General features: G+C 41.8%; 9 protein-coding genes and 3 long non-coding RNA genes across 28 annotated transcripts; 7 read left to right on the forward strand and 5 right to left on the reverse strand.

Moving 5' to 3' along the window:
* Positions 1-7,994: 7,994 nt before the first annotated feature.
* Positions 7,995-88,883, reverse strand: LOC105940158 (endonuclease V). 9 transcript variants are annotated; one of them, XM_036137102.1, is made up of 10 exons: positions 88,737-88,883; positions 87,420-87,591; positions 83,126-83,260; positions 78,236-78,275; positions 77,278-77,390; positions 67,715-67,783; positions 67,411-67,539; positions 49,369-49,410; positions 42,233-42,325; positions 8,195-8,312 (listed from the first exon to the last, which is right to left on the reverse strand). In XM_036137102.1, the coding sequence occupies exons 1-9, from the start codon at positions 88,790-88,792 to the stop codon at positions 42,245-42,247; spliced, it is 837 nt and encodes a 278-aa protein (XP_035992995.1). In that variant the 5' UTR covers positions 88,793-88,883; the 3' UTR covers positions 8,195-8,312; positions 42,233-42,244. The 9 variants fall into 9 exon arrangements, 8 of the variants coding, with proteins under 8 accessions (XP_035992998.1, XP_035992995.1, XP_035992999.1 ...); XR_004931057.1 differs by lacking the exons at positions 8,195-8,312; positions 49,369-49,410 and adding exons at positions 17,761-18,534; positions 41,173-41,349 and having other exon boundaries at positions 42,233-42,301; XM_036137103.1 differs by lacking the exon at positions 8,195-8,312 and adding an exon at positions 17,761-18,534.
* Positions 11,288-16,282, forward strand: LOC118563160. Its single transcript, XR_004931058.1, has 2 exons — positions 11,288-11,399; positions 16,252-16,282. It is a non-coding gene; the product is annotated as an uncharacterized LOC118563160 (long non-coding RNA).
* An 8,990-nt stretch (positions 88,884-97,873) lies between the features above and the next one.
* si:dkey-237i9.1 (SEC14-like protein 1) lies at positions 97,874-130,761 on the forward strand. Of its 4 annotated transcripts, XM_036137112.1 has the most exons (18): positions 98,177-98,247; positions 100,190-100,215; positions 101,246-101,335; positions 117,088-117,237; positions 117,333-117,464; positions 118,643-118,771; positions 120,226-120,496; positions 121,047-121,156; positions 121,246-121,435; positions 121,866-121,954; positions 122,137-122,207; positions 122,688-122,859; positions 123,075-123,209; positions 123,810-123,944; positions 124,390-124,641; positions 124,733-124,911; positions 126,484-126,510; positions 128,731-130,761. In XM_036137112.1, exons 2-18 carry the CDS (start codon positions 100,210-100,212, stop codon positions 128,834-128,836), a joined length of 2,244 nt encoding a protein of 747 aa, XP_035993005.1. In that variant the 5' UTR covers positions 98,177-98,247; positions 100,190-100,209; the 3' UTR covers positions 128,837-130,761. The 4 variants fall into 4 exon arrangements, with proteins under 4 accessions (XP_035993007.1, XP_035993008.1, XP_035993005.1 ...); XM_036137114.1 differs by lacking the exon at positions 100,190-100,215 and having other exon boundaries at positions 97,874-98,247; XM_036137115.1 differs by lacking the exon at positions 100,190-100,215 and having other exon boundaries at positions 98,036-98,247; positions 101,224-101,335.
* Positions 130,762-137,642: 6,881 nt separating this feature from the next.
* Positions 137,643-154,946, forward strand: rasal3 (RAS protein activator like 3). 2 transcript variants are annotated; one of them, XM_036137110.1, is made up of 19 exons: positions 137,643-138,509; positions 143,019-143,155; positions 144,029-144,107; positions 145,212-145,279; positions 145,382-145,458; positions 145,924-146,044; positions 146,140-146,238; positions 146,310-146,984; positions 147,084-147,228; positions 147,831-147,975; positions 148,061-148,297; positions 148,394-148,595; positions 148,699-148,790; positions 148,876-148,974; positions 151,059-151,248; positions 151,382-151,492; positions 151,588-151,778; positions 151,902-151,986; positions 153,948-154,946. In XM_036137110.1, the coding sequence occupies exons 1-19, from the start codon at positions 137,891-137,893 to the stop codon at positions 154,056-154,058; spliced, it is 3,483 nt and encodes a 1,160-aa protein (XP_035993003.1). In that variant the 5' UTR covers positions 137,643-137,890; the 3' UTR covers positions 154,059-154,946. The 2 variants fall into 2 exon arrangements, with proteins under 2 accessions (XP_035993003.1, XP_035993004.1); XM_036137111.1 differs by lacking the exons at positions 137,643-138,509; positions 143,019-143,155; positions 144,029-144,107 and adding an exon at positions 144,412-144,596.
* A 1,758-nt stretch (positions 154,947-156,704) lies between these two features.
* trim25 (tripartite motif containing 25) lies at positions 156,705-169,795 on the forward strand. 5 transcript variants are annotated; one of them, XM_012882632.3, is made up of 11 exons: positions 156,706-156,880; positions 157,161-157,797; positions 160,833-160,928; positions 161,040-161,273; positions 163,384-163,552; positions 163,643-163,669; positions 163,826-163,888; positions 164,003-164,092; positions 165,851-165,994; positions 166,643-166,702; positions 166,785-169,795. In XM_012882632.3, exons 2-11 carry the CDS (start codon positions 157,180-157,182, stop codon positions 167,312-167,314), a joined length of 2,031 nt encoding a protein of 676 aa, XP_012738086.2. In that variant the 5' UTR covers positions 156,706-156,880; positions 157,161-157,179; the 3' UTR covers positions 167,315-169,795. The 5 variants fall into 5 exon arrangements, with proteins under 5 accessions (XP_035993011.1, XP_012738086.2, XP_035993009.1 ...); XM_036137118.1 differs by having other exon boundaries at positions 156,705-157,797; positions 165,881-165,994; XM_036137116.1 differs by lacking the exon at positions 163,643-163,669 and having other exon boundaries at positions 156,706-157,797.
* Positions 169,796-171,876: 2,081 nt separating this feature from the next.
* LOC110366382 (E3 ubiquitin/ISG15 ligase TRIM25) lies at positions 171,877-188,026 on the forward strand. Its single transcript, XM_036137121.1, has 10 exons — positions 171,877-171,991; positions 172,129-172,738; positions 179,595-179,690; positions 179,770-180,003; positions 180,113-180,281; positions 180,375-180,401; positions 180,605-180,664; positions 180,828-181,019; positions 185,503-185,538; positions 186,829-188,026. Exons 1-10 carry the CDS (start codon positions 171,924-171,926, stop codon positions 186,972-186,974), a joined length of 1,638 nt encoding a protein of 545 aa, XP_035993014.1. The 5' UTR covers positions 171,877-171,923; the 3' UTR covers positions 186,975-188,026.
* LOC118563161 lies at positions 177,420-178,214 on the forward strand. The gene is made up of 2 exons (XR_004931059.1): positions 177,420-177,913; positions 178,120-178,214. It is a non-coding gene; the product is annotated as an uncharacterized LOC118563161 (long non-coding RNA).
* On the reverse strand, positions 187,879-200,187 carry dgke (diacylglycerol kinase, epsilon). The gene is made up of 11 exons (XM_012882637.3): positions 199,539-200,187; positions 196,485-196,644; positions 196,259-196,378; positions 196,021-196,164; positions 195,182-195,339; positions 194,989-195,037; positions 194,769-194,882; positions 194,587-194,658; positions 192,893-193,020; positions 192,657-192,768; positions 187,879-190,486 (listed from the first exon to the last, which is right to left on the reverse strand). Exons 1-11 carry the CDS (start codon positions 199,988-199,990, stop codon positions 190,256-190,258), a joined length of 1,740 nt encoding a protein of 579 aa, XP_012738091.2. The 5' UTR covers positions 199,991-200,187; the 3' UTR covers positions 187,879-190,255.
* Positions 200,188-207,739: 7,552 nt separating this feature from the next.
* On the forward strand, positions 207,740-213,135 carry c5h17orf67 (chromosome 5 C17orf67 homolog). The gene is made up of 4 exons (XM_012882639.3): positions 207,740-207,891; positions 209,221-209,321; positions 212,233-212,362; positions 212,916-213,135. Exons 1-3 carry the CDS (start codon positions 207,837-207,839, stop codon positions 212,347-212,349), a joined length of 273 nt encoding a protein of 90 aa, XP_012738093.1. The 5' UTR covers positions 207,740-207,836; the 3' UTR covers positions 212,350-212,362; positions 212,916-213,135.
* Positions 213,136-213,823: 688 nt separating this feature from the next.
* On the reverse strand, positions 213,824-217,543 carry cbx8b (chromobox homolog 8b). The gene is made up of 5 exons (XM_012882656.3): positions 217,390-217,543; positions 217,214-217,257; positions 216,943-217,008; positions 216,728-216,794; positions 213,824-215,313 (listed from the first exon to the last, which is right to left on the reverse strand). Exons 1-5 carry the CDS (start codon positions 217,456-217,458, stop codon positions 214,462-214,464), a joined length of 1,098 nt encoding a protein of 365 aa, XP_012738110.2. The 5' UTR covers positions 217,459-217,543; the 3' UTR covers positions 213,824-214,461.
* Positions 217,544-223,529: 5,986 nt separating this feature from the next.
* LOC105940177 (E3 SUMO-protein ligase CBX4) lies at positions 223,530-231,102 on the reverse strand. The gene is made up of 5 exons (XM_012882653.3): positions 230,799-231,102; positions 230,575-230,618; positions 230,001-230,066; positions 227,415-227,481; positions 223,530-225,928 (listed from the first exon to the last, which is right to left on the reverse strand). The coding sequence occupies exons 1-5, from the start codon at positions 230,865-230,867 to the stop codon at positions 224,477-224,479; spliced, it is 1,698 nt and encodes a 565-aa protein (XP_012738107.2). The 5' UTR covers positions 230,868-231,102; the 3' UTR covers positions 223,530-224,476.
* Positions 231,103-251,956: 20,854 nt separating this feature from the next.
* LOC118563162 lies at positions 251,957-268,751 on the reverse strand. Its single transcript, XR_004931060.1, has 3 exons — positions 268,196-268,751; positions 267,681-267,799; positions 251,957-252,509 (listed from the first exon to the last, which is right to left on the reverse strand). It is a non-coding gene; the product is annotated as an uncharacterized LOC118563162 (long non-coding RNA).
* Positions 268,752-280,017: the final 11,266 nt, after the last annotated feature.

A 280,017-nucleotide genomic window follows, 5' to 3' on the forward strand; every position in this document is an offset into this window, starting at 1 on the left:
GCTTAACATCCAAGGCATCCACCAGGTTAAGAAAAGTTTTCCCAACTAGAAACTTACCCAGGGAAACAGCTGTGGTAGGGATGTAGTATGTAGTATTGCCCTTAACCTTTGGGATACTCTGTGAACCATCAGGATTAGAACACAGCGGCTGAGGCTCCTTGAGTTATTTTGTGAAACACCTGAGGTTTCTGACACTCCATGCTCAGTTCAGATGTGGCTTGATTTATTTTTTTTGAGCCCTTACATGTTTCTTCTACCATATTTTCTTAAAACTATAGTTGGCAATCCTGTTCAGAAACACTTTTTCTTATACTCAGTAAAATGGTCGTTCCTTCCCAAAAGTAGTCAATACATTATATATTCAGACAAAGGAGGTTAAAAAACGATCTCAGTGGGAGCTACAGGGCTGTAAAATCTCTAACCAATCACTGCGGTTCGGCCCGAATGGCAGTGATTGGTCAGAGTTTTGCTCCTGCTCTCACCTCCCTCTGTCCTTCAAGTTCCAGGGTATCACCTTATCTATTGGTTGTCCCACATGCTATCATTCTGACGCGCTCACATAACGCCAGAGTGCGTGTTCGTTCCTTGTTAGTTTCTGCTTGCTGGCTGAGCGTGCGCACTTCTAGTGTTTATGTACCGTATTTTTCAGACTATAAGTAGCATTTTGTCTGGAAAATGCAAAAAATGTTGTATACTTTATTCTGTCCGTGCTTCTCCACAATTGAGAAAATAAAAAAGCAAGTTCTGACTTTTCAAGACTATGAGGAAACGCTATGTAGAAGTCCAGTTGTTAAAAAGTAAATGGAAATGGTGTGATTCAGGCTTCAACTAAAATTAATTTAGCTGTTAATTAATGAGAGATGCTTAATTTTTGACAATCAGCCAGAGTGGTGGAGTTACAGACATTAAACTAATATTGAAAAGGCTGGTAATTGTTATATATTTTAATATCTTCCATTATTTGAAGTTACTTCACTGTTATTGTAGCATGATACATGAATTAGGAAAAATGTATGATTGTAACTGATTGTAATTGTTTCATGTTTTGTCTTTGACAGTGTCTGATAGTGTTCAATGGTACCTTACTTTACCTTACTTTAATGTATTTTCTGAATTCCTTTGGTTCATCTTAATACTCTTAAATTTGGAGTCAGGTCAGAGTAACCAGTGATTAACACACAACTCTGATGTCTTTCGCCTTTTCATTTCCTCTGTACACATACCTCCACATTTCCTTTGTTCTCATCCAGCTTTTCACAGTTTGTTCCTGCTTTTTGCTTCACGCTGCGGTAAGTTTGTTTTGTGCCTTCATGACTTCTTGTTACTGGACCCGCAGCAGCACCTTTAGCTGTTACTTCTGATCAAGCCGCCTTGTGTTGCTGGTCAATTCACAGAAATGCCACAATACCACTTTGTTCATGACTTTATAGAGCCATGACAATAAGCCATGGCTCTATAACAGGAATCGGGATTGGTTCAGAAACGGCATCTTCTTTTTGTAACAAAACAGTTTAATTTACTGAAGAAGATGGATTTTAAAGCTGAGGGAAAACCTTTGAGATCCAAACAAGAAGACAGGCAAAAAAAAAAAAAAAGGGTTGGAGCTGTCATGGAGCACCAGGATTACTGGCCTCCGTCAGGGACCTTGGGCTCTAACAAAAAGGAAAAAGCTATCCACCGATGTTTCAACAGCTCTGAGCCTCTGAACCTCAGAGGGTGCGAGGAGAGATGGAGGAGAAGATGGAGTGATTGCAGATGGGAAAACAGCAGAGCAAACAGAGAGCGCCTTCATAGTAAAAAGCTGTCAGACTGTTAGAGTCAGTTCCTCACAGACCAGTAAGTCTGAACCACATCGACTCCAGAGGAGGTGAACGAGCAGCGCCAACGCGGCCTTATTCTTAGCTTACATGAAGTTTGTGAATAAGCAGCTGAAAACTACAAAATTTCTAATTTCTGAAAGACTACTTCAGTGTCATTGTGTGGGCTAATTGTGAGTAGTCAGAAAAATCTGCTTTAATGACTAACATTTGTGCACACAAACAAGGAACTTGAATTTGGTTCCACTTTGCTCTGAATGTACAGATCTTTTGTGCATTAAAAAATAGAATTTCGTTGGAAATAAAAAAAACTACTATTTTTTGTTTTCTTGTAAATATGTAAATGTGCAGTGTTTTTACAACAACAACAAAAAAACAAATAGAAAAGAAAACTAGAATTAGGGCCTTGGGATCAGGTGTTTATCAGAGACAGCCTGAAGCATTAAACCATCTCTCTGGCGGCACATTTTTGCAAACAGCTTTCTGTAGCTCTGGAAATCTAAAAGAGTTTGTGTCCAGGATGTGTGTGGTCTGCAGATATGTTAGCAGCTGTTTTCCTGACCCTCATCCTGTGTTGTGGTCAAGCCAAGCAAAGTGATGGACAAACACAGGACAGACAATAATAGCAATGGTGAAGTTGACCAGTAGCTTCCGTGGCAGGTTGTGCTTCCTGAGTTTCTGGAGGAAGTACGGTCTCTGCTGGACCTTTTTCTGAACAATGTTTATAAGTCTGAGGAGCATCTTAGGTCCTATTGATTGTGTCAGCAGTAGACACAATAAACGGTCAACATCTGACTTAAAGCAGACAGCATTTATGTTACTGCAAAAACAGAACTAAAAATAAGTACAATTTTCTGAAAATTAGTGTATCTGTCCTTGATTTGAGCAGGTAAATAATAGAATAAGATTTTTGCACTTAAAATAGGAACAATTCATCTCCATCATCATGTTTCAAGTGTAGGATGTCTAATTACCTTAATTTAGGGGTCAAAATACTCATTCCATTGGCAGATGATCTTATTTACCTGCTCAAATCAAGGACATAAACACTATGTTTAAGAACATTTTGCTTATTTTTAGTTCTGTCTTTGCAGTGGGAGAATCAGGTATAACCATCCAGAAAGAACCAACTATGACATTTAGTAAAATTTTGCGAAAATATTAGAAGACTATGACAAATAAAACTGCACATTCCTCGCAAACTGAAAAATAAAACATAAACACAAGACAGAAAGTGGTCATGGATGCTGCCAAGAGCCTGACTAGAACAACACTTAAGGTGCAGCAGGAGCATCTCCCAAATACTGCCTGTGCAAATTCTCAGGTATCCGGGCTATCGCATCAGCAAATAGGCTTAAATCGAAGGCAACTGGACTTTCGCCTAGTTCTGTCAGATTCTAATGCGCCTAGGAGGATGGGCCTCCATGTCCTTAAAAACAGCAGTGAACCAACTGCAGGTTGCTCAAGTGCGAGCCACCAGAACTTATAAAGACTCCTGGATAGGGGTCAAAGCGTTTTCAAAAGAACTGAGTGAAAGTCCGGTTGCCTCCGATTTAAGCCTGTTTGCTGTCCCAAATACTGATACGGTGTTCAACATGTCCCAATAATATGCCTTATTCCACACATCTTGACAAAGACTAGGACTGCACGACAAAAGTCTTTTCTTCCAATGGAAACAGCCAGGTCAGGCAAGTTTTCCCTAAACCTTATTGGTTGATGAAACAAAATTATTACTTTTGGCCGCAACCCCAAAAGGTAAAGTTTTTCACAAATGCAACACTGAGCATCAGCAGCTAACGAGCCCCAAACGAGGTGAGTTGTGTTTCTATATCCACTAAGACTGTCAATATTTCATGGTAAACATGAACATCACAAGCATAAAGCTGAAAGGTAAACTGACTGAACTTTTACACTTTTCACACCCATCCAGACTTCCAAATCTGCACACTGACCTTCACATCGGAAGGCATCTACCGAAGGGCTCTGATCATTTCAGCCCCAGCGCTTTGAATTTATCTCCATGCTAAAAGGATCAGGGGGGCAGATTAGGCAAATTTAAGTCATTCCAAGACTAAAAAAGTGCCTCTCCTGATTGCTCTGTTGACTTACACGGACACAAACCGGTAAAATGAGCCTTGGGACATAACCTCTGGGAATTAATCAGAGATAAACAGTTTATTACTTTGATTCTTTGCTTTGTTGCCTTAGATTGCTGCTCTCGCTCCTCTTCACTGCAGCTCTCTCTCTCTCCTGTTGATTAAGTTACAAAAAACCTTTTACAAGCTATGGTGGAGATTAAACTCAGGAGGGTTGAAAGAGAAAGGCTGAAATCAAACTCTGGGAATACCCAACCAATCGACAACGTTTGAGTGCTGCAAGCCTGACCCAAGGCTCCCCCAGAATCTTAAGAAGTATCTTTCTGACACTTTTAGGAGATAAACGATCAAGCTGTAAACTTTATTTAGCATCTGGCACCCTTGTTAGATTTGAAAAAGATTGATGAAGGCACCCTTAAAATGATTGCTACTTGCTGCGTAAATGTGTTTTAGGTCAAAATGCAGCTTATGTTTACATGTTTAGAGGAAGGGGAAACTGTTTAGGCTTAATGGTCACTGAAAACTCAAGATGGGTCAACATTGCTCAACATGGGTTCTTCTGCAAGATCTCATCGGGAACGACAGACGATCAGGTAACCAGATAAGAACCACTAAAAGGTTTTTAGCGTATGAATCACATGTATCATCTAACTCCAGTCTGCTGGTTAGCATTATAGATGGTATTCTCTGTAACCAGGTATTTCTTCGGATACATGAAAAGGATTGTTATCCCTTCAACACTACATAATGTGACAATCATAGGCTGATGACTATGATGAAATACTCCTTCTACCTTCACCCTGATCTGATGAAGTCTCTGGAGCTGTTTAAGGTTCCCTCGTGCTTCAAATGCTCATACAGACAGGAAGGTGGATCAGCTCGTCCACCTGTGCGGTCAGAGCTCAACCAGCTCAAGACAGTGGAAATGATGGTGGACTCCCAGAGGACATCCCAACACAGCATCGCCTCACCATCCTTAACAACACTGACGTCTTCCAGCTGCCCGGAACTATTCCTTTCTCGGGACCTGAGCTGATCCTCACACACTGTTTGGAGAAAAGTCCGGCAGAGACTGCTTCCTGCTTCAACATGTAACCCAGGGTATAAACGGCCTTTAATCCCGCCTTGCTTCTAAGTTGGTTAGAATGAATGGTTAGAAACTATGGACTTTTTAAATGTGTGGCAGGCAGACATTGCGCTGACTGGTGGGGAAATGCAGGATTTTTGTGCACATTAATGAGGAAGATCTACTGCAGTACTGTATATATTTATTGTATTGTTTGGGTCTATGTATGTTTTGTATTTTGTGGTGTTTATTTTACTTTTTTTTTTCCTGCTTTAAAAATACATAATATTGAAAGCAGTTATTCCTTTGTGTTGGTTTTTCATTAATCACTGGCAACAGCTCCTGCAGACAAAGTTAGACTTCTGATATCATATGCCTTCTAGTCTTTAATATTTTTAATATCAGGAAGTACAAGTTACCACAGGAACTGCTGGTGGCTTTCTACACCACCATCATTCAGTTTGTCCTACGTCCATTGATCACTGTGTGGTCCACCGTGTTTGTGTCACAAACTTGCCGATTAAAGCTAATTCTAAAGCTAATAGAGTGCCTTTCAAAAGCGTTCTTCACCTTTAAACCTCCCACATTTTGTCATCACAACCTTTAAGACATTTCATTGAGATTTTATGTGACACACCAACACAAAGCAGTGCACAATAGTGAAGTGGAAAGAAAACAATACATGATTTTTATAATGGTTTAAAAAAAAAAATAAAGATCTGAAAAGTGTGGCATGCATTTGAGTCCCCTGGGTAAATAGTATATAGAGCTACCTATTAACAGCTCTGAGAACAAATGCAAGGGTTTTAGGGTATGTCTTTACCATTGTTGTTCTTTGCAAAATAGCTCGAGCTCACTCGAGCTGGGATCATGTGGGGGCTGATACAGTTTCATGCTCCTTCATGGTGTAGCGAGGTAAGTCTGCATCTTTGATGAGGGGGGACCTGGGTTTGAATCTCAGTTGCATCAGGACATATGTCCAACAGCTTCTGAAAGCTATTAAACTGACAAGAAAATTGCCTGAAATGCAAAATAGAACAAATGTTTCACTTTACACTATATAGCCTGTACAAAAGTAAAAAATATACATATAAATAAAAATATAAAAAAACAGAGGTAATTGTAATCTTCCTTGAAGGGGAAATTCAGATGTATCAGCAGCAATCAGAAAGGCAAATTGAAGCATTCAGAGACACATTAAGACAACCAATAAAAACAAAAAATAAGAAAACAAGAAACTGGCAAGTAAGGTCAAATTTAAAGTACAAGTAAAAAAAACATGACAGGTACAGAAAACAGCATGATCAGGTTCTAAGAAACGTGCAACTAAGTAAGATAATTTAAAAATGCACAAACTATGATCTCTATTAGCGCAAAGAGAACAACAGACCTTTGACAAGAAAATTTAAAACTTTTCAAATCATAGCAAGACTGGAAGCAACTTAATTCAGTGATGGTTAAAGTCTTACAGCTGCAGGGAGGAAGGATCTACGATGTGCTCCTCTGTGCACCTAGGATGCAGCGGGTAAAGAACAAGGTTGACCAAACTGTCAGACACAAAGCCCTGTGTCCTCACTTACTGTGTGGGTGGTGTTTACTTCAGTATCCACTCCTGACAGCTCAAGCTTGTTCTTCATGAGTCCCGGCTGACACAGGAAGTACAAGTTACCACAGTTACCACTTTTAGAGCATGAGCCTCACCTTGCATCCAGGCTTCTCCTGGTGGATCAGAGCATGGTGCAAAATGACCGATGCCAGGAGGGCAGGACAACTGCAGCAGATCCAAAGATCTCACCACAGGGTGATCGTTACTTATTTATTGTGGTCCATTCTTTTTCCTAACTAGTTTTTTTATCTTGGTGGTGATTGGCTGCATTGGATTTCACAAATCAAAGATCATTTATCAGAATAAATAAGACCGAATATGGATGCATGTAACACTTTCGATATTTTTATTGGTAAAAAATGTAAACCTTTTTCTTTCCATGTCAAAATTTAGCTTAGATTTGTGTTTTTTCGTCATATTAAATCTTAGTAAAATATGTTAACATTTAAAATTTCAAATGTGACAGATTTAAGGGCGAATAATACTTTTGCATTTTAGAGTAGAGCCAATCAGAAGCGAGGTTTAAGAAAACACCAATTTGGTCAGAAACAAAGAGAATGTGTTTCAGTTCTGGAGAGGGATTATTGTTTCATTTCCGTTCACAGGCTTTTGTTACCTTGTTATAGACTTTAAGACAGAAGATGCAGCATTTATTGTTGAATCTTTTGCTCAAGTTCTTCCAAGAATTTTGAGGTGTGTGAGTGAAGGTTTGAAGACCTTATTAAAAATGTTTTAAAGTGTCATTTAAATCAATTTTAAAGTCAAACCAGACGTCGTAGTAAATGTTTTCTTTGCTCTGGTTAGATTATACACAGCATTCATTTAAAAATGTATGCATCAGAACAATACTTTGACGTTTATTATGCAGTTTGAGTAATCTCTGTTTGCTTTCCCACTAATCTGTGATCACTTGAGCAAACTGTGAAATTCCACCAGCGCTGTTTTATTGAGTGAAGCACAAAGCTGGATATCTTCAATCAGATGTAGCACAAATCTTCTCCCTTTGTGCCAGCGGCACAGAGTCCATCCAGTGTTTTTAGATGTGTGGATGGCTCGGAGCCACCTGCGGTCCCTATCCGCTGACCCAAAGACCCTCTCCTGCTGATCAATGCTTCCCCATCTGACCGCTTCTATTCCTGGACACCACCCCTGCAGATTCTGACCCCTCTCCCCCCTCCCCCCGCCTCTCTTTTCCGTTTCCCTCTCTGGGACCAGCCTGGCACAGCAGCGTTCGCGGCCAAGTCTGACGCATTTAAGGAGAGCTATCCTGTCGGAGCACGTACCGAGTGCGGTGCTGGATGTTTGTGTAGCAGTGTGGTCCCATGTGAAGCCGCTATACCCTTCCGTACCGTCCCACATAAAACCCGCTCCTCCTCCCTTTTCCAGATATTAACAAATGACCAGTTCTCTGTGGCAGATCAGGGCCTTTTCTGATTTATTTCAAGAGCTCCTGGTACAAAAAAAAAACAAAAAAAAGCTGAGTGACCCAAAATTATAATGAGAACAGAATATAAAAAGAAACAGTCTGACCCATTTCCAGCTCAAATATGGGGTGAATGCATTAAAAAGACACAGTTATTCTCAGTTTCTTCTCGGCCCGGGCTAAAACAGCTGTGCTCTTAAAAGTTACCATTCACACAAGCACGCACACACAGATGGACCTTTAAAGGGGTCTTCAGAGACTGCTGCTCTTTATCTTCAGATCCTGCGCCGCAGCATCCACAAACCTGGCCCAGGAGGAGAGGAGACAAAAGTTGAAATCATTCAGGAGTAGAATGGATAAAAATTTAAATCCAGCCTAACGGGACAGCATTGTTTAAGGACAAAAGGAGCTAAACGGTATATCTTAATGGCCTTTAGGCCCCGAAATACTGATGATACTGTGAGGAAAGCAGTAATCTGCTATTCAGAGGATCCACTCTGCTCAGACTTATATGTGCAAAGTCTTGCCAGAGCGACTGTTTATCAAATATCTCTGAGGCACTCCAGAGAGGTGAGCTACGAGTTATCCTGAAAATACTGTGCACGTGTCAGAGTCGGACAGGAAGTACTGCAGCTATGAAACTAATTACACTCAGAGCCGAAAGCATTTAGAAGACATCAAGTCTGAAACCTTACAAAGCTTCACAGTGGCAGTGCAAAAGTCTCTGAGACTGTCCTCACGTTTGTTCATATTCAGCATATTCAGTTTTAACTCAGGACTTCAAATCAAGAATCCTGGCAGCTACACGGCTGGAAATAACTAATCTAGTGTAAAGCAACACGTCTGGTATACGGTTTTGTTTTTAATAGACCCATAGTTACTGACATAAAATGCACTAGAAGACCAACTGATTACGCCTCGATTACAAATCGGATTAAATAATACTGAGTGGACAAACCTGAATGGCCAGCGTTTGCACTAAAGCATTCATGCAACCATCATGAAATGTAAAGCCGTTCATTCCTGTGTTCTTCGTATATTTGGGGTTTTCTTGTATTTTCACCTGTGTCATGCCACTCACTATTATTTAAGCTCCTGCTGGTCTCTGTTTCTCTGTTGGATGGATTGTTATTCTCTTCCTGTTCATGCCTCGCCTGCCTAAGTCTTTTGTTTGGCCCTTGTCCGATGCCTCACTTTGGCTTCTCTGTAAGTCTGGCTTTTGTTTCATTAAACATCTCTACTCACCGTGCTGCATGCCTGCCTGCCTGCACTTTGGTCCAGCAACAACCTCACAGATCATGACATTTACAGTCACTACCAACTCCACAGAAAGGACCAGGGTTTATCGCTGCAAGCAATTGGAGGGAAGAGAAGAGGAGAGACCGCTGCGACAGGGATTAAAACCCAGCGTGATGGCCATAAATTTGTGATCATTTCGCAGCATTCGAAGGGGGAACTGACTCATATTTACAGTAAAGTCAGATGAGGTTTGTAGCGTTTAGAGGCTTCTAATAAAGCCTGAAAGTCGTGTCCCAAAAGACCATTAACTACACACACGCGCAGCAGCAACATGGATCACAAACCCTGCTGGTGATCCATGGGGATTGCTTTTTTTTTTTCTTCTTTGAGATGGTTTTTATCCCTAAAACCAAATAGTTTAACTGAAAAATGTAATCCCTGTGTCTAACGCAACTGTTTACAAACCTTGGCAGCTATGGATCTAATACAGTAAAAATGAACAGAAAGTTTAAGATGAAGAATAGTTCATGACCGAATTATAATGCTGGAAATAGATCAGCCCACCTGAGATGCTTAGCCCTCTGTCCGTCCAACACCTTCCTAACAGGGTCGTTTTCTTATGTAGATTCTTACTTAAGTTTCTCTAAATGTTAGTTTTTTTACCCTATGACGCACGGAAAGAGAGACTGTATTGTCTGCTGCAGTTCCCTGTGTGTCATGTGACCTGTTCTGCGAGAAGAGATGGACGCACCATCTAACTGCGTGCCCCGGTTTCATTTTGCTTCTCAAATGTCTTCATGCTAACGCAAACAACCGCGGCTTGTTTCCCAGCGTTGGCTGCAGTTTCTCCATCGGAAGCATCGGAGGAACTTGTGGAAAACCTTGAGACTCAAAAACATAGATTTCATTGACATCTAGCCCGATTCACACACTGCAAAAACGGAACTAAAAATAAGACACATTCTCTTGAACTTGGTGCATTTGTCCTTGATTTGAGCACGCAAATAAGATAATCTGCCAATGGAACGAGTATTTTGATCCCTAAAATAAGATAATTAGATAAACTGCACTTGAAATAAGATGACAGAGATGAGTTATTCCTATATTAAGTGCAAAAAATCTTATTCCATTGGCAAATCATCTTTTTTGCCTGCTCAAATCAAGGACAAATGCACTCAGTTTAAGAAAAGTCTACTTATTTTTAGTGTCGTTTTTGCAGTGCAACGTGCGAGTGATTTATTGGAATTTTTTTATCGGGTGAATAATTAGAAAAATGTTGTCATTTCAGCCAAGAAAAGCAGCAAATGTCAGTTTCTGATGGCAGGTGATACCCCTACGGGGTTTCAGGAACTTCTCAGGTGGCAAAAATAACTGACCTTTGCTAATGTTGCTGGGTTGATATAAATGAGACATGTTGCTCCTGTGACAGAAAACGCAGGGAGCAGTGGTGCAGGACGGAGATTCAACAGCAGGACCTTGAGCTGTCAGAAATGAGCACATTATGCTCTCAGGATTCCTCCGCTGTTTAAGTAGCATTGCAGACATACTCGGGAGTCTGCAAGTGATGGCCAGGGAGCAGAATTAGCCCTTATTTTTTGTTCCTAACCGCGTGTACACCTCTGCCTGCTTCCCCAGTCCAGTCAGTTTAGGCCCTACAATAACACAACATGAAGCAATTTGCTCCGGAAAAAGCCACCCAGGAAGGTTTTCTGTGCATTACGGAGGCAATCAGCGGTGGCAAGTAAAGCATAGGAGAGGCAGGGCGACAGCAGCGAAATGCAATCAGAGCATGTGTTAAAAAAGACAGATAAAGAAAGAGAGGAAAGGAATGGGAAGATGGAGAGCTGTTATCATGTTACAGTCTGCCACAGCTCTGGACAACATGCTGAACGGTCAATAAAAGGACAACCTAATAGAGCTGTAATGGGAGGAAAGCCGACATAACGAGGAGCTGACCCAGGGTCAGTGTTAGAGAGAGAGACGACTGGAGAGGCAGAGATTGTGTCCAGAGGAGCCGGAGGGCCCTTTATGTTAACACAACAAGGCGTATCCGTCATCGATAGGGACACTTTAGGTCATATGCGATGATTATAGAGAGATTTTATTCGTTTTGCTGGTGGCTATCTTGTTTTCTGCAAAGTCATTTCAGCAGGTAGTGTAATGTTCTGTTGTGGTTTTGGTTATTTTCAGTTAGTCGACTTTTCTGTTTTAGGATTTATTTCTGTGTTGTGTCGTTTTGTATTGGATTTATCCTTAACCGGTATTAGTCTTTATTTCAGCTAGTGTTGGTCCAGTCTTTGTCTTGCTTTTTACCTTAGGTTTAGTCAGTGTGCTCCGTTTATTATTTCCACCTGTGTTGGTCAATTAGTCCCGCCCTGCTCTTTTGTTCCGGTCATCTATTTAAGCCCGCTTTAGTTTTTGGTTTGTTGTCAGGACGTCTTGTGTTATCCCCCATGTCCAAGTTCCCCGGTAAGAGTTCTTTCCCTTCTGTTTTTTGTTTAGCCTGCCTGTCCGCTTGCCCGTTTTACTTTCGGCTCGTCTGCTTTTTGAGTTTGCCTTGTTGTGTTGCCTGGAGCCAAGTCTTTTGTCCCCTGGACCTTTTGCTAATAAACCCCTTTTTTAAAGCTTCAGCTCTGTGTCTGGCTAACATTTGGGTTCTCCTTATTCAAATCATTACATTACGTCCTGACCACCATGAACCCCAAGCCGACACGTTATCTCCTTTCTGGAGGAGCTAAGCTCACTCAGCCCGGCGCACCACTATCCTCCCACTCTCAAGGCTGTTGTTCATTGGACTTACCCTGTCAGTCCGCCTCATCGCCGTTCATCCCGGATCCGGACCTTTTTCTGGAGGTCGACGCCGAGATGATCTGGGAGCTCCGTCCCGACTTATTCCCTGAGTCGGTCCCGTTTCCCCCTCCTGACGCGGAGGCGAATGAGTCTTCGCTGGCAGTTCCGTCCCGTCGGGAGGAACCGGCATCCCCGCTAGCCCCGCCGTCTCGCCGCCGAAGGAGGAAGCGCTCGTCTGCCGGCCCCCCATCCAGCAATGGCGGGCAGCCGCCCGATGAGCCAGTCCGGCCTCACCCGACTGCCGAGTCTCTGGCTCGACCCACTTCCGGTCCAGCAGACAGGAGTTCCTCGCTTCCCAGAGTTGAGAGGCCTACAGCTCCCCCTGCTGGCGTCCGTGACTCGGAGTACTTGACATTGGAGAGCAAAATAAGAACTTTTGCCCCCATCATCAAACGTCTCAGGGAGGCTCTACTGATCCAATATTCTGAGGAGCTGGAGAAGAAGTTAAAGGAAGTTGAGGGTCATTATAGGACTGCACTACAGGCTTTCTACAGCCGACCCGAGTCTGTCCTCGAGGGTCTGGCCGACGCCCCGGCTCCTGAGTCTCTCTCCGAGGGTCTGGCCAACCCCTCGACTCCCATCAAGCCCAAGTTCCGAGAATTGGTCCAGGAGGACTTGGCGTCACCCAAGTCACAGGAGGGGGTCCAGCAGAAACTGCTGCCACAGACGTCCGACGTAGGAACCCAGAAGGGTCCGTCGCAGATGTCCGACGTGGGAACCCAGAGGGGTCCGTCGCAGATGTCCGACGTGGGAACCCAGAGGGGTCCGTCGCAGATGTCCGACGTGGGAACCCAGAGGGGTCCGTCGCAGATGTCCGACGTGGGAACCCAGAGGGGTCCGTCGTTGACGTCCGACATGGGAACCCAGAGGGGTCCGTCGCAGACATCCGACGCGGGAACCCAGAGGGGTCCGTCGCTGGCGTCCGACGTGGGAACCCAGATTGGTCCGGCGCTGACGTGCGACGTTGGAACCCAGGGTGGTCCGTCGCGGACCTGTGACGTTGGAACCCAGGGGGATCCTTCGCTCTTCGGTCATCCAGGACCTCAGAAGGGGGTGCAACAACCGGGAACCCCTGGAGACCTAGAGCCTCATGGTGTTCTTTACAAGTCCAGACCCCAGATAGCCCTCATGGACAGCCAGCTCTGGGAGAGACTTTATTGGACGTCTCTTTCTGATACCCTCCAGGAGTTGATTCTGAGACTCCTGGTGGCTAAGGGTCTGACTTTGGTGCCTGAAACCTGCAGCCCGGGGTCTCCTGAAACCTGCAGCCCGGGGTCTCCTGAAACCTGCAGCCCGGGGTCTCCAGCAGCCTGTAGCCAGGCCCCCACCTCAGCAGCCTGTAGCCAGGCCCCCACCTCAGCAGCCTGTAGCCAGGCTCCCACCTCAGCAGCCTGTAGCCAGGCTCCCACCTCAGCAGCCTGTAGCCAGGCTCCCACCTCAGCAGCCTGTAGCCAGGCTCCCACCTCAGCAGCCTGTAGCCAGGCTCCCACCTCAGCAGCCTGTAGCCAGGCTCCCCTTTCAGTCGCCTGTAGTCAGGCTCCCCCTTCAGTCGCCTGTAGCCAGGCTTCCCCTTCAGTCGCCTGGAGCCAGGCTTCCCCTTCAGTCGCCTGGAGCCAGGCTTCCCCTTCAGTCGCCTGTCGCCAGGCTCTTTCGTCCGTCGCCTGTAGTCAGGCTCTTTCCTCCGCCGCCTGTAGTCAGGCTCTTTCGTCTGCCGCCTGTAGTCAGGCTCCTTCGTCTGTCGCCTGTAGTCAGGCCCCTTCGGTCGCCTGTAGTCAGGCTCCTTCGTCTGTCGCCTGTAGTCAGGCTCCCCCTTCGGTCGCCTGTAGTAAGGCTCCCCCTTCGGTCGCCTGTAGCCAGGCTTCCCCTTCGGTCGCCTGTAGTCAGGCTCCCCCTTCGGTCGCCTGTAGTCAGGCTCCTTCGTCTGTCGCCTGTAGTCAGGCTCCCCCTTCGGTCGCCTGTAGTCAGGCTCCTTCGTCTGTCGCCTGTAGTCAGGCTCCTTCGTCTGTCGCCTGTAGTCAGGCTCCTTCGTCTGTCGCCTGTAGTCAGGCTCCTTCGTCTGTCGCCTGTAGTCAGGCTCCTTCGTCTGTCGCCTGTAGTCAGGCTCCTTCGTCTGTCGCCTGTAGTCAGGCTCCTTCGTCTGTCGCCTGTAGTCAGGCTCCTTCGTCGGTCGCCTGTAGTCAGGCTCCCCCTTCGGTCGCCTGTAGTCAGGCTCCCCCTTCGGTCGCCTGTAGTCAGGCTCCCCCTTCGGTCGCCTGTAGTCAGGCTCCCCCTTCGGTCGCCTGTAGTCAGGCTCCCCCTTCGGTCGCCTGTAGTCAGGCTCCCCCTTCGGTCGCCTGTAGTCAGGCTCCCCCTTCGGTCGCCTGTAGTCAGGCTCCCCCTTCGGTCGCCTGTAGCCAGGCTCCTTCGTCCGTCGCCTGTAGCCAGGCTCCTTCGTCCGTCGCCTGTAACCAGGCTCCTTTTTCAGTCGCCTGTAGCCAGGCTCCCGCACCGGGAACCAGTGACCAGGCGCCGCCGTCTTTAGCCACTAACCAGGCGCCGCCGCCTGTAGCCACTAACCAGGCGCCGCCGCCTGTAGCCACTAACCAGGCGCCGCCGCCTGTAGCCACTAACCAGGCGCCGCCGCCTGTAGCCACTAACCAGACGCCGCCGCCTGTAGTCTTTAGTTTGACGCCTTCCCTACCCTGTAGTCCGGCGCCGGATTCTGTCTTCTCTCTCTCCAGACCTCGCCGCCGGCCTCCTAGATTCCTGCTCCGCCGCCGGCCTCCTAGATTCTTGCTCCGCCGCCGGTCTCCGAGGTTCCTGCTCCGTAGACGGCCTCCTGGACGTCCGCCGGAGAGCCTAGCATGCCGGGGCCGTCCGCCAGAGAACCTGTCACGCCGGGGCTATCTGCCGGAGAACCTGTCACGTCTGGTCCGTCCGCCAGGACGACCGCCGGAGAACCTGTCACGCCGGGGCAGTCCGCCGGAGAACCTGTCACGTCTGGGCCGTCTGCCGGGACGACCGCCGGAGAACCTGTCACGTCTGGGCCGTCTGCCGGGACGACCGCCGGAGAACCTGTCACGTCTGGGCCGTCCGCCGGGACGACCGCCGGAGAACCTGTCACGTCTGGGCCGTCCGCCGGGACGACCGCCGGAGAACCTGTCACGTCTGGGCCGTCCGCCGGGACGACCGCCGGAGAACCTGTCACGTCTGGGCCGTCCGCCGGGACGACCGCCGGAGAACCTGTCACGTCTGGGCCGTCCGCCGGGACGACCGCCGGAGAACCTGTCACGTCTGGGCCGTCCGCCGGGACGACCGCCGGAGAACCTGTCACGTCTGGGCCGTCCGCCGGAGAGCCTCTCACGCAGGGGCCCCCCGCCGGGAAGACCGCCAGACTTCCTGATTCGCTGGGGTCGTCCGCCGGGAAGACCGCCGGACTCTCTGTTGGGGGAACTGTTTTGGGAGATTTTCTGTTAGTTTGGATTCGCCCGATGTGGGTTGTTTTCTGTTTTGGACTCTTGTTTTGGTTGTTTTGTCTTTTTTTTTCTGACCCTCCTGCCTGTAGCCCCCTCCACCCGCCCGGTCAGACTTTTATTTAGTTTCTTTGTAGAGACGTAAGGGCGTCTAGAATCCGCCCTTGAGGGGGGGGCTCTGTAATGTTCTGTTGTGGTTTTGGTTATTTTCAGTTAGTCGACTTTTCTGTTTTAGGATTTATTTCTGTGTTGTGTCGTTTTGTATTGGATTTATCCTTAACCGGTATTAGTCTTTATTTCAGCTAGTGTTGGTCCAGTCTTTGTCTTGCTTTTTACCTTAGGTTTAGTCAGTGTGCTCCGTTTATTATTTCCACCTGTGTTGGTCAATTAGTCCCGCCCTGCTCTTTTGTTCCGGTCATCTATTTAAGCCCGCTTTAGTTTTTGGTTTGTTGTCAGGACGTCTTGTGTTATCCCCCATGTCCAAGTTCCCCGGTAAGAGTTCTTTCCCTTCTGTTTTTTGTTTAGCCTGCCTGTCCGCTTGCCCGTTTTACTTTCGGCTCGTCTGCTTTTTGAGTTTGCCTTGTTGTGTTGCCTGGAGCCAAGTCTTTTGTCCCCTGGACCTTTTGCTAATAAACCCCTTTTTTAAAGCTTCAGCTCTGTGTCTGGCTAACATTTGGGTTCTCCTTATTCAAATCATTACAGGTAGGGATGAATCAAGCACTGATAAAAAAAACACATAAAAAACACAGCATGAAGTAGAAAGGACCCAATGCCCTTTTTTTTTTAAACAAACAAAGCTTTATTTTATCGGCACATTTGGAAGGCAGAATTAAAAGCTACAGTCATCTTTCAGGATCTGGGCCTCGTTTCTGCCTATCCTTCCACAATTGTCATTGTCAAGCAAAATCAAGGCACAATAAACAAATGAAGTCAGGAATAACAAAAATACATGCAGGGACAAAATAGGTCCAAGATGACAAAACTCTTCATCCTCCTCCAATCTCTCATTGAATATTGGCACAGAATGGTTATTGATGGTGTTCCTACTAAACGTGTGGGAAGGCAAAGCTTTTATGGAGAAGCTGGTAGAAAGACATGTTTTCACTTTAGCCATCATGGCTCTGGGATTCAAAGAAATCTTTCCCTGAGGAAGTCCGTGGTGTAGAAAGTTCGCAAACACCTGATCTAAACCCTGCAATCTTAAAATTTAAGTCCCATGATTAAGCTTCCATCAATAGTGAAAACCAAACGCATGAACCAAGTATGGGAAGAGCATTTTTTCCTCTCCCTTCTTTGCTTCAGTCTCCGTACGGGCCGACAGGTTTGTTGGAGAGAAATGAACATGAAAAAAGACTCTTTAATTCTCTTTAACGGCCTGCAAGAGGGACTTTTCATACGCAAAAACATGAGCTGCACATTCACAGTTCCATTCAACAGAGGAGAGGCTGGGGTGAGTATTCCAGTTTGCATTTACTTCTAAACTCCATGTCATTTCCACTGCATTTTAAAACTACTGGGTTTGCAAGCATAGACATGGCATTGATTTTACCTTCGATGTTGGGTCGGGACTCAGTATTGGCAAATGCCTAATCTGAATTGACTTGAATTGGTGTCTGGGACAAAGAAAAAGCAAAAGAAATCCCTAGTTGATATGCCCTGTCCTAAATCAAAGCATACAAGAGCAAAGGGATGTATTTCTCAAATTAAAGTGCAACTCTGCCGAAGCTGGCGTATGTCTGACTGAGATGCTTTTCTACTGGAACGCTGGGCTATGGTGACGGAAGCCTGCACCACTTGAACCGATAGGAAAATTCAACTGCAATAGCCACCATTCAACCCTAAGAAGAAAGCACTAAGATGGTTTTAAGACAAATATTGCAGAACTAAACAAGTTCACATCAAAATGTAAAAACAAAATTGCACAGTAACATTAAAGTAGCACCCTTAGGCACAGTTTATATAGTTTATGTGCAAGAAAAGTCACTTTTGGGGGTGAGTTGAACGTTTGAGGAATCTAACAACAAATTCTTTAGCAGTGAGACGTTTGATAATTCACAAACACTAATTTTCTCCGGGAGATTTCTTGTGAACAATTTTCGACATTTTCTTCTGAAGCTCTTTGATGTAGCAGGAATTAAAATGTGCTAGTGGTATTTAAAAGAAAATCTGTGCTGTGTAGATGCAAAACAGACAAACCATAAAATGTCATTCAAACTTCAAAACTTGACTTAAGATCATTTAATCGCGAGCATTTACCAACTTGACTTTCAAACACAGTTTATCAGGCCTGGAGAAGTGTAGGAAGCCTTGTGGGTTTGCATCGTATCTGACAGAATGCATGGTGTGTTGGAGCAAAAAAGAATGATGATAAAAGTTTATTGCTTTTAATCTAGGAATACCGTGACATAAAAAAAGGTTGTTCTGTTACATCCTCCTTAAACATGTGCTGCTTTGCTGTTAATCTCTTTCAACAGACAGTAATAAAACATCCTCCCAGTGTTTTAACGCCTGCTTGCAGTGATGCATTTTGACATTGACTCTGCTGTCTATCAAAAGGTTATGGTTGATGAAAGAGAGCTGAACACTTCCCTTCAAGAATAGCTTTGATAGCTTATGACTAACACAATTAGAGTTGAGCGCTCTTGCCCTAATAGGCTATTATAGATCATTTCTAATTAGATGGCTGCAGAATTATGAACATGCACCAATTTGTCCTATCGACATGTTCAAGGTGGATGCCATGACAAAGACTAAAAAAACAAAACAAAAAAAACATGTATGTCCAAATAGCAATAAAAAGTAAAAAAATGAAACGTCTGTGGTGTCGTCTGTGTCTCTTTGTTTCAGCCTTCCTTGCTGGGCTTCCAGACACACCGGCAGCCGAGTGTCAAGCGATATTGTACCATTCTTCTGAAAGGAAAGGCTCCGGGTTCTTTGAAGAATGAGGGAAGCGGAAATTATTGATGCTGTTGCTATGGGCTGCCTCTGAAATGAAATAAAGACTGAGGGTAAACAAGTGGCAGAAAAGTACAAAGCTGCCGGTCCACAGTGTCCTAGCGGAGACTGTTTTGAAGACATCGCTCTGAAATTAAGGGTCTTCAGGCTGGAGCTTTGCTTTTGTCGCCGTTGAACACTTTCAAGGTTTTACCGGTAGAGACCACTCTCAGCTGAAGAGGTGCCAGGTTCGACTAACAAAACATGCCAGTATAGAGATGCTATAAGTAAGAATATATGCTTTCTTTATTTTTCACTTAACTTAATGACCAAACATGGTGATTTTTATTCATGTGAATCAGGGCTGCACAACATCAGAATGACCTTGGTGAATGTTGCAATGAGGATATGATGATCTAAGATGAATAAAAGAACACTTAAGTCTACAGTGTTAATGTCGGGTGGCATTTATTCAAAATAATCCAAGCAGGTATTTGTGCACACTCATATTTCCATAATGTTGGTTCCTAATTAATGAAGCCATAACCTTGACGCTCTTCTTTTCCCCTCTGTAATCCATTTGATGGCAAAAAAAAAAAAAAAAAAAAAAATGGATCCTCTTGGTTGGGTCCAACCATTTACTTCAAAATTAAAACAATACAGATATGAAATATCCATCAAGAATAAAACGGAGCAATGTGAACGAGGTCAAACAAACTGTGTGGCTCCACTCCGGCTGCCTGTAACCACTCCCAAAAGATCGAAACTCTCTAACGAGCAATTAAATATGCAAATTTGCTGCAGAGCTTTAGTATAGTCTCAAATATCACACATCCTTATGCATATTTTCCTTTTTACCTTTTAACATCATGTAAATATATTTTGACTTATAAAAAGTCCCATTTATCTTAACTTAAATCACCATAAAAAAAAATAAAACTTGAACTTAAATCACCCTCCACATCTGAATTAACTATGCGGGAGGCCACACGGGTCTGTTCACCAAACACTTAACCTAAAGTGATGCCAACCTTTAATTCTTGCACATTCTTGTCTTGCATCATGCTGCCTTTGAGCCAGAACTGTCACAGAATTGAACCATTTCCCCCCAGGAGTCAGACACATGGAGTAAGATGCATTATTCCACGTATAAGCAAGATACCTGTGTAACATACGGCTCAGGATAGGTATGGCACTGCAGTACACATGCACAGACTGAGAATGTGCGATTCGCTGGTGAAGCAGGAAATGTTCGGGGTCATGCTGAGTGATATCGCTCCTTTGCCAGACAATTGCAATAAACGGGTGCATTGAAGTTGTTTAATAAGTATCAGAAGGGACGGAGCAACTAAATCCTAATCCAGCATTTAAGAACTCAATGTGTGATTTTATGCAAAATATTACATATAAGAAAAAGAGTGAAGCCTAAGGTTATTCATACCCTTGGTACATGTAAATGTTAAATTATTTTCCTCCAATCAAGTCACTTGTTTACAATAGGAAATGACACATGTCTCAAAAGATCATAAAACAGTGTAAAAGGATCTGCCTTTAATGACATTGTTGTTTAAAAAGTGCATGTTAAAATGATTAATACCCTCAATTATCTATAGTCAAGTCTTTATCGGCATTCCAGCAATTAAACTGCTGATCAGCTTTTTGTATGCGTCCACTGGTATTTTGACGATTGATCTTTGGTTTCTCTTTCTCAATCAGATTCTCTGGCCGGGCTACTGCCAACATAAATACCAGCCTCAGTCAGAAGAAACACCCCTCCATCCATGCATGTGTCCGTCTGTCCATCTCTCTACACCTCCAACTTCTGTAGAGTTTGATTCAATTCTGTTTATTCATATGGCACCAATTCACAACATAAGTCATCTCAAGGCACTTTACAAAAAAAAAAAAAGGTCAGTTCAACTGAATCATGCAGACAGATTCCAAGTCAAGTACATCAAGTCCAATTGATCCTAGTCATCAAACAAAGCAGTCAAGTTCGGTTTCTTATTAGAAGTTTACCATCTGAGGAAACTCTGCAGATTGCATTGACTCATTGACTTGCAGCGTTCACAGCTCCAGGAGGAGCCTCTAGCAACGCCGGACGCTCGCTTGCATTGTTTCGTGGAATATCCAGCAAGCCCTCAAGGCGAGCACGCATGTGTTTACCCCTCCCCTCCTTAGTATTACCTTTAAACGGAGCTTTGCTGGGCAGTGGCTGAATGCGCTTCTGCTAAAACGCCTCATCCCGCCAACTACACACAAGCTGCAGCTGTGCGCTGCGTTGTGCAGGTGTGAGGTGCTCTTTGGGGAAGCAAATCAGAGACATTCAACAAACCCAAACAAGCTCCTAACATCTGGGGATCCTGATGGATCAGTCTTTGCGAGACAGACTGCTAACAAATATCGTCTCGCTGAGCCACGCGGTAGTTAGCATGCAGAGCATTATCGCCTTCTGTTCATGCTAGAATGGATCTTACTGACTCCGTTCTGTCAACACACTCACTCTGCATGAAAATTTAAAAAAGAAGAGATGGTTTGCTTTGTGGTTTTCTGTACAGCACTTAGTGCAATGCTCTCAGGACTTTTGCAACTTAATATATTTTAAAGTTGCAGAATCTTTAAATATGTTACATGCTCAGTGTGATCCACAGGTTGACACCCAAGGAAACTGAATTTATTTGCATTTTCCCATCCAAGGGTTTGATCAGTAACAGTAAATATATTCAATTTACAAATGTTTTAGAGATATTAGTTTCAGCATGTTGTTTTTACTAAAGCCCCTCACTGCAGCGGGAACACATGCTTAGCACTCCTCTCTGGTTGCACAGAAGATTTTCTTTCTAATCTCCAAAGCTCTTTATTGGACAGGCTCTTCATACTGTTAGGCAGGTGTCTAAAAGATCCAAAGCCTTTTGTCTTTTCAGAGCTTTCTTCCTATTTGTGTTTTGTACCACAAATAAAATATGCAGAGGTTCTGTAAACCTGCACAATACAGCTTGCCTTTTCCTTGGTGAAACTTTTCCGCACAAAAATCCAACTATAGCTGTTGTTTGTATTTGATAGTTGGTGATAATCGTCTAAAAAGGATATTTCATTTTGCTCTGGACTTTTTGCACAACTATTCGGTTTATTTTATCACTTCACCGAGTTCATTGATCTAAATAGTATGGGGCTCCCTTCCTTTCTTTTAATGGCACGCTGTTCGTGGGTGAAATAAAGATTTACGCTCTGTTTTCAGGGGCAACCTTTGGCAAACTGGCCGACTGATGAGTGTCTGCAGCAGAGACACGGTTCAGCTATTAGGCTCCCACAGTAAGGTTATTAAAAGTAAAGCATATTAATTGAAGGCATAAGCCCTAACCAGCTGAATTAACAGATTAAACTACTACTAATTTTGTTATTTATTTATACAGCCAAGACTGCATCTGGCATCAAAGTAGACAGGTGGAGGAGTTGCAGACGAAACGAGCTAAGTTGTACTTTTTCCTCTTAGACTCTTGTACCGACAAGCGTAGCCGAAAACAACACAGATGTCTTCCATTTCCATGATTAAAGATTTTTTATCTGCTAATCTGCCTAAACAGACAGATTTTTTTAAAGTGGAATATTTTTGAGTTTTTTTATGCCGCTTATGACCAAAAGCCATCTGGAATAATTGTGATTTTCTGGCTGTGGGATATACCAAAAAATGTGCTGAGAGCGAATGCTTCAGCCTCTTTTTCCAACACAAGCTCCGCTTTGAGTGTAACTGTGTTTATGACAGCTGTTACAGGGCATGTTGAACCCCATTTGCACTGATGGTAATATGAGAGTTATACGATGGCTGAATGTGACCACAATTACAAACACGGACTCAATGGACCACTGTTTATTCAGAGTTTCCGGTTGATGAACCACGTGAATTAATTCATTTTTACCTGGGTGAACGGATCTTAGAACTAGTCGTTGCTAATGATGAACTGATGCAACACAGGAGGAAAAATCAGCTGACTTTAAAAATAAAAAACAACATCATTAAATGCGAAAGTTCATTTTTGAAGGATGAAATATTTCACTTATGCAGGTGCCAACCTTTGCCAACCTGCCATACTAGTGTGTCTTTGCTGGAAATTCTATGAAAGATCTTCTCTAGGTTCCCACAGCCTTAAATCAAAATCAAAATTATGTTTTTATAGACGCACATTTCCAGTGTTCTGAGGTCCTTTTAAAGGTAAAATGTAAGGTATGAAATACAAAACTTCACAATGAATTAATGTATGGGTGGAAGTCTCAATATACATGGATGAAACAAACGATGGATGGAATAATCCATTAATGGATGGATGAATAACATCAAGAAATACAAATGTTTTACTTATATTTACTTAGAAAATACTACAAATACTACAATAATACATGTAGGAACTCAAAATTAATCAAAAGAGAGAAAACATACTGCAATGTCCATACTGGTTTGGTAAGACAGTAATTGTATTCTGTTCACTTTATGGACTCCCACAAACGCTTAAGAGTTAGAATATATCCTCCGCCCATTTCTTCCATCACACCATGAACACAAAAATGCCACAAGAGATCTCCGACTCAGAGATCTTATTTATCTCGCGTAACCTGGGGAGATTTGCGACTTCAGAGTCAGTATGTACCTACAACTCATTTGAAAATAATGAAAGCGATAAATAATTTAAAAAGGCACGAGAAACTGGGAATTCAGTCACACAAGCGCTTCACCCTTTTGAGCCCACTCATAAAATAATGTGAATGACACACAAACACGAAGCAGACAAACATCCTGTATCAGGGTTCAACAGCAGCTGGCTTCTGGATTTATTGATAAGCATAAATACATTTTCCATAAGACGACAAACCTGTGACCCCCCCCTTCCCCCCCACGGCCTCAAACATGTTCCTGAGAAAGATAGGCACATAAAAATGCCCGGAAGTCAGCACATTTCTTGCTGCTGAACTAGCGTACGAGCTGATTTGCCATGCCGGTCAGGCTTCAAGCATCGTCGAGTGCACATAACATTAACCCGCGCACGCACACTCACAGGGATGTAAACATTAGCAATATTTCCCCATTTCCTCTGCAGGGCAGGGGGAGAGGGGGGGGGGGGGCAGTAGATTTCCGGCCCTTCACTGGTAATAATCTCTTTTACACTTTACGCTGCCAAGAAGATGAATCATGGTGGACCGGGTCAATGTGTGTGTGAGGAGAGGACAGATCTCTGAAGTGCCCTGCGAAGGCTGGCCTTTATGATCCTCGAGTGTGTGTGTTTATTCGAGGTGAAGACATAGGCCAAGGTTCTTTCTTCCAATATAATCACCAACGCTGCAGAGCTTCTTTTTTTTTTTTTTTTTATGCTGATGAACTTAGACGGTCATTAGGAAGACACAAGAAATGTGTTGTTTTCCAGACTCACATGACGCACAGATACAGGATATTAGCATAGATTTATAGTCTATATAAAGTATTTATATTGGCACCATGGTAAAGTTGTTTAAAAAGCTTTAGGACCTATTATTTTTTGTTGCAGTACCATATCCTGGTATTTCAAAATAACAGGATATTTTCAATAAAATGTCTATATTTTTGTTTTGTAAAACTTTTTACACATTGTTACTAGGGATGTTAATCGTAGGATGACGTATCTATACACACAACAACAGGGACTACCTTTGCCGTCACTTCAGTCAAATTCAGTTGTGTAATAAGGTTTTCAATCAAGGTAACATGTTTATGTGCAAAACAGATATAGAAACTCCTCTGAAATGACTTGATAAGCCTGACTAATATTGAGCTTCAACGTTTCAACTTTTTAATCTCGAAGGTGATGAAGCATCAGTATTCTCGAGTTGGCTTAGTCATGAGATGATGATGGAGGCCCGTCTGATCCGTCCTTTGAAATAGCAGATTAAAGCAAAGGGACAGCAGAGGAGTCGGCTGGGATGAAACAGAACTTGCAGTGGGTGCATGGGAGGTTTCAGCGTCGGGTGTCAGGCCGGCTCTGTGTGACGCAGGCAGAGTCCTGAGTGATGAAGATATGCCAGTGTGACGGGGTGGGGGGGTTTGTTGCTCTGGCGCCAAGGCGGCCCCCGAGGTGATGCATCCTCTCCACGCCGACCATGTGACCAACCTCTGGGTGAGACAGACAATGATGGCCCGACATCTACGATCCGGTGACAGGTTGCAAGTCAAACTCGGAGGCCGAGCATGTTCAAACTTCATGATTCAAAATGACAGCAACAGCAAATTTTTATGGAAGTTGACATTTTGGGCAAATATTTATGACAGACACTCGCAGGAGCAGCATCAGTGGGAATGGAATATAAGTACAGCCTGCATTCAATATGAATGAGATGGAGGCCTTTTGCCTTTGGGATTTACATCCTCAGCATTCATGTATTCTCATCCAATTTCAGCCTTTTGGCACATTATAATTTACTGAATCCTTTCGTAGTAATTTGTGTTACGGCTACACTAAATGTAACTGGATTTCAATTAAAAATCGGACCGTATTGGACGGGACTGAACACAGGTTAAATAAAAATAAAAGAATGACTGCATAAAGTTGGATTTAAATTAAAACCACACAGTTAATTTGGTCATCACCATAATGTGGCGGTGTACCTCACTAACACTGCTCAAAAGCCGTAACAGAAATAAATATTCTCGAAAAAGACCTACATCCACTTTGAGGGATTTCCTCCTAATATATCAAACTCAAAGAGAGCAGCACAGAGCACAGGCTGTTGCTGGCAGTGATAACATCAACATCTTGCCTGCTAAAGCCCACAGGCTCCTTACCCAAGAGGAATTATTTGCAATAAATCTAATAGTGCCTCTTATCCAGCAAGAGGAAGTGGAAATCGGGACAGACTAATACTGAGATGCCTGTCAGACTCTAACAATTTGTACAGCAGACTTTTATGTAATATTTTGGGGGCTGCGTTTGGTGTGTGTGGACAGACACACCAAGACACATCGTCCGTTGTTTTATCGTGTTGAGGCCATGGATGATTCTACTTCCATGTACTCAGTATTTCTAAATGAGAAGGAAAGTAGAGGTCGGCCCTGATCACATTACGTTTGTGTCTTCCTGTCTGTATTTTTAGGATTACTGAGAAATAGATATTGTTGTGCCATCAAGCCATGAGGAAAAATCGGGACTGAGTTGTAAGCAAAGACTTTACAGACAATACCTAACAGACCGAGAGTTATTTATTAAACATTAAATAACTTTAAACAGTGTGTAATAGCATAACAATATAGAAAAGCCAGCCTGAGATGGTTTGGACAGGTATAGAGGGGGGATAGCGAGTACATCCATAGAAGGATGTTGAACCTGGAACTACCAGGCAGGAGCCCTGGAGGACGACCAAAGAAGAGATTTATGGATGGAGTGAAATAAAACATGAAGGCAGTTGGTGTGAGAGAAGAAGATGCAGAAGACAGGGTTAGATGGAGATGGATGACTTGTGGGGCGACCCTTGAAAGGGAAACACCGAAATAAGGAGGTGATGAAGCATAAATTACAGAAGACACAGGAAAAAATGGGAGAAGATCAAAGAAAAAGTATATTTAAAAAAATGAATAAAAGAGAGATTATCTTAATTCTGCAATTTTGACAAGAAACCTTGACACGTTTGTAGTCTATAGCCATTCTTGCATAAAGAGGTGTTCAGCAGTCTTCTACCCCCTTGTAGCCATCTAAATCACAGGATTCAGGGGGTTCAACCAATTCCAAAAATTGGGGTATAACATCCAGCTCCCAGGCATGGAGAGTAATTTTACAAATGTTTGTGAAAGAATAGGTTGATCTCATTAAACAGTGAATTCGATCTTTGTACAATGATAGGATGACAGCTGATAAATAAGTCCATTCGGGACATTTACTATCTTCTAAGTACTCCAAAGACAACTGTTGGTGTTAAATAAAAAAAGTTGACATGACTGAGAACAACTGCAACTCCATCACAACATGGTGAGTATAGGATGTGTGAGGTGAGTGCCAGATTATACTCTAGATTACACTCCCATTTCAAAAGGGAGAGGAAGAGGACCAGGCAGAGCCAGGGGGAGCAGACAACAGGTTCAATCATCTGATTATGAAAGGCTGCAGGAATTTCAACAGAGGAGAAGAGCTGACATGCAGTTTTGTAAACTACATTTACTGAATTTGGTAATAATAACGATGGCCATGACAAACCTTGACCCAAGGATGAGAAAAGTAGAAGCATGTAAGGTTAGCTATGATGTTTAAGGGGAGCCCAGACTGCCATAAAGCATCATTCTAAGTCACATGACCCATTCAGAGAACAATCCGACGCTCATAAGTTACAAAAAAAAATAAAAAAAACACATCGACTATGATTTTAAAATCATTTTATTAACAAATCCCACTCTTTCCCTGCCTAGAGGAAAAGAGCGCATTACTGCAATGCAAATGCGCTGCGGTGGCAGTGAGGCAACGTTTAGCCCGCTGCAGCGTCCTTACTCACAGGCAACACGAGTTGCCACGACTCGTGATCTCCTCACAGTTCACTAAGGCTTACGGATGACAAGGCATTACAGGTGGGCTGCGGGGAAGAAGCCCAGGAGCTGTGAGTTCCTTTAAGTGAGACATGATATGTGTGCAAGGAGAGGTGGGTGTGAGCGTGCATACAAAACAGCTTTTTTTTTTTCCCCCACAGTCACAGCCAAAAAAAACGAGAGAAAGGTAAGTAAATCCTGTCTCTAGAGAAATATTTAACATATGAGAAATAACAATGAGAAGGATGATGAATGAAGTCTCTAAAGTCAAGGCAGAATAACAAGCTTTGCGCTGCATTTCAGCATGTGGTTATTTGTGGGCCTTGAATCAGTGAGTTGTAATGATTATTTTGGGAAAGCTTCCTTGTCTAATTGCACGACCTACAGTAAAACAGAGTAATCCCTATTAAAGCCTCACAAAGCAGGACCGAGTAAAATATCATCCAGTCATTCCAAGCTCTCCAGATAATGCAAATACAACCTGAGGCGAACAGTGATACATGCCTTAGTTATTGAACAAAAAGTGAGGCTTAATTCTGAGGCAGAGGCATATGTTCACTGGGAATTGTTACATCCAAACTAGGACAATGTTTCCCTTTGCTATTTATTCACAGAGAAACCAAGCAAGTTTCCCACCCTTGATTTCCTCATAAACTGCAGGTTGGGCTGCAGAACCCAACCCGCAGACGGACGGCTGGACACTTCAGGGGCGCTTACATTCGTAATCGTTTAAAAATATGAGTGAAACTTGTGGGGTCCTCAGCTCTCGACCTGGTATATTTGCATAGAGCTCCTGATTTTTCTATGATGTTATGCAAAAAGCCGTTCGTTTGAGGAGTCGCCTTGAAACGGATCCACAGGTGTGGCTCAGTTAAACTTAAATGTTGGGCATTAGGCTTTGACAAACTGCTTAAAGGCATGCATAAAGGTAATAAGTCAATTTGTGACATTTACTCATTTCTAAATATTCCACAGCTAGCTGTTGTTGGTATTATAAAACAATGGATGCGATTGAGGATGGCAGCAACTCAGTCACAAAGTGGTAGTCCACACGGATAAGTCTGGGTTTGGGGGTTCTCAGGAGAACCGCACTTGCCTGACTGCCTTGTGTCAATTATAAACTGCTAGAAAAAGGGGGGATTGTGATGTTGGGCTATATTTGATCCGTTGGTCTCAACCCTTTAGTTCAAAGGACAATTTTGTGCTTCCAACTTTGTGAGAACCGTTTGGGGATAGTCCCTTCCTGCTCCAACGTGACGGCGCACCAGTGCACAAAGAACCATACAGACATGGATGAGTCAGTTTGGTGTGGAAGAACTTGACGGCTCTGGGCAGAGCCCTGACCTAAATCTTACAAAACCTGTTTGAGCTCAATTAGAGTTGAGACTGGAAGCTTCCCGTCCAACATCAGTGCCTGACCTTACAAATGCACTTCTGAAAGAATGGTGAATCATTCCCATAAACATACTTCTAAACCTTGCAAGGAGTGGGCTAAAGCTGTAATAGCTGCAGAGTTGGCCAGCATCATATTAAACCCCATTATTGACAGAGCTTTTCTCTTTAAAGAGATGAAAGACAGCGAACAGTGTTTGAAGATGTGTGAATCATCAAAGTGTAATATTATATATATATATATATATATATATATATATATATATATATATATATATATATATATATATATATATATAGTGAAATGTCATGAAAAACAAAGCACTCAGCGGGGGAGTCTATGAAAGATTTTTCCATTCATGCAACACCAGAATAAACACCATTCAACAGAGACTTCAGTTCATTATGAAACAAGCACTAAAATGCATCTCAATCAATTCATGAATACAGCATCTTTATTCAGGAGAACTAATTCAAATAAATCAATAAACACAACATTGAGAAACAAGCGGGTCTGGTGATAACTGGACTTCATTTATACATTTTAATAGTCTTTGCAGTCCAGATCACACGCATTCATAATTTCCACTTTTTTTTAAAGGTACCCAAACATCAAAGCAGTTATCCTTCCACACATACAAACAAAAAAACAAGAACAGGATCACATGTTATTTATACACAGTGCCTAAACTACTCATACTCCTAGAACTTGTTCGCATTTTGTCACATTATAGCCATAAACTTGACGGTCTTTTTCAATTTTAAGTGATGGACTAATAAGAAGCAGTGCATAAAAGTGAAAGGAAAATAAGATACTATTTCCAGAATGTGTTACCAATTAAAAATCTGAAATAAGTATTCAGCCCCCTTTACTGTGATACACATAAATAAAAATCAATCAACTACCATCAGAAATCTGTGATTTATTCTCAGTATACATACAGCTGATCTGTGAAGGCCTCAGAGGAACTTTGTTTAATCCATCATCGGAAGGTGGGAAGATGATGGCACAGCGCTATCACAACATGACCATCCACATACACTGTCAGGCTTTGCTAACAGAGCATTCATCAAAAATCCCTCAAAGAGGACCTCTGTAACTGTGGAGGAGCTGGAGAGACCTAAAGTTGTGGAACATGTGGAAAAAGGTGAACTGGTCAGCTGAACACATTGTGTAACCTTCTGGCCTACATGCAAAACGCAATATTTGGCAGAAAACTAACTGTATTGTCCTGAGAAAACAGTGAGAATGGTGAGATGTGGTGGTGGTAAAATCCTGAGGATGACAATGCTTTTATTCATCAGCATTTTGCCAGAAGCACGACACACAAAAAATGTATAATACTGAACTTCACCTGCAACACATTATGCATACGTGACGTTGGCAGCAACATACTGTGGGGTTACTGTTTTCTTCAGCTAGTCAGAGTCAGTAGGAAGCTAGATGAAACTAAAATATAGGACATTCCTGGAAGAAAAACCAAAAGACTTGAGACTGGGTCTGGAGGTCCACCTTCCAAAACATTAGCTACGTTTACATGGATAAAAGTAATCGGAATAAAGGGCCGATCCGAATAAAAATGCGTCCCGTACACAAGCCAACCGGAATATGATGATCGGATTAAGCTCAATGGGAATGAAACTGTAATCGGAATGAGAGGGATGTTTTATGCCGATTGATAATCTGATCAACGTGAATATAAATGCTTGTCAGGATTAAGTTATTCTGAATGTGGCAAACTGAGCCGAATGCTCATGTGCGCCCGACATGAACGTGGCGCATTTCCGCGTTGTCGAGTGTCGGAAATACATCAGGAGACAAAACTATCGGGACTCTCGATACAACCTATTTGAAAAAATGGAAAAGCTGAAAATTGTTGCTTACTCAGAAACGTTTCAACCGTAATTAGAACATCATGCAAGTCCAGCCTGGGCGCTTGGAAGACAAACAAATTTGTATAATACCGCTTTGTTTACTATTTATTGTTGTTTAGCAAAGACAGAAATACTTCTGCTCCTGTGGGTTTTTTTTTTTAGGGGAATTTGATAATTGCGCATGTCGAAGTGGTTTTATTCTGAATAAAGCCAGGTGCATATAAACACATATTATGATCGGATTCATTGATTGTGTGTTCATATAAATTGTTCAATCCGATTATTTAATCCGAATACATTTTAATCCGATCGTGTGATTTTGTGCATGTAAACAAAGCTAATGATGCTAAACATCCAGCATGAGTTGCGATGGAGTGGTTTAGAACAAAGCATATTTGTGTGTTTGAGTGGCCTAGTCAAAGTCCATACTTATTTCCAACACTTAAAAAATGCTGTTAACATCTAATCAAGCTGAGACTGAGATACTGTATTTAATAAGGAAAAGTAGGCAAATATTTCCGTCTCTTGATTCACAAAGCCGACATATAGTGCAGCAACATGTGGTTCTATAAAGTGCTGACTCAGGGGGGCTTAATACATGCTGCCATTTTCAGACTTTTGTAAAGAAAAAAAAGAAAAAGAAAATAAGAAATTATGTAACATTGTCTTCCATTTGACAAATATGTATTACTTTATGTTGGTCTACCACATAATAATACATTGATGTTTGCAGCCGTGACATGAAAATGTGTTAATAAACGTAAGGGATATAAATACTAATGCAAGACACTGTTTTATATAGTTCCTATTGAATACGCATCTCCTGAGGAAAGACAAAAACTCAAGTCTTGTCAGGTAATGTCCTCTTGTCCTCATTGGTAAAACTTAATGCTCTTCTTTTTTTTTTTTTTTTTTTTTGCTTTGCATCATTGGCTTTGTTAAAGCTAAGTCACCATTACTACAATTGATTAGCCTCAATTGAGTCATCATTACACGTAGGAAGAAGTTTACTTATTTTCTGCATAGAGCAAGTGCGGCATGTAGTGAAGACGCTACGATACCTGGAGTAAAGAGATACAGGCGGATGTGTGGGATTGAGTTTTTACCAAGGTTGTATGGTGATGCTAGCCTCGTGAGACCATCCTGATCTCGCAAGCTTTCAAGGTTTCACTCGCAGATCAGTCTGGCTACTCTCCGTTAAAGAAAATTTGGAGCCGTTCACCAAACGAACGTCCAATCAGCGTTGGCTTTGAGGCGGGTTGAGGTGTGACGCAACGAGGAGCGACAGTTCATTCTAAAGAACATGGCAGCTTCAGCCGATGAAACTAGCGTTAGCGTGGCTATCGAGCAAGTTTTATCGGAATTACAGAGTATTTCTTTGCTGAGCTAACGAGCCTTTACCTGCAGCAGCAAGAGTAGCTTGGCTTGTGGTTGTGTTTTCGTCGTCGCTCAGAGCGACGACGAATCTGATTGGTTCATTTGGCCCGTCTATCACCAACATAGGCCAATCAGCTAACCAGTATTTTCGCCCCTTCCCAAAATTACTTCAACGGAAGGTTCCCAGATGGATATGCGGAGCAAATCTATCTGGCGGAGTCAGGTAATGGTGATGCACCAGGTAATGTTTGAGTGTTACACACTGCGGTGTAACACTCAAACAGCAGTGGGATTGCAATGCAATGCCAAAGGGAACTAATTTTGTAGGCTTTAGAGTAAAACGACTAAAACAGTAAAATAAGTCCGTGAAAACACCGCACATGTCAATGTTAAAAGGAACAAACAATGGGAAATCACATGTTCCACATTTTCATTTGTGTGTAAACAAACAGACAAGTAACATCAAGCAGAACAGCAAACTACAACCTATAACAGACAAAACCTTATCATAGGCTAAGAACTGTGTAATGATTCAAAAGGTTGAGGACCCAGTATTAAGCCAGACAAACGTAATGCCGTAACAATATATTTATTTTGTTACTGCCGATGGGACAGGGAACAGGAGAGGCGATGCAGTCCAATTTCAAAAGGGGAAAACAAGAAACTTAATCAAAAAAACCAGTCCAGAGTCAAAAAAAGTGAAAAAACAGATAATCAGGAGTGTCCAAAGCAGAATTCAAAAACAGTGTCCTACAAAAAGATCCGAGGATGGCAACAAAAACTCAGAGGCACTAGGAGCAAACCAAGCTCTACTAGTTATGAACAGAATCAGCTGTACAGGAAACAGGATGGCTCAGAAACACTAAACATAAGTCAGGAGAGAATCGAACAGGTAAACAAGACACTGGATCAGACTCACCGGTAACTGTAGCAGACGAACTGGCACTGATGACTGACTGAACAGGGATGATATAGAACTGAGACCAGGTGAAGCCAGTAAAAGATAATTGCAGGCGGGGTGGAGCAGAGCAGGCGTGTAAAGAGAATAATCAAACCAGCCATCAGTGCCGAGTTCCCAACAGAAAACAGAAGCAAGCCAGAAACCAAAAACAATAACAGAAAAACATGGCAGATAGAAAAAAAACTGATAACATACACAGAATCAAAATACCAAATAACCCCAGAGCCCACAACATGGCACAAAACAAACCAAGACAGGTAAGTGACCTGGCAGGTAAACCAAAACTGAACAAAAAGCTTACAGAACCCTGGCTGATAACATAAAAACGACACACTTAAACCAAAACAAAAACTCAAATCATGACATAGGCTAAGAACTGGGCTGTTTGTACAGGAAAGCATTTATTTGTCCATACATACAGATCTTTAAGTATATGTATATAGGTTTTTTGTTTTTTTTGTAAGGAGTTCGTCGTCAACAGCCTGGGGATAGAAACTGGCTCTGTGTCGGCTCGTTTTAGCCATCAGGGCTCTGTAGCGCCAACATGAGGGCAAAAGTCTGAATAACCTGTGATCTAAACCACACGGAGACGGATGAGCACAAGACAGACCTGAAGATGATCAGCAGCTCCTGGGGAAGGTTGTCCTCCTTGAGCCTGTGACAAGAAACTGGGCAGGCAGGACTCAAATGATGACACGTGGTTCTGTGGTTTAATGACAGCTCAAAGAGGGCAGAGACAACCAAAAAAAAACACCGAGCTGAGGCGGAGTCGAAGCACAAGATAGGCCCAAAAGTCACTAGAGGCTAGAAAACTTGGGGGGAAAAAAGCGCTGGAACGCTTGCTGGGAGAAACAAAGACGAACTGGCATGGAAGGAAGGGAACAGACTGATTAAATACGCCCAGGAGGAGACGAGTGAGAGCAGGTGTGTTCAGTCAGGCTGTTCAGGCAGCAGAGGCGGTGGCCAATCAGAGCTGCCACGTCACAGAGGTGCCACAGGGAGCACAGTCTCTGCTGGGCCTTCTCACAGATGGGGGTCAATGTGTGAGGACCCTCTCAGGTCCAGAGAGAGGGGACATGACTCGCTCTGTGGCTTCCTCCACCAGCATGGAAGACAAATAAAGAAAAACAAAGGTCAACGCACGGCGGAGAGTAATGAAGGAACAGATGAAGCGAAGACGTGCGGTCCCCAGTCTTCCTCCTGGCGTACTGCAGTCTGCTGAACATCGTGCGTCTTCCTCCCTGACAGGACCCCCACGGTGAGCTCCCTCTCAGTCACATGGCTGCTGCAGATTATGATATTGTTGCGGCAGGGAGTTGAGTGAGGAAGCAGCCAACTTAGCCGCCGTTTGTGGGTATTCTCCTACGGCGACACCCATCACATCTGCAGCTGTCGGGCATCGGCAGAAAACAGTGACGCGGCAGGAATCCAAAACTTTGCTCATACCCAGCCGAAGCTGCTGCAGATGTTACACTGATCAGCGCTTTTATTTTAGGCTTTTAAACAGAACCAGAAAACAAAAACCTCAAGATTAAGCTGTTGTTCCTCAGTTGTTTCTCTCCTTTTTTTAAAAAGAACCAAATGCATAAATGAAACCCAGTTTTTCTGCTGCCCTCCTTCATCTGCCACACATCCTCCTGATCTGCCAACCCATTTGTCCTTTCTCTCATCCCCGTCTCCCGTTCCTGGGGCTCAGCGATTGTTCTTGTTATCGTTGAGGAGTGCGCAGGGGCTCCTTGTCAGTGTGTTTGATGATGAGATGGTGAAAAATGAGGCAGGGGGTGGCAATTTATCAGCACCGGAGAGGCGCGCGGCGGCATTCTGGGCAGAGGGAGGCGAGGCAGCGCTGAGGGTTTTTTGCTGTTGGAGGCCGGGCATGATGAAATGTATGCGATTTCCCCTCCACTGCGTCAGACAGACAGGCAGGAGGGAGAATAAATAAAGAGCGAGACAAAGGGGAGGGTCTTTGCCTATATCTGCAGAAGCTTTGCTTTCGCTCTCGTCGCCCCATTCCTCTCTCTCCCACCATCTAAGCAGACACGCAAAAATGCGCTTTTTGCTTCCAGTTTTCTTCTCGTTGACATCCAATTTGTTTGTTTTTTTCCTGGAAATGGATGGCGGACTTCCAACAGAAAGTGAGGATAAGAAAAGATTAAAAACTCTCCATCATCCGAAGACTCCATGTCAACTTTACCTCTTGCTCCCGCCTGTTTGTTGTTGTTGTTGTTGATTTAACACACTTTATACTGTCAGTAAATCGGCGTACTTCCTGACCTTTCTACAACAAGTCCCCCCCATGAATCGTCTCTTCTCCTAAAGGAGATACACAAACACACACGCAGCAGTGTCTTCCAAAAGTGTTCACGGCTTTAACAACTTTCATGCTTCTCACACGACAACAACAAACTTCGACATATTCAACACAACGGTGAGGTGGATAAAAAATGATGGATAGCTACCAAAACCTGGAAGGCACGATGGGCATTTGTATTCAGCCCCCTTTTACTCTAACACCCCTAAGTTAAACCAGAACAACCAATTGCGTTCAGAAGTAACCAAAGTAGTAATTTGAGCTCACCAGCATAAATGCAGCTGTTCAGCGAGAAGCCTCCGAGGTTTGTTAGAAGACATGGCAAGACAAGGCAAAGGCAAGGTAAATTTATTTATATAGCACAATTCAGTACAAAGACAATGCAAAGTGCTTTACATGATTAAAATATAGCAAAATCAGTGACCAAAAAAAACAACGTGAAGGCTGAGGAACACAGCCGACTGGTCGGGGTTAGCTTCTAAAGCAACACTCCAAGCTTTCTCTCCTAGAGCAATGTTCAGACCATCATCTGAAAATGAAAGGAGCTTGGCACATCTGCAAACCTACCAAGAAAATTAATGAGGGGAAGAGCAAGGAGCCACAGGTCAGGTGGAAAAGGACATCTGTTGGTCATTCCAAAAAAAGTAAAAAACAAAGAAACTGGACTTGTTTTCCGAAGTTGAAGACGTTTCGCTTCCTCTCCAGGAAGCTTTCTCAATTCAAAAAGTCTGGAGTAATGTGGAGTAACAAGCTTTATAATTGTAGTATAATGCTTGGTACTCCACATTACTCCAGACTTTTTGAATTGAGAAAGATTCCTGGGGAGGAAGCAAAACGTCTTCAAACTACGGAAAACAAGTCCAGTTGCTTTGTTTTTTACTTTTTTTAAAATGACCATGACCTGGATGACTGAGTATCTTTACCAGCACGACATCTATTGGTAATTTCCTCCATGAATCGGGGATAGAGTGGCTAGAAGAAAATCATCAGAGACGTGGAAGAAGGCGCTGCGGTCAGATGAGACCCAAAACGGTACGTGTGTACATCACCCTGAACACATAATCCACAAGATGGCACAGAGTGGGTGGCAGCATCATGGATTCATTGGTTTAGCTGAAACAAGAGAAGCTGCTCATTGTGGAGCAGTGGCGGCTTGTCAAAAAAAAAAGGGGGGGGGGGTCGCTGCAGAAAAAACAGTGCAGACACGGTAAAAACAAATTACCAAATAAAATGTAATCGTCTCTGTGTGCTGTGATTTTCCAGTCTGGGTCTATTGAAGGTTATTTAAAGTCATATTTCTTTAACGGCGTGAGAAGACGGACAAATGAGTGAGTAGCTTTAAAAAATGTGGCCTCCATCTGACTTCATGTTGGTTGCAGCTCTCTGTGCCCGGGAACGCTTTTTGTGTCATTTTTCATCCAGTGAGATTAATTCAAGACACATGTGGGACATATCATGACTTTATATTTGTGCCGTAATCCCTGACCTCTGGTGAGCCCAGCCTCAAGTTTTTTTTTGTTTTTTTATCACCAGCTAATGTGAAGCTAAAGCTTTATAACATGGAATCACAACACTGGAATGAGTGTAATGTTGCAATCACAAAGCACTGATTGAGGCTGTAGGATTTTACATTACAAGGATCAGATATTCATGTTTTGTGCATCAACATTATATTTGGCCTGTTGGATTTACTCTGACTGCCCTGAGGGCCCACTCCTCATGTACATGAATATCTTTAGTGAGTAAAATGTAGAAGCTCGCGGACAGGGGGTAAAGAATATGATGGTAAAGAAAAAAAAAGGGTCAAGGTGAACCAGGTTTTTTAGTCAGGGACCTTCAGTTTTCACAATGTTCAAGAATTGCATCAAAAGGAAACATTTCCTGATATTATGCAGCCATTGCTAGAGCTAAATTCAGGGCAATGCTAAAAGAAAACCTGCTAGAGGTTGGAAAAGAATTGAGCCTGGAGCAGAAGTTCACCTTCCAGCGGGACGATGACCCTAAACATGCAGCTGGAACTACAATAAGGGTTCAGGTCACTGTCCATGTCCATTTATGATGATGGCACAGTCAAAGTCAGCCTTGAATCTAGTTAGAAATCTGTGGCAAGTTGCAAAAAAATGATGATCACGAACATGATGCATCTAACAGGCCTTCACCATGAGCCATTTTTGTAACCAAGAATGAGCATAAATGTCTCTAAATCCTCCAGGGTCTTATTGTGGTAAAAGGTAATTCAAGAAATTAGTAACTGACACGAACTGAATACAAATGCAAATCACACTTTTTAGAGTTTTGTTTGTAAAACCTGGCTCCTTGTATCCGCCTCCATTAAAGAAGAATATACAAGGGAATGCCACTTGACGGCAGCTCCAAGTACAAACAACGTTGAAGTCATGTAACTAAAAACTAAAATCAAACAAGTTCAAAATAAATCACCAGCGACTCCATCTGTCAATATCTCTGAAACAGAGATAATATCTGATTGCCAGACGAATGGGGAGTTCAGCAGAACTGAGAGATAAATACATATAAAAAACAGCAAATAAATCCCAATAAAAGGCACGGTGACGACGAGCAAAAGACGGAGAAATAAGTGGTTACGGTGAAATGAGGCACTAATAAGAAGAAGAAAAGAGAAGGATGGAGGAAATGCCTGCGGGGATTCTCAAACCGAGAAAAATGGTACCGTTCCGACTCCGGCTTTGATTTTATAATAAAACCGAACAGGGAGCATTTCTCTGTTTTATGAACAGCCGAAGACGGGCGGAAAAATATAAAACTCCTAAACAGCTGAACTTAAATAATGAACAAAGATTTCTACATTTCGACTGTAAAACACATCCGATAAAAAAAAAATATTATCTTTGTGCTGCCCCGCGGGATTGGCTAAAAGTTTCACTAACAAACAAAGTAAAGAAAACAGACTGACGCCGCACAAAAAAAAAACGGGGTTTCACTTCAGGCTTTTTAAACATCCGGATTCCCTATTCATCCATAAAACTGTTTGGTTAATTAGTTACAATTTGCAAAGATTTTTTAGGCAAAAGAAATATATCTTTTTTTTTCCCATACAACTTGTGAGGCATGGTGTAAGAATTGCCTCATCAGTGACCTTGATGGCCCTATAGGTCTGGTTGCTCTGATAACACCGTATACACCTGCTACTTTTAGCCCCATTCACACACGGAGAAGCCTTTGGAAGGGAAGGTGAGGCGTCTTCAAGAAAGAGAAGACGTCCAGCTGTTGAAACTTGTTGCAATGGTGTGTAAACATCTGGTTTGAAGTGAATTCAGGCTGAATTGAAGCTGGCCACGTGGACCATGGGAGGCGGACCAGGTGTCTCTGTGACGCATCGACTTTTTTTTTTTGCCGCTTTTGTTCTCTGGTTAACACCCGGGCTGCCTTGTAGCTTTCAGCAGCGAGCCCTTTCCTCGCACCACCATAAGTTTTTAATAAGGCCCGGCTCCCGGCAGAGCTCGTCGTTTTGCCGAAGCGCCTCCCCAACATTTTCCGTGACATTTCAGAAATGTTTCGTAAAGGGCAGCGGAGTTTGTATAACAGCGTGAAGCTGATTGAAGCGGTCTGCATAATTGAAAGCGAGTGGTCGGTGGATGTGCTGGGCCATCAGCATTTTTTTTTTTTTTTTGCCCATGTTTCCCCCTCCTCTCTAGTCCCCGTACGTGTGGACTCCCGCTCCCTGGCAGTCGTCTCCGCCTGCTGTCCATCACATCAGCGGTTTAGCTTATCGGCCCATCTTTTAGTTCGCCGGCACGTTCGGTTTCCGGTAACCGAATTTTTTTACTGCCTTGTCCGTCGCTCGGCCTGCCGCTTCGTTTCATTGCAAACGGTTAATAAACTGCCTTTCATCTTTTTTCTACAACTGTAAACCCAGAATTCAAGAGGCCCATCGCTGCCCGTCCGATCCTTCATCTTTTCCTTTCCGCTCTTTTCCTCTCATTCTCTCGTGTCTGCCTCGCTCCATCTTGAGCCGTGTTGTTCTCCTCTTCTGCTGGGATCCCCCGTGCCGCTGCTCCATCCTTCATGTTTCTGTCCTTTCTCTGACAAAGACAGAAAACTGTTTCTCCTCCTCCTCCTCCGCCGTTGCCCAGGGACGTGGCGGGGTCCGCAGCCGAGCCGCACACTGCCTCAGAGCTTCTACTGCAATAGGTTCAGCCACAGAGCACTGACTCTGTGACGGTCTTAAATCTTACTGAAGAGGCTGTTTATGTGTCTGAAATGTGCTAACGAAGCTTCTTTTGATCTGGGCTGGTGAGACAACGGGTCTGCTCCTTTTGCCTTTGTCTGCAAGGGAATTAGCAGGAGGCAGTGGCAGAAACGGCAGCGAGGGAGGCTCGTCTCCAAAGAATCGTAGGGTACTGAGTCATCATTCGTTGTTCATGCAAATGCTAAATAGATCAAATAGAAGACAGTAAAAATACGTATTACGCAGGTTCACTGATCTAATTTAATAGTTATTTACAATCTAAACAACCAGTTATCTTTGTCATGAGGGTCGTGTGGCCATGTCTGACAGCTGGATGTTAGGATAGCAGCCAGTGTATGCAAAGTTTTGTGTTAAATGCTCTGCACAACCTTTCTTATTCAACATCTAGCTTTATACATTTTATATAAATGTTGTGGACCCGTGATAAACCTAATCTTTGTCATAGAGCAACTCAGACTGGGAATTATTTTCTGTTGTGCACGTCACCTTCCGAATGGGACACAACTGCAACTACAGAGGATTATCGCCCATATGTCACAATCCTTCAGTCTTGTGCTCTTTTTTTTCTGACAAATTAGAACTTATGTATATTTAATATGAATTTTAACAACATTGACAATATTGATGAACTATTAAATATTAAAATATTGAGTAGAACCTGAAGAGAACGCCTGTTAAATTGTAAAATATTAAGTTAAAGATATAATCTGATAAATGCAACTTTTATGGGAGCTGTGCGAGGTGGAAACCTTAGCTCTCAAAGAAAACCACGAAGGCCAGAAAGAGCAAGATTTAGGAAAATGTGAGAGCATTTTTTAAACAAGGTGAAGAAAAACTGAGTCCTCTAACTTATTAATGAATCAATGCATACCAGTAAATCCACCATGGACTGGTCTGAGGATTAAAAGGATGAAAATAGCGACCGTCAAAGCCCAGATTTTGACCATTTTAGAGGGTGACTTGAAATGGGCCTGAAACATACTTGCCTGAAACCCCTCAAACATCTCACAGTGTAAAGTGAGCAGAAGCAAACTTTGCTCACACTGATGACAGAGACTATTGGATGGATACATGCAGCGTCTCGCTAAAGTTATTTCAACTAAAGGGGGTAAGGCTGTAGGATGTCCCTAAATTTTTCCCAAGCCAGAAAACACAATCATGTGTTTTGCTTTTTTTTTGTTTGGTATTTAAGCACAACTAAACAACCTTCCCTTTCAAAGATAAAAAAAACAAGATCAATCATAAATATATAAACAGATTTAAATAAGTACATATTTAATGGGGTGTCCTAATTTTTCCACATGATTACAGTCGAGGCGTTGGCAAAACAGTGAACAGAGCCCATTTGTTCTTAGCTTAGCTTTTTCTTAAGTACCAACAGGATGCAATTCTCCAAAACCAGTTCAGATTTGTTTGTCTTCGATCCATCTTTCCACTACTCGTGAACACCACCAACACCCTTGAACTGTTCCTTGTGAAGCAGAGACTGAGCCCCCAACCTTGGGCGGAGCAGTCAACCTTTTGCCACTTTGGCCCCACGCTGCACCAGGCTGTGTGCAAGTTTGTTATTTCGTTATTGAGGAAGAATACAGGGGCCGACTCTCAGAGGTCCTAAAATCATTCTTAGGGGATCTACCTATGGCTGCGTCATCATACTTTTTTTTTTTAAATATGAAAAAAAAACCTGGTAAATCCATTGATGCTGTGTGGTTTTGAACCGTTTTATTTGCAGGTTTCCCAATAAACAAACTTGCACACTGCCCGGTGCAGTTGTGTTGGCATTTTAACAACATTAGTTCAATTTGGGATTAACAAAGTGTACAATCTGAAGGCTTGATATGGTTTTAGCAGCGATATTCATCTTACAAGCCCAGCAAATGTTTAGCCAAATAAGTTACGATGGCACCATGGAGTAAAGTAAAACCTATACTACACGAGAAGCTCACGTGCGGTACGCCTGATCAGCTATGTCTCCAGCATAGTTAAGTGGGTGCGAGGGTAAATATGGGCTATACCTGCCAACTCAGCACAAAGCCTCGCTCCCTGTCTCCAACTCTTTGTAGAAAGGATGATCAAAGCTCCGCCAGAGGATTCGCCACAGCGGTGAGCTTGCAAGAGGATGCACATGGATATCCCATTATGCTGCCAAGCATCACAGCGAAACACCTGAGAGCACGTACAGCCTCCCATACCTATTGCGAGTTCATTTCGGCGGGGGTTTGATTCTGAGCATGTTTGAAAAAATGCTTGGCTTCATACGGTGCATGATGATGAGACTTTTAGAAGGATCTGCGCGTGCTAATGGTCTGCAGCTTTCATCGGTAATGAGGGAGGTGGGGTCAGGTTTGGGGCCGCGGCGTGTTATTTCACATGAGACTCTCAGGATCAAAAGGTTTCTTCTGAGCTTAACACAATCTCGCTCTCACAGCCTGTGTATTTCTGGATAACCTGAGGTGTCCTTGGATCACCTTTGCCCCACCCACACTCTGATAAAAATGCAGGGAAATGCAGAGGACCTGTCAGAGGCTCTTAAACTCTGAAATCCACCCGCTATGCAGCGGCGGGATTGGAGTCAGTTTCGGTTACAGAGGCCGAACAGGTTGAAGCTCACGAACCTGAGCTGAAGAAGTGATGCTTAAAGCTCATTTTAGCCATCCCCGGTGAAAACGTACAGGGCAAACAGAAAAGGACGCTTTCTGACTACTTTCTCCATGTGCTTACTCCTTATTTTACAGCTTATAACCCCACATTTTTCCAACAGAGATATAAAAAGCACAGCATTCTGATACAGTATCTGGAAACACGTCTTTGTCATGTTTGTCCTCTTCCTATGTAAATGTACTTGCTATAATCAGCCAATTAGATCAGAATAATTGGTATCTCGGCGAACGCTTTACTCTGGGATTAAGGAAAAGCCCTTGATGAGTCACTTGCTGTGGCTGTTAAGCCTATTTTATGATAGAAAATCAATGCAGTGACAGAGAAACCTCACGCTGAGGGTATCTTTCAACAGATGTGTGACGTTTCAGGGTGAGAATCCACATCTTCGAAAAAAAAAATGTGTTTGTCACTTACCTCAGTGTCAGTTCATGTAGCGGCAGCTGGGAAGTGTATGCGTAGGTACTCTCTGGAGCGAACATCCGCCTGTGGAAGAGGAGGTGGAGGTGGGTGGTGAGAGAGGTGGAGGGGTAACAGGAAGAGGTAAAACATCTCAGGAGTTCATTTTACACCCTCGTTACAAATAAATCTGCGAGGTTGTTATGGGAGTTTTGGGTGGAATATTAAACAATAGTAACTGAGTTCCCATCTTTACTAAATGACGAGACGGTGGTATAACGTTCCAGCACCTTTATTGAGAAACAGAGCAGAGATTCACATAGTTGGAAAGTAATCGCACCCTTCGGTTCCGCTGCAGTCTCTGTCTGCCCTGTCTCTGTCTGCCTCGCTTTTCGGGCTTCCCCTAATACTGCACCGTGGCCTTCCCATGAGACAAAACAAAGACAGTCTATCGTAAACAATCAGTATCCCTCAGCAGCTGCAGCATTTGGCCTTGCAATCAGAAAACAGTGGATCTCATACACAGACATCAGGTCTCCAGGCCTCCTCTGTCCGAGTGGTGTGAGGCCATAGTGACTTCAGAATAATAATTCTTACAACATTCCTCTCTTTTTTTTTTTTTTTTTTTTGATGATGGCGTCGTCAGCATCAAGACAAAACAAGATGACCCATCATATGAAAATGTGAACAAAGCACAGAGGAACCATTTCTGTAAACTCGTAAAGTGGGACCCAAGGGGTTCCCATGTTGGAACCGGGTAGTGCTGGAACTTTTAATACAGATCAACATGAATGCTTCATAGAGCTTTAACACACAAGATCAAAGATTTAGCTTTTGTCCACAATTTAGGATTCATCTAATTAGGTAAGGCCTGTTTTAGGTACCTATGCGCACATTATTTTAAAATTACATTAGACTATGGTAAGCTAAACCCTGTTCAGTAACCAAGGTCGAATCCGTCTACTCTGACCCACCCTGAATACCCTCCTACTCCTTTCTCCACTCACCCCTACGATGGACAATAATCCACCACTCCAAACTTACAACACCAGGAGCAAAGGCAGGAGAGGTTCAGTGCGGGCTGGGGAAACGCCAGAAAAAGCTACCCCTAGGGGGCAGTAAAAACTGGCAAGCCCCCCTCCCAGGGAAATCTGCTCTCGGCCAATCTGAGCCTGAAAACCCTGTATTGAATCTAAGTGTTATCATTACCAGCTAATATTAAAGGATCTTTAGAGCCAATCCGATCCTGGTTCTTCCTATATCAAATCAAAAGGTGCATAAACCATAGATCCTTGTGTGTCTGAAGCAAACAGTTTCCATTTTTTACCATAAAACCATATTGATCAACATGATGTAATATTAAAATGTAGATCTCATAACACAAAAAAATCAAACATGTGAGTCAGTGGAACAGAGCAGTTAAACAAACAGCAACACAATATGAGAAGAGTTCTAAACGTCAAGAACGCAAAGTTAAGGAAGCCTTCAGGCCATTCAGGCACAAGGCAGAAAATAATCTAATCGCGCTTAGGGTCTCTTCAGGCAACTCCTCCCGTTGAAGAATAAGGAATCAGAGTTCTGTGGCTTCTTCATCCCCAGTCCTCTTCTTGGTTCCTCCTCGCAGGCTGGATGATTGAGCTGGATGGTAATAAGCGTTCAGTTCTGGATGGGCACTGAGCATTTTATTTTGCATTTCTCTCTAATAAAACACTTTGTGAAGATGGTCTGCAGACACGAGTCCTTGTTCCCACTAGAGAACAGAAACAAGGTGTAATTAGTGTTCTTATCAAAACCCCTTTCATGTGTCATTTATTAAAACATCCTCCAAGCACTTTCACATTCAAGATATTTCTGTGCACAATTATTTAGCTCTCAGAATTCTGCAATTTAATTATTAATTAAAATAGTAATCTTTAAGTTCAAATGTATATGCAGTAAATTCATAATAATTCTTAACAGAATGCTTTTAATGTGTGTCTTAACTGTTGTTGTCTGACAGTTGAAGTTCTCTGCAACATAATTTCATCAACATATTCGTTTCATGTCATTTCCCATTTATTTTGAAAACCCAACTGAGAAAAAGAAAGCCTTTCCATGTGAAAGCCTTTTCCCTCTTTCTCTCTCTTTTTTTTTTTTTTAAAAGAAAGCGAGGTGCTGTTCTGCACCGAAAAGACAAAATATTTATACCATGCTGTTACTGTTCAAGGACGCCATGGTTCTACAAACAAAGCAAAGCAGAGAGCAGGAGAGAACAGGAGTTTTTTGAAAATGTTCTAACATTGTTGAACAACCAAAGCTACTTAAGCAAATCAGAATTAGTTCCCAAATTAATCCTAAAATAAAGTAAACCATACATGTGATTATTTATTTTCTTAAACTGAGGATTAAGGACTTTTATTAAGAAGTTCTTGGGTGAACGCGTCTCTGCGTTCCTATTTGTCTAGGCCTCTGCAATCTGATCTATGATCTACGTATTCTGAGTGCCTGGTCAGGAAGGGTTAAGGTTCTCTGAAGCTTTCTGTTTTCAGCAACCCTGAAAACCCAGAACCCTTTACAGTCAGTGTTAGGTGTCAGGTAACCTGTGGGACCACCTCGTCGTCTCTCTGGTTCCACCAGCTGTGTCAAGTCCACAGCAGCTCGTCCTGGGTGCCATGCCCCAGGGGTCTCCACACCCCCCTGTGTGGAACGTCTCTCATTGTAAGGATCTCACCTTACGTGCCGTTCAAGATGTTCTTTACACAACAGGATGTTGTGGGATGTCTTTGCTGCTTTGATGTTCCTCAGAGAAAACCTTCATTCATTGATATCACCTTCAAGCTGTTACCCTTTTATCATCACAGCCCCCCAACCATCCTGACCAGATCCAAAATGTCCCCATAATCTAATCTAATTAAATTAATCTTACTTATTTTTTGTATGTAAGACGATAACCATTAAATTATCCTGATCTAAAAGCTGTCAGGTTAAAGGTTTGCTAAACTCAGTGTTGTGTTTTTTCCCTTAGGATGTTTAACTGGTTAAAAAGACTATTGAGTTATTTGTGTTCTAGTTGAAAATATTAAATCCCCATAAATATTGTAACCATTGTACCCTGATGCTTTAATCCTAAATTTACCCATGTTAGTTAGTAGGATGTGTCATTAAAATTTCCCATTTTAGCCAGTAACCTTTTCTTTGCGTTTTATTGAAGCCTGCCAGAGTAGCAGAAATCAGCTTACTCTTAAGATGTTTATTAAATGAAATGCTATTTAAAAGTTCAGATTATTCTACATATATAGTGAAAACAAATTAATTCATTTATTTATTTAACTGTTGATATAATACCCACTTAATTTATTAAGTTGCTCCATGATTCCATCAAGGTGCTTCTTTAAAAGTTTTCACCTTTACATAATCTTAATGTGTTTTGTAATGTGTGTTTTGTTTTAATTGTGTACAACAAAATCTGAAGTGAAATGCATGAAGTCGTGTCTGCAGAACTCATCTGTGTTTGTTGTCGAAGGTTGTCCGATGCCTCAGTCATAGTCCTTCAATGTCCTTTTCCAGTCCAATGTCTAAATTCAGCAGCCCAACATTCTCCTTCTCATCAAGAGTCCATCCTCCAGTCCTCACGCCTTTAGTCCTTGTCCCAAGGATCAGCCCCCATGGCACTGCGGCACTGTTTCTGCATTCTCTCGCATCTGAGAATGCCTAAAATGAGACTAAATCTCTATGTTAGCACAATCCCATCATATTGACCAGGTTTCTTTGCAAAGAAAAGAAGCAGAAAGATAGAGCTGTTAATAGCAGAAAGCAACAAACATTTTTAAGACACCACCTTTCCTGCTGGAAGATCTGGCATAACTTGGTTAAAACTAAGTATAATTTAGTGTCCAAATCTGATTATAACTCCTTTAATCTGAAAGCAATAACTCAGAGAAAAACAAGAGTGTTAATAGCATGCAGTTAAAACCCTGGTCCCCTTAGTGTCCCTTTAACGTGATGTTTTTCCCTTTTTTTCTCTGATCCTGGGAAGGTTTCTATTCTTTACCTTTCCTTTGAAACTTTGTTCAAAACCCCTCCAAAAGAAAGAAAAAAAAAACCGAAAGAAATGAACCAAAAAAACTAAAACTAAAAACCTATGTCCAATATGACATAGGTTTTTGACTTATTACAAACTTTTTGATATCCTTCTGGTCCTTTGACCATGTGTATTTGCTGTTAGTAATACTTTTATTCATATATACCTTATCAAACCTAATTGGTCAAGGGTGAAACTTTAAAGCAATGATTGTTCCCTTTTAGTTTTTGAGCTTCTAGCGTTTCTCTATAAATGATGAGAGTTTCCCCCATAATTCAGCACATTGAGAAGGCTACCCAAAACAAACCAAGATTAGAATTAGAATTTAACCCTTTAGAAGCTGGCTTTATTTTATTTTTCCCCCTCTGACATAGTTTTCGTGCCCCAGGCCACAACACACAGACCCAGCCTCGCCATAAACATTCGGATGTTTACATCATGGTCAGATTTGTTTATCATATCTATTGTCCTTCTCAGGTTATACTGTCCCTCTGAGGATCGCCTCAGCTCAGCATAACTAATAACATCAGATGATTTCGTAACTGATGACGCCTGTAACGTGGCCTTCTGATATTTTGACGCTTTTCAAAATTTCTCATTAGTTGCATTCAAATTCCAAGCAAAAAATAAATAAAATAAATGAATAGAAAACCCTCAGAAAAGCAATTCATATTTAGTTCCATACAGTTTGTTCAAAGCACAGTTTTCCCTCATCTATTTAAATCAAAAATCTTGTATATCTAAACTTCTTTCAACTGGACTGGTTTGTGATTAATCATCATTATTACAAGCAATGAGATCTCAGTAATTTTAAATTACTTTAGGGCTAAAAATCAAGTGATAGGATCTCAGCCTAAATTTGTAAAACAGTAAACTTAACAAGCTTATGTAACGCTTATTTCCAATTTCTAACAAAGCTGAAATATTTCCGTTCAAGCCATGTTAATCTCTCCGTGTATCAATTTAATTTGGTCCTGATATTTAATGTTAAAAAACAAACTTTGTTATTTAAATCTCTCTTTTACTGTCCCTCTATTGTTAACATAGTCCATGCTTAAAATGTCATTTGAATTACGGAGCTGCAGTTCTCCCAAAACAAATGAACATTCTGAAACCATGAACATTACTTTTACCCCGAATTAATTCACACGGACGAACGTTTAGTTACATAGATACATACATACGTACGGTTACATACAAACGATGACATTCAGACAGACAAACACATGCAGGCCTGCTTTTTCACCATCTTAAATAGTTCTATGTTTTTCATAATTTTTTAAACGTCAACGCCGAAAGATGTTTTCAACGCGTTAAGTTCCCGCTTAGTTTAAAAGGTGGAGAGCGTGCGCTGGTTACGACCCCCCGATGCTTCGTCCACACGCGGTTTTACGCTTCAGTCCCGCAAGGATACAACTCTGTGTCTCGCAGACACTTGGACGCTTACCCATTTTTGAAAGTTATACGTTGCTATTAGCAGTTCAGAACAGTTTTATCCACAACGGAAGTGCCTAATCGGTCCCCAGGTAAACGCTTCCCCGGTGCAACGCCTTTTTAGTTTCGTTTCCGTTTCCTTGTTTTTATCGCTTTTCTTTTTTCTCTTAATTTTATTTTTATTATTTAGTAGCAGTACTGCAATAAAATAAAAATAATAGTAATAATAATAACCCCTATGTGAGAAATCTGCATGTTTAATCAAATCATTTCAAATCATTTATGCATGTCATGCGTCTGGGCCCCTACGTTTTTCAGCATGAAATCGAACGTCTCACCCTGGGGCTAGGCTTGACCCTGAAAAACCTCTGCCTTTCCCCCATTACACTGACTCTTCTGCATCCAGACTTTTTTTTTTTGTTTGTTTTTATTTATTTTATCCTTTTTTTGTTTTTTTATTATTATTTTTTACGTCCTTAGCACGATCGACCAACTAAATGAAAGGCCTCACATCCGATGGTCGCCTTTTTGGTATAATGGTCGGGGTCCCCACTTATCAAAGCTGCAAACGTCTTCGCAACAGTCAAGGACTTAAGCATCCCTGCCGCTTTCATCCACAACAGAAGTGGACAGCCTCTTGCACAAACCCAAGACAAGAGGACTTTAATGGACCAGCTGGAAACTGCTCAGCCGGTCACCTGTTCTCCAGGTGAAAATCACTCTGCCACTCCTCCCCCCTTGTGGGAAAGTCCGTATTTCAGCTGAAAACGTATTCTAATTAAATTTTGAATTTTATTTTAATGTTTAAACCTTAGTCACCGTTCGGTATTGCGAACCCTGTTTTATTTGCCTTAAGGATTAAATATAATTCATTATTTCTACCGGCTTTTACTTTTACTACCTTTTAGGTTTACAGTTTTAAATTTTAAAATTTCTTGAGGTATACTTTAAAATGGGGTTTAAAATTTAAAAGCTTGCAAGCATTTTTGACCAATTGCGTTTGTTTTTAAAAGAGCTGGAAAATAATCCCCTTACCGTCTCATGAAAGAAAGGTTCGGATCTTCGCGCCGACGCCCAGAGACGCTCCGAGACCAGGAGCTCCTCCTCATCCCTTGAAAATCCATTCGGGGTACCAGAGGCCGGATAACCTCTCCGGGCCGGCCAAAGCAGCTCCTGTCCCCGGACTCCCCGGCTCGTCGGTCGGAGATCTTGTTCGTTTACGCCAAATTGTTGTGGGAGTTTTGGGTGGAATATTAAACAATAGTAACTGAGTTCCCATCTTTACTAAATGACGAGACGGTGGTATAACGTTCCAGCACCTTTATTGAGAAACAGAGCAGAGATTCACATAGTTGGAAAGTAATCGCACCCTTCGGTTCCGCTGCAGTCTCTGTCTGCCCTGTCTCTGTCTGCCTCGCTTTTCGGGCTTCCCCTAATACTGCACCGTGGCCTTCCCATGAGACAAAACAAAGACAGTCTATCGTAAACAATCAGTATCCCTCAGCAGCTGCAGCATTTGGCCTTGCAATCAGAAAACAGTGGATCTCATACACAGACATCAGGTCTCCAGGCCTCCTCTGTCCGAGTGGTGTGAGGCCATAGTGACTTCAGAATAATAATTCTTACAACAGAGGTGTATATAAAAAAATAAAGTTTAGACTTGAGGGCTCATATTCTGATTCTTGAAGCCAACGTTTGCATCCTGTAAAAAAAAAAAGCTTAAAAGATGAGTCATTCAGTGAGGCTGCTCTGACTAAAAGCAGTTATCCCTTTTGTCAAACTTTGAGGTCGCAGTTTAATTATGTCTCAAGCTTCTAAAAGTTTAACTTTGATGTTTATTATGCTGAGATGGGAGATCCAACCTACTTTTTTTCCCATTTTGTTATTTTGCTTTGCAATGCGTTAAAAATTGCCATGAGAATTTAGAAGTATCACTTAAACTAAGGGGGGGGGGGGAACGTCATATATTTCAGCAGCACACTGTTATTTTTCATTTAACTCCAAATACTTGTCATTTTGACTATTTTCTATCTGGTGTCTGGCCCAGTCATGAATGGGAAACAAGGAAAGGACTGCTCCAGAAAAGCAAAGGAGACTGGTAAGGAACGCTGAATCCCAGAAAGTACAGTATTAACCCATTTTCATGAAAGCTCCAATGAAGGAGGAGTCACAGCTGGAAGCCCCATGACGGCATAGAGCTACTCTGGACGCGCAAAGTTCTTCTTTGAACGCAGCTCTCCACAAGCTGCATTGGGGAGGACACGTGTATGTATTACAGGGAATAGCCTAGCTAAAAAGTTTCTTGACTAAAGTATATCAACTAAAAGTTGAAGCGATTTGTAAACAATTTATTGTATTTTGGAAAGGAGTTGCTTGTGTTTATTTTGTACACATATGTGTAGGGCTTTCTGTTTGAGGAACGCCAGTGTGAAAATTCCCTTCTTCAGCTATTGCTCTATAATACCACACCATGTTACGGGCTGTCCCGAGCACGTAACATCATCAGTGACACCTCACACCCCCACCATGAACTGTTCTCCCTGCTGCCCTCTGGGAAAAAGGTTCTGCAGAATCCACTGCAGGTCCACCAGGTTCTGCAACAGCTTTTTCCCTGCTACCATCAGACTGCTGAACTGTTGAACTCTAAGCTGGACTCTGCATCACATTTGCATCCTTATTTAGCATTACCAACGTTGCCGAACTTTTATTATCCATTTAAATAGTATACAACCCAACTACATTTTTGCACATATTATTTGCACTGCACCATACTTTTCCATACAAATGCCTTTTTGCACCGTTATCTTTGCCTATAAACGCACATTGTTCTTGCACACTGTTTTTTTCTCCTGCATTGTTACATTCTGATCACTGCTGCACTTTATATTGTAATGTTGTCTTATTCCACCTGCAATCCCATTACACTGTCGAAAGCTGTATGTAACGAAATTTCGGTCTGTATGCACTCTGTACATACAAAATGACAATAAAGTTGTCTAAGTCTAAGTCACTAAGCATTGAACAATAACCTACAGAGGCTGAGATCTGATTGGCTACTAAATCCTGATAATCAGGTGATACTACATCTAGGTAATCTTTACTAAAATTACTAACGTTTGGAATAACTGTCTTTAGTTATTCATAGCTAAACCAAACATATTGCTGCACAACACTGGTCCTTAAGTAAGGGATAATTCCCAATGAGGTGTCTATTAACACAAATTAACGGAAAGTGCGGAGGCGTGAACTATCCTCTGCTTTACGTCGGATGCTTCGGCAAAGTCTATTAATTTCTGATAATGGACACCTCATTGGGCATCATCCCACTTATACCATGGTCACTTATGGAAAAAAAAAATCAAATAATACTTTATTTTAACTGTTAAAATTGTAAGTTTTTCACAAGAAGCAGCTGAGAGAAATTATTGTGGCACGATGCCAAGGTAACTTGTCTTGCCGTTACCAGCTAACGTTTAAGTCAGCGCAATAATTTAGAACAATCAGGCTATTTGAACAGAATGTGATACAAAGTCTTTCAAATAGCTTTGAACAATTTTTCTTGTTTTGTCAGATCTTATCCACACCTGAAAAATATTTCAATGAAATTCAAGACTTTTCCAGACAGTAGAAACACCCCGATAAAATGTCTTGACGTGAGTGCAATACAAAACAACAGGCAACCAAGACAACACTGCAAAGAAAACCACTTCAAGGAGCCTTGACACGGCTTTGGCACAGGAATCCTCATATACACTGTCTAAAACACATCACAGACATTTCAGTAACCAAAAAACAGTGTGACCTTGTGACAAAGGTCATCCTCAAAATGTAGTAACTTTTGTTTCTTTAAAAAAAAAAAAAAAAAAAAGTGAGAATGACAGTTTCTGCCATTTTCTTCCAAACAACCTCCCGGACAAAATAAACACCGACAACTTTTAATTAATTTTTCTGACGAAACACAAGTTCAGTTTAATGACACGATGCAAGTCTCTCCCAAGTGTGTGTGGTATGACTGCACACATTTGTGTGTGAGAGAAAAAAAATGTGGATACAGTAGAAATACAGCTGCTACACCCTACAACCTTCAATGAATTATTCAGCATGGACTTGCAATAGGAGTTGAAGCAGTCAGGGTTACCATTGTTTGCTCAACCTAACATGCTACAACGTGTGACAGGTTTTTTTTATCCATAAATAATTAAATCCTCTTGTTACTGCTTGAAAACGTGCAAGTATGTTTTTTCCACCCCAACAGCCTGTTGTTATAAAGTGCTTGTGAGAATTTAAATCAGCATTGCAAACCTCCATGCAAGGTTTGTAACACCACCTTCAGCTGTGTCCCGTGTTTTTACACTACTCTGTGCCTGGTGGCTAAAAATACTCGATATATTTACATGCAAAAAGCTTAAGTGTTAGTGGTCAGGGTGAAAACCACATGGGTACGTTTTTTCCTAAACAGTGTCAGATTATTTTTTGACAAATCCCTGCATTCTGCACAAACTAATCCATTAAAAAGGATTAGCATGCGTAAATATCACTTATTTATATTGTGTAACAGAAAATGTTCTGCTAGTTTTCAAAGCTGTGTGAGATCAGGTTATTGGATGCAGACTCATGCACGTCTGCAGAGATGCTTTGCTTAATACAAAGAGAGAAAAATGTTTTACTTTAAACCTTCTTTGCTGCATATTCAGTTCTTAGGCTTTCTAGGCAATACCAATCTGAAGTCTGCAGAGAAAGAATATGGAAATTCCTTTTTTTAAGAAATAGACACACATTAATCAGTGCAAAACAGACACATTGAATCATGCTGTATGCGCCAATACAATATTACTCTTATCTGCTCAAATCTTGGGCAATTTCCAATCATCACAGGGCACTATCAAAAGGTAGATTAAATCCTTCAGAATCACACAGAAGGTTTCTGTCAGAGATTGTGGCAAAATGTAGTGAGTCAGCTGTAAGAAAAAAAATATATAGGACTTGCAGTCTTCCAGAGATGAAATATCAACCCTTTAAAATCATTGAGCATGAACATCCAGACTAAGATCATATTTCACTCAGTTGTGACCACCATCAGGTTTGATTTACAGATAATGTCAACCAAAGCTGTTGATGTCTGAGTTCTTCTTGAAATTGTTATAAGGTCATAGCCTCGTGAGACCATCCTGATCTCGCGAGTTTTCAAGGTTTCACTCGCAGATCAGTCTGGCTACCCTCCGTTAAAGAAAATTTGGAGCCGTTCACCAAACGAACGTCCAATCAGCGTTGGCTTTGAGGCGGCTTGAGGTGTGACGCAACGGGAAGCGCGTCAGTTCAGTCTTAACAACATGGCGGCTTCAGCCGATGAAACTAGCGTTAGCGCGGCTATCGAGCAAGTTTTATCGGAATTACAGAGTATTTCTTTGCTGAGCTAATGAGCCTTTACCTGCAGCAGCAAGAGTAGCTTGGCTTGTGGTTGTGTTTTCGTTGTCGCTCGTAACAGAGCGACGACGAATCTGATTGGTTTATTTGGCCCGTCTATCACCAACATAGGCCAATCAGCTAACCAGTATTTTCGCCCCTTCCCAAAATTACTTCAACGGAAGGTTTCCAGATGGATATGCGGAGCAAATCTATCTGGCGGAGTCAGGTAAATAAGGTCAGGCCTTCTCTTTTAAAAAAAAATCATTTAAGTCGAAGAATGAATTGCACATCACAACACAAGCAAGAACTTTAATAGCTTACATTTGGTTCAGTTCACACGCAATGTTTTCTTGATGCTAAAGTAGCTGGATAACATTAGGAAGACTATCAGTGCAAGTATTCAATCTCATGCATTTACAAATAACTCATTAAAGCAAGTTATAGTTGCTTCTGCTTAAAGGAAAACCAGACAAAATGGGATTTATTTTCCTTTTGACCCAGTCATGGGTGGAATCTAACCTACATGACCAAAATAAAAAAATAAAAAAAAACAGATAAGTAAAAAAAACTCTGAATTTAGTATTGAACCATTCCCATATCCTACTAGGAGCAAAGAGGCCCAAAGCTGGTTTAGCCATGACGTCATAGAGGTAATAAGAAAACGAAACTCAGAGCGACATTCTTCCTTTTTGCCTGCAGTTCTTCACAGGCTGCATTGGGGAAGACACGCAGGTGAAAATCTTGATCTTACCCCCCAAGTAAATGTCTGCATCTTTCAAGAAAGCCTTGGATCCAAAGTCAAGGCCTGCTGTCTGGGTATTCAGTGGCCGTACCTCGGCCTAAAATAAGACTAGACACCTCAAACCGCCCGTCACCAGCAGAAAATAATCTGATCTTTGATTCTCGGGGCAGATTAGTTGAACGTTACCAGCTAAGTTAGAGTTTCTTGACTGAAAGATTTTAACAGGAAGTTTAAATGTTTTGCTAATAAATTCTTGTATTTTGGACAGACATTTTTTTTTTCCATAGCTGTGCTGTGCTTGCTGTCTGGGATTGCAAGACCGTGAATTCAGTCCTATTTTCTTTCTATATCTGACAGAAAGACAACTGAATGCAGTTCAGAATCCCATTTTTCTAGCCAGAGTTTTATGGCAATGTGGAAAAACAGAGGTGCACAGACCTTTGGCACAGAAGCAAAACTTCATGTAAATTCAAATGACACACACACACACTTATGCAGAGTAAAGGTTTTAGATCCAGTGGCCTGGGGCAGGTCATTATCCTCCATCACCGCCAGAGCCCTGCAGTTACAGCCGCGTGCTCCACTCCTTCAACTACTTCTATATCCATTCATCCTGATTCAAACCTTTTCATTGTTTTTCCTCTCTGCAATTCACCTTAAACTTTTTTTTTTTATTAAACCAGATCCTTTCAACATTCACTATTCAAACATCCCCCTCCTTCACTTGGCTCTCTGTCATGTCCCCCCTTCGGCTACTCTTAGGTCTCTTTCCAGCTCTCCTCTCAGCCCTCAGTGGAGGCCCACAGTCCAGTGGCAACAGCAGAAGAATGTTAGACAGCCATATATTAACATTCACCGCGCCTCGGGGCCCGGAGGTGAGCTCCACTCTAAAAATCGGTCAGGTTCTCTGGGCACATTCAGAAAAACTGCACCGGTTCGCCGGCCGGCTGGCACAGGAGGAGCAGCGGTGTCAGTCTTCATGGTCGTTTTCCCTCGTTGGTTTAGTGAAATAAGTCTTCTGTGTCGCTGATTTTCTTTTCAAGCCCATCTGTTCCTTTTAAATCCTGCCGCCCATTCTACAGTGTCTTGCAAAAATATTCACCCCCCCTTGTTTCTCATGTCGTTTTTTCTGCCTCACAGAACAACTTTAAATTTTTTTAAATTTTTTTCCCTGTTACGGATAACGCTGGAGAACCCGATATTCAGCCGGACACAGAGCGCCGTTCTTAAAACGTTTATTGCAGAATGTGAATAGCGGCAGATGAGGCAGGCAGGCAGTAACGGGCAGAAGACCAGAGGATGCAGCTGGGGTGAATGGCAGAACCCGACTGACCAGGGGCTGCGGACAGCGGCAGACCAGAATCAATGATGAAGGCAGGAGCCGACCAGAACGGATGGCGCAGAGCGAGGAAACACCAGAACGGGCAGCGCAAGCAGCTGGAACTCACGGGGAAACAGGCAAACTTTCATCAGTGAGGGGGAGCAGGAGAGTCCAGCTGTCTGAGCATACAGGAACTGGTAGAGGCAGAGCACATAAGACAAGACGAGACATCCTGGCAGCGATGAGTCGGCTGAGGCAGGTGTATATAGATAGGGGAACAGGTGAGCAGAGTAGGCAGTAACTAGTGGCAGCAGCCAGCAGGTGGAGCTGATCTGGGCTTACTGACTGGTGTCTGATTGGCTGAGGGGAGCGGAAACTAATTAGTCCAGAAAAGTCCAAAAACAAAGCAAACAAAAACCTAAATCATGACATTTTTCATCATGAAGTCAAATTATCAGTGTGCAAAACTGTTAACCCCCACCCATCCAAAGTTTAGTTTTTACTTTGTAGAGCCAACCTTTGCAGCAATTCCAGCTGCAGGTTGCTTTGGATCAGTCTCTATGAGCTCATCACATCCTGCCATTGTCATTTTGCCCATTCCTCAAGAAAAAAAAAAAAAACTGCTCCAGCTCCTCCATGTTGGATGGTTTTTACAGCGATCTTCAAGTCTAACCACAGATTCACAATTGGACTGAGGTCTGGACTTTGACTAGGCCGTTCCTTTTTCCCCCTTGTCCTGTTCATCTTCATGGAAAGCAAAATGGTGCTCTGGCTGCCTTAGTCATGCCAAATATATTTGCTTTACCAAGGGAGACTTTATGCCTACAAATCATCCCTTGTTTATTTATCGTTCAGGTTAGGCACAAACTGTTGTCAGTGATGACAGGGGGGGGGAAGAAGAGGGATAACAAGGGAGGATTTAAGAGTGATTTATGACATAAATCCTTATAAAGTTTTTGATTCGAACGGAACACAATGTGGAAAGGTTTAAGGGTACGAATTTCCTTGTAAGACAACATGTTGCAGTCTTAAGCAGATTTGACAGTTCGCCCTAAACAAAAAAATTTGATCCGAGTAGGAATGAAATATTTGATTACTGTTTGTTAAGAAAAGCACAAGAACTAATCAAAGTTGTGCCTTTCTTCAAATTTTAATCAACAGCATAACAACAAAGTGAGGCAAATTACTTGACAGCCTGGTAGCGGAGAAACAGAGAGGGAGAGCATAATGTGGTGAAAACCTTGTAAAGGGGATGGATGGGTGGATGGATGGAGACAGAATCAGCTTGATGAAGAAGAACAAGGTCAGGAGGAAACCAGCTGGTGACAGGGAGTTAAAGGAGTGGATTCTTGCTAAAAACAATCCGCTCGACAAACAAGCAGAAAAACTGCTTGTTTTTCATCCAAAAGTGGATAAAAAAAAGGTGGGAAAGTAAATTCCTGCATCTTCACATTAGAGCACAAAAAAACAAAAAAACTCAAAATAATAAAACCAGAAATCTTCCAACCCTCAGATATATTTTAGGTTTTAATAACTGCACCCCGAAAAAAAACATGTCAGCAATATCTCCTCTTCAAACACCCAAATGCATTGTGTGCTCCCTTCCTCTCCTCACTCTCTTTTATTCTTTGCATGCGGGCTCCCCGTTGCCCATCACTCACATTGAAATTCCATCTGTTTTTGCAATCTGGGAGCACAGCTGCAGAGCTTTTACGTTTGCTTCCCCCCCCCCATCAGCTCAATGCAGAAGGGGGATGGATTGAAACCCAAAGTGGAGACTGTGAAAGTTGTACACCTCCTTAAAACGGCCCTGTGGCGCTGCACTGCTGGGTCCTCAGCAGCTACCTGAGGACGGTTTAGATCCAGTGTAAACATCTGTATCACAGAAATCAAGTCAAAAACTTCCAGGAAATAGTCTGTCGGGAAACGACAAACTTTTTTTTTTCCTCCCTCCATCCCACATCCTGCATAACTGATTTAACAGAAATGGAAAACAAATGGAGAAGAAAGAGCATAACTAGTTACTTCCACCTTGTACAAAGCACTCAGACAGAGAGGGGAGTCTCTACGGAGTCCCATTATAAATGGATATATTCCCATCAGAGTGTGGAGGAGGAGGAGTGGATCGGACAGTAATGGATTCAAACCTGGAAACAAGCAGATAAAGACAGACTCCTGACACAGTCTAAACAAATACATCTCCCTGCAAAAGTATTCACACCACCTGAACATTTTCCCCATTTTGCCATGTTTCAACTGCAAACGTATTTTTCAAGGGATCCTTCGTCTGACTGACCCGACGCAAAGTAGTGTGTGACACAAATCGCTTGTCTTTTCCACAAATGAAAGTCTGGAAAATGTGCAGCCATTTTTAGCCCTGCTGAGTTTGCAGATTTCTGTCCATTCTTCTTAATATTATATTAATTATGTCAATGCGAGCTTCTGTGCGAGTGGATCTGTAGACATATTTTTTTAAACTCTTCCCAAAGTTTCTAAATTGTATGTAGGTCTGGACTTTGACTAGGCCACAATAATGCATGAATATGCCATGACTGAAACCGTTCCATTTTAGCCCTGGCTGTATGTTTAGGGACATTTTACATATGGAGGGTGAGCCTCAGAGCCTCATATCTTTTGTAAACTACAACAGGTCTCCTTCTAGGATTGTGTCGTATTTAGCTCCATCCAAGCACCCCCCCCCCCCTCTCACCACCACCATCAACTATGACCTGGTGAAGAAAAAGCATCTCCACAGCACCACGCTGCCGCAGCAAAGTTTCGTTATGTGAAAGTGCCGTTTAGGGTGAAGTGTAGCGTTAGGCATAAACATTTTATTTTGCTCCCATCTGTCGACAGCGCATTAGTCTTCAAGTTTTCTGTCTTCTGTGTTTAACTCTCTCTTTGTCGGGAGACTCTTGCAAAAAGAGATCTTTGATCTCAAGGAGTCTTATCCTGGTTAAATAAAGGTTGATGATGAAGTTTTCTGTGTCCCGTCAATGGACTGTGTTTTTGTAGCTTTCTTTCAACAACGACATTATTCCTGCTGCTCTTCCCTAAAGGCCCCGTTTGGACTTCAGGAGGAATGCCGACCCACACCCACCCATCTACATCAGAGGGACGGCGGCGGAGCAAGTGAACGGCTTCTAGTTCCTGGGAGTCCACATCTCTGAGGATCTGACCTGGACGACCGGTTGTTCCAAGCAGGTCAAGAAGGCTCACCAGCAGGGTTTTTTTTTTGAGGACTCTGAGAAAAAAAATGCCTGTCCTCAGACATCCTGGTGAACTTCTACCACTGCACCATTGACAGCATCCTAACCAACGGCACACAGTCTGGTACGGGAGCTGCTCCGCTTCAGACCAGAATGCATTGCAGAGGATGGTGAAAGCCGTCCAGTGCATCACTGGAGCAGCACTTCCTGCTATAGGAAGCGGTGTCTTAGGAGGGCTGGGAAAATCATCAAAGACTCCAGTCACCCAGCACACCAACTATTCACTCTCCTGGCCTCTGGGAGGCGCTACAGGAGCCTCCGGACCAAGACAGCCAGTTACGGAAACGGCTTCTTCCCCACAGCTATCACACTCCTGAACTCTGCCCCTGTTCATAAATATTATTTATATACTGTTTATTCTCTATTCTTTTTGCTTTCATACACATAACCTGGTCATAGTTTGTACATTTATAGCCTGTATATATTTATACTTGTAGTTATAGTACATTTATAGCCTGTATATATTTATACTTGTAGTTATAGTACATTTATAGCCTGTATATATTTATACTTACAGTTATAGTACATTTATAGCCTGTATATATTTATACTTACAGTTATAGTACATTTATAGCCTGTATATATTTATACTTACAGTTATAGTACATTTATAGCCTGTATATATTTGTATTAATTCATATTTACAACTGTAGCACAATCATAACAGTGTTATTGTGCAATAGTGAAGCACTTCTGGTTGGATGCAAACTGCATTTCGTTGCTTGTATTTGAGACATGTGCAGTGAAAACGTTGAACTCTATTCTATTCTATATACAGAGCTTGGTCTGATGGAAAGCTTTTAGAAATACTGGCCTGCAGCAGAACCAAACAAACATAAGTAAGTTCTCCTCATTAGAAAGAGAAGATGCACCTAGAAAGCAACCCGCTCCACTGAAAAACAACTGATTGTAATTGTAGTGTTGTTCCTTGAACATCTCATCCTTCGGCTCAGAAGAAAAAATCTGACAGCTCTCAAACAGCTGCTTTCTTTTCGATTACCATTTGGATGGCGTAGCTATAACCTGCGTCCAACACGACCGCCTTTCAGTTTATTTTGCGTAGCCATTTTCTGCTGAAGCAAGCGGCTGCCAGTGAAGCGGTCTGAAGTAAGTTTGTCAGGGAACATTAGCTTGAAGAAAATTAGCTTTCTGATGGACTGCTGTATATTAGAGCCCTTAAGTGACTTCAGTGGGAAAGGGAGGAAGGAGGAAGGCGTGCTTCTGTGGTCTGTGTGAACACGTGTGTGTCTGCCAAACAGCCTGGACAACGAGCGATAATCTAACCAGAGGGGCTGCACACCTTAATAAATATGTTCCTGTGGCAGTAGGAAGAAGGTTTGCATTTCTAAGAATTTCATAACAGATTTCCAAAATATAGAAGTGTGAAATTTTAAAATAATGAATGCATTCAATGTCGACAACTTTGAAAAAGTAACTGCCTCCTAAAACCTAACAGCAGGTTGTGCCAACCTTGTAGAGCAACAGCCACGTTTGCTGCTGAGCGTTTGAGATAACCTGTCAGGAATCTGAATTATTAGCCCACTCCTCTTTGCACAATTGTTTGGATTCACCCACACACATGAACGGCCTGTTTAAGGTCATGCCACAGCATCTCAATCTGATTTACCTGTAGACTTTAACTAGGCCACTTCAAAACCTCTGCTTTATTTTGCTGTTAGGCCATTTACAAGTGAAACCGATGGTATGCTTCTGGTCGTTGTCCTGCTGCATAAGTCAGTAAGGACTTTCGACTCAAAAAGTTAATCCGGATTTTTTGAAGTGAGGTTCAGGGAAGTCGTTATGTTTAATAGGCATTATGACTATAATAGCTTCTGATGGTCGCGGCTCCTTCTCCTGCCGGAGCTCAGAGAGAAAGAAGCAATTTGTCGGCGCTAGAGCCAACTGCAGAAAAACAAATAACTGGGGTGAAGCGAGAACCAGTGCCAGTTTAGAGCTGGAAACTTTTGGATACACAACTGGCTTAAAAGCACAGACCGTACTGGGAGTTATGTCAAACCAGGATTTCAATACAAAGCAAAGATATATTATACGGATTTTATTATTGGTTGCAAAAAAAATAATTACAGTGAATTTGAAAGATTTGAAACCCCCAACAATAATAGAAAAGAGAATTCTATCATCATGTCTATATAATGGAAAAATTGACCTCTATTCCACAAATGAATGCTGAACTCTTTGATTAAAGATTGTATTTAGCAATTTGATAAGACGGGTTGTTGTTATTCTCAAAAAAAAAAAAAACTGTTTTAAAGCTTTTCTGGTTTGCATATTAAGGCAATTATTTTGTTTGTTTAAAAGCTTCGAACAGAAAACAGATAAATTAGCTGTTTTGGTGTTAATTTTTTTTTCTTGTTTTCACAATTTTTGCTCCATTTATTTATATATCTAATAAATTTAGAACATTTTCAATCTCCAACAATATAAAAATGTAAAAGTAAAAAAAAAAAAAAAACACAGACCATGGACCAGCTTCATGAAACCAGATTCACCGCATGGAGCAACGGTCCCACCAGGTGAACAAAATCCAGCATGTATAAACTAATTATCGCTCCTCCCTTCTGCGTTTTACGTACCTCCACCTGCGAGGTAAATTCTGTGGAAATGTTGTCATATATAAAGTTAAAGCCCTGTTTTAATCAGCACACCTCACAGCTATAGTGACTATTTATTTTACACTGAGATGAGCCGAGACGCAGGTGTGGGCCATGAGCTCTCGGCAGATGTCACTGAGTAATCTGCGTGAACGGATTGCAGAAACTCAAAGCACAGTTTAGTAAAGCATGAGCACGGATTTCCACCTGCTTTATTTATTTTACTACCCACAGACACTTCATAGAATTTGGTCCTTTTAGTGTTGTTTGGAGGATCTTGGCAAATGTTGAATTAAAATGCAGTTTTATATAATTCACCTATTTAATTTGTTTTGTCTCTTTCTTCAGTTTCTTTCTTTTTGCGTTTTTGAAGCCCTGCTCTGTTCCAGATCAGGATCTAGCAGCTGAAATGCTGGATCATAACCAACTTCTAGCTTTCACTTTTTTTTTTTGTTTGTTTAATCAGCAGTGTCGAAACAATTAGAGCATTTAAATGCTCCATTACCTCCTCAATTCGTGATAACACTTAAATCCAATACAAAATAAACTCTCTTACTCAATTGTTTTAAGTACATGGGTACAAAATAGTTTGTTCTTAGGTACAAAATGCAAAGAGGAAGGGAGTGTGAATCAGCGAAGGGGTGGATTGGTCTGAAACAGATGCATTTTCTCCACCTGTTTATTCAAATATGTAAATCTGATGGATATTAAACCCACATTTCTCAGTTGTTTTTATTCCAAAAGGTCCAAACTAAATCCCAGAAAACTACTACAGCTGTGCAGCTATGTAGAAAACACACTCATGTAGCACACCGAAGGCTCCTTAATGATTAAAAAAAACATTGATTGCCTTGTGCTTTTCCTGAAGCAGTAGTAAATCTGCCACTATAAGGTTATCTATAGTAACAATGCCCCAGGCTTGACGTCAGCTTGGTAATTACGTTCACAAATCACCCGGTAAGTGAGTCGTGCCTCACATGATGGCAACATAACATCACTTGATGATGCTGAGGCGCTGCCGGCTTTCTGAACCGTTCGGCGACCCAAACTCACACGGATTAGATTCATCACTTTAGATCTGACATGTGAGCTTCCCCCCCCCCCCCCCCCCCCGCCTGCCCTCTACTTGTTACTCTCGCTGCCGCGATGATTGCGGAGGACGGGCCGAGGCAGATGTCTGCCCGTCTTTAACGTTCCCTCGCATGTTGGAGCGTGAGACGGCGAGGCAGTGTGAGAATTTAATGGAGTGGGGGAGCACAGCCGAGACGGGGTGTGAATTGGCTCCCCGCGAGTGTGTGAGCGAGTGTTTTTAGTGGTTCCTCCGTACGATTCTGCTGCAGTGCATTCACACATCAGCCCTCACTGCAGACTCAAACCATGATGTCATCTTTGCCTTTCAACTTTCTGAATCCCTCAAGCCGGGGAGGGCCGGGTTTCTCTCGTTCTGGGGTGAGACGAGTTTATTAGACAGAAAATATAACGCTGCTGAAGAGACTTTGTTCTTGTTTTTTTTCCTTTCTTTCTGCTTCTGCTGTCCACCTGTAGTCATTCTGAATGTGAAATATATTTGCTGTTAACGTTACCCGCTCACAACTTCGATAAAAATGTGAATGTACTATTCAAATAAAACCATTTGCATAATTTTAGAGTTTAACTAATTAAGCAAATAAAGTGCCGCATAAGTAATTGGATGATAACGGAGCGTTAAAGATAAACAACTTGGCTTTCTTTGTGAAATGAATGCAGTCGTTTCTCCAAAGACAAAGTCTAAAAACATAGAAGCATGGCAAAAATCCTGCTTTACAGACAAATGGAAGGACAGACAAAATAGATGGATGGACTAATCATACCCTAAATATAGACGTTGCTGTTTATGTTATGCCAGGTGGAGGCTGCAGCCAGCATGCAGTGTGTTAGCTGGGCTAACGGTAGAGATGCAGCCGAGGCTTCCCCTGCAGATTACAACGATGCCTTGCAGGCTGGATGCGATCCTAACGCTGGATTGCTCAAATCAAATGGTGCTGCTGGAGCTAACAGCTCCCTGGGACCCGAGAAGGTGCTAATCACTAATTAAAGTTGTTAGAAACTGTTTGAAATGATCGCCATCGTAAGTTCTTGAGTGCGCCGACTTCTTCTTTACGGAGATGTTTGATCTCGGTATAATGCCACCTCAGCTTGTGAATAATTAATAAATCGTCGGCAGCAGAAAGGTCTGTTAAATCACACAAATCCAGCGTAATTATTTTTTTTAGCGCTGAATGCAGCAACTCTTCAGGCCACTTCGTTTTACAGCCCCTTACAATCACCAGTGGACAGCAGCAGCTTCTCTGAAGTTGCCGTTCTGTTTTGGTCAATGATTCCCTTCTTCTCTCTCCCTCTAGATCTGTTCAGTTCACATTTAGCAGCCCTGCAGTTGACGTGAACATGATTACAGCCATGAAACAGTCATCATCATCAGCGGCATACAAGTATGGATCTTGTAAATATAAATAAAAGCAAAGATATGGACACAAACATCAGTATATCTGACAGTCTGAGTAGATAAGCTTATGCAAGAATGTAACCTAAAACAACAACAACACACGTTTGAGTTACAGCATAGATAGGAAACTATTGTCAACGGCTGACGTCTAAATTCAGAAATCAGGATCGCTTAAAGAAATGGATTACACCATCTCTGAAAAGAATGTTTTAATAGCTGCTAAAATAACTTTTATAAGTGTTTCTAGCCAATAAGAAGATAACGATGGATGGCAATAATAACAGAGTAGTTTTAAGAAAAACATTCTTAAAACATGGCGCAGGAACGAATGGCTCTCCAGCCAGTTGGACAAGAATTAAATGATGCAAGGTTTGGTCGTCTTAGTCGCCAGACTGCAAACGAACAGCTGGGAGACTGTAACCTAAAAAAAAAAAGAAAAAAAAGAATAAAAATAAAAAATGCTGTCAGTCCTCCAAGTATAGGTTTCAAAGCCCCATGAATATCTAAAGACCCCTCAAGAAAAACATCTTGCTCTACTAACTTTTCAGGCACAGATACCTTTCACCGTAAAAAGCCTTTCATTTATCTTATACATCCCTGCAACAGCTCAAGCAGAATCTGCTCCCGCTTTACCGACTTCATGCGCTTCCTGTCTGACAACCTACGGGGCTCCTCTGTGCATAACCTTGTGATGAACCACAACACGATATCAGACAACATAAAGATATATAAGAGCAAGCGTCGGAACACAAAGGGAGCACACTCAGCCTGTTTTTTGTTTTTCTTTTTTTTCTTTCCACTCCAACGTTTCAGTGTTTTTATTGAAGTGTTGTGACTGAGCTTTGAAAATGCAGAGGAACAGAAATGGGACTTGAGACTCCAGCGTGACCTCGGCGCTCGCCTTAGCTGGGTCTGTTGCGGCATTCTGTTTTCTCTTGGCATCGGTGAGAGTGGAAGCGTTGGAGACAGGAGAAAGGTGCGCGTCTACGGCAAAGACAGACGGACATGGAAAAGCTGAAAAGGGGGGGCCACTAGTGGTGGGCTGGAGAAAGGTGAAAGTGCTCCTGACTCCCACCGATGTCCACATATTTGATGAGATAAACACTCAATCTGGTGGGGTGTGTGTGTGTGTGTGGTGCTGAAGCTCCCCTTGAAAGAGAAAAAGCCCAGCACGAGTCTGAGATGTGCTGTATGTGCGCTCCAGTTCATGTTTCCTGTGTGAAAACAGCAGAAGCACAGCGCAGCCTAGTGGCACATATAAAAACAGGCTGGGGGGGGGGGGGGGGGGGGATCTTGTCAAATTGTTTATTTTCCCAACAGCAGCTTGAGGAATATATTTATTACAACTTTTAACAGTTTGTGTTTTTGTCTAAATCTGGCTAATGCCATTAATGCTCAATAAGTGCCTGCACACACAGCGTTTTAGGGGCCGCAGCATGCAGGAGGTCAACTCATTTAGGAGCCTGGTGGTGCGAAGAAAAGACATTTAAAAAATTCCCAAGCATCCAAGTTGCCACCAGTGGAAAGCAGTTTGATTCAGGTTCAGTCTTTGTAATCTTCTTGTTGACAATTTAAAAGAAAAAAAAAAATCCCACAGCTAATGTGTAAGCTTAGATTTGGGACATTTCAGAATTACAATGTTAAAACTATGTGAAACATTGTATATAGAAAAAAAATAAAATAACAAATATAGATTTAGATTTACACTTAAAACCTGAAAGCCAAACTGTATATATTTCTTAACCTTTAGTAGCTTGTAAGATAATACTGACAGAGATAGATCTGCTGTCAGCTCTGGAAATATAAAATAAATAAATCTTTTACTGCTGGAGCAGAATCTCAGGCTGAGCACTTTAGAAAAAATATCCATCTCAAGAAATAACTTTTCAACAAAAATTTGCTGGTATTAAAGCAGACAGTTCATAAAATCTTAATTCAATCTAAAATAAAGGCAATTATTTTTTGTGCTTTTTACCTTCCTTTTTCAAGTTGATAAGAGTTTTTATGAATTCTAATTCTTCTAATTAATAACCACAACTTCCTATTTCCTTGGTCAATGGATATGGGATACCACAGAGGCCCATTTTATTTCTTTTATCCACTAGGAGCCACATTTATGTTACCACCAACCTCAGACAGCAGGATGGGAAGGAAGCTCCTGCAGCAAAGCGTGGCTTCCCCCAGACGCAGCTTTAACCAGAACCATGGACGATACAAAGCTTGGGCTTTTTGGCATTGACCATATGTTTATGTGAAGAAATAGGTTTTTTGTCTGCAGTGACAGTGAGGTATTTTGCCTTAACTACCGACATTATGGCAAAGAAGTCAGTGAAATTATTTCACGAAAACCACAAACAAATCAACAATAAAAGGCAAGTTTAAATACCCAGCTTGGAAGTAACTTAAAGTTACTGTGGTAGATGCAGCCATCGACTTATCCGTGACAAGGATTTACAGTGAAATTCTGTATTAGGGGTGCAAAGTTTACATTACACTACCTATTAGATGCTTTGTGCAAAATCAGAGTCCTCTTAACTGATCCTAGCAAAAGACTCAACTCCTGCAAACAAGAAGTTGCAACATCCATTTAGGCAAAATACATAAAACCCAGCAGAACTACCATCAAGCATTATCCTTTAATATAACCACTAAGCATACAATGTAATTATGAACAAAAATATAACATCTGCTTGCCGTTACCTTCATACAGACAAACATGCGGTAGTTCCCCATCAATCGCTGTTGTGTTCGGTTGCATGCCTTTATCCATGTTTGATATTTTTCTAGACTCCTATTAGGATTTGGGAAAGGAATAAACGGTGCTCAACAATGCTGCCGGAGGTAAAGGGCCTGCAGCTGCTGCAGGTAGGGGGGCGTTTCCCTTTGGGACAAATAGCAACAGCTGATTGGTCAGCTGCTGACGAGCCTCCAGGACTGATTGACAGGTGGCGTCTTGTTAACTGGCACCAATCACTGTTTGGAGTGAACAAAGGATGAATATGTGGGAAAGCGCCTCAAGTCCACTGTTAAGTTTAATTACGATGCAATGAACCTTTTTCATTGCATTGTGAACAAATAGGATATTTGCAATAAAAATCTGTCATAATCTACTGATGGCGTTGTCAATAATCAATATCTTTGATGTAACAGAAACACAACAAATGAATTATTTACTACTTTTGGTCAAAATCAATAGAGAGTCGTTTTCATCTCCCCAAGCTGGCACAGGACCTCCCACAGCAGCGCTGCAGAAACCAACACGCTTAGCTCCGCCCCTTCCTGTACAGGCCCTCCTGAATATTAATGGCTGAAGATCAAAACAGTGAGCTGCAGCTGGAAGCCCAAAACACCCCAAAACATGGAAACCATGTCCAGACAAGAGCGCCTCTTTAGTCAAAAAGGCAAAAATATAGCTCAGAAGTACAGACCTATTCAATAAAATAGATCACTCCTGAGAAGTTAATTTGCTTCAGAAAGTAAAGTACAATTTCAGGGTGAATTGGGAAAATAATTCTCGGCATTCCTTCCCACTGATCCCTGTAACGTGAAAGCTCATCGTCTCAAAGTGTGACGGAGTGCAAAAGACCCACACGGCATCGGCAATGTTTTTTTTTTTCACACACGATCCCTCCTCTTCTACACGCCTCCCAGGCCCTGTTACTAAAAAGCTCTGCACAGCGAGACGCTCACACCGCCTCCCTTTCACAGCAGTACGCCGTTAAACAAGAAATGAGCAAGACTTGCCCTCCGAAGCGGCGTTCTGCCTCACAGCTGAGCAGCGCAGCTTTGCTTACAGCAAGGACTGCTGCTCTGACGTGTAAAGCTGACCCCGTGAACCCCCTGCGGCGGGTGCGTTTGCGTGTAGGGTACCTGTCTTATGGGCTCAGGCACCCGGTAGCGGCAGCACGCGTGTGTGAGGCGGACGGCTGTGTCCAGGCTGATCTTGTGACCCACGGAGACGTACACCGGCTTGGAGCTCTTATCGCAGCTTCGCAGGGCCTGAAAAAGCAGACAAATGTCTCCTGTAACCTTTTTCAGCATTCATCTCCATGCGACTGTGATCACCCCTCAGATGGATTCGACTTTCGGGCCGGGTGGCTGTGCTTTGAAGTAAGGCCGCAGCCAAGCACCCACTTAGTTGAAAGTTTCTGGAGGGGGAGGGGGGCTGACGCACCTTTCCGAGCACTTTGCCCGAGGCGACGGTGAGTGGGAAACTGTCTCCTCCTTTTTGCAGAGCCGCGATCTGCAAAAAGAAATCACAGTCAAACGACGAGTACAACAAATAGACTGATAACTCAGAAAGGATAAAGAATGACACTCCCGGGGCGTTTTATTTTATTTTTTTTCCTGTAACCTCCATGCGGCTTGACGTTCCTCCCTTAGCTGAAACCAGGCTTCAGCGTCTGATAACAGTCCTGCTTGACAGACTCAGAACCCCATTTACTCCCACTGAAATCAATAAAATAACCAAACAGGATCGCCTATACAGAGCTTTGCAAAAGAATACACGGCCCTTTAACTTTTCTAATTAAAATCTGAAACGTGCGGCGTGTATCTGTATTCACCCGCTCGACCTCCTACACACCGTGAGACCAGTTGTCTCCAAAAGTCGCCTAATTAGTAACGATGCTGTGAAGGCCTTAAGCCGGGCGTACACTGTACGAGTTTTTGCCCTTTTCGGGTCGATTCTTCAGTTGTGCGAGAATTTTTTGGATCGGGGTGGGTTTCAGCTTGATCGTGCGTCCTGCGTCGTGTGGTGTACAGGCGGTAACGAGGAGCGATCAGCCTCTCACGACCACATCCCGATCAGGACTCGGCAGGTCGGTTGAAAATCAAACATGTTTTAAATTCAGTCGGCCCTCATGAGCGATCGTGAGCGCGTCCTGCTGTTGAAGCGGAGTTGCGACCGTCTACAAGCCGATTTCCGCTGACCTCGCACACTGCACACGTGCAAATAAGTGGATTCCTCTTCGTCTTCTAAAATGCAAACATAGGGTTGGAGTGAAACATGACGACCGTACATGTGACATGGAGTCAAACTACGGAGGAGCACCTCGTAGAATTACAAAGGCAGCGGGTTTTGTCCTAGTGAGCCTCATATTTAACAGTGAGCATTGACATTTCCGCTTTTTTCTTCTTCTACTGTTGACGTTTGGCTTCCGGGTAGACGAGTCCGAGTAGCGCCATCTCTCTACGGGGCTGAGTCCGACGTGTGGTTTTTGAACGCACTGTGTGAGCAGTCAGGCCGCACGGTGTAAGAACAGATATCGTGAGCGGTGAACTTTTAAACTCTGCGGTTTCGTCGTACAGTTTGAGCTGTATATGAGTACCACGACTGAAAATATCGTGCAGTGTATGCCCGGCATTAGAGGTTTGTTAGAGAACATTAGGGAACATTAAAACCCATGAACACAGCAGACAGATCTGAGATCAGGTTGTGGAGAAATTGAAAGCAGTTATAGGTGAACCCAACAACATACTCTGAAGATTAAGGTTAAAATGCGACAAACTGTGAAAACACTCAACGAGCATGAATGCTTTTGTAAAATGCATTGTCACTGGCACACAATGGTGGGGCGCAGAAACAGAAAAGTACCCCTGAGCCAGGTCTCTACTCTTTCTTCTCAAACCCCATTCAGCTCGGCCAGATGGCTGTTTCTGTTTCTACATGTGAAGGGAGAGTCATTTCTTCCCACTGCTGCCACGTGCATGGTCAGGATAAAAGGACTGCGGCAATGTCAGCTACTCCATTCAATGAGCCGGGCTTCCTTTAAACTAAAACGTTTTACAGATTTATTTTGTAAACTAACCCTAAATCCAGAGTTTTAAAATTGAGATTGAATTAAGATGTTGCGACTCAATCTGAAACCATCTTTTTTATGGGATTGATCTGATTACATATTTCTGTATGTATGTATCTGTTTGTATAAAGAGCCTTGGCCCAATGTTTGCTGTGAATTACAGCTCTATAGTTAAACTGTATTGAATAGATCAAAGCTATAAAAGAACAAAAGAAAAAAAAATGGGTGAAATGACCAGCACCTCAAATAAATAAATACACAAATGGAAAAAAAAATAAAACTGGAACTAAACAGTCACATCAAGTCTTTGAATCTAAAAATATTTTCAGGAGATATTCTGGATGAATCTCTAAACGTTTGGGAATTTACAGTAAACATTGTGACATTGTTAATACCAACAAAGTATTCTCCATTAAACGTCAAATTGTAAAATAAATATGTGTTATAAGGGGACCAAGGCAACAATGTTCCTTTAAAAACATCAAGAGTGAAAATAAATCTCCTGTAGAAAAAAAAAAATACACAAAAACGAAAAAACAAGAGTGAAATCAAAAAGCTGTCTTGGTTATAATTGGAAAGAAAATGTAAATACACTATCAATGATAGCCAAACTTTAAATGAAACTAGGTGTTTACCCTCATCTTCTGTCAACTACAGCAGTTTTTATTTTTAGGATCTACATTTTAGTTTTACTATATTTCGGATTTGAAGGTCTTTCAGATTTTTATCTGAGAAAGATGCTAAAGGCATAATCTAAAGTTGCTTTACTATATAGGGTATTGATAATCTTTCGGGAGCAATTTAACAACTAAATACAACTATATGTCCCAACAAATAAAACTGCTTAGAGAAATAAAAATAAGCCATTTTTATGTATTCATTCATATGTTTATAGCTTCTTTTGTCCTCAAACAAAACCCAGCACTGCAGAGAAAACAATATTTAAGGCAAAAAAAACTTCCTTTTTATTTAGCCAGTAAAGAAATGTGCTCGCTGCTTTCTTTTGGTTTCTAATATCGGCCAAAACAAATTCATTTAGGAGGCGAATTCAATGTCATTGACTAATCTTTGTTGAACGTGACATAAATGACCTCTGGAAAAAAGAAATATCTCCTGTATCAAAAATGAAAGAAAACCCCACATAAAGAACCCAGAATACTTGACATATTTTCTTCAGTGTTTTCATCAAGAGACGAAGCCAAAGAACAATGAGACCTAAACACGACCTCTGCTCAGGCTAAAGTTTTGCTCCAACAGTCAAAGAGACAGAGCAAAGTCAGCCGTAGTGATGCGGGCTGCTGTTGACAGGGGCACTGTGTGCTATGGGCCAGGGCGATGAAGGGAGTTTAGCCTCTGTGATGGATGGAGTGTCTGCTCCACTATGACTGATTACAGCAAGCAGCCAGCAGGAGGAGGCAGGAGGGGGGAGGGGGAGGGGGGAGCACGGAGCATCCAATCCAAGCTGGGATGAGTCCAACGGTGTGCGAGATAGATGCGGTCCTGGTTCCTCTGACTCAAGAGCAGGACAAACGCCAAAAGAGAACAGAAGTCAGAAACACGGAGCAGGTCATCAATAACACACTAGTTTGAATTACAGCTAGGCTATCGGTGAGGGGGGGAAAGGAGAAGAGAGACAAAGGAGATAAAAAAATGTAAAGAGGGGAAATGGTGAAAGAGAGAAAAAGGTAAACTAGAGGTCAGGGAACTCAGGAGACAAAGATGTCTAGATTTCACACTTTTTTTAAACGTTAAAGCCTTTTATCAGGTTTGTACCTCAGTCAGCTCAGAGAAAGGCGTGCGCTCTAGCACAGACACTTCAGATGCGCCTGCAAATAAATGGAGGGCAATACAAGACCCCCCCCCGTAGGCACTTTGACTGTTAATGGGGTTTTCAGTGGAAACACTGCAATGAGGGAACTAAAAGTATGTAAAATTTTATTGAAATTAGTGCATTTTTCCTTGATTTGAGCAGGTAAATAAAACTATTCCCCAGCAGAATATGATTTTTGCACTTAAAATAAGAGCATTTCATCTCTATAACCTTTTTTCAAGAGCAGGATATCTAATTATCTTATTTTAGGGGTAGAAATAATTATCCCATTGGCAAATAGTCCTATTTAGCTGTGCAAATAAAGTAAAATATACTATTTTCAAGAAACTTTTGCTTACTTTTAGTTCCCTTTTCAGTGTAAAGGACAGCTGACGTGCACCTATGTTTGTCCCTGAAAAAATGACAAACATAGTACTAGAGTCAAATAATAAAGTAACACTCAAGTAAGTCAGAGCTCCCCCAAATCTCAAAAACAGTCTGATCACCTTATCTGAAGCACTTAAAAATAGAGGACAATTTTAAGAAGATAGCAAAGACTCTTTGGGTAACCATATCTAATGCACAGCTATTAAATGGGAGACTTCAGAAAGGAAGGAGATCCAGAGGCTTGGAAGGTAGAAAGTAAATAACACTTGACAGCACAAAGACAAAGGAGATGAAACTGGACTAAGTAGATAATGCAATAACAGCCCCCTCTTTGTATCAATGGTAGGTGTGTGGATACGTCGCGCTTTACCATTCCCCAGAGTACAAGTACCTGAGGACTTCTCGGACAACCATCAATTATAAAAAGAGCCTAACGGAGACTTCATCAAAGTGTACAACAGGGGACAGCGTGGAGACGAAGGTGCTGCTGGCTTTCTACAGAGCAACCATAGAAAGCGTCTTCACTCACCGCATCAGTAGCTTTGGCTTAGCCATGTCATGCAGTGGTGATAATATTATGGTAAATACCGTGATAACGATATCAGTTGCAATAAATCACCTTTTTTTAATCACTCCTACCTTTTCCATGTGTGCTCTGTGTGACCTTCAGCCATTTCAGTACTGTAATCTGAGTTAGCTGTGGTCATCTACTGCAGTGACACTCCCTCCGACAGGCGGATGACTGCACTGGCTTATACACTGTAAACTCTTGATAGTTGGAATACAGTTGGCCATTATTAATAGTTATATTAATTATTTATATTATTAAATGCAATAATATAACTAAATGATTAAAATTGAAGAAAGATAATTAACAGTGACGAACCTCACACCACGGCAGCTCCTGCAGCAGGAGCTGGTCAGCTCATGATCCACAGTGGATGTACCCAGTAGACATGGCGTAGAATCAGAATGGCCTAGTCAAAGCCCAGGTTTGCCCTCACTAACATGATGTGAGGCTACTTGAAACGGGCTGAACATGCAAGAAACCCCCCAGACGTCTGACAGCTGAAACTGAAGGGTGGAGCAAACTTTCATAAGACTGATGTCAGAGATTAGTAGATGGCTACCAAAAGTGCCTCCCACAAGTTTAGAGTTTTTTATTTTATTTTTTTTATTTTGTTTTGGCCTTTCAGGCCTCAATACACTACAAAAAGTGGTTTAAAAGTAACAAAGGTTTCTTCAGATAAGTATATTGGAAATATTTTGACCCCTAGCATAAGATAATTAGATATACTGCACTCCAAATAAGATGATGGAGATGAGTTCTTCCATTTTAAATGCAATAATCTTATTCCATAGGCAGATCATTTAAACTTGCCTGCTCAAATCAAGGACAAGTCCACTCATTTCAATAAAATTTTACTTACTTTTTATTCCCTTTTGCAGTGAAGAAAACATTTATTTTTAAAGAATTGAAAAGTTAATGGAGTGTCTTGATTTTTCATGACAATTCCCCCAAACATCCTGGTGATCCCAAAGACTTTAGGAAAAAATGTTCAGAGGCATAAAATCTTTCACAGCATTGAAGATCGTTTAAAAAAATAAAATTTGTTGAACATTTCAGCGGTGCCTTGCTATATTTTCACTTAAACTCGTAAAGTGTAGCTGCATAGGTTTGATTAACCATTTCCGTGTATTGGGGATGTTATCTGACACGTCCATCTTAATGACTGTGCTGCATATCTTTTTATATGTGTATCTGTGTACCAGAGATCCTATAATGGCTCATTTAGTTTCCGAAGAGCTCATTTAACATGATCTGGACTGGAGCCTGTTAAGGCTTGTGTTTCACACATTATTCCACCCCTAATTTTCCGTAAACTCCTCAATCGGCAAAAGCTGCATTTTATGTGAAGCAGCGCAATTCGGTACGCGTCTGCAGATAAATTGCTTAGACCCTCTGGGAGTGACAATTAGAAAGATACGGACGGGAAGCGGGTTCTAAAATTTCACGCAGAAACTGAATCAAACGTAAGAGCTGGAGCCCAAAGACGAAGCACGGATATGTGACAGCAGCGCCACCTGATACTGACAATAACAGAGACGCTAGTATTTAGACACGCGTCGTACGGGTGGATGTGCGTGACTTTATCCTCTGGGGAGACCGTGATCTGCACAGATAAAGATCAGATTCCTCCCGGTGGCAGAGACGAGCTGTTGGTTCTGATGCCAGAGCCGCCGACACTGATTAAGGGAGATAGAGACACTCGTTCAGAGGATTCAATTAGAACGGAACGATGCTACATGGAGAGAGTTTTGGACATAAGCAGAGGGTGTCGCACCCTGATGGAATCAGCAGTGGCTCAAATGTCACAGATGGATTTTCAATCGATGTTCTTAAACCTAAAGAACACAGTGCATTATACATTTCCTTGCAAACGGTATTCAAAGCCCTTGAACGTTTTCACACTTTAATCTTACTGTGACTAGAGCTTTTCTAAAAAAAACAAACAAAAAAAAACAAGAGGTTTGTCTGAGCACATTAATTACCAAACAGCATCATAAAGACTAAGACACCCAGCAGGTAAGTTGGGGATAAAACGGTAGAAGTTTAAGACAGAGCTGTGTCAGACAACAATTTCCCCAGCTTTGAACATCTCACAGAGCACTGCTCAATCCATCCTCCGAAGAGAATATGGAACAACTGCAAACACCCAAGGACAGGGGGGCAATGGTAACACTGGAGGAGCTGCAGAGGTACACACCCGAGATGGGAGAAGCTGCTGATGGGACAACTATTATTGGAGCAGCCCTCAAATGTGTCCTTAAGGGAAAATAGGCAAGAACAAATCTCTTGTTAAAAGAAAGCCTTAAGAAGTCCTGTTTGCAGTTTGCCACAAGCTATGTGTGTACGTAGCCAAAATATAACACTGCACATCACCTCAAAACACCGAAACATGGTGGTGGTAACATCATGCTGTGGGGATACTTCTCTTAGCAGGGACAAGGAAGCTTGTCAGTATTAATGGGAAGATGGACAAAGCTAAATAGAGGGAAATATTAGAAGAGAACAGGTAAGGGGTTGCAAAAGACTCAGTATTTGACCCGTGGTACCCCTTCCAGCTGGCCTTAAAATGACCTTAAACATTCAGAGCTAAATCAAATCATGTGTTAGAATGGCCCAGTTACATTCAAATCCAGTTGAGAATCTGTGGAAAGACATGTAAATTGAATTTCACATCCAGTCTGACTTATTTTGCAAAGAAAATATCATACAGAAATCTCAATCTCCAGCTGGGAAAAGCTGGTAGGGACATACCCCAAAGGACCTCTAGCTGTTATTCAGGAAAGGGTGATTGGCTCAGTGGGGCTCAATACAAACGCACTCCACACTTCACAGACTTTGATTTGTAAAACAATAAACATGGAAATCAGGGAATCCTTCCGTTTTCACTCCAAAATAAAGAAAAATTATGAAGTTTGTGATTGTAATTTGATAAAAGGTACTTTTATATCCAATAATACTTGCTCAAAATACATACAGTTTGGAGGTTTCAGAAGAACATGAGCAAAACGGTCTGAGGAGAGTAAGGAGAGGGGGGTGGTTGGTATATATATATATATATATATATATATATATATATATATATATATATATATATATATATATATATATATATATATATATATATGAATATATGAGTAGTTAGGCTCAGAAATATTTGGATACTGACACAAGTTAATGTAAACATATTCAGGATATAATTATATAATCAGTATGGGCTTAAAGTGCAGACCCTCAGCTGTAAATTGAGAGTATTCACATCCAGATTGGAGCTGGGGTTTAGGAATTACAGCTCTACATAGCCGCCTCTTTTTCAAGGGACCACAAGTGATTGGACAATTGACTCAGAAGACTGCAAAAATAAATAACGAGACTGCACGGGCTCTTCCCTCGTTAACCTGTCATCAATTAAGCAGTTTGCATTTGGAAGCTGCTGCTGTGAATATACAACATGCAGCCAAAGGAGCTCTCAATGTAGATGAAACAGACCATACTGAGGCAGAAAAAAGAAGAAGAAATCCATCAGAGAGATAGCAGAAATGTTAGGAGTGGCCAAATCAACAGTTTGGTACATTGTGAGAAACAAAAGAGTGCACTGGACCTCCACGTAGGACAACAGTGGTGGATGATCGCAGAATCCTTTCCATGGTGAAGAAAAAGCCTTCACAACATCCACTCAGGTGAAGAACACTCTCCAGGAAGTATGTGTATCAGTATCCAAGTCTACCATAAGAAGACTTCATGAGAGTAAATAGAAAGGATTCGCCACAAGGTCCAAACCATTAATCAGCCTCAAAAACAGAAAGGCCAGAATTGTCAAAAAGGCACGTGGGCTTACTTCCCAGAGGTGCATGGAGGAAGGGGCTCTGGTCAGATGAGATCAAAACTGAACCAAGGAAAATGCTGAATGATGCAAACACAACACATCTCATCATCCTCACACTGAATCATGGTGGCGGCAGCATCATGCTGTGGGGAGTGGCATGTGGGACAACCATTAGATAAGATGATCCTCCGGAGCTCGAAGCTCAAAACGACTGTCAAATGTACCTTTAATGCTCCCAAACAGCAGAATTTAGTTCAAGCTAAAAGTTGCACAACAGAACGTTGCATTTCACTCTCAGTTCTGCATCTAAACATGTGCTCAGGTTTAAAACAATGTTTTTGTTTGGCACATGCGTACCATATGCATGTTTTTGGTTCATATCTGTGCCATTCCACCCCTACCATTTATGTATATGCAGTATATTGTCCTTTCTTAAACTACGACAGCATGTTTGTTCATCAGCCAGATTTTTTGACTTTAAATTGTCCTTGTTGCTCCTTCTCCAGGTCACCGAGGCTCCAGACTGGAACAAAATGAACATTTGCATATTAATCAAATCCAGGTTTCGCAGTCCCAGTAGCACACTTGGACCAAAAGGTATTTGTTCCAGCTTGATTTGTATTCAGAGCATCTCATTAGCATTAGCTACACAACAAGGGCTTGTCACACTGTCAAAGCAGAACACAAACACCCCCCCCCCCCTTCCAACTAAAAGAGAGACGGGGATGCGGGTTTATGTGCGAGCTGAGGGGAAAAAAACACGAAAAAGCAACCCTGTTCTTTGCTTCTCCCCTGTTTGACATTTGAAGTGAGGTACAAATGAAAATAATAAGAAAAAAAGAATTACTCTTTGAAAACCTAACTTGATAATTAATCTCCAGAGTTCAGTCAAGGTTGGGGAGCTCTTTTCAATGAGAAGCAAATGAACTTAGATTACATAAAGCAGCACTGATGTCTTCATTTGAACCTTTTTCTTTTTATGAAAGCATGTGTTTGGAACCGAACCATGCCGCATTTATTAATTTGCTAATCTCAGTTATTGGCCTGCTCTCGAGATATTGTTTCCTCATTTCAAACAACATAAAACCCATGAAAATATGATGTCTTTCAAGCAAGTTCCACACATGTGACTTTTTTTCTTTTTTTTACACCAATTTACTTTGACTTCTGTTGGTTCCTTCTATATGAGACTTATTTTTAGTTTGAAAAAAGAAGAAATGGTCTCAATTTTACACAAGTCTGCGACAATCAGAACATAGATTTGTTCAAAACGTGCAGTGGTAAAATTTTGGATCATTCATGATTAAGACATTTTATATGAGTTAACGTCTTTAGGTGGTCTCACTTGTGATTGGTGCTCCTCGTCCTTAAACACACCCTGCACCTGCAGCAGGTTCTTAGCCACGCCCACACAGGGAAGACCCGACAGCACTCCAAGGTGACACGCCAGGCCGAACTCTGCAACAGAGCCAACACATCAGTTTTGGGTCTTTTTTGAGTTATTTTTGTTTATTTCTTTGTTTGTTTCAAATGTTCGAGAGGGGCTGATATAATACAATTAAAACTACTTTTTTTTTTGCATTTTTAATCTGAAAATTGCATTTAAAAAAACAGACATTTGGAAAAGTTTTGAAAAGGACAAATAAAGCCTAAAACTATTTGAACATTTAATCTACTCATAATCTAAAATAAAATGAGAAATGTGCCTGTTTAAAAATTGCTTTACAAATTTGACATAATGTTCAAATTTTCATTTAATTTGTATCAAAGTGAGCAACTAAATCAAGTATGTCTGCAATCCTACAAGGACTTCTGGCACCAGAAACTTTAAGGTCATTTTCTTTTTACATAATGTGCTCGTTTTGTGTAAATTGAACATTTTCTTGTCATTATTATGGCTATTATGTGTTTCTATTTTACATTATATGCAACATAGACATCTAGTTATTAATAGATACTACTAATAGTTTGAAGGTCTTCTCTATAAATGCTCATTCTACGTTTTCCGTGGGTGTGTTTGTGTCTGTGTGTTATGTGTGCATTCTGAGCCGGTGTCCCACCATCAAATGTCATTATGGTTACATAACGACAATAAAGACTCTTGATTCATGATCTTTACCAGGGACACCAATAACTGTATCTATGTTCTCCTCTGGCAGAATGAGATGCTCATAATAGAGCAAAAAGGACCGAACATCATACGCAGAACCACAACTGAAGAGTTTTACCAGGAAATGTATTAGCGAGGCAATTGCGTCAAATATCGTATAAACACAAATATCGGTAAAGATGTACTCACGAACCTCTGTAGTGGAAGAGACCATTCCCATCCACAAACACCACCTGTTGAGAGGATATATACATTTACTGTACATTGCCTATACTGTATCAGTTTAACTGGAATAATAATGAAGCTACAACTAAAAGATAACGTAGCTTTCATCACACGTGGCCCTGAAAGACAATTAGAATCAACAATCTTTATTCTCATTATGTGTTGGCATAAAGTTTTTTGGATGAGACACATTACACATAACAGACAAAACAAGATGAAATCTATCCAAATCTTTTTTTTTTGTTATTGTTGTTTTTTTCTTCCTGAAATCAGTGATTGCACTCACCAACAACACTTCATGAGAAGCTTAAAGTGTGCATTTAGTTCTTAGCATCTAGAAAGACAGATAGCAGTCCCTTTACAGATGATACAGATTACTGCGCGGTTGCATCAGTGTATCACACGAAGACTCTGTCATTTGATACACTCATGTACTCAGTAAAATAGACAAATAGTATTTGTGAGACGGTGTAAATAATTATCATCGGATCCAGAACCTGTGGAACCAGTACTGTGTTTATAACTTGTAAAAGACGATGAATAGGGCTGGTGGTTTAATTTGATTCTCAGCAGGGGGGCGATGATCCACTTTGTTGATGTAATGTACTTTTTATGTCAAGTGTCTTTGAGTATTTAGAAAAGTACTTTTAAATAAAATGTATTATTATTGTTGTTTTATTTAATGTTCCTGAATCATTTACCTGATGGAAGCGGGTCAAACAGTGCATTGTAGGTAGGTGGGATCTGTGGCAGTAAGTCTGGCCCTTATCTGGACTCGTGGAGCAAAAACCGTGTCTAGATCTTGTGAACGCCATCCCACAACCCCCTCCTGAGCTGTAAAGCTTCCATACCCGCAGTCATACTGAGACACAATATGCTTTCATTTGTGGCTCTATAAATGTTTATGAGCAGCCGAGTAGAAAGTAGGGCTGAACGATTTTGGAAAATAATCTAATTGCGATATTCTTTTCTTAATATTAGGATTTAATGCGATTTTTTTTCCAGTTTAATTTATCATGTGTTTTTAAAATATATACAAACAACAAATCAATTTGTTTCCTCGCCATGTGGATTAGTTGCTAAAAGACCCACAGCATCTAAACTCAGAGCAGAAATGATTGCGATCTGCCTACAATATATTTCAACCAAAATTGCAATTTTGACTTTTCTCTGCATTAACCACAAGCAACAAAAATGACCTCTAAATAAATATGTTTGTAAACAAGGACTATTTTAAATATGAACTTTTAATGTTTCTATTGATCAGAATATTATTCAAGAGAACAGCTTTTAATTTAATTGGACATCAAATCCTTGTTGAACATAAAGTCCAACCAACAAGCAAGTCTATGTATTAAACCGATTGACCAGTACTTAATGCTATGTATGATTATAAAAACTCTAAAACAAGTAATAAAGTTAGATTATCTCACTGCTGCAACTGTCTTCCCTTCCATATGGAGGCAAACCCACTTCAAACATTTTACCAACACCTTATGGACGTGTCTAATTCCCTAATTGTTACGTAGCCAAAAATTGCAGACCTCTACGATTTGGAAATTGCGTTTTTTTAAATCACGATTATATTGAAAATGCGATTAATTGTTCAGCCCTAGTAGAAAGTCAAGTCCGTTTCTGTTTCCTGGGGAAGAAGAGCCGTTGTTGAGCCTTCTTCACCAGGTGGGAGGTGTTCACAGCCCAGGAGAGATCAGAGGAGATGTGAACGCCTAAGAACTTTATGCTGTCCACACGCTCCACCATCCTACCCATGTTTGCAATTAAGGGATTTACTTTTGTTCTATTAGTTTAGTTAAAATCTCATTCCGTTTAGTTTTGACTGCCGGTGCTCAGTTCACAGGAAAAATCTGACTTTAAGAGAACACCTGAGGCCAGAGATGACTGCAGACATTTTTCTGCGGGGAATCGCAACTGATCTGGAAAAGTCCCATTAAAGGCTGCAGATAAACGGGTCAGGGACCGCTTGTGTGCCCAAAAATAAATATCAGTCAAAGTAAATCAGTGTGTTTGTGTGATGTGTGAAACTGTGACTGTTTCTGCACATTTGCCTGTGTGTGGGTACGATGAGACAGCGGGGGAGGAAGAGGGGGAGGCGTGTGGGCCGTGACAAACAGAAGCGAGTGGGTGGGGATGACTTAGAGACGACACATGGAGGAACAGTGAGATGGAGAACAGGGGAGCTTTGTCATAGCTCTGCTTTATCTAATGTGTCTGAAGTGAACCCAGCTGAACCTTGGTTGTGCGCGCTCTAATCAGTGGCTGCATAAAATGAGCAGAAATGGGTCTAATTGTTTTGTGTAAACTTGACTGGCAGCATCAGATCTAAGTTGAAGATGATCCCCGTTGAATCCATTTTCAACTTCTTCCTCTTTCTTATAAGACACTGAATGACCAAGCTTGGCCTTTTATTAAAAACACTAATGGTTTTTTAGGTTACCAACATGTAGAAGTTTGTTTCCAGACTGCTGCTGTACTTGTGGTTCGGGAGAGTGGGATAAAAAGCTTGTGGTCTGCGGAATAAACTCCCAGCTCTTGTTGGCGAAGCAGGCACCTGTCTACTTGTAAGAAATGACTTGAAACATTTATTCTTTTTTTGTGCCACTTTTTATTGAAAGTAGGCTGGCAGGAAGAAGGGGCTGAGAGAGGGGGAAGACATGCGGCATAGGACCACAGATTGCAGTCGATCCTGGGTCAGCCGCGTCGAGGACTCCCTACAAGGGCTGCTTGGGCTAACCCTGCACCGCCGCTGTATTATTTATTATTATTTTATGACATTAATTTAAAAAAAAATGTTTCTTATTTCTTCATTGTTGGTTTCAATTTAAAAACTCTAAACCCCAGATTCCCCCTACTTTTTTTAACATCCGATCCATCCACTGTATAAAACGTCTTTGTGCTGAATGATCGTCTCTCTTTCAGACGATTAATTAAAATAAGCTCAATAAATTGTGTGTGCACGCTTGCTTTTTTTCCCCCCTTGTGTTTCCCTTTCCTCTCTGTGTGAATGGATAATAAAAGGTTTCAATACAGATAGGGCTGGACGACATGGCCAAATCTTAGATCACGGGACATTTCTTACTTTTGATCAATACAATGTAATGATACATCATTCTGTATGCCTGTACAAAATAATGACAATTATTCTGACATGTTTATAAAACTCCTCCAATATTACATTTTAGAAGTATAAAATAAAACACATAAAAAGTACATAAAACCCGGAACGTCAGTCAGTGACAAAATGCTGTAATCATAGACTGTAATGTATATTGAAATATGGGAAATGCCATATCATCTTTATTGAAATAAGTTAAAATGCGATATATGTTTATATAGAATTACTGTCCTCCCTAAGTACGGTGCATCGGTGTCTATTCACCCCTCCCTTCTCGTTCCCTCGGTGTAGGAGGACTTAAATCTTGTGTCAGGTAGGCACATGCTCAAAGTTTAGCATGAGAGCGTCGTGAGGGAGAGCCAGAGAAACGCTAGTTTGAAAAGAAAATGGAATTGGTGTCAAAGCTGAACACGACGGCTGCAGCGTGGGAGTTTTTTGGATTTGAGCCAAATGACGGCGGCGAACCGCTTGATCTATCTGAGCCGTTATGTCGAGATGGATATACTAATACACTATTATCATATTAGTTGAAAAAGGTCTCCAAATGACAATATTGTGGTTTGTTGCGATGATTTTTTAGGAAGATTTATCGTCCAGCAAAATTTGTCACCCTGACAGGCCTAGCAGTGAGTTAAAGAGAGGAGTCCTTGTATAAGAAAATTTGAATCTTCACTAAGTTGTCAGTGGAGAGAAGCTGTTTTCTGATCTATTCTCCTATAAATGAACACGCAGAGTTTTTTATATCCTGTATGTTTTCTGTGGTTCTTCTCAAATCCTCATGCTGGCACATCCCAGGTTCCTGTCTGTACTTGAGTCCAGCTCGTGCTGGTGAAGATTCTCAGTCATCCAGGTCATGGTCATTCCAAAAAAAGTAAAAAAAAAAAAAAAAAAAGGCAACTGGACTTGTTTTCCGTAGTTGAAGACGTTTCGCTTCGTTAATGACTTTAACGACCGCCCATTACTAAGGGGGTGGACCTGTTTCGGTTGAATTTGCATGTTATCTAAGCCATTAAAAGGCCTTTGTTTGGGCCGTAGTATAAAGCTTGGTACTCATCATTACTCTAGACCAGGGGTCACCAACACGGTGCCCGCGGGCACCAGGTAGCCCTCGAGGACCTTATGTGGTGCCCTCAAGCCTGTTAAAAAATAGCACAACCCTTCAGTGAGCTGCATCTAATATGTTACTTTATTTAGTTGCACCTCGTTTTTAATCATACTTGTACTTACATAGATTTAAAATGATAAATCCATTAAAAAACATGTTTATATTACATAAAGTTAGGGTGAGCTCTGACTCTTGTAGTTCCAAGGTCAGTACCGGTAGCACTTCGTAGGACACAGTACCAATGAAGTAGCTCTCAACTTCTAAAAGGTTGATGATGCCTGCTCTAGACCTTTTGAATTGAGAAAGCTTCCGGGATAGGAAGCAAAACGTCTTCAACTACGGAAAACAAGTCCAGTTGCTTTGTTTTTTACTTTTTTTTGGAATTGAGTCGAGCTCCAAATCCACACTACGCACCACTTTGTTATGATACCACTGACAGCCAACTGTGGAATATTCAGCAGTGAGGAAACTTCTCGGTTTATCCCACCGGAGGCAACCCGTCACAGACCCGCGCTGGAATTAACCGAGCTCCTGAGAGCGACCCGTTCTTTCACGTCTCAGGGCTGGGTTTTATACAGCCGTGGACGTGGAAGTGGTCGGATGTGTCTCTGAGAGCAGACCTGAGGCATAAGTGTAGGCTGGCCGGTCCTGAGTCGCTGCAGCGCCTCCAGGAGGAAAGGGGTTTCCCTGAAGGCCAGGAAGCCGGAAACATAGGGGGCCGTCAGGGTCACCATTCGGCTGTCTTCGTACAAAACCTAACAGGACAGAGCAGAACCCAGTCAGTTCACAGAACCGGGTCTAAAAACAGTAAAGGGGAGACGGAGGGTTTCAAAGGCACCTCTGCTGTTTAAAGTACATTCACATTTATGCAAACATCTAATCACCAAGAGCTGCGCAAAATGAAATATAATTAAGAGTGAACGTAAAGGACATGTCATAAATCTTGTTCTATTAGTTACTCAGCTGGTTGCTGTTTCTGCTCAGACCTTCGATTGTTCACTGAAAACAATCGGCGCACACTAAAACACAACTCCATATAATCAATTTAGATGTTTGGATAAAAAGATTCTGCTCTAGTTTTAATGCTTTCACCATTTACTGTTGCTTATTTATGATTTTGAATTATGCCACAAATTATTCAGCGATGAACACAGAATAAAGACTTGGGTCTTTGTCAGCTCAGTTTTCTAAAGTTACTAGAAAAATAAATCAATTAAAGCTTCCAAAACACATTAGACGTCTCCTAAAGCCTTTAACGACTTAAACAAATATGTACTCTTAAGTAAAATGTAAATACTTCCACCTTGTTTGTGTGTCGTTACAAGCCTCTTTGTTTCCTTTATATTTCTTTCAGCATTTACACAACGCCATACAAGGTTGCTGTTTATATTTTTTTGTCGTTTTTCTTTAAAGATTTCAATCTGATTTTAACCGTGATCTGCCTTGGTAAAATGGTTAAACCTCTGTAACTTTAAACCGTTTTTCTAATGACTTTTCTCATTTGAAACCAGACACCAGACAAAGATAAGAGCAGTTCAAACACGCTCTAACAACAATTAACTATTCCTGCGTGTTTCTCATCCCTCCTAGATCTCTCTGAGCTCAGAGAAGCTGAGGCCACCTCTGAACCCCTTGGACCAGCTTTTATGAGGCTTCATTCATTTGTCCATTTATTACAGAAAAGCTTCAAATGATAATGAAAGTTCATAAATCATGTACAAGTTTTCCCCAGAGCGGAGGAAGAAACAACAAGCTGGTGATCATCTGATCCTGCTTTAGTTGTCTCAAAGACTCCACTGTTGCGTCAAGACGTTCATGCGATTAAATGTTTTAAAAAAAAATAGTAATGTCATTCATCCACTCTCACGTTAATTTTATTAGACATGCATCATCCTGATTTACGGGGTTGGAACAGAGCTGACAGGTGAAAATAATCCAACTAAAAAAAAAAGATGGAACATCTTGGGTTACTGCACTGTTTGCTTACACTGTCTATGATAAAAGGTGATAAAGAACATTTGGAACAACACTGAAATGAACACACTGCACCCACACGTATGTTGTAAACACACTGTTTGCATCTTTCGTCTATTTTAAGCAGCAGCCTTGCAGGTGAGCGTGTTCTCCCATCATGCCCGGCCTGGGATGGTGCAGATAACAAGAAGGGTTCAGGACACCAGAACCTGCGTCTCTGCCGAGGTCGAGCTGTAACAGCTCTGCGGCTCACGCTGGGAATGCTTTACTGCTGTGCCTCAGATGCTGTGCGGTCAGACCTAAACCACCTTTCAATCAAGGCTGACAGCGGATGCTACAAATTAGACCTGGAAAAGCTGCTGATTGTGTGCGGGAGCTGGCCAACGGGGGCCTCAACGCACGAATCGCTTCCTGACAAACTGTCATGGGAAATCTTTGTGTTGTAAAAGTGAATCCAGTGATCTAAAACCTTTCCTGTACACGGCGGTGCCACTGCTTGTTATGATTCTCTAAGACGAACCACGCAGAAAGTCTGGTTTCAGTACAGCCTGCTCAAAAAAGGTGGCAGTGCCTGATTTGAGTTGCTGTGGCAGAAACTCCGTGAAGCACTAGGTTTGATGACCTGACATCATGATCAGCCACTTCCTTCCTTGCATTGGTTCCGCTGTTAACCTTTAGGATAACTAAATAGGTGCATATAAAGTGTACACCAGCTCCTAAAAGTGCGTACTGTTGAAACCTTAGGTACTTTGGATCCAAAAACATTAGACCCTGATCAGCAAGTCCAGATTTTCTTTCAAAAAGATAATGTGATATTTCAGCTGAAAAATAGACAAATTGTTTAAATGCAATAATAATAATAATAATAATATTATTAATAATAATAATAATAATAATAATAATAATAATAATAATTAAAAGACATCTGCTAAAAAAACCTTTCCTGAAAGATTTGGTGTTTTGATTATGACAGGATTATTTTCCTTCTACAAGTATGGCCTAAACTAAAGGATGCAAATCTGAGGAAGACGTTACTATGGCAGCTAAATGTTATTCCTGGTGAGGCCGACCGACCATAATTCGTGGCAACAATGGGTGACCAAGAGGTGACCAGCTTCGACAAGACCAAGCTGAAGTAGACGGAGACGCAGGAGGAGAACCCCCGGCTCACAAAAGAGACCACTGGACAGGAGAAGGCAGCGTCATGAAGACCCCCTTCTCCTCCTGCACTGCCTTGTTTTCAGCCAGTTCTGTTAGCTGTATAACTCTGTAACCTAGATTAAGAATGGACGACTATAACCAAGCCGCACAGCCATGTGGACGGATGACGCCTTCGTCAGCCTCATCCCTCTCCAGTTGCCACCTACATGCCCCTGTCTGTCGGCCTGTAACAGGGGAGGAGGGAGGCTCTGATTTGCTCCATGTCGCCTAAACCACCTAGACCGCCAACGCTGAGCTGCAGGTTGAGGGAGGAGGGCGTGGCCTGGGTTCCAGGAAGCTCGTCATCGTCGCACCTTCACCACCGAGCATCCTGTGAAGCTGCTTTCGCGCTAAAGCTGAGGCGTCGGGTTTTTTTTTTTTTCTTTTCTTCATCTTCTAATTTTCGGAAATGCATTCGAAATTGATACTGTCACATTTCGTTTCTTTATGTATACGCGGATTAAAATGACGGCTTCCATCTTGATCTGGGGGACGCTCCAGAGGACCTAGCTTATGGTCCAGATGTGACACCAGGCCCTCTTTGTCTTTGTGAGCGAGCGATTCGGGACAGCTCTTGCTTTTTGCAATCTCTCTGAATTGTCTCGCTTGAGGAAAATTGTTTGGGTAACTGGTTCTGTGTGTTTGCTTTGAACTGTTAACCAAACTCCTTTATTTTTTTGTAAATTTTCCCAGCAGTCTAGTTACTCTGAAACAAACCATTACCAGAAAAAAATGAAGAAAACACATGAAATGTTGTAATAAAAATAATTAGTTACTAAAAAAAGAAAAAGGAAAACAATGGATCTTAAAGAAATGAATTTATAAAGTGCTTCAACAAAGGATTCGACGGGGTGCGGCTGCTGTTTCATCTTTTAAACTTTTCCTCCTAACAGATTTGTGAGTTTTTCAACTTGTTCAGGAGAAACAAGTTGAAAGAAACATTGAAAAGATTTAGCATGGCCTCGTGTTTTTATTTGACAAGAGCCTGACAATTTAACAGCGGTGTGTGTTGAGTATCATTGTAATCGCATCAAAAGTGAACTTAATCACAGTTATAAAATAATAGAGTCAAGTCCAGTTAATTATTCTAAATGGTCAAAAGTTTTCAATCTAAGGAAACCCAGCCGACAGCATCAAGTCACCTACTCAGCTGTTGCTTTTACGCATTTCACATCACCGCACTTTAATTTTTGTCTTATCTGTTTTTCGCACTTTTATAGACAGCAAAGAAACTATCTTGTGCTGTTATATCCTATTTATAATGCAATAAAATGACAATAAATCAGGGTGAATTGAATTGAAGACAGCGCAGGTTGTAGCAACGGATGCTGAAGATAAATGGCCTTGTTGACATCATAAAACATTTTAAACTGTGCGTCACTCCAGACTCCAGGCAGACGTCCCGGCGGAAAGCCCGAGTAACGCGTCCCTCATGCCTCCAGCTCTCTGATGTCAGAAAACAGCGGCTGATTTAAAGTGATGATGACTCAAAGAGAGGCCTGCTCCAAACGCTTTAATTACGACTGCTTACATCTGACAGATAATATTTCAGGGGCAATCAATATAAAGCCTTGAAGGCCAAATAAATATCGACAAATTAACTTTTTTCATTATTCTTTGCTCCATTTCTTTCAAAGGCTCCTCTGCTGACTGCTGCAGTTCTCTCACGCCACCACTAGAGGGAGTGCAAAGCTGTTTCCCTGAGACTCTCTGAGGTGTGATGGGGGGTCAGCTGCTCACCTCCAAACTGGGGTAACTGAGCACCACAAGCTGGGCACAGGCGTTGACTTCATCCCCTTTGATGAAGGAGAGGTCCACGCCGCCGACCCGCTGCAGGCCGCAGAAGCCCGGGCTCCTCTGCCAGTCCTCAGTGTCGTCCTCCACCACCTGCTGCCTGAGGCGCTCCTGCTCCCTGCATCAGCAGACACACAGCGACAGCACAAGTGTTTTCACAAGCTCCCACACTACTGAACCTCTCAGAGGATCCGTACCACTTAGAACAGAAACTCTGTCATGATGCATTCAGTAAAATACCTCTGGTACAGAACGCCACCGATTTAAATGCACTGGGTCGCTTTTCCTTGCAGCTACACTGTACGGTTTCTTACTGACTGTTTTTGACCCAGTGTACAAAAGAAATTGATAAAATGTAAGATTTAATTATCATTTTTCTGCTAAGAAATACTCCCAAAATGTACATTTTAGGCTTAGAAGTGGCTGCTGTTGGATTCATCATTCATCATCATAAAAACAAAACGACAAATAAAGCAAAAATCTTCACATGAATGGGTTTTTTTGTCTTTAATTATAGATACGATGTTGTAAAAGTGTATTTTTTTCAAAGCATGGAAGTTTATTTTGTGTTGCAGTCTGTCAAGGATGTACTTATACATTTATATCGACTATGTACTGTATTTGTCGCAATAGTTTGTTTCAATTATTGAACAATAACTGGGATCTAAAGGAAAGGCATGTTAACCACCAAAGATATGGTTTAAACTCACCAGGGTCTGGAATCCCAAATAATTATTAATATTACTCTTTTTCAGTATATTTGAATAAGCCTGCGTTTACACATGTTAAATCAAGGTCAGTACAAAACCAAAATGCTACTGGAGTATGATTGGCAAATACCAAATAAAATGTGTCAATTTTATTTGAAGTAAAATAAAAATAAAGAACTGGTAGAAATCCTTGTATTTATGGAAATGGAGAAAGGAAATGTTTGGAGACCCTAATATATTCATACTCAGTTCTCCTTTTTTCATACTCGTAATACTTTGAAGGAAACAAAATTATTAAAAATAAAATAAGAACAGAACCCAAACCTCATAGGAACCATTAAACGCTGTCTAATTTTAAAAAGCTCCACACCTGATCCAACCTGAATTAGTTCACACTCTAATTTCAAGCATTTTATTCAAACTCTGGCTTTCACAGCCGTAACCTGCGGTGGCCGATCGTTCAGTCACACGCAGCACCATTGACAGGTGGCCGGAGGTGTTCATGTGGAACCTGCCGGCTCTGAAGCAGCTACAGGGAGGAGATCGCTCTAACCTTTCCCACTGTTTGACCAACTCCTCTGGCGGAGGACTGGACGTCTGGGTCATCATCTGCTGCGGTTTGCATTTGTTTTCATAGAAGAGGAGGCGAGACACACAAGGAAGGACATTCACTTCCGCAAACAAGCTGACGACAGCGTAAAGGCGGGGTCTCTGCGTCATCCGGTCGCATAGCACCCCCTAGCGGAGATGGGGGCGAATTAAATTACGTTTTCTGAACGTGGCGCTTCTAAATACAAAAATTATAAGCTGTTAAAGGGATGAGTATTGAGAACATTCACAAAGCAAATCCAGACAATGTTCAATAGAAAGTGAATACTGAAAGCACAACGATATCCTTAGGTATTGAGTGCAGTTTGTAAAGTTACACAGTCTAAAATTTACAGCAATACAACACACTAAACAACCAAAAATATTTTTGGACTGTGTAACTTTATGAACAGCGCCCTATACTTAGGGAACTCTGCACACGTGTTTCAGGTTTTTTTTTCTTTTTAAATGTAACCAATTAATAAACTGAATCCAGTGTTACGTGTTTTACTTCATTTCTGGCACTATTATTTTGGACATTTGGGCTTATTGTTGTGTGTTCTGAATAAGTGAAGAAAAAAACACTTTCTTTAGGCCTAGTATTATTCAAAATGCTTCAGTGTGGTATACGTGGGTAATAACAAGCAAAACGACAAAAACACCTACATATGTAAAATGCCTAGACATTTTAAGCTAAACCGTTGTCGAATCTTCTGCTGGTGGAATTCTGTAAAAAGAAAATTTCTTTTTATAGCACGGTAAAGAGTCCTAATGTGACAAAGACAACACCAAATTGCTTCGTAATACAAATATACCAAATGTCTGCAAGCTGTGAGCGCTGTAACTGAAGAAAAAAACAACTTAAAAAAAATAGTACTACTTATGAATTTTGTGTGGGCATTGACTTACACAACCTGAAATTAAGATAAAATTCATAGATGGGAGATGACTTGAGTCAGAATGAGTTAAAGGAGGAAAATGTAGAGCAGTATTTGTTAAAAACAGAAGAGGAGGTCATTATTGGCAAAAACCTCAAATTTTGCATTGTTATAAGTAACCAACATGAGTGCAGAAGTAAGAGTTTATAGAAGAACACCTCCAGAACATGGAAATCCCAAAATAATCAGGACAGATAAAACAATCTTCAAGCTAGCTAAAATTTCAAAATAAATGTCAAGGTCAAGTGATGGGGAAAAAAAACCCAGCCCCACAAAAGCAAAGACGATAAATAAAAGTCATAAAAGGCTTATTTGACAGACACTTCTAATTTTAGTCAAGTAAACTAACACATTTGCTGTTATGAACAACTTTCCCATCATTTGTCAACAGTAGCAGTAACAGAGCATACATAAGGTTTCTTTTAGTCACTGTCACACATTCATGGTGAAACCCTCTGATTGTCAGTAGGCTGAGTTGGGGGACGCTCGCTCATTACAGGAGGTCACATGGAGATGAATGCAGTAACTGCGCTATGATTTGGAAAGCCATTCTGTGACTCCAAAGAAAGGTTAAAGTTATCTATAAAACCTACACCATGAGACCTGGTCAGGGCAAAAGGTCCTAGTTACTGCATCGTTTGTCTACCCTTATTTAATGTTTGTTTTTTGTTTTGTTGTTGACCTGATTTAACAAGGATTTGTTTTTCCTCAGATATTTTAAAGTAATAGTCTTCAGAGATTGAGATATCGAATCAGTAGACTGTATTGGGTATGTGAGGTGAAGCCATTTTTTTTTTTATTTTTTTTTTTCACCAAACATTACACTGACCAACACTGTAACAGCTTAGACAACAGTACATTGTTGTCTAAATCCTTTGTGATGAACTGTGTTGTTCCCCCTAACACTGTTTTTCCCCTGCGGTGAATGTGGCCAAGCTTATGTGAAAGAACAGTCGCTGGTTGTTGTTTAAAAGGGCAGCCTCTCCTTCTGTGGTCCCTTTCCCAACCAAATGCACTCTGAAAGTCATTCTGCACAGAACAAAGTTTTCATCATTCACACGTTCTGTCGTCATTTCTTTATATACTGCACATTACAGGACATTGTCTCAGTTTTATAAGGGGATTTCTCAGAGGGAAAACCCATTTAGATGTGAAACTTACAGAGATGATCGAGATCAAAAGGTGGTTTTATCATACACTACCAGTCAAAAGTTTGGACTCACCTTCTCATTCAATGGTTTGTCTTTATTTTTATTATTACGTCAGGGAACTCCTTCAAGGCAGTTAGAATACCATCTCAGGTGAGTAACCTCGCAAAACTCATCAGGCTAATCGGGTTTTATTCCTGCTTTGGTTACTGGCCAAAACAGGAATCAAACCAAAGTGGGAGAGGATTTAGAAAAAAGCTAAAATATATACAAAATTTTGAGTTATTTCACAATTTTGTGTTTTAAATTCTATTTAATTTTGAGTCATAGTTTTTATGTACTCACTATGTTTCTGCAATGTAGAAAGTGATAAAAAAAATAATAAGGAAAAGCCGTTGAATGACAACTGTGAGTCCAACCTTTTCACTAAACATGGTGTACATGAATGGACGCATAGAAAAATTAAAGAATCCATATTATGTCATCTTGTCCAACTCTACTTAAGGCATCAAACCTGTTTTTTGTGGAAGTGCAGTAAAATAGATTGTTTTTAACCCTAATGTGGAGAAATCCTCCATATGTCTATAAATCCACTGTATAGATTTTTATGGAGATGAGATAAACCTCTTCATGGACATTGGAACATGAGTAAAACTCTGAATCTGCTGCTCCAGCAGATGGCGATGTAGCCTCAAACAAACCAAAATGTTAACATTCTCCAGACCAAGTCAGGATGGTCATTTCGACTTCAAAAAGCCTGCTTTTAAACTCCAGGAGAGTACCGGAGTACCAAGAAAAACAGCACATTAAAAATCATAAAACTATAGACATTGACAATTCTAACAACAGAAACAAAATAAAGCCATATTTTCTTTTACAACAGGCCAATCGTGGAAAGTCATTTGACATATCCCTGGTCTGGATTCCACTTCTGCAGGTGTTAACACAGATTATCTGTGCTTTATGACCAACAGCAGAACTTCTTCCAGCTTAAACATTACTTTCTGTAACCTTCTGGGATATCTTGATCCTGTCCCTTGGACACAAAATAAAATGTCCTTTTTAAATATTGCCATCAATATGCACCCCACCCCCCCCAACCCCACCCCCTCCCCAAATATGTGTGGTGATGAATTTGATTATTACCATCAGTCCTCATAATACACAATGAACAATTAATGGTATGAATTTTGTCCCTTTAAATGCCAGTTTTAGCACCAAAAGGCTCTGTGTTTACAGTAATAGAGACAATAAAAGGTTGTTTCCCCATATCATTCATGCAAAATGGATTCTGCAAGAGAGAATCAAGAGAACTGGGAGCAAATTTTATGCACAGGGCTGTTAAGAAGTAATCAAAATCTTGATTTCTTTATCTCGTTCCTTTAATGGAAACGTGTAGTGTGACGACAGCCTAAAAAAAACAAAAGGTCCTGAAATTTTATAAAGGGATGGAGACGAGGGAAACACTGATGGATGAACTTCCAGCCCTCAGGCGGCACTTTTGTTGAGCCCAACAGAGCCATCACATCATCAATAGTTCAGCTCTATCCTTCCATTTATCACTCTGGGGTGTTTTCCAGTATAATTTGATTTAGTCAGTCCAACAGCTTTCATGGTCTTGTTCTAAAATGTATGAAGGATGAAATCAAACATGTTGCAGCTTTACTAAGTTCTAAGAGAGTGTCTTTATTATTCAAGCATTCCCACTGAAACGTATCAATAGCTTATGAGCCATCCATTGTGCCGTATTCTTGTTCGGAGGAAGTCTTCCTTCAGGTGTAGAAGAGCAAAAAGCACTTGTCAAAATATTTAGCGGGCAGCGCCTGTCACTTGTTTTGACCCCCGAGCAGCAGATTCTGGGAAGGCCTTCCCAGAAGTGAAGCACACCGCATTCCGTGCATTTTGCTCGGGCAGCCCGGTCACTTGAGCTGCTTTCGCCGCAGGCGGCCACGCACAAAACGTCCACCACCCTCAATCCATCATTGAAGGTTATTCTCATCAACATCCAAAACTAAACAAACTGCATTCAACACGTTGTAGATTAGATGAAATAGGACAGAGTAATAGACTAATTCTTAAGGAATAATCTTTAAAAAGGTCTTAAAACTAATTTGTTTTGCTTAACATCAAATATAACTTTTGCAGCAAATTTTGCAGCGTGATTCATTTCAAACAGCTTTGTTTTGACAAAAGAAACTCGTCGGCCTTTGCAAGCTTTCTGCCAGTCAAACTATCCTCAAACTATCCTGCAAAGTTACTTTATTTTGAAATCCACTGCAATTCACTGAAATTCTCAAGCTGTATGCAAACAAAATTTCGTTCTGTACGCACTCTGTGCATACAAAATGACAATAAAGTTTGTCTAAGTCTAAGTCAAAAGCTGGCAGCAATGTGACGTCAAAGAGTGATGTCATCAAACTGTGAAAGAAAATTGGAAATGATGCGAAATGTTATCCTTAAATATTGCAAACTTTGTGATGACGGCATCTCTCATTTAGGTCTTAATCTCAATCGATAAAGCTGGATCACCAAAAATGTATCGCAGTTCTGTTGGTCAAACTATCATAAAAAACAAACAAACAAGACAGGAGGGGAATATGGAAATAGTGAACTAGTGCTCATTAACTAACAGACACTTATGTCTTAAATAAAGACATCTGGTCATGTCCTACGGATTTAAAAGACTCACACCTGTTGGCAAAGCTCTTCACGTGCTCATTCATACAGAAACTTTCAGATCTCTGAACCAAAATGGCCACCTCCACTCACATTGAAGTGGTTTGCGCAGGTCACACAGGTAGGATTGTGTCTGAAACCTATAGAATGGCTCACGAATCAACACTATGATGTAAGTACATAAACAGTAAGCTCAATTTGAAATTACCATTAGGCGTCAGATCTCTTTTCTAATTTAATTTAAAAAGCTAGGGAAAGAACATGTTCTTTTTTTTGTTTTTATGTATTTTAAATTGATTCCCAGGTCATTTAAGGGTAGAATTTGTTGTGGAGGCAGTAAGGGACTTCACTTCTTGTTTCATGTTTTTTTTTTTTTTTTTTATGTAACCAAATAATAAACTGAATCCAGTGTTACGTGTTTTACTTCATTTCTGGCACAATTATTTTGGACATTTGGGCTTATTGTTGTGTGTTCTGAGTAAGCGAAGAAAAAAAATAACTTTCTTTAGCCCTGGTATTCAAAATGCTTCAGTGTACATACATAAATAATAAAAATAAGAACATCAGCCCATCATGCAGATGCTCCAGAGTAGCCATACACAATTGGTACAGTGGTAACCCTGCACACGGGTATTAACAAGCAAAACCACAAAAACGCCTACATATGTAAAATGCCTAGACATTTTAAGCAAAATCATTGTTGAATCTTCTGCTGGTGGAATTCTGTAAAAAGAAAATGTGTTTTTATAGCAAGGTAAAGAGTCCTATGTGACAAAGACAACACTCGAATTGCTTGATAAGACAAATATACCAAATGTCTGTAAGCTGTGAGGGCTGTAACTGAAGAAAAGTTCAGAAAAAAACTACTTTTAAAAAAAAAAAAAAGTACTACTTGTGAATTTTGTGTGGGCATTGACTTACACAACCTGAAATTAAGATAAACTTCATAGATGGGAGATGACTTGAGTCAAAATGAGTTAAGGGAGGAAAACATAGTGCAGTATTTGTTAAAAACAGAAGTAACTTGAAATAACTTAGAAATAACTTGAGTTTTGGTGCTTTTGATGCGTTTGTCCGTCAGACAGCTGGCTTCACTGGGTGTGCATCCAGTGAACCCGGCTGCCTGCAGCAGGAGTGAAATGTCAATAAATGCCATAGAGCGTGTGGCAAGCGGACTTACGCAAATAATAACATAAGCACCCCTATGTTTGGGAGATGCCGCGGATGCTTTTGCGTCATGACCTGTCTCTCCTGTGGCCTTTTTGACTCACTCCATGAAGGGTAAACGTTTTCTGTGTACACCAGTTTATTGAGAAGTTTTCATCTTTTACTGCTTTTTTATTTTTTACCAATGGTCTGCCCTTAACGTCCTTAATGTTGGTGGAGTGAAAAACATGAACATTCAACAAATTAGCATATTATTGAAAAGTTCATTTATTTCAGTAATTAATTTTACAAACTGAATAATACATATAGATTATATAGATAAACACTGACTGGTGATGTTTTCATGTTTAAAGCCTTAATTTCTGTTAATTATATTTTTTTTAATTATAAGGTACTTTTAATCTGACACACTAGGAAGAATGTCTCAAATATTGGATCTCTGCTTACTTCAGACCAATTTTTTGGTCTGGAATGTGCAGGTTTTTTTTCTTCCTCTTTGAGTCGTGTGCATCAACGCACTCTGAATGCACTCAGCTGCTTAAGGCATTTAGTCGCCAAGTGTCCCATTACTCATGCTGATGCACCCAAAGTACAGCTGAGACTTTCGTCCCATTACGAGTACATCACGGTTCACTAGAATCTCTTTAAAAGGTTATGCAATATAATTGAAAAACTCAAATATTATACAGATTCATTAGACAGACTATGTATTCATATATTTTAGTTTAATATTACGCTAAAGAAGCTGCCGTTCAACACAGTGCTTTACCCAAGCGTATCAATAGAAAGTTGAGTGGAAGGAAAACGTGTGGTAGAAAAGGGGGGCAAAGTGAAATACGTTCAAGAATTTGGGCTAGATTCATAAGGGATTGTATCTCCTGCTACTTAAAGCTTCAAGGACATCATGATTTCATTTTTCAGCTTTAATAATCATGATATTGCCGTACTTTATGGACTCCATTGAGACCCACCAGTCCAGAAGAGCTGAAGGCTGTGATTAAAGCAACTTCTGCTGTTTTTACAGCGTAATCAATGTATTCACAGCAGTTTTTCACTGCCAAACAACCAAGAGTATGACACTGTAGATAGAAGAGGTGGTCTCTCAGAATCGCTGTCCAGTTTAATCTGTTCTTATCGTGAGACCGTAGCATTCTGGAAAAATTCGGAGCTATTTTAAAATTAAACAGTAATATTGATCAACTTGGAAAAAAACCGGGCAGCATGTCGAACTGAAATAGGCTGCTGACCATGAGTGGATTTGCGGGGCAGCTTTTCATTTTAACTAGATTGTAATTTTTGTTCTATCATCTTAGGTTCATGATTCATAGCAGAAACTTCACCTGTCCTACCACAAAGTTTAAAGATCTGTTTAATGCCCGTAATTAATTTGTCTTCCTTATGCACCAAAATGGATTTGCTAACTGATGGATCTCTATATTCGTTTTGCAATTGAATGTTGATTCAACATAAAGTTAATGTTCTGCAAGGACATAAGGAAACTAGGTAGAGAGCGATGTAAAAGGAGCCCTTATTGAGTATTAAAATGCATACACAGTACAGTACATGGACATATTTTTTGGTAGACTGTCATTCAAATTCCTTTTTTTTTTATTTAGTCTTCTACAAATTTCCTGAAAAACTGAATATTGTGTGCCCCATAGCGTCACACCTTATGTTATGGATCTAAAAAATTGTTAAAATCGAAGCAGATGACCGTTCATACTAAGCCTGGTTCTGGTTCTGCTGGAGGTTTTTCCTTCCCGTTAATGGGGAGTTTTTCTCTCCACCATCGCTTCATGCTTGCTCAGTACGAGGGATTGCTGCAAAGCCATGGACAATGCAGACGACTCTCCCTGTGGCCCTATGCTTCTTCAGGAGTGAATGCTGCTTGTCAAGACTTGATACAATCAACTGGGTTCCCTTATATAGGATATTTTTTGACCAATCTGTATAATCTGATTGAATTTGACTTTGTAAAGTGCCTTGAGATGAATTTCATGAATTGGTGCTATATAAATAAAACTGAATTGAATAAAAATCTTTGAAAGAGTTGTTTAAATAAATGAAAAATATGATGGCTCCAAGGTGTTTCACATGTTATTCTTCAAGTGTAAGTGTGTGTATATGTATATACATATATGCAACACAGTTTGATTTCATGTGTGTACATATATATATATATATATTTATATATATATATATATATATATATATATATATATATATATATATATATATATATATATATATATATATATATAAACATATATATTAGTGTTGCACCGATACCGATACCAGTATGGGACGAGGCCCCGATCCAGCACTAAAATGATGGCATCAGTATCGGCGAGTACCAACAAATAGGCACCGATACCATTTTGATGTTTGTATGTCACTTGAACGCAGCCTTCTCTCTCCCGACTAGTATTATACATGTTATATAAGTTCATGGAAGTTGCACTATTTTTGCATTTGAGAGCCAAAACTCAGGGTTTAAAAGAGATTATTCAATTATTAATGTAATTTTTACTGTTTTACTGTTGCACTACTATTATACATGTTATAATTTCACGAATGTTGCACTATTTTGGCCTTTGAGAGCCAAAAGTTTATTCAACAATTGTCACCCATTCCAGGTAGGTAATAAAAAGTTCTACTAACCTAAGTAGTATGCAGTTTTTCATATATACACACACACATCAATTTCAAACAGATGGTATCGGTATCGGCCAATACTGCACAGCCAGGTATCGGGTATCGGTATCAGGGCCAAAAAATGGCTACTCTAATACATATATATATATATATATATATATATATATATATATATATATATATATATATATATATATATATATATATATATCACTGCACAGGGAACATATGGTAGTTATTAATCCTAGGCTGAGTCGGTTGCATAATGAAACTGTAAATAATCTGCTCTTGAAACCAGCTGTGATATCCGCGGTATGTTCTCTGACGGCCAGAGCTTAGGACCTAATTTCATTTTGGTGTGGCGGTGACTTGCCCTCTGCTGTCTGTCCTTCAGCATGAGCAGCAGATGCATTCAGGCGCAGACCCTTTTTTTTTTATTTTTTATTTTTTTTTTTTTTATGGTGAACACAGAAGTGGGAGGTGGAAAAACACCGAGCTCAGAGAAACAGGGAGGAGCCATCCAGAGAGAAATACTGTCCAGCCTGCTCAGTCCACACACACACGCACACACACTCCTCCATCCGCCAGGGCTCCACTCAGCTGCCGAGGGTTTGTTTTCTCTCGCGGTGTCTGCTTTTCCGGCCAGTTTTGTCTGTAAAATTAAACTAATTTACGGTTAGCTCTCTTGGCTACTCGTTCCGGCTACATGGCTAGCTAGCATTGCCAAGCTAACCATCGTTAGCTGCGGAGCCGCCGGGTGTGTGTGTGGGGGGTGTTCAAGTGGAGAAGAGCCGAGGGGGAGCGCGGAATGGCAGGAATTCAGTCGGGTTGCCCTTCCAGAAGAGACCGCGACTGAGCAAAGTGAAGCTGTGCTCTCCTCCCACAATCACCGGTGAGTGGCGAGCTAATGTCGGTCAACTTCGCGTTAGCTTAGGCTTAAACTGTTATGATGTTGGCTAATGACCCAATTACTGCTCTACGTGTAGGTGTGGAGACATTTACTCGATGCTTTTCAGGAAGCGTGCCCATCAAATGCTTATGAAACGTCACAATAATGTCTAGAAATTAACATGTGTGACGATGTTGGTGTAAAAGGGAAGAAAAAGATAAAAACGAAAATATGAGGGGATGCATGTAACGCTGCGTTTCCCATTTAAATGCCCCAACCGGCGGCGTTTCTGTTGCGTTGTTTGGAAATAAGAAATGTTTATGCGAGGATCTGTGCTTTGTATTGTTTCCAGTTTAGGTATGAATCCACTCTCTGAGTGCGATTTTGATTTCAGTTTTTACTTGTAGCCCGGGTAAAAATTAAAAATTCAATGGACCGGTTTCAGTCCCCCAGGCGGGCTCGGTTGAACCCGTTTCAGCAAAACTGGTTTCTGTGTGAACGCAGATCAAAACTCGATCCGAAAACGCATCGGGATAAAACCCAGCTATCAAATTGTTGTCTTCATTTATTTATTTATATATATATATATATATATATATATATATATATATATATAAACAGACAGAAAGGAACAATATTTGCTTGCAGAATGCTAGAGTATTGTTTTAATACATGTCTAAATCTTTTCAGATTTAGACATGTATTAGCAGTGCACTAATTAAAATTTTTCAAATATTGTTACTTCCATTGTAAATAATCTGCCTAGTGTTGTTACAATCGACATTGTTACTTCCAGATCAACACCAGTTTACTTCCAGATCAACACCAGTTAATGGAAAATCCACATAATTTAATCACTTTTAATCTGGGATCTTGCACTTTTGCCTCCCCGCCCCCTTCAGGACCCACTCTTTAACGTTTTTGTCCCTAAACGAACCGTTTTTGTTCTCCTGCACGCAAAGCGCTGCGTATCAGCTTTCTTGTTTTTGCAGTAATTTGAGATAAATGTCATTTAAAAAAAAATAAATGCCTGTGTCTTACATTTAGTTTAATTGGATATTGGTTACCAAAGACCTTTTGTTTGACCCGTTTCCATTTATTAGGATTCTGGTCGTTCTCTAGTCTCGTTTGGGGCGAGTCGAAATGCGACAGACTGGGAGGCCCGGTCGAACCAAAGCGGCTCTGAGGGACATATTTGATATTTGGGCTGTAGGACCAAATGTCTTTTGAGTAAGAATTATGCCTTAAATATTGAAAATTACTTTTGGATTTTGGCTGTTGACACTTTTGAAACCTGGTGGGTATAGATGGTACGAAAAACATCAAGGACGTAAAATGATCAGCACTTATTTATTTTATTTTTTTATAGGCGATATTTATGTTGGTAGTTTTTTCTCTTGAAGTACTCTAGTTCGGCTCCGTCATCCGTCAACCTCTCGTTGGCCTCTACGTCCTCTTCTCACTAACCCGGTTGCGTTTAACTTGGCAAATAAGGAAAAAGTTTTCATAAGAATATTTGCACTGCAAACTTTCTCGCCATTGCCTCCTGTCCCTAAATCAGCAGAAGTCATGTGACTGTTTACTCTTTGGTCGAGCTCAGCGTTGTGGCGCGGCGAGCATCTAGCTACAGCTACAAGGCGGCTTCAGCGGCAGTCTATGGATATCTTCACGTCGGTAGAAGGCTTTGAAAATGTTTGCAGTGGCCAAAAAAAAAAAAAACCCAAGAAAACACTGGGTTGGATGGTTGCTGCATCCTCCGCAGGTCCACGGTCCCATTACTTGGATCACTAACGTGTCTATGGACCTGCAGAGGTGGCAAAATACCATTCAACGTAAAAAATGAGACATAAACACACTGCTGAATATTAAAATGTGCCGAGGTGTTAACTCATACTGACGTGGTGTTGGTGTGTGTTTTTTTTTTTTGTTTTTTTTGTTGTTGAAGTTGCTGACTGACCCTGAATCATGACGGTAATTATAAGTGGTTGTAGTAATACGCTGTTTAAAAGGTTTACCCGAGGAGATCCGTTAGTATTTAGTCTGTCTTGGCTTGTAGTCTGGCCCGGAGGAGCAAAGCATGACAAAACTGCGGCAAAAAGCGAAAGCAGAAAGGAGAGTCAGTTTTTTTTTTTTTCCTCCCCTGAATGAGAAACGACGAGAAAAAACACGCAGAAAAGTAAAAAAAAAAAAAAAAAAAACAAATTCCAAGATGGCATTGTTGTTGTTGTGTTTTGCACCTCGGAGCTGCTGTGCTGAATCCCTCGTTGCCTCACACGCCTTCTGGCAGGCGGCCACTTGCTACGCTCGCAGTTAAAAGCCTGTGCTGGCCTGTGGAGCAAAAATCCCGGTACACGGCGATCCAGACGTACACGGGTCTGGCACAAAATAATAACGATGATATTAAAAAAGAAAAAAAGAGTTAAAGAAGTAAATCCTTTTCAAATAACACTCTCTCTCTCTCTCCTGCCATTAAGCTCCTTATCCTCCGGCATCCAGAACATTCTGTTATAGCCATTTTCATTTCTTTTTTTTTTTTTTTTCTCCCCCCTCCTTTTGTCTGGAGTGTTTGAACAGAGCCCAGCTCCAGCATGTGGTGTGTGTGCGTGTTGCTTATGTTTCAAAGAATAAGCCGCGCCTGCTTTTTAAATGATTTCATGGAATCTGGTCATGCCTCGCCAAGAAAGGCGCTCTGGCAGAGAGAGCGAAGCTGAAGGTAGCCTATAGTTTGCAGTGAGAAGCCGCTGCGGAGTCGTGCTTCCCCCGATGAATGACGGGGATGCGCCGCGTCCGCCGATCATCCGGATCCTCGGGCCCGGCCTCGCTGATACTCGCTGATACCCCCCCCCCCCCTCTTTTAGCCAGGCTGCATGTAGATCTATGAGCCCATCTGACCGTCAGAGATGAAACCCCATTCCCCTAACCGATACCTTTTGATAAATGTTTTTGCTCTTTTTTTTTGTCTTGTTGTTTTTCTGACAGGTGTGTTCTGCTTTCTGCCCAGGTTGTTGGTGTTACTGTAACTCCCATCATGGTGCAGAAGTATCAGTCACCCGTGCGGGTGTATAAACATCCCTTTGAGCTGGTGATGGCGGTAAGTCTTTTGTTTTGTTGTTTTTTTTTTTTTTTTTTTACCTGTGGGTGCCAGGAAGTTTCCTCTCCATGGGATTATTTTTTTTTTTTCTTCTTTTTTGAATGCATCGGTTATGCAACACCGATGGGTGGGCGCAACTCAGGTGGTCCTCAGAAGGCGGCCATTGGGTCATCTGTTTAAATTGTCCTGTTAAAAGGCACGGCGGTCGTGTCTCTGATCTATAACCCACTGACTTGTCTACACGGCATAAAAACGTTCGAATTCAGCCGTTCGCTGGTCAATTTTTCCCCAAAAAATAAAATGCTCACCGCTTGCCAAGGTTTAGGGAACCGCCGAGGTGAGCACATTTTCACGCTGCACGTTGGAGTATGCGACCGGGATGTGCTTTCATGCCAAACAGAAAAGCTGCCACAGATTCAGCGTTTTTTAGAGCGTTTTGAGGCATTAAATATTCAGCGGCCGGCAGCACGGCTTCTTCACAGCCGGCTGATTCGCTGGGTGCGTTATTTGGTGACGCTCAGGCAGGAATGCTGCGGTGTAACGTGTGTGTCTGCACACTCCTCTGGACGGCCTGCTGATATTCAGCATTAAATCATAAAAGACAAGAGAAAGTAAACGGAATAGGAAATAAACAGATGTAGCAATCAAGTGACCAGAGACTGTAATCAGTAAACTTTCCTTTTGAACAAATCTCATTGATCAGCAGGTGAAATTGTTTTTTTTTTTTTTTTTTTTGGGGGGGGGGGGGTGTTTTTATTCCCACCTTGTCATTAAATGTATCAAAACTTTTAGCTTTTAAACAGATCGAAAGTACTTTGGAGCACTTTTTCTGCTCTAAAACCAACCAATGAAGTTTAGGCTGTGGATGTAAAAACAACATCCTTTATAATTCTTTTGCGTTCAGGTTGAATTTAAAACTAGCACCTTTTTATCAGAGAGCCTGCGCCGCCTTTGTCGTGATTTTTTTTATCCGGTGTAATCCTAGGAAACCTGGAACTACTCAAAATCTGAATTTGCAGGCGTGTCCTCCAAGAAAACCAGAGATCACTGTCTACCAGGAATTTTTTTTTTATTACATCAAGAAAAACGACAAAAAAAAAAAAGAAATGTCTTTATCAATGTTATCAAACCAGCAAATGCGAATCCATTCACTTTAGTCATTTCTCTGTCATATCTTCATTATGATTACTTAAACAACGATTCTAGCCAAGCCATCTAACAAGGCAGCAGCTACACGTAACGGTGCTTTGGATATTAAAAACTGATGCTGAACATTTGGTTTCAGAGCAGCTGTTTTCTCCAAACGCAAAGCAGATTCGGTGCCTGTGAGAGGGAGGATGCAGGGAGACCAAATCCCCTTAGCACACGCAGGATTGAGCAGCGGGCAAACAGATGGCTAAAAATAAAACGCAGGTAGAGGGCCGCGCCAGCTTCCACAGAGGGCGAAAGCTAACCATGGAGACTCTGGGTTGCATGTATGTCCTCTTTAGAGCTTTTTAGAGATGGGTCACATCTGGAGAGCGGTGCTTTTATTTTATTTATTTTTAAAGTAGGGCATGAACACATGGTGGGTAATTTGTCTTTGGCGGAAAAAAACGCCTCGTTCACGTTATTTGTAGCTGGTTTTGGTCTATTAAGCACGTGAGCGTTTGTTCCATTTAATCTGGGGCTCACGTTGGATGAAGTTTGGTTCTTTCCTCTGCAGGGACAAGTTTTGCAGACGCTGCAGAGCAGACTTGCTGGTCCTTCACTACCGCAGTATAAAAACATCACATGATGCCGTAGCTTTAAATTTTCTCAGTCTGTTATAAGGGAGCTGCTCAATGAGACCACGGTTTGGTATAACCCTGGCATAAAGTCCTCCGCTTCTTCTGCCGGGTGCCTTTTGAGTTGTTGCGTCCCACTTTTCACATCTTCACCTGTTATTTTTACCGTTCTTTGTGGAGTTTGATTGCAACGCTCCTTTGGGGCTAAAGCTAAAGCCCCACATGTCCGCGTCTAACCACTGAAGGCTTTCCTTCAGTGGAAATGTCGCCGTCTCTCACTTTGCTCGCTGACAGGTGCTGTTAAAGGTTTTAAAGCTCTGGCCTAACATGTAAGCCCCGGCGTCCTCTTGCGTAAGCGACACTTGGATCTCTGATGCCCTTCACGTTTCTGCTCTGCTGCCGTTCCCTCGCAGAGCTTTGCCTTCCCGCCGCCGCCGCCGGCATTCTTGGCTAGTGAACCTCAGCTCTGTGGGTTTTATGAGCCTGGTTTCTTTGCTGGAACAAGTTAGACATACCAGCTCAAGAAAAGAATAGCCAATAATGCAACATGGGTAGATTATCACTGTTTTATTTAAATTGTAGATCTGTCGCGCACCAGGAAAGGCCTGGTCAATGCATCCCTACTCATATCTACACTAGCTGGTGCAGGAACTGTTAGGCGTCTCAAAGTTAATCACTTTAAATCTGCCTACAAGCTTTCTTTTTTTTTCTTTTTCGGGGTTTGTCATGTCGACTTGTTCTGTGATCTCCAGCCAGTTCAAAAGGTTTCCTGTTATTTGTGAAGCCCCCTCTCTGCGAGCGCCGCTGGACTAATCAAACCAAAAAGCTGCACTTTCCTCTGCTACAGCTGACCGGCTTTCTCCCCCGAGCCACCCGAATTAGCAGCCGGCAGCAATCTGCGGCACCGTCAGGCCGTCTTGCTTCGAGTTTTCTGCTCAGAAACCAGCATCGGTTGTTTCGTAACCTCGGCTACGGCAGGGCTTCTTGTTTTTTACTTGTCGCTGCGTCTCAATAACAGGAAATGTAGTCACTGCCGTTGCAGGCGTTAGCGCTGCAGTCCAGTGTCGGAGCCCTCCCGTCAGTCCCCAGGGAGTCACGGTGGAATGTCAGAAGCTCCACACAACGCCCCTGTTGTTGTTTGTCGGGCTGCAGGGACGTCAGCTTTCAGAGCACAAGACACACCGAGGGCTGCAGGAGCCACAAGAGAGGGGAAGCTGACTGAGGACGTGCACGTCCACCTTCAGTCTGTTGAAGTGCACACTGCAAAAACGTATCTAAAAATAAGTAAAATGTTCTTAAAGTTAGTGTATTTGTCCTTGATTTGAGCAGGTAAATAAGATTATTTGCCAATGGAATGAGCATTTTGACCCATGAAATAAGATAATTAAACATCCTGCACTTGATATAAGATGTTGGAGATGAGTTGTTCCTATTTTAAGTGCAGAAATCTTATTCCATTGGAAAATAATCTTATTTACCTGCTCAAATCAAGGACAAATACACTAACTTTAAGAACATTTTACTTATTTTTAGTTCCGTTTTTGCAGTGTAACTAACTCTGGCTTCACTCTTTCAGCTAGTTAATCTGCATGCTGCAGCCTAGTGTGGGTCTGACCTGCTTCGGGGAAACCGTTCCTGTCCCCGAGTCTATACGGGCCAAACACTGCAAAAACGGACCTAAAAATAAGTAAAATGTTCTTAAAATTTGTGTTTTTGTCCTAGATTTGAACAGGTAAATATTATCCGCCAATGGAATGAGTATTTTGACCCCTAAAATAAGATAATTAGACATCCTGCACTTGAAATAAGATAATGGAGACGAGTTGTTCCTATTTTAAGTGCAAAAATATTATTCCATTGGCAAATATTCTTATTTACCTGTTAAAATCAAGGACAGATACACTCATTTTAAGAAAATATTACTTATTTTTAGTTCCGTTTTTGCAGTGAAGGGTCCAGGTCCTGCTTGTCTGTCTGCACACTTTCTGCTGGATAGAAGGAAACGGGACGTGCAGCCGTGCTGTACTGTCTGCTGGCCTTTTCTGCACAATCAGCAAGAGAAAACCTTTCCTTCCCGGTGACTAAGCTGTCCTAATATGTTAAAGCTAAACAGATGCAGTGTGCTTCTTGTCACAAGGAGACGAAGAAAAATCCACCTGGGTTCTCTTCCTTATGTAATTCTGCAGTATTTGGTTTGAAGGCGGAACATTATTTTAACATTACAGACGTGGCTAAGCGGTAGTCAGCATTTTTTTATTTATTTATTTTTTTTTTGTGCAAGGTTGCATAAAAATTTATTCTCACTTCTTTTTTTCTTTTTTTTTTTTTTAAATGATCAGGCTCTAGAATTGCTATCGTGGCGACTGTCACAGCAAAGGGAGACTTGAACCTGTCTCCTGCTGTTTAAGATGACTGTTACCTAAGACGTGTCTTAATGAGGCCCAGAGGGACTGACTGTGTCTGTGTAACTCTGTTGGGTATCATCGTTGCCCGATTGTTCCTTTACTGAAACGTGCCTCCACAATGCGACGCACCGACCGAATCCTCAACCTCTTCCGAGCCGGGAGGAAATAAGAACATTTCAGTCGGGAAACCCACATGTGCTGCAGATGTAGGATAGTTGTCTGCTTCGCTTTGTTAAACGACGAAACTAAAACCGATTGCCGTTGATAAGAGTCGTCACATTCTGTTCCACTCCGCACGAAACAAATCAGAGGACTTGTTTTGGTTACGTTTTAATCTGTCGGCTCATCTACAGCGACGGCATCCTCTTCCTTCTCCATCAGCCTAGTTTAGGGTTCATCCGTAGCTCGGACTCAGTAGTCCGTCATGGTGTCTTTACTAGCATGCCTGTGCTTTTAATTCTGGGCTCATCCCAATGGCTCCTTTTGTGTGTGTGTGTCCTGCCAGGGTGACCCAAATACGACCAGGTCTGGTTAAAGCATTTGCAGCCCATTTCTCCACTGCAGTGGCTTTTTTTTTTCTCCCCCCTCTCTTCCTATTGTTTTAATCCTTGTCTAAGCTGCTGGCAGGTCTGTCGCTCAACGCTTTATGGTCTCGCATCCAAAAATTTCTGCTTGCACAGCCGAAAGCTCTACTTAACATTTTTTTTAATGTTGGAGCGACACGTTTCTGTTAAAAAGACAAAACACAACCCGACAGTGGAGCATCCCGGTAGGAGATGTGAGGTCAGGAAGGGAATGATCCGAGTCTGCTTTAGCGAGCGATTTCCTTATTTAAACTCTAGTTTATCGCATGGCTTCCCCTTTCGCTTTGTATGCCTGTTTATTTTCAGAGTTCATCCACTCTGCTGAATTAGTCTGCCAGAGCCTTTCCTGCTGCGTCTAATTCACTTAGCCCGTCAGATGATGCTTGCCAAAAACAGTCAGGAGTTATGGCCTACTGCAGGGAAGGGGGGGGGGGGGGGCTTATCATTCAGCAAGCTCCTTCAACAACCATGTGACTGCAGGAGCCAATAGGAAATTGCAGCCGATTTCATTCACCGATCACCAAGACAGCTCATTCATCCTCTTTGCTGCTGCAAGGTCGAGATGCTGCCTCAGTGATCCCTCCCCCCCCCCCCCCTCACAGCCTGCATCTCTCTTCTAGACTCCTGCGAATGTGTGCGCGCATTATTCTTACACAACTGACCTATAGTCTGCTTTCACGCCGCAGTCCCTCTGTGCTGAGTCGGCGGGTGGTGACTCAGTGCTCTGCAGCAGCTAAATGTCACTTGGGGAGAACGGAGACGGGTCTCTCTGACCCGGGATTGAGTTCGGTTAGAAGACAAAACAACCCATCCTGCAGTTTCCAGATCACATTCAGAATGTTAACATTTACTGAGGCAATTGTGGAGAAGCGTTGAGGGCCTTGATAGCTGTGCGGCTCTTCCTCTCCCTGCCTGAAATAGTGCAGCAGTAGTGGTATCCTTTTACAGTCAGTCCCTTAGGAGACACTTTAACCTGCAGAGGCGTATCAGGGAAAACGGGATGGGGAATGTCAACGATGATTGCTTTTATAGCACTGGAGATGAACTGAAAAACGGACCAGTGAGCAGGCTTCTCGCCAGCGCGTTTCATCGTGATGGACCGTTACACTGAAAGTTGTCAAAGTTACGCTGAAATTAGACCTTTACGTTCATTTTTATGAGCGTAAAGGTCAGCGCCACACAGATGTATGAGGGCAACGTAGAAAGGTCAGTAAAGCTCTTGAATGTGCATCAACGCAGCTATAAACCTCCTGAACCACATTAGCTAACGCTAGCTTTTATTAGCTTGATGAACAGCCCCCTTCGAGCTGCATTACGCAACGCTCCGCTTTGGGAGCGCATCCGGGGATCAAGACGACACACCAGCACTCACGAAACACCAACACACACGTCAACAGCCGTCCACCGTTACGCTGAATAAGCAAACTCCTGGCGAGGACCCTGCGTGAGTGGATTTGTGTTCTTACTGTTCCTTTTTGATATCTGACACAGCCTGCTTGCATTCTCTGGGTATAGATCTATATCTTCTCACACACATCTGGGCGGGCACTTGAAACACCTTTGCTTGCGAGATGCTGAAGACTTTGAGTTGATTGCAGGTTCTACGTACAAGCTGGTGGTTCTAGGCAGAGGCACCGTTGCAATGCACACCGAGCTTACTGGAAAGAGGAGCAGTGGGTCGCTACGGCATGCGGGCACCAAAGGCTCTATTGTTTTGTGGGCGATGTGGCACAGAGGTTAGGGAGTTCGACTTGCAATTGGCAGGTTGCCGGTTCAATCCCCCGCACTGACCGTCTCTGTCGTTGTGTTCTTGGGCAAAACTTTACTCACATTGCCTGCTGGCGGTGGTCAGAGGGCCCGGTGGCGCCGGCAGCCTCGCCTCTGTCAGTCTGCCCCAGGGCAGCTGTAGCTACTAGCATAGCTCACCACCGTCAGGGTGTGAATATGTGTGTGAATGGGTGAATGACTGATTGTAGTGTGAAGCGCTTTCGAGGTCGTCAAGACTAGTTAAAGCGCTACACAAGTACAAGCCATTTACCATTTATCTTTAAGGTCGTGAGTTGGCGCTCTCTCCTATTTCTGGGCACGTCTACACCTAAGCCTAAGAGGGGTTTTGACATTGACTGGAAAAAGATATTCTTACCACGATTTAATAATTTGCTTTGTTAACCTTAGATTCAAAGTCTTGATGTATGGCAGCAGTTAAATAATCTGTTGCAAAACACACAACTACCAAAGGCGTGTTAGGTTTTTGTCAACATAAACTTTAGACGAAGCCTCAGCATGGTGTTGCTGGTCTAAAGGCTGTTTAACTGGTTGGTCTAGGATTGAGGCGTGGAACATGAGATCCTTTCTATTAGTTCCCCTGTGAGGTTTTTTTTTTATTTACTTTGTATCACATGACTGGCTTGTTATACTTTTTGCTTTGTCTGTTTATTTCAGTGCAAACGGTAACATGATGCTGGTGAAACTAGCATGATTGAACAGGGTAATTCACCAGCGGTCTTTGGCTTCTGACCATTGTGTTGTAGATCATGTTTGTTGAGTAAATGAACATTATTCATTGGATATTTTGTTGTAGATCATGTTTGTTGAGTAAATGAACATTATTCATTGGATATTTTGGTGAAAGACTTGGTTTTAAACTGGATTTTTAATGTATTGCCATCTTTTGGATGTTATACGAATACCTAATCTTCCCTGGGCTGTGCTATAGTGATGACACGCGGTGGTGTTTTAAAGGTGTATAGCCACATAATATGCTTATAAAAAAACAGACCAAAAAAACTTTGATCTTGATTAAAATAAGGTTATATACACCAAGCCTCCATCTTGATAGCGTTTTGAGAGTCCTTTTGGGGCGTAAAAATAATTTGTTGATTAGCAGATATAAGCAGATGTGGCGCCATCTAGCGACAGTATCGCAGAACTATCATAATGCCAGTTTGCTTAATTTATAAATCAACTGTAAATAATGGCAGACTGAGCCTGACCCTCTGCAATGCCTCACAATGAAACAGCAGCTCAGCTTGGTGGAGGATCAACCGTTATTAATTAAATAAATCGATCTATAGCAACTTTAAGAGCCTTATATCAGAACATTTACTCACGTCAGTCAACTCTGCGGTCACATCCGAGCCTCGGCAGGTTTAGCGTCCGCTTCAGTGAACACAAACGTTCAGACTGTATTCCCAGTGACATTCCAGTCTTTTCCCTCTTGGAATGATTTTTTTGTGTAATCTATCATTAAAAACTCTATGCAACCAGAGTGAGCTACTGACATATAAATAAAGTTAAATAACGTGGCTATGCACCTTTTAAGGCTGCGACGTCACATTTTTGTTCATTTACTGTGTCTTTAAATGTTAAAATTGACAGACGATCACGTTTAGGGTTTCACATTCCAAGCTGCTTTGTCAGACTGACTTATTTATTTTGTTCTACATTCATTTTTACTGAATGACACTTTAAAGGTGAGAGAAAACTGCTCATATTAGCATCAACGTGGCGCTGAGGAAGCTAAATGAAAGTAATGCAATATTAAGAGTTTCCTAGAGCTGCCGTCTTTGGGTTTTCCTCCACTCCCTTGTAATATTAAACCAAGGAAGTGTTTCTTGCTGATTTCCAGAAGGAAGGATTTATTCCAAGTAAACAGGTTTTGCTGGTTTCAATTCTAAGCAACCATATTGCGTCTTTAGATATCAGCTGGTATTCCACGCTGGTGCTTTCTGTTACAAGTCTTAGAAACGAACAAGTCTTAAAAAACAGGGATTTTAATCAACCTTCTCTGTAACTTTAGTCCCTTTTTTAATTGTTTATTTTCAGGATCTTGTTTTTATTGTTTGCTCACTCGAATACCACTGAGCAATTATCTGTTGAACTGTTTCTAATCCACTTTAAATTATCAAAAAAAAAGAGGTATAGTTTGGGAAACATTGCTTTGTGTCCTTAAGCAGGACCACGGTTAAAAAGGTTGGCTGGTATTTTCCAGATGTCGATCTATTATCGTCAAACTTGGCCCATCCAGACACATCAATTAGAACTTATATTTCATATAACAAATCATTTCAAAACCAAATCAGATGTATGACTTGCCTAACGCGCTAGCATCCTGCATAATAATGGCCCTGATGGGTCCGGGTCCAGAGCAGCCGGAGGCGGTGCTGGTCGGGGACTCGTAATGATTTTATTTATTTTTTTGTCACCAAAAGCAGGCTTATTGACGTCACCCTCCCGTCCATGGCCCCCGCTGAAAGTGACTTTTTGTTTAGATCTTGCGTCAGCGACGGCAACATTTGTTATATAATATCTATCGAGCCTTTTTAAGCATCAACATCAGCGAGCTGTGTCACCGAAGCCAAAGGCTTGGCTTTGTTTTAGTCATTGATGAGCAAATGCAGGGTTCCTGCGAAGGTTTGGGAAGTCTGAAAATGTTTATTTCATGCGATCATTTTTCCAAATCTGGACAAGTATAGAAACATGAAAATGTTGTTTGGGAGTTCAGACCTGTTCTGTACTCTTGCATTATTAAACGCATAAATGTTTAAATTTCTGAGCTTTTTATGTGGTCTTGTTGGCGAGGTTTGTATCTGGTTGCCAAATCAAACCTTTACTTTTTGTCTAACATTTTGGTTTTTGAAATGCAGATCATTCAATAATGAACAAGCTTTCATTATTGAATGATCTGCCTTCACTGCTGTTTCAGGGCTTTTAGATGCTTTAACCTGGACCCTAAGTTCTGAGCTGGGTTCTTGTACGAGCCCAAAAAACTGAAATTAATGTTTATGGCATTTTGTGAAAGGATCAAAAACAGATTTAAAAGCAGAATTCGGCTGAACTAAACTTGTCCAGATTTAGAAAAACAAACAAACAAAAAAAGACTTAAAATGGGCTTTTACCAAACTACTAAATTAGATGCCAGCTTCAGCACGGTGTTGATTTGTGATAGAAAAATACCCAAAACAAAACACAAAACCCAATTAGGTGAATGGTTTGTATCTAATTGGGTATAATGTAATACAGCCTGACTAAAACTCTAAAAAATCCAGTTGTAAAAGTATCAATATTCGAGTTATATTTCTAAGAACACTGTAATTGTTCAAGCTATTTATATTATTCCAAGAGTATTTGCGGTGTTTAACAGTAACGAATGAGAGGACGGTGGTCTCTAGAGAGCAGGCGGCTGTATTTCTCTGCATTCGCTGCACTCAGATGACCCTTTTGTTTGTTACAGGAGGGGAATTCGCCGTTTCCTCTTCTTGTGAATTTTCTCTTAAGGAAACCCAGCGGCACGCTACGATTGCCCTTTCAGTGTTTATGCTCTGCCTTGTGGGTTTGTTTATCACATAGTCTCTTCCTGTATTTTCATCATAAAAGCGCCCCTAAACTAAATGTTCCCATTTTTTTTTCCCCTCCCTGAGCCGACCGGACTTTAGAAATAGCTAAAACTGACCTCCGCGTTTGGCTGTTTCTGTTACACAACCACTTTCATAAGCGTCCGACACATGGTGTTTATTCTTAGGAGAGCTGGACGTGTTGGGAAAGAGCTTTGTCGCGTCCCTTTTTCAGATCTGACATCAAGAAAACGTGTGTGCTAGCGTTGTTGAATATCGCTATAATGGCTACTTCTGCTGTTCTGGTAATCAAGGAAACCTGTTTGCACGGAAATCCAGTTTCTTAAAGCCTCTTTGAGCTGCACCACACAGCAGAAAAAAAACTATAAACACATTATTGGAATTCAGAGCACAAAAGCATGGCATCCTCGACTTCGTCTATTCTTCTGCCCTAGCAGTTCTGTGCAACGTTGACCCTGTGCACACTGACACTGCGTTGACAATGCATCTTAAATGGATAGTGCATCCTCCTTTCTGACAGAACCTGGTGATGCACCTCCAGAGGTTTAAGCTCTTTAACGTGACGCTCCTGTTCTCTGCTTGGACCGGAGGATTAAGAGCGTCTCAGCAGCTGTTCTCTCAGTAAACGACTGGCTGTGTTTCTTCATCAAGATGAGGGATATATGATTCCTTATATTTGAGTCACGGCCAAAGTATTGTTGCAAACAGGGTTCCTGCGGATCCTTAAAAAGTCTTAAAAGGCATTGAATTCTATAATATAAAACTAAGGCCTTAATTGGCATTAAAATGTCTTAAATCAGTCTTTCTTAGGTCTTAAAATTAACAGGTCATAAATAGGATTTTATTTTTGTAATTCTTACCAAACAGTAAAATAATTGACACAATTATATATTTTTTTTAATTTACTGAACGGCTCAATGTAAACATTATTGGTTCCGTCCCGATAGCAGAACCAATAAAAACTGTTGCAGCCGGACTATAGCTGTTAAAAAGAGTGGTTGTGGTTTTTAAAACTGATTTATAGTTTATTTTAGTAGGGAACAAAACAAAGTTTGTGAATTCAGTTCAGTAGTTGTTAAAAATGTATCTGTAATTTGTGTGTTTTTTTTAGCTTTCTTCCTATATGGAATGTTTTTCAAAATTTTAAACATGTCTACTGGGCCACAAAGTAATAGTTTATGTTAAAATAAACATTTGGGTGAAGTTGTCGCAACCAGGTTTATCTTGTTTATTGTGAAGTTGGTCTTAACTTTTTATTTCAAGTGGCATTAAAAAGTCTTAAAAAGTCTTGAATTTAACTTGCCTTATGCTGTAGGAACCCTGTGCAAAAGTCAGCTTGTAGAACAGTGGGCCATGTTCATTATTTTTAATTGAATATAAAAGATATATAAAATGTCTAATGAAATAGATTTGTCCAAATATCCATGTAGCTTTGCTGCCAGCGGTGTTTTGTGTTCCCTATAAACCCTGTAAGCTGAAACTTTATTCAGGCGTGGCTTTGAAACCGTCAACACTCAGATAATGTAACTCTGTGAATCACAGGTGAATCATTTTATTTTTGAAGAGTCGTACCAACACAGGTTTGTTTTCTGTTTGGTCTCTCTGTGGATGCGGCGGGTTTGCGTTAAGACGCCGCTTAAGGCGCACCTGGATGGAAGCGTGATGGTGACCTAGAATCAAACCAGAAAACCGGTGACCCAGATTTAGAAGGCAGGGCAGTCCTGGATCCTCTTGTTGCTCCATCAGCTGCACGACCCAGAGCTCTGTGTCATCTGGATGATGTTGTTTCCCTGGAACGTTTCAAACTGTACTCGGTGCATTCTTGCTGCAGCTTGCACTCTGGTATGTTTCTGCAGAGGCGTTGGATGAGAAAAACACCGGGTCCCAGCTGTAAGCTTTGCTTTGCCTTCAGGCGTGGGCGTTCTCTTATTATGCACTACATCCATTTAATAAGTGTTTGTTTTTTGTTGTGGGTAATGCTAAAGGCCGAGATGCAAAAGTAGCTAAGTCCCGCGTCACAGAAACCAAAATTGGCTCTTTCTCCCAGAAAAATGTCCGTTAAAAACATTGTTTCCTTTAAACATGAGTCCTTTTTTTTATGTGTTTATAAGTGTGCTTTGATTTATATTTAGCTTATTCTTTTCCTCTGCCATAGTTTGAAGATGGATGATTTCCTGGGCTCTTTGCCAGGTAGAACACTAAAAACATTTGCATGCGCCTCGCAGCGCGGCGTGGCCTCCATTTGCATTGTCCCTTTTTGTTTTTGGAGCTTGTGAATTTCCTGAATCTCCCTTCCTGAGCTGAACAAATGATGTTTTCCAGACTCGTAACCTTTACCACATTACTTTGTGTCCAAAGGGGGGGCAAAAAGTTTTGTGTGTGCAGGAAGAAATCATGAAACGCTGCATTGTTTTATATTTTTATGTTTTTTATTGTGTTCCCTCATCCGCCTCTGGAAAGCACACAAGCTCTTTCCAACCAAATTCCAGGCAATGTTACTCATAGCTTGGCCAACAAACCCCATCACTGTGGAGACTGGGGAGCCATGTTCTCACTTCTGTTAGTAGACTCTCAGCGCTCCTTATTCTTTTAACTTGCTTTAAAAGATTTTGGACTACTAGATTTTTCCTTCTTGTTACTGAATATGTTACTCTATCAAAAACTGTGACTTTTTTTTCTTATATCTGGGTAGCAGCCTGTGGTTTCACTTTTTAACAGCATTTTCCTGGAAATTAGGTGCTGATGTAATTACTTGCCACACTTGTCCACACTGTTTGTGAATTTTATTATTTATATCAACAGAAATTGGAGAAAAAATGCAGGTTGACCTCTGCTGACTGTAATAGTTGGGTTAAGTCTGTTTCACTTTATTTTAAGCTCTAAAATCTCCAAGTGTAAAGGCTGATTCCTAACAAATTACTAAATTATGAATTATTTGGTTTAAGGTTTGATTAAAAAAAATGTGGTGGGACAGGTGAATAGAAAAGGTGTTGTTAGATAGAAGGCTTTACTTTCTGCAAATCCCTGATTGTATTTTTATTTGCTACATTTAATTGAAAGCCGTCTTGTCGAAAAGAGGGAAAAGAAAATCCTTTTTTGTTAATTATTCATAAACGTCTACCAGGATTAAAATGATTTCATTTTACATAAACACTCCATTGTCAGATAAAACCTGTTTTTACTATTTATTTATTTTTACACGTCTTGTCATTAGGAATTGCTGTCATAATGTCAAAGAAACTCAACAGATTTTACTTTTACAAGTGGCAGATTACTGCTTTCGCCATAGTGCTCCGTTTTGATTTATATATGCAAAAAAACGTTCTTAGATTTTATTCTGGGACTGATTCATGTTCAATGGACACAAATGGAAAGATAGAAGAAAAAAAGACGAGACAAGGCAGAGAGCAATATAATATCCTTGGAGTCTGCTTCTACACCTGCAAAGAGGGAAATAAAAAGAACAGCAAAACCAGCCGATAAAGTATTACAGGTACAACCAACCAACGCCTTGATACATCACTGAATAATATTAATATCAAATGTATAAAGTGACAGCTGTAGATGATAATAGTGTTTTTCTGTATAGAAGTGGATCTGTTGACACCTGAATCCATTCACCTGTAAGGGTTAGCAAGAGTGCACTTGTGTATGTAAAGTTTATCCATTAAAAAAAGTTAAAATTTGTTGTTTGATGGTGTGTTTTAGCCATTTTTAATACAGCCACCCTGTTTGGTCATATAAAAATGGCAGTTCAGGTATTTCTATGGAGGTGCACTAGTAATGTTTCACTGCCTCCCAACATGAGAACAGCATCAGCAGTATTATTATTATAGCCTTCCTGCGGTGAGTGGTCATCAGTGATTTTGACAGACGTGACTCAGCAATTGCTGAGAAATTGTTGTTGTTGTTGTTATTATAATAAAACAAATGCAAAACAGTCAGACGTTTTAAGCTGTCTTTAACTTCCTCTGTTTATTACCGCAGCTGTCATAGTTAAAACAAAACAACTCTTTATGTGCATTCACTGGAGAATCCTCATTTTAAATGAGATTTGCAAAAGGCCGGCAACATTTCCACCTTTAGCTTGTCCCGTCAGAAGCAGGACAGTCAAGAGAATGGATTAGACCTCAGAATGGATTGCTTTTGCTGCACTTTTTAAGAGTTTCATCGTAAGCGGAGCGGAGCAGCGGTGGATTTTTATTGCTGATGGTTGGTAGTTCCCCCCCCCCGTCTGCTGTTAAGCGGGCTTATTGTTCTTGTTGTTGCAGGGCGGAGGGGGGAAAATAAACCCATCGGTTTTGTTTTGCAAATGCGTGTCATTTGCGGTGAGTTTGTTATCGGTGGACGCCGGTCTAAAACGGGCGAACCAGATGTTTAGAGTGTCGATGGCAGCACAAAGCCCAACGCCCCGGTGTTCCAGAGCACGGCAGCTGAACAACAGAGCTCAGCATTCATTTATTCAGGGGACAGTGGGCAGCCGGGAGGCGTGGCAGCAGCACGGAACAACGGCAGAAGAATGCGGCCCTCCGCTCGCTCGCCGGTTTGCTCCTACATCCAAATGATCTGCTAGATTCTGGCTCTCACGTGTCTTTGAAGAACACTCTTCTTTGTTTAGCTCAAATTAAAGAGATAAAGCGTCAACATATTTGGCTTGATCTTTTTTTTCGTCTTCTTCTTCGTCCTAAGATCGCTGTCTCACTGCTCGTGTTGTCTTTTAGGAAAATCTCATTCTGTACAGTTCTAGTCTTGGACCCAGTAAAAAAATCAACAACAACATGGCCGTCAGCGCTGCCTCCTCCACACTTAGGTGAAGTGTACCGTGTAAATGTTGCTTAATTAATGTATTTATTTTCTCTAAAACATTCGCCCTTTGAGTTCTGCAGCACGGCCCGCGTTAATGGAGAGTCCGCTTTTAAAGACATGACGTTATGAGCAAGATGTGGTTTATTATAAAACGGCCTGCTCCTCCAGACACGCCCGCTATGAATCCTGGGCAATCAGAGCCGAGGTGGTTGTCGATGAGCCGTCCAGATTTTGGCTGTTTAATTCTGCATCATGTTGTTTTTGTTGTTGCTGGAAAAGCAGCCGAGCGCACCTGAGCTTAGTTTGCCTGAGGTTTACCAACAAACATTTCAGAGGCTCAATTGTTCCTAGCCGCTCATTATAAAGGCCTGGAAGAGGGCTTCACCTCACTCGCATTAAATTATTGTTTTGGACTTTTTTTTTTTTTTCCAATACAATTTTCGTCTGCTTTTCTATTGTTCTCGTTTTTTGTTCTTTTAAAGATTATTTGCATTATTTTTATTAGATATGACAAACCAGGTGTAGCTTGAGTCACATTTAAACATGGGATGTCTGTTTGTCTTCTCTTAGAAATAAATACTTAAATGTGTTTTCCCTATTAAGCTACTAGTAGATCAACGTTAAATATACCCTTTCTTTATTAAATGAAAGTCCTGCCGTAACATTGCCGGCTACCTGTCGCTCGGTCCACGTACGCAGAAGCTGGTGAACTTGCTGAATCCTTTTCTCTCTGTTGCTGGAAGGAAACCTGAAACCTGGAATTATCTCCGCTTTTTATCTCCTGCGTCAAACTATTGTTCCTCTTTTTTTTTATTCTCTCTCTCTCTCCCCCCACAGGCATACGAACGCCGCTTCCCCAAATGTCACCTCATCCCCATGTTCGTGAACAGCGACGTGGTGAACGAGGAGACGAGCGAGGACGGCTCCACCCAGAGGATCGAGCGCCGCTGTGCCCTGGACGTGGACGCGCCGCGCCTTCTTAAGAGGGTAAGCCGGCCCTCCGGCCCTCCGCCCCGCTGTTCTCGCGTCCCCGCCTTTCACTCAGAGAGTAACAGGAGCTGTTTTTTTTTTGTGCTCCGCAGATTGCCGGTGTAGACTATGTGTACTTCATCCAGAAGAACACGCTGAACCGAAAAGAGAGGACCCTGCACATCGAATCCCACAACGAGACGTTCTCCAACAGGGTGGTCGTCCACGAGACCTGCTGCTATTCAGTCAGTATCTTCTAAGGACGCGCTCTTTTTTTAAAAGTGCAAGCAAACACAGGCGTGTAATTTAAAGCTGCAGTCAGGCGGCCGAACACAACGCATCCCACTGTCAGGGCCCTGATTTTAATCCCTGTAGAGAAGAACCCACAAATGCTGATCTGAAACCAGCATCTCGTCCCCGTCTCCCCGTCCTGCTGCAGCAGACTCCAGATCTGTCCGTGTGTGAATGTGTCATGAGTTAATGAGGTCAAGCTTATCGTATTAGCTTGCCACCAACCAGAAGGCTAATTTTAGGTCCAAAGCCACACAAGAGGTCCTTGGTAGAGTGCCGCGTCCCTCTGTGGGAGCAGTAACCAGGATGGACAGCTCACTTAGGCAGCTAATGGACCTGAAATATTTTAGTACTCATGGGTAATGAAGCTGCCACCAGGAGCCTGTAGAGGGATCCTACAGTGTGGAATTTGATGTCAGTATTGTCCAGTTATTGATGGCTATGGAGAAGAAAGTAAGGAGAGGGGGAAATAATTTCTGAATCCAGACTGGATTTGAATGTTCTTTCCTCCTTTATATTCTCCCTTCTTTCTCTGTTTTTCTTGCCTTCCTCCTTGCTTCCTTTATATGCTTCCTGCAAGTATTTAAAATGTGTTTTCATCATGATCACAATAGGTTTAAATTGCTGCAGTAAGTCTGGGATGTAATCGAACCCCCATATTAACTGTTCACTCTTAACATGGTTATAATTGAGATTTTAAAAAGTGGTTTTGTTGTTTGAAATCTAAATCTAATATTCATGCTTGGCTTGGTTTTTTTCCCCCCAATTCTAATGAATCTACTAAAAGTGGACGTAGGATTTTTAGACGATCCAGCAGGGAACTGGGTATTGCCTGACAGTGAGTCACGGGTTTTACCCTCGCCTGCTGCAACCGTTTACATCATTGTCTATAAATGTGCCTTTTTTCTAAATTTCCATTTTGTCCTACTTGAATTCGAACAGCTCATGTGCAAAATACTGGCTAAATATACCCAAACCCGACTGACACACATACGCCCACTCGGAGCGCGCGGCGTGAAAATTGCTCTTTGTACGTCATCGTCTTGTGCGGTCACTATGGTAACAGTGGCCATCCTTACTGCGTGGCTGCACAGTTTGGATTACAGTAACGTTTGGCTGTGTGTTGTTGCAGGTCCACCCAGAGAATGAGGACTGGACGTGTTTCGAACAAACGGCCAGTTTGGACATCAAGTCCTTCTTTGGCTTTGAGAGCACCGTGGAAAAGATTGCCATGAAGCAGTATGCCAGCAGTATCAACAAGGTGTGTGGGTTTGTACGTCCCATCGTACCGTACTTTTTTTACATTTCCTTTGTCGATCTGATGTCTGGCTGTAATCAGTCGCATCATAACAGCCATTGAGTGGAAGATAAATGACTATTTCACTAAGTTTGATAGTACAGTGTTTGCATTTTAAGGCCCTCTTTACACGAGAACGACTTTTTTTGGTGAAAACGGAAAAGTTTAGTTCCGTTTTCACCAGAATGGCCCACTTTTCTCAGAAAACGGCCCCATTTTAAAAGTGGTTCCACACTGTAAGTTTTTTAAAGACATGCCGCTCTCCGTTGTCGGGTACTCAGGAAAAACAGGATCTGCTTATGTGGGGAAGCCCCTGCACAAGAAAACATACATGTAATTTAGTATCCTTTAGTGCAGGGGTGTCAAACATATGGCCCGTGGGCCGGTTCCAGCCCGCCGAACAATTTAGTCCGGCCCCGTGGCTAAATGCATTATCATTATTCCATAGTGCTCCGCTTGATTTATGAATGCGAATAGTTTTATTATGATTCATGCGGAGAATATCTCAAATGATATGGACACTACAATGGGAAAGTAGGAGAGGAAAGGAAGAACAAGAAGAAAAAAAGAAAAGGTGAAAGAAAGAGGAGATAAAAGGAAGAGAATGATAAAACCATTATTGAAAAAAAAAACACGTACTTCGTTTTATTGAAAATCTGCAGTTCCTATATTGTCCACGAGGGACGCTGTGTTTTAATCAGCAGATGGTAGCACTGAGCTTCAGATGTGGAATATTGATTTTAAATCATTTCTTAATTTTTATCTGTTTGATGTATTTTGTCATGCAGGACAGTGGTTTTAAATTCCAAAAAATGTGAATAAATGTTTTTTTCAACATTGTACAATCACTGTGATCAGTTCTTATGCATAATGCACAAGTAAATGTTTAACTGAGTAAAAGTATTGTTGAAATTGCACATACTTTTCTTAAAAACGCTGAGGTTATTCATAATATATTGTGTAAAAGTGAAATTCATTTAATATAAAAATCAACAACAAGTCCACTTTTATTAGTTCTATTTAATCTTGCAATGAGTTTACTTGTGTGGCCCTCTTGAGATCAGATTAAGCTGTATGCGGCCCCTAAACCAAAATTAGTTTGACATCCCTGCTTTAGTGGTGGTGCTTCTGTTTTTTAGCGAGGAAGTGTTGGGTTTCAAGGAACATGCTGCCTACTAGTGGTAAAGCAAGGAAATTACACCGTTTTAACGTTTCTGTGTCGTCTGCACAGACCTTGTAATTAAAACATTGTCATTTAGAAAAACAATCCCGTTTTTAATGGGTCGTTTGCTCGGGGCCAAAGCTGTAATTATACTATTACACTGTAGTGAATAACAAGGTGATTACATTTTATAAATGTAATCAGTGGTTTCCACGGTGTAATGTTATCTGTTGTGCTTCACTTGTGTTCCTGACAGGGAAAGGAAATCATTGAGTTCTACCTAAAGGAGCTCGAGAATGAGGGCGTGACTCACGTCCCCCGCTGGACCTGTTCCTACATTTGTCCCGCTCTCCCTGCGCCAAACAGCGTGTCCGCCAGCCAGCCCGAACTACAGCACACCAGCACGCCAACGGTCTCTGCCTCGCAGACCACCGACACCAAAGATGGCGCCGCACAGGATGCGAAGCAGGATAGCGGAGCCGCTCAGGCCGACAACCCACCAGAGAACGTGGCTGGAACGCCTGAAGGTCTGTTTCCTCAGATAAACGAAACTCTGGGCCCTCCGTTACCCGCCCGAGAAGCAGGAAACTCTCTTTAAAAGTAGAAGTCTCTTAAGATGGAACATTTTGGAGTCGTTATAACCACAAATAACACATCTATGCTTTCACTGTATGACGAGTTATAGTAACACAGTTACTTACACTGCAAGAAGTAAGTCAAATTTTCTTGAAATTAATGTATTTTCCCTTGATTTAAGCAACTAAATAAGACTATTTGCCAATGGAATAAGATTCTTCCACTTAAAATAGGAAAATTTCATCTCTATCATCTTATTTCTAGTGCAGGATTTCTAATTATCTTATTTTAGGGGTAAAAATACGCACTCCATTGGCAAATAGTCTGATTTACCTGCTTAAATCAAGGAAAAATACATTAATTGCAAGAAGACTTGACTTTTTGTTCCCTTTTTGCATGGTAATATCTGCAAAAAGTCATGTAGAGATTTTTTTTTTTCTCAATTCAACGTCAACTTGGTGCCTAAAGCTTTGAACTGTAACCAGTGTTAATTTTGAACAGATAAACTGGATGCCGACTACATCAAACGTTACCTGGGCGACCTGACGCCTCTGCAGGAGAGCTGCCTCATCAGACTTCGCAAATGGCTGCAGGAGACGCACAAGGGAAAGGTATCGGTGTTAACCGAGTGGAAGAGTTTGGTTGTCGGCCAACTTTTAGTGACTTGCCGTAAAAAAACCTTCTTTTTTTTTTCTCTTAGATCCCTAAAGACGAGCACATCCTGCGCTTCCTGCGCGCCAGAGATTTCAATATGGATAAGGCACGGGAGATACTGTGCCAGTCTCTGACCTGGCGAAAGCAGCACCAAGTGGACTACCTGCTGGAGACCTGGAACCCTCCGCAGGTTCTGCAGGACTACTACACCGGCGGCTGGCACCACCACGACAGAGGTACCTACCCGCCACACCCAGAGCCACCTGCTGGAAAAACCCCTCCACGTGCAGCCGGCTTCATTTTGCAGCTGCTTGCACTTTTTAGACAAAAGAACCTTCCCAACAACAGGTTCCCGTCATTTGATGGCGCACGTTTGTTGTTCAGTCGACCTTAACGACCTTCTGCTTTAAGCCTGACCTGTAAGATGGAAAAATGACTCCATTTGTTGGCTTTGAATCGTCTTCTCTCACGCACACGATCGCATGCCGCGTTTAGCAGGGTGCTTTGGGCTCCTCAAAAGCAAATATTAAACATAAACATCAATCAAATGTGCTTTTAACGTGAACGGGAACAATAAACCGTTTCCCAGCGCACGTGTTCACTTATTGTGCCGCACAAAACGCACCTTCTCACTTAACCAGGTCAATATTTGTGTCACTTCATTAGACGGTCGTCCTCTGTACATCCTGAGGCTGGGTCACATGGACACCAAAGGTCTGGTGCGCGCCCTTGGAGAGGAGTCTCTGCTCAGACACGTACGTAACCCGAGCTGCACTTCCAGTTCTCTCCCTTACCGAAAGTCAATAGGTTTGTAGGGCAGACCGTGTTCAGATTACAGGTTAGGGACTTAATGGGCTAATGAGGGTGGATATGTGCTATTTATGTGCTCGTCTATGGTGGAGCATTTAGTAACGTTGTTCTTGATATGACATTGCAGGTGCTGTCTATCAATGAGGAGGGCCTGAGGCGTTGTGAGGAGAACACCAAGGTGTTTGGTCGACCTATCAGGTAAAGACCTAGATTTAGTAGATATCATCCTCTTTAAATGGTTATTTACCGGTTTTTGCATCAGAACTGCAGGAAAGTGATCTTTGTTGAGCTGAAGCAGGATTTAGTGGAAAAATAGAGCACCCAGTGGCATTAAAGCACTCCTGGTGTTGGGATTCAGCTCAGCAGCTGTGGTATGGATAGAGATAAGTCCAGCATTATCTTCTCCATAATTGGAAATGGTGTTAAAGACTCGTTTCTGGGTGCTTAGGGTCAGAGGGACTGTCCGCCAGAGGGTGAGGTCATGAGGAGGCATGTGAACTATGCGTTTCTGACGCGTCGCCTCACAAACTGGCATCAGCTATCTACTCAAGTCATGCTTCAGGGTGACGGGTGTTACGTGATCAGAGAGGAGGCTGCAGCCCACGTCGGAGTGTATGTGTGTTTGTGTGTGGGGCGAGAAGTTTTCCACACTAATCCTCTTGCTTCCCCGCTCTCTAGCTGTTGGACGTGTCTCGTCGATCTGGAGGGCTTGAACATGCGTCACTTGTGGCGACCGGGGGTCAAGGCGCTGCTGAGGATCATCGAAGTTGTGGAGGCAAACTATCCAGAGACTCTGGGACGGCTGCTTATCTTGAGAGCGCCGAGAGTCTTCCCAGTCCTGTGGACGCTGGTGAGAACATTAGGGGGAACCTGGGAACTGGAGCTATGCGAGATCATTGTTTTAAAATGCCTGGAAAAGTCAGAAACCTCAATATGACACACAAGTGTCTCTGTGGTTGCACTAAAAGTCATTTCTTTGCTAAACAAAACACACCAAACACCTACTGCTCTGTAGAAATGATTGACTTTTTCCTGATCTATGTTCACTTTCACCTCTGCTTGTAGGTGAGCCCGTTTATCGATGAGAACACCCGGAAGAAGTTCCTGATCTATGCAGGCAACGACTACCAGGGTCCTGGAGGGCTTGTCGATTATATAGACAAGGAAATCATCCCTGACTTTCTAGGAGGAGAGTGCATGGTAAGTGTTGAGTTGGGAGAAAAACTTGCAGAACATATTTTAAAGGTATCTAGCCACATGTGGTTATGTAAAGAAGACCAAAAACCGTTTGATCATGATAAAATAAAGTTATATACACCAAGCCTCCATCCTGGTGATGTTTTGATGGTCATTTTTGTGGATAAAAATAGTCCCAGCACCGGGCGCCATGTCCAGAAATAAGCAGATGTGGCGCCATCTAGTGGCAGTATCACAGAATTATCATAAGGAACGGTTTGCTTAATTAATAAAACGGTATTAAATGATGCTGGACTGTGTCTGACCCTCTGCAATGCTTCGCAGTAAAGCGGCAGCTCGGCATTATCGATTTATTATTTAAATAAACCGATCTATAGCTACTTTAAGAGCCTCATATCAGAACATTTACTCACGTTTTCTGTCACCTCGAGTTATGCATCACTTCGTTTTGCACAAAATCCCACTAAAACCCGTTTGTTTGAGGTTGTGACGTGATGGTGTCAAAAGTTTTGAAGGGATAGGGAGTGCATGAAACGTCTGTAACACCATCAAGACGGAGAACTCTTCCAGTGACCCAGGCCTCCGTCTTGCTTGTCTTCACAGTGTGAGGTGCCAGAGGGCGGCCTGGTTCCTAAGTCCATGTACCGCACACCCGAGGAGCTCGAGAACGAGGACGTGCGTCTCTGGACCGAGACGATCTATCAGAGCGCCAGCATCTTTAAGGGAGCTCCTCATGAGGTGAGGCGCGACACGCAGCGGAGTGGGAAGCTAAAGCTAAAAGGCCAGTGGTGCTGCCGTGTTACTCAGGAGAGGACGGCAGAGACCTCCAGGAAGTTCTGCTGCCACTTCTGCCACCTAGTGGAGATGGCTTGTATGTTCTTTGACTTTTGGCCATGAAACAGAGCAGGTCTTAGAAAACGGATCCGTCTGCCATGACATACCGTTCCTGTCCTGTTGCATTAAGTAAACCAGCGGGGCAGATGTAGTCTATAATTATTCCTCTGCAAGTAGTTTTAACTTTCCTCTCTGGATTTCTTTTTTCTGCCCAGCTACATTTAAAGAGAGCCATAGATATGATTATATGCGTATTTGTCTTTTTGTAGCAATAAAATAAATAAAAAATAAAAAACTTGTTTGTTAATCATCTACTTGTTTCGTTTTCCTTCAACCTTCCTCCGAGCAGCTCGTGATCGAGATCATCGACGCCGCCTCCGTTATCACCTGGGACTTTGACGTGTGCAAAGGCGACATCGTCTTCAACCTCTACCACTCCAAGCGAGCCCCCCAGCCGCCGCGCAAAGACCCCCTGGGAGCCCACGGCATCACCTCGCCGGGCGTCAACAACGTCCAGCTCATCGACAAGTCCTGGACGCTGGGCCAAGACTACAGCATGGTGGCGTCGCCGCTCACCTGCAAGGAGGGCGAGAGCGTGCAGGTCCGCGTTTTATCGTCACGAAGAGCTTCTTGTTCTTAGGTCTTTTTTTTTTAAAACCACGACCGTTCACTCGCTCGTTCCTTTTCCTCAGGGCTCCCATGTGACCCGTTGGCCGGGTTTCTACATCCTGCAGTGGAAGTTTCACAGCATGCCGGCCTGCTCGGCCACCAATTTGCCCCGGGTGGACGACGTCCTGGCCACCTTGCAGGTGTCCTCACACAAGTGTAAAGTCATGTACTACACCGAGGTGCTGGGCTCCGAGGACTTCAGGTTGGTAGCTGAGCTGACGGCGCGTTTATGTTAAAAGGAAAAGGCAGATTATCACACGTGAAATCTGGCTGTAGGGCCTTGTAGTATTCACACCCCTTGAACCTTTTCCGCTTTTAATTCGTCTGCAACCACAGGCTTCAATGGGTTTGGATAGAAATGAACGTCCTCTTAATAAAGCGCAGACCAGCCGATTGCAATCAGAAGCTGCAAGAAGCACGTCGGTCAGATGGGGCTGGACGATTATAAAATAAAAGCATATGGATAAAATAGAAATCATATTTATCGATAAATATCAAAAGAATTCAAAATATACATTTTAAGTGCAGCCCAGGCCATTTTACGATGTTGCTTGATGACCTATTTTTAAATAAATGGATTCAGAAACAACCCTTTATTCAAACAACTTTTTACGAAAACTCCAAGTGTTTAAAAAAATAAAAAAAGAACACGTCTCCGAACTCTTTCAAGGCTGATGGAGCTTTCCTGGGTCTGTGATTGGTTGGGAGGATGCAATGACTGTAGTATTAGGAATGCACTGTTTTATTCACCCCTGTTTTTTATATTGAACCATACGTCTGTCGATCGAATTGAATTTTTTTCGATCGTTATTGAATTATCGTCCAGCCCTACGGTCAGATGAAAACGATAATATTGATGGGGATATTTTTGGCCTACATGTAAAACACTTTATAAGGAGACAGGGGAGGACTTAACATTTAACACGCTCCCCTATAATTGGCGTTAGTCACGGTTGTCTTCAGCAGGGAGGCTGGTTGGAGTCCATGGCCATGTTCCTGTGTTAGAATGGCCTAGTCAAAGTCCAGATGTAAATCCAGTTAATCTGTGTCAAGACTTTATTCTTCAGATGTTCTCCACCCACTCTGACTGAGCTTGGGCTGTTTCGCTCAGAGCAACATGGTCACATTCACCAAAAGACTCGGAGAAAACGGTGATTCCTAAAACGTTTACGATCCACTTCCCTTTCGTAATTTTACTCGTCTACGTTTTGAAAACCATCCGTCCGTTTCCTTCCACGTCACAGTAATGCTCTGCTTTGTCTAAGTCTGTCTCATAACATCCCAATAAAATATATATTTAATGTTTTCTTTCCTGTAACGTGACAAAATGCGGGAAGGTTCAAGGGTTATAAATATGTTGGAAAGGCCAGGCGGGTGGGAAAACTTTTAAAGCAAGCAGTTCATGTGACTCCAGCTGAAAACATGCTTTTATCCCAAGTCTAAATCATTTTTGCCATTTATTGTATTATTTCATGCTGACAATTTTATTTATTTATTTTTTTATTTATTTAAGGAGCATCATATTTTATTTATCTCCTTAGCATATCTCCGTGACACCCGGCACTCTGTAATATGTTGGGCGCTTGCTGTAAAGAGCACCGTGGTTTTTATTTATTTAGAAGCCCAGAATTTAGAAATGAAAAAGCTTCTCTCCTCTTTAAATGACCCTTTTAATTGATCTTTTTCTGTCCAATCCACTCCTGTTCTATTGCTCACTACCCCTTCCTCCTCCTCTCCTCTCCTCCTCCTTCTGCTGTGTCTTCCTCCTATGAAGAACGGCTTGCTGTGATGTGCAGAGTTTGTAAGTGGCTCAGCGTTTGCCCCTCTTTTTTTTTTCTTTTCTTTAGCTTAGTTCATCATTTCTGCTGCTTCTGGCTGCTAAAGCGAGTTCCCCTCCACAGAAGCCGCGCGTCTAACGCAGCAGAAATGATCCCTGATTTTGCTTCTCCCTGCTTCTTGTTAGCAATGCTAACCAAGCATTGAATAACAGGATCTTGCTGTTCTCACCACTTAGAGAATAAAATAAATCCTCACACCACAGTTTGGGGGTCTAATCCACTCACCGGCTTGACGTGTTCTGCTTGCATGATTAACTTTTCAGACGCGGTTCTGTAAACGCCTCCTCAGGTGCTTCACATCCAAGCGCACACTCATAAGCATTTGCTGGCTTTCATGTTTGCTTTATCGTTAGTCACTTATTTGTAGAGAATTGTTTTTTTTTATCTCACCAAATGTCATTTTTGTATTTGACTTTTATTTTCTGACTCTCAACATAGATCCTAACAGTCTAACACCTTCTGGTTTGATGCAAAAAAAAAAAACAAGATGTTTTACTAATCTTGCTGAAAGTTAAGAATGTGGTAACCACAAACTTAAGCTTAAGTTTAAACATGTCTGTTTGAATTGCAAACATCTGAAGCGGATGAAGTCTATGAGTGTCTACACTGGATTCACGGTGGTGTGTTTATGGCTGTGTGGTTTCTGGGAGTGAGCTGGGACTCTGCTGCTGGTATAGTCACTTATATCACGACTAGACTTTCATTGACCCTATACTACACACACACAGCGACGTGAGCCCTGTTCAGACCAAGCTAGCCGATCCTGCTAGTAGCAGATCCTCTACCATGGATGTTTAATATTATGTTAGTCGTTTCACATTTAGGATTATCTGGTTTCTCAGAGCACCTACCGAGGGTTTCATTCGTTCACTGTGTTCATCAACGATATCCACCAATCAAGAGTTTTGGGGCCATTTTCTGATCTTTAAATCCCAAAACCGCTTTTTAGTTGATTTGAGTTTACAGTTATTGATGTAAAACTTTACTATAATTTTAAAGCCGAGACAAAGGTGATTACTGACTTGACTCCTTAAACAGTTTTTTTGCCTCTAAAATAAGTAGTTAGCTCAGCTGGCGTTACTAGAAGACCCGCCTCCATGTTTACTCCAAAGAGAGAGGAGATCCTTACCTCAGAGGGTCAGTTCAGGTTGTTTTAAAGTGACGTTGTCAGGAATAATTCTACCCGTTGTAGAAAGACGGTGTATCACGTGGAGCGACCTCGGTCCAGTGCGCAGGCTGCCTCCTTCCTCCAGATCAGGGGCAACGAACCTCATTTCCAAAAATCTGAACTCACCCTTTACCGTTTAATGTCCAACATGTTCCCCGACAGATGGAGATAAATGGCTCCGACGGGAAAAAGTGGACAGCAGCTTTGCTCAGCCTTCCTGTTATCTGCTGGAAGGCTCTCTCTCTCTCGCTCTCTCGCTCTCTCTCTCTGAGTGAACCACATATGTGTCGTTAAAAATCTAAATCTCTATAAATTAGCATCTCTGTGCTTCCTCTGACTTACCTAAAAAAAAAAAAAAAAAAATGGCTAACTTTGAGTCTTCTTCCCTCAGTAGCCTGTTACATGACCTGGTTTTGTTTTTGTTTTTCACCACCAGGATAAAAAAAAACTAGGTTTTTAGTTTCCGACTGGCTGGTCACTGATCAGAGTCGATCCCAAGCCAAATTCCCTTTGCATCTTTAATCTTTAACGGGGTACAGATCCTGCTAAAATCCATGTTCTGGATTATTTCTTATAATTTGTAAACTAGTAAGGAAAAACGTTTCAAAGCGGTCTAATATAAAATAAAATAAAGTGACGCGGCTTGCCACGTAGGCTGCTCTGACTTTAAAGCTAAACAGAATTAAATGCCGTAATGCTCTGATCAGAACCAAACAAGTATAACTCCAGTTTGCCTTCACCTCCATACGTTAAAAATACAAAAACCATTTTAAGGTTAAGTTTTACTGTCATACTAACTGTAAACTGTAGAAATGGGTTTGGTGCCGCAGCCTTCTGCAGGATTGATCTGGGCGCATGGTTCTGCATCGCGTGCATGAGTCCTGCACACATGTCAGTCAGTCCTTAGCAGGCGGCTCTTTCTCTGACCAACACATGAAGTTGTTGCTCGCTGTAGGTTCCTGCATTCACCCGTCCGCTCTCTCTTTCTCTCTCTCTCTCTCTCTCTCTCTCTCAGGGGTTCGATGACCAGCTTGGAGTCGAGCCACAGCGGGTTTTCTCAGCTCAGCGCTGTTACCACCTCCTCTAACCACTCCCAGTCCAGCTCCATGATCTCCAGGTAGAAACCGGCAGCGGCGGACTTCAGACCCCGACTTCCCTCACTCCACAGCCTTTATCATCATGGTGGAAACCTTTCTCCTTCCCCGCGTCCCCTCTCGTCTTTTGGACACTATCGCACAAATAAAAGATGAAGAGTTCTGAAACTAAGGCAAAAAAAAACAAAAAAAGAAAGATTTAAAGGGCTGATTTTTGCACAAAGGTCATATATTTTTGTGTCGGACCATTCGCAGGGAGTTCACTTGCGGGGGGGGGGTGGAAATGTCACAGGTGAGCCAGGCGGAGGTGGGCGGAAGCGGAAAGAAGCAATATTTTTCATGCCGTGGGTCCGGAAAGAGACACTGGAGGGCGCTGTTACATTTACGCGTAGACTTTTAGCGGCCACTCGCAGTACTGAGACGACTCGTACCTCACTCACGCTGTTACATAAAAACACAAATGGGCACAGATTAAACGGTTGCCACGTTGTTACTGGAAAAAAAAGAAAAAAAAAACGGGGGTTATTGTTACTAGTTAGTCATTTGTAGGTCAAATGTGGGTGGGTTAAACATCCTAAGGGACCTGGCTCCACTCCAACATCCGCTGCTGACAATTGAAGCTCAGCATCACACGTGCGCCGCCGACCGGTTATCACGATTTAAAGGAGAAACTTTCTCCCTCCCTGACGAGCGCTTGAATATTGGACCCGGGGTCTGGGATGTTAGCGAGGTAATCCGCTAGCAGCAATAACGCAGGATGGACTTTTAAACTGTGTGAAACGTATTTATTATTTAGATGCATGTGAAGTAGTGCACAGGTAGACAAAAAAAAATAAAAAAATAAATAGCTGCCACTAACGTCACTAAAGCATTTTGTCAGGAGAGGAGGACAAGCGCTCGGTTCGCTTTAAGGAACCCGGATCAAGTCGGCGCTGCAGTCAGCCGAGCCAATGGGACGACGACGTTAATTGTGTTGTGTACGTGTGCTGCTTTGCGACAGCTGTGGCAAGGAGAAGAAGGCGATGTTGGATCGGTGCGTTCCTGCACGCACGCGCACAGGGGTTTACTGATTTTGTTATTTAAGAATTAAGAGAGCCATTTTTTTAAAGAGCCATGTGTCAATAAATACCATTTTAGCCTTTGTAAACATCACTTTAGAAATGTATCTGCTATTTTCAAGGTGACCACTGTAACATTTCGAAATGCAACACTTCCATGCAACGGTTTCTAATACAGTTTACTTCAATATATATTCCAAAAAGAGAGAAAAAAAAAAGGTCTTGGGTGGAATTTAGCTGCCCTGTTTTTAATATCCAGAAATGCTCATTTGTGGCTGGTAAAGGTCAGCGGTTGTTTAAAATCCTTACTTGGCAATAAGATGAGAAAAAGGAACTTTGAATGAGGAGTGGCGGTGTGTGTGTGAGTGAGACGGCGTAAAAATGAATGTTTGCTGTAGACTGGAGGAGATATATCTAATGAAATTTGTGTTTAACACATTTCTGACCCTGTAAGCAGATGTTTTGCTTCTTTCCTTATTTCTAGGTGCACTTTGACAACTACATTTATTTAAATCGCTGTTCTAATCTTGTATATTTCCTTTTGTTTTCCTTCTGTGTGCTTTTTTTTTTTTTTTTGGTTCACCTTTTGGACCTTGTCTTAAGTCGCAGGCATGAAGAATTGTATTCATACCAGGTTTTGTTGCGTCGACAGATTATCTCCATGCTTTGATGCTTTTCATTGAGATCTCATTCAGAAATGAGGGCTATATAACCGTTTGTCTCCATTGTTCCACACATTTCTGCCTCCCTGCTTCCTCTGCTGATATTTCTGCATATCTTCTCTGCACCTCTGTGTGAGAAACTGCTAAAAAAAAAAAAAAGAGAGCTTTGGATGAAAGAACATGTCGCCTTTATGTTTTGAAGTAAATAAACTTGAATTATGATGGAAAAAAACTGGAACTTCTTTGTCTTTTGTTCTGTTAAAGTCGCCCGTCTTCATTCCTGCTTGGGTCAAAAAAAAATAATCTTATTTTCGCTGGCTATAAACTTACGGTTCTCACTTAAATGTATGATTACTATTGCTGGTTGAATTCATCCTGTAATTTCAGTCTTTACAGTATACGTTTGGAGTAAACAAAACGCACTTATTGTAAAACTGTAGAAAGCATTTGAAATTTATATTCCTAACTTATGGCCTGGGGCTGTAAACAGGGAAGGTTTGGTGTTCAACATCGTTGCCAATCTGCGTGCAGACCTAAAAAGACGTAAATAAACTTGCCACATAAAGGGTTTTTATTATTTATTGACAAAGGATAGATAAAGATGTTGGATTCTTTCAAGCCAAGTCGGCTTAAGACAACTTTCTAGTTCTTTAGCTAATAACTCGTATCTTTAAGCGTAAAGAAAGGATAAATAGCTGTTGGCCGTCCTGAAAACAGCATCGGCCTGCATGCGTCCTCTCAGCTGACCACTGGGCCTTTTCATGAGAAAATTAAATTTCAAGAAAGCCTAAATATTACCACTCTGTGTAAAAATTCAAATCACAGCTGTACTTAAGATAAACAAGTATCACATGCAGGTCGCCATTTTTAATTGGCCTACTAAACGATGGGAAACTCCATATTTTGGTGTTTCCCCCCCCGACAAACGGTGAACGCTGCAGTCTGAAGAAGTTCGGGCCGCTCCAACACGGTCTGCTGGATGAGAAATGGGTTTAATTTCTCTTAAATCATAAAACGAACCAAGTCACCTTTGTGTTAATATTGAAGTTGTTGGTGTTTGTAAAGTGGAAGTGTTCGGTAAAAGCAACCTCCGTTACAGCAGAAAACGCAGACATCCACTTTATGCTTCTATTGGAGTAGGACAAAATGAAGAAAAATATCAATGTTTATTTATTAGAATAAAGCGACATGTTGGCACCAAATTTGTACTATTTTCTGTTAATTTCTCATCTGACATCAGCAACATTTTTCTTTTTCTCTGTTAGACAGACGTTTGTGTAGAAAATAACTGGATTGTATGGAGTCAGGATTGTCTGAAAAAGATTTAAATAAATATAAAAGGGTATATATACATATACATACATTTATAAATATCCAAGTACAAAATACAAATATAAAAATGTGACATACAAATAAATAAATTTATATAAATGCCAACTATTTTTTATTTTCAAATCTCGAAAATATATTTACAAAGACACGTTTATTTATATAAATTTGTTTATTTATTTGTATGTCACATTTTTATATTTGTATTTTGTACTTGGATATTTATAAATGTATATGTATATATACATTTCTCATGTCCCCCCTGAACATGAGAAAATCCTCATTCGATGCTGTAGCGCATATATTCCCTAGTTACTGGAGGAAAATAGGGAGTACCAATATGGTGGCTGGTGGCTTCAAAGCGACTCGTAACAGCGGGCTATTAAGCTTTCCAGTGTATAATAGAGATCAGTGCCACATCCCCGCTCGTTGACGTCACACTGCACGGCTATGAATTCATCGAACGTAACAATTCTCGAATGTCGTCATAAAGTCGTATCATAGTGATAGAACAGAGGCGTCAGGTGTCTCATTTGTTTGAAACTTTTCAAACGAGGATCTCCTTGCGCGTGTTGTTGCATTGAAATCGTGTTTATCAAACAGCTAGGAAAACTGCTTTAGCCTTGAAAAAGTAGTTTTTGCGTCTTTATCCATCTAGTCTGACTGTATGTTTTACAGTTCATAGAAAAGAACATCAGATTTGTTTTGTGCTTGTGTGAAAAAAAAAGACATTTGCCACATGTCTGCTCAACAAGAGTCCAGTTCATCTTCTGAGAGCTGTGACTGAATCGTTCCAGCGACGCTTGATCCCAGCTCACCTAAAGCCCAAACGATGGCGTCTGCTCCGGACAAAGCTTGCTGCTCCTGCACATGTGCCATTAGCGGGAACCGGTACACTTACGCCGTTGTGCCAGATGGTCCAAATGAACGGCCCAATTCTACGGTCAAATTGAGACCAGTGGCGACAGCAGATGCTCCCTCATTCACCTCGTACATCTGCTACTACAACGACAAGCGCTATACCTGGACCCAAGTACCCGTTCAGGATCCAAAAGTCTGAGGCTTGTTTTTCGAAGAGTGTCGGCATCAAACTCTTCCAAACAAACTAGTTACTGTTTTGTCAACGACGAGCGCTACACAGTAACAAAGGTTCAAGATCCAAAGAGCGCCCACGGTCTAGTCCTTGCGTTGAAACGAGTGCCGAAGCCAGACTTTACTCCTGTCTTTGCTCTTACCGTTGCCTCTGCTGTTACGCTGGAACCCAGTATGAGAACCCAGTGTCACAGTTACCGGCTGATCCCAGTGAAAAGGCGTGTCGTAGCACGTCCAGCGCCTTTCAAAGTTCCTCCAGGCAGAAAACGGCAAGCATCGGCGAGAAAGCCAAGATTGCCAGTCAGGTTGGCGCTGCATTTCCCAGAGCCAAGCCGATGCCACCACCCAAGAGCCAAGAGTTACATTTTCAACCCAAGGAAAAGACTTCCTTGAGTACATCCAGGCTGCACACATCAAGTTTGCCTGTGAAACGGAGGCTAGGCAGCCAGCTTGCCGCACACTCTCGCGCAGAGCAAAGGCCACGAGCCAAGCGGCCACGGATTTCGGTAAACTCCAACGAAAACTCCTCTTTCGGCGCCTCCGGCATCTGTCAGCGTCTCTCCAGGCAGAAAACTGCTAGTTTTCCTGAGAAAACCAAGCTAGCCAGCCAGGTAGGTGCTGTGTTTCCCCAAACCAAGCCAACGTTGGCACTCAAGTGCCAAGAGTTAACATCAAGTTTGTCTGGAAAATGGATGATGGAGAAAGAGCTTTCTTCACGCGCTGGTCCAGAGCCAATGCCACCAACAAAGCGGCCACGGCTTTGGGTAAAGGCCCCCAAACTCACATTTCACCGCGATGAAGAGTGGGTAAAGAATTTAAGAAAGGTCTTAAAAGAGTTCGAGTAGCGCGGCATGAGGTGAAACTGGAGGGTTCCTGACCCTGCAAACTATTGTTTTGTGCGTGAAATTTGACGAGTAAGAGCGAATAAATGAAAAATGTAAGTGTTCTGTTTTTGTAAATAGAAAAAACCCCACAAAAAAACAAACAAAAATATTCTTTTATAAAGAATCCTAACCCCACTCATGGCCTGCACCTTGTCGTGGTGAGTGGGCTTTCTACTGAGTCAGGTCACCCCTGTTTCCCTGCTGGTTTGACTGTTCATTGGCTTTTTTATTTATTTATTTTTTGTAGGAACTGTACTTTAGACTCCTTTAGATCAGAGAATGCTACTGTCAGACTTGAAATCACAGTTTGTTTCTTTGTCTTTCAGCATAAAAACACATGAACACTTTACCATCTCAGATGACATGTCAGGAATAGGAGTAGCACTTTATTTCTATAAAATTTCCCTTTTTTCATGGCAGACCTGCAACTTCTTTCTAAGGTTTTTATGAACTTTTGTTTTGTCACGCTGCTTGGCTGCAACTACTACTAAAATATCTGTCAAATTCAAATCCAACATCGCTCTACTGGGTTTGAGTCTTCAGTACCTTAGCACCATTATTCTAAAACATCTAATTTGTTATGGAGTTAAAACACTATATGTTTCTGTATTTGCGTTTCATAAGTTCTCACTAGTCCTTGTTACCATACAGAATTTTGACCAATTATGTATTTCTATTGTAAATAAGTTTTTACTTGTACTTCCCGTCCATCGCCGCTAGAGGGAGTGTATGACTGTGTGAATGCTGAAGGGTGTTAGCGGAAGTGAAGTTTCTGCCTCCTTGGTGCTGAAGTTTGTCCATTTTCTATGCGAGTAAAGCTAAGAGGCAGCGGATGATGACCCAGATGTCCAGTCCTACACCGGAGGAGTTGCTCCAACAGTGGGAAATGTCAGAGCGATCTTCTCTTCACACCACCTTCCTCTGTAGCTCCATCAGCGGGTTAAAAGCCTGCAGGTTCCACATTAACTCCATGTTTCAGCCAATGTCACATACAGCTGTTGGAGGCAGAATTAAGTTGTTTATTTTGACAAACCAATAATCATAACTCTGTGACGTCACAGTGATGGGATCAGATGGTGGGATTTTTAAAATAGTCTTCTTCCCAGGGTTCCTTTGCAGTCTATACTCTGGAGTTTGCCTTTATAGTAGGGCACATGTTTGGAAAGAGGAAAACTGAGCACTGGCAGACGTTTCAGTTTCCTTACTTTATTCCTTAATTTTCTGTTTTGTTCATGTTAATTCAGTGTTAAATGACCTCCTTTATCTTTGATTTTCTACATGATAGTTTGAGTTTAATATTTGAACACAGAGTTTTACTTTTTGAGTCACTAACCAAAAACTCAAAGCTTTTAAAGTGCCCCAAATGAATATTGACTTTTGTTTGAAAATGAACATGTAATTTAGAAATGGAAAATAAGCAGAAAGGCTCCCGTTTGCTTTGTTAAAACAATTGGTGGGAAGTTCTTACAACTAATCCTAAAGCCTGTTGGCAGCTGGGCTCTACAACCTCACCCTGTCTGACCTGGATTCAGGTGAAGTTTTTATATATATATATATATATATATATATATATATATATATATATATATATATATATATATATATGTGTGTGTGTGTGAAGTTTTTTATTAGTCTGTAACAGAGAGAGAGAACTATTACATTGAAGCGAGACAGTCCTGGGTTTGAACCCCAGCCTGGGGTCTTTCTGCATAGAGTTTGCATGTGTGGGTTCTCTCCGGGAACTCCGGCTTCCTCCTGCCGTCTAGAAACTTGACTTGAGGTTAATTGGTTTCTCTAAATTACTCTTAGGTGTGAGTGTGTGCGTACATAGCTGAAAGATTAAAGGAACACCTTTTAACCAGAGTCTAATATCCAGTCAGTGTTGATCTGGTCAGGTCAGTGGTAGAGAGGGTTGTTAATCAGTGTCGGCTGTTAATGCAATTAACATGTTGACTAAAGAGGCATCAATAAGATGACCCAGAAAACAGGAATTGTTTTGCAGGTGCAGGCACATGCATTTCCCCCTCCTCATTTTTCTTGACTGCTTTTCATTAGTTTTGCATTTGACCAGGGTCAATACGGCCATTGCCAGAACGTTTAATGTGTCTCACTGCACAGTCTCAGGAGCATGGAGGAGATCCCAGGAGATGGGCAGTTACTCAAGGAGAGCTGGACGGGTTCTTTGGAGGTCCTTAATCCATCAGTAGGACTGGTATCTGTTTCATTGTGAAAGCAGGAACAGGATGACTTCTACCAGAGCCCAACAAAGTGACCTCCAGTGAGCCAGTGGCTTGAAAGTCTCTGGCCAAAGCAACAGAAACATACTTCATGAGGGTGGCCTGAGGGCCAGATGTCCTGTAGTAGTGGACATCTGAAAAGGTCTGGAGAAGCTGTGGTGAACTTCATGCAACATTGTTCAGTATAATTGGTTTGGTGGTGAGTTGGTGTTGGTCTGGGGAGGCATATGCACGGAGGGAGGCACCGACCTGCACAGAATAAACAACGGCACACTGACTGCCATTAGGTATTGGGATAAAATCCTTAGATTAATTGTTAGACACCCTGTTGGTGCAGTTTTTAGCTGTGCATATATATATATATATATATATATATATATATATATATATATATATATATATAACTACTATACCAGAGCTATTAACATAGTCAAAAAGGCCCTCAGTACACAATATATACAAATATATATATATATATATATATAATCCAAAAAATTTCTAAAAATAAGTATGAATCGTTTGCAACAACATTCCTGTAAACATGTTATCAAAATTAATAATATTTTTCACTTCATTCATCATCACATAATTCTCACCAACATCCACAGAAAGCTTTCTGCATTACTTTATACCGTTTTACTGTTACAGTTTACTCAGCCTTCAATGAAACTTTAAGTGGTTTAAAAGAAAAAAATCAAACAGCGCCATTTGTCCAGTTCTCTAAACAACTTTTGAAAAGCTTTGAGGACAAAGAAAAGCCAGAAGCCCAATTGTGTGGACTCCGAATGAGTTTCGATGCTATCTGTGGATCGGCGCGCCGTCAGGAGGATGCAGAAATGCCCCACAGGTGGGAACGAGCTGAGAGGAGAATGAGAGCAGGAAGTGGTTTTTCTGACTCTGACAGACTGATCTGGCAGGAAGCGCAGGCTCGGTTTAACAGGAAATCGATTTTAACAGTCAACAGTCCGTGATACACCCACAGGTAGCCTGTGAAAACGTAGATAAAAGGTGGATTCTGGGTACTGCTCTAATCCAGGTCAGTCCACGTGTAAACCTTTCTGGAAGACACACTCCTGAAACCCACATTTCTTCAAAAACAAAAGTCAACTTCCTCATTTGGACACACAGTCTTGGCCAATAAGCAGATTCTTTCAAGGGTGAAATGTCTTGATGTAAACGTCTTCAGGCTCAGGAGCCCACAGGGTAAAAACACGTAAAGCCACATTGGCTTATGGGTGAAACTCTCATCTACCTTTCACAGCCCCACGGTGAACTGCTATTTTAAAATAGCAGCAGCTGTAGTTATGGACAAGTAAAAAAACTGCAGCTTTTATTTGTCATAGTTATTGGAGAATATTTATCCTTATATATATATATATATATATATATATATATATATATATATATATATATATATATATATATATATATATATATATATATAACATTAAAGCAGAACAAAAACGGGTGGAGGGAAGGAAGGTTTTCACTGAAAACAAAGGATTTCTGTAAAAAGGTGAAGTTCTCAGTAGCACTTAATGAGGAAGCAAACGGTGCACGCAGCAGAGGAGTTTGGGTCCTGCAGCAGAGCAACCGCAGGCAGAGCTGCTCCTCGCCTGTTGTTGTTGCCGGATAACGTTTTTTACGAGACAGGAAACGAGACGAGCGCAGAGAGCGACTGCTTTGACTGTGTTAGCACACACATCTTTAGGACAGAAGTGACCTCGGGAAAACGGCGCCGGAGAAGCCTCTTACATGAAGCCACCTCACGCAGGTTTGAAGCAGAGAGAAATTCAGCGGCGGGCCGGTCAAATCTGAAATGGGTACCGAGGAGAAAGACTCGGAACCTGCAGCTCAGCCACCATCAACAGAGAACGGGTCACCGGAGAAGGAGAAGGACTCTCCTGTTGAGCATCCTCAAACATCCGAGACCACTGACCCCCTCAACACGTACAAGTGGCACACCGGCTCCAAGGGAACGCTCAACGAGCCGAGGGAGGAAGGCGATGGAGCTGCAGCGTCCTCCGCATCCACCATCGACAAGATCCAGAAGGCCTCCAGCAACAAGTGGAGCAAGATGCAAAACTGGCGCAAAGCCCTGAGTGAGGACCCAGGGGACAAAAACTCCACGGGTGGGAAAAGTGGAGACGGAGCCAGGGCTGAGAAGGGGGCAGGGGGCACCAGGAAGAACCCGTTCAGGAGGGCCCTGTCGGAGCCCCCCGGGTCTCTTTTTGCAGCTCTGACGCCTTCCTCCAGCTCCGCCAGCTCAGCTCAGGCAGCCTCGTCCTCTTCGTCGGCCGCCGCGGAGGCTTCAGCGGCCTCCTCCAACGACCCCTCGCCGAAAGGAGGTGGAATTAAAAAATACCTGTGGAACGTGACCCAGAAGCTCAAGAGGCCCAGGCTGCAGAGCCGCAACAGCGAGCCGAGACTACTTCCAGGTAACATTCAGAATCTGAATCCACACCATGCGCATTTAAAGAAAAACTAGTGTCTGCTGACTTTTTTGTTCAGTCTCATGTTTAAGATCATTTAAGTGCATGGCAACTATACTTTAGCTGAAGTTTACCTGGCTCTCATTTAGCAAGATGGAAAATACATGTGGCCAGAACATGATTTCCTGTTGCATTTCAGATGTTCTAGTTGTACAGAGGTGTGGTACGTGAGATGTATTTTTACAGAACCATGTGATATTTTGTATTTAACCACTGAGCTGGCATGCAGAGAAGCCTAATTTAAGCGTGACCAGGAACTTAAACGTTACTGAAGAACAGTGGCTGCTACTGTAACTGAACACAGCCCACGAGCTGAATTTAAAAGTGGAAGTCATTAATTCAACACTGATGCAGGGTGAATATATTGTCAACTTACAGCAAAATGAAACAACTCTTAAGTCAAAAATCAGAGAGGAAAGGTTGATGTTTTAGAAATAAAATCCAATGGTTTCTTTTAATGACTATTGCCTTATTTTGCAAATACTAAACAAAAAGTGGGGGATTGAAAATATTTCAGAAACGAACTGGGTCAACCACTGATGCATTAAGCAGAAACTTATACAAAATGTGATCTAATTTTGGTCAGGGTAACTAAACATAAGATGTGAACATGTAACAACTGTGAATCCTTGCACTGGCGGTTCTAGCAGGAAGGGCACCCTGGGTGAGCTGCCGGTTGTACACCCAACCCCTAAACCACGACTCCCCCAGGCCACGCCCTCCAATCTCCATCTGAAAACACTGTCAGCCCAGAGTCAAGACCACACCAGTTCACCTTGGTGGTGCACAGACTAAAGCATGAACCACTTTAGTTGTTTAACCCAACCCTCAAAATATTGCGTAGTTCTATGTCCGACCCAGGCATTAGACAGCACCCTGTGGCACATCCAGGCCCCGTTGATCTACAATAACCAAAGTGATAATAAGACATGAATTTGTTTTGCTCTTATAGTCACTTTTAGTTTTAGCCCTTTCAGCCATTTTTTGCAGTATGCTGGGGGACGGTGTAATGAATTGGGTGAGTTAATACACCCAACAACTAAACATTTTCACTTATCCACTTGCAGCTTGAGCATCCTTCGGCTTGGACTACTAAATAGTGGTGAAAAATAAAAATGGTAATGGCGAAATTGGTTAGGTGCAAGTCCTTGTTTAGCAGCTCCGCATGAAAACACTGTAATTGTTCAAAAACGGTAATAGAGAACAGAGAAAACAGCCTAAAAAATATAACCTAAACAGAATATAAGACTATCTATGCAGCTCCTGGAGAGACTACAATGAAATTTCCAGCACTCCCAGAGACTCAAAGTACACCACAAAATGTCTTTTAGGGCTAAAAAGTTTGCATGATATGTCCCCTTTAAATGTTTACTTGCTGAAGCCAGATGTAAAGTAGTACAGTTAATGGAGGAAAAACTGCTATTCTTATAAACTGCAGTTTAAAGACTGAACATGTAGTGAAATACAAGAACTTGCATAATCATTATTTTTTCCTGTTGTTTTTTTCTTAGTTAAACTAAGATAGGAAATTTCAGTTGTCCGTACAGCATTTTGCTCTTTCATTTTCATCTGCAATTACTGTCGGCAGCAGCTGATAAAGATTATATGGATAGTTATCAAATATTATTTGGTACAATTAAGTTCAGCCAATGATCCAGCCCCCGGCATCAATCATAATTACTCATGTGGCTCTTTTGGGAAAGCTAACTGCATAGCTGTAACCACCGTTGAGTACTTGAATGATGTTTTTTTTAAATTGTGATGACTTTTAATGTTCATAAACATTTTAGGTAAGGGGATGACCGTAGGAAATTTTAAAGACTATGATGTCACATATAAAAAATACCATACATCACTGGATTACCTCATGCTGGTGTGAAAACATTCAGGTATGATAACATTTGAACACGTATCTCAGTAAATTAGCTTTAACTTTGTAAAGTTCGTTCAGTTCAATTTGAGTCAAGCTGTATTTGGATTTACAAAACATTCAAAACTAAGACTAAACTAAAGCCTTTGGCCTGGTGTGATGACCATTCTATGTTTTATCGGTTTCAAAGAATGACAAAGCAGAAGGCAGATATCTGTGGTAAAGAGTCGTGTGTAACGGCTGAAAGCTGCAGAGGAGGTTTTGTTCAGGAAACAACTCCGTTTTGATCAGCAGCTGGTTTCATCCTTTTAGAAACAAAAGGCAAATGTTTTTTGTTTTTTTTTTTTGTTTTTTTTGCAGACCCTGTCTAAAAAAGGGTTTGACAGAGACAGGAGTGTTAATAAGGAATTCAGAAATAAAATAAAAATTTACCAATCAAGGTAGAATAAAACCTAACTGGTCATGTTTATATGCATGATCCCACATGTTCCCTGTGTATTCAGCTGCTGAAAATTATTCAGTGAAATTAAAAGTTTATCAGTTATAGCGACCTCTAGCTGCACAACTCGCTAACTGCAACAAAATAATGTACAGGCCCTTCTCTGTTCCCTCAATATAGCCGCCTAAAAACATAAAACCTCCTTTGGGAGTCTGTCTTTGATGTATTTGTTATTAGCTGGTGTAAAAAAAAAAAAAAAAAACTTTATATTCTGGGTTGTGTCCGTAGAGAACCTAAAGGAGGAGCAACAATGCTGGTCTTATGACCTATTCTAACCCACATTGGCCTGGCACACTAAGCAGCTCAATTTATTTTAACTTCTGGCAGCTATGCACATGGTAATCTGGTACTCATCTAGCTGCAACAAAGTGATCATATCAAGCAGGATAAATGAAATATCAATAAACTACAATAAAGAAATCTGCTCTATGCTGAGGCCCTTTGTACACAGACATTGTTACTTGCTGTTCTCCCGATGAAAATGGAACCTGGCTAGGAAGAATAGCCCACACCTCCAAATTGCACAAATGGTTACTGAGAGGCCTAGGGAGGTTGTCTGCTACTCCAATAACAAGTCCAGCTGTTAACAAGAAGAAGAATTGTGTTTAGGGATGAGGGGCAAGAAGCGGGTAAAAATCAGGGCAACGCTCATAGGGTTTACGATATAACTTTATAATAGTTGCATCATGACTAATAAATGTCTTCGAACTTTACAGACTTGGTGAAACCTGCAGTTTATGTAGAAAAATTCTGCAATTCAGGAAATAGTTTGAAAATATTCGATCCAGGCTCGCTCGTGGCGTAGCGGGTAGCCCGCCCCACGTTTAGCTAGATCTGGATTGAATAGATCTACCCGATTCTCAAGTAGTACACATCCTTAGAGAGTAAGGGCCACATTTCTCATCTGCTTAAAAAGGGGTTAGGGTAGATTCTCATCTGCTTAGTGGGCCATGTCCTGTCCAGATCAGATCTCACTGTGTGTGTGTGTGTTAGCTATTTAACCCAGTATTGTCTCTCGTGCATTATTCTTTTTTGCTGGGTATCTGCTGTCAACAACTGGGTTAATGTGCCTCTGAATGTGCTTGGGTGTAAATTGGTTAATCTAAGCAAATAAAAACACAGTAGTTCAAATATTCTGTTCTTCAACAGTAAAGCTAAGCTATTAAAGCAGCTACAAGCAAAAAAGCGCATGTTGATAGTACTTTTCCATCCTGATAGTACATCCTGAAAACAAGCTTTGTTTGAAACGGTCCCAAAGACGGGACAAAGCATGAACTCCAGCGAACAGACTCAGGTCCTTCTAATCCGATGGTGAAACCTCACTGATGGCGCAGAGGACTTTCTACCCACCGGCAGTTCATCGCATTTCCCCAAACACCCTTTTAACAGATAGATCAGGTGAAGAATATCATGTTATTATCACAGTTTGTTCCTGAGACAACCCTTCTTACCACCTCTTCATTCATTTATTGGTTGTCTTATGCTGCATTTTCAAAAATGTCTGCACAGAAAACCCTTTTTTTTAAAAAGTCAGACAGAGAGAGAGAAAGAAGGAGTGAGTTCCCGGCAAGGAGAGGATTGTGCCCTGATTTATTTGCGATTGTGTGTGCACTGTACGAATGAAGACTCTTAATCTTAATTTTTATGGTCCTTCAACAGGGAAGTTTTGTAATGTAGAGTGACAAACACACAAATGCAACAATCACAACATTAGTAACCATCAATAAATATATAGATATAAAAAAATAGCAGAACAAAGTATTATAAGTTTAACACCCGGTGCAGATTGCTCATTCTAAAAGTGGAGACTATACAAATTCAGGAAGTAGTGAGTGAACATTGAGCAAAACTACTAAGAAGCAACAGGATATGCACAACTCCTGGTGTGTCATGAAGAAACAGATAGCATCGGTAGATGGGAGTGGCCAAACGCTGAGTGAGATAAGTGTCACATCAACAGGCTGTAATTACCAGAAGTGAAAAACAAACACGGGTCAACAAGTGCCCGAAGCGATCGCCCCTCTCGGTTCTTCAGTAAAGTAGTATTGTCTCTGCACGTGTGCGTGAACTCAGTGTCCTCTTGCAGATTTGGAGGAGGTTGAGCCGGCACACGCCTGCGAACCTACAAGACAAGCATGGGTTCCACCACAGGAGGTCCCCTTGTGGGACATCGCCAACTGTGTCCTGGAAGATGGACAAATCCTCGTTTCCCAGGAGGATGAGGTAACGGGTTTCACAGATTTACAAACTGTACATTACCAGCTGTGTCTAAAAAGAATATAGAAATATCACTGAAAGTGAATCACAATAATTCAGTTATACCTAATAGGTTTATATATAGGTTCATTGTGCACATAAGGATACATCTCAACCACTTTTGTTCATCAATTTTTATGATTATAGCTCACAGCTAATGAAAACCCCAGGTTTACTATTCCAAGTTTATTAGATAACAAATAAATAAATAAAATGTAATATTATATTAATAGTTTTGTTATGGTCCACAAGGGGAAGACTTCTGAGTTGACTGTGGTTGAGCAGACAAGTCACTGACACTCTACACAAGGATCCTAAACCACAAAAGGCCGTCCCCAAAGAAATTTGACCCCTCTTGTTGTGCTATACGCAAGTACATTAGTGGAAAGTTGAGTGGAAGGAAGAAGTGTAGTAGAAAAGTTATACAATGATGGACATTACCCAAGAACAGAATCTCTCTGTTTGAGGTAGCCTTTTATTCCAGTCTGTTATTTTATTAGTCTAGTTATTGGTCTGGTGCAATATTCCAATTTTCCAAGATACTGCAATTATGAGTTCTCATCAGCTATAATTCATCAATAAAATAATAATAAAAAACAGTTAAAAAGTCTCTCTATACGTAACGGGTCTATATAATATATGACTGTCATGTTTTCAATTGTATCACTGAAATAAATTAACCTTTTCACAAATTTTCAAATTGATTTAGATGCACCAGTACATCATTACACATCCGTTCTAAACGAGCAAAGTCTGTGAAACGTATTTGTCTTATTTTGGAGTCTTTCACAATATGTGTGTGTGTGTGTGTGTGTGTGTGTGTCTGTCTGTCTTTCTCAGCCGACAACGTGGATCAGAAACCGTGTCAGCAGCTGCTTGTCCAACCTCAGCGTGCAGAACCTCGCTGACATCGAAGCAGGTCAATTCACACAAATGAGAAATAAAGAGACACAAATGTACCAAAGCTCTCTATCTCTGACATCAGGCCTGTGATTCGGCGTAAAGTCACAGCGGAAATAGCTGAGCGTTTGATTGTGGGGTTGACTGTCAAATTGCTTCCTCCACGGGTCTTTGAGGAAGATAGCTTCGTGGCTGGTTGCTCTAGCGGTCCAATGAAAAGACAGAGAGAGAGGGAGGGAGCGAGAGAAAGAGAGAGAAACATAGGGAGGGATAAAAAAGCATCTTGTTCGCATTTGTCTCGAGTATTAAGAGAAGCTCAGGAGCTCGCTGCAATCTTAAGGTGCCAATCCTGGGTCGGTTCTGCTGGCGAGCTCTGGCAGAAGTAGCAAATCTCACAGAACAGAGGAAGGAAATGTTGAAGACAGCTTCTTGAGTGGCAAGACTGTGAAACGCCTTTTGGACTAAATGATGGGATTTAGGCGCTGGATTGTTTGTGGTGGGGCTTTGGGTAAGCAAAAAGGAACACCTGTCATAGGGCTCTACGTCTAAAATCAACTTAAACTCTTTGTTGACAAGGATGATACGTTTTCCTCCCGACTGCTATTTCGTTTTGAAGAAGCGAAGAAGATGGCGAAAGGAAGGTGAAATGGTGTCTTGAATATTTATTTTGCGTGAAAGAGTCAAAGAATCTCCATTAGTGAGGTTTCTATGCTTGACTATGATTTCAGTAGCTATCAGCCTCCAGCTGAAAACCACATCCTGTCTAGCTTATTCTGAGTTGATCAACTATTATCGCAGCTTTGGCAAATGCATTCGTCTGTAAACAAATACGCTCTCTCGGGGGAGGACCACGATACTGAATTGTTCTCGGGAAATGCGTCAAAAACTGTTTTCAAAGGTGGAAAAAAGGTGAATATTTGGCTAGTAATGATTACCAAATCCTATCAAGCAAAACCCTAGAAACGACTCGACAAAATGCACTAAAGTAATTGGGTAACATCTTTCAAACATCCGCTTTTTTTTTCTTGCCTTGCTAGAAATGTGAAAGGTGTTAAGACTAAAGCATATTTTCCACAAACCTTACAACCGTTCTCAGGCTAACACTTTTGATCTCGACCCTCAGAATGCAGCCCCGACCATGTGGGTCGTCCAGGCGGCCCTCGGCAAAAGACCCAGGACGGCGGCGTGCGGGTGAGTACTGCTCAGACTATCTGTGCAACAGCATGGCTTTTCCTCCTGATTAAAATACATAATTGCACCTATTCGCCCCTTGCGTAACGTCTTCACCCTCAGGCACGGATCAAAAAACGCCTGGAGAAGGCCAAAAGGAACAGCGCCACCCAACTGAACACGGGATTACACAAAAGCAGGTAAAGCACACACTCTGCTTCCTAAAGCAAGCGATTTTTAGCTGCCTCGGGTGGGCGTGTAGAGAATAAAGCTACATTTCCTATTTTCAGGAGCTTTTATTGTGGTGATTTTATAGCATGAAACAAAAATCGGCTGACGGTGACATTAAACTCATACATTTTGTGAGAAAAGCTTACGTCAATAAGCACTATGTTTAGTTAGTGCAGGTGTTTTTTGTGTTTTTTTACTGGGTTTGGACTGTGCGTATGTATATTCATAGCCACATGACTTTATCTGAAATATTTAAAACCGAAATGTATAACACAACCTAATTGCACTTATTTAAATAAAAAATATATATTTACTTCTACCACTGATAAAATACCATATTAAGGCTGTTGCCTATCTCCAGCATCACAGGGCTTTAAACTTTCATTTTCATTATATACTCGGTGTATAACTTTGGTGTTGTTTGTAACTTAAAGGCAGTATGGTTCCCGTGAGTCTATATCAGTTCCCGTGGGGAGTCTGGATCTGAGCGCCGACACCAGCACTGTCATCAGACCGGTCCATAGCTCCATTTTAGGGGAAAAGTACTGCTTTGAGGTAAACCTCGGCTTGGATTCCACACGTCTGCTGCTCTGCTTCTTCTTCTTCTCTGTCACTCTTGACACGGTCTGGATGGATTCGATGTGTTGCAGGTGATAAACTCAGAAAACACCCACTGCTTCGGCTGCTCCTCGGTTGCTGAGCGGGACCGCTGGATTGAAGATCTCAGACGCGCCGCTCAGCCCAATAAGGTGAGCTGTTTTCCACGTGCAGAAAAAATGTGTCTGAACACAATGTAAAAACCCTCCCATCATCTTCCCAGGATAACATCGAGCGCACTGAGAACTCCCTGAGTCTGTGGGTTAATGAAGCAAAGGATCTTCCACCCAAACGGCGTTACTACTGTGAAGTTCACCTAGACGGGACCTTGTTCGCCCGCACGACCAGCAGAGCCGTCGGCAAGCCGACAGTTCGCTCCAGCATGGTTGGGGACAATGTCTCCGGGTCTTCGGGAGGCCCGGGGGCCGGTGGGGGAGCGCCTGGTGGGTGTCAACTCTTTTGGGGGGAATTCTTCGAGCTCGACAACCTTCCCTCAGTCTCCCAAATCAGCCTGCACCTCTTCCGCGAGGAAGACTCCAAGAAGAAGCGCCACTCCAGAGACGAGTTCAGCCTGCACCCGCTGGGCAGCGTCACCATACCTCTGGCAGATATCCGGGGGAGGACCTACCAGGAGAAGTGGTATCCCATCAACCCTTTCAAGGCTTCGGCTACAGCTGGGAACAAGGAGGCGCTGAGTCCACAGGCTTCTCTCCGCATCAAGGCCCGCTTCCAGAACCTGAAAGTGCTGCCGATGGAAAAGTACAAAGAGTTTGCGGAGCACGTGACTGTGGATTATGTAGATATGTGCGGGAACCTGGAGCCGCTTCTCAACGTGAAGGAGAAAGAGGAGCTGGCCGGAGCCCTTGTCCACGTACTCCAGAGTATCGGCAAAGCCAAGGTGGAGAAACCGTGCGCACGCTTGAATACAACTTAAGCATAATGCTGTTTTCGGAATGTAATAATCAAACGTTTTGGGGTCTTAATTGTGCTTTTCCAGGAATTCCTCATTGATCTGGGAGCCGCAGAGGTGGACCGACTCGGAGAGAAGGAGGCACTGATCTTCAGAGAAAACACACTGGCCACGAAAGCCATAGATGAATACATGAAGCTGGTTGGCCAGAAGTACCTCATTGACACCCTGGGTGGGTAATGGATAAAGGCGACTGTGGTTTCCTCCAGAGATGGTCTGATCAGGGATTTGTGAGCTCCGATACCAGTGTCTGAACTGATAGATCTGCTGATACTGATTCCTTCAGATCCAGAAAGCTTTTATTTACTATTGTTTTTAACCTAACATCATGAATATTAATACAAATGGATCCGACAGGCAGAAGTATTCTGCCATAAATGGTTATTAAATGCTCTTGATCAGAACCGTCAACGCGTCTACCTGAAAGATGAAAAAAAATACACCATGCAGCTCAGTAGAATAGGAGCTTCCCTTTTTAGCCAGACAAAGCTGAGAACATAATGTTGATGACAATGTTGGCCAACTTTAATAAGTGAGCAGCACAGTTAGCCTCTTTAGCATTGTTAGCTGCAGCTGGACCCTCGTCATGCAAATCCCAGAGTGTAAATACTTCAGGTCTAACCTTCTGGACCGTTGGCCGGATTGTTGCCGTCAGCAGGACGTCGGGTAAACACAGGATGTTAGTGTCTGCTCTGATATCAATGCTGGATCGGATCTGCTCCATCTCTTCAAACATATGTTGTTTTTTTTAAATGTCTGTTTTTTTTTATGAAGGGGATTTCATCAACCGACTTTACACCTCAGCTGAGAACTGTGAAGTCGACCCACTCAAATGCCCTGCTGCTGAGCTGTCCAACAACCAGCAGCAGTTGCAGAAAACCTGTGAGGATGTGGTACAGAAGATTATCGAGAACCATGGGTGAGACATAATGAGTACGGCGAAAAAGAAACCCAGCAGCAATCGCTTCAAGGAGCTCATTAAGCATATGTTTCCTCTTTCGCAGACCTTTTCCTGAAGAATTAAACAGAATCTTCTCCAAATGGATGGAGCTGTGCGAAGACCAGGGCAAAGCAGAAATTGGGCAGCGTCTAATCTCTGCCTCCCTCTTCCTTCGCTTCTTATGTCCGGCTATTCTGAGTCCGTCTCTCTTCGGCCTGACACAACCGTACCCGGAGCCGAACACCCTGCGGACCCTCACCTTGACTGCCAAAGTCATCCAGAATCTGGCCAACTTCACCTTGTGAGCGGCATTCAGTCATCTCAGACCACGCTGACAAACACGACACGAACGAGGGCGGAGATGTTTAAACGAATGAAATGTTTTGTGGGGATCTAGGTTCGGAGAGAAGGAGGAGTACATGCTGTTCATGAATGAGTTCCTGCAGCAGCACTGGGAAGGAATGAGGTGTTTCCTGCAGACGGCGTCCAATCAAGATGCCGATATCACAATGACATCCTTTGACGGTTATGTCGATCTGCCCCTCCGCCTGGCTGTGCTGCACGGCCTCCTGGTGGACATCATCTATAAGAAGGATCAGGTGGGCCAGAAATGGATTTCTGTTTGGTCTCCACCGTTCACCATGAGCAGAACTAGACTCCCATATGTCGATGCAAGACTCACTTCCAGCTTTTCTTTCTCAGGACACAATCGACAAGCTGCATCCACTGCCTTCAATCCTAAACCAGATAAGTGAATCACTCGGTCCTGAAGCCCCTCGGATCACTGTGAACAGGTACATTATAGGCGTATCAATCGTGCCGTACCATGAGCTTTACGCTGGTATTTTAGGTTTGCTGTAACCATCCTCTTCATTGCAGCTATACAGAACAATCCAAACCCGTGTATGTTCCTCCCAGAGACTTAATGAAGTACAGCCCCCACAGGCTGCCTGTGGACTCCAAAGGCCTACGAGACAGGTACCATGCAACATATGTGTACTTAATTATCAATTCACAAGCAATGAAGATCATTTGAAATTTATGAAAAATATGTGGAGAAAAACAGCAAATTAAATGTTATTCCTTGTCTGTTTTAACATTCATTTATCATCTTATCCTTAATTTGTGCTCTGTCAGAATCATAGTCTTTTTTTTTATAAACCTCATTTGCAAAACAGGCAAACAAATGTTTGGTGAATATAGATTTTAGTAGTAATGACTTGACTTTTATTTCCTAATGCTGCCCGTTTGTTCTTTGCAACCTTGCTAGAAGTGACTAACATAGTAATCTAAAATGTTGGTAAACTAGTACCTCAGTTCACTGTATCAAATAAAGGCTGAAATTGGGATAAGGCTTAGAAAGTATTTGCCAAAGTAATGTAAACATGGAACTGTTAAATAAGCATCCCAATCTAAAACATTCTTTGCCTGTTATTAAAGGATAAAAGGGCAACTAAAGCCGGGCGTACACTGTACGAGTTTTTGCCCTTTTTGGGCCGATTCTTCAGCTGTGCAAATTTTTTTGGATCGGGCCGAGTTTCAGCTTCATCGTGGGTCCTGCGTTGTGTGGTATACAGGTTGTAACGAGGGCCGATTAGCCTCTCACGACCACCTCCCGATCAGGAATCGTACAGTCGGATGAAAATCAAATGTTGAAATTCAGTTGGCCCTCGTGAGCGATAGTGAGCGCATCTAGGAGCCGATTTCCCCCGACCTCGCGCACTGCACACGTGCCAACAAGGGAATTCTTCTTCGTCTTCTCAGACAAAAACATAGGCGTGGAGAGAAGTGACGGCGGTATGTGTGACATGGCGTCAAACTACGGAGGAGCAACTCGTAGAACTGCCAAGGCAGCGCATTTCGTTCTAGTGAGGCTCATATTTAACAGTGAGCACCGACACTTCCGCCTTTGTCTTCTTCTACTATTGACGTTTGGCTTTCGGGTAGACGAGTCTGAGTAGCGCCATCTCTCTACGGGGCTGAGTCCGACGTGTGGTTTTTGAACGGACAGTATGAGCAGTCAGGCCATACAGTGTAAGAACAGATATCGTGAGCTGTGAACTTTTAAACTCTGCAGTTTCGTTGTATAGTTTGAGCTGTATATGAGTACCATGACTGAAAATATCGTACAGTGTATGCTCGGCTAAAGAAAACAACAGATGACTGAATATGATTAATGTTTCCATCTTATCAGAGTTAATCTGCAAGTCCTTTTCACAGAGCCACTGTTTAATATCATTAACACAGTTTATCAAGCAGGAGAACTTGAAATATTCAGTAATCTTAAACCAACAATAGAGCAGAACGTCATCAGCATAAAAATGATAAGACACATTAGGAAACTTCCCAATTATCTGGCCAAGGGGGGAAAAAGGACATTTGTATGATCTCTCAGATTTTATGAGTCAAGTGGCCCAAGACATTTATGAAAAAAATAAAATAAATGGAAACAATGTGTGATGTAAAAAAATTCAACATACAGGTAAATTCAATTATGGAATGATGGACGAGCCTTTGTATTGCTTTTGGTCAATAGTGCTCCCATGGATGGCCTTTTTGCCCAGCCTCTTCCTTACTGATCTGAACACTGACCTTAACTGAGTCAAGGGAGGCCTGCAGTATTTTAAATGTTGTGCTGGCTTCCTTTTGTGACTACCTGGATAAGTAATTGCTGAGTTGCTAGTAAAGCTGAACCAACAATGTGGTTTAGCAGTTATTTCATGATTTATAACAGGGGTAAAAAAAAAAGAAAAGAAATTCCCCTTAAAAATGAAATCAGAATTTTAAAAGCTGCATTTGTAATTATTACGGTCATACATTGATTATCTAAAAACTGCAAGTGGGGAAGAAAGTGAAAACTGAGGAACTCTCTTAGGGGGCAAATATTTTTTCACTGCACTACATTCTTTAACTTTGTTAGGCAATGCTTCAAGCCCTTCTTAGGACATCATAACACAGGACTGTATTACAGATATATTTCAGCTGAGTGGATGGTAATGGTTTAGCCATGGATAAACTGTTTGCATTGTTAAACATTGATCTGTTTTTTTTTTTTTCGCCAGTGAAAGCAGACCTCGTAGGAGCATGAGAGAGAGGAAACCGGTCACCAGAACCCAGAGTGCTCCCCACAGACGTCCCCACAGCAAACAAGCTCTGAAGAGGCAGAGAAGTTCTGAAGCTCTGCCGACATCCGACCATGAAGTGGAGGTGGAGCCGGAGGCCAACCAGCCGGTTATCACCCCCCCAAATCCTGTGAGTACAGACAGGCCTTTGCCCACAATAAATATTACTAAATATACCGTTTTTTCTAATTTTCTACAGATAAGTTTGATTTATTTTTTGTTTTGTAAAGCAATCCCGACGGTCTCGTGTCTTCCTTGTTTAGAGTCAAAACACCAAGCGTCCGCCTGCACCAGTTCCTTGGATCATTGTCAACCCCAACAGGGATTCGGGGGAGATGAAAGCCGAGAACGAGCAGTTCAGTTTACTGGACCGGGTACGTTCAGACAAGCAAACCAAAAAAGATAAATACACGATTTAACACTCGGCTCGAATGGCATACATTGACATAAAAGTGTGATTCCCATGCAGCACGCCCAGGAGCTGTCCGAGCTCCGTCTGGGAATAGAGCAGGTGACGGAGCGGGAGCTGGACATGGCCAAGCGTCTCGAGGACTTCATCATCCAAAGTCAGGACCAGAATGCAATGCTGCAGGCTGAGGTGGACGAGCTGAGGAACCTGCTGGCTGTGCGAGAGGAGCAGCTGGCCAGCGCCACCTTCAGGTGGAGAATCTTTTCGCGTCTATAGATGTTGCCTGTTGAAGCGGATGATAGCTTCCTCGCCTTTCTCTAAAGCCATTCTTTTGGTATGTTATGGGTGTTTTACTCTCTGTGTGTTTATTCCAGGTTGGGAGTGATTGAAGAGGAACGGGAAGAAGATGAGAGGAACCTCAGTATTGCGCTTGCAGCAGCCGAGAGAATGAATGTGCTGGTAAGGACAACAGAGAGAGACGTGTATCAGTCAGGGATAAATAGATGTCTCTTGGGATTTATTTACTACTGCAGCCAATGGGTCAATTAAAAGGATTTTAATTAAACCGGTTCGCTGCACTGCGAGATTTTTGTAGCTGGTGAGAGTTTATTTTGCTTAGAGGTGAAAGGACTGGGGTTCAGGGCATTTTGTCCTGAATTTGTGCAAAAAATAACATGTTTAACTCGTATTACGTTTACTTTAGCAATGACAAACTCCAGTCAAACATAGACGTGTGTGGAATCGATTTAAAAAATATATAATTCTTATTCTAATGATTGTTTAAATAGTTTGTAATTGCAAAAAATCTATATTCTTCCCCCAGTACTATTCCAAGGCTGGGGTCGGTTTTAATGTTAAAGTAAACATATAGCAGAGCCACAATTTTTTGTTTTCATTATTTTGTTGTACCATTTTTTGGATTAATATTTAAATTATTTTTTTCTTCTCAAAAATAAGGATTTCATTCTGTTTTACTTTCATATCAATTGCATGACACAAAACAAAACACTAAAGTTTGCATTTAATATTGTCATATTGTAAAACCTAACTACCTTAAATGAAGTCTCTGATATTTATATATCTACAAATAAAAAGCTTGACTTTTAAAAATGTAAAATATGATGAGATTAAATCAAATATTAACTAAAACAGACAATCTTAATTGAAAGTCTGACAAAGGGTCCCATAGCTTAGAAAAATATTTTTGTAAAAATCTTGAGATGACATTTGTTGTGGATTGGCATGAAAATTAACTGAATTAATTATTAATAAGTTTGCATTTTATCTTGTTTAAATGTATTTAGGGCTGGGCAATACATCAAGATTTTAAAAACATTGAGTTAAAAAAAAGACATGTATGATTACAATATATAATTTATATGGAGATTATCTATGCTGAGTTAAAATGAAACTTATATGTATTCCTGTAGGTTATTTTTCAGACGTTTCTCACATTTGAACATCTGTTTGTTGTAAAATGTGCCAGTGAGACATTTGGGATAAAGCTTTGATTCAGAGATGCCTTTCTATAATTACTTTATGAAAACAAAAACATATAGAGATAAATATTGCATATCAGCAGTCAGCCTAAAAATAAATGTATTTAATTTAGATATGAACGTTAGCTTCAAAGATTAAAGTGGATTTCAATGGGATGAAGTAACATTTATTTGGCCGGCTCCAAACTCTGAGCATCAACACATGCAAGCACCATTATCAAAAGTGGCTGAATATGTTTTTTTTTTTTTTTTGCAGCCAAACACAATTCAAGTAAATCCCTTTGAGGAGAGAATTTGACTAAAAACATGTAAACAAGGAAGAAAAGTCCAACAGGAAAAAAAATAGTGTTTAAAAGGCAGCATCATGCAACGCCATCAGAGGCTTGAGTGCCATATAATATCGGCTCCCAATGCCAATGATAAGAGTTGTAAGGCTATTTCCAAACCATTTAAAGTCAATCATTATACAGAAATATTTTCTCATGCAGAAAATACTCCAGACAGTTGCAATTGTTCCCGGGAGTGTTTAAGGTGCACATTCCCATGATCACGTTTAAGTACAGCTAGTTAGAAACGGAACAGGTTTGACCTGTTCATAAGGCTTGCCAGGAATAAATAACTTTATTTTAAAATGACAGCGCCACTTAAGGTTGCAAGGCTGAACCTGAACAAGTGAGGAGTTTAAGAAGAGATGTGCATCTGGTCCTTATATAGAGCACCATGTTTGACGAAGAACTAAGCAGTGCACGAGCGCAAAGACCGGACAGCGACTGCCTGTCAAACCAAAGTAGAAGTTTAAATTATAATTCAGAATGAAAAAAAATAAGAGGTGGCCACCTTAAAACCCAAGCGACAGCAATAGGCAGCAGCCGTAAATGATCCCGGCGCGTTAATTAATTGCGGCTTTCATCTGGTTCTCAGGAGGAACAGTTTGCTGGCATGATGAGGGACCTGCAGCAGCTCAACGAGGCCTACAGCAGCAGCCAGAACAAGACACAGCAGCCTGGAAAGCCCCACGTCAACAGCACCTGAGACGGAAAACCAACCCTTTTTCTATTTTTTTAATTTTTCTTCACTTGTCCTGTCGCTGCATTTAAGGCGTGTCACAGAGCGAAGCTGGTGGCCTGCCTGTACCAGAGCAGTTTTGCTCTATTAAAAAGGACATCTCAAGACAGTATCCGAATCGCGCAATTGACTTTAACGAATCCGGACTGGACCCTATACGTGAGAGTAAGCAGCCCACGTTGATGTAATGCTAACCTGTGTTTGTATGACCTTCAACCACTTGGATTATTTGTGTATCGGTGAACATGTGTAGAATTAAGTGTGTTTGTTTTGAGCGGGCGTATGCGGGCGAGTTTGTCACTTGGAATGGGCACAGTTGAAAGAGTGGCAAGAACGGTAGAAGGCCTCTGACACGCAGAACCCAAGAGCAGCAAAAGACAAGTCCACTCGGCTCTGGGCGGCCCCGGCAGTCCCAGGCAGACGGACACAAGAGGTGAGTCAGTGTGGCTCAGACGCAGCAGCCTCCAAACCCCCACTGTCCACCAGACCCCATTATACCCTCTCCTGCCCCAAGCACCCCCAGCCCACCAAGTTCAAGTTTATTTTTTACAGCATATTTAAAACAACAGCAACTTTGACCAAAGCGCAGTAGACTGCAAGCCCCAGCCTCAACGGCCTCCGGCTCACTCACCGGACCGAGTACGACTGGGAGGCACCCCCTTACCCAGTGCACAGGCACCCAGCCTACCGGGAACCCCAAGCCGTTCAGCACCCGTCCCCAAAACACGCCCACACCCACAGTGCTGAGCTCAATAAATCTTCAAGGTTCATCAGCATTTCTGCTTCTTTTGTATATCAAAATGTCAAATGTGTTTGACCTGTAAACCTCTTTGATAATAAAAAAAATAACACAAAGTATCTCATTTGTCAATTTTAAAACTAATACTTCCAATAAAATAAATGTAACTGAAGCACTTTTGGTTGTTGTTTTATACAGTGTTTGTTTTAAGTTCCTAAAGGTATTTGGGGATATTTATTTAGTGATCCCTCCGGTTTTCCTGAAGTATAAATATGTGTCACAGCCTGGTTTATCTAGGCTGCTCTTCATAATGTGAAAGACTAGAGAACATACTATTCATGGTAGACAGATAAAACGCGTGTCACAAGAAAATTACTAGACCAGCAGCAAAGGTGGAGGGTACTGATGAAAATTATTTCCTAATGCAGTACTTGCTAAGCTTTTTAACAAATTTATGAAAAATATAAAAGATCTAAAGATATGTAGTTATAAATATGGCAGGTTAAGACATAACCTTCTTAATGAATTGACAGTTCAACTCAACAGCAACACGACTGTCATTATTTAAAGGGGCCTGATCACATACTATGACTTTAAAAACAGGATAAAATTCGGATCTTTCTGAAGACTTCCAGAGACTTTCTTAAAATGCCATAACATGCTGTTTGCTTTGTCATTCTTTGTGAATTAGGTTTTCATTTATTTAAGATATTAAAATAAAAATACATAACACAACCTTGTTTTGATCATTAGACAGTGCTCAACAGCCACCTAGTTGTGAAATTTCGTTTATTGAACCTTTAAGTAGCCGTTTTGTTTTTTATTTAAAATTAGTATTGATCAAATGGAGTTAAGAATACCTTAAAAAAAGGAGGGGGGTCCACTGCCTTTGAATCTGTGTGCACATAACTACAGTTCAGGGCACAGCTGAAGCTTTTTTTGAGTGATTACGCCAACCCTTGACATGATGCCGCTCTGGGTGCTGAGCCATATCTCCCAGATCAAAGAACACCCCAGATGTTACTCCCATAGACATTATAAACATAGATGCCTCGTTGGGCGCAGGTTTGTATGTCAACGTCACCGCCATATTGTATGTGGCAGAAAGTAGTGAACGTCTGTGTTCCCTGTGTAAATGTTTTAAGTATTCAGATAGATATATATGGAGCTTACATACACTTGTAAATATAAAGAGATTAATTGATAGAGACTGGCTGCCAAATTGGCTTGATCGATGTGCATATATAGATTTTGAAGTATTCTAAATAAATAGGTGTGTTTATATATAAGTATATGTCCAGATTATAGATATATATGTGTGTGTGTGTGTGTGTGTGTGTGTGTGTGTGTGTGTGTGTGTGTGTGTGGCTGTAATATTATGGGAAAAACGTCATATTATGACAATTAAGGGGGAACATTTCCAGAATAGTCACAGTTTGCATAACTATTTTAGTGCTGGAGTAATAGGGCCAGGTTAGATTCTTATAATTATTTTTATTCTTTACAAGAATAAAAGGCAGGAGAATGAAGCCAAAGGAATAACAAAATAAACTCGTAATATTACAAAAATAAAAATATTACGAATATAAAGTATATTCTGAGATTAAAGTCCCTCTGATACTGAGTCTAACTGCAGATTTGCCACATTCAACATGGCGGACGCTCTGACGCATTCGCAGCATAGGCAGAACCCGCCCCCTCCCACCCAGTATGGCAAGCCGTATTAACATTTAATCACTAGACTGGCTGTTCATTACTAATATCTACACCTCATTTCACGTTCGTTGTACAGCTATGTAAGGTGATGACGTCACCCAGTGACGTTTAACAGCCAATCCCTGGTCAAAGGTAAAGTCATTTTGACAGGAGGCTTGACTGTAACGCCACACCTGTTGTCGGTGAACGGGAAGGGAGGGACTTTAGTCAGAGCAGCAGACCCGTCACGGTTCGCGTGGGGTCGGTCGGTGTACTGCGGCTCCACCTTGGTCCGAGACAGCACCGCTCTAGGAGAAGCTGCTCTGAACTGCGTCCAGGACACCCCGAAGGAGCTGTAAGACTGGAGACATTTCTTCATCGTTTAACGCGGAAGTTTAGCAGCAGTGCGCGCTCGTGAGAGTTTCGTTCACGCCGCTCGTTCACGCCGCCGTCGGACTTTAAAGCTCTTTAAATGTGACACGAGCGTGTTTTGCCCGCTCGTTCGGAAGAAGCCAGAAAGAAGACACAAACCCGAGATACACGCCACCCCTGCCAAAACTTATCTTTCTCCGTGAATGCGCCGAAACCAGCCTTACTTTCGTTTTCACTTAAGTTTCGTTTCTTCCTCGCTGCAGCTGTAGGTGCCGTGCCACCATGGCCGAAGCGGAGGAGACCGGGTTCTCCCTCATGAGCCTGGAGGACGAGCTGACCTGCAGCATCTGCCTGAGCACCTTTGACTGCCCGGTCACCATCCCCTGCGGACACAACTTCTGCCAGGAGTGCCTGCTCGCCACCTGGAAGGACTCCTACAGCTGCCCCCAGTGCCGGACGCTGTTCGCCACCAGGCCGGAGCTGAAGAAGAACACGGTCCTCAGCACCGTGGTGGAGACCTTCAGGGTCAGGTCCGGCAAGAGCGACGGTGCGGCGGCGGCGACGGCGTCGGCGGCGGCGAGCAAACCGGAGAAGAAGAAAAAGAAGGACGCGATCCGCTGCGACACCTGCATGGAGGCGGTCGCGGCCCAGACCTGTCTCACCTGCATGGCCTCCTTCTGCGAGGAGCACCTGCGGCCCCACCGGGAGAACCCCACCTTCCGCCTCCACCAGCTGACCAACCCCGTGGAGGACCTGATGGAGCGCATCTGCAGCGACCACTACAAGCTGATGGAGCACTTCTGCAGCCAACACCAGCGGCCGATCTGCACCCTGTGCCTGCAGCACGCCCACAGGGGCTGCTCCTTCACCTCTCCGGAGGAGCAGAGGAGCAAGAAGGAGGTGGGTGCATTCTAACGAGCCAAAGTGATTAAACTGGGGAAATGAGTGAAATGTTAGTTTAAAAAGGTGTTCAAAGGGTTACAGTGATGTATTGCACGATTCTATGAATGTGGCCTACAGCTAATGCAAGCTAATTTATCAGAAATTAAAACATCGCATTAATACAGGACAACATTAGGGTTTCTAACGCATGAGTATTATATTGTTGTCATTATTATGTTGTCCAGCATTTACACACTCCACAGGGACACAGTAAGGTGTTTCTTAGTATGTAAATCAATGTGTTTTCATCCCAAAATACTTTTATTTCATACATGGTATTACGTAATAATTATTGTTCATTATTTATTATTCTTTTATCACACACTCCTGAGCTTTCTGTACACACCAACAACAATCTTATCTTGATATATTTTGCGTGCTGTTTAGATCCACGTGCATACACAGTTGTTTTTTTTTAAAGCGTAGGAATGGGTTTAACTTTTCCAGGTGATTCGTGTCTTATCCTTTGCTTGCAACTGAGGCAGAAGCTTAATATCACTGAGAGAGAACCGTTTTGTACAGCTTCTGTACTGACAATGTAACTCCTTGCCAATGTGATTCAGCCATAAGTTTGTCAAATACAGAGACAGCAAATTAATAAGCGTTAAATTATGGTTTCTGCAGTATTATCAGTGTGTAAAAATTCATCTTGAGAATCTCAGCTGTAAATTATCTGCAACGCGTGATCTACTTTCAGCAGTTATCGGGCAAAATTGCTCCCACTGCATTTACTCCCGTGGGCTCCTATGTCGGCCTAGAGAAGAAAAGACCCAGCCAATATGGCGGCGACACAGGATGCGATGTCTAGTATATTTTTCTCTATGGGTAGGAGTGCGTGAACGCGGAGAGGCGGAGGAATATTTCAGCCAGCGTTGTCTCTGCGTGGCAGTGCAAGCGGGTCACTAACGTGTTTTATCGCCACTTATTTTGGAGCCCAAATAAGCGACTTCACTTTCAGAAACAAGCCCAAAACAAATCGCAACCCGCGACTCAAAATTTACAAGCAACTTCAGAAAAAAAAGAAGCTCAACGCCGCTTATAATAAGCAGACTTGGCAACACTGAACCAAGCACGTCCTTAGAAAGTTGAGTGGAAGGAAAAACGTGTTGGATGAAGGTGTGCCCAGTCTCGAGAGGATTGTGACGCGTGTAGTCATTAAAGAATTTGTTGAAGATTCACTAGGCGTGGACTGCAGGTGTGCTTCAAGAGTCACCGCACACAGACGTGTTCAGGACATCGGGCGCAGCTGTCGCATTATGTGTTAAGCCTTCCCTGAACCAGTGACGGTGTCAGGTATTTCATGCCGTGCAAATATTTCATGCTTCCAGGAAAGGAATGAAACTGTCGGTGAGCACGTTGTTTTTAAAAGGCAGGCGGTGCATCTTCTCAGTATACGTGAGGAGAAGGTGTGGGAGGAGTTTTCCTCATAAACGCAGAGTGAAGCAAAGTCAAAGATGACGTAGCAGAGCAATTTGAGTTCCTTGTGTTAGAAGTGTAACAAGAGGTTTGTTCCCCTACTGATGGTGCGTGGATACCACAGAGAGGACTCCATGAGACAAACCTGCTGAACAATGGAGGGTTTTATTTCAGCTTGCCGATGTCAGAGGATACAGGTCCTGTGCAAAAGATCCGGAGGGAAGGGAACCGACTTATAGGAAAAAAATCGCTGTTGATCTCTGGATACAGACTCTTTTATAGAAGTTCAAACCATACATATGCAACACCAGATTTAGCTGCGTTACCTCTAAAAGCCTTTAACCCAAACCATGAGCACATCTTATACACAGTTTCCCATGTTTGGAATCCGTCAGCCTCGAGCTGCAGGCCTTTTTGGAGCCTCCGGTCTAGAAATATCCTCTGAAACAAACCTGAGGCCTTGAGCATCATCGTTACATGTTGTTAACTTCTGACAGTGAAAATGTGCAGTAACTACTGAAGCTCACCTGCTAGTTGATGCACAGCCTGGAACCGATCATATGCTGTTGAATCATTAACTTTGTTGACAGCTAAAGATATTTTGTTTTACATAGCAAGCGACTCTGTTGTGTTTATTTCAGTCGCACAGTGTGAGAGGTTGTCAGCTGTAAGGATCTGAACAGGAAAGAATGGAGACACCCATGGCTGTTGTACAGTTTGAAATGGTTTGTAGGCCATAGACAAGTGAACTAAATACACGATGTGCTGCTGCACTCCAAAATAAAATTAGTTAAGCTAATACTAAATAAAATTATTGTAGTCTTCAAGAAATTACTTTTGTTTAGCTGCATCTATCTATCTATCTATCTATCTATCTATCTATCTATCTATCTATCTATCTATCTATCTATCTATCTATCTATCTATCTATCTATCTATCTATCTATCTATCTATCTATCTATCTATCTATCTATCTATCTATCTATCTATCTATCTATCTATCTGATTATTGTGCTTGCAGAGCTGAGTACATCTTCATGGGCAGAGACAGAGAGTCTGCATAGTGAAACATGAGATAAAGTAGCATTTTTGTTGGGTCTCTGCTGCAGCGTTTCAGCCGCCTTGCATAAATTAGGAGTGGCACATATACTGTTACTTACACCATCTGCTTCTTTAATGCTTTCACAACTGAGTCACAACTTAGTCCACTCTTTTAACCCTTAGTGTCAAGAAATCTAGAACTACTTCATTTCTTACTTCATCATAAAGGTCTCAAAAATAGACACAGCCAGGTATAAAGCTTAAAAAATAAATTACATTCATATCCAGGCGTAAGCAGCTAAAGGGGATATTCAGCTGTTTTTAATATCAAAGGATTGAATTACACCCCAACTAAACAGTAGACAATACATCTGTTCAATTATATTTTGAAATGTAAATCCAGCAATTTTTTATGATGTGGTGGAGCCAACCGTATTTAAGGGTGACTAACTCTTATCACTGTAATGATACAGGATATGGCTGAATGCATCGTCCTTGAAGTCCAACTGAATGCATCGTGTTTTTCTGTTTACAGGCTGACCTGAGGGAAAAGTTGGTGTTTCTGGATGGAAAGCTCTCCAAGAATGAGACTGTCATTTCACAAATGAGGTCCATGCAGAACAAGCTGAAGGTTTGTCGTCATTTGAATGATCGGCGATGGCTTGAAACGAAGAACGTCGACCCTGTTCATTTCGGTTTGTCCTGTCTCTGGGTTTATTTCTGTTAATCTGGTCCTCACAAGGAGTCAGCCATCCACAGGAAGAGTGCAGTAGCAGCTGGGTATCAGCAGATGCGGGACATGCTGACCAGAGAGGAGGGTGAAGCCATGAAGGCGATAGACAAAGAGGTGGAGACCGGCGAGGTCAAAATCAGAGGTCTGGTCACGAAGTTCAGTGAAAATGTCAACAACATCAGCAAAGCTAAAGAGGACATCCACTGTCTGCTGGCTCAGTCCCAAACCCTAGCCTTCTTACAGGTGAGATGGCTTCCTCGTCTGTATGTCTGTTTACATAACTTGTTCACTGGTGGCACATGTGAACTGATTTGAATCTGTGAGGAGATTCTTCGTGATGCTGTGCGTTTGTGTGCTTGCAGAAGTATTCCTGCTTCCTAAACGTTTTTTACTTTGTGTCATGCTACAGCCACAAACTTTAATGTATTTCATTGAGGTTTTGTGTGATGGACCAACACAGAGTGGTGTATTTGTATCCAGCTACTTTTCCTCTGGCACGAAAAAAGCCATCGCTTTCAGAAATAAGGGTGTAAAGGTGCAAATAATCACAGCGGAAATATGCGATTCATTAAGGTTTTATCACCAGCATTCAACCAGCCCAAAACAACAAATGGCATACAACAACACCATTGTAGTGTGTGGCAGGACTGCTGCAGGTTAATGGTGCATTCAAGGGCAACTCGTCCACTGGATTGTCCATGTAACTTCAAAGTGTATGAAATACTATTTATTCTTTAATGTCAGCACAGTCTTACTAAAAACTGTTTTTGTATGTCCATCCAGGCACTGGCTATATCTGCTTATCTTTATTTATTGAATATTAAAGGGGCCATGGCAACAAATTAGGTTTTTCTGAGGTTTTGAGGGTATAATATGTGAAAAGTGAATACCTGCTCAGGGGCAGTCGGTTTTGTCTCTTTGCTCAAAAACGGTCAGATCAAAAAACAGGTTGTCTTTCTACATATTTCATGTTTTCCAATTAAAGGTATACTATGCAACCGGGGTTGATTTTCCAGCGAGGCTCCCCCCAGAGGGCGAAAGTAAAAGTGCACTGTTGTAAAGATGCTCAGCTGTTCTGGTTTCTCCTTCAAGCCAGGCGCGGTTGTTTTGAGCTTAGCAGACAGGCGAACGCAACGAAAAGTCGAAAAAACGGCAGTACAAACAATGACTAACACAGTGAAAGTATGAACATCAGGGTATTCCCGCAGCGCTATCTTGGCAAGGCGGCCGCCTCGCCAAACTCACGCTACCGCCTCGCCAACATTCAAAAAAAAAAAAAAATAATAATAATAATAAAAAAACCGACTCTCGCGGTGTTGCACGAGACTTCTGAGCCTGTGAGTGCGGGCCGAGGGCTCTTGCAATTGCAAGTACGGCATTTCCCCCACAGACCACCAAGGTGGCCAAGAAAACCTTTGTTCAACCTGAAATGACTCATTTAATCATCCAAAACGGTATGGAACACATTAATTAACTGAAAAATGTTGCATAGTATGCCTTTAAAGCACACCATTCAGCAAAGAGCCTTCCCCCTCCCTTCCCCTCCTCCACCCAGTTGATACATAACTGTGAGTCGTGCTGTGGGTTAAAGTTAAAGTTAAAGTTCGTTGCCGCGACGGTTGTCCATCATTTGGAAAATGAGATCAAAAAATAGATACTTCGTTTTGTTTAGACTTTTTATTCGAGTTTTTAAACTGAAGCTGTGTTCAACCAATGAACACTAAATAAAATAATCAAAAGATAAATGGCGTAGCAAATAATTTGAACTTTCATTCATTTGGATAGACATTTATAAAAGGACTAGGCTGTGGTTAGGATTGATTTATTCTAACACATTCTTGTGTTAGGATGGCCCAATCAAAGTCCAGATTTATACCCAATTGAAAATCTACGGCAAGATTTGTGTATTGAACCTTAAAATCTGACTCAGCTTGAGCTATTTTTGCAAAGAACAATAATTAAAACCATTCAGTCTTCAAAAGTGCAAAGCTGGTTGAGACATGCCGCGACAGATTTGTTGTTTTATATGCAACAAAGGTTTCTGAGTCTGGGGGGGTTGTTAAGCCATGTATTATTTTTACTTCACTTAATGTTTGTTCAACTTTGTGCTGGTCAAACAAATACATTCCCAATGAAACACATTGAGGTTAAAATGAGGCAAAATGCAAAAAGCTATGGGGTATATTCCTGTAAAGCACTGTACATTTCACTTTTTGTCTACCCAAACCTCTTCTTCCTGCCTAAGAGTGAAAAGAATAAAACCTGAAATGCGTGTAATTTCCTGTATGCACATGCGTTTGGCTGAAATAATTATCCAAATATACTGCGTTGCTCTGTGTTTCTGTCCCTGCAGACTTCATTTAACCTTCCCCAAGCTGTAAGCTTTGACCCTTACACCCCTCGAATCAGCCTGGACTCCAAGAAGGTCGTCCAGTCCGAGGCCTTTGCCTTGACGTTGAAAAACTATCTGACGGAGCTTCTGAAACACCCTGTGGAGGCCAGAATCCCAAAGCTCATAGCAGGTGACCATGCAGGCACATTTATTAGCCGATTTGACCCTGTGTAGATGCATTATGAAAGTATAGTTGAGTAAATATGCAATTTTATTGCAGACATTAATACTGGCACATATGCAGCGGGTGAGTGGTTTAATGTGTGGAAAGTGGAAACACGGGAAACCAATCAAACCAAATACTCTAACTATTGCAGTGATTTATCTAGGCGGTGTCTCACAGGAAATACAGTTCATCATTTAGATGGAAGGATGAAGGCTAAATAACAAAATTGTATTTCAGGTGAGAGAGCAGCTTCTGCATTTGGGCATGCACCTGCAAGTACTGGAACTAATCAGGAATCCGGTTTGTTTATCTCCCCAACAACTTATTTATTCTATTTGAGTTATCTTGTTTTAATATTTTAAACCTTAATAGAGCCACAATTGAATTCTATTTGTCGTTTCTGATTTTTGTCAGAGCAAAAATTCCCTCAAGCGATGCCCAGACTTCCCAGGTCCCACAGTCCAGGTCCTCAGCCCAAACCAGCTCAAAAGAAGAAACCTCAAAGTAAGAAAAATGCAAAAAAAAAAAATGTGTCTATTCAAATAAATTATACAAAAAAATCCTGTTCCCTGAATAATTTAAACACAAAGCAAAAATATACAACATTGTAAGGGTATGCTAAAGCAAGTGAAACTGGAAGCCCAATGTTTTCTTCCATTTATTCAGGCACAACTATACAGTGTAACATTTTGTTACATTAAAACCACAAACTGATGGATTTTTTTGAGAGTTTATCTGAAGTGCATAAGTGTAAAGCTTACAAATCAAAAACCTGAAAAGTGTAGCATGCATTAACATTGGCTGCCTTAAAGCTTAATTTCTTTGTTAATATAGTCCACCTGTTGGTAATTTAATCTGAGGACAGAAAGATAGTGGCACAACTAGAAACCTCCTAAGTTATGGCCATCCACCTAAAGTGACAGGTAAGGAGAGCTATAATCACAGGAGCAGCCAAGATGCCAGTGGTAACTTTGGAGGAGCTGCAGAGATCTACAGCTCAGGTGGGAGAATCTGTCAGGGCAAATTTTTGTTGTAATATCTAAACGTCTGGCATTGATGGAAAAGAGGCAAAAAAGAAAGCCAATTTTGAGAGAAAACCTAAACAATGTCTTTCAAAGTTTCGGTGAAACTTAGACACAAGCCTTATAGAGAATTCAGCAGTATGTGGGGGGAAAGTGCTCTGGTCAGATGAGACCAAAATTGAATTCTTTGCCAGGGCCACAATTGTAATAGTTTAGACCAAAGCATCTTAATGTGTTAGAATGGTCTAGTCAAAGCCCAGATGTAAATCTATTTCAGAAAATCTTTGGCAGGTTTTTGAAAATTTCTCATAAAGATGCTTCCCATCCACTCTAACTGAGTTTCTGCTGTTTTGCAAAGAGGAGTGAGCAAAGGTTTCAGTCTTTGTACCCGCAAAGCTTGTAGAGACACACTTGAAAAGAGCTTCAGCTGTATAAGCAGCAAAGGGTGGATTTTACAAACAAATTAGCCCAAGAGACTGAATACAAGGGCAAAGGCTTTTGAGGAAGTCTCTTATCGTATGGGAAATAAAACAGTGGCAAAATGGCACTAGGATTTAAATTTTTGTTATACAACTGCTATAAAAACATGAAATCCAAACACAGCCTACTGGTTTATGATTTAATGAATATGCCCTGAGCACTAAGAATAAATGTTGGCCATTTACAAAGTATTTGTTTATTGTGGCTGCTTTTGTGTTTTATTGTTGGCCTCTGAAACTGGTGTGTGTTCCCCACAAGATCCAAACTGCTGTTTCAAAGATTGTGGCGTCCCCACATTGGGCTCATATTACAGAGACAAAATTTGCTATGATGATATCTTGGTCTACATGCAGAGTGAGAGTTTTAATCAGCTTTATGGAGTGTTTGGGGGTTTAACCAGTGAGACTAACAACGGACAAGAATCCGTACTTCAAAATCAGGTCTATTAAAGATGGACCCAATTAAAGTCGGCCCCCTGACCAGTTTGTCATGAATTTTCTGGAAAATATATGAAGCTACCATGCATTTAAAATGTCTATATCTTTGCTTTAGTCTGGGTTTTTTTTGTCATAGTCTGTGTTACGTAAAAAATATTCAAACCTAAAGAACTGTGGCTATACATTTTTCTTTCTATCTCTACATTGATGTTCTTTACCAGTGTGTCAACGTTTATTGTTTTCTTCACAATTTGACTTCAGTGTATGGTTCCTGAAGGTTTTTGTTGTTAATTGAAAATGACGTTTGACTTATTTATCTGTAGAAACCACAAAAACTCCTTCTATGACCACAGAAAAAAGTCCAGGAAATAAGAAACTGGGAAAATCTATGGAAAACCTGCTGGAGTTTGGTGTGAAAGACATACCAATGGGGCATCCTGCTACTGCTGACACCAAAGAAAAAGCAGGTAAGTACCAGATTTAAATAGTCAAATGTTAATAATTGCTGATTAAGTTCAAGTAGAAATAATTAATGATGTTTAAAAAAAGTCAGCTTTTCACATTAATGTTATTATTGGTGCTTATCAACAAATTAGAATAACATTAACAAGTTTATTTCTGTAATCCAAAATTTGGATTAAAAGGAGGATAATCCAACTTTTTCCAATTTTTGCTAACAAAGATGGCTGTTCAGAGGGCTTTCTCCGTACAACCCATAGTAAGAGAATGTTGAGTGGAAGGAAAAAGTATGGTTGAAAAAAAGGTGCACATATATAACAGGGATAATCACAGCTGATAATTGTGGGCTGAACAACCGTCTAGTCAGCAATGTTCCCAATGCTGATGTAAGCAATAACAGATCTGTATTTAGAATCCATTATTTATTGGTATATTATTTATCTGAGAGACTGAATTTGGTTTTTTTATTATCTGTCTTTTGAATCTTCAAAGCTAACAAACAGTCATAATAAATATATTATATTCATTTACAACACATCGATGTATGACTTCACCTTGAGAAGAAATTTCACCTCTTGATCTTCTATTTGAGTTGCACCTGTACAAGTTGATATAAAACAAAGAGCTAAAACATTTTTCCTGGCGTTCTGTTACAGAGACTTCAGACATTCCCTCAGAGATTGGCCCTTTTGAAAAACGAACCGAACTTCTGAAATGTAAGGAACACAAATGTTTTTGCCTCACGTCATGCTAGCACCGGTTTGTCGTTAAACTAGTCTTGTGCTCTGCATCCACTAGATGGCACTGTGCTCACCTTTGACCAACGGACGGCCCATAAACGCATCCAGCTCAGTGATAACTTCACTAAGGCCTCGGTGTCTGACGAGCACGCCAGCTACCCCGACTGCCCCGAGCGCTTCGCCGTCTGCTCCCAGGTCCTCACCTCCAAGGGTTTCTCCGCGGGGCGCCACTACTGGGAGGTGCGACTGAGCAGCAACAACTTCATCGGCGTCGGGCTGACGTACAGCAGCATCGACCGCAAGGGCCCCACCAGCAGGCTGGGTCGCAACGACAAGTCCTGGTGCGTGGAGTGGTTCAACGTGAAGCTGTCCGCCTGGCACAACAGCAGCGAGACGGTGCTGGTCAATCCCAACCCGAAGCGCGTAGGGGTGCTGCTGGACTGCGAGGAGGGCAGGGCGACGTTCTATAACGTGGCGGACAGGGCGTACCCCTTCCACTCGTTTAATTTTCAGTGCGCTGAGGCCGTCTATCCAGCCTTCTGGATCTTCTCCAGTGGCTCTTTCATCACTCTGTGCAAGCTTCAGTAAACTATGACGTGCAGCGAAGCATAAGAACTGCACGTGTTTACAGTGAAGCGTGACGGGAAACACCAGACTTACCGGTGTGTCGTTTGACACCGGTTAGTCTGAAATCTTAGAAATAAAACTATAAAGCAAGTAAGGATCAACGTTTACCACCCAAAAAATGTTAATTTAAACGGTCCAAACCAAAACGTATCACAATGTTTGCTGATGATTGGTTAAAGCATTCAGATGTCGCCCCAGTCATGTTAAATTTTCTCATTATTATCACACATTTTGTTATCATCACTTTCTCTGCACTACCCAGAAGCCTCTTGGTTTAAGGGTATAACATGCAGTCAGTATTTCTAAATGCAGAATATTTTAGCTAGCATTGAACATCACTTTTAGAAATGTTGTGTTTCAACATCATGAGATCCAGGTACAACCTTATTTACAAGTCAACTATAAATCACTATAAATCAAATTGGGGTTAATGCAAAAAAAAAAAATAATAATAATAATTTCTTGGGTTATTTTATGCCCTTAGTAACGGCCCTGGTCTTCTCACCCATTTGTCGATATGTTTTGGTTTGACCGTTCCTTTATGCCCAGCGGTAAGTTGATCTTTATAGCAGGAGACTGAGGTTGGTTCTGTCCACGCTGACTCTAGAAAGTCAGACGAAAGCTTTACTACACAAATGGATGGTAAGGTGAGGGCAGATCGATGAAAGAGAAGGTGGAACTGGTTTTCAGTTGTGAGTTAGGGCTGCTTAAGCGTTTTTATCCAATGTTATGTTTGGTGATCGGGACTCGCTTCTGCGGTTTATTCCAAATCTGGGATGTATTTAAGGATAACGTTTGCTTTTAATACATCCGATGTAATCAAGGAATAAAACCGGATTATCTTTTAATCAATGGGGATTGGAGATAGTCACACTTCTTTTTTCTTCTTCTTCTTCCTAATCTGATACAGGGTGTACTGTATGCAGTTGGAGAGCAACTGATCTTTGCATCAGTGGCAGCGATGGACCAGATTATTATTGTTATACGGCTAACACGTGCGTTTAAAGCGATAATCTGTGTTCAGTTATGGATTTTTCAGATCATTCTGTAAAATCCCTGCTCATTATCAGAATTGTTCACTCGCAATATCGTTGTTAAATATTGCAGTGACCGCATCGGCTGCGATGAATCCACAGTGATATGATCACACTTCAACTTATGTCAGGTTAGTGAGTGTTCCTGTGGATTTAGAAACTTTACAGAGCCTCATTTACTGGTGTCGCTCTGTCCCTCTAAGATCCTGAGCAGCAACGTTCAGGACAAACACCTTTAGAGTCTTTACTTTGACAGCAGGGTGGGCGTTCCAGGTCCTTCAGCCTCCACATCGAGAAGCTTGAAATTGTTGCTCCGTTTAGATTGAGGCTTTGGTCTTTGAAAGTGGGGAGAAAAATGTTTATATCAAGAAAGGCATCCAACATATACCGGGGAAAAAATTATTTCAATTCAATTTAGTGTCCATTTACTCCAAAACAATACAAAGATAACTCACAGAACACTGAGAAATCACTCTGCGAACAAATTTTTAAGGTTTCTGCACAAGTCTCGCTTAAATTGTTAAAATCATTAATCGTGGAATACATGAAGAAGGGACTTTTTAGCTTGTAGGTGTTTTTATATAACACCTACATTTAAAAATTTGTTTTTGTAGCTGTGGTATAAGACTGCCTATACTGAAGGTCACAGCAAAGCAAAACAAAAAAAAAAATCTTTAAAAGCCTTTACTTGATGAAATGAAAATAGCAGTGGGCAGCGTTGGAACACGAGTCAAACTTAACGTCAGGCCATTCAGTCTGACTGGGTCTCTTAAGCACGTAATTCCCATAATCAGGATCATAATGACGAGTAGATACATTGAATGTGTTGGGATTACCAAGCCTTAAGTGTTGACTTTCTTATTCCTTCGACTGATTAGGACAGACATCATATAGAGTCTGTTTTCCTGAAGAAGTGAAACGGCCGTCTCTCTTCTGATCGCCTGGAAGGCTTTTTGCCTTCAGTGGTGGAGTTCGGATGAGGGAATGATCGGGAAAGAGGAGATGACGATATTCAGCAGCGGTCCAGGTCCAGATTTGAACTTGCGACTGTTGTGCTTTTATGCCCCATAGAGCTGAAATACTTAAGTTTCCTCTATGCTAGGCAGGTATACACAAACGAGCCACTGGAATGCTCCTCTGGCTTATTGTGCGGTGACTGGAAGATGGGAAGATTTCCAAGAACAAATGAAGTTTTGTATCATGCAATGTTTAACCTGGCAAGTAATTTTTTTTTTCTGTGGTGTATTAATAAAAGTGGTACCTTTTATGCTTCTCACTGTTTGTATCATACTTGTGAACTCTGTTGCTGTTGTTCTTTAAATGTTCTGACAACTTATAAAGAGCTGTTCCTCAGCAGGGAGTCACTTGTTTACTTAAATCCCATTAAACTTATTTCTATTCCAAACCAGAGAAAGTGACTTATTTTTTTTTCTGCTTGAAAACTGCTTTCACGTTTATTCGCAGCCTTCTGTTACCCATGTTCCATGTTGTCGCCAGACTTAACCAAAATAAAACTAAATGTATTTATTACAATTTATTTAGTTTTTTTTAACGAAAATTAATCATTAACAAGCTTTTTTTTTTTACTGTTTCAATTCTAATAACTGCTCTAAAAGTAGCCTTTATTTACGACTTAAGGGTCTGTAACGATAAGCTTTGATTTCACCTAATGAATTAATTCCTGTTTTCCTTTTCTCCATTGCTTTTCACTGGGCGTAGCAAAGGACTGACTGTAAATCCTGTCCAAAAACCTGCAGCAAGTGCAAACAAAGCAAAAAATCTTTGAAGGAGAAAAAAAGCAATGTCGAGCAATCTGACTTTGTACCAAGTGTGTCTGGAAGGATCGGTTCAGTAGTCGATGTTGGGTTTCAGGCAGGCCTGACGGCACACCTGAAACAGGAGTTTCTTGTTGACTGAAGTAGTTTCAAACTTCTCTATGCGGGCCCCACCTATAATTTATGGTTCAACCTAATGGCTTTACAACTTAATCTGTACAGAAGTCGTCAGAGTAATTACAAGCTTTTTGTGCAATTTATTAATGTTGCACTTTCCTGTGGTGCAACACTAGCTGAAGCTCCAAAAATGACATGATCATCAAGTCATTTTAGTGATTCAAATCAGTGAAACTAAGATGCACATGAATTACTTGCAAAGTGATACATATAAAGCATTCATTTATGTATTTATGTATGTACATGTCCTTGCATGCATGTGTGAGTGTATGTTTACCAGGACCTTGGAGGTCTTGGTAAGTAAAACAAGCTCTTTTTACATCTGCTTCTTTGACTCGCCGTCTTAAGTCGCATGGAAGCAGGTTTTTAGTACTTCCTGAAAGGCAAGGCAAATTTATTTGTATAGCACATTTCAGCACAAAGACAATGCAAAGTGCTTTACATGATTCAAATATAGGAGAATAAAAACAGAATAAAAGCAAATAGGAATAAAATGTAGAAACAAAATAAAATGCAGAAACAAAATAGAACATGGGAGAACAGAAACTGAAAGCAAACATTAAAAACAGCTGGACTACAAAGTTGAACTAATGATGTTTCAGTAAAACAGTTTAACTAGAACAGTTAATCCTAAACAAATGTGATTTTAATCTTGATTTAAAGGAATTCAGGCTTTCAGCACTTTTACAGTTTTCTGGAAGTTTGTTCCAGATAAGTGGAGCATATGAACTAAATGCTGCTTCTCCGTGTTTAGTTCTGGTTCAGCAGAGCAGGCTGGAGCCAGAAGACCTTAATGGTCTGGAGGGTTGATTCACTCCAGTGTTGTAGTACTCAAGTCCGAGACTCGAACTCGAGTCCGAGTCATTAGCTAAATTTAGAGACTCGTGACTTGACTTGGACTTGAGCACTGATGACTCGAACTTGGACTCGGACTCCTACATTCAGATCATTCTGACTCGGAAATTGAGAAAAAGACTCGACTTTTTTTATATCATTAGGCTATAATTTTAATATGTCAGTAGAATATTATTTGGTGTATGATTTTAATATCTAAATTATTAGTGCAATGTGGTGGAGTGTGGATTTTTTTTTTTAGTTTAAAAACATGTAGGCTATGCTTACTTTAGTGCGGAACTTGGACTCGACTTGGATCAATAGTGACTCGACTCTGATTTTTTTTAATGACTTGGACTTGACTCGGACTTGAACACTGGAGACTCGAACCTGGACTCGGACTCGAGGCATAGTGACTTGACTACAACACTGATACACTCATAAGTCTATGATGTATTTAGGTGCTAAGCCATTTAGGGATTTTTAGACTAACAGAAGTATTTTAAAGTCTATTCTCTGAGATACAGGGAGCCAGTGTAAGGACTTTAGAAACAATTCAAGCTGCTGATGACTTGACTTCTGCCAAATGCAACATGTAAAAACAATGAAAAAGCCCATTATTAACACTATAAAAGGTGAAGTTCCTGTGGAGCTGCTGTCAGAGTTCACGCAGCTAATCTGGATGAGGTCACGACTCACGCTCCCCCCCCACCCGAGGACTGGGGTGGGAGTGGCTTTAACTCGTGGCTCATGCGCTCCAGACAAATAAAATATTTAATAAGGAAACGCCTTCCAGTTGGCAGGAGTAACCAGAGGAGGTAGGTGGAGAAATAACGATCATGGCATGAGTAACTTGTTGTTATCTGGCTCGGAGAGAATAGCTGCTGCGTCATTTCACCGTCTCCGCGCGCGGCCCTGGACACACGAGCTTATAAGTTTCGTTTCTCCCTCACAGCGTCAACATCACCATGGCCGACGTGGAGGAGTGCGGGTTCTCCCTCATGAGCCTGGAGGACGAGCTGACCTGCAGCATCTGCCTGAGCACCTTTGACTGCCCGGTCACCATCCCCTGCGGACACAACTTCTGCCAGGAGTGCCTGCTCTCCTCCTGGGGCGACTCCTACAGCTGCCCCCAGTGCCGGACCATGTTCGAGGCCAGGCCGGAGCTGAAGAAGAACACGGTCCTCAGCACCGTGGTGGAGACCTTCAGGGCGAGGTCCGGCAAGGGAGGCCCGGTTATGGAGAAGGAGGAAGAGGAGGAAGAGGAGGACGACGTGGTCCGCTGCGACACCTGCATGGAGGCGGTCGCGTCCCAGACCTGTCTCACCTGCATGGCCTCCTTCTGCGAGGAGCACCTGCGGCCCCACCGGGAGAACCCCACCTTCCGCCTGCACCAGCTGACCGAGCCCGTGGGGGACCTGTCGGAGCACGTCTGCACCGAGCACCACAAGCTGATGGAGCACTTCTGCACCGACCACGGCCGCCTGATCTGCAGCCTGTGTCTGCAGCAGGTCCACAGAGGCTGCTCCTTCACCTCTCCGGAGGAGCAGAGGAGCAAGAAGGAGGTGGGTGGGCTCTGGCTTTTTGGCTCAACTGATGTGATCTGAGGGACATTCTAAAACGCTTAACGTGAAAAAGCTTAACGTGGCTTAAGGTAGGAAAACAACGAGGAATCATCACTAAATTTTGCATGGCCATATCTTGTCATGAAGACTTAAGCCTGTCAAAAAAAAAAAAAATCCAACGATTATAGAAGATATCTCACATTAACGTTTTCTTCTTCATTGGCGCCTATGGCGAGAAAAAGGCTTAACGTGGTTTAATGTACCTAATCAACGATCAATGATCACCAAATTTCTCTTTTCATATTGCTCCTAATAAGCACATAAAACTGTCAAAATGTCAAACCCAAAGTCCAATTATTATGGACGTTATCTAACATTAAGCGTTTCTGCTTCATTGAGGCAAAGGAAAAAGCTTAACGCAATTCAATGCACCTAAACAACGCTCAGTGATCACTAAATTTCTCTCATATATTGTTAAGCACATGAAACTATCAAAAATTAAAACCAAAGTACAATTATTATGGACGTTATATGACATTAAGTATATAGAGGCTGGCTATATGAAAACACTTAATGTGGTTTAATGTACCTAAACAACGTTCGGTGATCACCAAATTTCTCTCTCATATTGCTCTTCATAAGCACATAAAACTATAAAAATATCGAACACAATATGAAAGAGAAATTTGGTGATCATTGATCGTTGATTAGGTACATTAAACCACGTTAAGCCTTTTTCTAGCCATAGGCACCAATGAAGAAGAAAACGTTAATGTGAGATATCTTCTATAATCGTTGGATTTCGGTTTATTCTTTTTGACAGGCTTAAGTCTTCATGACAAGATATGGCCATGCGAAATTTGGTGATGATTCCTCGTTGTTTTCCTACCTTAAGCCACGTTAAGCTTTTTCACGTTAAGCGTTTTTCACGTTAAGCGTTTTAGAATGTCCCTGATCTGACGCGCTGGTGTTTGTTTGTCTTTGCTGCACATTGCTGCGCCGTCCATGTCACTGTTTTACTATGAAGAACAACAGTTCCCCTTTAAGACTTCCCTTTAACTCCATGTTTGCCTCGTGCTCCTCACATTTACTCTGGTTTTCATGCAGGTTTATTTTCTATTTCGTTTATTTTGGCACCTCAGATAAGCCTTTTTCTTTTTTTTGGTACCAGTTGGTTGTAGGGTTTTGTCACTTTTGTCTATATATTTTGTCTCTGCCATTTCTCTTACTCTGTCCTTATCTTTCTTCCCCTGTCTCTCTGTCACGTGTTGCATTAATTTACCTTAACAGCAATAAAAGAAACCATCAAGGGTTGGGCGTCATCCATTTAGACCAGGGGTGTCTAAAGTGTGGCCCGGGGGCCTTTCGCGGCCCTCTGAGTGATTTATTTCTTTGTTTTTTGGAGTGATTTTTGTGCATCCCCAGCCACAATGCAAGAATGGGACAAATTTGGCCTGTCGGTACATACAGAGGCACAACGGAGCAAGATTTTCTCGGACAATTAAAGATCTACCTAAATAAAATGAAAAAAATAGGAAGTGATAAGTCTGTTTTATTACCCATCTTTTTTTTGCTTTTGTCTTAATTTATTGTGAGTGGTTAGGACACATTCATCAAATTATAGCAAGCATTTTCAGCAATATAAGACTATTTATTTAAAGCGATTTAGATTTTATACTTTATTTTAAAAGTAAAAAAAAAGGTTATCGTACCCTTTTTTTATATATATTTTTATTATTATTTCAAAATATTACATGTTTTGCAAATAAAAACCACAAAAGGGTTTGGTGAATTTTTTTTTTTAATTAAAAATAAATTTTAACTGGAAAATTCTGGCCCTCATGACAAAAATTTAGATGCCGCGGACGATTTATGTTTGCTGTCCAGTCTTCCAGCTCCTCTTAGCTCCACCTTGTTGTCTATTAGTTTGATGTTGAAGATTGCAAAACAACATGCATGCAGTACAGTATTGTTTTTTGTGAACCGGTGCAAAACCTTAGACAGGATGTGACATCGTGTCTCTATGGGTAAGATGATTTTTATATACAGTGGAGTATTTGATCCCCTTCTGATTTAACTGTGCTCACAATCGTTTTGGGATCAATGACCCCAGCCATTGTGTCCAGTTGCAATTAAGCAGTAATTAATTAACCTTCAATTAAATGTTATTTATATAGCGCCAAATCATGAAACATGTCATCTCAAGGCACTTTACAAAATCAAGTTCAATCATATTATACAGATTGGGTCAGATTATACAGATTGGTCAAAAATGTCCTATATAAGGAAACCAGTTGATTGCATTAAAGTCCCGACAAGCAGCATTCACTCCTGGGGAACCGTAGAGCCACAGGAAGAGTCATCTGCATTGTACATGGCTTTGCTGCAATCCCTCATACTGAGCAAGCATGAAGCAACAGTGGGAAGAAAAACCACCCATTAACGGGAAGGAAAAACCTCCGGCAGAACCGGGCTCAGTATGGTCTCCGAGGGAGCCGCTTTGCCTCAGCCCGAGGCCTCCGAGGGAGCCGCTTTGCCTCAGCCCGAGGCCTCCGAGGGAGCCGCTTTGCCTCAGCCCGAGGCCTCCGAGGGAGCCGCTTTGCCTCAGCCCGAGGCCTCCGAGGGAGCCGCTTTGCCTCTGTCCAAGTTCCGTGAGGAGGTCCAGGAGGACCTGCCTCCGCCCAAGTTCCGTGAGGAGGTCCAGGAGGACCTGCCTCCGCCCAAGTTCCGTGAGGAGGTCCAGGAGGACCTGCCTCCACCCAAGCCTCGTGAGGAGGTCCAGGAGGACCCGCCTCTGGCCTCGGTTTCCGCAGAGACCTGTAGCTTGGCACCGCCTCCAACTGATCTGTTCGGCCAGAGCCGCAGACTGCGGACTTCGAGCCGCTCGACTCTGCCCCGTCGGGGCCGTCCACCACGGCGCCCGTCTCTGACTTTCCTGTTCGGCCGGAGCCGCCGACCGCGGTCTCCGGGCCGCTTGACTTTGCCTCGTCGGGGCCGCCCTCCTCGAGGGTTTAGTCGGGCAATGCTGCTCCGCCGCCTGCCTCGTCCAGGACGACCTCCACGAAGACTTTTCTTTTTTGCTTAGCAGCCGTTTTTGCCTGAGCCCTTAAGGCCAGTGCCTTGTTATTTTTGGGGCTCGATTTCAGTTTTGGTTTACTTAGGATTTTTTGGGGTTTTTAGAGTTATTTAGGGGGTTCTTTGTATTTTCTTTGAGTACTTGAGTTTCTATTTTCGTTTGTTTTTCCACCTCTGTTCTGGTGTTCCAGGTTTGCCTATAGTCTTCCGGTTTTTGCTTTGGTTATTTCTGTTTGCTTTAGAATCCTAGTTTTTTGCCTTGTTCTCTTAGTTTTTGTTTTTGTTCTAGCTTTAGTGATCTAGTGTTACAATAGTTTACCCGTTCCTGTCCTGGTTTCTTTGTTTTGGTTTTTGCATTAGTTTTATAGTTTTTCTTGAATGTCTCGATCTTTTTCCTAGTTTTTTGCTTCGGTTTTTCTTTTGTTATCCCTACCCTAGTTCTTCTGGTTTTGTTCTATAGGTTAGTTCATGCCTGGTTTTCTAGTTTTTGGTTTAGATCTGTAGTTTCCCAGCGCTCTTTAGGTCCCAGCGCTTCTTAGTTTTGTTTTGGCCCCCTAGCTCTTAGTCCCCTGGCGTGTTTGACGCTCTCCATTCTCTGGAATTTAGACGCCCTTAGTTCCTGGTATTTTTGTTTCCTGGCGTGTTAGGACGCCCACTGACCCCTGTAGATTTCGTGTTTTTCCGGCGTGTTAGAACGCCCTTTGTCTCCTGGCGTTTTAGGACGCCCTCCGCTCTTGTTTCCTGGCGTATTAGGATGCCCTTTGTTCCTGTTTCCCTGGTGTTTAGATTCCTGGCGTTTAGATTTAGTGTTCCCGGCGTGTTAGACGCGCTCTGTTCTTGGTTCCCCGGCATGTTAGGACGCCCTCTGTTCTCGGTTCCCCGGCGTGTTAGGACGTCCTCTGTTCTCGGTTCCCTTTGGCGTTAAGTACGCCCGTTCTTTCCTCTGGCGTTAAGTACGCCCGTTCTTCCCTCTGGCGTTGTCGTACGCCCGTTCTTCCCTCTGGCGTTGTCGTACGCCCGTTCTTCCCTCTGGCGTTGTCGTACGCCTGTTCTTCCCTCTGGCGTTGTCGTACGCCTGTTTTGCCTTGTGGCGATGTTAGCCTGCCAACATCTGTTAGATGCCCTTTGTTTGGTTTACCAGGGGTTGTTAAGAACCCCCTTTTAGTTCGCCCTAGTGGGTAGTTTTGGTTTGATTTTAGCCCACCATCCTACCTTCCCTCCACCCACCCTGGTTCGATCAGCTTGGTTATGACTCTTGTCCGCCATCCTGCCTTCCCTCCACCCACCCTGGTTCGGTCACTTTGTAGTTTGTTTTGTTTAATGTTAGGCCGTCCGGAGTTCGGCCTTGAGGGGGGGGTAATGTCATGGTAGAGTTTTGGTTTGGCTTTGTTTTTCTGTTATTTTCATTTTTTCATCTCTTTTGGGTTAGGTTTGACTTTATTTATTGTTTTCAGTCATTAGTTATTTTCTGTCATTTCCACTGCACCTCCTCAGCAGTCAGTCACACCTGATATCATTTACCAGTCAATTAGCCAGACCCTTGTTCCACCTGTGAAGTGCTCTATTTAAACCTCCCTCTGCCTTCAGTTCAGCACTGCATTAAGAAGCATAGTCTGTTCTGATTCAAGTTCTTCATTATATTCATTGAAAAATAATCACGCTATTAGTAGACCGGATCTTTTATTAGAAATTCAGTTAATAACTTATAGAATTCAAGCAATGGGTTTATTAGTTATATTTACATGGATACCGTCACATATAGGAATAAGAGGGAATGAGTTGGCAGATAAATATGCAAAACAAGCTTCAAAATATAGTGTTATTGATATATTAGTTCCATTTAGTAAAGAAGAAATCAAATCTATTATTAAACAAAAGGTTAAGGAAAGATGGCAGAGACAGTGGGAGGAAGATAGAACTGGTAGATGGCTGTACAGTATTCAAAGAAAAGTTGGTGCAATGAGGAGAACAGGACGAAATAGAAAGGAGGAAACAGTAATATCTAGGTTGCGTTTTGGACATACAAGGTTAAACAGTAATTTATTTAAAATAGGAAAACATCGAAATGGAAGTTGTGATTTTTGTGGTCAAGAAGAGACGGTAAAACATGTTTTGTTGTTCTGTACAAAATATTCTGTTGAGAGAAGGAAATTAGTTAGTCGGTTACAAGAAAATAAATTACAGTTAAATTTACAAGATATTTTAGGAAAAATTTCTACTTCTAAAGATATAAGTTATTTAATTAATTATCTCAAGAAAACTAAATTGATAGAAAAGATATAAGTTGTTTTTTGTTTTGCTTTGAGGGGGGTGTTTAAAGTTAGCGTCCCGATCCACACTCCATTCCAGTAGATGGCGGTAATGCACATCTAAAAGTTGCTTGCCAACCGCCATAAAAAAAGAAGAAGAAGAAGAAGAAGAAGTTCAGCACTGGGCCGTCATCATTCCACACCTCTCCATGCCAGTCCCCGTTTTGCCTTGGAAGCTTTGTTTTGCTCCTGTTGTTAAGGTTAGTCCTGCCAGTCACTCTAAAGACTGTTTGTTCACTGTTTGTTCCTGGAGAGGTTCTGCTCTGTGTCCTGGTGTCTCCAGAGAACTGCTAACTGGACTAGCCATCCTGGAAAGGCTCTGCTCTGTGCCCTGGTGTCTCTCAAGTTCTGCTAACCTGACTAGCCGCCCTGGAGAAGCTCAACTCTGTGCCCTGGTGTCTCTCAAGTTCTGCTAACCTGACTAGCCGCCCTGGTGAAGCTCAGCTCTGTGCCCTGGTGTCTCCAATGAACTGCTAACCTGAGTGCTATGAGGCCTGCAGCCGAGCAGCACCTAGCAAGTGTGGACTCTCTGTCTCCGGGCCGTCAGCTCCTGCCATCACATTCATCCCTGACCTTCTGCAGTCCTGAACCTCCGATCTTCATCATTCACCACCCAGCATACTTCCTTCAATAAAGACTCAAACTTTTAGTCCCGTGTGTGCGTCCTGAGTTCATCAGTAAACAAAACCTTGACACTTCTTGCTCGCTCCCGTTTGCTCTTCTGTCACTTCTTGTGTTTTTGTTTTGGTAATAAGTCAGAACATCCATGCCGCGCTAGCGACGTTGACCACAGCCGTCTATGAATACTAAGTAGGCCACGAATGTGTGACTTGGTGACCTGCCCCCCTCTGTCTAGCATGTTGTCTTCAGTCGTTGGTTGGACTGGTTGAATTGTACGATTGACAAATTGAAATAGGAATAACAGAAAGTTGGCCACTCCTAGGTAAAAAAAAAACAAAATTCATATAAACTAAAATGGGGTTGGAGGACAGGCAAAAAACGTTGTACATTTACGCGATATTAACATTTTTTGCGATGTACTGGTATGTGTGGTTGGCAGCTCCTGAAGCTCGGACTCCAGCTGCAGTCTTCCCCGTCTAGTAAATAGCCTTGAATGGGCTTTGCTTCGCAATCTTCAAGTTTTGTAGTTATCCTTGTTGTTCGTGCTCTTGTTTTCTTCCACACGTTTTCCTTCCACACAACTTTCTACTAATATACTTTGAAGCTCTCTGAACAGCCAGCCTCTTTAAGCAATGACATTTTGTGGCTGACTCTGTGCTGGTCAGCCGTCATTGCTCCATTATCCAAATGAAACTCAGACATATGACAGGCCTTGGATAGCTGCAGTCTGTGAGATGTGATGAAAAAAAGCACCCTTGGTGAGATGGCAACAGATGATGGAACACGTTTGATTCACTGTGTCTTGAGTTGACCTTTTCATTTCGTCGTCTCGTTCCTTCCTCCCTCCGCAGTCTGAATTTAGAGACAAGCTGGGCATACTGGACCTAAAGATCGACAGGACTGATAACATCGTGCTTCAGATGAGCGAGCTGGAGGGCAAGCTGAAGGTAACGTTCACACTCTGCGCGTCTCGATTCCCGAAAAATGCCGTGAGTCAGCCTGCTCGTTTTCACCGCCGTGGTCCAGGACGCAGCGAGCCGGAGAAAGATGGCGCTGGCTGCGGCGTACCAGCAGATAGCTGAGCTGCTGGCTCAGGACGAACACTTGGCCCAGCACGAGGTGGACTGCGAGCTGGAGGCTGGTCAGAACAAACTCCGGAGCCTCACAGAAAAGTTCACAGACAACAGCGAGAGGATGAATAAAGCCAGAGAGGAGATCAACAACCTGCTGAGTCAGGTGCAAACGCCAGCCTTTCTTCAGGTGGGGATAAACCAACTTTCTCTTTTTGTAGCACTACGTTGTTCTCGCTAAATCCTTATAATTATAGCAATAAAATCCTTACAATTATTTTCCTTTTTTTTCTTCACAGGCTTCATTTGAATTGCCCAAGGTGGTTAAGTTTGAGCCCCACCTCCCTCGAATTAACCTGGACTCTAAAAGGGTGACGGCTGCTCAGAGCTTTGCTGCCATCCTGCAGGAGAACCTGGTGACGCTTTTCACTCAGCCTTTCGAGGCCAGATTACCACTGCTTAAACCAGGTAAATGTATAGCTACACTAAAATGGCAAATGTTCTTTTTTTGTCCTCTTATTCAAGTTTAAATAAAGCCAGTCATGTTTAATTTCCTTACAGAACTGAACACTGACTCAGCTGCATCTGGTGGGTTGATTTCATGTGGGAAAAACACCAAAATAAGCTCTGGATACTGTTTCATAGATGCATGTGCAGCAACTTATCTTTTTATATTTAGAAGTGGAAGCGTGGGACAAATTTCCCCTAGTCTGAGCTTTGTTAATGCAACAGTGTGAAAAATGTTTGTTGTGACAGATTTTTAGAGCTTAAACATGCTTTGTCTTTTTCAGGGCAAGCTCCTTCGTCAGGAGCTGCAGGTGGAGAAAATACTAGATCCTGGACCGAGCTTTGTATGTATATTTCTTACTGACTGTTGTCTGTGTACTTGTTGGGTTTCTATGTCATAGAGACACTACTTTCTGTGCCTCCTAATGAAACGCATTGAGCTGTGAGGTTTTAACATGAGAAAAATGCAGAAGTTCAACACTATTTTCTTTCCATTTTTTTCCTAAGCGTCTATTGCAGCATCCCAGAAGCCCCCGGAGCACAGACCTCCACCCAGGTCCCACAGTCCTGGCCGTCCACCTGTCCAGGATATCTACAAACCCTTCCATTTTCCTACTTATAATCAGTCAACATGGAACCCACAACCGTTTCAGCCAACCGGTTTCTCCAGGCCACTAATCTTCCCTGGACAGCAGCCACGTGAGTGACATAAAACCCAAACGTCCCACGCTCAATAATTTACTAAATGACTCCACTCCTTTATAGCCATGGGAAACAAAGTAAAATGAATGTGAAAAGGCTAAGCACAGAACCAACATATCTACTACTTATTTTCTTTAACTTAAGTGAAGTGAAGCCTCTTCTCAGCTCATGCTGTAAAACCGCCAGCAGCAAACATTTTACATTTTCATTTTTTACAATGCCAGGGCCGGCCATCTGGTTTTACAAGCATGTTTGACAGCTTGTATTTAGTTGCACTTTGAATTCTGGTCAAATCCCAGATGAAATACTTGACATAAAAGCAAGTTGTGAAAATACTTTTAACTTACTTTAATTTCTGTCTATGTAACAAAAAGGAAGACATAAATCGATTAGTCGGATTTGGTATAATAAAAGCCAAATTGGCCAGAAGATAGTTTTAAATTAATTTTTATAGTTTCCTATTCATTTCCATCTGGTTATTGCAGTGAGTTTAAACAAATGGGACAGTACCCAGGCGTGTACTGCTTCGAACATTTTCTTATTTGCACATCTGCTTTTTATGGAGGACCAAGTCTTCCATATCTAAAAATAAATACAGAAATAAATAAATGCTCAATAAATAAATAAGCATACAATTAATTGCCACCAAATTAATAAATGTAGGTAGAAATTAAATTATACAGTGAGACATAAATGTATATATCTCTTTTAATTAGCTTATTCTTTTATTCGCCTTTGTAATAATTACCTTATTTATTTATTGTGCGTTATAATCTTCAACTTTATTTATTAATTACTTATTTTTTTAAGTATTTATTTTTGTGCATGTTATATTTTTGTCTGTTTTATTCTTCCTTTGTATTTTTTTACCCTATATATTTCTGTGATGCTATTTATTTCTGCCTGTCGCTTTTACATTTCTGCCTGTCCTTTTTACATTTCTGTATGCATTTCTGCCTCATTATGCAAATGAGGAGGGGCTGTGTCTTAAGGGCTCAACGTCTTCCCATTGGTTGGTTAGCATTTTACTGCGTCGGTCAAATCTACATGGCTTTTCCCCGCACTAAAGCATTGTTTAGTAATGTCAAACTCAGCAGTCAGACGTTCAGTGTCCAACCTCTTAAGGAAAGCTGCTAATAGACTGGAAGAATTAGAACGCTGTACATTTGGGATTTGAATGTTTTTCTGAGGTTTCAGATTCGTTTTTTCCAGATCAGTAACTCATCGGCGGATGATTTCTTCTACAAAACAGACACCTCTCCGCAACCACAGCAAGGGAGACACTGAGCTACAACCATAGTTTCCTCAAAACGAGTCTCCCATCGCGCTGGGTGAATTACATTAGACCCTATGCAGAGCTCGCTTGATAAGAAAATACTGTAGTTGATTATAAAAGTCCCGTTGACTCCACAGGATCTAGCTCATGGTTGATCCGGTTGAGGGACTCCGATTTCGGCCAGCGTCTCTCAGCTGCTCCCTCCTCCCACACGCGGTGGTGCAGTTAGGGACCGTCAAAAAACTTTTGAACCAAGCACTCTTGAGAAACAAAAATCAATAAATTCCGTATTTTGTGACCACCTATGACAAAACTAATATAAAATCATGCCACTAAATAACATCTGTAAGGCACACTTGTTTTTATTCCATTTTAAGCTATTTTCAATTTTTAAGATTTATTCAAAGACAATAGTTGGCTGAAGTAGTAGAACAATTTCACAAAGAATTTGAGTGAGTGGGTCACATGACCTGGAAGCTATTGAAGAAAAGTCCAAATTTTTGTCTTGAAAATTGAAAATAGCTTAAAAATTAATAAAAACAAATGTGCCTTACAGATTTTTATCTATTGGCATCAATTTATATTAGTTTATCTTAGCTGGTCACAAGATAATACATTTATTGATTTTTATTTCTCAAGAGAGCTTGGTTCAAAAGTTTTTTGACGGTCTCTAACTGCACCACCGCGTGTGGGAGGAGGGAGCAGCTGAGAGACGCTGGCCGAAATCGGAGTCCCTCAACCGGATTAACCATGAGCTAGATCCCGCTGACTGCGCGGAGCTGTAATGTCCAATATCCAAATTCAAACCAACTTCACTGCGGTGCTGGATCATGCGTAAAGACGCAGCATGAACCCCAAGTGTTGCAGCTGAGGGGGAAATGTTGGATCGGCTTGATGAAACTCCGCCTCCTTCACAAATTAGACCAACATGGATAGAATAATGATAATCTGTAGTGCTTTTTATTGCCTGGATGTGAATCTGATAATTCATATTGTGCCTTTTATAATCAACTACAGTATTTTCTTATCAAGCGAGCTCTGCATAGGGTCCAATGTAATTCACCCGGCGCGATGGGAGACTCGTTTTGAGGAAACTATGGTTGTAGCTCAGTGTCTCCCTTGCTGTGGTTGCGGAGAGGTGTCTGTTTTGTAGAAGAAATCATCCGCCGATGAGTTACTGATCTGGAAAAACCGAATCTGAAACCTCAGAAAAACATTCAAATCCCAAATGTACAGCGTTCTAATTCTTCCAGTCTATTAGCAGCTTTCCTTAAGAGATCGGACACTGAACGTTTGCCTGATGAGTTTGACATTACTTAAGCTTTAGTGCGGGGAAAAGCCATGTAGATTTGACCGACGCAGTAAAATGCTAACCAACCAATGGGAAGACGTTGAGCCCTTAAGACACAGCCCCTCCTCATTTGCATAATGAGGCAGAAATGCATACAGAAATGTAAAAAGGACAGGCAGAAATGTAAAAGCGACAGGCAGAAATAAATAGCATCACAGAAATATATAGGGTAAAAAAATACAAAGGAAGAATAAAACAGACAAAAATATTATAACATGCACAAAGATAAATACTTAAAAAAAAAAAAGTAATTAATAAATAAAGTTGAAGATTATAACGCACAATAAATAAATAAGGTAATTATTACAAAGGCGAATAAAAGAATAAGCTAATTAAAAGAGATGTATACATTTATGTCTTACTGTATAATTTAATTTCTACCTACATTTATTAATTTGGTGGCAATTAATTGTATGCTTATTTATTTATTGAGCATTTATTTATTTCTGTATTTATTTTTAGATCTGGAAGACTTGGTCCTCCATAGCTTTTTAGCCAGAAGTCGATGCAGATACATTTCAGCTCAGGGCTGTATCTTGTTTGAACCAAAACTAAAATGAAAATAGCTGTCACAACTCTGACGACAAAGAAAATAAAACCAGCATAGAGAGAAAACTGAATCCGGGGGGGGGTATGGAGATTTTAAGAAACAAATCGTGTTCCCAGACAACTTTAGGGCTACAGGTGGAAGACCGGACTAGTCCTGGTACGTTTTGCTGTTTCTGGTTCTAAAAAAACTAAAATGCCGTCTAATTCAACTATTGTCTTTTGTCAGAAAAATTAGTTTAGCTTTCCAAATTAGATCTGTCCACAGCCTAAATCATTTTAAATCACTTCTCAAAGCTCATTTTTATTCTTTGGCATTTATTTGAAGTAGAGTTTTGATACTCTGTTTTGTGTTATTGTTCTTGTACAGCATTTGGTGCAGTTTTACACCTGTTTTTAAAGTGCTATATAAATAAATTTTGACATTAGTTTAGTTTCTGCAAAAGTTTAGCATCCTGCTGGAGTTATTTAAGAGGAAAAAACAACACCATATTATACCAGAAAGGTTTTCTTGTTGTTTTTAAAATTCAATTTATTTAATGTTAATTTTTTATCTCAGTTTGAGGATATCAGATCTACATAACTTAGTATCAATATATTTTAGAATAGCTGAAATGGTGCTTTTACATACAACTAGATTAAGATCTTACGTCTTTAAACCAAAAATAATAATAAAAATGTCAGGACCTGTAGTGTAACTACGAGACCTTTTGATTATTTGTTGTCTTTATTTCTTCGAACTGGTTATATAATTCTTTTTTAGGGTTAGGGTTATGGCCCAGTGGACACATGGATCAGCTTGTTGTCTTTGGACAGTTTTCATGTGAGGCTCATGGATCGGTGGGGCGATCCTTTTATTGTTGCTTTTGAAGAAAAAACGGTCAATAAATATTATGTTTGTTTTAGGCTGACTTGGACAACAACATTCCTTTCTGTTCATTTAATGCTCGTGTGTTACTTGCTTAAATGGGAAAAAACTTTCGTAAACTGCGGGAGTTTTTACCAAATACCAGGCTTTGATAAGATAAGATAGTCTTTATTGATCTCACAATGGAGAAATTCACTCGTCACTTTGGGGGTGTATGAATATGAAAACGGTGAAAGAGAACATAAGAAATGAATCCGTGCTACAGAAAAAGAACAGAACAAGCCTAATGAGGTGGGGGAGACTGAACAGATCATATTTTTTGGTTTGGATAAATTAGGACTTTCAATCAAAGTGCTGAAGATTGTGATGTGAGGGCTTGAGGACGGTGAAATCACAGCCCACAGTTCTTTTATATCTCACTGTTTGTGTCTTCTTTCAGACAAGAAGGCTGATGGTGGGCACCAACCCCCTCACAGTAAGTCATTTCTGTATTCTGATAACACGAACACCATTCACCACCACTGCAGACAATAGGAACGCGTCAGATATTGTCCAAGCTGTACGGGACGCGGCCGTAGTTCAATTTAATGGGTATAGTGAGCGTGGCCCATGGGCTTTTTCAGGATTTTGTCGCTTTAATCGCAAACTTGCGTGCATTTCATTTACGCTTTTATGTTAAAGACCAACAGTAAGTTGCACAGTGGTATGTGGCAGAAAAAGAATACATGGTTTTCATTTATTTATTTTTTTATGTAAAGGTCTGAAGTCTGGCATTCATTTGCATTCAGCCACCTTAACTCTGACATCTCTAAACAATAGTCGGTGCAGCCAATCGCCTTTAGGCGTCACCCGATTGGTTAAGAGTCCACCGTGTATAATTTAATCCCCACACTCATCCAGCTGTTCTGCAAAGGCCCATAACGAAGGCCAAAGAACACAGACTGGTCAGGGGGAGAATTGTGGAGACACCTAAAGCAGAACTGGGTTATAAAAACCAGATCCTGAGCTTTGAACGTCTATTTGGGCTACATGTGAAAAGCTGCATGTGGAGAACTAACCCTTCACATCCCCTGAACCCACAACTGGTAAAACCCATGTTCACAGAGACTCTCTATCCAATGTGACTGAGCCGAAGACCGGGTAAAAAACTCAGCCAGTGGACGAGCAATCTGGTGGAGTCATGCTCTGAAAGACTTGCAGCTGTAAATGCAGCCAAAGGTGATTCTACAGAAGGGTTGATTCGGGGTGGCGCTGAATACAAAATGCACGCCGCACTGTTTAGATTTTCATTTGTGGGGGAAAAATAAGTTGTAAGAAAACTTCTTCTTTTCTGGGACATCTCAGCCGTGCACTACTTTGTATTGGTCGGTCACTTAAAAGTAAATTGAACAGTTTATCTTCTGAACAGATAAATTTTTCTGGTGTGGACATCTGTGAATTTATTGCATATTTTAGTTTTCAGTCAGCCTCGACTTTTAATGAGTTTGCAGAGTTCAGCACGCAGCTATTTTTACTGGACACGTTTGTCAGGCGGTGACCGTGCTTCAGGCCGTTTAGTTAGCTGTGCTCAGGGCGAAGTTCACGAAAACTTGGATAAATAAAAAGAGGGTTTTTTTTTTTTTTTTTTAAGGTTTGCTCTTGGACCTCTTCCAATGCAACCCAACCGTGTTCGTAGATTCAGGCGTTTCACTTCAGCGTTTTTGGCAAAACTCACACCTCCCATCATGCTACAAAGGATGAAAAAGAGCTTTGCACTTTGTTTCAGAACACAGCAAAAGGCCACCGAGTGCACAAGGAGGACAGAAGCCTGGTGGGAAAGGACCCGACTCTGCCAGGAAGGACAAGCCGAAAAGCCATCCACCATCAGAGAAATGGGCCGGGCACAACCCACATCCTAGAAAAAATAAGTAGGCATTGGATCCCGGTTTTTTTTTTTAGCAGACCTGACACACAGGACTAATGTTTTCAGGTGATAAATTACAACAGTTTGCTTAAAGTTTTGCTTTTGGTATTCAACTAATATTTTCCCAATATGGACCAACTAGTCCGCATTGACTTATTCAAATATTATTCTAGTTTTGCTACCTTGAATGTGATTTTAAAAAAAGGTGAGAGCAGCGCTTTGTAAAAATAGAGTGGAAGACCGATGGTCGGTTTGTCAATCACAAAAATATTTCCAGATTCTTGGGATCTTCTTTTAGTGGTTAGGAACGTTCAGAGCTTCCCACCTTATCTACTCACCGCAGGGGTCTTCATAAAGTTCACTTGTCACATTCCTGTTTGTTTTGTAAGTCTGCAGTTTATGTACAACCCAAGCCAAGGAGCAAAGTAGTCAAAAACCTTCACAAGGAGCTTAAGAGAATCTTCTCTAGACGCTGGGAAGAATCCGCTGTTAACTAGCATCAGACTTTTTTTTTTTAGCTTGACTGGCAGAAACTAAAAAACTCAGGGTTGTTTTTTTTCCAGTCAGTGAATGCACCATGTACAAATGCTAACAAATCATGCTGACAACTCTCTTCAGTATGGTTGTTGCTTGGTGTAGAAGAGGCAATGTAAGTTAAACATTGTCTATCGTCATAAATCTCCCGTTTGCACCATACTTGATCATCATCATCATACATGCATAATAAGTTTTGCATGGTTAACTCTAAAGGACTGGGAGTCTAATGAGGAAATGGACAATTAAGCGGTCATTCAAGTTAAAATGGTGAATGATTAATTGCATATTTATTGGACAATTACCGTTCATAGTGCTCTTGTCTCGTCACCCCCCCCCCCCCCCCCCCATTAATTAAATAAAAACACTCACACCTGGTTTATGTATGAAAATATTTATGGGAATGTCTTCAAATTCCAAACATTACACCTCATTACATTCATTTAAATCAAAATTGGTTCTTGTCACGTTTTGTAAACGGCCATTTCCTATGATTGTTGGCATTAAAAGCTTGTTTTCCTCTAAACTCTTGCTTCTTTGTGGTTTGTGTTAAACAGGGAGCTCCTTTAGTGGTTAACATATTCACCATAGATTCTTATAAGGAGTTTTATTTTAGATTTTAAAGCTGAAGCAGCTTTTCTGTCACCATGACTTTTTAACTCCTGCATCAATACTGTTTTCTAGCCACGCTTTAAAAACAAAAATCCAAAATGCACAGGAGGGCGTTCTGCCAAAGCAACAATGTCAGTTCTGCCCCAATGAAACATTTCGGTCAGATCAGCTTCAAACGGGGGAAACGGGCTCTAAGCCCAGAGGGGGGGGGGAATCCTACGCTCTTTAAGTTCCACATAAAATGCTCCATTGCAACACAAACCTCTGGTAAACGCACATTAAAAAGGTAAAGCGGGTGTCATCCAGCAAGAGGACGTTGGCATTAAGCGTAGGCATAATCATGGCTGACGGCTGATCCTGTTCAACCTTTTAAAGGCTGCCGTAGCAAACTTTTAAAAAGAGACGATCCACAGACGTTTCCAATATGGCTTGGAGCAACAGTAATCCTGCAAGCACTTGGATGTCCGACCAAGACGCCCGGAGCGACGGCGTCACCTGAACGCCACACGAAGGTACATGCAACAGTGCTGTAACTACTGATCTAGTGTCTGCAAAGAGCTACTAAATACTGCCCTCAGCCTGCCACCTTGTGGCGATAGCAGGTAAAACATGAAATGCTAAAGGACTGCTTGCATAACATATGGCTGTAACATGTATAGACGCTACGTCCTGGGCAGTGTAAGCGCAACACAAAATATGTAAACAATTTACAATGACGAGGGGGAGGAAACAAAAAAAAAAAGTTTTTACATGCTAGCAAAGTTGCTCCATATTTACTTGGCAGTGCTTTCTAAGTTAGCCTCGACAGGTGGGCCCGTTTCCTGCAGGACCCCTAACCAAGTCTGTATGTCAGTATCCGCCGACGGCACAGTCCAGACCCCACATAGACCGACGCATCGTGTGTCCGGTGATTAAACGGAACCAGTCCCTTGCTAAAGGGAGGTTTGCCACTTTTACAACCACAACCTTAAAAACATCTTATTGTGGTCGTACCCGATAGGCCAACACAAGTTTGAAGGGGAAGGAAAATGATACTTGGTTTTAATATTCGAAACAAAGTCTCTCAAAAGTCACCTAATTATACATTTTATTATATAGATTCTAAAAGGTGCACATGTGTGTAATTTAATCTGAGTAAATCCGGCTGTTCGGTAAAGGCCTCAGAGGTTTGTTGGAGAACATCATTAAAGAGACATTTTCATAGAGCGAGCAAATAGTTTAGTTTCTAGATGCGCTAATAGAGACGGAGCCCAAAAAGACATCAGCTACAACGGTATGTGCCTCTACAACGTATTGACTCGGGTAATCTACTGAATACAAAGGCTCTCCCCACTTCTTATATTCTTGCATCGTTTCCCTTCCACTTCACGGTTCAGCACCGCCCTGTGTCGGTCTAATCACCTGGAAACCCAATAAAACACGAGGTTTCCCATCGTAACCTGACTAAACGTAGGAAAGGTCCCAGGTGCAAGAATACGTTTACGTGTTTACCGTCACGCCGCCGCCCTTCCTTTCAGAGCCGAGAATCTTTTGGCAAACACTTCTAAAGGTTTCAGCAACGGATGCTAGAGAGAGAAACTGAGAATCTGAATTTAACAGATGTTTGTTTCAATACTTCTACAAGTCAACCCACTGCTCACTGAGTTTTTGTGCTTAATTTAGACCATAAAATCATTATGTGACGGGACTAATCTTTGTATCACAGCTTCATGGCCTGCTCTAGGTTTCAACATGGCTTTTAGAGGGCCTGGACAGTGTGGTAAAGTTGGCTCGCTGAAAGGAACACTCAGTTTTAAATAAAGCACAATAAATACGGCACAGTTATCTATAGACTCCAGGGATCAGTGCAAATAAACAGAAAGCTTTCTTTAACATATTCGCCTCCTCCTGACTGCTCCAGAAGGTAAACGCCTGAGCTCTAGGTTACAACAAACGAGGGTTTGAAGATAATGGACTAATAACATAAGAGGACTCTAAACAGTTTATAGCTGTGCAAAATATTTGAGAAATGCGAACCTATCGCTGGAAAAAAAAAAGAGGATCACAAGGATGTATGAAGCGGAGACAAGCACAGCAAGTGATCGACCAGTGAAATGAGACTGAAGAAACTGAAACCAAAGGATCACGTGACGCCCGAGGCGCATCACGCTTGCAAAGCAGTCGACCACTGGCGTCTGGGGGAGTCATGAGGGGCCGGGCTCTCAGGCTCCGAGGTGCTGGACTCGTCGTCGTCATCGTCATCGTCGTCCGTCTGCTCTCCGCTGTGGTACAGCATGAGGGCCTGGGTCTTATGGGTGATGGTGATGGTGCAGGGTCCCTGAGCCCAGGGCTCGCCGTCCACCTGCATGGGCATCGTGGAGCTCTTCAGAACCAGCTGGAGGGCGAAGATCAACACCCCAGGTGTGAGAATACAACATACTGTTGGTCTGCAGGTAAGCGTTAACGCACACAAATCTAAACCTCCACGCAGTTTAAAAACTTTACAAAAGCCTAAAGGTTTAGGAGGATTGAAACTTCTACACTTTAAAATTATCTGGCACGTAGATTACAATGTATCTTAAAATCGATAATATATGGCAATACCCATATCAATCAGAACTATCTGGATAAGATTGCAATAAACGTTACTATGTATTCAGACTCTGTCTGAGCTGGAAATAATGAATTACATTTTTTCCAGTAGCTGGACAGACTTTTCATTATCTGGGATCACTATGAGCCTAAAGTGGAAAGACAGAAATCCTTTTTAATGATTCATTCATCAAAAGCCACATTGTTATTGTTAAAACCACCAACATTACAGCACATTTTCCTAATATGGTGCAGCCTTAATCACGTCATGTCAGAGAGTGGTCCTTTTGTGTATTTCAGGACTGGTTGTGTTCACACAGCCGACAAATGCAGGTACAAGTGACCAAGTCCGCCCCCAATGGCAGTCAGAGGGAGACCGTCACGAGTCCGCCTACACCTGAACGTGAATGCCTCACCTCGCCCAAGATGGCTGTCAGGGCCAGGTGTGAAACGGCATTAAATTAAACGATTTCTTGTCAATTCAAAAATAATTTTTACAGAAGGTTCAGAGACAAACCTTTTAAACATACCATCCAAGTTTGCATCAAGTTAACCATTTGCATTAAAGTAAATTATTAGCTCCTCTTTCATTGCCACTCAAAAGCCTGGGGCTTTTCAAATCCCGAGTAGCGTTTCCATACATATTTACCCGGCTAATTTCACTTTCCTGGGGCTTTACTTTCCCGGGGCTTTGGTCTTTCAAGCGACCCTGTACTTTGCTCTGCTTTCCCAGAGCTTGTTGAGGGGGCGGGGCTGCGTGCAGCAAGAAAAACTGTCTGCCAAAAGGGTAGAGTAAGGAGGTGAGGAGTTTACAAACCTAGCGATTTGGTAACCTTAATTTGTCACATAAAATTATTATGTGACAAATTAAGGTTGTTGGCCTGTGATTCCCCGCAGACTGGATCATATTTGTCGCAGCTGAAAAGTCACTATATAAAGCGTTTGCTACATTTGTGAGGAATATCTGCACATAACAGATATCAAATGTGAAAATCTTGGCTGGATGTTTTCGGTGTTTTGAGTCAACTTTAAACAGAGTGTGTGCATAGGCGTGCGGAGCAGGCTCGCTTTCCGTGGCAGAGAAAGAAGAGGAGACCTTCCCAGCGTGTATAGCCTTTAACCTACTGCATATAAAAAAATATTTTGCTGCGATCAAAAGTCTGAGATACTTAAAAAACGTCCTTGTCGTTCTTGCCATGGCTGAGGAAAAATAGGGTTGGGGTGGTGTAAAAGGGGCTAACCCTAACCCTGTTTCTCCTGAGTCCGCATGAGTGGCAGAATACGAATACAACTTCTCTGCCTTTGTCTGTTCTACGGCTGCCTTCTTGCCGCCACCCACTGGACTGGAGTGGTAATGCAGTTTTTACTCACAACTTCCCATACATTATTGGGGCTGTTTTACATAAATAGCCCCAAGCAGATGGAAAGACGAAAACCCAAATACCCCAAACTTTGGTTTACCCCAGGAAACCAAAGCATGGGGCTTTAAATGGAAGACGGGATATTGTCACGTACATCACAGCAGCAACGGTTTTGGTAACTACAAACCAGTTTACGTCCTTCATCTACCATTCAATGTTGTTTTCAGCAAATGGACTTACAGGTGAACCGCAGAGAGACAGTTTAGGTAAAATTATGGTTATAGTTGCTTGTGAGCATTCGTCCACTGCAGAGAAATGTACCCTTCTGAGTGAATACTGTGGATTATTGCTTAGGGAGTTGCGAGTGTGACAAAAAAAAAAAAAAAAGCAAAATCACAGAGAGGCAGCTGACAAGCAAAGCAGGCAAACTGAGCACATCCAGGAGGTGAGTAGCGTGTGTGAAATCAGATTAGTTAAAATTAGATTCCCAAGTGCCGCATGGAAGCAAAATCTCAGTACAAAGTAATTTGATTCCCTCGTAGTCTTTCTGCATATCCCCTCCTTAAGATAAACAGGAAGCTCCGTGTGTGTGTGTGTGTGTGTTGGCCTCACCCTGACAGTGTGTGCCTGTCCCAGTCGAACAGGGTTGGCCAACTTGACCTGGATCTGAGCGCAGTGGAAGGACCCAAACACACCCACCACCTCCAGCAGCCCATCGTCCAGCCTGCAGGTTGGAGGTGTCAGTCACACAAGCCCCAACAAACAGCATTTTTTTTTCTTCCTTTTTTAGATTATCACAATTAACACGCCATTGCCAGAGTCACATCTACGGCCTGAGCGGGTCTCACCGAGTCGGGGGACAGGGTTCGTCTCCCATGCCCTCCCAGAGCCTGCAGCCTCCTCCCCAGTAGCCGATGTTACAAACGATGATGCCCTCCAGGCTCGGTAGCGCCACCCTCTCCCCGTCCAACTCCAGCTGCGGAGGTAAACGTGACAAAGAGCTGAGGTTACAAAACTTACGTGACCGACATGATCCATCCCTCTTTGGTAACCGTATCAAATTCTTTTAACATTTACCTTTAAACGACTGAACAGCTACACCACAAGTCTTTACTATAATCTCAGAAACAAAAGTCACTGTGTAGATGAACCTATATTTAGGAAATGTAAAGCAGATGGTTCATAGACGGCTCGGTCCTCTCAGTGTTGAGAGTTTTCTTCCAATAAGGCTGGAAGGTCAGTTTAGATCCAGGCTGTTGTAATTTCCGTATCAGTGAGTTTTATTAAAACAAGTGAAACACCTGAGGCCAAACAGGATGTCTGAAAGACGCGGAGCTGTTTATTATGTATGTATTGTGCCATTACAGACTATGTAGAGGTCCTGGGTTTCCAAAGAGAAATAACAGGTTTTGGAGGCGTTGTCTTTTTAGCAGATTTGGACAAGTTTAAACTGGTTTGACATTTTGAAATTAAACTGTGGCTGGTTTTTATGACAAGGATTTGGCTTTTAAGCATAGTTCCCAAATTTTCATTCCAGAGGCTTAATGTCAGCCTGCGTTAACCGTAACAAAACCACTTCTGCCGCGTTTGGGATCACTCCACTAGTAGTTTCAATCGTATTTGTGCCGATTTGAAAAGAAGTTGAAAACTTTAAAGGCAGTCCTCTTAGAGCTGGGTCATAAAACGATTGCAATAAACATCTTGAAATCATTTTTCCTCCACAGATTTATGAGAAAGGGTTGCTATAAACCTTCAACATACAGATAAGATGAACAGCCAATGATAATAAGACTAGCTCTGCTCTGGACCAATCGCGTGGCTGGAACAGAGCCAGGCACGGTTAAAACCCAGTTGTGATCTTAGTCAGACAAATGATTTCAGCGCTGGCAAAAAATTGAACTGTACGGTTCATCACTACAGACCTATTTTGTTGGAGGACACTCCAGAGCTTTTCACTAGAACTGTTAAACATTTAGGTGAATAATTGTATCTATTTAAGTCCTCATGTATAATCTTGATCCAGTACAGACTAAATACAAACGTTTGGACCCATTGCTTGCTTTTTAAAATTACTTATCTTGCTTATTGTGTAATATTTGTCCCCTGAAAGAACAACGGATCAAGTAGATCCTAAAGGCCCTTTATTAATTGATCTTTCAAACCCGAGAACACATGGCTGCAACTGTAGCTCAGCGAGTCTCACCGGGATGGTTGTTTTTTGGCCAGTCAGGCTTTTGAACAAAATCTATTTTCTCCGTTTCCCTTCTTTAGAACCTGCCTTTGAAAACATGTAAATTATTTGCAGGTCATTGCGCTCTGTCTTTAACGGATCCAGCTTTTCATCAAAAGTGTGCTGTAAAGAAATGAAGCCTTTAACTACTTCCTATAGGCTTAGTTTCACTTTGCATAATGACTCAAAAAGAAGAGGACCGTAACCTGGCTCAGGTGAAGCTCAATGCTTTACATATTCTTTTAAATAAGACAACACTGTGCTTTATTGGTAGAGATCCGTGTATGATTAACCAAAACAAGTTTGCCGTACCTCAACCCTCTTATCCAGATCTTTACATTCCTGTACTAAACAATCTTTGGTGCCATACAGGAAGTACACAGCCTGAGGGAGGACAAAACAAAGACAAAGCCACCAGATTTACAGCCAATACTTCCGTATGCATACGAAAATACAAGTGTGGCCACATTTGAATGGGATTCGCGCACTCCGACCTTGTTAATGATGCGGCTGGAGAAGAAGGAGGGCGTTTTCTCGCGGTGGGCGTGGAAGTTGAGCGCCATCAGAGCATCCGGCCCCACAGAGAAGTAGTTGTTCATGGACAGAACCTGGGGAGGATAAGCTCCCAGCTTTAGTTTCTAAGACATGTTTGCAAAGAAATATAAAGCTGCAGGCTTTATATATATAAAAAAAATAAATAAAAAATAAGTGCACCTTCGGTTTCCGAAAGTAGAGGCCCTTTGAAGCTACTTGCACCTTCCATCTGAAAATTGTTATTGTGCAGATCAGCAGCATTCAAAACCACCACGAGAAACATCCCTCTTTCATATTAAAGCTGTTGAACTAAACCATTTTATTGTTGAAACTAAAACCACTCTAATGCAGAGGTTTTGAACCCCCCCCCCACCTGTCCATCTTGACCACTTCGGCTTCCAGAACGTTACGGAGAACCTGCTCCACGGGGATCTCCCCAGCATAGCCAGCTCCCCAGCCTAACGTGTTGGAAAGGTCATTTCCTGTTCCCAGGGGCAAGATGGTCACCCTGGGGATGAACTGATCTTGGTCCTGAAAGAAAAAGATAAACATAGGAAAATGTAACTACATAAAAGATAAAAAAAAAAAAAAAAAAGATAGGCCTGGTAACATGTGGTGCCTTGTAAAGGTGTTCATATCTTTTAAGTCTTTTTCAGGTTTTGTAACTTTACAACCACAAATTCCAAGGGGTTTTATTGGGTTTTCACGTGACAGACCAACACAAAGTTTTACATTACCCTGAAGTGGAAGGAAAATGTGACAGTTTCCTCTCTCTTTTTTTATAAAATGAAAAGGGTACAGCATTGCATATACGCATTCACACCCCTGGGTCATTAGTTTGTAGAACCACCAACTTTAGGTCTAAACTTTGGCCTCTAACAGGTTCTCCTCATTGGATGCTCCCTATTTAGCTCCATCCATCTTCCCCTCGATGCTGACAGTCTTTCCTAATTTGCTTGTGTTGGTCTGCCTGATAAAACCCCCATAGAGGGCACGGACGTTTGTGGAAAGGCATGGATATGTTCGCTATGCGTTGAACAATCTGTAGAAAGTACTTCATCTGGTGAATACCTCTTTAGGTTTTCCTTCCAAGGAGCCAAAATTTCTCTGGGTCGTTTGAAGTGCTCTTGATCAATAGTTTTTACTTAACCCTGCAGGTCATTCTAAAGGTTAGCCGCCTCGTCAAAGCTAAATACCCTTCCATCATCTTACCTTGAGCTTCATTGCGTCTATCGCATCCAGGACCCAGCCCACAGTGCCGTCGCCTCCGCATACCAGCACCAGGACCCTGCCGGGGGGGAGTAAGGTGCACAGCTGGAGGGCCTTGGGGGGCGTCAGCTCGGACAGGTCGAACACCTGGAGAAGGATGGAGCAGCTCGGGTCAGAACCGCGGATGAGGCAGCTGAAGGAAGGCAGAGGGCGAGCTCGGACTCGTGTAAGAGACGCTGACCTGAACGGGGTTGAGGAGGGTACGAAACTCTCCCAGTAGGGCCTCCCCCATGTTGTTGCCGCTCCGTGTGTTGGCCAGCACCAACACAGGAGTCCAGTTTCTGCCACAGGAAGCCCCCAGCTGCAAATAAACAAAAAAAACAACAACAAAAAAACAGATGCAATATAGGTTTTCTGCACAGCTCTAGGATGGCCAATAAAGAAAAGCGCCGTGGCACGTGCCGCACCTTGCTGTACTCGTCGGGGAGCCGGCGCCGCAGCTTGTTAACGCGGTGGAGGTAGTGAGGCGGGATGATGAGGCTGTGGAACTCGCCCAGGTCACACGTGTCTTTGCCCGCGAGGCTGTCCATGCAGTCGTCGTGGACGGTGGTCTGACACCAGATGCACCTTCAAGTTAGAGGCAGAGGGAGCCGAAACCGATCAGAGAGACAAACCTCGCTGCCGCTCGCAGAACCCTTTCAGGTCTGCAGCTGCCAGGGTTTGACATTTCAGGGTTAAACCGTAATTATGGAGATGAGCGGAGCGGACCGTGAACGTCATCGAGCCCGAGCGTCTTAAATAACAGCAGCTTCATCAGAGTGAAACACAGATTTAAGGTGCAAGGTTCTGATTAATCTTTTTCATTTGCTCACAAAGAGACCAGTCTGAGGTTAGGATCCTTTTTTTTTTTTTTTATCTTTGCATCGTCTGATCTTACTGCTCAGTATTCTAACAAATGTGTGATTAAAAACATCAAACATGTCTTCTGGTCTGTAAGTAAAACAGACATTCAACTAGAAATACCAGAAAGGAACTCCCTTGCTGGATGAAAACCTCTGAGTTATACAGCGTTTGCTCTCCATCTGTCAGACGAGTTCAATCAACATCCCGGGAAGAGACGAAAACCAGACGTCAGAGATATCCCTGCTGAAGCTCTACAGTATAAACAGCAGAGCTGCAGCTTTGCAAACAGCGATGATGAAAAGTAACAAGCGTCTTGAATTGTAAGGCTTTTGAATATCGGAACGTAGTGTAAAAAGAAAAAAAATTAACCAAATATTCAGGGTTTAGGAAAGACGTAAAAGATAAGCAAAAAACCTTCTACAGGTTATAAAACAATCCCACAGCATAATTGTCTCACACTAATAATCATCTTTACGTTGTTGCTTCACCTTATTGAGAGACCGCAACATTTCATTTGGTTTTATTTAGATCTTAAATCTAAATTTTTTATTTAAATTTTGATTTTTGGTTTAGATTTTAAAATCACAGTTTTCTTAAAAATATGTTAAACTCCTAAAGCATTTCACTGTTTGGAGAGGTTATGCTGGGTCTACACTGAATTATAGTATAATAATACTGCTGTATTGATCAGATTAGTAATCTCTTTTTATTTTAGTTAGTCATATATTTACTGCACCACCTCTAAACAAAAATGTTTTATGATTACTGTGGTTGAACTTCAGCTTTGCAAACCAAAATAACATTTTTTTAAAGGGACAGATAGATATTTTAGATTGACCAACTACACAGGGGTTTTGTTTACAAGTGTTTATAAGATGACTTGCTGTACATTTGCCGCACTCTTTGTGCTTCTTCAGCTTAAAATCACACAATCAAATTCAGTTTTAACTATAATTTCATTCTAAAAATGCATTATAAATGCAATCATGTATGTCACATTGTGTTTTGATTTAATCTTTTTCTGTAAATAACCTGAAGCATGGAAACTGTGGTATCTTTTTAACAAAGGTTATAACTAAACTCATTGGGCCCTAAACAAAGAAATAACAAATCTAGACCTGTTGCGGCATGAGAATAAAAGCTCATGTCTGAAAAATGTTGTGTTTTAACAACTTTCCAAACCTGATAATATATGTATCTTTTTAAATTCAGGCCACTTATGAGCAGCCTTGCTTGTGTTTTCCACTATCCTGTGAAATCTGTGAATCACGAAAATCAAACGGATAGATGGATTTAAACTGAAGCAAGTGATGGAGAGAAACTACTTGACCCTAGCAGGCTGGACTCTTCAGTTTGGACAAAAGCTTGCACTGTAAAACATTACGTGTATTTTTAGAATAGCGCATGATTGCACAGGGCTCAGAGTATTGAAATGGTAATCCTTTATTTTAAATCTTACAGACAATCAGCAGACTCTTCATGGGCGACGCGAAAGATTTGATTTGCAATGAAACGGTGACCCAGCACTATAATGAAACATCACGTGTGCCTCATTTCGACCACACTGGAGCAAATGAAGGGAGAAATGTATTGGGGCCAAAATGGGGTCCTTGAGGGACTCCACAGATGAGAGGAGCTAGGGAAAATGAGAGGTCACCAAACCTGACCAAAAAGCTTTGGTCTGCTATGTAACGTTTCGGTTCTTGGCAGAGTCCTGAAAAAACATGCAACACCTTACATGCAAAACAACTTCTAAAATACAATATCTGGGACGTTTGTATACAGTCGCATTCAATACATTTTTATATTATTGAAACGTTGATTTACTTCAGTAACTCAATACCCTTAGTCAATCCCATCAGATTAATTACACACACACAAAAGAGCAGGAATAACGCTGTGATTACATTTGTCCTATCATGCAGATCTGGTATTTGGACAGCGACATGAGCGTCTCAGTTTAACTTTGGGACGAACCTGTCGCAAATCTGGCAACCGTCCTGTCTTTAGGTTACAAACTACTTGCTTCTTTTTGACATAATTTTCTTTGAAATTTTAACCATCCATTAATGAGAATGAATTCCCTATTATGTAAACATGTAATGATTTTTTTGCTCTATTTTTAAACTCAAAAACAAGAAGGAAATAGTTTTTGTCTTTCATTTAAAAATCAAAACAAATATCCTATAATTGATATTGTGGCTCCACTGGACCAAAGCAGGCAAAACTGGCTCTTGGGGTGGTAAAGGTTTTCTGACCCCCGCTCTAAACTAAGAGAGGATTTCATTTTTAAAACACTATTTTTAGATTTTGGCTCAACATCTGCTAAACACATAGATTTATGGGATTTAATGTTTTAATCCTGTTCTTTTCCGTCAACCTGCCAGGGGCCGTAGGGGAAAAAAAGTGCTACTTATTCTCTATGGCTAAATCCGGGAAGCTCACGTGACAGAATTAAATTGAATAAACTGATGTGCACTGTCCCCTTATTAAATAAATACACCAAAATAAGCGTATATATTTATTTCATACTCTGTCTGGTTCCCATAAAACCTGAAACTATGATGACAGCCGCGCGTTTTAATCACGCCCGGCTGTCTGACGCATTTCTGCGGTACCTGAAGTCGCAGAGCTTGGGCTGGGTCCCACACTGCTGCTTGCACGCGGCGCAGTAGCTGGCCAGGGGCACGTTCCCGCGGACCCAGCGGTGCTCCGTGGTCCCGTCCGGCCGGCACGGGGCCATGATCTCCTTGCAGGGGAGGCTCCGGTCGGCCCGGCGCAGGCACTGCTCGTCGGCGCACACGCCGCAGCAGTCGCAGAAGGCTCCGTGCAGGATGTGCTGCGAGCAGACGCAGCAGTAGGTGGGCTTGTTGAACAGGTCCGTGTAATGCCAGCCGTGCTTGCTCTTCCTGAAGAACTCCTTCATGTAGGTCCTCCTCTTGGAGCGCTGCGCGCTGCACCACAGCGTCAGGATGACCGGCACGACGACGGCCAGAGAGGTCCAGAACAGCAGCGTCCACTCCTCCCGGGAGCCGCAGTCCTCCTTCGCCTCGTCCCCCTCCTGGCACATCGCTGCCGCGGCCCGGGACACAAGCGACGGGCGGCTTTCAGGGAGCGGAAGGGGGAGAAGGAGAAGGGAGGCGCGCGGTCACCGTCAGCGAGCCACGGGTTCCCGCTAAGATCATGTTCCCTGGCATCAACAGGATGCTGCTCCGCGGAATGAAGGTGCGAGACTCCAAACAGGAAGAGAGGACGACGTCACGCTGAGACGCGGCGCTTGTCGCGCTGACGTCAGCTGTGCGGACAGAGCGTTTGCGCAGGAAGAGAGTTCACCCTTTTCTAAAACGCTTAACGTGAAAAAGCTTAACGTGGCTTAAGGTAGGAAAACAACGAGGAATCATCACCAAATTTCGCATGGCCATATCTTGTCATGAAGACCTGTAAAAAAACAAAAAAAAAAAAAAAAAAAAAACGAAATCCAACGATTATAGAAGATATCTCACATTAACGTTTTCTTCTTCATTGGCGCCTATGGCGAGAAAAAGGCTTAACTTAGTTAATGTACCTAATCAACGATCAATGATCACCAATTTTTTCTTTCATATTGCTCCTAATAAGCACGTAAAACTGTCAAAATGTCAAACCCAAAGTCCAATAATTATGGACATTATCTAACATTAAGCCTTTCTGCTTCATTGAGGCCTATTGAAAGGAAAAAGCTTAACGCAATTCAATGTACCTAAACAACGCTCAGTGATCACCAAATTTCTCTCATATATTGCTTATCATAACCACTTACAACTGTAAAAAAAATCGAACCCAAAGTCCAATTATTATTGATCGTTGATTAGGTACATTAAACCACGTTAAGCCTTTTTCTCGCCATAGGCGCCAATGAAGAAGAAAACGTTAATGTGAGATATCTTCTATAATCGTTGGATTTCGTTTTTTTTTTGTTTTTTTGACAGGCTTAAGTCTTCATGACAAGATATGGCCATGCGAAATTTGGTGATGATTCCTCGTTGTTTTCCTACCTTAAGCCACGTTAAGCTTTTCACGTTAAGCGTTTTAGAATGTCCCGGATAAATCGTTCATTTGAGTTTTGACAAGTTTATTAGACGTGTCTGAAATTCAAGAACTGATGGGCCCCCCCAAGCAGAAAGCGATTTAAGGCACGTCACCTGCTCAACAAAGCACCAACAATCTCTTCTAAAATTGACAAAATTGGATCGCTCCAATGTTTTGAATTAAAAACAACCAAACGACACGGTTTCCTAGTGAGCAACAACCGAGCAGCTTAGGGAACGAATGGTCAATTGCGGTGGTTGCACTTATAAACACTTGTCAGTTTGTAAAACGTGTCTTTAATTAATTTGTAGTAAAGCACTAGTAGGCGTCCATATATGTAAACTGCTTGGTCCTTGCTGAAAAGTACACATTCCCATTTACAATATTTTTAGCACAGCTGAATAATCCAATCAGAACCTTGAGGACCACTGGATAATCTTGATATCTCTCCCCATTGAGAATGGTGACAAGGTTTGCTTTTCCACTGAATGAAATACGATACCACATCATCACACTGCTATTTGGCAGTGGTAGAGAAGATTTGGCAGGTTTATCACAGTAGACAACCCTCTGGTGCTCAACCTGTGCATTTTTCCTTCAGATGTGGCACCAGCCGAATGGAAATAAACAGTCGTTCCAACGATAAAAGATTCAGTGTCAGGAAGTAGGAAGGCTTTAACAAATTTACCAAACTCACATTCCCTTTGTGATTATAGATTGAGGAAACAACTCTGTATTAGAATAATCAATAATGGGTTAATCAGTGTAAGTTTCTAGATATCTGACCTTTGTAAGAAAAGTTTTAATGAAACTTACTACACACAAGGAACAGAGAATGGAAAATACCATAAGGTGATGTTATGGCAAAATCTGGCAGAAGAAGAGAGCTCGGGAAACGTGAAGTCAACACAAAGAAGGAACCGGCAAATGACAGGTGGAAACCAGGTAGTTATATACAGGGGAGGGTGAGGAGAGAAGGCATGGAGAGAGGGTGTGAGTGATCAGGTGAGTGAGCAAGAGCTGAGACCAATGAAGGCTGAGGGAACCGAGGGAGATGGAGAATGATAGCAGAGGCAGACGAGGAGGAACACATGGAAGAATGTCAATCGACCAGCATGCAATGTGAAAAATCCAGCTTGTTTGCATTCGGTGTGAATGCACCTTAATTTAATTTTTCTTAGCGTGTCTGACTTGGAAGGAGGAAGGCGAGGAGCGAGCAGATGGTAGCCCCAGATCAGCCTCCCTGTATCGACTCAAACAGGAGGCAGAGACCACTGAAGCAGCAGAGCGTGAATATCCCATATTCAACTTCAAACTAACTTCACAGCGGTTACTAAAAAGGGAGCTGATATGTCAGAGAGTGGTCTAAAATGCATAAAGGTTCCACTCACTCTGAAGAGTGCGCTGCTAGTTTAAAGCCTTTGGTGTGCGTGGCCTCGCCTGTCCGACATCCTGCAACACAAACACGTCCACCAGCCATAAAACCATAATATTGATTTGTAATGGAGTATTGTGGCGAGAAGGGAGGTGTGGATGGAGGGGCAAAGTGGTGGTGGTGGGGCTGGTAGAGCTGCATAACAATACCACAACCAACCTTTTTACTGATGATGGGGGATTTGGCCTCACAAATCTACAATCTGATGTTATTTTTTTTATAAAATTCTTTGGAGAATATACATATGCAGCAATATCGACTACTTAAAATAGCTTATACAGTGATATGTAAAAAAAGTTTTGTTTAGCTGGACCGAGGGCAAAAATGACTTTTAGGATTGTAAAGGTTGCAGATCTCTGAGCTTGCAAAAGAATGTTAAAATCTAAGTATTTTCTTTTTAATATGATGATGGTTATAAAAACTATTTAGCAAACTATTTAGCAGAGTAAAAACCGATTTTCATATGATGCAATATGAAGAAACAAGACAACCTAGGTTAAATTACGTTTTCATGTATTTTTCAATCTGAGCAAACACGGAAGTAGGCACAGGTCTCATCTCACATTCTATAAATGATCTTTGGTGTTATTGGCCAGGATGCAGTTTACGCATGCGCAGTGGTCAGCTCCCATGGCGTGATGATGACATGATCACATGTTGAGGGGACAACTGGTGTCTGCCTCCCTAGAATTAATCAAAGCAAAGTGGTTATCAAGCGGCCCACGCTTCTGAACACGAACCAGAGGAACAACGAGAGGACGGGCCGTCTTGTTCTCTATGTTCTCTAGTTTCACATAAAAAGATACTAGATACAAATCTTTTATTTTAAATCTGCGTTACACATTTTTTTAAAATCCTGTCGCAGCTCAAAAGGAGCAATGAAGGTTGGATTTCTCCTCAGACGGAGCCTCGTTTAAAACAGTTACAAACATTTTTTTTAATTATTCATTTATAACTAATAAATTCTCAGAAGAAAATGTAATATTTCAGAGACTACGCTCTTCTTTTTAGAGGCTATACGAGAATCTGTTAATGTCTGTCTTAACACTGCCATCTAGTGGACAGCCCTCCACATTACAGCTGCAAACACTTCGACACTCATTACTCATCCCTAAAAGAGATGCTCTTTTAGGGATTTCCCACTATCAGACTTTAATAAGAATCAATGTGAATAAAGTGTTGTGTTGTTTACACGAATTTCTGTAATGTGTTTAAACAGTGTTTTCTTAATTCAATCCTCTATATCACTGAAGGAAAAATCTTCGACCACCTCTCACTTCTTAACAGTTCTGCCTTTAATAAGAAGTAAACTGTTGACAGCGACTGTTTTTTGCGGCTCCTTTTTCACTCCAGTAACATTACTTGTTGCTCTATGCTGCGCAGTTTGTTTTGAGGAAATAATACTGATGAAAGAAGTAGTTGTTCAAAAATAACTTTATATGACAGAGTAAAAAGAGCACAGAACAGCTGCAAAAAGAAAATACTGCAGAGATTGATCATGAAAGGGTAATGCGTACCTTTAGACTCGCTCCACTTTATTAGGTAGACCCTGCCAGTACTGGGTTGGACCCTGTTTCGCCCACAGAACTGCCTTAAGTCTTCATGATATACTTTGGCAAATGTAATTTTATGTTATGCCGAATTAGGACTCCTCCATCTGATTTTTTGCATATGAAATGAAGACTCTTCAGACCAGGCAGCTTTACTCCAGTAAGTTAAGCTAAACTGTGGCTTCAGTTTCCTGTTTTCAGGTAACAGACATGGCACCTACTACGGTTCTCTACTGATCTGCTGTTGTCGCCCATTTGCTTCAAGCTTCACTGTGGTGTGCAGAGATGGCAGCCTGGATATCTTTGTGTTAAGTGGTTTACGCCATTATTGTCCACGCAACCGTGAAAATGTCCCAGTAGATGAGTGGTTTCTGAAATACCTTGGTTTCAGCCCAACCACCATACCACCTTCAAAGTCTACTTGACCTGCTGTCTTCCCCATTCTGATGCTCATTTTCAGCAAGTCATCTTCACCACTTCCAATGGCTGTTCCTAATAAAGTGGCTGCTGGCTGCCTACCTGAAAGATGCTGGAGTTCTTGATAGAGCCCAAGTGGCTGAAGGTCACAATGGGTGTTGGAGGCTCCATCATGATGGGTGAGAAAGGAAGCGGTGCAGACACAGTGTAGAAAAATAAACTTCTTAATCAATCACTTAATCTGGGTGGCATTAACTTGGCCTCTGGTAATAAAGTAAAAAATCTTGGTGTTGTTTTCGACCAAGACATGTCATTTAAATCCCATATTAAACAGGTTTCCAGAATTTCCTTTTTTCACCTCCGGAATATCACCAAAATTAGAAACATTCTGTCCAGGAGTGATGCTGAAAAACTAGTCCATGCATTTGTTACTTCAAGGCTGGACTATTGTAATTCTTTACTATCAGGAAGTCCACAAAATGCAGTTCGAAGTCTTCAGCTGATTCAAAATGCTGCGGCAAGAGTTCTGATGAAAATCAACAAGAGGGATCATATTTATCCAATTTTAGCTTCCCTTCATTGGCTTCCTGTTAAATCAAGAATATAATTTAAAATTCTTCTTCTAACATATAAAGCCCTTAATAATCAAGCTCCATCATATATCAGAGCTCTGATTACCCCGTATGTTCCTAACAGAGCACTTCGCTCTCAGACTGCAGGTCTGCTGGTGGTTCCTAGAGTCTCTAAAAGTAGAATGGGAGGCAGATCCTTTAGCTATCAGGCTCCTCTCCTGTGGAACCAACTCCCAGATTTGGTCCGTGAGACAGACACCCTGTCTACTTTTAAGACTAATCTTAAAACTTTCCTTTTTTTCAAAACTTATAACTAGAGTGGCTCATGTTACTCTGAGCTACCTTTATAGTTTTACTGCTATAGGGTTAGGCTACTGGAGGACATCAGGATCTAATTTTCTCACTCTATTGAGTTCTACTGTTCTTCAATTATGCATTATGTGTTGTCATTTCTGCTTTAACTTTCTGTTCTCTCTCTTTTATCTTCATAGCAGGTACACCTGGTCTGGCGTTCTGTTAACTGTGACATCATCCAGAGAAGACGGCTCACCCGCTACTACCATCTAATGTAGAACAGATTACTAGATCAATGTGTGCTTCTGTGCTTTTTTGTCTCTCTTGTTGTGTCTCTGCTCTGTCTTCTGTAACACCGGTCGGTCGAGGTAGATGACCGTTCATACTGAGCCCGGTTCTGCCGGAGGTTTTCCTTCCCGTTAATGGGAAGTTTTTCTTCCTACTGTCGCTTCATGCTTGCTCAGTATGAGGGATTGCTGCAAAGCCATGGACAATGCAGATGACTCTTCCTGTGGCTCTACGCTTCTCCAGGAGTGAATGCTGCTTGTCGGGACTTTGATGCAATCAACTGGTTTCCTTATATAGGACATTTCCTTATATAGGAATTTTGACAAATTCTCCTACCCAGGTCACCACCCTAGGCCTGAACACTGCATCTTTACCCCTGATGGGGAGAGAGAGCACATTTTAAGAAAAATTAATTCACCTGAAATATATCAACAATAGAATTTTAAATTCTATGCAAGCCATTTCTCACATATAAAACCCTTAATAATCAAGCTCCATCATATATCAGAGCTCTGATTACCCCGTATGTTCCTAACAGAGCACTTCGCTCTCAGACTGCAGGCCTGCTGGTGGTTCCTAGAGTCTCTAAAAGTAGAATGGGAGGCAGATCCTTTAGTTATCAGGCTCCTCTCCTGTTGAACCAACTCCCAGTTTTGGTCCATGAGGCAGACACCCTGCCTACTTTTAAGACTAATCTTAAAACTTTCCTTTTTGACAAAGCTTATAGTTAGAGTGGCTTAGGTTATTCTGAGCTATCTCTATAGTTGTGCTGCTATAGGCTTAGGCTACTGGAGGACATCAGGGCTTATTTCTCTCACTCTGCTGAGTTCTCCTGCTGGTCTCCAATTTGCATTGTCGTCATTTCAACTTTTAACATTTTGTTCCCTCTGTCTTTTTTTCTCTTCATAGTAGGTACACCTGGTTTGGTGTTCAATTACCTGTGACATCATCCAGGGGAGACAGACCATCCGCTATTACCATATAGCATAGAATGTACCCCTGGATCAATGTGTGCTTTCTTTTGTCTCTCTTATTGTGTCTCTGCTCTGTCTTCTCTAGCCCCCAGTCGGTCGAGGCAGATCACCGTTCATACTCAGCCCGGTTCTGCTGGAGGTTTTCCTCCCTGTTAAAGGGGATTTTTCCTCTCCACTTTCACTTCATGCTTGCTCAGTATGAGGGATTGCTGCAAAGCCATGTACAATGCAGACGACTCTCCCTGTGGCTCTACGCTTCTTCAGGAGGAGCGAATGCTGCTTGTCAAGACTCAACGCGATCTACTGGGTTTTCTTAGATAGGAAACTTTTTGACCAATCTGTCTCGAGGATTTGATTGAATTTGACTTTGTAAAGTACCTTGAGATGACGTGTTGTGGACTGGTGCTACATAAATAAAACTGAATTATACATTTTGGGGGGGTTTTGGGAATTTCTGAGTAGCGTGCCTAAGAGAACATCTTATTTTGTTTCCCAGTCTCAAACATGAAATAAGGTGTTTATGAGTTGGAGGAGTAGTACATCTCCATCTGATTGCGAGCCTCGCTAACAGAGAACAAAACAACAACGCCTGTCTTTTAGAGGCTGGTAAAGGCAAATCCTTTCCACTGATGCCAGAAAGACCCAGGAAAGGGTTTTGGTGTAACTACAACTCTGAGGAACCTGGACAGGGTATGGAAAACATCTGTCCAGAACAGACCAAAGATGGGGACAAGACCAGTACCACCATGTGGACCAGTGTGGCCTCTGCAGTTTTGCATTTCTCACAGTATGGGGAAATTTCCCAATAAATACCAAACGGTTTGCGTTTGGAGAAGTGAGCTCCATGTACGACTTTAAACTGAATGAGACAATGGCGTACACAGACAGATGTTGTATTAACGAGTTTAAGTATGGAGGCCCATGTCGCATCTGGAATGGTCATGTCCAAGTCCTCCCCCCATGTAGCTTCAAGTTTAGGTGAGGAGGCCTCTGTCATGTTCAGCATTTTGTTACAAAGCCACAAGATCAGCCCTGAATCAGGTTGGATTCAGTTGTAGGATGGTTTCCAACAGTGTAGACTCTGGCAGAGAGGCCGAGCCTGAAAGATGGGATTGGATAGAATTTCTGGCTTGTAAGTAAATTTAAATGTAAAAACAAACAAACAGCAACCTGAGTTATAGCTCAGTACTTTTGGACCATATTTAGGAGGTTCGTGGGCGAGGAGAAGGGGGAGGAAGAGAAGGAGGAGAGTTTCCCTCCTTAACATCTTTAGGGCTGTGGTGTGGAGCTCAGACCAGCGAAGACTCCGGCCGGGAAGATGAAGAAGCTGCTGGTGTTTTTGCTTTGCCTGGTGCTGCTGACCGCTCACACAGGTAGGAACGCGGCAGGAAATCAAGCTGAAGGCAAAATCAGATTCACAGAGGAAAAACACTGAGTCATAAGGACAATTAAACATCCGTAATGTGTATCCTCATCGTGTATTTCCCGTAAAGAGGAAGTTTCTTCACTGCAAAAAAGGAAACTCAAAGTAAGTTAGATTTTCTAAAAATGAGTGTATTTGTGCTTGATTTGAGCAAGCAAGTTTAAACGATCTTCCAACGGAATAAGATTTTTGTACTCACAATAGGAACAACTCATCTCATCATCTTAGAATATATAATTATCTTATTTCGGGGGTCAAAACCCTCATTCCATTGGCAGATAATCTTATTTACCTGCTCAAATCAAAGACAAATAGACTCATTTCAAGAACAACCTTTACCTACTTTTAGTTCCCTTTTTGTAGTGATTTATCCAGATTATGAAGGATTATGCATCCCATAGAAAAATAACCAAAAAAAATGAATTCAGTGTAATTTTGCTGCATTTGTTTACTTCAAAGACAGATGGAGCTAGTAACGCCTAATTTCGGTTTAGTTTAAAACAACCCAGGCTAGTTAGTTCATCATCTGAACCACGCTGTCTTTGCTTCCTCTAAGACCGCAGAATCTCTCGGATTTCACATTTTAATCTTCTGATGCCCGTTATCTGCCGATAACAAAATTGCCACGTATTGCCGTGAGGCCCCTAGCTGCAGCAGCAGAAGGGGGGGGGGGGCAGCTGATGTTGACAGAACTGGGCTGCTTTCGCCTGCGGCCCCCTGGTGCAGCAGAGGAAGACGGAGCCTCCCTGGCTGCGTGCTGGGGTCACGTGCTGCTCAGACTCCCCTCTCCAGGGAGTGTGAAAGATGAATGAGCACTTTGTTACCTACCCGGGTTTTACCGGAGAGAGGGAGAGAGAGGGAGAGAGAGGGAGAGAGAGGGGACAGAGAGTCCTCATTCTGCAGAGACGAGTGTTTACCAGGGCAGATCCTGTGGGAGAGGAGCAGCCTCCTGTCGACACGCAGAGCTAAATGGGCCTGTCTGTGGACTGGTTTCGTCGAGGAGGGATGTTGTTCTGATTAGCCAATACCCAGCTGTGACAAAAACAGCTGGCCTGTTTATGGAAAGGCAAACACAAACAGGTCCAGGTTGAGCAGCGAGCTGAGAACACGGAGAGGAAGCACACTAACTGACATCCACATGGCCAGTAGGTGAAAAAAAAAAAAACTCAAATTCATCCTCCTATTTGGAAAAGCACTTCAACCAGCCCCAGGAGAGCTGAGTAGTGTGTGTAGCGAGACAATAAACACGCGCAGACAAAAGTGTTTGTTTCCTTCCCAGATGCCAACCCTGTCATCAGGGAGAAGTACGCCAAGCAGCTCCTCCGCAGCAAGAGGCAGGACAGGCCGCTGAAGGCCGGCCACCCCGACGAGCCCATGAGGGTGAGGCCTGCCGAGAGGCAACAACACCACATGTTTCACTCACAGCGTCGCAGTAAACAGCAGCCAGGTTCAGGCTACAAGTCAGAGGAGTCACAAAGAGATGTAGGAAAGGTCCTAAAATAAATTCTGCTTTTTTTTTTTGTTGCAGCAACAGCATAATCTCACACTGGATAATTCATAGGAAAATTAATAAATCTGAGTTGTTCTTAGGTTTTACTCTCCTGTGTTGATCAGAGCTCCTGAACATTTTAACTCGGTATGTTAAAATGTTGAGGGGTCAACTTCTGTCGGCCGTGCTTCAACGTGGTTGCTAAACGTCTTCACGTTGACAGTCAGATTATTATTTAATAGACCTGCGACAAACTGAAGATGACAAAGACCCGTCTTCGTCTTGTCACCAGGTGCCAAAAGGAAGACGGTGAAGGAAGTGAAAAGAAAGACTCTAAGTCGCGCTGTTAGAGAACCGCGGCAATGGGAGGCGTTACTGGGGCGACCGAGCCTTACTACAGGCGAGCAATGTGGCAACCGGTTTACATGCTAGAAAAGAAAACCTGGCTTGTGTCAATTTGACCATGTAAGGTCTGCCATTTCTGTCTTCAACTCTCTATTTAGTTTGTTTTCTGATTTGCTCTTAAACTGTGAGTTTCTGAACTCAGAATAAATCCAAGGTTTAAGTCTAAGCCTTTTCTATATGCTACTAATGATAAAAACTATAGAACCTATGCCAACGCAACTTTGAGACTTGAACTGAAACTGTCCGGGTTAGCATTATAGCATTATGACTTTAGATGTGCCAGGTTCAGTGTTTTGTATACAGTGGTAGATGTGTGATGCAGCGGGCCTTGTTCCCCCTTCCAAAGGTCCTGAAAATCCTTGTTAGAGTTCACAGGATCTTTTACCTCTTTGAATTACCAGGAGATTTTAAATATTAATCTGGTAGCTTCTGCTAATAAAAACGGAAACCGATCGCCGTTGGGTCTTTTGACAGGATGATCATCCAAAATAAATGGCCGAGAGAACACAGAAAGGCTTCTGCAGACACTAAATCCACCTAATTCCATCTCCATCTCAGTCCTTCTGCTAAAACTGTGGGGTGAACTGAGGAGAAGGGACCATAAAAGGAGACCCAGGAGTCTCTGGGTAATCTGGAAATATTGTGTGATGAAGAATAAACAGTCAGAAAACCTCTCTGAGAATGTTCTGAACTTGTAAATTGTGTCAGGAGATAACTAAGTGTTGTCCTACTGGCAAAAGGGCGCTATACAACGTATCAACGGGAGAAGAGCTAATAAGTCTGCTGATTTTCTTGTAAAAAGTCATTTCTGAATGTGAGCTTTCTACCCCCACTGAATGAAATAAAATAGAACAACAACAACAACATACAGGTTGGATTTTCTCTAATTTCCTGTTTAAGAATATGTTTTTCAATGTATTTTACAGGGAAAACATTAATTGTTGTGAGTGCTTTAAGGCCATTTTCCCCAAAGAATTACATTAGACTTAGACTTAGACAACTTTGTCATTTTGTATGCACAGAGTGCGTACAGAACGAAATTTCGTTTGCATACAGCTTGAAAATTGAATTGCAGTGGATTTCAGAATGAAGTAAATTAAAGGATAAAATTACAGGATAAAGTGCAACAGTGAAACCTGTCAATAAAACATGAATTGAACTAAATGACACTGAATTGATGTTTAATAAAATAGCACTGATGCATACTGTAAATACAATTGTATTGCTCCGTGGAGGATTTAGATGTGGCTCATTGCCCAGGGCGGCAGGGGCTGTGTGGGTGGTCCACACATCCAGTGAATGAGGAACGGTTTGCCCCCAGGTGGTGTGCACAGAATAAAGCCCACCATATATGATGGATTAACTGCACTGACATTGGTGTTTGATTCAAAGCTTTTGACCTGACACTGAACAAATAAATACGTCTTTAAGTTGACTGATTAGTTGCATGCCTAAAAAGTTAGTGTTTTGCAGAACTGGCCTCTTTAGTAGAGTGTGTGTTTAATGGGTTTGTCTCTGAGTCAACAGGAAAAGGGGGAGCTTATAGGGTGGAGAGCAAAAAAGGCACTTGGGGGGGCAGTTCATGCAAGCAAGCGCCATTGCTACTGCTAAAGTGTTATGTTATTCACATCTTTGGCTGTAACACAATACAATAAACAGTAGATACAACACCCAAAAATAATAACAGGGGATTTTAATAAGCAGGTTTCTTTGAATTTAAGTGTGTATATAGAGTATAACTGTATCAGTACAAACATAGTCTCAAAACATGGTCCAGGTTAGAAACAAAGACTGGCTTGTATTAAAGTTTCTACTCTGAGCCGAGGTGAATGTGAAACGCAGCGTTTGTGCATCGGGTTGCTCCTCGCTGTGGAAAACAATCACGAATGTTTGTTTGGGAGCTTTGAATCTTCCCTACATGTTTGTATCTGGAAGCAGTGAAAGGACGGTGTGAGTTTCATGCATCCATTCCAGGTCTTTCTTCACCACCCGACAAAGGCTCCAATGTTTCTGTTTTTCTATCTATTTTGTATTAATCACCTCAGGGGGGCGCTATAGCGCGCCGCTGTGGAAAGTGGTACAAATGTAATTTATTCCGCTGCAGCAGAAGGAAGGTATTAATGGGAAAAGGGGGTTCATAAAAGGGCCAATATCTCCTTTAATATCTAAGCTGGTAAATAAAAGCCGGTTCTGGCTACAATAAAGCTTAATAAACAGATCTTAGTCTCGGTCGGCTGAAGCCGGAGCGGACTGACTGTGATCCTGCCAATTAGACTTTCCTTTGCGCAAAAAGTCCAAACGAGCCACGCCATGGTCCATCAGCTTCCTGGGAGGCGTCTTTCAGGTTATTTTGGCACGTCCCTTATCTTGGGCTGACTCCTCTGCGCCTCTCCGCAGGAACATCTGCTCCGCATGCAGGCTCTGGACCAGAGGGCCCAGGAGACCAACCTGGAGTACTGGCTGAACCCCCACTGCCCCCCGCGCTGCGACAGGAACTACGGCCACCCGGTCTGAGCAGGAGCGCCAGGTTCTCCACCCAGCCTCCGCTTTCAGTCTGCGCCTCCACATCCAGCTGTCAAAGTTTAACATTTACTCGTGTTTTACAGGCCCTAGTCGTCTGTTCAAGCATCTGAATAAACCCTTATGTGTAGAGTCATTATCCTCCTCTTCTCCAGGAGTGGCCTTTTCTTTTATTTTCTTGCATGTAACGCGTGGCTGTGTTTTTTTTTTTTTTTGTAAAGTGTGTATATACACACAAATTTCCTTTGGCTCAGTTCAGATCAGCATTTTACAGAGTCATAAATTCCGTATTTTGGTTTGGAGGCCTGTGCGTCCGCGGAGAACGGAGGCTGCTTTCCCGTCACATGAAGCTAAATGTTAAATCAGTGGCAACGAAAAGTAATTCTGCAGAAAGCTGCTGCTCTGAAGCTAAAAACAAAAAAACAAAACACGCAAAATGTGCGATAAATTGTCGCGCTCCGTCACCCTCGGCTCGCTTTCTAGATTTCCCTTTAACCAAAAAAAAAAAAAAAAGCGACCTTGTGCGTAATCTCTTCTGTTTTTTCTCCACCTGTTGGCAGGAAACGACCAGGAGCGACGGAACACGGATTTCACGGAAGCAACTGACACAAATAAAAAATATTTCTCTTAATTTTTTTTTCAAACCTCCGTATGAGGACAGACTATTAAAATGTTTCATAATGTAGAAGGGTGTCCCTTTGTTGTAGCTAGTTTCCGTTTTCTTGTTTTCCTTGAGTAACAATTGTGACAAAAATATAAAATAAATCAACCACAAATGAATGAGTGCGAGCCCTTTATTATTATTAATAATTATTATAATATATTTTTTAAGATTTAATAAGTGGGCCAGAGCGCCTTCAGTTAAAACCCTTTATGTCAAACACAAAAAAAGTATTTCTACACACAAATTAAATCATATGTTAATTTCTTCTCTTTATTATGACTGATGGCGCAGGGTAAATGGTGCGGCTGGTGCAGGTCTGAGCGCGTCTCATGCGCTTTTCTTTTTTTTCTTTTTTTTAAGAAATGAAAATCCGCAGATCTGCGGTGCGCTGCACGTCTGAGCTGCAACACAATTTTCTGGAACAAAAATAAAAATAGCTATAAAACAGCAAATTGAGATTTGATGCCATGAAAATACACATAAACCGGCAACTTTAGGTGATGCCTGTGACTTAAATAAAGACAACGGGAATATGTGAGTTAAGCTTTGTGTTCGGTTAAAACGAGAAGCCCGTGAAGTTGTTAAATGAAGCTTTGTGATCGAGGTTTTTAAAATTCAACTGAACTTATTTTTATTTAATTCAATCTAACCTGTTTTTTAGGGAAGCAATAAAAAGGAAGAACAGAGGGCTTATAACCCTAAGGCCTTGACACCTCTTCATTTATTTCATATAAAAAAATATATATCCATAATCCTAATAGTATGGAAGAAGGCCTGGAATGGAATAAAAACAGGAAGCAGATATCAAAGAAATCAGAAACTCAACTGGTTTATTGAAAAGCATCTAAAAAGCAGTCTGCCAGCTTTCTGTTACAGCAAACATTTCCATAAAAAAAAAAAAAAAGTAAAATGTTGTATGTTAATGAAATAAAAATCAGATATATGCACTTTGGGGGGGGGGGGGGGGTTACAGTTACAATTTTTAATTTATGTTAAACACGTCAGACATTACAAAATATCTTAGGGCAGCAAAAACATTTGTTGTACATATCTCTGAATTCAAAGTGCTCAAGTTCAATTAAGTTTTTTTTCTGTTATTATAAATATAAACCACTCGTTATTGTTAGTCGAACCGGTTCAAACCGTACCGACTACACTCAGTACTCAGGTTTGATCCGGCGTTGAGCTCAGCGTGGAAGGGAGAGAGAAATCCATTCTGGCTCCAGCGCTGCACACAAAGTGGCCTCCTGATTAGAAAGGACACGCCACGCTCACCCGCGCCTCGGGTCAAATGGACTTCATTTCATTTGGTCAACACATTAAATATACGCCAAGCTTCTTTTTTTATATATATACACACATATAAACATTATGAAGCAATTTGCCTTTTGTACACGACATAGAAAAACAGCTTTGCTGGTAACAACCCAAGTGGTCCACAATCATCTGCCGTCCTTGAAGAAGCCCTGCGACGTGCTGCTCTCCTTGATGGTGACGGTCAGGAAGTTGGCGGTCACGTCCGTCACCAGCACCTTCTCCGCGTTGCTGAGGCACGGCCTCCAGGCCACGTCGTCCTGCCCGTCCTCCAGCCTGGCCGGGGACCGCCTGTCCAGGAAGTAAGGCTTCTCCGTCGGCGGGGGCCCGGCGGCTCGGCTCGGGTGCTGGCTCGTTTTGGGGCGGTGCTTGTGGAAGTGCGCCGCCGCCAGGTGGGCCGAGCCGTCCTTAGTCCTGTGCGGGTCTGCGCAGCGCTGAGCGTGGAAGTGTTTGTAGGAAGCGCCGCTGGAGGCTTTCTGTGTGTGGTGGTGGTGACGGTGAGAATAGTGGTGCTGATGGTGGTGGTGCTTGTGGACGTGAGCGTGGTTCTCCGAGTGTCTGTGGGCCGACTTCTGCAGCCTGGTCTCCTCGTCCTCCTGGAATTGGGCCAGTCTGTACGCACCGTGGCTCTCCCCCTCCTCCGCCCTCCTCCTGTGCGGCTCGGACGCCGCCGGGCCGAACCCGTCGTCCACAAAGCGGGGCTTCGGCTTGGGCCCCCTCTTTTTGGGCGTGTGGGCGTGTCCGTCTGAGGCGGCCTGCTGTAGGGGGGGGTGCCGGTGCTCGTGGGGGCTCGGTTCAGACGGGCGCACGCTCTCCCCGCGGTTGACGGAGCTCGGCGGGAAGATGGTGGGAACGACGGCTCTCAGGCCTTCCCTGGCCCTGGGGGTGAAGACGGGCTCGGGGGTCGGGAAGGTGATGTGCATCCCTCGGACGGCCTCCCTCCTGAACTCGTAGAACTTGGTTTTGACCTTAGCCTGGGCCTGGAAGCAAATGTAAAAATGAGCATTTTTAATTTATACACACACAAAAAAATAAACATTGATCATTTTTCTTTGTCAAAACAAAATGATGACGCCTTCATCTGTCAGTTTCTGTGCTCTATTTGTTGGTGCTGTGTAAATCAAAGTGTTTGATAGAGGCCATCGACAGGCATCAGGGTACATTTCCATTATATATCGCTGTGATATTACGCCCAACACAAAAAAAACACGGAAAAAACGCTGAATAAATTACAACATACAGCATCATCAACTCTGAGGCCCATAGAGTTTCTTGTTCAGGTTAAATCAAAGCAAATGTTAGCAAAAGCTTTAAAGAAGCTCCACAGAAATGAATTAATCGAGCTTTTTTTTCCTCTTTAGTTACCATGACAGTAAGCCACCAAGTCTCACAACGTATTGTTTCCAGCTCTTGATTTCCTGAGAGACATGACAACATGTCAGGCCCGCTTTAACTCATGCTAAATAAATCAGAAAGTAAAAGCAATAGAATAGAAATGTGATAGAAGTGTTTTTTTTCCCCTCCCTGTGGTTGGTTGGTCTAGGTGTAAACTAGGCCTTTCCTCTCAGAAAAGAAAAATAATAACAGGGATTTTGAAAGAAATTTTACAGTTAATTTCTTCAGATTGAAACAACCATCTGATTACTGGGTTTCACATTGTTGAAAGAGTTAAAATACAAAACCTCCTTTCTGAAGCCCAGAAAGAAAAAAAACCTAAACTAAACTAAAAACACCCAACTTCTAAATTGCTTGAAATCACTGTGTATTTCTGGATTAGAGAGAAATAAAATAAAGGACTCTCCAGTATGAGCATTTTAACCCTGTGTTAAAGCAACTCGAGCGCAGGAAGGCTTTCCTCTACTCCGACAAAAATTAAATATATAGTTAAATAAATACAAAAATATTTCAAAATTACCACTTAGTCCTAAACGCTATTTATTTGATGAATTATGTTGTATTCCTAGTTGTAATACAAGCGGTGTAATATAGATATAATCAAGAAGGAACAACAGAAAATTGGTGCTGTGGCACCAGATGGATTTAGCAGGAGTTGGACGTGAAAACTAAAATATTCTGCTTGTTTATTTAGGTTATTCCCGCTAAAATATATCTGCTACTTAAAAAAAGGGAACCACTCAGGAGCCATCAACGCAGAACAATTGCACACCAAAAATATAGGAAATCCAGACTTGTCAATATGCTGACAGTAAGTTATTTTTTTTCCCTCCCATCTTCTGCTGTATCTTCCTTTTCCCTCCCTTACCAAATAAGCGAAAAACAAACATAGTCCAACAACGTGCTCAGGGCCTCCGGGAACCTGGCGCTGGCCCTGCCCGACACCCGTACAGCCATAAAAAATAATTAAAAATTAAAATCTAATCGTGATAAATTCACCTTCAGCAGAAACGTCTTCGGTTTTGGCCCCCTCTTTTTGGGCCCGTACAGCTCCCTTTCACGTTCTCTGTGGAAAACAAAACACGCCGGCAAGTGTCACGGGAGCAAAGTGCACGGAGCGTACTGTACGCACACTTGATGCCTCTGTTCGCAGCCAGGCTCTGCCCACGGAGGCTAACACAGAAACACTCACGCACGCCTTGTGGGAGAATTACCTCTGCTCGAAAGCTGCAAACAAACGGGAGTCCAGAATGTTTTCCTCCGGCTCCCAAGTGCTGTACCTGCGGAGCAGAGCATTAAATCAGACTGACAGGTCCACCAGCGGCCCCGCTAGCCCCCGGAGCTAAAAAAAAAAAAAAAAAAACACAACCCCACAGAGTTGACTTTAATCCCGCTAGCTTCGGCGGGCTAACCACGGACAGTGCGCAGACAGCTCCAAAACATGTCTGTTTCTTAAGAAGGAGAAGCAGCGTAAGCGCCACTTACTTAGGCGACCATCCCTTCCACTTCACCAGGTACTCGATCCGACCCTGCGTGCCATCAGAAACAAACAGAGCAGGACTCGGTTAGCTTGCAGGGGCAACGGCAGCGTTAACAGTGCGCTGGTGCTGTGTCGGGCTCCCCGGGGAGGGGAGAGCAGAGCGGCTACACCTCCCGCCTACCTTCCTTATCCTCCGCTTGATGATAGACTCGGCCGCGAACACGCGCTCCCCGACGGCAGACAGCTCCATGTTTACCCCAGTGCTACCGACCGTTAGCCTGGTGGGCGCTATGCGAGAAGCTATCCCCCACCCCTCCCTCTTCCAGAATTCCCGACAGACCATAATAGTCCCGAGCAGAATGGACGTCAGCGCAATTTTTTTTTACAGCGTTGCTAAGGAACCGCCATCGGTGGAACCACTAGCTGCGCGCCCATTGGCCCAGCCGTTGCTACGTGGATCGGGTTTCTAAGTGGAGGCGGAGCTTGGGTGAATGCTTTCTCGGGGTAAAATGGTGGCCTATTTTTTTTATTATTTAATTTTACCAGCGCAGCGAATGAATGTCGTCTCCCTCAATTTATGTGACGTCAACAAAAAAATCTTATACAATGTCTATGGACGCGAAGGTGCTGACAAGCCAATAAAGAAACAAGGAAATTAGCACGTTTCTGCCAAATGTGAAACGCTTCGACAATACAGAGGCATTTATTTATTTAAATATAGGTAAGCCGTATGAGTCCCTACTGGAAAAAAAAATAGGTGTAAATGTAGCCTACAGTACGTTTGTGAGCTTCTATTTTTATTAATTTTTACAGCTTCTTCTCCCTCTTTGTTTATTTGTTTCGGATCTTTTTTCCTTTTTTTTTTTCTTTTTTTATAAACGCAGGTCATTCATTAGTTAATTTCAATGTAGGCCGGAGCATGAAAGTTCAAGGTAAAAGAAAAAAAAAAAGAATACAGAAAAATTGGCAAATGTTTCTATTCGGGGTTTTTTTTCACTTAAACAAATCTAAAGCAAAAATATCAAAACATAGCCTAAATTTAGAAATGAATAATTTCCATTTTTTTTTAATTCAAAACGAGACCGGTAGCATAAATACGATCTAGCTTAATCTTTAAATAAGGAATTAGGATAATTAGCTTTTTTGGTAAATGATCTATCCTGCATCAGGGCCAATTGTGAAACAACAATATGAAAATGGTTTTATTGATGACCGCTTAATTAAATGTAGAAGCGGTTGTGGAAGGTTTTCATGTCCTTTATTATTGTCAATTACTGGGTGGCGCGGAGCATCACAGCATACTTAAATGCGGGCATCTTTGAAAGCTCTGCTGACTTACTAGGCCTACTTACTAACTAGTTTAAGAAAGGATGTAATAAAATAAAATAAAAAATTTAAATAACGATTTAAAAAGAATCGTTCTTTTCTCTTTATGTTGTATTTACATCTAGGCATTATTTTACAGTATTTTCAGGTAAAATTAACGTCCCGCATTTCATGAAAGGGAACTTTTATTATTGGAAAAAAAAAATTAAATAGGCCTATCTTTTAAGTGCTAGTGATGTTAATGGGTATGACGTAAATGGCCAGATACATAAAATAAAGCCAATAAAATTAAATTAAAATACTCATAAATAGTTATAATTATTTTATTATTTTTGTAGGCTATGCTTATTTTTCCCTCACCTTTATTCCTCAGCCTTTTAACTCCAAATTACGTTAATTTATTTTAGCTATGCATTAAAAGTATAATCTGCGCGGAAAGTCCAGTGACCCTAAATGTACCAAGCGGACCGTGTGAATGGAACAAATGTAAATGGATGGCGCATAATGGCTATAGACTGCTTCCACCATCTGTAACATGACGCTTCCACCTTGAGGTGAAAACTCTATTCACCTAGATGGAGGAATTACAGCTGCATGATGCCGTAAAACATTCTGATTTCTATACCAAAAAAAATGGCAGTGAGAAGACGCGCACCAACGCCGCGTGAGGTGATTTAGGGGCGTTGCGTTTAGGAACCTGCTGATGTAAATGAATGTGTTCGCATGATTTATAAATATTTGTATTATTCTCTGCCAGATGTTGGTTGTAAACTCAAATAAACCACAACGCGTTAAATATGATCAATCTAGACAAAATCTGTCACGCATTTTTAATTCTCACGCGTCTGAGCAGACTAATCGCGATGCTCTAAAACGTTTGGTCAATTAATACTAGAATCGTTGGGGGAGATACACACCTTTGTGAAAAATACTAACCCGATTGGCAAAACTAATCAAACCCGAAATCCACATATAGTGGCTAGCTTCTCACAATAAGCGCAAAGGAAAAATGCGTAAAATCGCCAAATGTCTCAGACATTTGCTCCTCAACAAACACCGTCGCTGTCAAACACTCAGAATCGAAATCATTCTAAAGGTTGTCTCACATAGTGTTTTCTTCATCGCGTTTATGGGCGTTCATTGGAGGACAAACCTTAATCTAGATCAGATGCATATATTTTGCGATCACTGGTCCTTGTTATGGTTCATTAAGCCTTTCTTATGAAATCTCTGTGTGAAACTGCTGCATCCCCGATAAAGCTATTTCGGTTCTGATTTTCTACCATGCAGTTGTCAGGGGTATCATGACGCTTCCCCGGGGGAATTTGGACATTTTGGATACATTAAACCACGTTAATTTAAGATTCTATTTTCCCAAGTTAAGCATTTTAGAATGTCCAGTTTATTCAAATATAAATACAGCCTGATATATTAAATGTTTGCTGTTCCCAATATCCACAACCAGCAGCAGAGGAAACCAAAATACGCCACAAACGTCTGCTCAGTGCTTTCTTCTGGGTTCATAATCTGTGCATCAGATCCACTAAATAATTTCCTTTCAAAAATTAATTCCGGAATAGCAGAAATAAAACGGTCTTCATCCAAACATTTCCCCCCCAAATGTAATTTGCGCCCCCGACTGCATGCAAACTGGTTGGTTTGACGGAAGCGCTGGAGGTGCCATCCTCCGCTTTCAGTGAGCGCGTCACAGAAATGATAATATTGATTAATGCTCTCGACTTTCCGCTCAGAAGATCTTCTGTGCGGCTGAATGAAGAAAATGTCAGACAGAAAATGGAAGATGGGCGCAGCTCAGACTGCGGCTGCGATTGGTCTCGGCGCGCCTGCAGTGCAGCACCGCTGCCGCGTTCAAACACCATTGGTTGGCTTGTATCCGGGCAAAGACGCGCAACCTGCCGGTGCGCACATAGACAGTGGGGGAAAAACAAGAAACTCCGCTCAAAACCTACGAAGGATAATAACAAAAAATATGACAAGAGATAGAAAGAAAAGCGGGGTTTGCGTTTTTTCGTCCCTAATGATGCGTTGCGAGGACACGCGTGCATCATGACGTACCATCAACTGACATTTGTTATTTCTTATGATCACCTGCACGCCACTTTCTACCCGGATTTTATAATGGTCTAAAACAGAAAAAAAAAACGTCAACGTCGTGGTTTCGTACAACCACACAGGTTTAGGTTTCAGTGTTCTTCGCACCTTGCGTGCCAAGAAAGCGGAAATGTTTCCCCAGGCTGCCAAATCAGGAAAACAAACGTGAAAAGGCCCGCATAGATGGAGGAATCTGATCAGCAGGCTGTGACAGACCTGTAACACCTGCACGCAGAGCCGACACAAAATTGTTCAGGGCCCCTAATCAGGATTCCCTTTGGGGCCCCGGTTCCAGTTGGCGTTATTTCTGAAATTAGTCGCACTGTAGAGGTTTTTCCTCTGAATAACTCATTCGGTCTGACAGCCATGCCAGCAATTCAATGTGGTCTGAAAAGATCCAATAGAAGGACACAATTTGTCACTTATTCGTTGGTGAGTTTGTATTGATATTGTTAATATAACGGGACTCTAGCACACAGACATGAGCATCACTACTAATTCACAGCTTTAAATAATGACAGCCAACATAGCTATCAAACTGAAGGTTTTCATACAACCCCCTCACCCCCCAAAACAAATAATTATTTTACATTTTGAAAGATTCAAAATGTATTTGCCCCTGAAATTTAGGTCTATAGATCTGTGTTCTGCTCAAGATCCATCATGCTGACCTATAAGCTGGAACTAAAAAGCAGCTCAGTTCATAAGACCGCAATGAAGACAGAGGGCATAAATGTCAATTTGCACCAAAACTGTGCTTTTTCTAAGCAGCATGTGCACCATTCCTGTTTAACCCTCTTATAAATGCTTCATGCAAAAGGTGTCTACGCCAAAGTTGATACAGGAATCCAAGTTGCAGCCTTTACGTTATTCTGACGGTGGAATCACGTGGAAGGATTTATCCACATTTGCGAGTTCTTCTAAACATATCATATTAGTTCTTTTGCGGGATCGCAGCGGAGGGCCTCCCTCAGTCCTGGCATGCGCAAATTCAGCCTCAGTTCACAGGAAGAAGACATTTCACAACCCCATTGCTATATGGGAAGACCAAAACATCCTCTTTTAGGCTATTTGTTTCTGTACAAGCCAAAAGCGCATAATTAAAAAAAACCGCAAGTTTGCGCTAAATCTGTAGCTGTATTAGACTCTGGGGGGTAAATTCCTTTTGCGGGTCCACAAGCTAAACAGAACAGAAAGTGCACGGAGGAGGAGAGCGAGAGGGACAGCCATTTTCTCTGTCGTTGCTCGCGTTAAAGCGCACGGAGAGCCTGTTTCACTGGCAGCGGAGGAAATGGTCGAGCCGCTGCAGCCTTCTCCGTCGAATTACACCAATTTGCCTTCCGAGCAAAGACGCCCGTCGGCCAGTCGCTCTTTGAGCACCCATTTAACGCCGAACTACCCGGATGGAGGCGGTCCGTGCAAGACTAGCGCAGGAGAGCGCCGAGGTGCGCTGTGCACCTTACAGTCAAGGAGCAACCGTCTCGTCTGAGTTCAAGCACCGACCCGAGGGTAGACAGTGGAGCGGGTATAAATACCTGCTGCTCTGTGCGTAGACTGTGACACACACACAGAGAACATGTCGGTCAAACTCCTGCATGCAGACGTCGATAGACGCCCTGAGGGCTGCTGCTCAGGTCTGCCATCGTATTTTAACACCGATGGGTTATTTGGCTCTGATTTAGCGGCTCTGTTCACCCGTTTACCAACATGTACAGGTGCTTCTCAGTAAATGTGATTTTTCGGTGTCATCGATTCTATCCCAAAACTGAATTCTGATATGTAATCTAATTCTTGTATTTGGATATTTCTTTGTATATTGCTGTCAAATGTGAAAAAACAAACAAACATGACTTACAGATGTTTAAAACCCCAAATTGACACACATACAAAGACACAAAAAGACACAAATTTGAAAAAAGCTATTTTAATATGTTATAATCTATGCAATCATGGGCAAGACTGCCACCATGTCTGTCCAGTTAATGACAGGAGGGCGAGCCACAAAAGGTCTTGGCGGAGTCTTTTTGTTCAGAGTGTAAGCATATCCATGCAAAGTGTAGTGAAAGGAAAACATTTGACAGGTAAAAATGCAAAGCCACAGGGATACCAAGAGCCTTGAGAGGATTGTGGCTCAAAGGTCATTCGAGTTTCTCAAGATTCTTAAACTATGGCTTGAATCTAGAGCCAGAGCCTTTGCAGCCACTGTCCAGGACCTGGACTACTGCTGTTGCATTTACCAACACGTCTTACCTTTGATTAGGAGAGAGAGAGAACTGGACGGTTGCTCGGTGGTTCTCTTCAGATTAAGGTCAATTTACATTTGACTCAGAAATTGTTGAGGCATGACGTTTCCACCGTCTTTATTTAAAGCTGGTGTTAATCCACGGGTTTTTAATCAAGTTCAAAGTCAGCACAGCTGCCCGTTTGCTGACACGCTTTATGAGATGCTGCTTTTTCCAGCAGGATGTCACGTGGTACCTGCCCACAATGCCAAAAGCACCAACGATATCACTGCACTTGGTTGGTCCACAAACTCACCTGAATGTGAACCCCACGCAGAACCCGTGGAGTACGGTCAAGAGGAAGATGTTGACAGATGATGCAGGCGAGCTGAAGGTCGCTACCAGAGCAACGTGGACTTTCCCAACGCCTCAGCAGACCAACGCACTCTGCACCGATGCAGGAACCTTTCCAAAAAAGACTCCCCCACTTCCTGTTATAAGCTACACCATACCGATCAGACACAAACAGAGCCAGCTGTAAACGTGGCTCCTGAATCAGCCCAGACATTGAGCCTAGTGGTATAGAAAGAATGACACCTTACAGATTTTCTTGCAAAAAACATGTCTTTTTATTGCAAGAAGTATCATAGGAAGCCTCCCGTTTTTTTGGTTTGCCCATCAGCGAGCTCGCGTTCTCACAGGGGTGCTCGCTGCGCCTCAGATCCCACGGAGCCAGTAGGACAAAATGTTGTCTGAAATGTTATCTGGTAGTTACACACTTAAAAAATGGCAGCTTCTGTCTCCAAAGGTGATTTTTGCCTGATATTCCATAAAAATTAGATCTTGTGAGAAGGTTAAAAACAGACGCTGCAGACTAAACGGAAGTGACGGTTTTAAGATCCCATGGGGGGGGGCGCAAGTTTCTCCAAACAGATCTAACGGGAACCACAGAAGAGCTCACGCGTCTCCCCTCTTCTGTTTCTACGACACAAATTGACGGTAAAGGTGCATCCTTTTCTTTATTTGCCTGTCTAAGCACGCCTAAAGGCATCATTAACATCCAAGCAGCACGCATTCTTCTTTAAAACTGTCTCTCTCTCTCTCTCTCTCTCTCTCTCACACACATGCACACACATACTCTGACACAGTGTAATGTACCTTGATTCAATATAATTTTCTTCCTTACAAAAAAAAAAAAAAAAAAAACTCCCTTTAAAGCCTACGTTTATCTGACGTTATCCGTAAAGTAGACAGCCTGGGTGTGTATAAATCAAATTATACGCATACAAAAATCACGACTGTCTACAAAAGTAAGTGCAGGTTAGGCAAGAGTTTCAAGAGGCGATTATTCATTTAAATATCTGCAGCTCAGATTAGGTTTGAAATTTGAAATAACAACATGTTGGGCTTCTACTTAGAAAATATGCAAGAAAAGCACAAAAAGGGTCCCCTCCTCCTCCTACTCCTCCCTCTTTGATTAACTCTGGAGTTTTACAAAATGAAAACAACATCAAAGTTTCATTTGTACATTCAGGAATCAGAAAATACAAATATATATATATATATATATATATGGTATGCCAGTCCCCGGGGCGGTACCCGGTTGTGTTATGCCGATATGTATTCCTTAAAGGTAACCGTGAGGCAGTTCGCAGTAATGTCCGTGATGACTATGTTCCCGAGGCAAGGCTGGAACGAAGGGAAGGCCTCGTCTCTTCTGGCTTGCTGGTGGGAACCAGACGCAGAGTCAGCTCGCTCCTCCTCTGACGGCTCGTGTGTTTCAGTCTGGCTTTCCGTGTGCGTGTCCGTCTGTGTGTGCGTGTCGTCGTGTGAATGCGCGTGCTCCTCTGCTCGCGTCCCCGTCTCCGGCTCGGCACAGGCTGAAGGCGCGGGCCTCGACTTGACGATGCTAAGGTCCATGGGTTCGTCCTGGTCTTGGTAGCCGTAGTCCTGCTGTAGAGCCGGACTCTGGCGTCCGTTTTGGTCAACGACGGCGCTTTGGGAGGGCGAGTCCACCGTGTCAGGAGCGCTGATGCTCCTGCAACTCAGAAACCTTTTACTGCATCCGTGTTCCTCGGCGTCCGCGTCTGAAAGGTGTCGCTTTAGTCCTCCGTGAAGCCTGTTCTGGGCTCCCGTTTTCTCTGGAGCGCCCCTCTCTGAGGGGAGATCAAGCTTGTTGGTCAGCTGTAAAGGCTGATCCTGCGGAAGGCGCCCCTCGCCCCCGACCTCCGTGGGTCTGTCCTGCTCCTTGGCAGTCCGCTCTGCTTGAAGGGACAGTTCCTTCTGCTTGCAGCAATCTCCTTTTATTCCAGAACTGGGAACGGCCGGATCGTCTTTGGGTTGCTTGGCGAATCCGTTCATTAGGCCAAGCTGCTTAACAAGTTTCATCTTTGCCAGGTGCCTCTCCACGCTGCTCTCCGCTCCTTGCAGTGGCCTCTCCGCATCTTCGGAGTCGCCGTTTTTGATCTTGGCGGTCTGCATTCCGTTCTCCATGTATTTGCTCATGACAATGACGATCCGCCCGTTCTTGTTCTTGTTCTTGACGATCTTCAGCTTACCGCCGCTGACGCCGTTGGACTGCGGGGAGGCGTCCTCTTTCGGTTTCGCCCTCTCTGTCCCCTTCTGTCCGTTAAGGTCGGCTGGCAGTTTCTTCAGCTCCATGGTGATGTCCTTCACTTTGGTCAGACAGCCCGAGTCTTTGTCCCGAACCCACTTCTGCTGCAGCACCGCCGGCAGGTTGTACCCTTTGTTCGCCAGCTCCGGGGCCTTGACGTCCCGGGGCTTGGGGTAAACGGGTTCGTGCAGCTTCAGGTCCGGCTGGTAGTGGTGGTGCTTCTTGCTGTTGAGCTCGTAGAAGAACTTCTTGCCGTTGGATTGCTGCTCGGCCTCACGCTCCCTGCTCAGCGGCTGGTACTGGTGAAGCTTCCTGCTGTTCAGCTGGAACTGCTGGGCCTGCGGGCGAATCATCTGGATAGGGCCGGACTTCTGACAGCCGTCGTCTTCCAGGGACGCCCCCTGAAGGTTCGCCAGAATGTTGGACCTCCTGGCAAACGACGGCACCTGCAAAACAAGATGACAATTACTCAAAAGCCACACGTTTGACCTAAATAATTAGACGGCCTTTGAACGGGACCTTTTTTTTTGGAGGAGAAACCCCTAATTAATGAGACGTATGCGTCTATGTCAGGGTGGCAACAGAAAGCCTATGGCGTTCACGGTGCTGCTGCACAGACCCTGAGATCGGAATGTGTGAGGCCCGAATGAGTACACAGTTTATTTCAGGGGCCTTGAGCCCGTGTTCACACAGCCCTCCTGCAGTTCCCCCGCAGCTCTTCGAGCCACCAGGCCGGGGATCAGAGTGACATTTCAAAGTGTCTCCTGTGGCTGTGACCTCAGCTTTGAGGAATGTCACTTGCGGCTTTGTGTATCCTCGCTGACTTTATCCCGTGTGTTACCAAAACACCCTCCTGAGAGGAATAAAGACGCACCTCCGAGGGGATCCTCTGGCCTTTTGGGGAGCTTTGATTGATACATTAGATGAATGATTTGCTCCTGTTTAATAACACCCATGAATTTGGGGACTCCGGAGCTTTAATAAACTAAAAGCAATAACATCCTTTTGAACGTTTGTTGCTGTTGGTGACTAATCCAGTACCTCGTACTCCTCACTAAAGTATTTCCGTGCCATTTAACATTTTTTTTTTTTACACTAAAACCACAAACTTCAAATTATTTCCCTCGAGCTTAATGAGACAGATTGACACAAAGTGGTGCATAATTGTGAAGTGGAAGAAAACCATAGTTTTCACCTTTTTTGTACAAATATAAATCTTCGAAGTATGGCATAGATTTATATTGAGCCCCCTGAGGCAATATTCAGACTGTAGTCTTATGGGATGTGTCTCTATCTCTTTTGTCTTGCCACTCTTCTATAAGGGTGGGTTTTGTTAACAACTAATAGTTGCCCTGTCTGCAGATTATCCCACCTGAGCTGTGGATCCTTCTCAAGAGTTCCCATCGGCTTTGAACGATGGTAATATTTTGGTAGGTTTACTGCTGCGCCACACTGTACTTTATTTTTTTTTCAGAAGATGGATTAAACAGCAATGACATGTTAAAAACCTGGTATATGCTTTTATAACCAAACCCTGGTTTAAACTAGCCCGGCCTGCTGTGTTCCTTGGTCCCCATAGTGCCGTTTCATCACTAAACCTCTCCGAGGCCTTCACAGGACGGCTGGATTTAAATTGAGATGATAAACACTTTAATTGGGTTTCTAAAAATCTGAGAACAGTCAGTACACTTAGGTGGAACAGATCAAAAAGGGGACTGGGTGTAATTGCATACCACACTTTTCAGGAGTTTATTTGTAACATGCATTGCTTTCCATCGGTTTCATAGTGTTGCATCAGTTTTGTGTTGGTCTGACACATAAACAAAACGCACAGCAGGTTGTCGTCGTTGTAGATGGGAAAAGTTCAAGTGGAGCGAACTGTTACACTCTCTTCACATTTCTTGGAGAGTAAAATGATCACATTTCTCTCACCTGAACAAGAAGGTGCTTAGGCTTGGGTCCTCTCTTGCGGTAACCCATCAGCTGCTCCTGACGTTCCCTGTGGGAGGGGGGGGGGGAAAACAGCGGGCAGTCGGTCACTGTTGCATGGCAACAAAACGTCACGGGTGTCCTCCTCAGGCTTGGCTGGGAAACATAGAGCCCATGCTCTAACTTGGAGTGACACTTCCTCATGCAAATTGTCCTCACCCCGCTTCTCTTTCCTTCCAGAGAACCACTCTGCTTCTCGCTCTGGAGGCTCGTTCTCGTCGTCGTTTTAAAACGAAGCGCGCTCTTAAATAGCCACTTGGGTGTGGATATCCCGCTTGAAGGTGAAGGAAAACCCCCGTGTTTGGAGTTTCCTTCGGTTTTCTCCGTCTCAAAGGGAGCCTCTCCAAAGGCAGTAACTCAACACCGCAGACAAGGGTGATGTCAGATTCCTCCCCCAACCTCCCTCCCTCCCATCACATCTAATTACAATGACGACTCGGTGTATTTTCATAGCCTGCCATTCAGGCGATTTGGCTCCCCAGAGGGATGCGTAATTAGTTTCAATAAACCTCCCCCCCCACATACCCAAAACAGGGAACTGGTGATAATTGCAAAAACAGAGGTGGAGGTTCTCTGTAACGTCTGACCTGTACCTTAAAGGTTGCCGAGGCTGAGAGAAAAGCCAGTGACAGTTTAACACGCAGCGCGGTCGGAAAATTCAATTACAATAGTCCTGCAGCTGTGAGGCCACGCACTCAGGGTAGTGATTAGCAACCAGCCAGCCTGAGACTGAGTTTACCGTTTGATTAAAACTCCGAGTTCGGTGGTAATCTTGTAATTGCAAGCGTAGTTTTTTTCATGTGTGATGTACATGTATGAGTCTTGCTTGCCTCTTGCATCAGTAAAGCTGCGAGTTTGGCTTTCACCCTGCCAATGATGAAATGAGCTGACTTTGAATCTTGATGGCTGCCTCGTGGTCTTTAGGAAGTTTTTCCATACTCAATTTACATGTGATTTGTTTAGACTGGGGCTCATGCGGTATACCCTGTCATGCTTTGCTAAAGACATTCAACTCTTCGCTACTTTTAAACCCTGTCGTATCTCTATGATATAGGTCCTACAAATTTGATTGAAAATGTAAAACTCTGGTATTGACCTGAGCTCGGGATAGCCTTGTCCTCCAGAGCGTGGATAACCTGGGTCCATTTTCCCACACATGTTAAAACCACTACTATAAATTACAGCTGTTATTATATAAGTCAAATTCCTCTTGTTTTTTCACTGGAGAAATGGGCCTGATCTCAAATGCTGACATCCTTTCATCTTCTCCTTATTCATATTATCTATTTTTTTTTTTTTTACTTTGGCTGAGTCTAAGTTCTCAGGATTGTTTGCAGTTTGTCCAAAAGGAAACTGCTAAGCTTTTAGACTAGGTATATAATGCGGCCTCTTTGCACTGGTCTCTCTGCACCAACTTCCTGTTACATAATACAGTTTAAGTTTCTGCTTTGGACTTCTTAGGCTCACCCATGAATGTTTCTGATCTTTTTCCACAATAAGCAACCACCAGGACTCTAAAGGTAGACTCATGGGGGCTTGTTAAACGCCTCTACACTTGGATTTGACTTTACTGAATGTATAACGAAAGCAAAAAACTTACAAAAGAGTATAAAAAATACCACACATAACAAAAGAAAACAGCAAACTACAGAATATGTGCGCGTTCAAAGGGCTAAATCAAGGGTAAAAACCTAAAGGTGTCACAGCCTCTGCTATAGTAACTCCTAAGGTCTAGAAATTGTTACCAGTATAAAGATACATCATGGGTTCTTTCACTGAGATGTCAGAGAGAGGGCCAGCATGTCTGCACCTCTACCAGGCTTTATGGAACATGGGAGTACTGCAGCTTTCACCCTCCCCCACGGCCTGCTGCACACTGCTGGTCAGCTGGCTTAAAGAAGGCTCCTACACTTCCCTTTGCTCGTCTGACAGTCCTTAGAAGGAAAAAAACCTGAACCATCAGAAGAATATCTGGACCAAGTGACCCACAGAAAAAGCTTGATGGGTTCTTCCTGGTGCCTCCTCAATTAAGTCTACTGCTAATGAGCTCAGCGTGACCTCTGTTGTGGTTCGCTTCTGGCACATCCTGTAAGGAAAACAATCCATGTGAGGTAGTAGGGTTGCACTTATGCACTATGACCTGACGCTGGCTGTCAGCTACCAACCAGGGGCCAAGAGGTATAGCTGCTTAACAAACTAGCTTTGTTTCTCCCGTTAACTTGACACCGTGATTAATCCTAGAATACACACACCGTGATCAATCCACATACTCAACTCTCACCATCTCTGACTGACAAGCTATGCAGAACAAAGTGGGCTCATCCAGGAATCCAGGAAGTTCTAACCACCAAACACACAGGGAGTTCCTGTGGATGAGTGACGGTTAAGGTCAAGTGCCCTGACTGGAATCGGGAAGGCGGGAAAAGATGCATCTAGACACTAGCCTGGTTTATTTGTTTTTTTTTGTTTGTTTTTTTTACTTGAAGGTTTCCTTACTCGTGAAGCTGGTTTTTCCAACTCTGAACTCACCTGTCTTGGAAAGCGTCGAGCAGCCTTGGATCCAGGATGTTTTCCTCTGGCTCCCATGTGTTGTATCTGCACAGAGAAGAGGAGGAGAAAAACAGTTGGGACAAACTGGTTTGTCTAAAAAAGGCTGACGCTGACAGGCTCTGGTCGTCACTAATTCAGCGTGTAATTTACGAGTCCCCAGATCCCCATTATAGCAGGTCTGTACACGAGTTAACACGCTAAGACACTTGTCCCTCCTCCGTGGATGCATGTGTAATAAATCAGGAGCAACTTTTGACGCGCTCTGATCCAGAACACGAATCCGCATCTATACTGGCGGTTCTTAAACATCTTGCCCAATTACAGACACGCCGTGCTCTAACTGGCACGTCGGGGATTGCACAGATCGTAAAGCAACATCCATCATCGGGGCCAACGAGTCGGGCGCCCAGAAGCAGGAACGCGCAAACCGCCTCATCTGCGCGCCCACGCACGCAAACAAGCATTCTCACATTCGTTCGCCCGTATCATTTATTTATTTGATAATCGTGTCGTGATGATAAGCGAGGTTGTTTCCGTTCAGTGGCGGACTCACCTTGGAGACCATCCTCTCCACTTGACCAGATACTCGACCCTCCCCTGTGTGAGAGAGAAAGAGCAAACGGGATAAGGTTACTTTACTCCTCGCCGCACCGTCACCAAACGGGGAATATATTTTACAAAGCATAGTGAAAATGCAGGCCGTTGTAGCAAGAAAAAAAAAAAAAAAAGACAAGATAAATAGCCACATTTCCACATGCGCGTGCGTAAAACGCGAACCTTTCTGCTGCGCTTCTTCTCGATGCTCTCCACCGCAAAGACGTGCTCTCCAGCGGCGGGTAGCTCCATTTTCCAGCGCAAGAGAGGCGGCTCTCCGGTTTCTCTTGCCGCGGACACCTGATCTTTTCTGTCAGGGCTCGCTTTATTATCTCCCCCTTTGCTTCTTCTCTGATGTGAAGGATTCCCCTCCTACTCCGCCTCCTTCTGGTTTCACGGCGCCTCTTCCTTCGCTTTAACCCCACGGAGACTCTCGCTCTGCAGGCGAGTTGGAGCTGCAGCAAGAAAACACTTCAAGCAAATAGCCGTGGATGTGACGTTTCACGGCGGGGGCGGTGCCAGGGGCGGGGTTTGGTTGCGTTGATGCTTTCAGGGGCTGTGGGAAAAGTTGCAACCGCGAATTCAGACGTTGGTTGACAAGGTTTATTAAGGTTTATTAAGCCTTGATGACTGTCTTTAAGGTTTTGCTTGTTTTGTGTTCTTGATTCTCCAAATTGACAGACAGACAGACAGACAGATAGATAGATAGATAGATAGATAGATAGATAGATAGATAGATAGATAGATAGATAGATAGATAGATAGATAGATAGATAGATAGATAGATAGATAGATAGATAGATAGATAGATAGATAGATAGATAGATAGATAGATAGATAGATAGATAGATAGATAGATAACTATGGTGCTTACAGTGGGGGGTGCAAATGAGTAATAGAAAATGCATTCAGTGCTCAGGGAGGTATATTTTTTTGTCAGATAACATCCCCTACTCCAGTGGTCTCAAACTCTGCTTCAACATGTCCGACTCCATGAGCTCATTTGCAGAGCTTGACTGCATGCAAGTGAGGTAGTTTAGCCATTGGATCCAGGTGTATGGGGCAAGGGACACATCTAAATGTTGCAGGACACCGGCCCTCGAGGATCTGGATTTGAGACCACAGCCCTAGACCTTGCCTTCCTAGGAAAAAAAAAGCTAGCAACAACAATGAAACAAGTTGTTATGTTGGGTTCTGACTCTTTGTTTCAACACCAGTATCTGACTGATGCAATGTTGCAAGCTTTAGGGCTGGTTCCTTTGTAAACACTTTGCACTTTGTTGTCACTTTTTTATGTTTCATGCAAGTTATTCAGGAAGGAAGTAATAAGTAATTCTCTCACATCACTGCCCCCCTTGCTCAGGAACATTGTATTGACTATAGACAGAAACCATGCCCTGTTATGGTTTCTGTCTATAGTCAGAAAGGCTGACAAGTGAAAGTTGAAAAGGTGTCTATATGGTCAATGGTTATTGATGTCTAAATGAGGTTGAAGGGTGATCATAATCTACTATAACCAAGCCTGACTTTCAATGCCTTTGCTTAGGCTGAATCCACATGTTCTCCGGCTAAACGCAAGGATTCGTCGACCTTACATAGCCATGCAAAGATGCCCATGGATGTGCAATGTTTGGGAGGATCATATTTCAATTCATAACTAATATCTAATATAAATGTATTTCTTTTCAGCCTTGAGACCCCATTATTAATGTCTAACTTTGTCAGAAGCACCAACATGTTTGACTCGGGGAGCTGGTGATACTGTGCTGGTTTGCCAAAAATCAAAACAGAGGAGGAAGAAAAAAAGCTTGAATGATTTTATCACCAGGAGACGGGCACAGTTTTTGTGTATACTTGTGATATAATTGTCAATAAAAGCATGGATGAAGTATGTGATTAGAACATGTGGTTTATTTTTCCCCTCTTTTGCTGGTGAAGATTCTCAGTCATCCAGGTCATGGTCATTCCAAAAAAAAGTAAAAAACAAAGCAACTGGACTTGTTTTCCGTAGTTTGCCGACGTTTCGCTTCCTATCCAGGAAGCTTTCTCAATTCCAGACTCCAGACTTTTTGAATTGAGAAAGCTTCCTGGATAGGAAGCGAAACGTCGTCAAACTACGGAAAACAAGTCCAGTCGCTTTGTTTTTTTTAACTTTTTTTGGAATTTTTTCCTTCTTGTATATTTTGGTGCCATTCTTTGAATGACACTTGTAACGGCTTAGTGGTTAGAAAAGCAGATCTCAATACAGTCAATGACACATAACAAACAGAATATAGGTGAGGAAGCTAAAAAGTACATGCTAATTTTCACATTGTTCACGCAGCTGATGTTCTGTTCTTCGGGGTATTCCCATTTGGGAACTGTCTGTCTATGCAGGTTCGATGTGGAGACACACTCAGATCTGAGGTAAACTGAGAGATACCCTGGCATGCACGCTTTTGGACTGTGAGAGGAAGCTGGAAGTTGGAGAGGCTCCATGCATGCACATGGGGAACATGAGGAACAAACTCCATGCAAAAAGATTTGAAACCATGATCTTCTTGCTGCATGTAACCATTGCCACCAACACTGTTGCCTGGAAACACTTCATGTTTGCTTCTCAGTACGTTTCATGCATGAAGATGGTTGGTGGCGAAAAGCCTGACTAAGTTTGTTCTGTAAACAATGGTGGACTTTTTAACGTAAATGTGACGACTTTTTAAAGATTCATAAAATAGCACCTTTAATAGCCGAAGTGTGCTTTGGTCTTGGTTCTTCTCAGACTAGACAGTTTTAGCCACAAGGCCCAGCTAATCCTCATTTATACAATATGAAAACACAGAGAAAGTAAAACATTAACTTTTTAAAGCCTTTTATCTAAACCTTATTGTAAATAATTGTCTTGTGCCTCTCGATGATAGCCCATACGCTTATTGAAATATATTATTTTAAATAAAACTCTATAACAGTGATATACTCAAACTCCTCTAAGTCTTTGATGCCACAAGCCTCCGCTCTTTCACAGTCCTAATTCGTAGAAGCAACCTTTGGATCCAGGCTCACTACCCGCACAAGTTTAATAAACTACGAGCTAAGAATGGACCCTGAAGGCAGCATCTGTCGCTGAATATGAAGCAGTGGACGGTGCAATGTGAACGGTGACTGTATTATTCTTAACTGCGCTGGCCTGAAAGCGCTGCTCACCAGCCTTTATTTAGGCCTCTTTATTTAATGTATTATTTTGAGTTATATCACGTCAACACACCCATGACTCCGTCAGGGATGTAGCCAGCAAATTATTTACAGAGATATGTTCGCTCTTTTTTTTAAATCCAAACAATATAGGCATTTAAACGTCAGTCACAAGCACGGGATCCTTCCGCTCTTGAAAGTTCAGGACAGGCCCAGCCAACGTCAGGGCCACGGTGGGTGTTTGACGTTGATTGATTGGAGGCCTTCTCTGTTCTCGGTCTCACTCCTTTTTAAAAAACAAAACCAAAACAAACAACAAACAAAAAAACGAGCCTCCATCTGAAGCGCTGCGACGTGGATATTCACGGTGATAATGCGGCATAAATCCGAGGTCTGGACGCAGCTCGGAAGATGCGCATAACAATGAGCGCATTTCCATATCCTCCCATAAGTCAAGGTCACACAAAGACAAAGCGCTGCGAATGGTGGGGATTTTCTCGTGGATTTTCTCCTCGTTAAAGTCAAGCTCCTGCTTTACTAATAGTCATCCTTGTCTGCTTTTTATTTCCTACAGCGAAAGGACACGAACACAGGGCACAAATATGCAATGAAACACACAACTGGGCTAATTATAGGTCAGGGTAACTTCAGTCCAGGTGGTTTATTCCTCACATATGAAGTTAGAGCTATTATTGGATGTCGCTTTATTGTGCATACGAAAATAATTCGCGCTTCGTCGGCAGGTTTCGAGCATGCACAACACAAACGGAGCCGTCTCGCATTGTTTTACACCAAATTAAATTCAGCAGGCAACGGGTTAAAACGCACACGGCTCCCTGCAGGCTGCAAGCGGCTCGGCCTATGGTAGAGAGGCACGACTGTCTTTCCTTATAAGGCAAGGGGCGCAACGCGGCGGCGAAACATCAGTTGAAACGACCGGCCGTGGCCCACTCCTGTTCGTTTATTCGCACAATAAAAATCCGATCTGAGCGGACGAGCGCAGCGCTGAAACACGTGCGCTCCGTTCGTGGCATCTCCGTGCTCGTGCGTGGCGTCCGTATCTCTCTCTCGCGCGCGCACAGAGCGTGGGTATACACATGCTGCGTTTATTTCAGCTGCGTCACTCCTAAATTGGGGATGAATCGAGGATGCGTGAGCATTCATTTGGTAAAAAAAACGTCAAACTGTAAGCGCAGCTGTTTAGATCTAGAGGTGGGTATTTCTTAATTTGGGTTAAACCCGCCCCACACCCTTTAAAAGCCTGCTGTGATAATATATATCACATCTTAACTATATTTTAACGCAGAGCTCACGCGGCGAGTTTATTGGGGTAGAAACGTGGCACGTGCTCCGGACAAGGACAGAATATATGATGGCAACATGTGCACGTCTTCTCACGGAGAGTTTACCTGCGAGGCGCGCGCACGCGCGCTACGTTGTGTGCTCCGGGAGCGGTCGGCTCGTTCCCAGCTGTTTCCAGCACATTTCATTTATTTGACATTTTAGGGCTGAGATCAAGCAGAGCGGGTTCGGGATCATAGTAGAAAAGCTAATAAACGGATCACTTCAGGTGACGCACAGAGACCAACAAACAGGTCTGGCGTCTTTTATGGCAAATTAAACATCCAGGTCTAGGTGTCCAAGGATAAAATGAAATGGAAAGCAAGGAACTAAACACGTTTTAACCTGTGGGACTCGTGGTTTTAACTGCTGTTTCGTTTAAACGGCACCTGCAGTTCTTTTCTTCAATCTCAATTATTTCCACACCCTATCATCTCCTTTTGCAAATTGTGAATCACTTCTAAGGCCACCTTTAATTATTATTATATATATTTTTAAATTAACTTACACCAGTTCCTGCAGGTACTCTAGCTTTCTCCCAGTCCAAAACGACTGTCAGGTGCACTGGTCTCTATGATCGCCCTATGGTATGAGTGTGTCAGTAGGTGGATATCTGTCCTGTGTGTCTCTGTGTGGCCCTGTGGTGAACTTCAGAACATGTCCTGTGTACTCCACCTCTTGCCCAATGACCGCTGGAGACAGTCCCCAGTGACCATTGGGCCAGTCTATATCCACTTGTCCTGGCAGGACAAAAAGCTATACACGATGGATGGATGGAATTACACCAGTTGAGTGTGAGTTGCATAAAGAAAAATGGTTATCTATTGTGAGATATTGACGAGAGAAAACGAAAACACCAAAAAGTTGTCATCTCGAAACAAATGCTCACATAATATGAACGTCTACATGAGCTGATGTTGCTGAACTAAAGTCGGCGTATCCGAGGATTCAGTTATGCTGTCGCTCTTTGTGTGAGGGAGCACATCTAAATATAACATGACATCTTCACATTGGCCCGAAACAAGGGTGCTCCCACACCCTAAACTGCTACACGTGTGATTGCATGTGGAGAAACATGTTTAAATCATGTGCTTTACTCTGTGAGGAGACCAAACAACGGTAGAGGGAAAGCATGACAATATAAGGAAAGAAAATGTGTCTCGAGTTCACACGTAAATATTAATTCATTTCACAGGAAGACTGTCTTGGTTAAAAGATCAGAGCTACAGGAGTTACCGGATATCAGACAGATCCTTTGATCTTTTATTCTGAGCCAGACATCCAGTATTATAGATGAACTATATCAAGACCAAATAGGAAATCATCACAGACGTTCAAATCAAGGCTCTGACAGCTTTTGCAGCAAAACGACTTTTTCATACTTTTCTGCGATTTAAATACCGCTTTGAGTTTCGAGTCTTTTTGCAGGCCTGGTGCCTAAAAAAAAAAGCGACAGCCTGAAGCAGCAGTGCAGTGCAGTTGTTGACGTTCATGACCCGACTTCCCAAACTGTCATCACTCGTTCTTCACCGCCTCAGCTGGGACTCACAGCGGCTTGTCTTTTATAGAGATGGACTGAGTGTGTGTCACCGCTGCAGAACGCACAGGTTTTTTTAATAGCATTTAAACAGCAGCTCGCTGTGCTCGCCGACGTCTTTATGATGACGGTAGAGGTGGAGGGTGAGACAAAAGAGGCAGACTGAAGAGGGTTGTAAAGCCAACACACTGCTCAGTTTGGTGTAAGGATAAGGAACAACCCACGTCATTTGACCTTTTCCTCTGACGCTGTCTTCAAAGTGTGCATTTTCTTTGTCGAAATCCAATTTATTCCAAGTAGAATCCCTGCATTTCAAACAACTTGATCAGAATTAGACAAATTAAAGCAAGTGTTCGGCATAAACAGGGAAATGAGTTTATTAAAGCTCGTGCATGAACACTTTTATAAGAAACTCCTATGAACACTCCTATGAAGGAACTGAGGTTTCTGTGAAGACCTACGCTCAGTCTCTTGGATTTTATCAAGTGAATAAAACTTTCCATATTTGATAAACCGGATAACAGAAAATATCACTTCCTTTTGAAAAAAAGAAAGTGAATCATTCAGGAATTTAGGAAACAAACAACCGTGACAGCACAAAAACTATGAGCAAATAAATCAGGGAAATGGCCATCACCAAGCCACATTATTCTTTAATTTTAAATGAAATGTTTGCTCTCACAGTCTATAATCCTTTAAGTTTCAATAGAGCAGCAACCACTGCTTCTTGAACACATGCATGTTTGCTTCACACGTCGTAAACTTCATAGGCGTGAAAAAGCTGTGATGTTATTTTGTCATTATTGTATCATTTCGATTGCTTTGCATATTGTCCATTACCTATGATGCTCTTCAAATGAACTGAAAATCACCTGGTCCAGATGTGGAAAAAAAACTATTGGATAAATTCATATTATTGCTTGGAAAACGTTTCAATTATACACTTGTGGTAAAATCCCACCCCAAGAAACCCTTTATAACGCATAATCTCAGATTTTTATAATATACATATATCTGTAACACTTTTTTATGTACGAGTTACTTAGTTGCTTTTTATTGTTTAATTGTGTTTAATTAGCAATGAATGATGCTCTGTTTCTATGGCCACACAGGCCAATTTCCTTTGCCGATCTTCAAAATCTGAAAGACAAGAAAACATAACCTTCAAGTATGACAGATATGTGTTAAACTTCAAAGGTTATGAAATGGTAAATGGACTGCATTTATGTATATGTTGCTTCTCCCATCATACTAACCACTCAATGTGCTTTACACTAGAGCCAGATTCACACATCAATGCACAGATCAGTAGGCAATGTGTATTGCCCAGGGGCACATTAACATGTGACAGGGAAAAGCTGGAATTGAACCCACAATCTTCCAATTGTAAGATGACTGCTTGAGCCACACCTGTTTTTCTTTTTTTTAAAAAGCAGCAGGTCATTAGAATTTGGTCCAATCTACTATACAGGATGAGGACCCATGTTTTTCTTGCTGTAATGCACAGTCAGCACCTTAGTTTGGGAGGTAAAAGTCTCAAAAATCTCATATTGTTCCTTTATGCGTTTTAACCAGCGGTGCTAGTATAAAAGTGGAGGATGGTGTTTTTACATTTTTAACCTTTTTGAATTGTATTATCAAAATGACAAAGTGAAGGTACGAAGCGCAGCATAATCCCCTTAAAGGACTTTACAATTAATCAAATAAGGAAAAAAAAGAAAGAAAAAATAAACGGTGACATTACCCATAACTTATCTTTCAGCAAACCAATATGTCCTCTAAGCAGTGTGTGCTGCTTTCTGTATCCTAGGTAAAATTGCTTTTAGAAACTTGCAGCAGGATTATGATTCCATCTTGATGTCCTGTGTTCACCAGTAATCCAGCAGTAGTTCACCCATGTACTCCATCAGGGAGTAGATGGGTTTAGCACATAAAGCTCACTTATTGGATACTGTGTATTCACCTTCCTGCCTGAGCTTACAGCATCTTGTTGACACTTCTGCAGGATGGCGGTTTCTTGTTTTAAATATTTTTGAATGGCTATACAGTTTATTAGCACTTGTATTTTTGGAGTGGCATCTTTTAAAGTCCAATTAACTCATTACTGCAAAGCATTTGACTGTTTTGTGGATAAGCCTTACTGGTTGAAATTTATAATGTTCCTGCATTTGCAATTTCCATCCATCCATGCATTTTCTAACACGCTTATCCCTATTGGGGTCACCAGGGGTGCTGGTGTCTATCTCCAGCTGTAGATGGGCGAGAGGCAGGGTTCACCCTGGACAGGTCGCCAGTCTATCGCAGCATTTTCAATTTATATTAAAAAAAAGGTTTCTCTGTTTTTCAGCTTTAAAACTTCCTTGTCTTTTTTTGGTCCAGATTTTAAGAATAAATTTTTGCTGAAAAGACAAAAAGAAATGTAACATGGTTCAGTTGTAAAATACAATGCCCTTAAACATGGTTATTCACTTTAATATACAGACGATGATAGCGTGTTTGTAACTGCACCGTCTTGAAGCCTATCACTGTTGATGGCCGTGAATAGAAAAGGGATTTCTTCCCTGACACGAAAGATGTTTCTAAGAAATATCTAATAGATGTGAGGGAGCTGATTATTGACAGAAAAATTATGATGTCAGCATTCTTGCCACAATAGTAAAAAAAAAGTGGATGAGCTCTGTGGAGGTAAAAAGGCGAAGAGGATGGTTTTCTCCTCATTCATCAAAAACAATCCTCCTGGGGATTCCCTCCAGGAGCAATAGAGAAATGGGGAAAATGTCATTATAACGGGAGGATCCAGTGGCAATGACCAACAGTAAACTTAAACACTCAAGGTGTGTTCACACCGAACGTGTTTTTGGTGACCGGAGGGACTGATTTATATGTTATCCTTATGTTAATGTGCAACACAGGAGCAATGCGACGCACTGTGATGCTACAGACACCTTGCTAGCGATGCCACATGCACAATTCTGGTGCTTACTGCCAAGCCACAGCGATGCAACACCTGCAATGTGAAGACATCCTTGTGAAGATCTCAGCTTAGAAGTAGGGAAAACTCAGAGTTAGCCCAAACAACTCTGCTCAGTAGCAGGGTTGTTTTACGGGGTAATTTGTCATAATTTGACTCAGGGTAACAGCTTCTGAGGTTTTGGAAATGGAAAGGCCGTGGTATGCAGGAATTTACCTCAGAAATGACTCTGAAAATCCACTAACCCAGCTGGAATGGGATCCTGGAGATTGTAACATCCTAAATTACATTTTGACAGCTACATTACTATCGTGCACTTGTACCATCTGAAGTAAAATACAGAGTATTTATGTGTAGAAAAGTGAGACTAACACAATCACTGCATCGCTACTTTAAGTCTATTATTGTGGTGAGAAATGGGAGGGTTCTAACTTCTGTCTGAACATACCCAGAATTTTTGTGTCTTGAACACCAGTTTTTGTCAGTGCTGGTCATTCAATTGCAGACAGCCAGATATTGCCAGAGAGCAACTTTTAAATTATTTGCTGGTTTATTTTGCTTCAAGCTGCTGCTCACACTTGGAAATCCTCAATCATTAGTTTGTTATATTGTTCTACTTGTAAAATAGCTACCATGGTATAATTTCGTTATGATATTTTAAATAAACTAAAAATTGATTAATAAAAAAATTACAAAACATGTTAAAACATTTCAATCAAGTCTTCAGTAGCTTTAATTATGTTGTGCAATTGCATGCTTTTAAGTTATTTAATGTTTAATCAAATAACACTCAGTCTGTTAGGAATTTGCAGAGTTTGACGATTCAGTACTTTAAATTGTCTTGTTACTGAGATGTGCTATACAAATAAACTTGCCTTGCCTATTGTTCGGTGAAAACCAGCCCTATTAGTTTTGATATTAGGACAATAGATGAAAAAGTGATTCAAACACTGGCATTCTTCTAACAGCAAACTGCACACATGGAATTAATGAGTGACATGTTCTCTTCACATTTATTAACAGAAATATATGCTTTTCCAGGAAACACCATTAATAATGTTGTTTACCTGAAGTAACAGTATACTTCATTGAAAAACTCTTCTTTGCCAGGCTAGTGAAACTTACCGTATTTTCCGCACTATGAATCACACCGGATAATAAAGCGCATGAAACGAAAAAACAAAAACAAACAAAAAACAGCCCAATACGTCAGTCAAACTTTATTAAACAACTTTACAATAACTCTCGATATTGTTCAAACGTTAATGAGCGTATTCACAATAACTCCCAACCTTGTTCAGTAGTAACATGTAAAGAAAAACAATCCAATACAGCTAAATCATTCGTTAATGTATTCACAATAACTCTCAAAATTGTTCAGTTATAACACGTCAAATACAACACAATACACTCACTGTTTTAGTTCATTCCTTGTCCACAAATTCCTTCAATTCTTCATCTCTTATTATCAAAGTTTAACAGTTGAGTGATTACAGCATCCAGCATACACACACACTGTAATATTATGGTCAAGACCAGTATGTATTACTCTGTGATGTGCCTGACTACAATAGCCATAATGCTGCATGCGGTGCGGCTTTGTAGTTTACTAAAGCCATACTAAAACATTTTGACAGTGCTGTGAGCGCTGTATACCACACAAAATCGCTTCGAGGTCAGTAAGCACAACCAGAATTAATCTATATATAAAGCTCTCCGGATTATAAAACACACTGTTGCTTTTTGAGAAATTTAAAGGCTTTTTAGTCTGCCTTATAGTCGGGAAAATACGGTAACTAAAACTACTATGCAAAATTAAGATTAAAGAAACTAAGGAAGTATGTGCATGCAAAAGGACAAATAAAAATGGTTGAAAACCATCAACATAAGAATGATTCAATTAAGTTCAGAATTCAGTGAGGATCGTTAAGACAGAGAACCAAAGTACATCTTTAACAATTTAATTAGCTTAACTAACTGAGAACAACATTTTGTATGCGTTCAACCCCTTCACAATGCAACTCTGAGTTACATAAAACATTACTTGAGAAAAATACAATTTTAAAGCAGGATTTGCTAAACCTTTAGGACTGATTGATCTAATTATTTCTCCAGAAATAATTAGATTTGAATCGGTAACTTAACATGGAGGAGGGCGCTGTAAGGCGGAAGTTATGTTGGGGGCACATCTGGGTTACGTAGCCATTAACTTCATAGCTTCTCTGAAGTTACACAAAATACTAATAATCAATATTAATGTGGCCAATTAATGCTGTACGAACGCTGGTAGCACTATCGGATGTTTGCTAGGCAAAATGTAAACAAGCGTAATGTAAAAACAAACCACAGTTATGGGCTGAGAGAGAGTTATGTTTAACTTGTTAGTAGGAAGGCTGTTAGGAAGGCTAATGGCGGCTAATGTTAGCGGACATTTTGGCCAAATTTGACTTTTGCCGCAATTCGTGTAATAAGTGGACAGGAAAAGACAGACATTATTGTCCCATCAGTGTTTAAAAACCCTTATGGAAATAAAGTTTGTTAAAAACCTCAAAACACAACCCGACACTTCATGCGGGTCCACGGGAAGAGCGATGTCTCTCCGGCGTGAACTCCTCGCGGAGGGGTCCATCGGAAATAGAGGTCGCTATGAAACGGGAGGAAAGTTTTGAAGGATCTCAGGAGGCATCCTGCTGTGCAGACAGTCTCATGTTTCTCATGATTACAGACTGACATTTATATTCCACATGCTGAAGCCCAACAATAATATCCTGTTAGATATAAATAAGTCTTAACTCAGGTAGCACTGCCTCTCTCCTCCTCTGTAAGCCACCTGCAGTTTGTGTGTGTTCTTTATTAACTATGTGTCAGTGAAAATGGCAGAAATAAAGAAACCCAATCATTTTTCATTGCAATAAAATGGCAAGTAGAGAGACCCTGTATTATGAAAGAAAACTTGATACAATCTTCCACAAAAGGTCTTGGAGTGCTTATAGTATTGTTTCACCACGGTGTTAGTAGGCATAGCAAACATAGACAAAAGGCAAGACAACACAGACAGGGTCGCAGGGTCACAGATGAGTTTAAGTTAAATGAGTTTTAGTTTATTAATGTGAAGTCTTTCATTTAAACATGCAATTAAGTGATAATAAAGTGAGTTTATGAGCTGTGAAAACAGCTTTTATTGTTGGAGACAGACTTACAACCTGCGCTAAAAGACACCGCAATGGATCAGTGTCTCTGAGGAATTTCTTTTTTTATCACTTGTATTTATTCAGAGCTTCATACTCTTGTAAAGGTGTTGGAGCAGGGATTAGATCAGTGGCATGTTTGTAATAACCTTATCTATGACTACAAGCCAAACTCAGATTGTGTCCATTTTTATCATGGTTCCCAACTGTTGTTTTTAATGAGGAAAACTACACCCATGTTTGATATAAATTGCAACTTTTTGCCATTATTTCTTCTGTACGACACATTAAAATTATGGGACATGATAAGGGACAGTATTATTGATTTAGCAACTGTTGATTCTATTCTAATTAGAATAAGTTGATTTTGAGCAAATTCTATTGTAATATTGTTAATATTGATATAATTATTTAACACATTTGGCCATGGCATTTCAACCATGTTAATCACCAATTATTCAGTATAGTGCATACGGTACAGATAAAGTCATGACAGTATATTTGATATTGAATTTCACTTAAACTTTGGCATCCCACCCAAAAAACTGCACTTGAGAAGGCTCTCTATCGTGAGCTACAAGCCTGAACAGAACTAAAAAGGCAAGATTGTAAAAATTGTGTAATAAGCACTTTAAATGTGTTTTCATTTAAAAGGTTTCAGCAAAACAAACAAGAGTAACACTACTTCAAAAGTGCACTGCAGAAGATTTCCATCACTGCAAACGAGGATTTTAGAGGCTCATGAAACAGTGCTGAGATGAACTCACATAAGCACAGACTAATCTTTGTAGAAGTTATGGAAACCAAATGCAATGTTTATAGGCGCCTCCACCAACTCAGTTTTCCCACAGTGTGTTGGCGTGTAACAAATGCGTCTAACCTGCAGAGGTGACAGAGTCAATTCTGGTGGATTCATGAAGTTGCACTCATTATCGCCTCGTCTGAATGCGACTCAGAGGCACAAAGGGAGCCCTGGGCATAAATCTCCAGCACATAATTAAAGTTTCAAAGCTCAGTCCCGATATTGACGTTATTTTTATCAGGCTTGTAATGACGTTGAGGTTAATGGGTGTGTATGACTCACGGGTGAAATGACTCTCCTGGGAGCCTGCTTTTGCTCACGCCCTCCAAGAAGCCTCCTTTACGTCAGGCCGCTCGTGATGCTCTCGCCGCTTGCGTCTCCAGAGCGTTTGGGGAGAGAGAGAGAGAGAGAGAGAGAGCGTGGAAGATGTGACCCTACATCGCACTGACTCACGCTCAAACGTGGTACTGATGAGGATGAGTGTCTCTGCTCTGTGTGTGTGTGCGTCACAGGCAGGTAGCAGCGGTGAGGCAGTGACCGCTCCGCTCGGTGACTCACAGTTTGTGAGCCAGCGTCACTGGTTTTGATCTGATAATGACGTGGGCTGAGCCGCCCTCATCCAGGGACCTATTAGATCATTTTTTTCAGGATGGGTACGCAATTAAACTCCGTTCCTAGCATGCGGTCTGTGAACGTGTGGAATCTTGTTTCAATATTTTCCGAGGAAGGATAGGTTTGGAAAAAGATGTAATCTCCAGAACCGATTCCCTTGTGCTGGTTCTGTGCTGTTTGCGTTCCTGCGCTTATTTGCATATAGTTAGATTCTCTGTTCAGGTCTATTTATGCCTAATAGTCTTTCCCCAAGTGATTACCTTTTCGTTGATTACTCTCACATGTTTTTCATGTGGTTTATTGGATCCCAGTAGTATTTGATTTTTCTGTTTCTCTGAGGCTTGACTCTTATATTATCCCTGTCTTCCTATTGGCCACCCTGTAACCGGATGTAGTTCGTCCACTTGCTTTCTGTAGCTCTCTTCTTGGCTCCTGCGTTTTTCCGTGTCTTGTAACTTTTAGTTCACCATTAAAACTAACCTTCTTGGCTCTTGAATTTTCCCTCTTCCCTGTTGCACTTCAGTTCTACATCAACCATAACTCATGACGTCCGTATTTCATTGTCCCAAAGTTGGGTACTTGCTTCTGGCCTTCTGTCTTTCTTTGTCTCCTTCCGTCTACTTTAATCCCCCTCTTGTGTTCTTCCTTGAGTCCTTTCTTCCTTGTTTTCTTTCTTGTCTGCAATTCCTCCCTTGTATCTTTTCTTCATCCCCTTATTTGTCTTTGTGAAATTTCTACTTCCTGCCTTCCACTCTTTTCGTGTCCTTCCTATTTTACTTCCTTCTGTCCTTCCTTCCTCATTTTTTTGTGTCCTTTCGTATGTCCTTTTATGCTTTCTTTCCTTCCTTTCCACATTCCCATCTGCCCTGTTACATTTTTCCCATTTATCTATGTTTTTCTTGCTTAATTAATTTGTCCTATCCTTCATTCCCTCTATCATTCCCTGTGTAAATTCTCCTCCCTTCCTTCCATCTCTTATAGTGTCCTTCTTTAAATTTTTTGTTATTTCTCTCCATCCTTCCTTGTCAGTCTACTTTTTTAAATCTCCATAGGTAAAGTCTGACCACTCAAGAAAAATCTGCCAGAAACTGACAGAAAGTTTTAGTATTTGTATCTTAAAATTGGTGAAAATGATAGACAAGTCAGCAATTTTGAGTCTGGAAAAGTGTGGGATTTGATATGAAAGATTTGTTTTGAAATTTGAACAGTAAATTATTTGGTATTGAACATCAAACCTCCCACCTCAACAGACTAATTTACAGTCAGCTGTGCAGGTTTATGCGGCATGGTCGCTATAAATCTTGTCTTTAGGATGGGGGTTGTTTCAAAACTTGGTTGTACCTTACCTGTTCAGCACATCAGAAAAAGAAGTCCTCATATACCAAGATCAACATGAGCAAAAGGATTGCTCACACGATGCCGTGTCCCTGATGCAGTCCAATAAAGTAGCGTGTCATTTTTGGTTTTATGTCTGCTGCTCTTCTGATGTCAGTGGTGCCAGCGGAAAGCAGCATAATTATGTATCTGGCAGTGAGTGGTGGAGCCGACATGTGTGTTGTTAGTGGGGAGGCTGGAGGAGAGACAGAGACGGCAGCTGAGAGTGATGATCTGGAGCCTGGTGGTGGGGCCGACACATGGTTTCATCTCATGAGCCGGTCAACAGGTCAGCACGAGCAGGGCGAACAGACACCAGTCCACCAAATGTGGGACAAAGAGCGTGTCTGGGTAGGACAATGTGCCACATGTGTTTTTGGGAAAACGAGCAATATAAATAAACGGCACTAAAGGGATTTTTATTGAATCACACGTCACAGAGTTTTCTTGTTTACAGTTTGGGTATGTAATTGTAGGAGATAAATAGATAGTCTAAGTTCAATGCTGCTCCCTGGAAAAGCCTCGTTGGGCTCCTCTATTGGTTTGTCCCAGTGTGCAAAAATAGCTAGTGCTGGATTGGTACCATGGTGTACTTCGCGAAGTTCACCACATGTTGGTTCTTTCTAATGCTAACATTTATTGTTTTACCATGGAACTTATGTGATAGACCAATGCAAAGTTAACTTGATAAAAGAAGTAGTGCGTTTGCATTAAGACCTCTTTACCCCGACACGTCTAAATAAAATTCAGTGCACAAGTTGCCCCAAGAATACACCTAATTCTTACAGGTTCCCGCTGTGAGTCATGTCATCCCAGTATGAATACCGCAGTCCTGTCAAGGACTCAGAGGTTTGTTATAAAATGTTGGTGAACAAACAGCATCACGAAGAACCAAGTGTAGTATAGTTCACAGAACACTGAGATGAGAATGAAAAGATGGGAGCTTAGATTCAAACCTACCAATACACGGCCGTCCATCGAAACTGGCAGACCAGGCAAGAGAACCAGGGAATCTCTGAATGGAATATATAAATCTACAGCTCAGGTAAGAGAATCTGTGGAAATGAGCATTACAAACTATGCACCCCACTAATCTGACCTTTGTGGAAGAGTGACAAGATGAAAGTGATTGCTCAAGGAAAGCCGCGAAAAGTCCAGTTTTTTAGTTTCCCAGAAGCCTTTGAGCACACAACAAGCATGTGGATGACCAGGTGAGACAAAAATCTACCTGTTTTTTGGCACATTCAAAACACTATGTGTGGAGGAAAACTAGAACTACACAGCACCCTGAACAGTCTGACAACTGGTGACTGAAACAGTGGTGACAGCATCATGCTGTTGGGATGTTTTTCTTCAGTGGACCTACTCAGAGTTGGAAACTACAATGGAATGGTACAAAACACCCAGCAATTTCAAAGCAGCGTGCATTATTTTTTTCCCACGGCTGTCAAGTCCGGTCACACTACCAGAAAATCCACGTCTGGCATCAATGATGTATGACAACCTTTCATATTGCATTATTAATAACTGTTGCGGCTGACTTCCCAGGGAGAGTATTAAATCATGCAATAAATATGAAAAGTAAAAGCCACAACCTCCTGATGGAAGTCTTTGCTAATAAACTAGCTGACTTCTTGCTGACTGATTTCCTACTGCATCAGGGCAGAAAATGTTGCGTATATTCAGAAATACCAAGACAATTCGTTTGTTTTCTTATCAGGACGGTTTTCCAAACTTACACTTTGAGTTACTGAATCTGACAACACTTCATTAGATTTTACTTGAACTAAATTGAATTGGAATTTATTTTGTTTGATAGATCTGTTTTGAACCCAAATAATAGGAGTAGGAAATAAAAGACTCGCTCTTAAGCCAATTTGTTTGGTATTTCTCTGAGTGCCTTGGTGCAGCTTTGCTAAAAGCTTGCCTTGGAGGAGCCTTGAAGCTGCCCACATGAGAGGACGCCGATATGGGAGCGACCTCGCCTCTGGCTCCTCTGGCTGCTTCGTGCCCTGCTAAAGCTCCGGTGCAGGCTGACGAGACTCCGGCTTGGAGATAATGGCAGAGGAAGGAGCTGTGTGAGGAGGGAGAGAAAGAAGGGGAGGAGGAGGATAGTGCACTATCTTGGCCCTCAGGTTGTAGCCGCATCCCAATGAATCCATCCAAGGTGACAGCGAGAGGCATGTTGGTGTTTGCTGGGCCCTGGGCACATGCAAGGAGAGGGGAGACGGGAGCAGATTTTCTCACCTACTAGCTTGTGTTTATGGTGTGCGTTAGTGTGATCATGTGGTGTAAATGTTAAGAGCGGCCTGCAGCCATTCTGACGGTGCTCTGCGCGGCGTGATTAGGGCTGAGCCATCCATCTCTTGGGCAGATTCCCGCAGCAGCAGCAGCGGAGCAGCGGAGCAGTGGAGGCTGGTGGGAGGAGACAGAAGGAGCCCTGTTTAGAAGACTGAAAAAGCAGAGGAGGGGGGGGGGGGGGTTGATGCTGATTAGCTGGTAGCTTAACAGCACGCTGTGCTTTCCATCTCATCGACAGTGCATGTCCCGGGGCTGATTGGGGCAAATGAAATGGTATTTTGGACTGTTTGAGGAGGAATTGATAAAAGTGGAGCATGGCTGCGAGCTGGGACATAAATATCAAATACAACCAATTACAAGTTGTCCTACTTAAAGAGGGTTTACCGAGATTCAGCGGGGAGGGACGATCCAAGATGCTGTAGCCTGGTCTGGTGAGAGATTCAAAGAAGTAATAAGAAGGACTTTCAAAACAACAACATGCCCAGGTCTGGCCACCCAAGCAAGTTCACCTTGACAGTAGAAAGAAAGCTAACATGTCATTGTGAGATCTGCAGCAGGCTCTAGTTGTTGTTGTTGATAGGAAAGTGCATGTCTGTATAAGTAGAAGGAGACAGCGCACATTTGGCTTCCATGGGAGTGCAGAAAGGAAACCTGTGCTGTCTAAGAAAAACATGAAGATCAGACTAAAATTTGTCACAGAGAATAGACAAAAACCAGAGCTTCTAGAATAATGGGCAGAGACAGTTATCATCAACTCATATCTAATCTCTGAATATATACAATATACCTACTATGAACTTCTTAATTTTTCAGGAAGGGATAGATTTCCCTCCAGCCTCAGCATACAGCTATATTTTCTGATAAACCATAAACCCTGATCCAGCCGCTGGGCTGACCCAACCCTGTCCGAGGGCAGTGCCACAAACACAAACTTAACAAATTTTAAAGGGCCCTGGTAATTTCACACTGTCGCCATTTCTTACCTGGGTAGGAAAATAAAACCTTCAGCATGGTATAAGTCTTATCAAGCACAGCCCGATCTGTATCTCTACCCACTGTAGAATGTGTTTTAGACCTACTTTGATAAATAATGATTTAAAGTAATTTTCTACATTACACTCAGTCTGCTGTAGTGAAATATAGTTATTTGACTTAAATAAATAACATGTACCCACAGAAGTTTCTGTGGTCAGATCAGAGGTCAGATTATCTTATATTTCATAAGCATCAAGTGGCAAAAACAGGAATAACAACATTAGAAAATGGAAATGGGGAGTAAGATGAAATCTTTAGAAATCAACATTCATTTAACTATGTATGAAACAAACAATCCATTAAATTATGATTTTTCTATGATTATTTCTCTGTATGTTGCATCGAAACACTGGACTGCCAAAAAACAAACAAACTGATGTGCAAGGGTTAAGTAGGGGAGACTGGGCATGGTTGCAACACTTTTTTTCTTTTCTCTCAATTACTCTGAGACCATGAGGCCTGGACCAACCCTTTATTTATATAATAAACTTACATCTGTCTGATAATTGCCCATACCTTTCAAATATGATTACATGGGACATATTTAAAAAAAAAAAATCATTAAAAAACAAAAGAAGTCAACTGTTGCAGCCGACCACATCCCTGGGACAGATGCAATACCTCTCAGGGATGCAACAAGTCATAAATCCATCACATTTCACAAATAAACTTTTGTTTTTTTTGTCTAAATGGGTGTATCATTGTGAGAATTTGTACTGTTTATAAACCTTAATCAACAACTAAACTTGTGAGAGCAGTGACAAGACAATGCCTTGGGTGCAGCAGAATTGAATGCCTTTCACGGATAGGTGTGAAGCTATGAAGCTGGAAATGGTTCAAGAAAACCAGAAAATCAGCTTCCTGGATGAAATGGGATTTAAAGCTATAGTTGGTAATCCTGTTCAGAAACACTTTTTGTAATATTAGGTAAACTGGTCCTTCCATCTGACTTGGGGAAACTATCAGCAAAATCGCAACCCAAGTTTTAAAGGTAATTGATGGGAAAACAAACATGGGTGGGATGGTGTTCCCAAGTGCATTGATGGGACGGTTGCAACAAGTGTTGCAACCGTCCCTAAGCTGTCAGCTATGATAGAACATGTTGTGCTTGCTAGACACACAGATTTTAGCACATGCTAACAATGTAACTTAGTAAGTAAACTCAACAATGATTCAATCTAACTAAGTTGTGATTAATTCATACAAACAATTAGGACAGTATGACAAAAATACTCCACAAAAATGTACTTTCATGCCCCAGAAACAGGTTTTATCCAATAAATTCAGAAGATGATCTTGAATGCATCTTCTGTCCTGTTGGTAAGGGCGAGGGTCCAACTGGGCACATACAGTATCAGTGTTATCAGTCTAGCATGTTTCTGACTGGAGGAAAATGACTTGTTGCAACTGTTCCCAGTCTCCTCTATGTAGGAAATATGTTATTATTACATCAAAAGAAACATGACAAAGAAGCTTTTTTTTAGCAATAGTGTTTTTATGTTGCTTCTCTCTTTGATATAATGTAGTGTAGGTACTTCTAGGAAATACCTACACTACACCATCCTCAACTGTAACAATAAATACTTTAAATAATTATAATAATAATATTGCTCTAACAAGGGATCAGACAGGCTTTTCTCCAAATGTAAACCTTAAACTTCTAATAACTGACTATATCCAAGTTATTTTTAAATGTCTAATGTTAATTGTGCAGTATTAAATATCAATTCCAGGAGAACATGACAGCTATATTTCAAGTAAAAGTTCAAGAACATTACATCAAAGTTAAAATATATGTTTTACATTTAACTTTTAACCTGAAATCACAGTAATCTGAAAAACAGGTGTTCAGTTGAAGCGTCCGCATGATTTCAAAGAACATGTTCTCTGAGACCATCCTATCAATCTCATAATTGGTGTTCAACAAAGGGAAACAGGACAGTGACAGGTTGTGTTTTTTGATTTGATCAATGCTTACAAAGAATAGGAACACTGATAAGATGAAACATGAAGAGCAGCCACACATGTGATCAGCGTTCAGATTACACAGCCTCATTGGGCTGCCTGCTGGAAGTAAAGGTCATTTTTGAAAGTGCGTTTGTTAGTAAAAAATATTTTAAATCTAAATAATAGCAATCCATTTGATTTTATAAATGTACATGTAAATAAAGTAATTTAGGACTTGGTCTAAGAGTCTAAAACTGTGAAAGCAGTGGACCGGGCGCCTTTAATGAGCATTTCATACTCGTCAACTCAAAGTTGAGAAGCATAGAGCATCCAAAAGTGTTGGCATCCTTTAAACTTTTCACCACAACTACAAACCTCACTGCATTTGATTAGGAATCTTTGCAAAATAAATAAAATAAACATGAAGCCTTATTTAGTAGAGGTGTTGGAAAGATTAAGAATGGGTTGGAGGTTCACCTTCCAGTGGCTTAACAACCCTAAACATACACCAGGAGCAACAGGGTAGGGTTTACGTCACACCATATTCATATGTTTGATAGATTTAGTCAAAATCAATTAAGATTTTGTAGCAGGATGTAAAAATAACCGTCTACTGATATACTTACCTTTCAATCAGACTGAGCTGTTTTGCCAAAGGACAGGGGATATATTCAGGCTTTAGATCTGCAGAGTTATACCCTGTCAATAAATCTATTTAAATTGACATAAAACCTCAATGAAGTTCAGGTACATCTCAGTAATTTGGAATATGAGGGTTAGGGTTGTTCCAATGTACGCAGGTATTTCACATAATGTTCATTAAGCCCACATTTCTAAATAAAGGGTTGAAAACACAAACTTGTTGTGTGTAATTACTCTGTATTTTGTGTTTCACGTAGTGAATCAAGACAAATACACTAATTTACTGAGATGCACATGTACACCAGGTTTATGGTCGTAACATGACGAAAGGTGGAAGTTCAAAAGGTCTGGGTGGAAGTTCACATAATTTACGCACCACATAAACACTCGGCAATGTTTTGACTTCTAAATCGTGAAGGTTTGCATCTTATATCGCTTTATATTAAAAAAAATAGAGATCAAGGTCTTACTGACTATATGTCATCATTTTAATGCAAATAGTCTGTCTTTGTAGAACGAGCGTTGTGTCTTATTTCATTAAGCCGCAGCCGTTCTCTCCACGATGGATGTGATGCTGGCGGGTTAGTGGCTGAGTGTCGTGCTTATTTGGATGAATGGCGTTGGTAGCTTTGGCGTTTTATGCCTCATTGCTTCGTAATGAGTCTCCCAGTGTCATTGTCAGCGAGCGCGGGGAAAAGGGAGGATCTTTAACTCTGTTTATTCCCGCTCGTAGCTGTTCTCCGTGTGAGGTGGGGTAGCTCGATCAACCCCCCCTCTCTCAGCTCACCATGCCAGCCTTTCTTCCCATGCCTCTCCCTCTCGTTACAGCCTCCCCGGAGCTGCCGGTAGTGGGGGGATGGGAGGAATGGAAGGGCGAAGGGAGGGAGGTGGTGGTATTCTGCAGGTTGCCACAGCGAGCCAGTCGATAGTGCATTGAGCCACTTGGCCACTGCACCCTTTCTCTGCCCTTCACCTGATACACAGAGGAGAGAGACAGAGGACGGCGGGTTGTTGATCTGATGTTTACAAGGCCCTTTCCTCCTCCAGCTACTGTTGCTATGCCTGCCAGGCTTTCCTCTAAGACTTGGCCTGTATGAAGCCTGAATTAATGACAGTGGCAGATTTACCAGCAGAAATCAAGAGCTCATTTTGAAACAATGGCTTCTTGATTGAAGACAAATGCAAAATGCTCCATTGTAGGAACAAGGAGAGATTTAACTCTACGAGTTAGGGTAAGAGAAATGACTACTGCTAATTTTATAAACATTTTTAAGCAAAACATTTCCATTATTATAAACCTCTAATTTTATTCAAAGTAAAAGTCGGAAACAGCAGATTTCTTTTTCAAGTTAAGGCTTAGTTTTACCGATGAACAAAAACGGCAGCAATGACCCTGACATGAACGGCCGCACTATAATGTCTTCCTTCTATATACAATATCCCACTGTTTCCATGTAACAAGTTATTATTCATTTAGCTGCTGCAGACACTGATTACAGAAAACAAGCCATTCCAGTTTAATGCGTGCTTGTTTTCAGGACGGGGTTTCGGCGTTGTGAGGCCAAAACGATGTCAGAATCATTCTCTGCCTCATAAATAGAGACCAAATCCACATCAGAAGATAGGAGGGTTGGCAGTGGATCAAGCTGCGGGACCAAGTTAGACCACTGTTAGTTGGGAGGGGAGGCTTCTAGAACGCACAAACATCTCATATAACATGCCTGTGCAAACATAATCCAAAAGAACTGTGTAGATATTCCTGTTTAGCTTGTTTTTATGGTTTGGTTAGCTCTCAGCAACAAAAGCAGTTGATGGTACTGTTTCCTTGTAGCAAAAAGGTCCTGGGTCAAATCCTTTCCTGCCACAGTCCAAAAACTTTGACTGTTCTCTCCTAATTGTCCGAAAGTGTTTGTCCTGTCTCGCTATGTTGTCCTGTGATGGACTGGCGACCTGTTCACGTAAATAATAATACCAAGAATGGAAATAATATTCACTCCTGCATCCTTTGCACTCTGCTCATTGCACCATAGCAATCCTTGTGTCAATTTGGTCACTTGTTTATGGTGTGCTCTTATGTATTTTCTATCCTGCAGACTGTGTTTGATTTTTATTACTGCACTGTTGTGTTATTGTATTGTTGTATAAATAAGCCCATCGGGAGCATTGTACAATACAAATTAAAATTCCTCATATGTGTACACATACCTGGCAAATAAAGCTCATTCTGATACAGGCCACAGCCTCGGCATAGATAAGCAGCTATAGATTTTTGACTTTAAACTCTATTTAAGACTTTAAACGCCTCTGTCAGTCTGCCCCAAAGCAGCTGTGGCTACTAACATAGCTCACCACCGTCAGGGTGGGAATGTGTGTGTGAATGGGTGAATGACTGTAGTGTAAAGCGCTTTGGAGGTCGTCAAGACTAGTTAAAGCGCTATACAAGTACAAGCCATTTACCATTTTTACCATTGTAAAAAATATACATATATATACATACATATATATATACATACATACATATATACATACATATATATACATACATACATATATACATACACATATATACATATATATACATATATATATATATATATATATATATATGTATACACACACACATATATATATATATATACATATATATACACATATATACATATATATACACATATATACATATATATACACATATATACATATATATAACTATATATAAACCACATATATACACTATATAGAACATCAATATATATACACATAATACAATACTAATATATATACAATAGAGATATACACAGATAATATACATATATAAAATATATATAAATAATGATAGAATATATACATATAGATGACATATAGATAGCTACATACATAGATATATATATATAGATATATATATACATAGATAGAGATATACATAGAGATAGACACATAGATATATACACAGATATTTATACACACATATAGATATATATATATATAGATATACATATATATACATAGATACACATAGATACATATATATATATATATACACATATATATACATACATATATACACATATATACATACATATATATATATATATATATATATATATATATATATATATATATATATATATATATATATATATATATATACATATATATACATATATATATGTATATATATATATATATATATATATATATATATATATATATATATATATATATATATATATATATATACATACAAACTTCTTAGGTTGTGTTTACTGCTCTAGTTTTGCTTGTGTTGCATACCAAACCGCATTATTCCCGCTACCTTTTCTCTAAACACACACTTGTTGCATCATTTATCATGGGTCTGCCTTTTGGCATGCATGCTGACTATAAAGCCAGAATTTTCATGCTTTCCCAAAAAAATTCATTAGATCTCAGTTTCACAGGTAACCCCTAAGATTTCCTGCATTGCAGTACACTACAAGGAAGACAATTTGGGTGTAATTGTGTTGTGAACTATTTATACCAAGGCAATGTTATGCAGTGATCCTTTCAGTTTATCTCAGATCTACTGGAGACTTGGCAGTAAGCCTCTTAACATGTGGTTTTTGCAGGACGTAAGAGGAATTGTTTTTTTAACAGCGGAGTATCTTTTTTTTAAACTGTCAGCTATATTCACTGTTACGGGAAACAGAAGTAATCATAAACCAGCAAAAATATTTGTGGAACAAACACAAATAAATCATTTTCCATTCATCATCAGTCGCTCACAGGAGCAGAGAGGAACCAGAGCATGCTGCTGTGGTGGCACAAAGCTGAATGTGTTTTCCGTGAAAACTTCTCATCTGTGTGTCGAAACGCACACGTTTCTATATCATTTCTCTTCCTGTGTGCCTGTATCACACATTTGAATATATTATTCTTTTCCATTATGAAGTGCAGTAGGTGTATGATGATGATATGGAATTGTATTTGCGGCTGAGAGAAAACTGGGGGAGACTCTCTGCTAACGTGTCCAATATCATGCAAATTACAAGCTGCGGGCCGATGTTAGGGGAACAAGGCCATTGATTGGAGTACCTTCCACTGTTGTTGCGTGACACTCAATGAAATTCCCCGGGGGGAGAAAATTGTGCTTGTAGTGATTGAATTTTAATGTTTTTGTAGGGTGATATGCAATGAGAGAACAGAAACTGAAACTCTGAACAAGAGACGAAATGAATCAATGAATGTTAATGGAAGAATGCAAATTGCTGCTGCAATGACATGGCTTCAAAGGAAAGTCATGGTACATATTTTCTTATTTTATTTATTTCTAAACGGAGGGGTTCTGAGTTCAAATCCCCATCGGAGGCTTTCTGTGTGGAGGTAGCATGTTCTCTCTGTGGATGTCTGGGTATTCTCCGGCCCTGATGAATTGGTGGGTTGCAGAGGTGTCAAAAGTATTGACATTTATCACTCAGGTAGAAGTATAGATACTAGAGTTTTAAAAAACTTCTGTAGAAGTAAAAGTATCAAGTCAAACCTTTCACTCAAGTAAAAGTGTAAAAGTACCAGCTATAAAACTACGTAAAGTATTAAAGTAAAAGTAATTAAAAATAAATGCCACTTAGGACAAAAACTTAGGCATTCCCCTCAAAAACAAAATATATTTCTAAAGGCCATTATCACTATGATCGTTCAGCATGATGTTCATATTGAAAAAAATTGCGATTGGCTGTTTCATCCTCATATACGTCCATTGAAAACAGTCCATCAATGAGCATTTCCTAATGAATAATTGAATATCTAATGGGGTGTCCTATATATTTATTTTTTTACTATGACAACAATGATATATCTTTGTGTTATTTCTACTTAGCGTTTTTAATAAGGTTTTGAAATATTTTAGCAATCCCCCCCCCCACCAATCTCAATATGTTCATAAAAATATAAAAAGTTAGCATCTTTTATCACTTTATGTTAAATATAGAGACTGAGGACTCACTGACTGAAGGTCATAATTTTAAAGCAAACCTTTTTCGTATCACAAGTGCTGTGTCTTACTTTATTAAGCCACAGCCGTTCTCTCCACAATGGCAGTGATGGTGGCTATCTTAAGCACTGTAAAATAGTTTAATATTTTAAGGCTGGGAAGGGAAACACAAATCATCTAAATAAAGACCCCCATGAACATCTCATAGAGACATATGAGAAGCCTTGAGATCAAATTATCTTTTATTTCAAAAACACCATCTCACATTGATGCCTTTAATTTTAGTTAATTTATTTAGTTGTATAGAAGAATAAGTTGTTTTCATTTTCAAAGGCTATGATGCTTAATTCTGGCAACCCAGACAAATTCAGTGTAACTAATTTTCCTAATTCATGCATTCTTATGGCTGTAAGTTTTTGGAACGTTTACTTTGTATATCATGACTTTTGATTTCCCCGGAGTACAGAAAATGAACCAACACAGTGCCCATATTTGCCAATATTCCTATTTGTCTTAACCACCCTTTAAAATAGGAAAGACAAGAAAACATGTCTTGTAGGTAAAGCAGAAGTGTCATTAATCATAAAATTCCCACAAAAAAATGGTATTCACCTAAAGTTGCCAAAATCTAGAGTTGCTGCAAATAACTGAGATTGTGAGAAACGACAGAGGATGAGGACCCAATATTATGTTGACAATCAGTGCAAAATAAAGTCCTCCAGAGATCACTGTGAGACAACAGTGGCAAACAGTGGCATCTTGGCGACGCTAAAGTCTCCATAACAACCGTTTATTTTAAGACTTTCGAACACATCTGCTGCTGGAAAACTGTGAGCAGCTTCATCTCGGTTGTTTTGGCTTTTCTAGTAAAGCCAAGTTCCAGGCTTTGAAATAAAGCTGTTTTCACATTGTTGTTGTGACAGCATGCAATGATTCTGATCCAAACCAGAAAGCCAAACACTGAAAGACTCACACAGTGATGGATTATAAATGAAATTTTCTAATGGTAAATAAAGGAGAGATCGGTTCAATATGGGCTCCTGCTCCCAGTGCCCTTTCAGCGCTGCTGCCTCCTCTGCTTCTGGTATTAATCACCGTTCTCCGCAGCCCTGCCCTTATCCCTGCATACACTGGGCTCAGGTTGACCTTCTCCTTCTTTTGCCTGTTTCCATTCAGCCCCGAAGCCTTTTGATTTCAGGGAAGATTTTCTCTGACCAGATATCTTGCAGCCTTTGAAGGAATGGAAGGAAGGTGAGAGATAAAGTCATAGACAAAATGAGATCGTCTGATGGGAAACAGGAGTGTGGACAAATGCAATTTGCTTACACAAATTGGTGTCAATCGAGTTTAGATGGAATCTAACCTGCAAAACGATGAAATAGGAATAACCAGAATGATATATATCCACGCTGTGTTAAAAAAAAATCACTTCCTTTAAGACTCCCTCCTCAGTCACATTATCCTGAGGATTCCTCCGCTGCTCTCGCTCTCACCATTTACAGGGATTCACAGATGAATGAGAGATGGAGAGGCGGGGATCACCAGAGATGAAATGCTGGCATTAGAGCTTTTTAAATACACATTAGAGTGAGAGATGGTGAGAAAAATTAGATTTGATTCAGGAGGAGATTTTAAAATTACTCTTGAATTTCATTCTGAGTCAAAGAGCTGCAGAGAGACACAAGATACGCGGAGATGGGACGAAACTGTTAACGCTAAATTAGCAGGAGTGGACCTGAGAGAAATTAGATTTGATTCAGCGGCTGAGGGAGGGAAAAAATGGGAATTATCCTTCAGTTCTCTGTCAAGTCTTCCCTACGAAGCAGTGAGATAGGAAAAGGAAGGGGAGAGGACAAGAATGAGATGGAGGGAATAAATGTAGAGTGAAAATGATTTCTCTGGAAATCATTTTGCTGATCAAACTGTAATAACTGTGCTCCTCACTATCCTCCCCAATAAATAACTACAGCACCCACCACAATTATTGGTAGCCCTGGAAAATATGTACTAAAAACCTTCAAGTAAATACATTTTCTTTAGTAGAATGTGCATAAATCTAAACAGCAGATTTTAGAAACATCCAACCTTTAATCTTCCCATGTATCCTGTAAGAACAATCTCACATTAAGAGAAAAAATTGTCCAACAAACTCATGTCTAACCAGTTCTTTAGAATACATGTAGCTGAAGCTTTTTTGCAACTCATGCTTTAAACATGTTGATCAAAGTGTCAGGAAACTTCAAACTAATAATAAATAACTTCCTCTTTCCTTGGCTCACACATATTTACCATATCACTTAAAGGCCCATTTCTCTTCAAAAACATAAAAACAAAAGATCATGGGCTTGAATTGTAAGCTGAAAGAACGGCTGTGGGACAATAAGCAATTGCCTGAACTTGCCCATATTAACTGTCAGACCAGTAATTTAAACGATTAAAAGAACTGGAACTGAGACAAGCAAGGCTGAACAAGGGTCAAAGTTCACCAGTCCAGTCTAAGTCTGACATACTCAGACTGGAAAGAATGACTGATTAGGGGAAAATGTGTCAGCAAGGACACGTCTGCATTACAGCATGATCTTCTCCACCAATGTGATGAACAGAACACTGATATCATACTGGGAACGCCCCTGAACGGGTGGACAAATGCTTCCTATTCAATGTCTCTGTGTGAGAACAAACGGGGTTCTCAGGTACCGGTTGCGTTGTGTTGTTATGAGAACCCAGTACTGAAACTGTAAACATTCTCTGCCTTTTAGATTACATATGGTAATATATAGTTACGGTTTTAAAGAGTCTTTTTTATTACTACAGCAGTCTACAATAGAAACACCACAATATCAGATAAAAGAACCTGGTGAGACCGAGATCAGGTCTTTTGTTTAACAGAATCACTTCCAAACAACTGGCTGGCTGTATATCAGCCAGTTGTTTGGTAGTGATTTGAGGATCGAAATTTTTTTTCTGGATCTGTTTGTCTTCAATGAAACTTTAAAATTGAGATTTTCAGCAACAAAACCTCCATGTGGGTTTGATCTAACCCAAAGGTTGAATATGTGGAAAATCCTCTTATGTTAAGTAAGGCGGAGAATGAGTGAGGCTGTGGTCCTGTTTCTTTCCAAAGGTCCTGGGAACCTTATAAGGTGAGGCATCACAAACTATTTGAATTACCAGGATATTTTCAATGAGGAACGTTCTACCAAATCAACACAGAAATCTCTCAGTTTCTTAATAAGGGGTTTCCTCGTGAAAACAATGTAATCAGATTTAAGACTAGATTCTTCTTTTTCAATTTTTGGTTATATATTATCCCAATAAAATAAAACAAAAATATACTTTAAGGATTTTTGCTCATTTTGGAGAGCAACACCATGGGCTCTCTCCAGCTGCTGTTCTCTCTCTCTGCTGCTAAACAGAGTCACTCAGAGCTTCAAAAACACTGTTAAAACCAACAGCCTCCCGTCGAGCTCTCCATTCCCCCAACCTAATGTGTTAATCATGTTAAACAACACAGCGTTTGCCTACAGCACATTCCTCATAAGACCAGAACAGGTGGTCATAACGGGGTCAGGCTCATTAAGAAAACCTCTGGTTAAGTGCAGGTTCGCTGCTGTTGTGAAAGAGAAAAACAAGCACAATAAAAAAGACTTAAGATTAATGCTCTGCCTGCACAAAAGCTGAGTGGCAGAGTGAGAAATTATTAAAGGGGCCAGAGAGGGAGGGAGGTCTGCACATTCATAACTCGGAGGCCTTGTAGAAAGCCGCACAGACCCAGAAAACAGAGAGACGAGGGGATGATCTGGCAGAGAGACAGGACTAGATACACATACTGGCTCATGGGAGCGCGCACAGGAGTCAGCCTTCAGAGGCAGTCATAAATATGGTCTGATACACTCTGACACACACACACACACACACACACACGATCGCAGACAGGGTGAAGGAGGAACAGTGGCATGAGACCAGCAAGTCTTGGCTGCGCCTGGTCCACGTGTCTGAGGTGTCCATTGGTTTCCGGCCTTCTCAGCCTGCTGATTTATGACTCTGATCACTTTACTCAGGCGTGTATTTGGTAGTTTAAGGGGATGGTTGGCGGGAAGAAGAGGATAAAGTCAACACAGAGTGTGAACATCCTGTCCGTGGCCTATACTACACTGTACTACACTAATATCATTGGTTATTTAGGATTTTTTGATAGCTGTTAGGGTTGTCATAAAAAAAAGAATGAACTCTCATTTTACATGGCTACATTGCTGGACTTTCTTAAGGAAATGCTTCAGTTTTAATCTGAAATGATAGCATTCAGAGTTCAGTTTTAATTTCACATTTTAATCCCCCATACTCGAATGCTGTTTGTCCCTGTGAGAGTTTAGGTAAATCTACCTTTCATCTCCCAGTGGATGCTGCATCAGAACCAATACCTCTATGGCCATGTTTACACAACAATGTTTTCCGGTGAAAACGGAACAGTTTGGTTGCGTTTGTACCTTTTATTTACACAATAACACCAAATGTTTTTTCTTACAATAGCACAGTTTAAAAAACAGGTTCCAGATTATAATGGTCCGAAAATGTCCTGGTTTCTCTAGCCCAGTAAACAAGAAAAGATGGAGCGTTTCTTGCTTGGTAGAAATTAATGAATGGACACAACACTATGGCTGCTTACAGTTTTAAAAACCACAGAAGCAGAAAAAAAGGTGGATAGCAGAGTACTGTTTTGGCTGCTGACTTCTGAATATAACCATGGCTGGGCACAGATGTAATTCAAAGTTACCTTAAAGCAGCACTTTAAAGGGATCCACGACGAGTTGAACATGTTGGCCTAAATATGTTGTAGTTTTCCAATTAACTTAAAAATTGCTGTTTGTGATATCTAAAAACTCATATTTACTTTAAAATTTGTATTTTCAAATTGCTGTAATTTCAAAACAAACTGAAAACGTGAGGGGAGCCTTCATCACTTCCCTCACGAATAAAAAGGAAAAGCGGCTGGAAGATGACAACTTACGAAGGACCCACATTTGTGCTCTTAACACTAACAAATGACTGAAAGTCATTTGTACTAACACAATTGATAAAGGTGCTAACGGGTCGGTGTTAACAACGCAAGCTAAAACTAACTGCAGCAACAACGATTTTTATCCATAAAGCACCTAAACCCCACCGCCTTGAGAGCGAAAAGACGCTGGGAGAATCATCAGAGACAGGCAACACTGGACGGCCTTTTAAATAACAAAGGTACCGCCACTGCCGCTGGTAACAAATGTGAAATCACGGACCCGACAATGGACCGAAGACCAGACCCTAAACAGGTGTTAACGGACCAAAGACTGGACCGATCAGACCCTAAGCAAGTGTTACTGGACCTGACACCGGACACAGAGCACTACGTTCCAGCTCACACAGTCCTACTAGTGGTACTTGTCATTAATTGCTCTGTGTGGGCTGCCCTTCTCAAAAACTCACCTATGTAACTTGAGAAAGTTGGATTCATCATTGAATGTGATGACCTAGAGTGCCACTCTGGGTCACATGACCCATTCTAGGTTACGTAACAACAAAACAAAACAGATATGACACTGTCAGACATATTCCTGATTTAGGATTTAATCTAGAGGGGTAAATGTGGCTGTGTCTTTACAAGTAACTCCATGACTTTGCTGGTCCAAAGTGATCTGTTATCAGATTCCAAAACATAGAGGGAGACTGTTTAATTTTGCGGGAGCAGAGTGTTGCCATTGGCCTTCAGGGGAGCAAAACCTGGAAGTTACAGGTCTAGTGGCAATAGTGGCTGTAAGTTACACAGTGCTCCTATAAGGAACAGTTAAACCTCAACGTTTGTACATAGGAATCTTGAAGGTTTATTAGTTGTGGCGGCCTTTAGGCAGTAGTATGTGCACTGTTTTTAAGTATCACGCAACGACCTTGAGACATATGCATTTTGCTGACTTCATCCACACACACACGTCACACATGACATTCCTCATGCTGAAAACAAAGCCTGTACGGAATGGGCTGTGAGTGATCCATTCACTGCAGTATTTGTTCAGAGCTCAGTCTAAAGGCTGCGACATACTCCAAGAAAACAGGGACAATTTATCTCGCTAACGCAGCGAATGACGTCGTTTTGTTCTCACTGCTCGTCTTGGAGGGTCTCCCTGCTATTTCTCAACAACATCTGGGCAGAACTTTTTTCTCAAGAGTGTCCGTCTACTGTGCCCCAATTGAACAGGATCTCGATGGGCGTGTTTAAGTTGGAGACGAAAATGTCTCGCACATCTGTGGAACTGCAGTCTCACAGTCCGGCAGTTTGACTCTGGTGGTTTAAGCGGTCGAACATGCCAATTCTGCTCACTTGCAGTGTTCACTCTATAAATTATCCTAGTGGGGCAGTCCAACCCCCATAGCATCATACGTCCCCTGTCACGAATCGGAGACAGGAGGACCCAGTATTCAACCAGACAAGCAGAGGTTAGGTGAAAGAACATTTATTTACAAAAATGCAAAAACAAAAATGGGTATCAGGCCAAAAAGGGGAAGAATGTGTCCAATAACCAAAAATAACAAAAAGCAGTCACAGATGAAACTATCTACAAAACAGAGGACAGGCTAACTCAAAAATCCAAAGATAGGTCTGATCAGGAAACAGGCGGGCAGAATAAACTCAAGCAGTGGTCAGTTAAACAGGCAAACAAACGTGGAACATGGAATGCTGGACAAGACTCACCGATAGGGATTGGAAAGACAAACAATGATGTGGCAAATTGCAGGGGGCAGAGGCAGGTATAAGTAAGGGAGTGATCAGGTGAATGGAGTGAAACTAATTACTGACATGGGTGGAGCTAATCGGAACAGGGAAGTGCTTGGGAGTAAACTGAAGCCGATTGGATGGTGACTGGTGAAGGGGAGTGACAGGAAGACAAAAGAATGCTGGCAGGTGAACTGAATTTAACCAAACCCAAATCATGACATCCCCAGTGTTTGCAGTCTTTACAAATTATGGCATAGCACACCGTGAGCATTTATGTCTCTGCCAGATCTCAGCATGCTCCCAATAGTAATGGTCTGAAGACACATGCTTCTTTGTGCTCGGCTTCTGCCCCCTCCCCCACCTGCCTGCTCTTCAGTGACGTAGGACTGACTTCTGCAGATGAGCGTCTTATGCACTATGCATAGACAGAGCCAATTCAAACTATTTTCCTATTCTTCCTACCCTGACTAGGAGGAAAAAACTCTTTGTTCTCATGGAGTATGTAGCAAGCTTAAGCCTTGCCTTCTTAGACCTTTTTCACAGCTTGGTGGGCATCTGTAGTTCCTGCGCTGTTAGCATCAGCAGAATAGCAGAAGACCAAGCCCCCATACCCCCCATGGTAACCTTAAAGGGACGGAGTGTAACTAATTTGGATTCTAATTAGCAAAAATCAAGTATTGCTTTTATAAATACGTATTTTGGCAAAGTCCAATACCATCACATCAAAAATGAAAGTGTTTTTAAAACTTTAGTTGTTTATAAATAGGTGACAGTGCACCATCTGGGAGGCTCCATGTTGCGTTGCCATTTGTGATTTCAGTACCCGAAAGGGCAAAGTCTTGTCAGCTACATGCATTTTCCCCATTTGTTTTCTATATGAAGACTGGAGGAAGAGTATAAACAAGCAAAGATGACCGTAGATCATTCTACTTGCCATTTTCTGTTGAATTAGAGGACCATCCATACTTTTTGCCCAGCGAAAGTGAGAAAGAAAGAAAAAGGTCAAACAAAGAAAAGCAAGATGTTCCATACCGAATATTAAAGGAGAGGATAAACGAGAGACACTCCACAGAGTTATTAAGTAATTAAGCGCAGTATTATTACCTGGTATAGATTATTCATAAGGGAGCTGGGATTTAAAACGGATGTGGAGGTTGCAGACTTTCCTGCTGGACAGGAAAGTAGATTTATAAGTATTAAATATTTGGCTATCACTATCACCTAAATTGGTGGATTTAACTAAACTTAACCACATCTCTCTTTTAAAAAAGATAGAAGAGAACCTTGACAGATGGAAATCGTTACCAATTTCACCTATGGGAAGGGTTGCTTCAACTAAAATGATGGTTTTACCTAGAATTAATTACTTATTCTTAATGATCCCCAATAAACCATCATTTGACCGCTTTAAATCTCTGGACTCCTCCATCTCTAAATTTCTTTGGAAAGCCCCCCCCATTATATTAAATATGCTACAGAGGATTACAGATAAAGGAGGACTAGATCTGCCTATCTTACATCACTACTTCTTAGCAAATAGGCTACAATACATCTCAAAATGGAACAAACATAATCCCTTAGATGAGCCCTGGCTAGACACAGAACAGAAAATATGTGATGATATCAAGATTTCTGATTTGCCATTTATTAACTCAAATATACAACAGCATGCATGCTTTAAAAATATCAACATCGGCTCTTCTCTGACAGCATGGTGGGAGTTTCTTAAAATGACGAAGTCATCACTTATCCCATGCAGCCATATACCAATCTAGAATAATCCTGACATCCTACAAAAAAATAATATGACAAACTTTCCATACTGGAAGTGTAAAGGTATTGAATACCTGGAACATATATTTGAAGGAACTGAGTTTATCAAATTTGATAGATTAAATATACAATTTGGTATGAAAAAATTAATTCTTGGACTATCAACAAATTAAATTTACAATAAAAAATAAATTATGCTCATTAAAGGTGGTTTATAAATTCTAATAAATGTATTAGAGTTCCTTGATCTAAACCCCCCAAATCTATTACCTGAATTATACAGGACACTGTCTAAACTAGATGATTCAATATCTCTTCCTAAACATGGGAGGCGGATTTATCAGTCACCTTTGAACAAGACTCTCGGTCTCAGATATGTTTAAGAACTTTAGGTGCTTCACATGCTCTTCCCATGTCTCACTGAAAACAACAACATCATCAAGGTATGCACAGGTGAATAATGACAAAGTACCTGATCCATTAGTTTATGGAATGTTGCTGGGGCCCTACGCAGACCAAATGGTAAGACTCTGAACTCAAACAACCCCCAGGGGGTAGGAAAGTCTGTCAGCTCTTGAGAATGTTTGGTGAGGGGTACTTGCCAGAAGCCCATTGAGAGATCAATAGTTGTTATATATCTTGCTTTCCCGAGGTGCTCAATTAGATAATCGATACGTGGCATTGGATAACAGTCAAACTTGGATACAGAATTAAGGTACCTGAAGTCAATGCAAAATTGTATTGTGCCATCCTTTTCAGAAAGTGAGCGCCAGCCACTTGGTTTGATGAGCCCCAAAGTCAGCATATGATCCACCTCCTCTTTTAGTTCCACCAAAAAGCATTCTGGTATCCTGTAACTCATTCTTATCATAATCGCATCAGATTTTAGAACAATGGCTTATACTTGAATAGTGCTTTAACTAGTCTTGACGACCTCCAAAGCGCTTCACAATATTGTGCTCCACTAAACTGGTGTGACCAGGAAGCTCTTTAAAAATGTTTTACTCAATCAGGGGCGTAACCTGCGCCTGTTGCTTACTAGGAACTCTTCAATGAGGCCAAACTGATCATCAGAAGAATTACTGAAACTGGGGACTGGTTTATTTTTCAGCATATAAATCAGCTTAACCAGGACTGCCCATCCTGTAAATCATCATTCTGTTTCTCTCTGTTCAACAGCTTAATATCATTTACCCAGGTGAGAAGTGCCTTAACACCCAAGTTTGTCATCTTGGCTGACCCTTTATATCAAAGAGATTTTAGCTAAAATGCAAACAATTATTTTCAATTCTGCTCCTTTGTTTTGACTTATTTACCAGGAGTTTCTAAATGTAGTAATATTCCAGCCAGCATACATGGATGGGCCCCACATGGAGTACATAGGGGCAAAAAATAGGGGCCCCAAAAGGTTTTGTCCAGAGTTTCCATGGTGGCCCTACAGGGGTTTGCTCATATATAATTTACCAGGCCCTGAATGGGTTTTCAGTGGGACCCAGATGGTTGACTTACAGGAGGCCCATGTATAACCCATGTGTGTGTTTTCAGGAATATTTACCTGAGCCTTAATGGGGTCTGAACTGGACTAGAATTAGGGATGGTTACTGAATTCAGAACTTTTATAGGCACCGGCCGAATCCCATCGGTACTATCGGGTACCGATTCACATACAATCAAACAGTACCATGTTTTGGTACCTAAACGCATCACAGTGATACTAAGGGAGTGGAAGAGTGGGCCCATATGTTAGCCCACATGAGTTTGACGGGCCCTGAATGGGTTTTCAGTGGGAGCCAGATGGTAATGCCTTATTCCTGAATGAACAATGGGATCTTTCTCAAATAAGATGTATTACGAAGTGAATTTATAGATATGGAATCTTAATCGACGAACCAAAGCCCTAAATGCTTTAAAATAAAACCTGGAAAAAATTAAATGAAAAATGTCTTTTATTCAAGGCTCTTTATTTGGTAATGGCTATTGTGAAATAATGGCAGTAATCTCTCTTTACCTCTGGTAAGCAATTTTTTCATTATGTGAACAGAACTTCTTCAACAGTAAACTGAAATAGAAAACAGGTCCACAACAAACTACAAAAATGGCTCTTTTAAGCCAAGAAATTTTGTGGTTTGCACAGCGTTATTTAACATCTACACACACACACACACACACACACACACACACACACACACACACACATATACATATATATATATATATATATATATATATACACACATTATATACCTACCAAAAAAATGTAGCAGCTGGATTTGAAAAAAAAAAACTAAGATCAAAGGGCAAAATATAAATGCACTCTATAGAGTGAAAAGTGCCAATCAGGAGCTAAAACAGTGACTGGCTGATAGCTTAACTGAGGGAATAACAATAAACTAACCTGGATATGTTCAAGCATAGGGCAACCAATTATAAATCCCAAGTGACATTACTAAACATATCTAAGCAAAAAGTAAGTACATGTGTACACAAATACTATAATATATCACAGAGAACCTTTTCCAGATCAATGAACATTTTGGAGATCGCAGCACATTTCACATTTAGAAGTATGACCTAAAAGCCACATGTGTGCTTAAACTTAAAAGCTACCATAGACCACTGAAAGTGCTGTCCATCTTCAAAGAACTGCCCACCTGGATTTAAATTGGCAGCCTCCCTTCTTGCTCTGGCTTGCTGGTGAACCACTTAGAGAGGGCCTTTTCTGCATCTTTCTGCGTGGTTCCCTGGATGCATCCATTTCTTTTAAGTGCCCCTAAATAACAAGTATAGGTATACATTTTATTAGTGTTTTATATTTGTACAATCTGAGATCAAAGAGATTTGCATCTATCCCTTCATAGGGCAAAAACGCCTGCAGAGATCTGCCATAATCAAAAGCACTCTTGACTCATTTATTAATTGTACAGATTATAGTTTATTGTTATAGTAAATAGAAAATGTATATTTAAATCTGGCTATGAATCAACAACTGGTATAGCAAAGGTTCAATTGTGGTTTTACACAGAGGTTTTGTTAAACAAAAGGTTTGATAGACAGGGGCTGTTTGAAATACAAACAGTAATACCTTCAAATTGTGTCATCCATCAAAACCTTTTAATTTAATGACATACAACAGTGAAACAATACCATGTGAATAGATAAAAAAAACCTCTGATTAGGCAGAAGATAGGCTGCGGTTCTCCAAACTCCAGTCGGATCGTCCTCAGAGGGAGATGAGAATGTTCTCCCCAATACTGCTAGGGCAGTGGGCGAAAGAGGGTGATAAACCTGCGCAGCAAGAGTCTTTATACAGTGAGCCCCCCTGCTGTGAGAGGCAGTCCCTTGGGGCCTGTAAAAGTCTAACATTTCAGAAGTTTTAAACTTTAGTCTGATCTTATTCCTCATGGCTTGATCGCACAACATAATGTTGCCCTTTTCCATCCCATTCCCAGTTAGCCCACATAAAAATTAACTAAGGCCAATATAGCCGTGCCAAGGTTTAACCCATGTATGGTCAGCCCATGCTTATGCTACTTGGGGTAAATACAGTCAGCCCACATGGGCTTCCCATACATGGCCCATTACTAAAACCACATGGGTCCCATACAATGTTGCCCATTTCCATACCAATCCTAAATTAGCCCACGTTAATGCTCAATAGGGCCCATACAAGGGTATGGGTTAGGGGTTAGGGTTAGCAAATTTGTTCATGTAACGTGCATAAAGTGTAATGGCATTTTGGCTGTACAACTATGAGTTAATGCAGGCACACACAACTCTAGATTCTAAGGAGCAGTAAGGGTGGAATAATCTTATCATTAAATTTAACTAAAGCCTGGATTAATTCAACAAGTATTTGACATAAAACTTTATAACATTCCTTTTAACCTTTGATTTACCCTTCAGTAGCTTAGTCATTTGGATCCCTTTAAATGTTTTTCATTCTTGTTTCGTAAGGGGAAGAAGCACAGAAAAAGGAAAAAATAATCAAGTGCTGTAAAAATCTTTGTAAAAAAAAAAAGTATTACAACTATCCGGGTAGTTGCACAGATAAGAGGATAAAGATATTGGATTGATGGATTTATGTAACACTATTTTTTTTTTTAAATCTTTCTTGTTGTTAGTTTAAATTTTCCTTCAGGTGCTCTCCCCTCTTTATTCTGTAAAGGACCTCAAATTATAATATGTACGAATGGTGCTGCTCAAACAAATTTGCCTCGCCTTTTGCCCAGTGACTGACTACTGGGAAAGGCTCTCGTGACACAGGCATGGAAAAGGTGAGTAGCTTCTGAAATACTCCTAGCGTGAAATGAAGCCAGATGAGGAGTGGGGAAAAAACACTTTGTGCTCTTAACTCAATTTGATCCATTTAATGGCGAAAACGGATTGTTTCTTTCCTGTCTCCTGAAAGTTTTATTTAAACTAAGAATTATGACAAAAGTGCAAAAGTGAAGGTGTTGCACTGCAGAAAAATGTGGGCGTGAGGGTAAAAGAGGTCGTCTCGCTTGGTTACTTGTGTAGTGAATCCACTGTCTGTCTTGTTGGCACTGAAATTCTCATTTATGAAGATTTATTTCAGTAAACGCATGTATGTTGTCAATTCTGGTCACCCCACTTCAGTCTGTCCCACCTGATTAGTATGCTTCATAAATAAAGCAGCACAAGGCTCCCTTTTTTGACCCCTAATGTTCTGCAGTTTTTTTCCCCGTCTACTTCCCCAGATTCCTTCTACATTAGCTGGTATTTTTGCAATGCTAAGTCATACTATAATTAGCCCCTCGATTCTGTTTTTCCAAGATTAAATTAAAGCACCTTAAATTCGGTTTGAGCCTCCTGAAAGAATGAACGCTTTCTCTGCTCTACGACGTGGGACTGTGTCATATCAGGCTGCAGACTGACATGTTTCAAAGCAGCTCAAATGAACCACATCAACTTGGTAGGGGAAATTAAAATAAGATGGATAATATATTGTGCTCAAAGGGAAACTTACTCTGCAAAAGTAGATTTTTTTGTCGACTGGCAGATGGTTTGATGAGGGAGAAAGATCATTCATTGAAGTTTACCAATAACTCCGGCTGCCTCTGGTGCAAGTTTCTACAAATTGCAGCTGTTAGAAGTGAAGTCAAAATGCATCTGAATGCTGATGTGAACAACTCTGCATCAAGATAATAATGACACATTTAAGATGTCGAAATACGGACAAACTTAAACTGCACACAACCCTTAAAAGGGGCCTAGTCACGTATTTTGACCAGAAAAAGAAAACACAAAAAAACATATTCATCTTCAAATATAACAATATACGCCAAGTGTTTGTCCCGTTAAGGTTTACTTCGTTCTTTTTTAGGCAACAAAAATGTTGGACCGGGTGCGAGCAGCAGCCAATAAAGGAGAAAGGTTAAAGGTAATTAGGTGGCACCCTCATCCGCTCTCGTTCCAACCTTTAACTGTTTGCTAGCCGGCTGCCAGGTCCAGTAGCATGAGCATAATGGTTAGCATTAGCAAACATTTAACCTACCTGTCCAGAAGGAAAGCGCCGACCTCTGTGTGGCTTCTTAGCCCCTTTTCTTCCTTAAAGCTATAGTTGGTAATGTTGGAGAGCTAGCCCAAAGTTGAACGTAGATCTGACAGCCGACTGCTGAGTCGGCTCTCCTCTCAAGCCATTTTGGCAAACTTGTGCTTCTCCTCTTCTCTCTTCTTCTCCTGCTAACACGATATTCAGCATGATATGCTGAATATATTTCTGGCAACAGTGAAACGGGTGTTCACAGGGAGATGGAGGGATAGAGGGGGATGTGGGCAGGACGAGGCATGAAGGCATCTGATTGGTTCTTTCCATTCGGACCGAATAACAATCCTCCAGCTCTCACAGACGTCTGATTTTTTTCCCTTTTTCTGAACACATAATGTACTGACTACTCTCAGGATGGAGAGACCATTTCACCTAATATAACAAAAAAGTGTTTCTTAACAGAATTACCAACTATAGCTTTAAGTTGGCAGCAACACTCAACAGCTTGTCTGATGTTTGCTGTTGTTTTGCTTCTTGAAGTCACATGAGCTCCATCTCACGTGACTATTGGTGCAGAATCCTCTCATGTTGATGTTTGCATCATAACCAGAAGTAAATATTTATATATTTTGCACCCGTCAAATGTACAAAACAATTATTTACATACTACACATTTATTTTTCAGTAAAATTAATACTTTTCTTCTGCACCACTCCAGAGGTTCTGTGGATGTTTTATTTTTTTAAAATTAGCTACGACCTTTAACATTGTTGTGCCATCTGCTGGGCAGTACCGGGGCGCTATCAGGAAGCAAGATGGCGACAATTAGCATAGCTACTTTAACTGTCCTGCAATGCCTCGCTGTAAAGTGAGAGCTCGGCGTGGTTGAAGACCGACCAGATCTACAGGGTTAGGGTTACTTAACCTCTTTCTTTTTGCTCCTCCGCTGGGTGTTGCTGACTCGTACCTCATACCTTTGGTCATAGAAACAAGGCTGGATGATTACCCCTGTTTATCTTGCCACCTCACAGATGTTAGACATCTGCAACAAAGACTGGTATAAAGGTTTAGGTTAGAGTTACCGTGTCTCCATTACAACAAAGTAGCAACCAGTTGTTTGAGAGAGATTCCTGGAAAAAAGCCTTTTCCTTCTTACCATTGCAAATAAAAACACATGTTTTTGTAACAACCAGGAAAAGCACCTCATGCCCATTAGCGGAGGATCTGAGATCTGTGGTTCCGTTTACTGTCCAAAAACTCCAGGAATCTTCTTGCAATCTACGGCTTCATGAACTATTTCAAATGAAAGGACATTTTAGAAAAGAATTGGGTGGCTTCTGTGGGAAAAAAAAAAACAGGGCTTAATTATCCAATTCAAAGTTATCCAAAACATGTGGCCAAATGAACACAAAAATGTTTTACCAGACACCAAATCAGCGCCCCGAGGTTGTTTTTCTTTATGATCCAACCTTGTGAAATGTTACAGGAGAAGACTGGTTGCTGTTCTACGGGCAAAATGTGATCGTGGAATGTATCAAAGCAGGGGTGGAAATAAGAGTGGCACACACTACTGCTTTTCTCAAATTCTTGTCTTTCATAAACTTAAATGGACCTCTGCCCTTTTGTCATATTTTAACCTACGGTGACTAAAAAATCATGAGTAACTAAAAAAGAGTTCCTCAGATCTCTGATCAACTTCAGAGATTTTCTTAATACAATTATTTATTTAGATTGGATTATTTTCTCTTTTCTCACCAGGTAAATAAACTCAAGTTGAAGGTTGGAATTGGCTACTCACTCATTATTTGAGATTATGCTACTGAAATAAAGATCATTTTATTTTAGAGCATTTTGTATATTTTTACACGAGGTGCCGACAGTCAGTTTATAACTTATCATCATAACACTGATGTCTGAAATTAGTAAAAGAGAATCTATGTAATTTTGTATATAAACATAATTTGAGCAAAAAGTGCCCTTATCCAACACTGTAGCAAAAAAAGCTCTGGTAATTCCTCTGTGAAGCAGTTGTGGTGTTTAGATGCACTGAACCCCTGCATGCCTTCTGGGCTTGGACAGCTTAGTCTGTACTTTACATGCATTTTAATTTGTACACCCTGAATTTCCCTTTGATATTGTGCTTTTCATGTCATGTGCAGCATGTAACAGTGGAAATGTTACTCTAATTTGCATACAGGCTCTTTAAAAAGCTCTTCAAAATATGTATTTTTCTTCACTCTCTATGCAGTCATTAGAAAACGCAGCTATTTGCGTGAGAGCGGTAAACGGGCTTTAGGTAAAGTGTGTGAGAATGTGAGATGGTGTAGAGGAAGGCCCATATGTTTGTTAGTGTTTTTCCACAAGGGACTTGCATCTGTATTCAAGTCATTTTCACATACAGTCCAACACGGACACACACACACACACACACACACACACACACACACACACACACACACACACACACACACACACACACACACACACACACACGGAGGCCTGGAATGAGAGGAAAAGTGAGAGACGAGAGGGAGAGAAGCAGCGAAGCATGAATTATGGATTCTGAAGGTTTTCCCAGTGCTGCAGGACTGCGAAAAAGATAGTGAGGAAGACGTTTTAAGCCAGGGATTTAGTGAAGAAAACTAAGATAAAAAGACAGAAGAAATGGGGAGAAAGTTCTTGTGTGTGCATTTGAAAGAAAGAAAAAAAAAATCTAAATCTGAAGCAGTTGTTTATGTCTGCTGCATGGAGCTCATGCGGGCCGGGAAGAGTGAGTCTGGAGGTCAGGGGTGGGCACGCCTGACCAGTTTAAAACCTCTTTTTCTCCCAACCTTCTTTAGTGGCGCCCCACACTGTGTTACCCCCCCCCCCCCCCCCCCCCCCCCCCCGCCCATACACACACCCTTAGGCTGCTGTGTGAAACCGTGCAGGGTCGGGTGGTGAATGCTTAACCATGTGTGGAAGCGGATCAAAAAATTTTTCTGGAGGAAGCGCCTCCACACAGGCAGTAAAACTCTGGATTGATGCGAACCTCCGTGTCCATACACACACACACACTAACGCACACAGAGATACACACCTGTTCACGTTCACATGCGCTGGAGGTGTTATCGGTTGAAGATAAGATTTAGTGCCATGTGTTAACCGCCAATCTAAACACATTCCTCCTCTCTCTGTTGTTCTCATCTCCTTGACTTTTCTTGAGTCGTTTCCACCTCCTGGTCCTTTGACACAGATATATATACTCTGTCTGTCTGGGCTCGCGCTCAGGGCTTGGCAATACATCAGGTTGTCACGGCAGCATATCATCTACTCCCCTACGTTCAAACAAGGCCCTACAGGATACTTTATGTCTATAGCAGCTGGCAGGGCAGATGTAGATTGTAGCAACGGCGCTGCTTTTAGGCCATGACCCACAGCAGGTATCAGAAAAATATTGGGTTTTTTTTGTTTTTTAATTGATGCAATTGCGGGAGATTGCAGGAAAAATTAGACGAGCAATTAAGAGAAAGGCAAACATCTTTCTATTTGGCCTTCTTTGATAAGCCTAGGGATTTACAGTTACAGAAAAACAATTCCATAAAAATAAATAAAAGTAACTTTAAACATTAAATGAAAAGGAACAAACAGTGAAATGAAAGTTAATGACAAATAGATAGCTAAGACATGAAGGAAGTGAATATTTCTGTTACTACTGCAGTGTATTTTATGTATTTTCTTTTTTTTGTTTTTAATCATGTAAAGCACCTTTAATTGTCTTGTTGCTAAATTGTGCTATACCGAAAAACTTGCCTTAAGTGGGAAAGTCATGGGTTTCTCATCATCCTCTGTCATCCATCCATCCATCCATCCATCCATCCATCCATCCATCCATCCATCCATCCATCCATCCATCCATCCATCGTCTTCTACCAATCTAAGATCAGGTCGCAGGGGCAAAGGGTCCAGGATAAAAACCCTGACATCCCTCTCCAAAGCAACAGCCTCCAGCTCAGTCTGGGGGATTCCAAGGTTTTCCAGTGAGTTCTGAGGCTCCCCAAAAGAAGGCGCCTCCTTCGATGCAGAGAAGCAGCAGCTCTACTTGGAGTTCCAACTGGATATAATAGCTCCCCACCCTGTTAAGGTGGAGCCTGGCAACACTGCTCATGGCCATAGGTGATGATAAACAAACCCTCCACCACGTTAAGGTTTTTATTCAATACAGGGTCCTTTGCCTAAAAAACTAATGCGACTGCCCTAAATAACTACCTTAGTGAGGATAAAATAAAAATAGAACACTTTTTTGACGTTATGATCTGTATCTCTTTAAATCAATCCGACATGGAATTGCACTACCTCCTTTGGGAGTACATCATGTTACATTTTAAAGGTAAGAAAGTTCATATTGCTACAAGTTCATATTGTGAAGAAGTTTGTCACTTCCTGTTTGCGTTATGGCGTATTGTGTCACTTCCTGTTTTCACGGTGTGAACTACAGTCTGTTGCTCCAGACTCTCTCGCTTTTATCTTTAATCTCTTTGCTGTAACATCTGTTTCTAACACATAAGCACTTTTAAAACATTCTCTGTAGCTGCACATCATGCTTGGGAACTCCTCGTGGTGTGGTAAAAGGGCGCTAGCCTAGCTTTAGCCTAGCCTAGCTTTAGCTCCACAATGGCCTCCCCCTTACTCTCTCCACTGCTTCTCTGTCTCTGTCTAAGTCTCCCCCTATCTCCTGCTCTCTGTGTCAGATGTTTAGTTATTCCTCTGCCTCTTTTAGTGATAATGGTACTTGTAATAAATATAGTGTTTTTGTAGCTTTGGAGGCGAGGGTGTCAGAATTGGAGACCCCGCTCCGTGCTATGGAAAAAAAAGCTGATAGCCGCCGGGTAACCAGACCGGCTGGGTGATGGTTCATAGGAAGCATAGCTCTAGATTTCAGCCCCCAGGTCACCACCAACCCGTCTGCGTTTCTACCAAATTTTCCCCACTCAGCGACACACCATGCTCCATGCTTGCTCAGTATGTGGGATTGCTGCAGGAGTGAATGCAGCATTCACTCTCCAGGAGTGAATGCTGCTTGTCGGGACTTTGAAGCAATCAACTGGTTCCCTTATATAGGACATTTTTTACCAATCTGTATAATGTGATCGAATTTGACTTTGTGCCTCGTGATGACATGTTTCATGAATTGGCGCTATATAAATAAAATTGAATTGAATTAAATTGAATATAATAATGCCATGATGAATATTGATGTCAGATCAGTCATGGTTTAAGTTTTGTCTGGTTTCTTTTTTGTTATTTTGCAGTTCTCTCAGCTCTCCCTCGCTCAGCTATTAGTCACACCTGTCTGGACACTAATTAGTCTTTATTCCCGTCACCTGTCAAGCTCCCTTTATAAACTCACCTCAGTTGTGTTCTCGTCGCCGGTCCATAGTGTTTACTCCCGCTCAGTCTCTGCCAGAATCCTTTGTCAGCTCAGTTTTTTGTTACAGTCAGCCAGAAGACTTACTTCAACTTTGTTTTTTGTTCCAGTCAGCCAATAGACTTTCCTTCAGCTTTGTTTTTGTTCAAGTCTCTGCCAAAAACTCTGCTCAGCTCTGTTCCTATTCAAGTCCTCGGTTCTGATGTTTTGGTCTCAAGTCCTCGGCTCTGATGTTCTGGTCTCAAGTCCTCGGCTCTGATGTTCCGGTCTCAAGTCCTCGGCTCTGATGTTCCGGTCTCAAGTCCTCGGCTCTGATGTTCCGGTCTCAAGCCCTCGGCTCTGATGTTCTGGTCTCAAGTCCTCGGCTCAGATGCTACGTCCTGGTCTCAAGTCTTCGGCTCCAGAGTTCCTCCAGTCTTTCAACACGCCTCCTGCCGGCCAGCTTCTGCACCCTACACCTCCATCTGCTGTAAGACTCTGGGTTCCATCATCATTCATCTTCCACTCTATTCAATAAACTCACTCCTAAGAACTAGCTCTGTGTGTGCATGCTGTGTCCGGGTTCATCCTAGAAAAATATCATAACAAGATTGAATTCTGACCACACAGCCACAAAGGAGAGAGAGTCAGCGGGGACGGCCCTTCTCTCAGCAGGGGTCCCCTGCTGCTCTAAAACTTTTCTCCCACAGACAAAGACCCTCTCTCTCTCTTCTGCAACTCATTTTTCTCCTGACTCCAAGCTGTTCAGACCACCTCATCCGGGAGCAGACCAGGAAACCACTTCGGACCATGGGCCCTGCACGGGCCTGACCGATACACAAGCCAACATCTGGGGAAAACTCTCGTCGCCCTGGAAACATGTCCGGACAAATCAGAGTTAAGTCTGCTGTCTTAACCCCATAATCAGATGCAGGAGGAAGGATCCTGCATGCCAAAAACAGCTTTGTTGTATTTCTCCTAAGCCTTTACAGGGAAGCGAACCCCAGTTGGAGCTGAAAAGCCGACAAATTTGTGCCTGCTTTCGAATGTGAGGAGAATCTGCTCTAATCGTGACTGCAACCGAGTCAGAGACTGTCTGGAGGACCTACAGGCCTCCATTCCCTCCACACGCTGTTAGTTAGCTCATAGCTGCAGAGCTAAATGCTAGCCTGCCAAGAACAAACCGACACCTTTCCTGCTTTCCAGTACTGCCTTCTCGGATGACCAAATTGAACTGGACTCACATGAGACACCAACAGGTTTGGGCAGAGAAACCAAAAGGGAAAGTTTAAATGGTTCATTTGGAAATGTTTTGTGAATCGTAGTGCACATGGTGCCTTTGAAACAAAGGGCTACCTAAGTGGCTTATTGCTAGCATTCGGTACCATGTCATTGTCGAGTGTGTTTTTATGGTTATAACAAGGGGTATCTCCACAAGGGTTTCAGACATTGATGGGACATTAATGTTTGTGTTATCCAGCCCACTCATTATGACTAAAAATAAAGCTAAAGCTTTTATTTGTTAGCGCCGAATTCCCGCTAGCCAAAATGCTACTAGGTCCTGCTAACATCCGGTTCCAGAAATTCAAACGGAGCTTGTTTTAGAGCATAAAGCCTAATCGTTCGGCTTCGCCGTCGGCTGATAGAGCTATGAGCCTTATTCCCGCATTAATATTGAATATTAATTACGGTTTTAAAGGCAATTTTGATAACCTTAGACTTTAACCAGGTTAGCGACTGACTGCTACAGCGACCCCTAGTGCCTGGAGGTAGAATCGCATAAACAAAGGCAAGCAATTCTGAATTAAATGATTTTACAGGGCAAACCGGTCTTCAGAATGTTATTTACTTAAAATAATGTACTGGTTACCTTGGGCTTTGCATTGTGAATGGATTGAAGCACATGTCAAATGTTGTTTAAATAGTGAAGCTAATTTAACATTCACCGTCTTTAAGTTGGATCTTTGGTTCTTTTATTTAAACAAAATATTATTTCATCAAATAATGTTTTCTTTAATTCAGGATTCGCATTGTAAATGGATTGAAACACATGCCAAATGTTTTTTTTACTCCATTCCATGTTTTATTGGAATCAGATCTGCAGTGAACAAGGATTCACCGAATTATTCTGATTATGATCAACCACTTTTGTTTTGTCTTTTGTTTGTTTTTGCATGTAAATAGTTCCTTAGCTTAGCTTCTTTTTTATCTTCATTTTGCTTAGTAGTTTAGTTAAGTTTTACTAGCCTAGTAGAGGATTTACTGAATGAAATATTCTGTTAATTAAGATAAACAGCAATACATAGTGATGTTCTCTTGATGTTCATATTATTTCGGTTATTAAATTCTTGAACTTGAAAAGAAGTTGTCACTCCTTTATTCTATGTGTGTGCAGGTTTTGCTGTTAAAAGATTGCTAGTGCTCGAATTCATCCCTTTCAACCATTGTCTTGATATCAGCTTAAGAGCTGATTATTACCAGACAATACTTAACAGACAGAGGGTTATTTAATAAACATTAAATAACTTTAAACAGTGTATAATTGCACAACAGCAGCCACAAACACTAGAATAACAAAAACACAACCAGGTTGAGAACAACTCATACAGGGTCAAAGGCCATGAAATAAAAGTGTGCTTTTAACTGATACTTAAAAAAAAAGCAAGGTAGGGAGAGCCTGCCTGACACGTAGGAGTCATTCCTCGGTTTTGGACCTGCGACAGAGAAACGATACAAATGATACAAGCAGTTCGCCTGGCCGCTGAGCATGCGAGCAAACGGGTTAAAGTACCATCAGTGGTGCTCGTGCCACAGTTGGAGCACCGTGATTTTTTAGGGATTGTTAAAATGTCATGAGTCAAAATGAGAATGTGAAAATTTTTTACCTTTATAAACGTTTACCCAAACAAACAAATAAACAAACAAAATCAACTAAGGTAAATATCAAATCAGCAGGTTGTAGATTACATAAACCAACAGTTTGAAATAATTTAAATGTGCTGGAGATGTTGGAGAGCGCAACAGTGCTATGGTTTGTTAAATTTGTGCAATCTTTTGCTAAAAGGTAAAACTGGCTTAGTCAGATATAGGCTGTATGGAGTTCATAATGGAACAGCTCTCCCTGTGATTTAGATATGTGCATTAATTTAGTCAGCTCACTGACGCCCACCAAGTAACACATGCTGGAAAACAGATAACATCTCCATGACGGCACATTCCTCCATCACGTGAGGAGACCACACCCCTCCAAGGGGTGTATCTAGGCTTAGAAAATGAGCATGTGGTTTTGGATCAGGGCTCTTCATCCACAGGACGTCGCCGTGTTTTAAGAGTCCAGTGCCGTAACCGTATGATTATTCCTCTGCTGTATTAGATTAAATGCTAAAGCTAAACTCTGAAGTTGAGTCATCTTTATAGGGTGTTTTAGCGGTAAGCTGCTTGGAGAAGTTAAAAGAACTGGTTGGGGTGGGGGGTGTTACAGTGTTACTGTGGGTAACCACATATAAATACTTACAGTAGACTAGAGCAATTTAGCAGAAGTGGAGCCACATTCCTCCTGTTCAGGCGGAACAGATGGTGAACGGTGTGGGAGTCTGTCAACAATAGTTAATAAAGTACTGGCACTACTGGTCTTTTTATTGATAATATCAAAGTATCATGACTGTCTTGCTCTCTTAAATCCCTGATTATAGGTCTATAAATGTCATAATGCATCTGGAGTTTTTACCTCTTGTGTTCAGCTTAAAGTAGTCTGACTGCAATAGAAAATACTGCATCTCTAAATGTTTTCCCTTCTAGGTTCATTATGATATACATTACTCTGTTTGCAACAAATCCCCCCCCCCAAAAAAAACAAAAACAAACAAAAAACAACTATATCCTTATTCTCTTAAAACAGTTTTAGTCAAGGCAAAGAGACAAAAGGTAATACATTCTTCAGTTGAGCAGAACAGGTTGTCTACATGCAGGGCCATGAAAAATATGAAGAAAAGAAATGTGGCAAAGCAAGTTTAGATGGTGGAAAATGTTGCCTTTATCAGTTGTTACGGTAAAAAGCTGTCTTCCTGTCTGTGATACTGGATGTGGCTGCATT

The sequence above is a fragment of the Fundulus heteroclitus genome, chromosome 5, assembly GCF_011125445.2.
Source record: "Fundulus heteroclitus isolate FHET01 chromosome 5, MU-UCD_Fhet_4.1, whole genome shotgun sequence".
Taxonomy (NCBI): domain Eukaryota; kingdom Metazoa; phylum Chordata; class Actinopteri; order Cyprinodontiformes; family Fundulidae; genus Fundulus; species Fundulus heteroclitus.

Coding starts and splice junctions, on each gene's coding strand:
- LOC105940158 (XM_036137102.1), bottom strand. CDS start 88,792: ATGATGACCCAGACGTCCAGTCCTCCGCCAGAGGAGTTGGTCAAACAG. Junction 83,261..87,419: donor TCAGTTACCCCAGTTTGGAG/GTGAGCAGCTGA, acceptor CTGTCCTGTTAG/GTTTTGTACGAAGACAGCCG. Junction 67,540..67,714: donor CGGGCAAAGTGCTCGGAAAG/GTGCGTCAGCCC, acceptor CTGCTTTTTCAG/GCCCTGCGAAGCTGCGATAA.
- si:dkey-237i9.1 (XM_036137112.1), top strand. Junction 123,945..124,389: donor TTAAGGGAGCTCCTCATGAG/GTGAGGCGCGAC, acceptor TCCTCCGAGCAG/CTCGTGATCGAGATCATCGA. Junction 124,642..124,732: donor AGGAGGGCGAGAGCGTGCAG/GTCCGCGTTTTA, acceptor CCTTTTCCTCAG/GGCTCCCATGTGACCCGTTG.
- rasal3 (XM_036137110.1), top strand. CDS start 137,891: ATGGGTACCGAGGAGAAAGACTCGGAACCTGCAGCTCAGCCACCATCA. Junction 146,045..146,139: donor GGGAAAAGTACTGCTTTGAG/GTAAACCTCGGC, acceptor GATGTGTTGCAG/GTGATAAACTCAGAAAACAC. Junction 151,779..151,901: donor CTGGCCAGCGCCACCTTCAG/GTGGAGAATCTT, acceptor TGTTTATTCCAG/GTTGGGAGTGATTGAAGAGG.
- trim25 (XM_012882632.3), top strand. CDS start 157,180: ATGGCCGAAGCGGAGGAGACCGGGTTCTCCCTCATGAGCCTGGAGGAC. Junction 164,093..165,850: donor TCAAAAGAAGAAACCTCAAA/GTAAGAAAAATG, acceptor ATTTATCTGTAG/AAACCACAAAAACTCCTTCT. Junction 165,995..166,642: donor TGACACCAAAGAAAAAGCAG/GTAAGTACCAGA, acceptor GTTCTGTTACAG/AGACTTCAGACATTCCCTCA.
- LOC110366382 (XM_036137121.1), top strand. CDS start 171,924: ATGCGCTCCAGACAAATAAAATATTTAATAAGGAAACGCCTTCCAGTT. Junction 172,739..179,594: donor AGCAGAGGAGCAAGAAGGAG/GTGGGTGGGCTC, acceptor CTCCCTCCGCAG/TCTGAATTTAGAGACAAGCT. Junction 179,691..179,769: donor AGCTGGAGGGCAAGCTGAAG/GTAACGTTCACA, acceptor GCCGTGGTCCAG/GACGCAGCGAGCCGGAGAAA.
- dgke (XM_012882637.3), bottom strand. CDS start 199,990: ATGTGCCAGGAGGGGGACGAGGCGAAGGAGGACTGCGGCTCCCGGGAG. Junction 193,021..194,586: donor ATCTGGATAAGAGGGTTGAG/GTACGGCAAACT, acceptor TTACCTCCGCAG/CTGGAGTTGGACGGGGAGAG. Junction 192,769..192,892: donor GAACCCTGTCCCCCGACTCG/GTGAGACCCGCT, acceptor TCCAACCTGCAG/GCTGGACGATGGGCTGCTGG.
- c5h17orf67 (XM_012882639.3), top strand. CDS start 207,837: ATGAAGAAGCTGCTGGTGTTTTTGCTTTGCCTGGTGCTGCTGACCGCT. Junction 207,892..209,220: donor GCTGCTGACCGCTCACACAG/GTAGGAACGCGG, acceptor TTTCCTTCCCAG/ATGCCAACCCTGTCATCAGG. Junction 209,322..212,232: donor ACCCCGACGAGCCCATGAGG/GTGAGGCCTGCC, acceptor GCCTCTCCGCAG/GAACATCTGCTCCGCATGCA.
- cbx8b (XM_012882656.3), bottom strand. CDS start 217,458: ATGGAGCTGTCTGCCGTCGGGGAGCGCGTGTTCGCGGCCGAGTCTATC. Junction 217,258..217,389: donor TCAAGCGGAGGATAAGGAAG/GTAGGCGGGAGG, acceptor GATGGCACGCAG/GGTCGGATCGAGTACCTGGT. Junction 216,795..216,942: donor TTTGCAGCTTTCGAGCAGAG/GTAATTCTCCCA, acceptor TGTTTTCCACAG/AGAACGTGAAAGGGAGCTGT.
- LOC105940177 (XM_012882653.3), bottom strand. CDS start 230,867: ATGGAGCTACCCGCCGCTGGAGAGCACGTCTTTGCGGTGGAGAGCATC. Junction 230,619..230,798: donor AGAAGAAGCGCAGCAGAAAG/GTTCGCGTTTTA, acceptor TCTCTCACACAG/GGGAGGGTCGAGTATCTGGT. Junction 227,482..230,000: donor CTCGACGCTTTCCAAGACAG/GTGAGTTCAGAG, acceptor CCCCTCCCACAG/GGAACGTCAGGAGCAGCTGA.